This window comes from Sus scrofa, chromosome 5 (genome assembly GCF_054392235.1).
Source record: "Sus scrofa isolate SSC_HxYL_T2T_F1_AM1 chromosome 5, Sscrofa_HxYL_maternal_Yorkshire_Landrace_v2.0, whole genome shotgun sequence".
Classification (NCBI taxonomy): Eukaryota; Metazoa; Chordata; class Mammalia; order Artiodactyla; family Suidae; genus Sus; species Sus scrofa.
In genome coordinates, this window is record NC_139387.1 from 58,017,942 (window position 1) to 58,306,299 (window position 288,358).

A 288,358-nucleotide genomic window follows, 5' to 3' on the forward strand; every position below is an offset into this window, starting at 1 on the left:
TCGTGCCTCACTGCGGGGTTAATAACCAACCAGTTAGAGAGAGCGAAGGGTGACGGCGGCAGGGTGACAGCCCTGGCACGCCGGCCGGCTGCGTGTCGGAGGGTCAGGTTATCAGCCAGTCTCGGCTATACTCAAGAATTTGTGTATATGCATTTGGGCGGGGGAGGGAGGGGCTGTTATTTGTTTTATTGTTTGCCCCTATCTCCGGGAGACAAGGGCGGGAGAGAGGCGCGCGCGCCAGCCGAACGTCGCGGATCTGAACGGGTCGAAGGAGGCAATTTCGCGGGTGGGGGAGGGAGGGGAGACCTTGATTTCCACCAATCCCCGGGCGTTTGTCTGCGAAGTCCCGGGCGCAGCGGAAGGCTGCGGCGCGCCGCTGAATTAACTGATGAGAACGAGTTCTTTTCTTCTCTGGGAGGGGTGCGGAGTGGGGGTCCTGGCGGACAAGGCGGAGAAGCCCGGGGCGGGCTAGCGGTCCCGGACCGCCGTGGAAATTTCCAAGGACTTGGCGCGGCGCGGGGAGCGCGTCTTGGGGGGGTGGGGGGTGCCTGGCGGCGCAGCAGCGCGGAAGGCGGGGAGAGACGGCGAAGGGCGCAGGAGCATCGTTGAGGAAGGCACGCCGCGGGCCAAATGTCTGAGAGGGAGCCGAACCTTCTCCCGGACCCTTGCCGAGGGCGACGGTGATGCTGCAGAACCCGCGGGAGCGACTCAGCGCCGCTGCTCGCCGCGCTCTAGGAGACCTCGGCGCCCGCCTTCTGCAGGGGAAGCGACCGCGGCTGTAGCTCGTGACTTGCTCCCAGGTCACTTCCCCCAAGAAAGAAATCCTTGAAAAAGTTGCATTGGAAAAAAAATCTTTGCGCTGACCTTTGGGGCCGTGGGCGCCGAGGGAGCGTGCGTGCTAGTGCCAGCAAGAAAGCGAAAGGTGTGTGCATGGGGGGCCGGCGGTGGGGGGACCCTCCGCTGCCCCTGCGCCTAGCGTTGTGCTGAGGCTCCCCTTCTCGCCCGCCGGGACCCCGGGGCTGAGATGAGCCCCTGCGGGCGGGCCCGGCGACACACGTCCCGAGGGGCCATGGCCGTCCTGGCGTGGAAGTTCCCGCGGACCCGGCTGCCTGTGGGAGCCAGTGCCCTCTGCGTCGTGGTCCTCTGTTGGCTCTACATCTTTCCCGTCTACCGGCTGCCTAACGAGAAGGAGATCGTGCAGGGGGTGCTGCAACAGGGCACGGCGTGGAGGAGGAATGAGACGGCGGCCAGAGTCTTCAGGTACTCCTGCCCTCGCGGCTCCACCGCGCTCGTGTCCTTTCCTCCCGGGGCGCCGAGGCCAGGGTCACGGGCGAGGACCGTCTCGCAGAGGTCCTTTCATCCAGCCCTTCTTGTCCCACTCCCTTTCTTTGTCGTTCCCAGCCTGGAGACATTAGTCAAGGGCCCTTCCCCAGCCCTTACCCCAGGAGCTGGGCAGACACCTGCTTGGGCCACGTAAAGTCTGTACGCATTTCTTCCCAAGCCCGAGTTGTATTCAGCGATTTGCCAGTAACCCATGGGAAGAAGAATCCAGGCTAACTTTGTCCCTTGAACTTAATGAGAATGTATCTCTTGAGCTCTGCTGACGTCTGAAGCTATGGAGAACTAGGAGCAGGTGCCGGGCGTCTTCCTAGGGTTTGGTGAATGATTGGTAATATCAATCAGTAATGAGGGAGTCAATGGGCAAGTCTTGGGCAGGGAAAACATGGACACCCAGCCCGGCTCCCGCTGCTTTGTCCGTGCGCTCATAACAAACACAGGGCACTTACTGACTAAAAGCCAGGCACTGGGTGGTTTTTATTGGAGCCTCTGACAACTTTCTAAAAACAGATAGTATATCCCCCTCTCACCAGCCACAAACTGAGTCTTCACAAGGAGGAGTTACTTCTCCAAGGTCATGCACCTCTGAAGGATGGGATCTCGAATTTTTGTCACAGAAGGCTCTGAAACTCCCAGCTCTTTTTCTTGACTTAGACTGTGGATGCCTTCTGGAAGCTGGGAGATGTGGTTTAGGCCAGGACTTGAAATCAGAAAACAAACACAAAAACGAAAACCAGGGTGGAAATCAGAACTCTGGGGATCACTCAGATTCAGAAAGGAGTTTCCCTTCCCTTCTGGAATTTCAGCTGAAGTGTCTAAAAATAAGTTCTTGGCAGCAGGGGTCTGGCTGGTGAGATTGGAGGTGAGGCAGGGCTGCTTCCCCTTCCTCTTTGCCTTCCTGGTCACGTTGAGGGGACACCCTGGTGCTCCTCCCTCTGTCACGTGCCCCTTTCACCTTCAGTCCCTTCAGCTGAAGATGCTGCGGTTGGCTCTTCCTGTGATTGTCCATTGCCTGGGGTGGGGGTGGGGTATGGAGTGCTTTCCTTTGCTCTGCATAGGCTCTTTCCAAGTGGTCTATGGGCAGCTGAGAGCCAGCTTAAACATTTTCCCAACTGTTAGTTACCCATGTTCAGAACATCTATAAATTAAAAACACAAACTTTTCAAACATATGGTTTCCCTTTCTTTCTCAGGCCCGCTGCTGGAAAGAAGGGCGAAGAGATAATAGTCCATCCTTGCAGGCGGAAGGCAGCTGAATGCTCCTTTAAACTGGGAGGGGAGACTTTCCTTCTCTCTTTTTTTAGAATTCTGTTATCAAGTTTAAAAATAACCCCAACTCCCCTTAAAGGTACATAAGGGCTCATTTTCCCTCACCTTCATGGTATTGATGGTTGGACTCAAAAGCACCCATAAGGCAGAGTATCCAGCAATTCTAAAGACAGAGAGCACTTTCATTTCCAGTAATACAAGGAAATGAGTTAAGAACTTCCCATTGGTTTGCAATGGAAGAGCTCCCCACTTTTTTTTTTTTTTGTATAGAAGGAGGAATAATGAAGCTCTGTTAGAGAAGAGATTTCTTTTGGAGCACAGAATCAAGTGGAAAATGGTTCATATCTGAGAAACCCAGGCTGGTTGTTTCCGAGATACACTTGCCCCTTGCTATCTGTAGTCCGGGGTTAATTCTCAGTGTGCTTGGCTGGCATTTGGTCTCATCTCTGTGCAGAAAATTACTTATGAAAATCCATACACTAGAAAAACTGCCTAAACACATACCCCTCAAAGTGAGTGTGTGTAAGCCTGGGTAAGAGGCTCCCTTGGGCATGGAAAAGAGTTTGGGCTTCGGAGTAGAATCCTGACATTTCAGACTGACCGTGCCATGGCTAGGTAAACAGCAGAGTGTCTTTGGGATGTTACTCTGAGTTTTCATTTCCTTATGTACAGATGGAGATAATAACATCTATCTTGCAGGGTTAGTGTAAAGTTTAAATTAAAAAAACTGATGCCAAGTGTCTGGCGCTTATAACCAGTCAATGGTGTCCTTCTAATTGTTATAAATTGTAAGTTGTATATGTTAAGAATTTGGAATATTCACTTGCCAGATTCACAGAGAAGCATCATTGGCTTCCCCTTGTGCCTCCCCCCCCCCCACTTAAGCTAATGCACAAGGATGAGGAAATCAAAAGATAGTCAAAGCATCATGGTTTGTTAAGTCAAGTTTTTTTTTTTTTCACTCTGCACATTTAATTGTTTTTCACATCTAGATCGTTAATATATGGGGTAGTAGTGTACATTTGTTAAATATGAGATGGGTCAGCCAGAAGCCTTTATTGCGTTACGGAGACACAGCCTTGACAAACAGATACCTCTGTTTTCCAGCCCGGAATATCCTGTACACAACTTCAAACACATATACATAAATGTACAATATGCACTTATGTGTGGGGATATGGGCACATTTATTCATAAACCATGGAACGATGTATGTATATGTACAAATATATGTATATTCACATATATATGCACACCTACAAATAATTGCCATCAGTCAGTTGACTAATACTTAACGAGTGACTATAATGCACCAGAGATGAGTGAAGGCCTGGGGAATGGCAGTAAACAGGATGGACTGATTGCTTCCTCTGCGACAGCTTACCTCCTCCTAGGGAATGACTGACAAAAACAAATGAATAAGGAAATGTGATGGTTTAGTATTGTAAGATGCTATGAGGATTAAAAAAAAAAGTGTTTCAGTATGTTTATAAGCATCCACATTTCACATTCCATTTTGCCCTTGGTGCTTCCATTTCCTTTTGTAATTTTATTCTTCTCCAAGCTCAGAACTTAAGTGCTGACTTCTCAGGGGTGGACATTGACAATGGCTCAGTGGAGAATGGCAAGAAAGTAACAGCACTGCAAGAATTTTGCTAAATAGGAAGTTCTCCTATCATCCAGGTAGCGATAGAAAGATAAAGAAAACAATTTACCCTATCTTTGAGACACTTAAGAAAGTTTATAGGCAACTCTTGTTTGGGTAGTCAAATGGTATGATTAGGTAGTCAAATGGTATGAGGAAATGCCAAACCACAGTGGCATTTGTCTTTTCTTATCCATTTTGTTTGTTTCTCAAAAATGAACTTGAGCTCAGAATTTATGTGCAAGGCTTTATTCTTGACACCTGAGATGGTAATGACAACAAAACCAACAAATGATTAGGCTCCTGTCATGTGCATGGCACTAGGCTAAGTGTTTTAAATGCACTGTCTGATTTAATTCTCCTAACAACGTTGTGTAAATGGGCACATTATTATCTACTTTTACAAAGATGAACATGCCCTTGTCCCTGCCATCAAGTGACTTGATACCATTTCATGGGACAGGCGTATATGCATATAATTAACTAACCAACTGACAATAGGGCCATCAAAGAGAGGCGGCATAGCAGAATGAAAAGCTTAGGGACTGGGGGGTCTGTCAGCACATGGTTTCTAGTTGTATAACCATTGGCAAGTTCAACTCTCAGAGCTTCACTCTCTCCACTTATAAAATGGGGTCTGTCATCATTTCTCACAAGTTTATCGTGAAAATGACATGATAGCATAGGGAAAGCACCTAAAGTAATGCTTGCTTGGTACTTCTCTGTAATATGTGGTCCTTCACAGCAGTTGAAACACAAAGAGCTGAGGAAATTCACAGAACATGTCAGTTGATTCTGGGGAAGGAGGGAAATCAGAAAGGAGGTGATATTTGTACTTAGCCTTGAAGGATGGTAAGATGGAGTAGTGGTGGCGGGGAGGGGGGTGCAGCAGAGGTCTTCCAGGTAGAGAACACAGCAAAGGCCAAAGCAGGGCAGTGGGGAAGTGCCCGCTATTCTTCCCATATGGAAAGTTCTTGAGTGGCCCCAGAAAGCACAGTAGTAAGGCAGATTGGGAGGCAGGGGGGAACCAGGTCGCAAGCTCTGAATGGGCTTAAGGTGTGGCATATAAGAAAGGAACAAACCCCAAGTATCCAAGGGCACTGGCCGTGTGCCAGAATCAGCAGAGACAGCATATTCCTGTTCCTGGCAGACTGGAGGATCAGGGGTAACACCAACGGGCTGTGAAAATCCTGTCTGTTCCCTGGCTGGGGACCGTTAGTTTAAGCAGTCCTGTTCCTCTTTCCTTTCCTAAATTCTGAAAGAAACACTCCTCTAAGCAGTTTGAGCTGTATGTGGCTTCCTTTCCATCCCTGTTTTTAATCTGTGGTTACCAGAAGCTTTGAGTATTTCCACAGCTGCTTTAGTGGCTGAAGAAGGGCCCTGGGGGTGAGGGGATAGGGGGTAGGTGCAGCCATCTGTATAAATGACATGGAAGTTTTATATTTGTTAAAGGGGGAGTGGAATTTGTGGAATTCCCTTTAAAAGTAGTTTAAGAAAAAGAGGGCTTAATAAATCTGGTGCTGATGAAAATAAGCTGCCCTTATGTTTCAGATATACACATGTGAAAAAACCTCATCAGCAATAACCGCAAGAGCAAAAATAAATCATTAACATTGATTGAACACATGTGATGTACCAGGCCAAAGCGCGGTTCTTAGTGCTTGTATTAGATAGCTCTTGTTCCCATAGCTATTTTATAAAGTAGATATTTGTATGTTCTTTGTTTTAGATGAGGAAATGGAGGGTCAGAGAGAATCATTAACAAAATGATGGGGTTGGGACATCCACCCAGAGCCATTAGACTCTGAGCCTTATGCTCATTCCTGACAATCTTGGGTAAATGAGGCATTGCTGATCTCTTAATGATCTGGCCATGATTACTTTTCTACCATCATCTTTCATCAGTGTCCCCTCTTTACATACAGTCATATTGGTAAGGGTTATGGCTCCTGGAATAAGCCAGGCTTATTGGCTTTGTCTGTGCCATCCCCTCTGCCCGGAATGCCTTTCCTTCAAGGCCACAACGCCTACCCTTCACGGGCCAAATTCTTACTCTTTTCTCCATGTTGCATGATAGTGGTTAAGAGCAAAGGTTCTGAAATTAGTTGTCAAATCAAATCGTGCTTCCACCATTTGTTGTGTTCCGGAGCAAGTCAGCCTTCATTGTCCATTTCCTCATCCGTAAGATGTGGCTTCTTGCAGGGTTGTTGTATTAGAGTAGACAATGCATTGCAAATGCTGAGAACTGTTTCTGGCACATGCTGTCAGCCCTCCATATCCATGGGTTCCGCATCCTCGGATCCGACTATGCGCAGATGGAAAGTCGAGATCTGCAGTGGTTTGAATCCTTAGGTGCAGAACCCTTGGATATGGAGGGAAGACTGGAGGTATTGTATATATGGGATTTAAGCATCTGGAGATTTTGGTGCAGGATGGGAAGGTGAGGAAGTGGGATGGGGTCTTGGAACTGTCCCCTACCCTCTCTGTGGATGCAGAAAGATGAGTATAATTAGTGCTTAATCCGTGTTAGCTCTCCTCAAGACAGCCCCCCTTCCTCCTTCCCTCCTCTCCAGGCTGTGTTAGACTCTCCTTTTAAAAAAAATACCTTGTGGGCGTTCCCATTGTGGCTCAGCGGTTAACAATCTGATTAGCATCCATGAGGATGCAGGTTCACTCCCTGGCCTCGCTCAGTGGGTTAAGGATCTGGCATTGCTCTGAGCTATGGTGTAGGTTGCAGATGCAGCTGGGATCCTGCATTGCTGGGGCTGTGGTGTAGGCCAGCAGCTACAGCTCTGATTCGACCCCCTACCCTGGGAAACCCCATGTGCTGTGGGTGCGGCCCTGAAAAGCAAAAATAAATAAATAAATAAATAAATAAAATAAAATAAATAAAAAAATATCTTGTGCAGATTATTGCATTTCTTCCCATTTATCCATTTATCTACTACTGTGTCTACCACTATCACCACAGAAGATGCTAGAACTATAACAATGAATACAGTCCTATCTAGAAATTTATAGGCTAATGAGGGGGGAATTGATAAACAGATAAAAATACAAATATCTGGTGATGACAGGTGCATTTCTCAAGCTGTATGAAAAGTACCAGTTTACTTGTCTACCTTTTCTGCCGACTCATTCATATTGGCATCCCCAGAGCTGAATGTGGTTCCTGGCAGAGTCATTTTTGTTGCATTACTATGTGAATGAACATTTTGGAAAGGTGAGGGACCAGAGAGTCAGTCAGCTAACAAATATTTATTGAGGTCCAACACTCTGCTGAGCTGCGTGGGGATCAAAGGAGTAAATGGCAGCCTGTCTAATCTCAAAGAGTTCTTACTCTCAAGCAAGAGTTTCCTGGTCTCAGCACTACTGACTGACATTCCAGGCTGGATAATTCTTTGCTGTGGAGGGTTGTCCTGTACATTGTAGAATGTTCAGCAACATCCATGGCCTCTGTCCATTAAATGAAACAGTCAGCTCTGTCTCCAGACTTCGTAACTGTCTCCTGGAGGGGTTGAGAATCACTGCTTTAGAGAAACAGAACCAATCCAGTTGACAGGATTTTTTAATTTAACCCCCCCCCCCGAAAACATCATTCAATTAAGAGCTAAATTTGGAAACTACATACTGTAAGTGCTTTGCCTACTGGAAGAGGAGCGAATGAGCCGTGCTTGGATAAATGGCCTGGTCTCAGTTAGGGAGGGGTAGGGAGAGGGGATGCATTGGGGGAAATTTATGAGAAGCAGCCGTTTCTGTTGAAAGCTTGTGTGAGAGCTGGAGAGGGTTCTCATTGGTGTCCCTATTAGACCCTGGCAAGAGGAGCCCATGTTTTGTGTCCCGTGTTTGTTTTTTGGCTGGGAGGGGCTCATTCTGCTTCTCCTCTGGTCTTACTGCTTCTCAACTGGGCAAGGCTCAATGTGACCTTTGTAGAGCCTGGGATTCCCGGCCCCAATGACTCAAGCTCACTCCATAGCCCACTCGTCCTCACAGAGGGTTTCTCCACTGCTCTGTGCACTCCTGAGTCCAAGGGTTGGCCAAGGAACAGCTCTTTGCAGGAATGAGAGGCTGTGAAAGGAACTTGTATATGGAACTGGGGGTTTCATGTGTATACCCGAGGAGGGGCTCTCCTTGGGTTGCCACATTCCAGTACCAAATTTCCTGGAGTTTTCGTAGCCTAAATTTGAATCTGTCACTCTAGGTTATTATGCAGGTATATTTGTCCAAGAAAAAGGATAGGAGGAGAGAACATATTTTTTATCTGTTTGTTAATTTGATTATAACTTTTTTGGGGGCAGTGCCCACAGTATTTGGAAGTTCCTGGGCAGATAATTGAACTCCAACCACCACAGTAACCAGAGCCACAGCAGTAGCAATGCTGGATCCTTAACCCACTGAGCCACAGGGGAACTCCTGATTATAACTTTAAAATATTTGTACTTTTGCTCTCTGCCTTGCAAATGGGGGTGTTTTTTTATTTGTTTGTTTTTGTTTTTCATTCTGGGAGCCTATCCCTCTTCATTTTGCAGAGGAGTGTTTCAGAAGCAAGTTGGATCAATTGAATAATTACATATGTTAATATAGAGTATGGCCAGTTTGTCTTTTTAACAAAGTTCTATTAAGAAGCCAGAGCTGTCGCATCGAATTAAGAACATGCAGATTGTAACCTGCTGAATCAGGAGACGCAAGCTCCTCCCTTGGGGGTGGCAGGTAGCCCCCTAGCATCCAGCCCTCACTGTGCCGGAGGTGAAACCTACTACTTTGATTGAGAACACAGTTTCAATCCACCCACGCAAAGGAAGTAGAGTCACAAAATTTATTACTTACAGTTCCCAGAAGCGTGGGGGCCCATTGAGCTAGGAGAGGGGCAAACCTCCTTTCCAGGCCAGAAGCTGGGGCAGGAGACAGCAGAGAGCAGGGGGGGCAAGCACCTATCACTTACAAGGTGGTGCAGGCTGAGGTCCCAAACTCGGTAACTTTTTAACTCTTAAATGGTTATTTAAAAAGGTGCCCTGGGGGGAAAAGCGAAGAGGGAGCTTATGGCGGGGCTCCTAAACTCAAGTCCTTGACAAAGTGTGCAGACTCTGAGCAAGACCGTACTGTACTCAGTGAAACATACTGTTTTTCTCTCAAAGGTTGTTTTTCTCATCACCGTTGTGAATCATCTTGGAAGTGATGCTGACTGCATCATTAGCACAGCCCCTTAGGATGAAGTTGATAGATTTCTCTTTTGTCTAGGTTTTTATTTTTTCTATTATATTTGATTTGCATTGTTCTGTCAGTTTCTGCTGTACAGCAAAGTGACCCAGTCATATATATACACGTATACATACACATTCTTTTTCACACATTATCCTCCATCATGGTCCATCACCAATGGTTAGATACAGTTCCTTGTGCTATTCAGCAGGATCTCACTGATTATCCACTCCAAACGCAATCGTTTACATCTAAAACCCCAAACTCCCAGTCCATCCCATTCCCTCCCTCTCCCCTTTGGCAACCACAAGTCTGTTCTCCAAGTCCATGAGTTTCTTTCTTTTCTGTAGATAGGTTAATTTGTGCCATATATGAGATTCCAGATATGTGGTATCCTATGATATTTATCTATCACGTTCTGACTTACTTCACTTAGTGTAAGAGTCTCTAGTTCCATCCTTGTTGCCTCAAATGGCATTATGTTGGATTTTTTATGGCTGAGTAGTATTCCATTGTGTATATATACCATATCTTCTTAATCCATTCATCTGTTGATGGACATTTAGGTTGTTTCCATGTCTTGGGTATTGTGAATAGTGCACTGAACATAGGGGTGCATATATCTTTTTCAATGGAAGTTTTGTCCAGATATATGCCCCAGAGTGGGATGGCTGGGTCATATGGTAGTTCTATATTTAGTATTCTGAGATACCTCCATACTGTTTTCCATAGTGGTTGTGATAGATTTCTGGTAAAATACTTGTTAGTGTTTCTTTCCATTTTGGCTCTATTGGGATCTGTGTGACCTTGGGCAAGCTGCATCACCTCTCTTTTCCTTTGTTTTGTCATCTGAAAAATGGTGTAATATGCTAACCCACTTCCTAGGTGTATGAAGGTAATGGAGGGAGATAATTAGCGTACAGTCCTTAGCCATCCTCACCCAGCTCTGTGAGGTGACAGGATGCTTGCTCCTACCTAAGAAGAGTCTGGACTTCAGGGCCCCAGTGAATCAGGTTGTGATCCTGGTTCTGTCATTTATTAACTTTGTGACCTTGAAAATTTTACCTGGCTTTTCTGAGCCTTAGCTGTGGGTGGCAGTTCTTACTTTGAGAGGATTAGGTGCCAAATGATTGCTAATTATTAAGCCATAATGATGAGGCTGTTTCCTGGGACACATCCTTTGCCCGCTACTTGCACTTTTAGTAATGGAATGTATGACAGTGAAATATGACCTTATGACACAACTTCTTCTTCCATTGTGTTCTACACAGGCTGCTATGAAATGGCCAGCAGAATTTTAAGGCAGAAGGCAGACCCCAGCCATAAATCACCCTTTCATTCATTGATTCATTCATTCTTTCATTCACATTTAATCAATGCCTATTGTGTGCCAGTTAGGTGCTGGGATACAGTGATGAAAGTTAGACATGGTTCATGATTTTATAGAATTTACAGTCTAATCTAGCATCCTGAGTTAAGTCAGTAAGAAATCAAGTAGTGTGTTCCAAGGGTGAGAGTTTGTCTGTTTTAGGTAATTATGTTGAATTTGGAGCAATTGATTTCCCCCCTTTCTGCTGGACTATCTTCTAGCTATGGCATTGCACAGGAGGGAGGCAGCCAAGACTGTAAGAGCTGTGTCACTCCTTTAATTAGGTGCCAGGAGGAAGCTGAAATGAATTCAGAGCTGCGGTTCTCCATTATTCAGGGCTTAAGTAACAGAGTAGTATACCACCAGAGATTTATTTCCAAGGGAGTGTAATGAGGAAGGGCTTTTTTTTTTTGAACAAAGTGCTTGTTTCAATTATTGATAAAACAAATACATACATGATTTTTTGTCTCATGCTTATTTAAAAATTTTATAGTGTTTTTTATTTGTCTGATTGGAAGTAATAGATTCCAGCTATAGGGACATTTAAAATGTAGGAAAAAAGAGAAAAAAAATCACTCCTAATTCTGTGCCTCAGAAGTACTCCTTGTTAACACTGTTTCTTTTGTGGATATTTGTTTGCATATATATGTATTACTAAATTGTGTGTATTTTTGTGTATTTAGTTTTATGTCCTCTTTTAATCATTCAGTGTTATATCTTTAACAGTTTCTTACGTAGTTAATTTTTAACTTGCAAGCTTGGGATAAACTAGCTTTATGATTTTCATTTTAGAAAAACAGTTTTTTACCATGGGTTTTTTTTAAAAAAATGTTACCACGTGGAACAAATTACTTTCTTCTAAAGGATGGTTAGAAAGGATATTAAAATTTGCATGTTAGATTTGTGTCTTTAAAATTTTTTTCATATGTATGTGGGAAGTACTGAACAGAGGGAATCAAAAAGTCTCTTTAAAGAGTTCTTCTTTCCCAAAGTAGGCATTTAATGGTAAGAGCAGTACTGCTTTCATTTGTAAAAGTGACTGACATCTGTTCACCCAAAGAGAAACATTGCTAATATTTTGGTATATATTCTTCCAGATCATTCAGTGCCTCTGTGTGTACCTATATAATGAATTTGATAGTACGTTGTGAATGTTTTTGTGGTAATAATATATGTAGATCTACATCCTCCCTTTTAAATGGCTGTGAGATTTTCCTTTGTTATAGTAGTTAATAATTTATTTAAATAATCCACTGTTACTGGATATTCATGTTTCAATGTCTCACCTTTATAAATAGTGCTTTTATTAACATCCTTGTGTATACATGGATGTATATTTACATCTGTTTGTTTTTCTTAGAATACATTTTCTAAAAGTAGTTTCTTTTTTATATATAAACTCGTTCAATTTTGATGACAATTCTTAAAGAGACTATTATTGGCCCTATTACATTTATTTATTTATTTATTTTTATTTGTAAGATTTTTATTTTTTCTATTATAGCTGATTCACAATGTTCTATCAATTTATGCTGTACAGAAATACATATTCTGTACAGTCGTACATATGTATATTTTTTTCTCACATTATTCTACATCATAGTTCCCTGTGCTATAGAGCAGGATCTCATTGCTTATCCACTCCAAATGCAATAGTTTGTATCTACTAACCCCAAACACCCAGTCCATCCCTTTCCCTCCCCTTCCCCCTTGGCAAACACAAATCTGTTCTCCAAGTCCATGAGTTTTGTTTCTTTTCTGTAGATAGGTTAATTTGTGCCATATATGAGATTTCAGATATAAGTGATATCATATGATGTTTGTCTATCACTTTCTGATTCACTTCACTTAGTGTGAGAGTCTCTCTAGTTCCATCCATTTGGCTGCAAATGGCATTATTTTGTTCTTTTTTATGGTTGAGTAGTATTCCATTGTGTATATATACCACATCTTCTTAATCCATTCATCTGTTGATGGACATTTAGGTTGTTTTCATGTCTTGGGTATTGTGAATAGTGCTGCAATGAACATAAAGGCGTACGTATCTTTTTCAGTGAAAGTTTTGTCCACAGATACATGCCTAGGAGTGGGATTGCTGGGTCCTATGTAGTTCTATATGTAGTTTTCTGAGTGAATAGACATTTCTCCAAAGAAGATATACAGATGTCCAACAGGCACATGAAACAATAGTCAACGTCACTAATTATTAGAGAAAAATGAAAATCAAAACTACGAGGTACTACCTCACACTGGTCAGAATGGCCATCATTAACAAGTCAACAAATGCCAAATGCTGGAGAGGGTGTGGACAAAAGGGTTACCCTCCCTCACTGTTGTTGAAAATATGAATTTATAAAGTAGTTTCTTGACAGTTTTTTTTTCCCCTACCATCAGTTCTTATAACTTTTTTTGGGGGGGGGGTTGTTCATAGAAAAGTCTTGATTTTTGACTAAGGGTAGATTTGAGGTTTCCTCCTTTCCAGCGTGGATAGCGATTGCATAAATAGCCAGACATACAATGGTTATTAGCATCAAATGATGAAATTACCATTATGAAATTTTCAGGAAGTCAAAGCAACTATGTAAGATTCCCATAAAACTGGATATAAACAGTGGCAGTCGGCTGTTCACTGAGCATTGTGGAGACCTAGATATGAGGAATTTATTTAGTGCCGTGGAACTTTCCTGTCACTGTTATCCTTCTCATTACTATGGTCTTTCACCTACATTTAAAAAGCAGAGCCTTATTTTGTAAATAGTTTCATTTGTACTATTTTTTGATTATCCATATAAGTGATGTCATATGATAGTTGTCTTTCTCTGACTGACTGGCTTCACTTAGTGTGATAATCTCTGGGCCCATCCGTGTTGCTGCAGATGGCATTATTTCATTCATTTTTGTGGATGAGAAATATTCTATTGTGTGTATGTATCACATCTTCTTTATCCATTCCTTTGTTAATGGGTATTTTGGTTGCTTCAGTGTCCTGGCTATTGTGAATAGCACTGCAGTGAACATTAGGGGGCATGTATCTTTTTGAATTAGAGTTTTTACTTTTTCCAGCAAACAGACTCACAGACATAGAAAACAAACTTATGGTTACCAAAGGGAAAAGGGGGAAGAGAGGTAAATTAGGAGTTTGGGATTAACACACACACTAATATAGAAGTATATATCATAATGATTATTATTTATATATATATATTAAACAACAAAGACTTACTGTATAGCATGTGAAACCATATTCAGTATCTTGTAATAGCCTGTAATGGAAAAGAATCTGAAAAAGTATGTATATAAAAACTTTGTTGAACACCTGAAACTAACACAGTATTATAAATCAGCTATACTTCAATTTTTTGAAAAAGGCAGTACCTTTATGGGACTATTTGCCAGGACTTGAGAAATTAAATAAAAATGTAATTTAAAAGGGAAAATAAGGAGTTTCCGTTGTGGCTCAGTGGATAACGAATCTGACTAGGAACCATGAGGTTGCGGGTTCGATTCCTGGCCTTGTTCAGTGGGTTAAGGATACAGTGTTGCTGTGAGCTATGGTGTAGGTCACAGACGTGGCTCGGATCCCACATTGCTGTGGCTGTGGTGTAGGCCGGCAGCTACAGCTCTGATTAGACCCCTAGCCTGGGAACCTCCATATACCGCGGGAACAGCCCAAAAAATGGCAAAAAGAAAAAAAAAAAAAAAAAAAAAAGGAAAATGAGATTTTTGCTTCACTATAAGGTAGAGATTTCAAGGAAAAATACAACTGTGTTAAATAAACCAACTGTATTTTCTGACTGTTAAGAGTTTTTTCCCGGTTTACTGAAATTAAAACTCGAACTTGAATCTGGAGCAAATCATAACCACCTGAGTGGAGGGTGAAAGTGCAGTAAAAAGGCACAAACATCTCATGATGATATTTTGTTGGGTCAGGTTTTTGGAGGTTGATTGTGTTATTGGCCTATGTCACCTCTATCCGTGTCCTTGTCGCCTTGCACCTGTTTGAAGCAGCTTATACACACTGTTGCTTTGGTGCTTTAGGGTCAAAGATTGAGTCTGTTTTAGATCCCTCAACACGGTCTTATTAGTAAGTGTCTAATAGGTGTTAGTTGTCTGAACAAAGACATTAGACTGTCTGAAAGTCCTGTCCGCAGCTGTCTGAATGCCTTTTAGGGATAGTTTCTTTTGTTGCCTAATATTAAGACTGTGCCATAAATACTCACTCCCAACTCATTCATTTCCACCTACATTCCTTTGTTCAGCAAATATCTCTTTGGTGCCTTCTATGTGCCAGGCAGTGTGGCTAGGCTCTGAGAATAAAGCAGGCAGCCAGGAGAATATGGGCTTTCCAGCAGAGAACATAGAAGCACACAAGACATAGTATTTATAGGAGCAGCCTCTCAACTCCTTTTTATGGAGGAAAACCAAGCACAAGTTGACCTTCACTCTCAGAACTGAGCTGTGTATGTCTGGATTTGGCAGAGTCCAGAGAGGGCCCATGTCCCTCCTCCAGTCCATGTTAGTTTTGGCCTGCATAGGGAGCTCAGAGGCCTCCACGCAGTTCAGTGGTATCTTATGCAGCACATATGATGGCAGAAAGGTAAAACCCTTTAAAGCATTGCTAAAAGGTACACGAGTCCATGGGGGAAACCACAAACTCACTTACTAATGGAATAGAAGAGATAGAGAGGCCAGCCGGCTTGGACAGGCATCACTCTGTGAGTGGCTGATCTGCACCCCACCAGCCCTGCACCATTGCAAGAGGAAGCTCAATAGGAAGGGGAGAGGAGGGTCCGGAAATAGTACGCTCCACCAGCGGTGGGGAGTTGAAACGTGAGGTTAAAACGTTTTCTTTTTTCCTGGAACCTGCTGCCACTTTGCCTTGTTAAATCTATTTCCTGACCTCCCCCCACTTCCCTGACTGCAGTGCCTCTCTGACCCTCTTGGGCCGATTCCATCAATTTGCCTCTACCTTGATTATTGGGATAGTTTTATTTTGGTATTTAGCTCAGTTTTGTTGATTTTAAAGCACAGCAAAAGCTCTTGTGTCTACCTCCTCGGCTGCCTTTGACGAGCCCCCGCCCCCGTGAACCTCCAGCCCCTGGGGTAGACCTCCGAAGGGCGCCCTCTGATGCACAGCCCTGATCCATCCTGTCCTGGGGGCTGCTCCTTCCCCGCTGGTCAGGGAGGACTCTCCACGGCTTTATCTGGGTGACCCCTGCTCCTCAGGTGAACCCTGATAGGCTGCCCACGTCTTTTCCCGCGATTTGTCTTGATTCCTCCGCCTGCTGGGCATCCTTGCCACACTAAAGGGATTTTCACCACCCATCAGCCTCAGCCTCAGCATCTCTTGCCATGTCTGTTTTCTCCTTTTCAGACAGCACAGAACAGGGCACAGCAAAGCATGGGAGAGTGAAATGACGGTTTCTCTTTAAGGCAGATTCTCAGGGTCTTTATAAGGGGGTTCTTTGGGCACTTTCTCCACCCCCTCTTCTCCCCTAGTTGGCAGAGAAGGAGGACATAGTCTCTCCTCTCCCCAGAGCAGAGGGGCAATAGCATAACATCAAATACAGGGCACCCCGAGGCTGCTCATTCCTCCCAGGCCTTCCCAGCTTAGATCAACTGCGTGGTAGCAGGACTGCACCTCTGATGGGGAACCACTGCATACAAGACTTGTAGGGAGGTGGCCAGCTCCACATTTCAGCAGCTTTCTGAACTTAAAATGTGGGGTACTGAGCACATGTTGGTCTAAGTTCAGGGCTATGACCATAACTCCCAGATAGATGAAAACCCCTCATATTTTGTTATACTTACTCCCTGGATACGTTTGTCCATCCTTCTAAAACTCAGGCAGTGTGCACCGTTTCTTAAAGGATCCCCATGGGCCCCAGGAAGAGTGACGTATCCAACTGAATCAGCTCACTTTCATCTTAAGCGGGTGATCAAGGCTGCTCATTCCAAAAAGGCGTCTGTGCCCCCCCCCACCCCATTTTGGGGGTTTACCATGATCGTCTTCAACTGTTGCCTCATCATTTAGGGTCACTTTCTACTACCAGTTCGTCCTCATTTCCTTTTCTTCCCATTTAGGAAGCTTGGGAGGCAGAATAACAAGCATGCTGCCTTAAGCCGACCCTAGGGAAGTCTGTCCCCATGGCCAGGTCCCTCCAGTGTTTTTCTTTTTTTTCTTTTCACAACCTCACCTATGGCAAATGGAAGTTCCCAGGCTAGGGTTTGAATCTGAGCTGCAGCTGCAGGCCAATGCCGCAGCCATGGCAATGCCAGATAACAGCAGCATCTGTGACTTACACCGCAACCCACTGAGCGAGGCCAGAAATTGAACCCCCATCCTCTCTGAGCTCAGTTGGGTTCTTAGCTCGCTGAGCCACAGTGGGGACTCCCAAGTGCCTTGGATCTTGATTCTCCTGTGTGCCCCCTCTTCTTCAGGGAATGGAAGAATTCCCCTTTCTCAGCAGCTTTCACTGGTTCCCCGTTTTTCTTTTTTTGGACCATGGTTGGGGGATGGTAGTGGTGGAGGGGACTTAATTGTTAATGAGTTCCCTCAAGCCCTCCTGAGGGACCGACCACATATCCACTGTCGCTGTCAACTGAGAATGTGGAGGTACTTATTAGCAGCTGTGTCTCCAGTTTTGAACTTCACCCATAATTCCAGCATAAAATGCCACTGAAAATCCTGTTACAAAAGGAAAGAACTTGTAGAAAAGCCAGAAGATTGGTCCTGATGTATCAGATGTCAAGATTTTTAACTTCGAAGCCGTCCAAAAGATTCTCTTTGGACTTTCAAAACAGAGATATAACATAGAAAATCAGATTTATATTTAACTAGCATTTATCGAGCACCAGCTCCGTGCAAGCCCTGTGCTAGATGGTCTCATGCACAATATATCCATCTAACCCTAGATTTTAAAATCAGCTCCATTTTCAAGCACTAATGATGATATTTTTAGTAGCATGGTTGTTATTTATTTTGTGTCTGCCATATGCCAGGCCCCGTTTTAAGTACTTTACGCAGTGTTATCATTTAACATTCACAACTGCTCCATGAGGGAGATATTATTATCCTTATTTTACAAAGAAACAGGCTGTGAGTAATTATTTGCCTAAGGCCGTTTAGCTTGTAGGTGGTGCCGAGAGCTAGCATTTAATGAACGCTTACTATGTATCAGAACCTCTTGGAATTACTTTATGTATGTTGCCATCATCATAGGAGCTTTGGAAGATAGTTCTTCCCTCTCCCCACTCCAAAGGACACAAATTAATTATTTCATAGTTCGGTGGACTAGAAGTCTAACGTGGGCCTCATCTCAGTGGGCTGAAATCAGTGTCAGCGGACTGCCTTCCTTTCTGGAGGCTGTGGAGAAGGATCCATTTCTTTCCTCATCCGGGTACTGGCAGCATCTGCTCTCTTATGGTTGAAGCATGGAGGTCGCCATGTCTTTGCTGGCTGCCAACTGAAGGCCGCCTCTGTTTCTAGAGTCCTCCCCTCCCACTTTCCTTGGCTCGTGTTTCCCTTCTTCCTCCTTCCCAAGGGCAGGCACCTCTTGCACCTTTTTAAAGCCTTTTAAACATTTTTAGAGCAGTTTTAGGTTCGCAGCAAAGATGAGAGGAAGTTAGAGATTTCCTATATGACCTCCGCCCCCACTTATGAATAGTCACCCTCATCATCAGCATCCCCCACTAGAGGGGTCCACTTGTTGCAACTGATAAACCTACATTGACATAATCACCCAAAGTCCACAGTTTTCCGTAGGGTTCACTCTTGGTGTTGTACATGCTGTGGGTTTGAATACATGTGTAATGACGTGTATCCACCATTATAGTATCAGACAATGTATTTTCACTGCTCTAAAATTCCTCTACCTGTTCATCTCTGCTTCCCCCCACCCCAACCCTTGACAACCACTGATCGTTCATTGAGTCCATAGTTTTGCCTTTTCCAGAATGTCATGTTGTTGGAATCATACAGTGTATAGCCTTTGCAGATTGGTTTCCCTTAGTAATAGGCATTTCAGGTTCTTCCAAATCTTTTCACAGCTTGAGAGCTCATTTCTTTTTAGTGCTGAGTAATATTCCATTGTATGGATCTGCAGCATTTCCTATATCCATTCACCTCCTCAAGAACATTATGATTGCTTCCAAGTTTTGGCAGTTGTGAGTAGAGCTGCTGTGAACATGTGTGCAGGTTTTTATGTGGACATAAGCTTTTAAACTTTTAGGGGGAACTACCAAGGAGTGTAATGGCTGGATTGTATGATAAGAGTGTGTTTAGTTTTGTAAGAAACTGCACATATCTTCCAAAGTGGCAGTACTGTTTTGTCTGCCCGCCAACAATGAATGAGAGTTCCTGTTGTTTCATGGTCTCACCAGCAATTGGTGTTGTCAGTGTTCCAGTCTTTGGCCATTCTAATAGGTGTGTAATGATATCTCACTGTTTTAATTTGCATATCCCCTCTGACGTAGAATGTGGAGCATCTTTTCATATGTTTTACTGCCATTTGGTGAGGTGTCTGTTAAGGTCTTTGGCCCATTTTTTAACATGAGATTTAATCGACTTATAACAACAACATATTACTTTCCAGTGTATAAAATAATGACTCAGTATTGGTGTATGTTGTGAAATGATCATCAAAGTAAGTCTAGTTAACACCCACCACCATACATAGTTACAAAGTTTTTGTCCTTGTGATGAGAACTTAAACTCTACTCTCTTAGCAACTTTCGGATACACAATTACCAAATGTATAACACTGCTAACTATAGTCACCATGCTGTATATTACATCCCCAGGACTTAACTTATTTTAAAACTGGAAGTTTGTACCTTTTGACTGTCTTCACTCATGTATCTCCACCCCCCTGCCTTTGGCAAACACCAGTCTGTTCTCTGTATCTGTGAATTGGTTTTTGGTTTTGTTTTCTTTTAAAAATTGGATTGATGGAGTTCCCGTCATGGCACAGTGGAAACGAATCCGACTAGGAACCATGAGATTGCAGGTTCAATCCCTGGCCTTGCTCAGTGGGTTAAGAATCCGGCATTGCCGTGAGCTGTGGTGTAGGTTGCAGATGCAGCTCAGATCTGGCGTTGCTGTGGCTCTGGTGTAGGCCGGTGGCTACAGCTCTGATTAGATCCCCAGCCTGGGAACCTCCATATGGTGTGGATGAGGCCCTAAAAAGACAAAAAGACCAAAAAAAAAAAAAAAAAAAATTGGATTGTTTTCTTACTGTTTTTGTTTTAAATTTTTAAATTTTTTTCTTTTTGTTTTTTGGGCCATACCCTCGGCATATGGAAGCCAGATCCGAGCCGCCTCTGTGACCTACACCACAGCTCATGGCAAAGCTGGATCCCTAACCCACTGAGCTAGGCCAGGGATCCAACCGACATCTTCATGGTTCCTAGTCGGATTTGTTTCTGCTGTGTCATGACAGGAACTCCTGTCTTCTTCTTCTTCTTCTTCTTCTTTTTTTTTTTTTTTTTTTTGTCTTTTTGCCATTTCTTGGGCCGCTCCTGCGGCATATGGAGGTTCCCAGGCTAGGGGTCCAATCGGAGCTGTAGCCGCCAGCCTACACCAGAGCCATAGCAACTCGGGATCCGAGCTGCATCTGCGACCTACACCACAGCTCACGGCAACGCCACATCCTCAACCCACTGAGCAAGGGCAGGGATCGAACCCGCAACCTCAGGGTTCCTAGTCGGATTTGTTAACCACTGCGCCACGACGGGAACTCCCTCCTGTCTTCTTATTGTTGAGTTTTATGAGTTCTTTGTATATTTGGAATAACAGTCCTTTATCAGCTGTCTTTTTGCAAATATTTTCTCCCAGTCTGTAATTTACCTTTCCATTCTCTTGACATTGTCTTTAATAGAGCAGAAGTAATTTTAATGAATTCCAGTCAATTAGTTGAAAATAATGACCAATTATTTCTTTCATGGACTGTGCCTTTGGTGTTAAGTGGCAAACATCATTGCTGTATCCAGGGTCATCTAGGTTTTCTCTTGTGTTATCTTCCAAGAGTTTTATAGTTGTGCATTTTATACTCAGGTCTTTGATCTATTTTGAGTTATTTTTTGTGAGGAGTGTAAGGTTTGTATCTAGATTATTATTATTTTTTTGCATATGGATGTCCACTTGTTTCAGCACCGTTTTTTGAAAAGTCTAAGATAGTCCTATTCTATTGATGGAGAAACTGAAACAAAGAGAGCTCAAGGACCTCGCTAGGGCAGTTAGGAAAAAGTTTGTCTGGCTCTAGGGTTCATGGGATCTTGGGCTTTAGGGCTCCTTCCTAGGTTGGACTGCCTCCTTTGCTGTAGGACCAGCACTGACATTCAGGGCTTCGAGTTAAAGCCTGCCACCTCCTTATATTGCAGTGTTTTGACACAAAGGGAAGAATCTGAAATGATAAAATTTCAGTCTTATGAAGGCAAATTAACATTTGCTGTATTTTACTATTATTTGTATCCAAGGCTATTTTTACCACCCACTCCTCAAGGATCCTGCAAATCAAGCAAAGATCTTAAGGTTCAAGTCAATGGGAAGATATCACCTTCCTTTCTCTCTCTCTGCCTAACATCTCTTATTCATCCCAGTGGCTTAGTTTTAGGGTTGGTGTTTTTCTCTATCTAGCTTTCATAGCCCACTTTCTTAATTCTCATTTATATCTGTGAGATGGATGCCAAGAAATGCCACCCCCACTGTGCCATGGTCAGTGGGGATCTTTTCTGTAATACCTCGAAAAAAGAAAGTTATTCTCTTTCTTCTCTTCATTGCTGAAATCCTCAGGGGCTTTTCTTTCCGTATCAGTCTCTGTGTCTGAAATGGAAGTCATGTAATAGTTTGAGTTATTCCAAAAGATAACAGATAATTTCCATTTTTTGAAAATTACTTTATTAAGGTAATGCCTTTTTATCGTAAAAGCTAAAATTTACAACTGTGTATGAAGCAAACATAAAAGTCTTCTCAGTATTGTTCCCTTGAGGTTGACAGTGTGAATGTTTTGAAGGGTATCCTTTCAGATGTTTTTCTACTCAGCGTATAATTTAGCATCCAAATTGGGATGCATGAGGTAAAATACTGTCATTATTCCAGGACAACAGCAATAAAGTAGGACTATTTCAAATAAAATTGAATGTATAATCCCCCTACTTTATATAAATGTTAATATCTATATCCATATAAACATCTAGATATACTCCATATGTATAGATATACATACAGGTATAGGTATGGGTATAGATATAGATATATCTAAACATCTAGATATAATCCATAGGTATAGATATAGATATAGATATAGATATAAATATAGATATAGGGATGGCTTCTAAGATGGCTCCCAGGAAGCCCCACCTCCTTGTATTTATGTATCATCCTTCCCTCTGAGTGTAGGCTGAGTTTAGTGACTCATTTCTAGAATAGAATAGATTACTGCAGAAGTGATGGTATGTCACTTCAGAGATTAAGTTATAAAGACCACTCTGGGCTTCTCTCTCTCTCTCTCTCTCCATTGGGTCAGTGGCTTCTAGGAGAAGCCAGCTGCTCTGTTGTGAGGACACTCAGGCAGTTTATGGAGCTGAGGTAAGAAACTGAGGTTTCTGGGCAATAGCCAGTGAGGAACCAAGGCTCCCAACAACCACAGAAGTGCTTCCTCCAGGTTTAGGTGACTGCAGCCTGCAGCTGACTGCTTGACTACAAGTTAGTTCATGAGTGACACTGAGCCAGACCTATTCAGCCCAGATGCTCCTGACCCTCAGAAACCATAAGAGAATATACACCTTTGTTTCTGAATCTGCTGCGTTTGGGGGTAATTTGTTTTGTAGTAGTAAATAACTAACATACTTATTAAGTAATAATAATCAAATCTCATAAAAATATTTTTAACAATAGCCATGTTTTCTCACCCACAACATTTCTGTCACTATATACCTCATTTAGCATGTAGAGACCCCAGCGGTGCTATCTCATTAAACAAAAAAGATGGAGAGAGAAAATTGCATTTTAGAATTGATCATGCTGGGTATCCCCCCCCCCTTTTTTTTAAAAAACCAAAAATGGCTTAATGAGCATCCTAGAAATAGGTGTTTCTGCTTCTGCAATTATCTCCACAGGATAGCTTCTTTAACGGAAAATTCAGGGTCATGAAGCAACACATTTAATTTTAGATAGATTGATATATTTACAAATTATCTTCCAAGTAAAGTCATCTGTTTTGTGATTAAGAGAAGTCTGTTGGTTTTATTCATTTTAAAAAGTTTTGCAAATATACAGGTGAAAAATTATGATTTTAATGACTAGTGAGATTGTGCTTCATTTTACTTTTTTTTATTATTATTCCTGAGGATTTCTTCTCCTGTGAAAGTTACTTCATGTGTTTTGCCTGTTTTCTTCTTGAGGGGTCACTTTGTCTTTTTTGATGCCTAGTGTCCTTTATTAAGGGACATATCTTGTGGCAAATATTGTCATATGTGTGGCAAATATTTTTCCCAATATGACTTTGCTTAATGTTTAAAATTTTTTTTTTCTCTAAAGTCTTAAAGATCAGGCAATCAGCTTTGTCAGTTTTTTCTTTTGTGGTTTTTGAACCTTTGTGTCATGATTCCTGTAGCCCAAGGTATTTTCATTGTTTTTGTTCTGTTTTTTCCTTTCTTTCTTTCTTTTTTTTTGGGGGGGGGCACCCTGCGGCATGTGGCGTTCCCAGGCTAGGGATCAGATTCAAGCTGCAGTTGCGACCTAAGCTATAGCTGTGGCAATGCTGGATCCTTAACACACTATGCTGGACCAGGGATTGAATCTGTGTCCCAGCACTCCCACGATGCCACCAATCTGTTGCACCACAACGGACACTCCTTCATTGGGTATTTTACAATTAACTTCTTTTCTTTAAATTTTAGATCTGTGATTTATTTTAGTATAAAGAGGTAAAGATTCAGTATTTTCCCCATATGTTCTAGCATCATTACTTAAAAACAGAACAAAAAACTTGCCTCCCTGCACTGATTTGAAATGTGACGTTTATCCATGCTAGATAATCCTGTATGTATGAGTCTGTTTTGAAAGTCCCACTCTCCTTGCATAACTTTGTCTCATTAGTTTTGTTCTGCAATCATCCTGTCTCAATTACAGTAGCTTTATAGTAAATTTTAATATCTCAAAAGGGTAGATAGTTCTAAATTCTCACTGTTTGTCAGAATTTTGTGGTTCTTTCATATTTTTCTTTGAGGTACAATTGAGGTTGCTTCTCAAGTTTAAGTGATTCCTGTTGATATTTTCATTTGAATTTCAGTAACTGGTATTTTGTAACAAAACTGAAACTTTCTATCCAAGAATAAGATATATTTACTTACATATTCAATCCTTATTTCCAAACCAGAGATACTAGTTTTTTTCTCTTAGATTGTATACATTTCTTATTGCGATTACTCCTAGTTCTTCAGTTTTTGATGCTTTTTAAATACCCAGTAGTCTCTTGTTTTCATAATTATTTAGGTGGTTATTATTTATATATAGGAAAGTTATTAATTTTTATTTATAATAATCCACCTTATTTAACTTTCTTAGTGTGTTTTTTCTCCAGTTTATCCTCTTGGGGTTCCATATATGAACTTGTATATTCATATATTTTATAAATAATGATACTTTGTTCTCTTTTATAGTCTCTACTTCTTGTGATTGGTATTCTTCAATGGGCCTGTTTTTAGTGTCCCTTCAATGAGTTCAATGATGGATTTATTTCCCCTTCCCCTCGTCTCTCTTCAGTTGAGTCTTACCCCTCATCAGTTTTGAACTCTGTGGCCTTGGGCAAGTTACAGAGCTGTGAAGAAAGTAGGATTCAGAGAGGTAGTGAATGGCTGAGCCAGGATGCGAACTCAGGAAACGCTGACGCTAGGTCTTTCTCTCACTAAGCATCAGCTCCATATTTGGCTTCAAAAATTATTTTGGAAGCTTGCTTTCTTCCAGATTCTTTCTTTTCCTCCCTTCATTCCTTTTTTCCTTCTTTCCTTCTTCCCCCCTCACTTCCTTCCTTCCTTCTTTCCTTCCTCCCTCCCTCCCCAGTCTCTCCCTTCTCCTCCTCTCCCCTCCCCTCCCCTCCATCGCCCTCCTTCTTCCTTCTTTTTTCTTCTCTTTCTTCTTCTCCTTCCCTCCCCCTCTTCTTCTCCTTCTCCTTTTCCTCTCCTCCCCCTCCTCCTCCTTTTTCTCTTTCTCCTTCTTCTTCCTCTTCTCCTCCTCCTCCCTCCTCCTCTCATTCTCTCTCCCTCCCTCCATCCCTCTCCCACTCACTCCCTTCCATTCTCCTTCCCTACACCCTACTTACTGCTCATAGATCCTTTAAACGTACTCACCAGACCCCATCCCAGACTGTATCCTGTTTGAATACTTGTGGTGGAGATCTGCAGTCGATATAATAAACATCCAGATAAACCATTATGCTGACTGGAAGCAAGCTAAAGTGGACCTCCCACTTGAACAAGCAACTCATTTCATCCTAGAGCATTGCTTCCCTGTGAAGGTCGATTTTGGGGGGTTGGGGGTTTCCTGAGTTGGTTCGTTTGCCCTAACCACTTTCATCTCTTCCAGATTATTCAAAGTATCTATTTTTCCACTCCTTCATGGCTTCTTGCTGCATATCCTCCTCTTAGCCTTTTCTGTCATAAAGCCCTCAGTTTGAGAGGGAAACACAGCTCACTATGAGAAGCTTAAATAAATCTGGTTTCTGGAAATGTCATTATTTTAAGGAGGGAATGCAGGAGGGAGGGCAGGAAAATAGTTGAGATTTTTTAAGGGAAATGGAAAGCAAGAGGCAAAATAGAAGCTCTGTTCACAAGAGAGCAGATTGGTGATTGGTTTTAAAAGTTGGTGTGTGTTAATTTTGCTCCATTTTCTCTGCATGTATCAGACTTCAGAGAAAGACTGGGTGTTCTAAACTAAGTTTCTTGTTAATGAAGCACAGATCTGTCATGGGTGGTTGGGATGGGAATGGAATGAGGAGTAGGAAAAATGAGAAAAAGAGAAATGTCTTGCTTGCAAGCAATTGAATTTCAACTCTGGTTGGTACATCTTCTTTTATTCAACAAATCATTGTTGAGCTCTCACTATGATAATAGCTTTGAGGGAGGATACAGGGAAAGGATAAAACAAAGCCCCAGACATCCAGGTGCTGGTTGGCAGTGGATCAGTCACCTAAGTAATGGTACTTGGGGTAGAGAAGAGTCTTGGATGTACTCCTGAAGGATGGGTGGGATTTGAATTGACAGAGAAATGGTAATGGCACATTCTGAAGCTGAGAAGGGGTTTTTGGTTGTGAGCTAGTGCTGAATGGTTGGTTTCAGCAGGATTATATGAGTGTAAGATGGAAAAAATTTCTTGAGCAGTTAGGATGAGGTTCAACTGGAGTTCGAGGGCTTCTGTAACTTGGTAACTGTGATTAGAAGCACACATGTTAGTGGCATGGGGCAGATTGTCAGAGGTGGGTATATGAGTTAATGTCATGCCAAAAGCCTGATGTTGAGTGTGGACAATGGGACTGGTACAGAATGGGCAGATTTAAGAGACTCAGCAGAAAACCCTCCAGATTAAAAAATGATTTAGTAGAGTTAATAGAAGAGAAGGGAGAAACAATAAATCAGGTTTGAGCCTCAAGTGCTCCTGTTTATGAAGATTTAACATGCTCTACCTATTCTTGTCCTGAGTCAGGGGGTCTCTGCAGGAATCGAGTTTTCTTCTGCCAGTTGAGCCAGTTTTCATTTCATTTTTCTTCCTTCTTTCTTCCTCCATCCCTCCCTTCCTTCTTCCTCTCTTTCTTTCTTGCTTGCTTTTTATGGCCACACCTGTGGCATATAGAAGTTCCCAGGCTAGGAGTCAAATTGGAGCGCCTGCTGTCAGCCTTCACCACAGCCACAGCAACGCCAGATCCAAGCCACATCTGAGACCTACACCACAGCTCATGGCAACACTGGATCCTTTAACCCACTGAGTGAGGCCAAGGATCGAACCTGCATCCTCATGGAGACTAGTTGGATTCTTAACTCACTGAACCACAACGGAAACTACCTTCTTTTCTTTAAAAAAAAAATTCTTTTTTAGGCCACGGTATGTGGTGGCTTGATGTGGGATCTCAGTTCCCAGACCAGGAATTGAACCTGGGCTACAGTGGTGAAAGAGCTGAGTCCTAACACCTAGACCACCAGGTAACTCTCTTATTTTTCTCCTTTAAGTCTTTGCCCTATTGTTGAATGGGATTCTTGATGCCTTCCCATAGCTCTTTCATCAGTTACGTGTTGATTTATCTTCAAGGGCTGTTCTAGCAGATGTTGCAAGGAGTGAACAGTCAAAGCCCTCACCATGATGACATAAATAGAGGGGGAGTTAGAAACCTCTGTGGAGGGGCACACTGGCTGTGGGGAGATAACTGTGTTTGAGAGCTCTCTGATGACTAAGGGTCTACAAGGAATACTGGTGCTGGTGAGCATGGAGTCGGGGAGGGGAGAGTGTGAGGCTGGACCAGTTCCACCTTGGTCACTTTGTCAGTTCCTCTGTCCTGGCCTATGTGCAGTGGATGTTTGGGCCGCAGGTGGGATTGAGCTAGTAAGGGTATGGATGGATGGCAGAGGCAGACTCCCTGACATACTTATTCCCTTGCTTTATCCCTCCTCAGGTAAACCAACTCCATGCTTTAAGGATTGCAAAGCGCTTATTTCATGGACCCCTTACCTTGAAATACCCAGACATAGGCATGCACGTGTGTGCGCACACACACACACACACACACACTCACAGAGCAAATACGAGTAAAATATTTTTTTCACTAGACAAACATTGAAAACAATGACAGTATCTAAACTGCACATGAGCAAATACCAAAGGCATAAATAGAGCATGTCTGCTGGTGCCATATGGCCTAGGACCTTCCTGCTGGCAACACACGTCCTTCACTCATGGACATTCTTAGCATATTTCAGATATAAAAGCACCTGTGTAAGAAGTTTAAAGTACTTACCACAAAATTTGGGAAATTAAGCTTATGCATATATTCATCAATTTGGGTACAGTTAAGTGTACATTCCAATGATTCTATTTTGTTGTTGATCATCACTGGGGATCTGGCTTTGTTGTCCAGATTCACTGAAATAGGATGACATTTGTGGACAAGTGGTCACCCAAGCCCTTTGGCACAGGCTGGAATTCTCTTGCTTCTCATTTTCTGCTTCTTTGGATATTATCCCATTTTCTGTTTCTGGTGGTTTCTGTGTGGGAATAACTCCTCCATCATTTGTTCCGTGTTTTTCCTATTTGTTGGCAAAACACAAGTGTGTTTATTTGGTGGCTTTAATTAAAGCATGGAGTCTTCTTGTCCTTCTATATAACCTCGTTTTACTTTATGTAGAAAAATGAGTTAAAATAGAAGTACTAATAATGGCTAACTTTGAGCAGTGTGACAAGTTCTATGTAAAATAATTTCTATGCTTGGTCTTGTTTTCTCTACTGACCTAAGAGATGGATACTGTTTTACTTCTATTTCTGGTTGAGAAAAACTGAGGCTTAAGGAGTTTATAGAACATATTCAAGTTCTCACAGGTATTAAGAGATAGGACCAGAATTCAAATTCAGGTTACCTTGTGTCCAAAAGCTCACTAAGCATGAGTTATGACTAAATCAGCACATGTATGGATGGTTCATATCTGAACTGTAAACAACACAGATATTTGAGACAGATATGTCTCAAAGTTATTAAAAATTATAGTATAAATTACTGTTATTCTAAAGACTCATCCCTACTTGCCCAAGAGTTAGTCTCAGGATGCACAAAAACCTAAAGTTGTTTGCTAAATTAACCAAAAGTTCTGCTTAAAATTTTAGAGGCCCCACCCATTGAAAACAATATGGGATGCTTGGTTTAGCCAAGTTTTTTGAATTGGCCCATGATGATTCCTTCAGCACTTTTTAGGAATTCAAGCATTAAGTTATTTAAACAATTTTATTTTTTTCCCATTTCTGTGATGCCCTTACTTGGTTGGCACACCCTATACAAACTTAGTCTGCCTTTAGGTTAATCCAGCAGTGAGGGAAGTAATTTGTATTTACAAACAAGAGCCCTGGCAGTTGAAAATCACCGCCACTTCCCCATAACGCTGATAATGCACTGATACAACATGTCTTTTCTAATATTTGTGGAAATTTCAAAACCATGCATCAGGCACAAAGGAAGCATTGTTACATGGCCAAGTGTGGCACAGCAGCCAGGCTTCTTTGTAGACTGTTGAAGGAAAAGTCTTGGTAGAGTCTACAAATCTAGCATTCTAACATGAATACTAAATTTTTAGTAACTCTTAAAAATTCACGTGGTAGATTGTTAGGAGGGGATCCTTTGTCACACATATAAATCAGAGTCTGTGCAGAGATGTGTCATTCATTGAGCAGAACTCAAGAAGTGTCGTCCTGTTTTTGTCACTTAATGTTCTATCAGTAGGACCTGTTGGTCCAGTATCTTGGCCAAAAGTGATGGGAAGGATTTTAAAGCTGGCTAGTGCAAATATTTATTTAAAGAAGGAGGCTCTTATTAATAGTAACCCTGTACATTGAAGTGTACACTAGAATTTGTGGAGTATTTCATCAACTTGTCTTGCTTTTGTTTTAAGCACCCCTATGTGTGGTAGTTGTGGTATGGTTACCAGCATCAGAATTTTCCAAATAAGTAACAGAAAAAGAGTAAGTGACTTGTCCAGCATCACATTTGCTAATTCCTCTCTGTTTTGAATATCCTTCCCATCCTTTTTGCCTATGGGATAAAGTCTAAACTTATTAACCAGCCGTATAAAGCCCCTCATGATCTGATCCTTGCCTACTTTTTGAATTCAGTCTCCTGTGTAAACTAATGCATGCTTATCCGCCACGTGCATTTTGCCTTCTCATCATGCCAAGTGCTTGTAGCTCTGTTCATTGTGTTCAAAGTTTCCTAAATTTAGGATTTAATGGGCTAGAAAATTAGCAAATAAATTAATAAATGGACATTAATAAATGGGTAATTTTGTATTGTGGCAAATAAGGAAATAATAAAATACCACCATTTCATTAAAGACTTTACATGTTAACATCAACATCTAGAAAGGACATAATCTCAGGGAAAAAGAAGGGTTGCTAATTAAAATAAAATATGAAAGCCTTACTCATTGCGTGCATTTTCCTCATTTTGTCAGAGATGGTTGAAAAAATTGTTCTGGACTGGCCCTGGCCTGTGGGATTGGGAACTGGGTACTTTTGTACATGCTGTTTTCTTGGTCAGGAATTCTCTATTTTTCTCATGCTTCTAGCCTTTGGCCTGTCTGACTAAATCCTCTTAGTCTTTCAATTCTCAGTTTACATGTTGATCTTAGAAAATCTTTTCCCATCTCACTCCACCTGTTCCCTTCCATGCTATCCAGCCCTCCAGTTATCTCCCCTTGGTGGGGTTCTATGCATTCACCCCCATGCACTGATCAACTGTGCCCACGTGGTTTATTTGTTGCTCCCTCTTGCCAGAAGACCATGAGATTTTAGAAGAGAGAGACCCATCTTGTTCACCCTCATTCCTAAGGTTTAGCAGATAGTCTTTTGCATCCATTCGGTGCATAACAAGCATTCAATAGATGAATGAATGAATGGATGAGTGAATAAATATCTGGGCACCCTTCACTCCCTTGGCTTGTGGCTTGTACATCTTCTGTGACCTGCTATTTCAAGCACAGAGGATTTATTCAAACAAACACAGCACTCATTGAATTGAATTAATTTATGGATTTTGACCTCATTGGTTCTTCTATTTTTCTTTGTCAAGGAAAACTAATTATGTTCTCCATTATCAGAGTGTCTGTGAACAGTCTGCAGCTGCTGTCTGAAATACTTCCATGGGCCATAAGACTTCTCTCAGCTTTTCTGGTCAGTTTGTCTTTTATTTATTTTTTTTTGGGGGGGGGGGAGTCTGTTCACTTTTGGTTTACCATATTGATGATCATACTTTATTTTTATGGCAAAAGGAATGTTAATAGATCTACAGAGAATATTCAGCATATTTTGTAGTCCGATCTTTCTAAATCCACAGGGGCTTATGACACTTTTCCATTTTGTCATTGTTCCTTTAAAAATATATACTTTTTTGGCCTTTAAAATATTTTGTCAAAACAATATATCCAGAAAATATAGACACAACTTGTTGTAGGATTCAGTTGTGATGTGCGCCCTCTTATTTGGGGACATGTGGTCTCTAGGCAGTAGGAGGTCCTGGGTCAATGACTGTGACTTTCCCTGACTCTTGCTCAGTCACAGGGGGACCAGATTCTTGGCCCTTCTCACAGAGATGCTTTCTATAGATAGTGAATTGCTGCTGAGAGTCCTTCTCTAAAGTTGTGCAGAGAAGCGCAGGTTTCAGTCCAGGCTTATGTCTATGCTTTGGAAGAAACATAAGCCCCTTTTCTTGAAACTCTCTTCCTTGGCTTCCCATCACCTTCTCTTTCGTTATGAAAGTATCCCGTCTTTCTTTATAAAGTTAGAATAATAATAACCACCACTATTTATGAGCACTTCCTGCATACTAAGTACTTTATTTACAGTCCTTTCATTTGTTTTCAAATAAGTTTGTCTCCATTTTATCAATAGGGAAGCTGAAAATCAGAGTGTTAAGTGGTTTGGCCAAAGCCACATAGCAGTAAGTGGTAGAAAGCTATGTGACTCTAGAGCCTCTGCTCTTTCCATTACACTGTGCTGTCTTCTTCATCAGGTGACCTGGATCATAGCTATGTGGTTTTTGTGCAGGGGTCACCAAGAGAGACAGTGGAGGGTCCTTCCTGCTCAGTTGGGAAGGTGTAGCCTCCAAGATGGGATGGATCAGGGCTCTGCATCAGAGGGCACCCTTCACACTTCCATCCCAGGGGCTAAAGTTAGCAGAGGTGGCAGACACAAGAGTTTTCACTGTGCTTAGCTCTTGCAAAGAGAAATAAAGTACCTGAGCCATGGGATTGTGTCAAGAACTAAATAGGGTAGTATATAAATGAAAGGACCTTCAAGTAGTGTCTTATGCATAGTATGAACTGAATGGTTTTCCTAACTCCTTTTTTTCTCTTTGTGTCTTCCTTTCTCTGTTAACCCAACCCTGCCCCTCAATTTTAGACATCTCCTAATGGTGCATTCTAGGTCTCTTCTTTTTTGTATCTCTCTATAAGATAATATTAGTTTTCTTAAATTGAATATATGGAATGTGGCTGTGACTCAATCTTTCATTATTATTAGAATAAAAAGTACAGGGGGCGAAAGTTTGAGCTTTGGGACAGAACCACATTTAGGTGATGGAAGGAAGAAGAGAGAAAAAGCAAATAGAGAGGAGGTGGTTAGGTGGGTTGATACACTGCTATGGATATCCAGGGCAAAGAAGATTGTAAGAAGGAAGGAGTTGGTCAACAGTGCCAAATGCCAGACTGGACAGGATGACTAAGAAGTGAGGCAAGGCCATTTAATTCGATTTGGTCATCTGGATGTATTTGAAGACCTTGGAGACTGAGTGTATTTTCAGTAAAGGTGATAGACTGGAGGCAAGTGAAAAGGTGAATGAAAAAATAGAAGCAGTAAGTGCCTTGAGACGTTTGTTTTGAAAAAGTTCTCAGAGAGAATTTAGCATATCTTAAAGAGGTGGCATTTTTTGAGGGAATTTTTCTTTAGCTTAGGACAAATGTATGTATTTTTATGAGCAAAAGTTAAGGCTTTAGGTAAGAAGGAGACTCTCAGGATGCTGGAGAAAAAGGGATAATTGATTAGTAAATTTAAGTCAGGTTTAAAGCCTGAGAATATGGGATCAGGATCACAGGGAGAAAAAATATTAATCATTTGTATTGGTTGTATTTTTTTAACTTTTAATTTCTTACTTGTACTTTTAAATATTTTCCAGGTTTTCTGTAACAAGCATCTTTACTTTAAATTTTTAATGGCTTTAAAAATTAAACAAATTTAAAATGAGAAAGTAACAAATTAACAAATAGAAATACATAATATGAATGAATGAATAAAAAATAAATATGACAAATGAATGACAAATTGATAAAATAATAAAAATGATAATGTTCACAGCACCAAAAAGGTGTAGAAATATATAAGATGAATATTAAAATTCCCTACATATGCCATTTTCATTTCTTTAAAGCAACCATCATCAAAATGGTTTTTCCTGGTAGCCTTTTAGTTTTACACATCTATGTTTTCAAATCAGAAAACATTATCAAAAATCACCAGTAAAGAATTTAAACTGAAGACTTATAATACCACCGGGGTTCTGGTTTCCTGGCCCATTTTGAAAGACTAATACATGATAGGAGAAGTATATAAATAGGAATAAATTTATAAGAATGAAGAAAATGGAAGAGGAGACAACAGCAGACAAAAGACATCAACAAAATTTTAGGAGATGAAAAGCAGATGGCCCTGTTATGTCTGACAACATGTAAAGTATAGAAATTGAAAACTTGTGTTTGCAACAGGGTAAGCCAGCAAGAAGGAAGCCAGTTTATGTTTCAGAATTCCCAAAAGACTCAGCAATTAGAAGTGAGTGCGGATGACACTAAAAACAGGAAGACTGATTGGACGTGTTCCAGATCTCCCCTTACCCATAGACAGAGAGTTGTCCTTGTCCATCTGTTAGAAGACTAGAGATACTATGGACTTGGGACATCAGCTGAAAACAGGGGAATTAGAGAGGTTGTGTTCTGAAAGGTGAGACCTCAGCCCCCTCTTTTCATTTAGCTCCAGAATGTTATCAACTGGGCTTATACCTTATCAAGAACTTGGATGTTTCTTCAATGGGAAAACTGGCTAGTTCAAAAGAAGAGGATGTGGATACTGACATTTGGGCATCCTCCCATGAAATGGCTGGGTCCCTATTGGATTACACTCTGATGAGACCCAACAGTTGGTAATCACTACCTAAGCATAGAGCTGTCATTCATCTATTTAGTACCTCATTCTTAAATATAAACAGACAACCATAGATTTGTAAATATTTTTAGAAAGCCTCTAACATGAAAGACAGACCAAACTAAACCAATAGGAAAAACACACATGAAACAGATGATAAGGAAGCAGAAGAATTTATAGTAAATGATATAGCTATGATTCTCACAAAGAAAATATATTGTATTCACAAAGATTAGGAAGCTATGAACATAAAACTTTTTGAAGATAAGACAGAACTTTTAATATTAAAAATGTAGTAGTGGAAATTAAAAATTCAACAGGAGAATATGTAAAGTAATGTTTAAGGAATCATTTCCCCCAAAATAGAAAAGAAAAATAAAACAGTGAAAAAAATGGATCAAAAGGTAAGACGTTTGGATAATAGGAACTTAGGGAAGAAAAATACATAAGAAAAGGAGGATAAAAGTTATTAAAGGAATAACAGAAGGTTGTTTCCTGAACTGAAGAACCTGTTTCCTGGTTGCAAGGGACCACCAAGTGTCCAACACAATGAATGCAAGAGACCTGTTCAAGCCATATCAGTGTGAAATTTCAGAACCCCTAATTTAAGATCTTAAAAATCTTTAAAGATGAAAAGTGACTAAAATAAAAGGAATAGAAATAGAATGATGCTAGACTTTTCAACAAAGTGCTGGAAGCTGGAAAACAATGTATACTTTCAAACTTCTTTCTTTCTTCTTCTTTTTTTTTTTTTTTTTTTTTTTTTTTTTTTTTTTGCTTTTCAGGGCCACACACCTGTGGTATATGGAGGTTCCCAGCTAGGGGTTAAATTGGAGCTGTAGCTGCCAGCCTAAGCCACAGCCATTGCAATGTGGAATCTGAGCTGTGTCTTTGACCTACATCACAGCCATGGTAATGACGGATCCCTGACACACTGATTGAGGCCAGGGATTGAACCTGCATCCTCATGGATACTAGTCAGATTGATTTCCCCTGAGCCATGACAGGGACTCCTGCAACTTATTTCTAAATTAGAATTTTATACCCAACCAAACAAGTAAGAAGTGTTTTCAACATTCAAAGACTCAAATAAATGTACCTTTTTTGCACTCTTTCTTAGAAAGAGTATATGAGACACCCAAATGAGAAAGTACTAAGCCAGAGAAAATATGGATAAAGGAAACTTGAGTAACACAGTACAGAAAAGAGGTGAAAGCAGTTCACAGAATGACAGGTGTTTCTGAAGGCTAGAGAGAAAGTAGTCCAGATTAAAGCCAGAGGACAAAAGGTTCCAGAAGAGATGTTTCCAGGAAAAAAATCAAACTGATTGATTTTTTTTTTTTTTTTGTCTTTTCTAGGGCTGAACCTGCGGCATATGGAGTTTCCCAAGCTAGGGGTCCAGTCGGAGCTGTAGCTTCCAGCCCATGCCAAAGCCACAGCAATGCAGGACCCAAGCAGTGTTTGCCACCTACACCACAGCTCAGGGCAACACCAGATCCTTAACTGACTGAGCAAGGCCAGGGATCGAACCTGCAACCTCATGGTTTCTAGTCGGATTCGTTAACCACTGAACCACAACAGGAACTCCCAAACTGATTGATTTCTTGATGTGTTTGACCATACTGAGAAAAATTTACATTTCTTTGAAAAATTAAAAGGGGAACTATTGAAAGTTACATGATAAGTGAAGCAAATGAAAAAAGTTTGGCAATAATTAACTCTAGGAAGAGCAAATTTTAGAAAGCTTACAAGAAAGGAAATACAGTGATAGTACTGTAGTACTTATAAAATCATAATATAATAATAATATTGGTTTAACTAAAAACTTTTCTGTAATTCTCTAGGGAATGTGGAATGAAGAAAAAAAGTCCGTGAATGTCTGTTTAGGGTATGATTGGAGAATGATGTCTTCAGCCTCCATAGTAGCAAGTCAATTGATAGTACAAATTGGAAAATAAAAATAACACTATTTGGGTGATAATTAGAAATTGGAAAACGACTGCCTTTTGGTCAAGATATGGGTGTGGGGAATATGAAACCTGCCTTATAATATTTTAAACCTCTGTATGTGTTTTGTTTTGCTAAAAATTAAAATAAAAAAAACAAAGATGGTAAAACATTTTGAAGCCAGGGGAACCTCATTAGCATATACACTTTAATTTAGCAAATACTTCTAAAAATTTATTCCAGGAAAACAATTATGGATAAGTTCACAAATCTAAGCATAAGAATGTTTACCACAGTGTTTTTTGTGGTATCCATAAACTGTAAACAGACTAAATTTTCATTTCAAGGGAGATCAAGTACTGAGTCCATTTTATTTACTGCTGTGTCTTCAATCTCTGACACATATTTGGTACTCAATAAAAATTTGTTGAATATTTTCTAAGGGAATCATTGAATTCATGCATAGGAAAAATGTGCACAGAAAAATCTATTAATAGTGGTTATCTCAGTGTGTAGAGATTGTCTGTGATATTTATTTTTACCTATTTTTCTAGTTTGTATTTTTGAAAGTTTCTGAAGTTAACATTTTAAAATTATAAATTTCTATAATTTTTTTTTGGCTGTGCCCAAGGCATGCAGAAGTTCCCCAGGACAGGACTCGAATGTGTGACAGCAGCAACCCAAGCCACCGCAGTGACTGCACCAGAACCTTAACCTGCTGAGCCACCAGGAAACTCCTAAATTTCTATAATTTAAAAACATAACACATTAATTTAAAAAAAAAATCAATGAAGAGAGCAGTCCATAGGATTGAGGCCGAAATAGTTTTTTTTTTTTTAATAACCACACTATATTTACTTCTGAACTTCCTGATAACTCAGACCATGGAACTATTTAATGGGTCAAAATAATTCTTATTGTTTGGTAAGTAGAAACATACATTTTATGTAATTAGAAAAAAATTTTCCTGACACTTTTTCAAGGAGGGAGTTATAATATAGATAAAAAAGACCATGGATATATAATGGGCATTGTTAACTACAATTTTATAGAAAATTGAGTGCTGTTCTTGGTGTAGCTATTTCTTATACTGACCCTCAATAAAAGTGTGGCTTTGTAATAGAACTTGGTGAAGGCCCTTCTACCGGATGGTTAGTTTATTTAGAGACGTCTCTACTTTTACCAGGTTACTGTTCCAAAAGTTGTTTTTAAGTCCAAAAGAACTAGAACAATTTTTGCTCGTGCATTCCCCAATACAAGTGGAGAGTGAGTCTGTCCTTTTGAAAGCACGTTATTGTGCCTTTTAAGCACAGTTAAGCACAATTTCCCCAAATGGTTAGGTTTTAACTGCATTGAAGGATTTTGAGCTAACTAAGCCTTTTCTTTGATTTCTTCAGATATTGTGAGGGATTCCTTAGCAGGTAACCCATAAACACAACTCTGTCCCCTTTAACAGGCAAATTCAGAGTGGCCTTGAACATAAGGAAGTATCCATCAGTAATACTTGCACCATCTCCCTTAATACTTAATAATTAATACTTAATACTTGTACCATCTCCCTTAAATTTTTTCGTAATGTCCTACCATTACCCTGAATCATCATCAAATTGATAGGCATTTGACATCTATGCTTTTTCATTAACAGTAAACTCAAACATTTTTGTGCTTCCCCCAGTTGAATGCAGTCTTGTTAATCTCTAAGCACTGAAAAACATCATAGTAGGCTTATCTGGTCTCTAGGTTTCAGCTTTTGTTTATTCTGTATTGACAAACTTAAAAAAAAAATCCTTCTCTTTTGAAAATTATTTCTTTATTCACTCCTTCTCTTTTGAAAATTATTTTCCTTCTCTTTTGAAAATTATTTCTTTATTCACTCCTTGTCAAATGACTCATTCCATCTGTACTTGTAATGTCCTTTATTTTCTTAATGCTTTCAGTTTTAAAAAAAATCATCTCTACTTTTGTTTCCATTTTTAAGCCTACGCTTTTACTTAACTGTTGCTGTCAACTCTCTTAATACCTCTGTACTTTTCTCTTTCGATGGGGGTCAATGATATTCACAAAACAATTCAAAATTAAGTGCAAACATAGAGACCATAGCAACAAGGTGAGGGATGATGGGTGGATGAGATGAAAATGCCTGCTTGATTGTTTTCACAATATGTTGGTGGTAAGATGAATTGACACATTTGACCTGGAGAAAAATGCTCATAGGGTGGGCATTTAAAAATAACTACTTTATGTAATGCAAATAGCTGACTTGCTCCTAATTTGACTTGATATAGAAAAAGACTATAAAGGCTCTAGCTCCTAGGAGAAAATCAGCTAATATATCCTTTTGTTTCACTCACTCATTCCTTTCACCACACATTTAATGAGAACTAGATGACAGTCAATTAGTTGTTGACAACCTGAAGCACTGATATTCTGTGTGAGTAGAGAGACCCATATGTTTAAGACAAACAGGTGGTACAGTTTATATACTGGTTAGAAAACTGAGAATCCCTAGTTTGTCTTGTTGCACAAAATTCCATCCTGTGGAAATGGGTCATAACACAAAGCCAAAATTTTGCTCAGAAAATAGTTTTGAAAATGTCCTAATACTGGAATGATTACTCCCAGAAATATTAGAAGTGTGTGCCATAAATCGTGAAAGACAATTATGGTCTGAAAAAAATTTCAGGACAAATACTTCCGTCCTGTATCTAGTACGTAATAAAGCTGAGGTGAATCCAACAAACTTGACTCCTGGGCTCCAGCCTCTAAAATTTACCACTCCCCAGGTCATCTTGTGTTTGTTGACTGAAACATCTGTATAATTTGGAAAACCTATAATGTGGTTTCTACCACACTTGTCTCCTTCTTTTTGTTTGTTTTGCCTTCCACTAACTTCTGCTCATCCTTCACAAAGATAATCTCAGAATGAAGTGTCATTAGAACAAGAAAAGAAAAAATGTTTTGGAAGAGAGATCTTTTTATTTTTTTCAGCATAATGATAATGTATACGTCATGGAATGCTTACTTCAGTAAGTTTAGAGAGCATCCACCACCTTATATAGCTACATCATTAAAGAAATAGAAAAAAATTTTTCCTTGTGATGAGAACCCTTAGAATTTTCTCTCTTCACAACTTTCGTATGTAATGTATACCAGTGTTGATTATATTCATCTTGTTGTACATTACATTCCTAGTATTTATCTTATAACTAGAATTTTGTACATTTTTTCAACTTTCATCCAATTCTTCCTTGCCTCTGGCAACTATAAATCTGATTTTATTCTATGAGTTTGTCTGTTTGTTTGTTTTTGAGGTATAATTGAACTACAACACTATGTTAGTTCCTGTTACATAACATAGTGATATGATATTTCTGTACATTTCAAAATGATCACCATGGTAAGTCTAGTTACCATCTGTTACTATACAAAGATATTACATAATTATTGGCTATATTCCCCACAGTGTGCATTTCATACCTGTGACTTACTTATTTTATAACTGAAAGTTTGTACCTCTTAATTTTCCTCACATATTTCTCTCTTCCCTAGATCTCCTTTCTTCCCTGGCAACTACTTATTTGTTCTCTGTAACTCTATTTCTTCTTAGTTGTATTTGCTCATTTGTTTTATTTTTTATATTGCACGTATAATTGAAATAATACAATATTTGTCTTTGTCCCTTAAGGTCCATCCATATTGTTGCAAAAGGCAATGTTTCATTCTTTTTTATGGCTGAGTAATATTCTATTATATATTACACACACCCCCCACATCTTCATCCACTTATCCATCAATGGGCATTGAGGTTGCTTCCATATTTTGGCTGTTGTAAATAATGTGAACAACAGGGGTGTATATAACTTTGCAATTTAGTTTTTATGTTTTCTTCAGATAAATGCCCAGGAATGGAATTGCTGAGTCATATGGCAGTTCAATTTTTAATTTTAGGGAATCTCCATGTGGTTTTCCATAGTGGCTGCACCAGTTTACATTCCTACCAGCAATGTTCCATTTTCTCCACATCCTCACCAACACTTTTGTTATTTGTTGATTTTTTGATTGTGGCCATTCTGACAGGTGCGAGGTGATATTTCATTGTGGTTTTTATTTGCATTTCATTGATGATTAGTGATGTTCAGCATCTTTTCATGTGCCTGTTGGCCATCTGTCTTTTCTGGGAAAATGTCGGTTTAGGTCCTCTGCCTAGTTTTGAATAGTTTTTTTTTTTTTTTTTTTTTTTATGTTGAGTTGTATGTGTTCTTTGTGTATTCTGGCTATAACCCCTTCTTAGTTATATTTTTGCAAATATCCTCTCCCATTAAGTTGGCTGCCTTTTTGTTTCATTGATAGTTTCCTTTGCTGTGCAAAGCTTTTTGTGTGTGTGATATAGTCCTGTTTGCTTATTTTTGCTTTCGTTTCCCTTTCCTGAGGAAACATATCCAAAAATATATTGCTTAAGACTGATGTCAAATAATTTACTACATATATTTTCTTCTAGTCTTTTTTTTTTTTTGGTTTGTTTGTTTTAGGTCTTACATTTAGGCCTTTAGTCCATTTTGAGTTTATTTTTGTATATGGGGTGAGGAAGTAGTCCAGTTTGATTCTTTTTTGTGCAGCTGTCCAGTTTCCCCAACACCATTTATTAAAGTGGCTGTCTTTCCCCCATTATATATTCTTTTTTGTTTTGGCTGTGCCTGTGGCATGTGTAAGTTCCCAGGCCAGGAATAAAACCCACGCCACAGTGGCGACCCAGGCCGCTGTAGTGACAATGCTTGATCCTTAATCTGCTGCACCACAGGGAACTCCTCTATTGTGTATTTCTGCCTCCTTTGTCATAGATTGATTGACCATAAAAGTGTGAGTTTATTTCTGGGCTCTCTAGTCTGTTCCATAGATCTGTGTCTGTTTTTGTACCATACAACTTTGATTACTATAACTTCGTAGTATGGTTTGAAACCAGGGAGCATAATACCTCCAGTTTCATTCTTTTCTCAGGATGGCTTTGGCTATTCAGTCTTTTTTACTTCCGTACAAATTTTAGAACTACCTGTTCTAGTTCTGTCAGAAACACCATTGGTATTTTGATATGGATTACATCAAGTCTGTAAATTGTCTTGGGGTGTATGGTCATTTTAACAATATTAATTTTTCCAATCCACGAATTTGGTATATCTTTTCATTTTTTGGTGCTATCTTCAACTTCTTTCATCAGTGTATTATAGTTTTCTGAGTATAGGTCTTTTATCTCCTTAGTTTGATTTATTCCCAGGTATTTTTTTCTTTTGCATGTGATTGTAAATGGAATATTTTTCTTAATTTCTCCGATAATTCATTCTTAGTATATACAAACATAACATTTCTGCGTATTAATTTTGAATCTTGCAACTTTGCCAAATTCATTGTTGAATTCTATTAGATTTTTGATAATGTCTTTAGGATTTTCTATGTATGGTATCTTGTCATCTACAAATGGTGGCAGTTTTACTTCTTTTTCAATTTGGGTTCCTTTTATTTTTATTTCTTTTCTTTTCTGTGGCTAATATTTCCAATACTATGTTGAATAAAGATGGAAATGGAAAGAAAGGGCATCCTTGTCTTGTTTGTTCCTGATCTTAGAGGAAATGATTTCAGCTTTTCACCATTGAGTATGATGTTACCTATGGGTTTGTCTCATACGGCCTTTGTCACACTGAGATTTTTTTTTCTTCATAACCACTTTGTGGAGAGGTTTTTTTTTTTTTTTTTTTTTTTTAATCATTAATGGATATTGAATTTTGTCAAAAGCTTTTTCTGTATTTATTGAGATAATCATCTGATTTTTATTCTTCAATTTATTAATGTGGTTTTCACATTGATTGACTTGTAGATATTGAACATCCTTGCATCCCTGGGATAAACCCCACCTGATCATGGTGTATGAGCCTTTTAATGTATTGCTGGATTTGGCTTATTAATATTTCATTGAGAATTTTTGCATCTATATTCATCAGTGATATTGGTCTGTAATTTCTTTTTTGTGTGTGTGATATCTTTGTTTGCTTTTGGTATTGAGGTGATACTGGCCTCATAGAATGAGTTCAAATGTGTTCCTTCTTCTATAATTTTTTGCGATAATTTGAGAAGAATAGATGTTAATAGGTATTCTTCTCTAAATGTGGGTAGAATTCACCCATTAAGTCATCTGGCCCTAGACTTTTGTTTGTTGGGTATTTTTAAATTACTGATTCATTTTCATATTGGTAATTGGTCTGTTCATATTTTCTATTTCTCGCAGATTTAGTCTTGGGAGATTATACTAACTTTGGGTTTTGTTTGTTCTTCTTTGTCTACTTCTCTTACATGTAAGATTAGGTTGTTTAAAAGCCACATGTACACAATCCTACATGATTTTCTCCCCCAAGGCCCCCATCCCATGCTCTCTTTACTCAGTTTCACTGGTTTCCTTCATGTTTTTTTAACATACCAGCGATGTTTCTGCCTTAGGGCTTTTGCACTTGTTTGTTCTACCTGAATGCTCTTCTCCTAGTATCCTAGATATTTATATACTTCATCACATCCTTCTCAGTAAACTCAAATGTCACCTAATCACTGAGAACTTACTTAGCCACCTGTTGGAAATTCACCCCCAACCCTTACTCACATACTTTATCTTGTTTGCTTAGTATCTCCAGTAGAATTTGAGGGCAAGATATTCCCTGCTCTCCTCCTCCCTGGCCCCCACCCCATTTTATCCCTGGTGCCTGGAACAGCACTGGGCACAGAGAAAATTTTCAATAAATATTTGTCAAATGAATTGAATAATGAGTGCTGTTCAAAGGAGGCTAGTCAGTTTCAGTTACAAAAAAACAAAACAAAACAAAACAAAACGGCAATTCTCAAAGGATAACATTAGAGTCTTTCTAGCTATATAGACAAGCAAGCATAAGTAGGAAGATTGCAGGTAAGCACTCGTTGAAATTCTTCCTGGAAAAATTTATGTTCTTTCAATTAAATAATCATGTGTACTTGTTAAGTACATTATAAAGTAAATATGTGTTAGGGAAATAACAGATCATCTTTGAAATATCTGTTTTTCAAAATTTCTCCTTTAAGTCTGCTCTGTCTGTTGTAGAGAAATGCAAATTACGCATGGCACAAATCGACCTTTCTTTGGAATACTTTTTCCTTATTATGCCATCATTCCAAATGTGAAGAATAAAATGCTGCTAAATAAAAGATTACTTGCTGTCTTAAGTAGTACACAAGGGTTGTTTTTTCTGTTTTTGTAGTCCTGGCAAATTATCCAGAAGATTAATCTTTGAGAAGCCTTTTGTTATATCTGTAGAAAACATTATTTTAAGCAATACTCTCATGAAAGTAATTCTCCATGCATCATTCAAGAGAATCTTATAGAAAAATAAGATAAATATGAATCTCTACCCTACATTGAGTGTGAATTTTGGATCTCTTAGGTCAGTGATGTACACCTTCGAGGGGTCCATGTTATAGACAGAAGGTATGGCCTTTACCACAGAGATGGTATTGTCACCACTTGCTCCTCCCTCTGCTATGGGCAGGGCACCTCCTCACTTCAGAGCAACTTCTGCCAGTCCTTTTTCCAGATCCTGGGCACTAAGTCCACAGTGACTTCTGACTTCTACACTTGCTTCAAAATGGGGCAATTTAAGACAAAGATTTCTTTCATTAGGGGAAAAACAACTTCGTCCTGGTCCAAATCTCTGTGAAATCTGACATTTATTTATTAAGAATAAGAAATTTATCTGTAGGCCACTAGATTCTTCACTGAAAGAATAATCATCTTTTACTGGATGCCGCTGTTTCTCTTCTATTCTTAATGGAGTGAATATATAATTTTTCGTCCAAATAGGGACATGTTTGGGATTGCAAAGGAGGTAACTATTAATAATTATACGTGGAAAACAATCGTAACCTAGGATTATGTGAGGCAAGTAAGATCATATAGTCCCTGATTATTAAGGAAAATGAAATGATAACTTAATTGAAACCATGTAATGTGCTAAGTGCTTTATTTATATTATCCCACTTTCAAAGCCATCGCTGATGTGGAATGTGGGCACATTTTTAGCAATGAATTTGCTCTGTGACATTAACCCAAGGAGTTAACTTAGGATTAGAATTTTAGGAACTCGATTCAGGACAGTTTACAATAAGAACTATTGATTGAACTGTCTGGAGGAAATGCAGTAGATACAGGTTTTGGCCAAAAGCCAAATGTTAAAATCAATACTTGACTGAAGTCCGATATCACAAGAATAGAAAGAACTTTTTAAGGCAAGATTAAATCTTAAAACTTATCAAATATTTTAGAAGTCAAGTTTTCAAAGTTTGACACTCTGGCGAAGGAGACAGAATTTATTAGCACCGTCAGCTGATGGACAGTTTCTGTGGTCCCTGTGTGGCAGACCTGCAATCCGAAAGAGATGCTCACTTTATTCAGAATAATGTTCAGTGCACAGTATGAGAAACATGCAATTCATCACTCAGTGAATCTCAGAAATCCTGGATCTGCAGCTATTTAAAATATTTCCCAGTCTATAGCAATTATTTTGACAAGGTTTTGTTTTGTTTTTTTTTTTTTTGGTCTCCATAGACTAAAACTATAAGGAATTGACTTCAATTTGAATTTTGATTAGCGAGAATGAAGTGTGCACTGAGGTTATCTTGTTTCTCTAACATTTTCTTCTTTTCCCACTTGTAATTTATTCATTCAGTCGATCAACATTTGTCAAGCACCTGTTCAATGTATCAGCCATAGTTTCAGGAGACGGGGATACAGCATGAACAGAGGACAAAAATCTCTCTCCTTGTGGAGTTTATATCTGGGGCTTGGGGAGACAGACGATAAGCAAAACTATAAATAAAACATATAGCATACAAATAGTCTTAAGTACTATAGAGAAGAATAGAGCAGTTAAGAAGGATGCAAGGAATTCTTTGTTATGACATGGTCATGATGATTTCTTATGATGTTGATGATGTTGTTTATAGAGTTTTTCTTTCTCATGGAATTAAAAATTTTTATTTTATTTAAAAATTTTTTCAGCTGCAGCTGTGGCATGTGGAAATTCTTGGGCCAGGGATCGAACCCATGCCACAGCAGCAACCAGAGCTACAACAGTGACAATGCTGGATCCTTATCCCACTGAGCCACCGGGGAACTCCTCTCACGGAATTTGTTAAGATATGAACAGTTCCTAGCTATAATTTTTTCCTATGAACGACTCATCTATATGGAATTAAATAACTAAAAATTAAATGTAGTTCTTAAAGGTTATTTTGTTTAATATTTTGATTGCTAACACATCAAACAGTTCTACAAAGATTTAAGTTTTCATGTAATCTCAACTCTTATTTTGCCTTATATTATTATTTAAAATTTTATAAGTATTTATTGGCAGAAATGATTTTTTCTAAGGTTATCTCTCAAGCACACTCTTAATATTTCCTTTAGCCAACAATTTATTCTCCTCTGTCGTCAATAATTCTTTATAATTGTGTGCATAAAGTTAACAGCTTTCACAATAAATTTATTATTGCAGCATTTTCCTTTTGCAGTATTAATGATACATGTATACTTCAACTGACAAAATTTCGACATGAAAAGCACATAAAGAGATTTGTACTCCGTTTACTTCTAGGTTGCTTGTCAGAATTTTAAACTGCATATTCAGTTATAAACAGCAAACATTAATGACATTTCCTGTTTGAGTTGCTTCCATCAACACCCTGTTTACACATGATGGTGATGAGCGTGTTCACACAAGCATATGTCATATGCCCATTCGGGGAGGCTGGAAATGGCTTTGAATTGGATGTTTAGCTGAGTCTAAAGCTGAAGTGTAATGATAGAATTTGGCCAAATACTGAGACCGAAGTAGAATTCTCCTTCACCTCTACTTTCCCAAATTCAGTCATTCCTCAGAAGGGGCACAGTCGTGTCAGGCATTGGGGTGGTAGCCTCCCAACCTCGCTCCTGTCTGATGGCCAAAGGGATGAACATGGCATCCGCGAGAGTCTCAGCAACGGTCACACTGATACTGGCCACTATCAATTGAGTGGTTGGGTTTTCACCCTTATTTGTCTATTTAGTTCCCCCCAGAACCTCAGTCTTGCTGGCATAATAAGCCAGTGGGGTCTTCTTGGCTTGGCTGTTATATGCATGGCTTTCACTGTGGGGTGAGAGGGAGGGAGGTGAGAACCTGAGCGTGTTTTTAGCAAGTGGCTCCCAGGCTTCCTAAGTACTTAAGTTCATGATGCAACTGCAGTATCACTTGATATGAATTCGAATCATAAAAAGCATCTACATTTTAACTCCAATACTCAACTCACACTCAACTGAAACTTAATCATCTGCAGATTTAAACTAGAATTTTAAAATGGATTTACTTTTGCTTTTTTACCCCCCTGATTTTATTGTCTTGCCGCAAAGGAGAAGCAAATAATCAGCAACATCAGAGTGAAGCACAAGAAAGGGGGTGGGAACCAAATTTGTTAAAATTCTAAAAGCTGATGTATACCTTCTCAGTAGGACCAACTGCAGGTTGGGTGGAGGTGAAATTTGATTTTATATCCCCAAACTCTAGCAAAGAGACAGGGAAGAACTCAGTAAAAATCATGACTACTCTTTCTAGCGTGACCACTGCTCTTACTGCTGGGAGTGCTATTTTCAGTAGTGCTTTTTGTTGCTGCTGCTACAGCTGTACAGCTGAGGAGTGAGTGGCGGTCCTTCTCAGGCGTGGGGAGTGAACATACTTCTGTATTGTGGTCCCTCTTTGGCCACCCTCCAGACATGGATGTGGCAGAAGGAAGATGGGAAGGCCCTTTGGTTGGAGAGAAGCATTCAAAAGTTTATGATAAGAAAAGCACTCCCATATTGCAAATGGAACTATGAGTATTATGAATTTGCTGTTAACTCTTGGATTTTTAAAAGGATTGGTACACATTAGACACTTTCTGCTTCTGTCAAGTATTTAGTTTTTCTTGCTAAAGGTATGACTGCTTCTGAGCATGATGGTGCTGTAGGAAAAGATGTGAATTTGAGTCCATCTAACACACATTTAGTTAATAATTAAGCAATTTATAAACCTCTTGAACTTGAGCGTCTCTTGGCCTGAGTTTGATTTTCATTGTAAGTTTAGGATAGTATAATCAGTCTAGCTTCTTGTTTTTTTTTAGAATTAAAAGAGGAAGCCAGTGTAAAGGTGATATGTAAGCTGCTAGGTATTATATTATTATATGACTATTATAAATTTTTCTTCTGAATTTCCCGTAGCACTTTGTGCTGGATGGAAAGTTTAGCTTGGTTCAGAGCTGAGAGCTATGGTCTGGCTGGAAGTAAAAATATCTGGGAGCAAAATCATGCCCCCATCACTTTGCTAATTATGTGATCCAAGTTAAATTACTGAAATAGTGATATACGGATTGGTTGGCCAATGGGGCCTTGCTGGATAACACAGAGATCTCTACCTGATATTCTGTGATGGTCTATATGGGAAAGAATCTGAAAAAGAATGAGTGTGTGTACATGAATAACCGAATCACTTTGTTGTACAGCAGAAATTATCACAATATTGCAAGTCAACTAGACTTCAATAAAACTTTAAAAAATGAAAAAAAAATTACTTAAAAAGAATCCTAATGCTCTCTAGCTCCAAGGTTACTTACTCGCTGTGAGAATTAAGTGGGAAAAGATCTAGGAAGACACCTGGTGTGTTGCAGGTGCTTGGCAGGTGTTTAGAAAGCCTTTCTTCAGAGAAGAGAAAGGTGGGGGTGAATCAAAATAGTCCTAAGCAGGCAGCATGCAGAGAGGAAAAAGCAGGTCCTGTCACAGCCCCAGGGCCGTTTCCTCAGAGGTGAATTGCGAGAAATAATGATTATTCCCTTGACTATCTCTTAGGGTTACTGTAAGGACTAAAGTGGTCAGATAGCACCAGAAAAGGAATTGGGGCTCAAATATGTATTCACCCCACAAAATTTAGAGTCATGTTTAGGATAATTCTCCTCATTCATGAGGGTCTGAAGCCACATCTAGTTCTGTTTGATGCTGACTGACTCTTTCTAGTGCTTAGGATGGTGTTTTCACAAAAGTGTAGGTAATTCACAATGAAACTTTCCTGCCTCAGTTTAGGCTGCCTTTGGGGTAATGAAACAGAATTACAGAAAATGGAGGAGGTAAGGAAAGAAGTACAGCTGGGGAGGAGGGGAGCAATGGCGTAGAAGCAGAAGTGACCCATACCCTAGAAACCTGGGAAGAGAAAGATCTTTATCCCAAGCCCCTCCCCCGCTTCTCCATTGAAACCTTTGTAAAGCGGAAGCCAACCTAAAAACTCCAGAGAAAGTGCCAAGTATTGGGAAGAGCCCCAGACGCTGACTCACTTTATTCATCTCTGTGTTGAGGTTGAACTTGTACTATATGCTCCTTCTGCATGTTCCCCGTGAACTCTCAAGAATGCTCTCTGAGGTTCTTCCTGAAGCCCAGTAGCGTTCCCAGATTATGGAGTCAGTAAGTGGCAGAGCCAGGATTTGAACCCAAGTATGGTTGCCCCCAAATCCTCACCCTCAGGTTCTACATCCAAGAATTCAACCAATGGTAGATGGAAAGTGTTTAGAAAAGTTAAAAATTCTAGAAAGTTCCAAGAAGCAAACCTTGAACTCGCAGCACACTGGTGACTATTTACATGGCATTTGCATTGTATTTATAAAATTTACATTATACTTATATTGCATTAGATATGTTAGTATCTAGAGATGATTTAAGGAACGTGGGAGGAAGTGTGTAGGTTATTTGCAAACACTGTGTCATTTTATACAAGGGACTTGAGCATCCCTGGGGTTTGGTATCTGGGGAGGGGGCCCCAGAGACTGAGGATTGACTGGTTTCCAGTATCCCTTCCCCTTTCAACTCTAAGCTTGGGTACCACTGATAGCTAAAGATGTCAGAGCAAGCAGGTCTGTTTGGGGGCACCATTCAGAAGTGGTTTTTGTCACTGGGATGTGTTTTATTGGTCCTTCTAGAAGTGGGACTGCGGAATAAGCTCTTCTATTCCTGAAAGCTCAGGGAAAAAATGGAGTTGGTTTCTAACGGGCTCTGAATCCAAGGAGAAAGTTATGATTCGCCTATAGAATAGTAACAGGGCCTTCATGTAAAAGGCAAGCAGAGGAGCAGCTGCTAGCCAGCTCAGGATGGGAAGGAGACCACAGAGATGCTGCTGTTTCAGACACTAAGGGAGTAAGGACCTTCACCACGCCATGGTGCGCAGCTGTGTCCCACAGTACTGAGAGGTAGACAAACTGGGAACTGAAAAGGTCTCAAGATTTACCAGTTGGAAGGCAGGTTGCTTCACCAGTGCCTGAAATCACATCTCTTATCTCATTCCATTTCTGTCAAAAAGGATTTTGCCAGGGTGGTTCTTTGATCATGTCCTTAGTTTTGGGGAAGGACCCTATTTTTCGCTGCTCTGTGTATTCTAAACTCCATACTGGTCATGTAAATTCCCTGGTCCCTGAGCTCAACCACCTGATTGTCAGATCACCATGAAGATGCAGTTCTGCTGCAGCCTAAGAGTTCAACTGTCTCCAGAGTTAGGTGTCCAAGACTTTTCTGTAGCTGGATGTTTAAATCAATCAGTCTGCAAGTACAATGAGTTATTTTCAGACATATTTCAGCTGCGTGTGAGAGCTGATGTTTTTCCTTCTTTTAAAAAATAAGTTACAGGTGTACAGCATTATCTGTGTACACTACAAATTGGCCAGCACCACAAGTCTTATTACTCTCTATTACCATACAGTTGAGCCCCTGCACCCATTTCACCCACCCCCCCTCACCTCCTTCCCTTCTGGTAACCTCTAATCTGATCTCTGAACCTATGAGTTTGTTTTGGTTTTTTGTTGTTTTGTTTTGTTTTATATTCTCCATATAAGTGAAACCAGACAGTCTCTCACTATCTGATTTATTTCACTTAGCAAAATACCTTCAAGGTTCATCCAGGTTGTCGTAAATGGCAGGATTTCATTCTTTTTGATGGTGGAGTAAAATATCATTGTGTATACGTACCGTATCTTCTTTATCATTCATCCATTGATGGACACAGGTTAATTTTATATCTTGGGAGGTCCTGTCGTGGCGCAGTGGTTAACGAATCCGACTAGGAACCATGAGGTTGCGGGTTTGGTCCCTGCCCTTGCTCAGTGGGTTGACGATCCAGCGTTGCCGTGAGCTGTGGTGTAGGTTGCAGACACGGCTCGGATCGCGCGTTGCTGTGGCTCTGGCATAGACCAGTGGCTACAGCTCCGATTTGACCCCTAGCCTGGGAACCTCCATATGCCGCGGGAGCGGCCCAAAGAAATAGCAAAAAAAAAAAAGACAAAAAAATAAAATAAATAAATTTTTATATCTTGGCTGTTGTACATATAGTTGACCTTTGAACAAAATGGGTTTGTACTGCACAGGTTCAATTATACATGGATTTTTTCAATAAATACATGTAGGACCACACAAACTGAGGTGATTGAATCCATTGATGCAGAACCACAGATATAGAAGGTTGACTATGGGACTTGAGCATCCGTGGATTTTGGTCCCCAGGCAGGTGCTGGAACCAATTCCCTGCAGACATCAAGGGACAACTGTAATGCTGCAGTAAACACAGGGATGCATATATCTTTTGAAATTAGAGTTTTTGTGTTCTTCTGATAAATACCCAGAAGTGGAATAGTTGGGTCACATGATAGCTATATTCTTAATTTTTTTGAGGACTCTCCATACAGTTTTCCCTAGTGGCTGCAGCAATGGGATGCTACCAGCTGCAGCTACCAGCTGATGTATTTTTTCTTAAAATTTAAAAAAATTATGGAATATTCCAATCATGCCTTCCGATGACTGGGAGAGTAAATTAACAGTAGTCTAATCACTGTGGATTAGTAAATTAACAGTAGTCTAATCACTCAGATGCTTTTGTGAGCTGGTGCTGAGGCACAGCTGCACATCACTGTGGGCAGGACAAGTGAATGAGTCTGTTGCTCACTTAACCTGCTGTTCTTCTCTCTATTTTCTCTCCTAGGAAACAGATGGAAGACTGCTGCGACCCCGCCCATCTCTTTGCTATGACTAAAATGAATTCCCCCATGGGGAAGAGCATGTGGTACGATGGGGAGTTTTTATACTCATTCACCATTGACAATTCAACTTATTCCCTCTTTCCCCAGGTTAGTATAGAGTTTGCTGCCTTTCAATACAATTTTGTATATGTCTTGATATCATCGGAAAAGGATAATTGAGTCTGCCTAACTAATCAGATCTACTTTTTATCTTCTTTCTTCTCTTCTTAATTATCAATGTCTTCCCTTTTTAGCTGTCATTTGTCTATGTGTGTGTGTGGAGAAATCACATAATGTTTTGATACAGGGGCAAAAGTGGGACATTATAGAGTAAGAGCAGCCTTCTTAGCCCTTCTGCTTTGAGTCATATGAGACTGAAAGAAGCAAGCAGAGAGAAGGAAGCAAGGACAGGGAATTGTGGAATTCTGATGTTTTGAAGTTGGCAGTGGAATGACCTTGAAGATTTGCAATACTGGAATGTTTTCTTAAGGCTGATGTTGCTCTTAGGGAGTGGGGACCATATGGTCAGAAGTCATTTCATAGAGCTCATGAATCTTAACCCTGTTGTTAAACCACTGCTATGAAGTACAAGAGTGGCGGATATGGAGAGAAAGTATTGGACCACTTTTAAAGTGGTCTAAATCAAGCTTTGCTTCCTTACTGTTTTTCTTTGTGGTTTCCTGAGCATTGGAATCAAATGTTTTTACTAAAATATATCTATGTAGCAAGCGGGGGTGGAGAATCTTTATTTCTAGGGAGCCCCAGTTGGGGAGGAGGGTGGATTTTAGGTGAAATTGCCACTAGGGAGAAAAAGAAAAATGAATCTTGGCCTCCTCGTCTTCAAGCCACTCTTGGTTGGGTCAGATGATTGTGCAAAAAGAGAATTCCCAGTCAGAGCTGGCAAACAGGACAGGACCTTTCATATCTCTATATTAATAGCAAAGATACCTCGGAGAAGGGATCCTATAAGTATGAGGCACAGGTACTACCAGATCCAAAGTCACACCCTCTAGGACATAGCCCCTATTTTCTAGTTCATTCTTTGGTGTTTTAATCAAATTTCATGGTTTTAGTGTATAACAATAAGGTTGAACATTTTTATTTTAAAATGGGAAATAGAAGGTTTAATTTCTGGCCAGCATCCTTTTTCTCTCTCCTTCATTTGCCCTTGGGAGGCTTCCTTGTGTTGAAGGGAATGACTAAGAGTCAGAAAATGTAGGAGTGAAATTTCGTCTCCATCTCTTACTACCTCAGTGCCTTGCTAAGTCACCCAGCTCTTCTGAGACTCAGCTTTCTCATCCATACCCTGGAGAGAGCAGTACATGTGCAACCACCTCACAGAGCTGGGGATCGCTTTATATAATAAAAGTCCAGGTACTATGTAAACTACAAAAAATTTTGTAAGTGTTAGGTATTAATGTTGTCTCGGTTCATATATTACGTCTTCAGGCTGAGGAGTGAAGCATATAATTGGATGTTTCATATTGGGCATTAGGCACTTAAGAAATCTTTAGGAAAATGAAGAAATGGGAATCAAGAGATGGCTCCTGAAATTACTAACTCTGAGACCCCACTACCCGAACTGTGGTTCAGGAATTGGCAGGCCCAGCTGCCACTGCCATTAGCGTGACCACAACTGCCTCCAACAGAAAAAGAAACAGGGCCAGCAGGATTGGTTTCAACTCAGGTCCTCTTCCCAAATCTCCCTCAAGAGCCTCTAATGAGTAAGATGAATTTGCATCCAGAACACTAGTTGCAAAGAAGTCCAGGAGGGGCAGCATTTAAAAGCAATCAAGCTTTAGCAGGAAGCTCCAAACAGGGTGGAATTAAGGTTGAGTAAGCCAATTCACAGTGCCTTCTCTATACAAAAACTGTATCAACTCGCTATGAAATGAAGAAGAGATAAGGAAGCAATCTCCTTGAACAGCTCATCAAAAAGAAAAATTTTTAAAGAAATCCAAAATAGGATTTTTATAGATGAGGGCTCTTAGTCATACTAACTGACTTTTAACTTTGTGCTAGAAAATAGATTTGAAGAAGAGAGATCATGAAAGAAATACAAACTAACCTCCCATCTTATCTGTAAGTTGCAGCAGTAAGATAGCAGGAAACAGTTTCTTTTTAAAGTGTATGTGCATGAACCCTGGTTCTTTGTGCCAGCTGCAAGACCAAGGAACCAGCCCTAAATAATAACGGACAAATGCTTTTTTTCTTAGAAAGCAAAAGTGACTGCATCATTGTGTGTGTGCATAGTATTACAAAAGCCTGAACCAGTTTGATGAGTAGACTTAAAAAAACTGCATGTGGCAGTTCCTGGTGGTTTAGCAGGGTAAGGATACAGCCTTGGCACTGCTGTGGCTGAGGTCACTGCTGTGGCATGGGTCTGATCCCTGACGTGGAAACTTCCACATGCCACAGGCACAGCCAAAAAAAAAAAGTTATGTGTGTATTTTTCTGCTGAGATTCTGAAATGATTAATTTCTAGAAACCCTGGAAAATCATTTTGCATCAACACAAACGTGTATATCCCAGTGCCCCTCTCATTTATTTGTGAAATAGTTCTGGTTTGGTATCAGGAAGTGAAATTGTTGGTTAATTGTTATGCTTCATTCACGTTCCCCTTGTGAAGAAAGTTCTGTGTGCTGATTAGGCAGAAATGCAGGTGGGTGTGTTGGGCTCCATGTTGTCAGTTGAGCAAAGCATCCTTCCCTTCCCTGCATTCAGCAAAATCATGCCAGATCACTCCTCCTCTAACTCAGGTGTATAATTTTATATTACACCTTTAATTATGGATTTTAATATATTTAATTACATATCACACTTCTCCCCTAAATGCTTGGTATTTGTCAGCTGCCATTACTGTGATGACTTCTTTGCCTATTTTTAGCCACTGCTTTTGTTGTTATTGTTGCCAAGATACAATCCAAGATTTTCTCTGTCATGTAGAAAGTTACCAGGTCTTGAATCAGGGCTGGAGGGTCCAGGAAGGGCACTACTGAGAGGCTGTGTACTTTGAGATGCCACAAGGAATCTCTGTAGTATTTGGACCTCTTATGACTTCCTGTAGCTCAATTGACAGATTAGTTCACTTCTGCCTTACATGTGGTTATTTGCATAACCCATAACAACATAACACAGCTTTCTACAAGTCTTTATCCACTGATCTCAATGCCATCTTGTGAGCTTTTGAGGAACTCATTTCTGTGCTTTGTGCGGTGCTTCCCACTTAATAGAGAAGTTCATCTCCAGATGCTCATGTTTGCCGAGGCCTCACTGTTCTGTGTCCGACCTGGGCTGGACCACTGCCATGCCCTGGCTTGAACTATAGGAAACCAAGTAGGACAGTTTGATGCAGCTGTTTCCAACTGGCTCAATAATGTATTTTGGTGAAATATTTGTTGACTATTATTAGGCATGAAAGACTGAATTTTAATCCTTATGTAGGTTTTTTGGACTATGAAGTGTGTGTGTGTGTGTGTGTGTGTGTGTGTGTGTTCAGAAGGGACAGTGTGATGGTAGATGTTCCCACTTTAGAATACTTGAGAATGTCTCCATGCCCTGTGGTGGGATCAGCTCCTTCCTGCTCTGCCTTCCTTTTTAAGCCTGTATGGTCCCACATTTGAAGATAATACCAAATAAATCCTATTTGGCCTAAGACATATTTTTGCCCAGAAAGAGTGTAAATTTCTCTTGAATGAGTGAGGGAGTAGCAGGAATGTTAGAAACCACAACTGTGCTGATATAATCTGGGAAATATTTCCTTTGGTGTAATAAAAAACATGGTTGGCCCACCATTCTCTTACATGGTGCTGGATAGTCACATGATATACAACACAAACCAGACAAGTTCTTTTTCCTCAAAATAGCCACCCAAGGCCATATGTAAAGAATCACAAAACATCGTTAATACACCTCAGACACTCATTTCCAGCTCCTCTGGTTGCCATAAGCTCCCTGACATGTTCATGGATCTCAGAGAAGTCATGTAATTGTTTTCAGCCTGAGTTTTATAATTTTTAGTTCAGGACTAGTAATGCCTGGTGTTCATATTTCAGTGTCATTATAAGAAACAAAGTTAAAATGAGATGATGGATGTAAAAGAGCTTTGTAACGAATTCACTATGCAAGCATATAATAAAGTTGTTTTTTTAATTTGCCTAAGCATTAATGCATTTAAGCATTTCTTAGGCATCCTGGTAATACAAGGAACCAGTGTGTGAGGAGAAACACTAGAAAAGGGATCAAATCAATTTTTTAGACTGGGGAGTGGTGAGAAGAGAGAAATCCATTGAGTCTGGGACTTAGGGAAATATAAAGTAGTAATGGAGAATGCCTCCAACTGTGCCAGCTGTACATTTGTGTCGTTAAAGTTGGATAATAATTATGATCAGCTTCAAGTGCAATGTGAGGTAATTTTTTTTTCTTTTTTTATGGCCACACCTGCGGCATATGGAAGTTCCCAGGCTAGGGGTCAAATCAGAGCTGCAGCTGTTGGCCTACACCACAGCCACAGCAACATGGGATCCGAGCCACTTCTGTGACCTACACCAAAGTTCATGGCAATGCAGGGTCCTTAACCCACTGATTGGAGCCAGGGGTCGAAACTGCATCCTCATGGACACTAGTTGGGTTCGTTACTGCCGAGCCACAACAGGAACTCCATAAATTCTTAATTTCTAGTGAACTAGGTTTGTGTATCTGAACAATGGATTGACAGCCACTCTTCCTCACCTTGTCCTGTAACCAAGAGAATGAGAAGCGTGGGTCATCACAGGGCTTCCAAATATGTTTCCAAAGGAAAGCATGTGATTAGAAGTGAGTGGCCTCACAGAGTAGTTGAAGGTAAACTGGAAGACGCGTTTGTCATTTAAACTTAGAGGTAATTACAAATCAAGTCCTTTCTCTAATGAAGATTCACAGGTTGTCTGTAGCCGAGAACAAAATGAGAATGAGATATAAGGACTGATTTATTTCACCACGGTGTGCACCTTTCTAAAATGTTTGACAGTGTGTAAAATTTAGGACAAAGATTATGGTCCAGACTTGTAGTTTTCCTGGAAACAATTGAAAAGGATGCATGACACCAATTACAGCTGAGTCACATCTCATCCCACAGGTCTGATAGGAGGGATAACTTTTTTCAGGAGGTGTTAACATTAATGTTGATTGACGTGACCGGGGGTTTTCCTACACAAAAAGCTGGTATGTCTTTCTTTTTCTTCAGTTGGATTCCTCATTTTGGTCCTTCTTTCTTTCTGGCAAATGTCTATCCTATTTTGATTTACCTCTGAATGTTTGTTTTCATACTAGGAGGTCTCTGTTTCTGCTCTTGATAGATATGTTCATTTTCACTTCTTAATTCTTTTAGAGATCTCTTAACTTCATAAAGATACATTTAACTTAGAGAGAGAGATCTTATCAACACTAAATTTTCTTGGCTTAATTAATTTGGTCAGAGCATACAAAGATACAAATGAGTACAGAGAACGTTTTCTTAATGTTTGTATCTGTTCAAATCAACTTACCTCTCTTTCTTTTGTGAACTGGCCTGTAATCGTTATTATTATTATTATTATTATTATTATTATTATTATTGTCTTTTTGTCTTTTTCTAGGCCCGCACCTGCAGCATACGGAGGTTCCCAGGCTAGGCGTTGAATCGGAGCTAAGCTACCAGCCTATACCAGAGCCACAGCAACGCCAGATCCAAGCCTTGTCTGCAGCCTACACCACAGCTCATGGCAACACAGGATCCTTAACCCAATGAGCGAGGCCAGGGGTGGAACCTGCAACCTCATGTTTCTAGTCGGGTTCATTAACCGCTGAGCCTCGACAGGAACTCCAAGGCCTGTAATCTTTAGATCCAAGGGCGATGGTGCAATATTCTTGGCACATTATTGTTATCCCTCATGGCCTGACATACCCTCTTATCAGTAGAGTCAGAAATTCTGGGTAGACTTGCCCAGCAGAATGGAGAAGGGGTGGGTTTGGGATGGGATAGAGAAGTGAATTTAGCTGTGGGGACCACAAAAGAAGTCCAGACAGTAGCCAGAAAGGGTTACTAAGAGTCTCACCCTAGGTAACTGTTGGCAGTAACCAGGAGATCATAAGGAGTAAAATGATGGTGCCAACGGTGTGCAGAACTCAGAGATGAAAAATAGGGGAGGGTGGTGCTCTACCCAGAAAGCCAGATTAAACCATCACTGTCAAGTTCCAAGCCACTGGCTTGGAGGTTTTGGCAACTGGTAGCTCAGAGAAGTACCAGCCAGAGGAAAGCAGGGTCCCATCCTTCTAAAGGCTGGGGAGCTGATCATTTAATCCAGGCTGGGACTCAAGGGAACAAGGCGGGGTTTCCAGCATGGGGTTCAAAATTAGGGACTGTTTTTGAGAATGAGGCAGAAGTACATTTCTGGAATCACATAAGTGGGCAATCAGGAATTAGGAGGAGCAACCTGGGGCTGTGCTTCGAAAATAAGACAGAAGCCAAATTACCGGAGCCACACCAGGTATAACTTGATAGTAGTTCCCACAGCCTTGGGTGGCCACTCCCTAGATCATTCCCCTGAAGCCAGGACTGACCCACCTCTCCCAGGGCTCAGGCTGAATCTGCAGTGGCCCCAGTGTGGGTTCAGGTTGTAGAGAGAGGCTGAATTGGGTCTGAATAAACCAGAATTGTTTTAGGCAAAAACATTAGAATCTTACCCTCTCCTGTGTCTGCTTCTGTAGAGGCTGACAGTACAGAGGGAGCTGGAGCCTAGTGATGGAGAGAATCTGGGTAAATTGTTAATTAAGGCCATGTATCAGCAGCTTGTCAGAAAAATAGGTGAGGGGATAAGTGTAGTGGAGAAATTTAGGAGAGATAAGGTGTGGGTCACTATCCGTTGCCTGCAGTGGAAACGGAAGTGCTTTTTGAAAATGATTTATACTCTGAAAATGATCATGCATAAAATTTTTCATGCTAAGTTTATTTTTCTTGTCTAACCCAGACTCAGAGTTTTTAGTGTTTGCTAAGAAAAAAAAAAGTTGCTGAGAAAAAGGCAATAGCAAATTAAATGCATTCAATAATCTCTTTACCTGAGATGGTCTGCTGTTAATAAAGCATTGGCTAACAGCTCCTTGGTAAATTTATAGTTATTTTGCATAAAAATTTCTCTTCCTTGGAGTTTTCTTGTGGTTCGGCAGGTTGAGCATCTGGTGTTGTCATCGCTGTGGCTTGGGTCACTACTGTGGTGTGGGTTTAATCCCTGGCCTGGGAACTTCTGCATACTGCAGGCATGGCCAAAATAAATGAAATAAAATAACGCACATTTATTAAATTTCTTTCCTCTTCATAGGATTAGGTCTACTCTGCTTTTATATACATTTTGAGTCTTATCTCCTATTCAGACGATAGCACATTCACAAAGTAATTTGAATTCTGGAGCCATAAAATGTATACATTTCTTAATTTTTGTTTGTTAAAGTCTAGCATAGACTTTGACAGTAACACACAGGGTCATTAAGAACTGAAGTAACTACAGTTTGCAGGTTCTTCCAGATGAGATGGGGATTTGGGGAGGACTTTTTCAAACCTGAAGGCCAGTGATATGGATGGACTCAGGAAAAAAATACAGTATTTCTATATGATCCATATGGTTTAGAACAAATCAAGAATCAACAAAATATAATCAGAGTTAAGATAAAATTTAAAATAAGGCTTTGGAGTTTGTGCTGTGGCTCAGCAGCAACGAATCTGACTGGTATCCATGAAGACGCAGGTTTGATCCCTGGCCTCACTCAGTGGGTTAAGGATCTGGGGTTGCTGTGAGCTGTGGTATAGGTCGCAGACTCGGCTCAGATCCCATGTTGCTGTGTCTGTGGCTTAGGCCAGCAGCTACAGCTCCGATTCAACCTCTAGTCTGGGAACCTCCGTATGCCACAGGTATGGTCCTAAAAAAAAAATAATAATAATAAAATAAAATGAGGCTTTGATGCACCAGAAATTCCCTTTCAGATTTGTTGGACTTGCCATCAAAATGAATATACCCTACAGCCAGCAAAACTATGCTTTCCTAAAGTTTTGGTGATTCTCTATCACCAAGAGTTCAATTATTCATTCATCTAGCATTTATTGAGCAACTACTGCTGCGTGCTAGGGAGTGTGCTAGGTCTTGGAGAAGTAGTGATGAGTGAAAAGAAACTGAGTCCCTTCCCTCACTGGGTACTGTCTTCAGTGTTACATAGGTTCCTTACTGTCCACGTGTTCAAAATTAAACTTCCTCCCTCCTCATCTGGCTTCTCTTCTCTATTCCCTGCTTCAGATAATGATAACTATCACCCATTCAATAACTGGCACTGTGGTCCTATGTTTGAATCCATACTCTGTATGAACCACTTTCCCAGTTCAATTTTACTTTGTAATTATCTCTTGAATCTATTCCCCTCTTTTCTGACCTCGCTGCCACTGTGGTCATTCAGGATTTAATCATCCATAAGATAGACTCATTCAAAAGTTTTCTGACATGTTTCACTCTTATGAACACGCCTCCCTGCAGTGTCCTCCACTCTGCTGCCAACGATATCGTCTTAAAGTGTAAATCTGTTTGTGGAACTTCTCTTAAGCCACTCTTTGATGCCTGCCATGCAAACAAGAGCAAGTGGCCGAATGGCCCACTCACCAAGCTTGCTGGAGCAGCGTCACTGGAGGAAACTCACAGAGAAGGACAAGTAGTAGCGGGCAGGTACTCTGCTGCCTTTTTGATTAGAAATCATGCAATTCTATATTTTCTAGACTCCAGAAGAGGGACTCTGAAACTGGGCTGGCATTTTAGTCATCTAATTAGGGGTGCACTAACCCCTCCCCTGGTGTGATTCAAAATTGTGATATTATGGAGTTCCTGTTCTGATGCAGCGGAAACGAATCCGACTAGGAACCATGAGGTTTTGGGTTCAATCCTTAGCCTTGCTCAGGGAGTTGAGGATCTGGCGTTGCCGTGAGCTGTGCTGTAGGTCGCAGACATGGCTCAGATCTGGCGTTGGTGTGGCTCTCGTGTAGGCCGGTAGCAAAAGCTCTGATTAGACCCCTAGCCTGGGAACCTCCATATTCTGTGGGTGTGGCCCTAAAACAAAAGGTCAAAAGACAAAAAAAAAAAAAAAAATTGTGATATTATAGTGCTAAGATACAGCAGAGCCTGGCTTATCAGCTCAGTGTTAGTGCGTGATAAAAAGCCCTGTAGTCATGATTGGCAGATAGAGGACCACCCCTGCAGATGCAGGTGAGTGACAATAGCTTGCTAGGCAAGGACTTATCAATCAGCTCATGATCAAGCTAGAGCTAGCCACTTCCAAGAACTTTACCAGAGGCCACGTCTTCTTCTGGACTGCAGAGCATCAGTCTTAGATGAGTTAATACTGCCTGATTACACCTATAGGATAAAGTTCAAACTTCATAGGGTGGTACACAGGTCTTCAAGGTCTGCACTCTCAGAAAATATAACTTAAGAAAAGCTTAGGAATAGCTGTCCACCTTCTTTTCCCTGCTCTCATTACTTTGTGCAGTTGATCCTTAAACAACATGGTTTGAACTGCATGGGTCCACTTATATGCAGATTTTTTTACAATAGTAAATACTAAAGTATGACGCTATCTGCCTTTGGTTGACTTGTGGGTGTAGAACTGTGAATATAGTGGAATTGTGTATAAGAAGGGCTGATTTAAGTAATGTGAGAGTTTTTGACAGCTCAGAGGGGTAGGGCTCCTAATTGCCCCTACCAGTGTTCAAGGGTCATCTGCACTCTAACTAATATAGGACTTGCATTTCCCCCCAAAAGTTGTACTTTTCCACCCATTTCTGCTTCACGTTTTCACATGCTATTCCCTCTGCTCAGAACATTCTTCCTTTCCGTATCTGATGTGTTCTTGTTTATCTTTCAAGATCCAGCTAAAGCATCCTCGTGTCTGTGTAAACTTCCCAGTTCTCTCTCCCAGATCTCCGTTGCCTTCCATGTCAATTAAAAATCTGTTCTCTTGGAGTTCCCGTTGTGGCTCAGAGGTAACAAACCTGACTAGTATCCATGAAGATGTGGGTTCGATCCCTGGCCTCACTTGGTGGGTCAAAGGATCTGGCATTGCCATGAGCTGTGGTGTAAGCCACAGACGTGGCTCGGATCCTGCATTGCTGCGGCTGTGGTGTAGGCTGGTGGCTATAGCTCTGTTTCCACCCCTAGCCTGGGAACTTCCATATGCTATGGGTCTGGACCTAAAAAGACAAATAAAGAAAGAAAGAAAAAAATCTGTTCTCTTATCCTCCTACACTGTTGGTGGCACTGTAAGTTGGTGGAGCCATTATGGGAGACAGTATGGAGATTCCTCAAAAAAATCTAGAAAGAGAGTTATCACGTTGTCTACAGTCCCATTCCTGGGCATATGTCTGGAAAAATTGAATTCAAAAAGATATATGCACCCCTATGTTTATAGCAGCACTATTCGCAATAACCAAGACATGGAAACAACCTAAATGCACATGAACAGAGGAATAAAGAAGATGTGGTACATATATGCAATGAAATATTACTCAGCAATAAAAAAGAACGGAATAATACCATTTGCAGCAACATGGATGGAAACAGAGATTCTTTTACTAAGTGAAGTAAGTCAGAGAGAGAAAGACAAATATTATATCACTTATATGGAGAATCTAAAAAAAAAACAAATGAACTTATTTACAAAGTAAGACTCTATTTTTCATCTCAAGACTAGGATGAAGTGCTGAGCACTAAGAGGGTGATCTTGTCCCTCTTGTCCCTAAGAGGGACATGCCAAGGGGGTGGGAGAGGGATGGAGTGGGAGTTTGGAGTTAGCAGATACATACCATTATTGTATAGAATGGATACATAAGGTTCTACTGTATAGCACAGGGAACTATATTCAATATCCTCTGATGAACCATAATGGACAATAATATGAAAAAAGAATGTATATATATGTAGAACTGAATCACTTTGCCATATATCAGAAATTAATACAACATTGTAAATCAATGCTATTTCAAAAAAAAAACAAACTTTTTTCTTCGCCACCCCAGTTTGTACAGATCTCTGTTACTATTCTCTTGAATAGCAGTGATTAGTTCACATGCTTTCTGCTCACCAGACTGTGATCTCCTTGAGGACAGCATCTAGATAGGCCCTGGCACATAGCATAGCAGGTGGTACATGAAAACAAGATGAATGAATGATAGAATGGATAACTATTCTTCCAAAGCCTTTGAAACTGCATGGCAGCAGCCACATTCTTTTGGAAGGAGGTGCTGCCTGGGCTGGAAGGACCCAGGATCAGTCCCATGCAGTCAACAGCCCTGGGAGAAGGAAAGGGTATGTGTGTCAGTGATGACTCACCAAGTGGGGGATGGTATGTCCATGATTACCCTCTGTGCTCAGAATTTCATCCTAGTCTTGAGATGAACTCAATCATACAGGTTTAAAGTTGAGCCACAGTATTGGTGCTGGACCTGTAATTGTTATTTTGTTTTTGTTTGTTTTGCTGTAATTAATCACTTTTAAAACACATTACTCTCGGAATTTGCTCTTGGATAAAGCTGAAGGACGTTGTGATGTTCATGAATATCCTTCTTCTTTCTCATTTCTATTCCTTATTTTCCACCATTGCCTCTGCCATCCTATTCCAGATGCAGTGACCCCTTGCCTAGGTTTCTACAATAGCCTCTTATAGGCCTTCTTGTATTTAATTTGGCCTCCTCTCCAGTCCATTTTCACATTGCAGCCTGAGTTATTGTTTTAAAATAGATATTGGATGTGTCATCACATTGCTTAAAATCCTTGATTAGCTTCCCATTGATTTCAGGATAAGACAGACTTTTTAGAGCCCACAAGGCTCTACTTGGTCTGGTCTCTGCGTGAGGCTCCAGCACAAGTTTCGACAGCCTTACCTCTCACCTTTTACACTTCACCTTCCTAGCCTTTCAGCTCCTCATAAACATTATATTTTCTCTTTCTATAGAGTTTTCTGACACTGTCCCTTTTCCTGGAAGACTCTTATCCAGTTCACTTGTGATAATGCCTTGGATCCTGTTTGAGTATGATTTTCCAGAGGGCCTTCTTCCAGGTACCTCTCGTTTGTCACTTAAGATTCAACTGTTAAAGTATTTGATTCAAGGTTCTCTCTCGAGCCAGAAGCTCCCAACGGGAGTGTTAATTTGGGAGCATAGGGAGCTGTAGGATTGTTGTTGAGTCCAAGCTCATACTGCACGCCACACGACAGGCCAATCAATCAAGAGACGAGATGGTGGGGCAAGGAAGAGTGACTTTATTTGGAAAGCCAGCAGACCCATAAGATGGCCAACTAGTCTCCCAAAGAACCACTTTACCCAAAGTAGCATCCAGGCTTCTTTTATACTAAAAGGGGGAGGAGTGTGAGTTGTTGTTGTTGCAAACTTCTTGGTGCTGGAATCCCCTATTCTTGCAGCTGTCCCCATGGGTTTATGATGTGCCTATAAACCTCCAAGACAATTGTTATTCTCCATTCTGCAACTTTTTATCTTTGTAGGGATGAAAAGTGTTTCACTTTCAGAAGTCAAACCAGGGGAACAGAGCCTTGAGAAAAGGCTATCATGTATGTTTCAGGTTGTTCTTCTCACTTACAGTTACCTCAGTTAGTTATAGCCTAATGATGGGACATGATAGAGGTTCAGTAAATTTTGGTGGAATGAATGAATGAATGAAGCCACTTGGTTTTGCTGTATCAAATCAACTGTAATCCTGGTAGACCACTACCACCTCGGTTTGGTTTATACATGAAGAAACGTGGAGCTCATTATCAGAGAGTAGAGGGGAAAAGTCCCACCTTGGAAGCAGTGGTTGGGGAAACCCCAGAATGACCATCTCAGATTGAAGGCTGAAAAGGAAGCCTATGGTGACAGTCAAACAGGGTGACAGTGAACCCCTTGTGTTATTGCAGCTATTTTTCCCCTAATGTGGTTTTTTATCAATACAGGGTCTCAGGTATTACAGTGAAATCAATCTTTTGAGACACCACAGTGGAGAAATTGCTGCTCTTTCTGAAGATTTAAAATCACCGTCAGAGATGCCAGCTCAGCCAGTCTCTGCCTCTTGCCCATGTAGAACTAAGTGGCAGAAGAGTGATGGAGCTAGAAGAGGGCTGACTCCTGGGTCCCCTTCCTGCCCTGAGCTGCCACCCCCAAGCTCTCGGCTCCGTGGGGAGGCCATCATACTCTCTTTTCTTCAATCCTCTAGCCATCCGATGCTCCCGCTTCAATTTTCCTACAAAATGAATGTGTGGGATTTGTATTTTGAAATGATGGCTATTCTAATACCACTCTCTTAAATTAACATACTGCTTCTCTGCTTGTTTTCAAGTTATCTTGGCTCAGCTGCTAGAGGGAAACATTTTTTAGTCTTTGTAGCACTGCGGAACCAATATATTTAAGAAACAAACCAATCAATATAGCTCCTGAACAACCTCTTGCCAGAGACAGCAATAATTTTTTAACCCTTTGGAACTCTAACAAGGAAAAAGATTTCAGCCAGATTATAGACACTGGTCTAGTGTGTAGGGTGAGCATTTAGGACAATCATCCTTCCACTTGAAAATTTTGTGACTTTTCTGGAAATTAGTAAAGGCCATAAATTAAATAATCCTCCAAGATTTATTTTTCAGATTGTAATCACATTTCATGGAATAGGCTTTGTAACACATAGCATAATGCTCTGTAATATTCAGAGGGAAGAACGTGGAACAGGTCAAAAATTAAAAGTGAATGACAGACACTGAGTTCTTAAGGCATTTTATCATTTCATTACTAACTTTTTCCATAAGGAACAAACAGGCAAGGAAGGATTTAGAACATGAACACTTAAGTTTAGGGAAATAAATGGTGGTACGGATTTCTAAGGTGTGAGGTGGGTGAAGTGAGGGCTGGGAAACCTTGGGGAGGACAGGCAGACTGTTATCATGTTAATAAAAATAGTGGCAATAAAATGTTATAATGTCATGTCTTTAAAAAGAGAATGGCTGAAGGAAACATGAATTTTATGTTTTAGTTTGTGAAAGCCATAGGAATTTTGATAAATCACATTACCAGATGGTTGAGGGAAGTTGTAAGCTCAATAGTGGAGGGATGCCTAGCATTTGGAAACAGGAGGGCAGGTGTGGGGAAGTGAGTATGGGAAAATGATAGAAAACAGGGCAGAGCTCAAACCAATAACTAAGTTGTTGGTTATTTAACTTAGTGGTTCATTAAGGTTAGTAATTACTGATATTTATTGAGGGATTTCTAAGTGGCACTTCTTATAATTACCTCATTAAATAAGGCGAAATAAGCAGGGGTAGGGGTGTGAGTGGGGAATTTAATGGCTATAAATTTCAGCAGGTTAGAGGTTTATACCTCTGGGAAGGTGGTTTCTTTTATAACCCCCCCATTTTATAGAAGAGAAAACTGAGGTTTAGACAGGTTCAGTAACCATCTGCAAGGTCACACAGTTAGTAAATGACAGAATGTCTAACTCTGCCATTTGTGTGCTTAGCTATTATATCCTCCATGACTTTTGAGTCATTTCCATGACCTTGACACTTAAAAGATGACTGATAAGTAATTTAGATATATCATGTCACGTGTATAAATGTGAAGCCTGTGTATGTTATTGTTCTCTCTGTCCGAAAAATTTACTTGAGACATGCTGAGAGTTAAATTGGCCAATGCTCTGTTGCCAGTGCTGCTTTGGGGTTGGCATTATGTTTAGTACACTTGAAATCATCCTAGCCTTGAAAATCACCCTGTCAATGCACATTTTTTTTTTCTCACTGAGTAAATTAAGGGTTATGTGAGCCAAATTATCCATCAGAGCCTCTGATGACAAAACAACAAAACTTCATTTACTTGAGAATCTTATTGGTAAGCGCAAACAAGAAAACGGAAACCTATGTATCTATGGGAAATGAAGGCATCGTGGAACTACTATACAGCACATGAAAGGCTGCTGTAATTGCAAGAGAGACAAGGTAGCAGTGAAGGGTAGATGCAAGTGAAGATGGCTGAATACAAAGGAAAAAGACATACTTTGATGGCATTCCAAGTATGTTTCAATTTACTAATTATGACTCTCCAATGAGCTCATATACAAATAAAGCAAAGAGTATGAACTGCTTACAACTCCTGCAGGTTTCTTTTCTTTTTTGTCTTTTGCCTTTTTAGGGCTGCACTCTCAGCGCATGGAGGTTCCCAGGCTAGGGGTCTAATTGGAGCCACAACTGCCGGCCTACGCCAGAGCCACAGCAACGCAGGATCCGAGCCGCGTCTGCGACCTACACCATAGCTCATGGCAATGCCAGATCCTTAATCCTCTGAGCAAGGCTAGGGATCGAACCCACAACCTCATGGTTCCTAGTCAGATTTATTTCTGCTGCACCATGACAGGAACTCCCCTGCAGTTTCTTTAATTGAAATACTTCTATTTAGAAAAAAAAATATATTGAACACATAACATTTTTGTTTAAATTCTGTGTTCCAATTTTAAATTGGAAATAATAGATACATTTATTTAAATAAGTTCAATTTCTAAAACTTACATTTTAAGTAAAATGTCTAAAATATTCATGAAAATCAAATACATTAAATAAAATCTACTAAAGAGTGGATTAAGTATATTGGCTAAAATTTCCTCAAGACATGCATTTTCCTATATTCTGAATAACTGAAGATTTATACTCATCTCTAACCTCCTATTCTTTTAATAACTATAAGTCTGCTAGGCTCCTGTCTCAGTTCTAGAGGAGAAGACCTAGATATATTTGAGGATATTTTGTTTGGCTTTTACTAGGCATTTGAGCATTTTTTAAAAAGTCCTTTGAACTCTATTGCTAACATTAAAAACTAGACTTCATATAAAAATCTGGATTTTTAGCATCACTTAGAAAAAAATCAATACATCTTGCGGCATTGGGTCTCAATGCCCAACCACAGGGTGTGGAGTCGTTGCTGATCTTTTATGGTTTGGTCAAGTGTCTTCCATTCACCACAGTCCTTCGTGCTCTCCATTGTCTCCCTTCCACTCTGCTTGGGTTCCCAGCCTGGATTCTGTAGCATTTGATTTTACATCTCCTGTGTGCTGGACCTTTCTTTAGCTCACGTCTGTATCCTTAACTTTATACCAGTGGTCTGAAAAAGTTAGCAGATGTATTTGCTTATATTCCTGGGTAAATCAATCAATCAGTGAAGACATTTACATACTTATCGTGGTCACTATATAATGTCTGAGGACACGAAGAGTTATATAAGACAGGCTTTATACTTTTGGGGGGCTTATTCTCCTTTTGTGGAGGGTGGGTGTCCAGACAAAATGGAGGCTACCAGTCGGTACCAGATGCTAAGTGTCTAGAGTGTCTGGTTGGAGGGAATGACAGTCAGTTTTGGAAGGTTTTTTGGTGGTAGTGGGCAGGATTGTGGATGACGACCCCAGAAGATGTGATTGGCTTCTGGGGAAAGTATTAAGGAAGGAAGATCTTAGGTTGTATTTGAGAGTTGGTAGGCTCTGCTGAGTCACAAACTTTATTATGCACATGAATTGTGTAGGATAACTTCGGCTTTTCATGTTCTACTCAGAGACTGTGATTCAAGAGGGCTGAAGTGGGACCAAGAATATGCATCTTTAATAGGCATGTCAGGGTGATTTTGATAAATGTGGGTCACACTAAGCAAAAAGGGGAAAAGATGGTCCTAGCAGGTAGGGCGAAATAAGCAGAGGTAGGGGTGTGAGTGGGGAATTTAATGGCTATAAGTTTCAGCAGGTTAGAGGTTTACATGAGGGTATCCTGGGAAATGATCAAAGGAGCAATGCTGGGAAGAAAAGGATGTTCTGGAAACAACTTCTTTTACTTTTTATCACAAGAAAGGAAGACAGGTACTTGTTAATAAAGTTGTGGGGGTGGGAAGGAGCAGGAGCCAGTTATTCTCAAAGAGAATATTCTCTGCCTAATTTCTTTATATTTTAATGGAATCATTATATATGGGACAATACTGGGTTTGCTTTTTTAAAAACTTAATTATTAGGTTAATAGTTAATTAGCAGGCAATTGATCTAGTCCTGCTAGTTCAGGTGTTTAACCAGTTAAATTGGATTAACAGTTTAACAGTCTGCTGCATTACTGAGTAATTGCACACTATTATGGTTGAAAACAAAAGAGATTTCTTAATTCCTAGTCCATTTTAGTGGAATAAGCATTGAGCTGGAGTTCAGGGTATTTGCTCCAGCACACTGTGTAGCGACTGGTATATGGTTGTTCGGCACTCAGTAAACACTTGCCAGGTGTCCTTAAGTGAAATGTGTTTGATATTTATTGTTATTCATTTCTGGGGGAAAAAAAAAGTATGATTAGATTAGTCATTTAGTGTACCATGGAATTCCTTCGGCTGTCTTAGTGTCACTTTTCAGAAATAATAGCGACCAAGAGGTTGGGTGGGGAGGGCACTCACCTTGGCCTCAAACAGCCTCTTTTGCTTTTCTGTTTTTGTTTTTTGGGTTTTTTTTTGGTCTTTTTGCCTTTTTTTTTTTTTTTTTTTTTTTTTCTTTTCTAGAGCCGCACCTGTGGCACATAGAGGTTTCCAGGCTAGGGGTCTAATCGGAACTGTAGCTGCTGGCCTACGGCAGAGCCACAGCAATGCCAGATCCGAGCCGCATCTGCAACCTACACCACAGCTCACGGCAATGCCGGGTCTCTAACCCACTGAGCAAGGGCAGGGATCGAACCCACAACCTCATGGTTCCTAGTCGGATTCGCTAACCACTGCGCCACAACAGGAACTCCTGTTTTTGTTTCTTTTTATGGGGTTTTTCTGTATACAATCCTGTTTGAAAAACAAGAGACTTGCATTTCTAAACAAGCAAAATAATGACATCAACAGTAATAAGTTTAAAAGTCTCTGAAGTGTTGAAGAAATGATTTGATTCAATTCCACATATATTTACAAGCCACCGTGCACAGCTTTAATAGCTAATTCTCATGACTCATTGAACATAAATGAATTCTAATGTTACTCTGATCTGCTTCAATTTTTGAGCGTTGCCTTGAACTTGTAGGGGATCTTATGGGACACAATACCTGCAGGCACTTTATAAATCTTAAGGGTGAAAAATAATTTGTTTTGTGGATAATAGAGTAGGGGAGTGGTGGAGGAAGGAAAGGGACACTGTAGCAACTCGACAACAGTGCAGGGAGACAAGAAATTTGGGCTGTTTCGGAAGAGACAGTGGTAAATAAAATGGTGTGGAGAGAATACTGGGTGTGTGCATACAGAGGATGTGGTTTGAGAAAAGGATGTGCAGGGAGTTTGGGTTGTTGATGGGTCCTGAGTGTCTCAATGAAGATCTCAATTTTTTGTAGACAAGGAGCAAAGAGGGGTTCATTTTGTACTCTTTTTTTGTAGGGGAGTGATAGGCACTAGCCTTTGTTTGTTTAAAGGTTTATTGAAGGATAGTTGATATTTATTGATAATTGATCTTTCAAATGGTAACATCAATTGATAATTGATAGTTAATGAGCATTATTTTATGTGCTTGAACATACTGCAAATAGCTGTGATGCCATCACCATTGTCTTAGAGGAGTACCTAGTATATGAGCATGAAGGCTGGATGATGGACAGGAACTAGAAGCTGATGAGAAGTAATCAGCCATTGTAAAAATATTTACAGTGAGGATGGAAAGAGAAAAAGCATAGATGAGTCTCTGAAAAGGTAGATGTTAAGGTGATATTGTAAGGTGAGTAAACATGACTCCAAGATTTCTAGGCTGAGTTGCTGAGAAAATCTGGGTCCATCAAAAATAAAAGTAACAGTTATTGATCACTTACCTTGGGCCAGACAGAACTCACTGAACTCACTGAATCCTCAAAACAACTGTACAAGATGGGTACCAGTATTACCTATGAGGCAGTAAGGTTAAATAACTTGCCAGTGATCAGCAAAAAAACTTAAGCCAGGACTGGGATGCAGGCAGGCTCTGGGGCAGTGCGCATCAACAGGAAGAGGCACTTCCTGTTTTTGCAGAAAAAAAAAAAAAGAAAGAAAAGAAAAAAGGCTTTCAGTGGTATTTCCACCTTGGAACTGGAGAAGACAAAGTCTTGCCAGGGCATGAGGCCTCATTCCTGCTATCATGTACATTCCCTTCATATTTCCTTTCCATTCCACTGTGAAAAAATCCCCCCAGTTTTTGAGAACTTCGGAAATATGGCCAACCTCTGACCTAAAGTACACGCAATAGCCTTCCTTACAGCTTTAGCATCCATGGGTCAGAGAACATCAGTAACGGACTTCAGTTAACCAGGTATTGAGTATGAAATGTCCAGTAAATCTACCGAATGGTCATCTGATCTGATGTTTTATAGCTGGCTTCCAGAAGTTATATCCAGAATAGCAGATTTGTGAAAAATACATTCTAGTCCTTGGAAGGCTTAAGTATTCCTTTTTTTTTTTTTTTTTTTTTGATAATGGATTGAGTCAAAAAGTTGGATAGGGAAACAATATATAAGTAATCATATCTTTCATTTTCCAGAGATGCATCCTGTGTAAAAAGACTATTAATATTGAACTTATCTTTTTGAAATGACAATTTTATTAGTGGAAAGGGGAATACAAATCTTAGTAACAGCTTTCTGGCAATTTTTTTTTTTTGTATAATTGAAGAACAGTTAACCTTCTTTGAATGGTAGGGATGTGCAAATATTATATAATTAGTATTTATAAATATATATCCCCAGGCAAAATTTTGGGTAATGATTTTTAAAGCGTTCAATAATTAAATATCTGTAATGAGAAGCACTTGTCTCTGAAATAAATTAACTAATTACTAGATCTTTTCATCATAAAAATGCTTACACATGCAAAGTAAGAAAACAGCTGAAATTTTCATTTGGACTTCCAAGGGGCTAGTTAAATAACTGCAAAAGCAAATGCTGGAAAAGGCTCATTTACTGGAAGAGCAACGCTGTTTTTGACTCAGCTGCATTTTGTCATTATTTTGCCTGTTTAGCTGGGTGCCATGCTTACTAGGAATTTGCTTGTGGGAAGATGCCAATCCCTAGTTGAAGTGATAAAGTAGGGTGCAGAGATAAAGAGATGTGCCTCTGAAGAATATGGTTGGAGGGTTGGGGGCTTAATTGATGCATTGGTTAGAATGTAATTAGGTCCTTGAGCAGGGCAGAGCAATTAAGTACGTCAAGGAGGGCATAATTAGATGGGTAGCTGAGTGGTATAATTACATTCATAAGAGGGGGGTTGTAATTAGATGTGAGGCAGGGGGTGTATTTAGGTGCCTAGGTTGAGGATATAATTAACATATGGGTGAGAAATTAAATTATCTGTGTGGGTGAAGCATAATTATGTGTGGGAGTCCATGTGAATACGTGGGTAAGGGTACACAGACATGAAGGGTTGGACTGCAATTAGATGTATGAGTTCATGTTCTTATGGACAAAAACTTGATATTTTCCTCAATAAGGGCAAGCATATGTTTTGACATGGTGACTAATAGCAGCGGCAGTGACAGCCTTTCAGGCCTCTCTGAAGGGCTGCAGATCAAAGTCCCTGCTTTTCTATTAGGACTTGAGACCCACATCTAACACCAACATTGATTCCTCTTCTTAATCATGGCACTTGACAGTGTTCGAAATACTGAAGGGCTTGGACGTTATTCTAGCTTGAAAACACAACTGCATGAGAAGGAAGACTTACTCCTCCTTCTTATCAAAGAGGAATTGGGAGGGAGTAACAGAGCAAAACAAAGAGTTTTCCTTTGAATTGTGAAGGGTGAAAATAGAAGTGCCAACTCTTCTAGCTAAAAGTATTAACATAAAAGTGTCAGCGTAAACTTACATGTGTAACAAAATCAGCAAAGCTTAGCTTGACGACCTCATTTTTTTTTTTTTAGTTTAGGAAACAATTGTTTATTCAAAAATATTTATGGCATTTTCCCCCTGCCCCTCAAGTATAAAAGCAATAAAAGCAATGAGGCAAGGAAAGTAGGTTACAGTTAGAGGAAGATCAGAGTGGTAGAAAAAGCTAGAGGAAGGAGAATATAGAGCAAGGTAGGTGCAAAAATCATGCTATGTTTCTGAGAAGCTTATATTGAATCAGTGAAGTATACTGAGTGTTATAATAATCTGATATACCCTGTGTTAAACTTAAAACAGTGGAGTCTTTTGTTGCCATCTGCAAAAAAAAAAAAAAAAAAACAAAAAAAAACAAAAGAGCTTTTAAAAATATGAGTTTGTTGCTTAAATTCTTGATATTAAAGTTGTTTAATTGGCCACTAGTCTGCTTAATCCGATTCCCTCTGGTACTCAGTTCTCCTAATTCTGGACACTTCAGAGCATCCTCTCATATAGTTTAGTTGTTTCTAGTAGAGCTCCACTGTGGATAGAATCCAAGGAGTCACTTCCGGGATTTCAAACTTTTTGGCTTCCTGGTGCTCCCATGAAGCCTAGATGTAAGGTTAGATTGCTTTTTTGTTTTGTTTTGTTTTGTTTTGTTTTTTGTTTTACTTTTTTAAAAAAAATTATTGTTGATTTACAGTGTTGTGCCAATTTCTACTATACAACAAAGTGACCCAGTCATACATATATAGAACTACAGGGAACTATTTGTGGAACATTTTTATTCTTTGCTTCTTATTTTATGTCAAGGCATGATGCTAAGTTTTACTTTGTAGACGTGTGTGAGTATTTTTTTTTCTCATATTATCTTTCATCATGTTCTACCCCAAGAGATTGGATATAGTTCCCTGTGCTCTACAGTAAGACCTCATTGCTTATCCATTCTAAATGTAATAGTTTGCAGTTACTAATAAGTTTAGTTATTTTTATAACTTGGATGTAGGGACATTACAGCCTAATCTCTAGTAGTAGTAGTAGACTTTTTTTTTTCTTTTTCTTTTTATGGCTGCACCTGCAGTGTACTGAAGTTCCTGGTCTAGGGGTCGAATCGGAACTGCAGCTTCCAGCCAATGCCACAGCCACTGCAACACCGGAATCATGCCACAGCTTGCAGCAATGCTGGCTCCTTAACCCACTGAGCAAGGCCAGGGGTGGAACCCACATCCTCACAGACGCTATGTTGGGTTCTTAACCTGCTGAGCCACAAGGGGAATTTCCTGTAGAGCATTTTTATTCTTTGATTCTGATTTTATGTCAATGCATGATGCTAAATTTTTACTTTGTATCCATGCCTAAACAATACTCTTGGGCGTTCCCGTCGTGGCTCAGTGGTTAACGAATCCGACTAGGAACCATGAGGTTGTGGGTTTGATCCCTGGCCTCACTCAGTGGGTTGGGGATCCAGCATTGCCATGAGCTGTGGTGTAGGTTGCAGACGCAGCTCAGATCCTGTGTTGCTGTGGCTCTAGCGTAGGCCAGCAGCTACAGCTCCAATTAGACCCCTAGCCTGGGAAACTCCATATGCCTTGGGAGCGGTCCTAAAAAAGGCAAAAAGACAAAAAACAAAAAAAACCAACAACCCAAAAAAACAATAAATACTCTTTTTCTCCAAGATTGTTGTAACTTAATTTGCAATCAAAAGTGCTCTTACTAAAATGTTGTATATTCCTGAGGAAATAGTTATAACAGCATTATGCAATCCAGTTCTTTTTCTACTAAATCATTTACATGTTTCTTTTCCCCCATGCACTTCCTACTTCTTCCCCTCCCTTCAAGGCTAGCTCAAACTCTAAGAGTTGGAGATTGATGGCGGTTAATTCAGTTGCTTCTACAAGTTGTGTAATTATCATTCAAGACATTCAGTCATGTCTGTGAGATGGAAGATGAGTAGGTGACTGAGGTCACGGGCTCTTCTACTTTGCTGACTTGGTTGGATTTTCAATGAAGAGCAGGAAGAAATGAGGCATCTGGCTTTGGAAGTGACTTAGTAAATAAAGCTTCATTCACTGAATTATAAAATCCATTCTGGGATGCTCTGGAACTATTGACACAAGGCACAAAAAACAGGGTTTAAGCTCTTTGGTTTTGAAAAGCCTTCTTCAAAAGTCATACTTAGCCAGGAATATTTTATTTTCACAGTTGGCATTTATAGTTTTTTTGTTGTTGTTGTTTTTTTTTGTTTTGTTTTGTTTTACTTTTTGCTTTTTAGGGCTGTACCTATGGCATTTGGAAGTTGCCAGGCTAGGAGCTGAATCAGAGTTGCAGCTGCCGGCCTATGCCACAGCCACAGCAATGCAGGATTTGAGCTTCATCTGCAGCCTACACCACAGCTCACAGCAATGTCTGGATCCTTAACCCACTGAGCCAGGCCAGGGATCAAACCCCCATCCTCATGGATACTAGTGGGGTTTGTAACCTGCTAGGCCACAATGGGAACTCCTGGCATTTGTTAATTAGTTTCTGAAAACATCTTCTAGCCTGTAACAACTATTTTCATTCATGCCATGAGACAATCAAAGACTCTAATTTTTGTTTTTTATCTTTTTCAACCTTAAGATTATCTAGTACACCAGAATCTCAACTACTTTTCTTTTTTCTTTTCCTTTTTTGGTCATACTCACAGCTTATGGAAGAGATCAAATCCACACCACAGCTGTGGTGGCAGTGCCAGATCCTTAACCCACTGGGCCACAAGGGAACTTCCGCAACAACTTTTCTTATGCCTAAAAACTTGAGATCTCAGGTCTCATTGTCAGTTGCTCAGAGAGATTCTTCCTAATCTTGTAGCACTCTGTGCTTTCCTATCATATTTGTTAAACAGTTTTTCCCATTAGAATAAGCTTCCTGAGCAGGGTGTGTGTCTATTTTGTTCACCAGTACATGTCCAGCACCCCTCACAGCTCCTGGTCCCTAACAGGGCTCAACAAACAGCTGTTGAATGAAAAGGGACATCAGGCGTCAGGGCCATTTAAGAAAAGGCACAAGCAGTGTAGGCTGTGGACTATGAAAAGGATAAGTGTGTCTCAGAAGAAAGATTCTGAATGGCTTCATTAATTGCTCATATTTTGAGAGTGGTGAGGGTTGTGTTTATTCTTGAAGTTTGGAGCTTAAACTATATATCCATTATGGCAAAAGACCTAAATAGACATTTCTCCAAGGAAGACATACAGATGGCCAGCAGGCACATGAAAAGATCCTCAACATGCCAATTACTAGAGAAATGGAAGTTAAAACTACAATGAGTGATCACCTCAAACTGGTTAGAATGGCCATCATTAAATTCTACAAATGACAAATCCTGGAGAGGGTATGGAGAAAAGGGAACCCTCCTACACTATTGTGGGCATGTAAATTGGTGCAGCCACTATGGAAAACAGTATGGAGGTCCCTCAAAAAACTAAAAAATAGAACTATGATGTGCTTGAACAGTCCCACTCCTGGGCATAAATCTGCACAAAACTATAATTCAAAGAGATACATGTACCCTATATTCATAGCAGCACTATTCACAGTAGCCAAGCCATGAAAACAACCTAAATATCCATCAGTTGATGAATAGATAGAGAAGATGTGGTACATGTATAAAGTGGAATACTACCCAGTCTTAAAGAAGAATGAAATAATGCCATTGGCAGCAACATAGATGGACATAGAGATTATCATACTAAGTGAAGTAAGTTAGAGAAAGACAAGTATCGTATGATATCATTTATATGCGAAATCTAAAATATGACACAAATGAACTTATCTATGAAACAGAAATAGACTCACAGACATAGAGAACAGACTTGTTTCCAAAGGAGGGGTGTGGAGGAGGGATGGAGTTTGGGATTAGCAGATACAAGCTGTTATAGATAGACTGAATAAGCCACAAGGTCCTACTGTATGGCACAGGTATCCGGTGATAAACCATAATGGAAAAGAACATGAATCACTTTGCTATATAGCAATAATTAAGACAACATGGTAAACCAACTAAACATCAATAAAATAAATTTAAAAAATAAATTATGTATTTATTATGACATTAAGAAAATGCCACTTTAGGTCAGACACTGCTTAAAACACATTGGATGCTCAGCAGAAATCTGCCAATCAAATAATTAATTTATTGAACAAACTGTTGATCATCTGACTTGTGCTTAGTTTGCCTGTAGAGTGCCATGCAAAAAAGATAGGATATTTGTAATGATGCATATGTAAACATGCTCTTAAAAACTCATTGATTGATAGAAGTAGTAGATATATCCTCAGAGGTCCAATGACTAAAATATTTTGTTCAAAATCTATATATAAGCCGTTGAAATGAAAAGAATCTCACAAAAAGATAAACTACATATAACAGTGGTCTAGCAATATAATGATCATTTTTCCACAGAGAATTTAGGTTTTTTTTTAACTGTTGAATAATGTGCTAATATATTTATATGAGACTTTAGAGTTTCCTGATGATGTTCAACATCTCAGTTCATCTGAATTCTCTAAACATACTGGGAGGCCAACGGGATGGTTATTATCCTGCCTGATGTCCAGTGAGACCCTGAACATTTGAGGGACCTAGCAAACCAGAATCTGAATCCAGATGGTTGATACATCATAGTCATTAAGATGATGGCCATTATCAGATGGAACAGGGATAGGTGGAAAAGCATTTGGACAAAAATTTGTAAGGTGAATTGGTGGTCAAGCAATACTTTGAGCTCATCACTATAGCCTAATCTGCTTAATCCATCCTTTCATTGAGTGTTGTATTTTTAGGCAGGAGGATTGTTTTCATATATTACTATGTAGTCTCAGACTCAGTAGATATTTTCTTACATGGATGCAAGGAAATACATTTGAAAAGAAGGGATGCAGGTAGTGCCTTCATGAAAATACTCCTTGACATCATTCTGGTAAGCATCAACTATCGCCAAGTTGAGATATTCTGTGTCCAAACTAAAGTAATAAGGCGTTTCCTCTGTGGCACAGCGGGTTAAGAATTTGACTGGAGTTGCTTGGGTCTCTGTGGAGGTTCGGGTTCAATCCCTGGCCTAACACAGTGGGTTAAAGAATTGGGCATTGTCACAGCTGTGGTGTAGGTTGCAGCTGCAGCTTGGATTTAACCCCATGGAACTCCATAAGCCATGCATGTGGCCATTAAAAAAAATAAATAAAAAAGAACAATGATAGTATTATCTTAATTAGTTAAAAAATCCACAGTATTTGCTCAAGTTTTTCCTCTGTAAAACTTTGATGAGTTCTTTAGCTCACTGACATTTTACCAATGCCCGGAAGAGTGTACTCAGGCACTGGAGAAATAGTTATTAAGATGAAATTGCATGTTTGAGAGCCAGCCATTGACCAGATGAAGACAAAGCAAGCCAGCATGAGCAGCAAAAACTCATAAATGGCTTTCCCTCAAATGAGCTTTTGTTTGCGGGCTTAAACACTTTAATAAGTGTATTGATACACGGATATAGTAGATAAATGTCTTGCTAATACAATTATTCCAATTATGATGGAGTTTGATAAATTCCTATTTTACCGTTTCCCCCCATACTCAAGGAATCTGAGTATTGTGTGACTTGAGCAAGTCAGTGGACTCTGGTAGAAGGAGGAGAGAGATGAAAGAAGGGAAGGAAGGCAGGTGGACCAACCTGCTAGTGTCTTGGTGAGATGTTTTACATACATCATCTCATGTAATCTCATATAATCCTGCACAGCATGGTCCCTCTTTAGAGACCAGAAGTGGATGCCGAGGAGTCTCACATCTGAAAGTTAGGAGGTAGTACTTGGTCTGTGAGTACATGCTGCTGTCCCTGCTGCCACTCCCCGGCTCTGCTTGTTCCATGCCCAGATTCTTGCTTAGAAAAGTGGGATCACCCATTGATCTGGCCCAGGAACTTTTCTTTAACAACAAGGGAGAGGTTATGTTGGCTTTTACAAAGCAAACAAAATATTAGTTGAGCATGAGTGAGCCCACAATTTTAACATGAGTGTTTACAAATAGATATGCAGATATCCATGTATAGCTCCCTGAACTCAGATCCAGCTTCCACCCTCACTCCTGAATCAGATTTCCATGTTGCAAAATCAGTGGCAGTTTTCAGCTGTTATCATACCAAATCTATCAATAGCATTTGCTGCATTTTTCCCACCTTCCTTCTTGAGTATCTTGAGTTTTTTTTTTTTTTTTTTTTTTTTTTTTTAATCCTTGGCTTCCAGGACACCTTACTTTCCCATTTTGTTTCCTATGCCATTGGCCACTCCTTCTTAGTCTCCTTTATGGATTTCTCCTCAGTGTCCTGACTTCTTGTTGGAGTGTCCCAGGATTTAGGTCTTAGACCTCTTCTCTTTCCTGTCTGCACTCACCAGCCAGTCCCCTAACTTTAAGTGCCTGCTGTATGCCGATCAGCCTCACCTTTCTATCTCCATGAAAAATCAGTTCCCTGACTGTATTCTCATATATTTCATATATTCAGTTGCCTACTTGGCATCACCACTTAAATGTCAAATGGGGCTCTCACACCTGACATATTTAAAACTGAACTCCAGGAGTTCCCTAGTGGCCTAGCAGTTAAGGACCCAGCATTGTCACTGCTGTGGCTCATGGTCACTGCTGTAGTTTGGGTTTGATCCCAAAGCCTAGGACTTCTGCATGCCGTGGGCATGGCCAAAAAAAAAAAAAAAAAAAAAAAAAAAAAAAGAACTCCAAATCATCCCCCTAAAACCTGCTTCTTTATCATCTTCCATGTCTCAGTAAATGGCAAGTCTTATCTTTACAGTTGTTCAAGCCCTGAACCTTGGCATTGTTCTGGATTTCTCTCATCCTATTTCCATTGCATCAGCAAATCCGGTCAGCTCTTCCCCCAAAACATCTCTAGAATCTGCTTACTTCTCACCCCCCCCCCCTCCCCACCGCCCACCCTGCTATCACTCTGATAGGGATGGCGTAGGCGCAGGTAGCTGTAGAAGTCCCAATAAAGGATCATAGATAGGGAAACCTAAGGGACATTGGGTGATCACCGTAAGTTAATAATTGCTCAAGAAAGCCTTCCGAACAAGGCAGGCTTGCTTGACTGGTAGAGGTGGGAGCTGTTGGGTGGGAGATGGGATGAAGCCTGCATTCAGATTCAGATCAAGAGCAGGAGTTTGAGGACCTGCTCTTCTGCTGATTTGAATACACACCTTACGGAATACTAAGGAGGTGCTGCTACTCAAACAGAGGAGGAGGTGGTCTTTGTTGACCTCCATTCCCCTTGGATGATAAAACTGTAGCCCACTGGATCCTGGCGGCAGAGCCTTCTTGCCTGCCTGCTCGCATCTCTCACAAATGTCCTATCTTCATAAATCTAGTTCTTGTCCATCGCTTTGCCTCTCGCTAAATTCCTTCTGCGCGGAGGCATAAAGAAGCTGGACCTCAGCAAGTCCAGACACCGGGTGAGGGATTCTAATTTAAAACTGTGGGTTCAAGTTCCAATCTGGGTTGAGACTGGGTTCGAGTCCCTGCATGGGGGTTCAAGTCCCGGTCTGGGCTTTGGTTGGATTCAAGTCTTGGCAGGTGGGTTCAAGTTCCAATCTGTGTGCTGGCTGGGTTCAGGCCATTAGTGCTGTCAGTTTCAACTCCAGCCCAGGCCACTGAAAGCTCTAGGTAGTCTGTTATTACAGGAGACTCATAACTGAGCTCTTTCTGCACATAACATCTTACAACCTGTTCACACAGCAGCAGAATGTTGGTTCCAGGATATGGCACAATGTCACTCATTTGCTTACCCTACCTTCACTTGATTCTCATCTCAGAATAAAACCCAGTCTTTCCAATCCCTCCAAGACCCTACAGAATCTGTTCCCCAGCTTCCCCGCCAGATAACTCTCTAATTTCCTCTTTTCCTTCTCTGTCCTTTGCTGACTGTGTCTCCAGACACAGTGGGCTCCTTCCTCTTCCCTTCATACCCCAGGAGTGTTTCCCCCGCCAGGTCTTCCCTGGCAGGTCCCACAGAGATCTGTAAGGCTCACTACCCGCTTTTCTTCAGGAATTGGCTTACATGTCTCATCTCCACCCAGTTTAAATGGCAAGTCCTCTTCAAAAGTATTTCCTGATCCTCTCATGCCATTGATTTGTTTCTCTCTGGCATCCATGTCACTGTGTGATATTTTATTTTACTCATTTGTCTTTATTTAGCATACATTTCCCTGCTAGAATGTAAGCTCCTTGGGGAGAGGGATTATTGTTTATGCCCGTGTCACCCAGGACAGTGCCTGGAATATCAAAGGCACTTGATAAATCTTTGTGGAATGAAGGAATAGCTAATTTGAGCATACGTACTTACATCTGCATTAACAAATTACAGATCTGTCCTGCGCATTTCTTGCATTGATTTCAAATCCTCCTCTCAGAGTGGCCGAAAAAAATGCCATGCATCATCTGGGAGCACACTGGGCATGTTGGAGGGCTGGCCTTTGCCTGACCCTCCTCTCTGTATCCTGCCCTAGAATTTGCTGGACGGTCTCCGTCTTAGTTATGTAGGGACGTCTTTCCCATCTGCTGGCAAATGCTTAGACTCACGATTTCAGTACTGTAAATGTATCTTCATCAACTGTATTGTCACAGCTCTGGCTGTTCCTTTTACAAACTAGAAATCAGGGAAGTGAAATTCTTTTCTTGTGCTATAGTCAGTGCATCTCAGCTACCAGCGATCACACACACCCCTGAAATTTCTTTTTTTTTTCTGGTTTAATTACTTTATGCCTATGCATATATATATTCATGCAGCCATTCTTTCTTTTGGGATTATCCACTGTGTGCTTCAGATTCATGCAGATGGGTGACTCAATATCAGTTATGTCATGTCCCAGGCATGTAGTTGCAAGGTCTTCCCCCAGAGAACACCAAACCTCTGTGCCTGGCTTCAGCAGACAGGAAATGCTGTGCCTGGTGGTTCTTGCTGACCCAGCTGGAAGAAACCAAATGTCACATTTCACTTCCAGGGGCTATAGCTGGGTTTTGATATTCCTGGGTACTATAAATAGCACTTCAGGGAACATTCAGGTACATGGAACATTTTCTTTGCAGTCCAGTTCAGTGTCTGCAGAAAGAAAGTCACATGCTGTCTGGTTGGGCATGAGCCACTAGTCCCTTTAGTGCCTCCTAAGTTCTAGGCAGACTCACCCGGAGCATTCGTTTGATTGTAAAGACCGCACGGACTCTCAGCATCCTTCTGTGCCTCTGTTTATGCTGCTTTCTCTGCCTGGCAAAATCCTGTTCATCCTTAAAGATTCATCTCGAGTGAGCAATCTTCCCCTGAGTCAACTTGGCAGACAGGCCTTCCTGCCCCCCTCTGAATTCTCCACAGCATGTTCAGCGTTACAGTAGGGTCTGTTGCAGAGGTTCCTGTACTCACACTCTCCTTGTAGCCCAAACTGTGAAGCCTTTGACTTCCGGATCTCTCTATTTATCCCCAACGGTTAGCATAGGAAACGCTCAGCAGTGTTTGTTGAATGAATGACTGATTGTTTGAATGAATGAAATCCGCATCCATATAGAGCAGTAGAATTTATTTCAGTTTGTTCCCAGCTTAATGCCTTTACAAATAATCATATGTTTAGTGAGGACTTTCCTGTTTTCTTTAGCAGACACTCCTTACTAGATACACGACCAGTTGGATACCAAAAATATGTTGTTGTGTGAAATACGCTTTAGGGAATTAAATTTTTTTCTTCTTCTTTTATTTCAAAGGAACAGACTAGTTTGTCCCTTACAAACTTCCTGGCATCTTTCCTTCTACATGCTCTTTTCACTCTGCCCAGTCTTCAATCAAATTCTCCGGCTGGGTCTGCTGTAAACAATGATTTTGTGAGCGCTTGTGTGTTCTCTGCAGTGAAAACCCGCCTTGTTTTCTGTTGCTAGGCAACCCCATTCCAGCTGCCCTTGAAGAAATGCGCGGTGGTGGGAAATGGTGGGATTCTGAAGAAGAGTGGCTGTGGCCGTCAAATAGATGAAGCAAATTTTGTCATGCGGTAAGAGAGAGCTCCCACAGCGCGGCCTCTGCCTTCTCTCCTCTCCCCCACCCCTCCCACCAGCCCCGGGGCCTTTGGAAACCAGTCACTTGTGATTAATCAGCTGGAGCTACTCTTCAGCGGTCCCTTCAAGTTCATGGACAAGGGAGCTGAGGAGAGGGCCAGGGGAGCCAGGGAACAGGTCCCCAGAAAGTCGAAAACCAAGAACGGCTCCGAGGTCGTGGAGAGACCCCCCCCCCCAAAATGGAAACACTCAGATTTTATTTTAGATGCTACAGTCAGGTGATTCCAACTTTAACAACTTGATCCTAAGACAGACTCCATGAATAAATGTTTTCATTAATTCAGTTCACTCTCCACATGCTGCTGCTTTGCTTTTCACAAAAGCATGAGTAAGTAGGGAGGGAGATTTGAAGAGGGAGTGGATCTGTGTAGGGCTAGAAAAACTGAAAGAAGGAGGGGGAATACATTTCAAGCAAGAAGGAAGCTTGGCAAAGGGACTGAGCAGAGTAGTGATGTGAGCTCCCTTTTACTGGAAAACAGGAGGTTTCTGCAGGGCTGTGTAAAGGAATTGCTAGAATGCATCTAGCCAAGGGTAGAGACTGTGAAGCTGAAAGGCACCAGCCTACACCGTTGGGTCATTTTGACTAAAGGGGAAGACAGCAAGTGGTTGGATTGACACAAGCTTGGGGTTGTCTGGTGGTGGGGGGGAGAGGAGGAGAGGGAAGAGGGGTGGGAAGCAACAACATGGAAGATCCTGGCTGGAGAGAGCATGAAGTGACACCTTTGAAGTCTGGGCTGGCTGGAGAGGCGTGAAGAAGAAAGGAAGGGGGGTGATAGGGCCAAATGATAGGGCCATTCAGAGATGGCAAGGGCATGAGAAAGATGAGAGAAGGTGGGGAAAATGAGAGCTAGTGTAAAAGAATGACTCAGTGAAGTATGTGACTTTAGAACTCAGCTTCTTAGGAGTTCCCATTGGGACTCAGTGGAAGCAAACCCGACAAGTATCCGTGAGGATGCCGGTTCGATCCCTGGCCTTGCTCCTTGGGTTAAGGATCCGGCATTGCTGTGAGCTGTGGTGTAGGTCGCAGATGTAGCTCAGATCCCACATTTCTCTGACTGTGGTGCAGGCCAGCAGCTGCAGCTCCCATTCGACTCCTAGTCTGGGAACTTCCATACGCTGTGGGTGCAGTCCTACGTAAACAAATACATAAATACATAAATAAAGAAAGAACTCAGCTTCTCTCAGGGATGAGCAGATGTGTTACAGAAAAAGAAGACGTTTGTTACTGAAAAAGTGTCAGAACGTGCAGGCTGTGCTGTGGAGGGTCTTTTAGGTGGGCCTCAAAGTCTCACTGAAGTAGGAATGACTATGAACCAGGACCCAAAGGCTCAGGGGTCAGGATGGCTGAGGCCTCCAGCAACGCAGAGACTGGAAAGCTGAGGGGGAAGCAGATGGGGTTGGGTTTTGTGTTTAGTCTTCAGGCTAAATAGATAATGGTCTAAAAGTGGCAAAAGGTAGCTGAGAGAGCACGGAAGCACCTCTGGCCTCTGAGCTGCAGAGGAATAGGGGAGAGGAAAGCCTGTCTAAGAGTGTTTCAGGGAGCCGTGTATTCAGGAAAGGGCCAAGTTTCCTCTCAGAGAACAAGGCTCCTCCAAAGGCTTTATCTCACCAGTGAAGCCTTCGGCGGAATGGGGAGACCCTTGTCTATCTTTCCTTTATGGAGGTGTCCTGCCCTGGTTTTTCCAGTGTAAGACTGTGTTCCGAACCTCTCCATTGCAATTACTATTTTTTTGCAATACATGCACAATAGGAAAAGGGAGACAATAAAAACATCATTCTCTTAAGTCAAGTCAATATCTGTTTAGCGAGCATCTATCATGCGTTAGGTCTTAGCTGGGGCTGGAAAAGATATGTTGGACAGTTTCATCATAGTCTTAGAACCTGGAGATGTGCCAGTGCTGTGATAGGGGTGATTGAGAGGCAGATGGTGGCCCTCCCGGGCCTTCTGAAGGGACGTGGTGTATGGACGGAGCCCTCTCTCCATTCCACTCCGGGCACAGGCCAGCTTTTCCAAACTCTGATGTGGGGAGGTCACCAGGTGCTGTCACAGGGCTGTGAACCATGGGGAGAGTGTGCTGAGATGGCATTTCAGCTGTAGAAGTGGAGACAATCACCGAGAGAGCAGAGATGGGCGAGAAGGGCATAGGCATTAGGTAGAGACTGAAGAGCCAGCACAGAAAAGAGAGGGGTAGTAGGACAAGCCCTCGCCACAAACTCATTCTGTGACCCACAGAGCGCCATGTACCTTTGCTGCAGCTCTGTATGAGGATATGGCAGCAGACAACTCCCCAAGCCTTTCCATTGTAGAGATTCGGATCCTATCTGGTATTACAGGCCTATCTCCCAAACTGTGACACATTCTCATGGTCTAGTTTAAATTTTCATATTGCTCTCGAGTGTAAGTTGATTTGCTCTTTCCAAAAACCGTATCAGGAAGAAAGAATAGAAATATGATATTCACAGATTTAGGAAAGTTAAGTGATTTCAAGAGGTCTGAGTACAATGTGGAAGAAAGCAGTACCATAAATGTATTTTTATATTATCCTTGAGTGTGCTTGTGTGTGTCACTACATCAAGGAAGACGGCTATTTTAAACTTAACATGCAGAAGACCAGGCCTAAGCATCTTAGAGGGTTGTCTATATTTATTTATAACAAATAAACAAGACAAAGTTTGCATTGTATACAATCAGTATGGATGCATTTAAGTTCAGAATTAATGAGTACCTGTGATTAGGGCGCACAGCCCAGTATTAAACAACTGTTCAAGGCATAGTGAGGGAGGTGAGAATTGAAAAGATTCAGAGAAGGTAGCAGCAAAACTAGAGCTCTGTATACATGTGCCTTTGATTCAATTTCAAGAATGGTGCCATTGTCATAACACATTTGAATTTTTCAAAAGCCTCATTTATGGTTTATGATATGAGAGTAATTAAATGTTGATAATTGTCTATAAATTATTATTTTTTGACCCTTTATGGGCCTATTTATACATGGTTGCTTAATATACATTTTTGAAGCACCCTGAGAAAATTGAGGTAATATCATGTGTTCACAATCAAACGTTTAGTAAGTAAATATTAGAAATACACAACGTGTCTGGTCTTAGACTATGGGGTGCATGGACAGGTACAGTAAAAGATGAGGTACAAAAATAGCTTTCCCTGCACGCAGTGGTATACCCAATTACAGTTTGAGATGTTTTCCAGGATTAGAATGTAAAAATATCATCATTTTCATTGTGTGGACCTTTTCAAATATGTCTTCTAGTGTCAAAAATCAGTGTCCCATTTGCAAAGTAAACATTTGCTTTGTAAGCAAAAGGCATCCTTTAAAAATTAGAATTGTTGAATAAAATTTACCTTAGAGTTCTGCAAGACAGAGGTAGCCATGGTTGTGTCTTGGAGAGGAATCGAGTGGCTCAGGAATATGAGTGAGGACAACATAATTTTGGTGCCTGTGAATTATGCTCAGTTATGTGTGTTTTATCTGTTTAAGTGTATGTACAGTTTACAAAGGAATTTTATACTTTATGCTGTTTTTAAGATTCCTCTTCACTGGGCCCATTCCCCACCCACCTTTACTTCCCACTTCAAAGTATATTCGTTTCTCATCAGTTCTGTGACCACATCTTCCAGGATCATGGGGCACAGTTACTAAGACACTGCAGCCATTAATATCTGTTAATTGTGCCAACAAAAGATAATGCAAAGTTTGAAACATTTTTACACAATTATGCCTTATTAGAAACAATTTGACTGTCTTAAATGCGCCTTTTATGTAAATCTTTGTAATTATCAATTTAGGAGTTGAGGAGCTAAAATTATAGTTTTTTTGTTTTTTTTTTCCTAAGAAAAGTGCTACAGGGAAGTATCACAGATGTTTGTACTTGAAGAGAAAGTTTACCTGGAAGAACAGATATTTATGCCAGAATTCAATGTCATTTTTTTCAGAAATGAATTGATAGTATATTGCCTTTATTGTTATAAACATTTCCCTCTGCTGTAGGATTTGGCACTTAGTGTCTGGAAATGTTTTTTTGAGCTTTGCTTTGTGATAGGAGATGTGAGGGGACCAGACAGCTGAACCTTAGATCAACTGACAAGGAGTGCCTGGAAAAGGAAACTGTTTATTCATGAAAACCAGCTTGTCTCATTTAATAATACCAGAACAGCTTGACCACACTTTTTAGCAATATATTCAGAGTCTACAGGTTTAATATAATGTGGTTGATTCTCAAATGTTATGAAGGGCCATCAAGATCAAAGCTTCTTTAAGGGACAGATGTCCAAACTCCAGCCTGTGTTTTATCCTGGAAGTCCTCATCATCCGTGCAAAGATCAGTTAAGACCACAGTCTGCACCATTGCTGGATGAGCCTGGTGGTTAAATCATAAGCTCCCTCCCCTGCAAGGGTCCTCAGCAACCGCATGGGATGTGGTGCCACCACTAGACTGCAGATGCCTCAAGTGGGCTCTATGGCTTGGCTTCCCCTAGGCTCCCTGCAATGCCTGTTGTGTCTGTTCTCGGTGGGCACTCAGCGAAAGTCACCAACTGGCTGACTAATTAATCTGTGGGGAGCTGCCAGAAGAACCAGGATCTTGTTACCAAAGAGCAGATGAAAGGAAGACTCCACATCGACTGCGACAAGTTTCCACCTAGGATGCCCCGATGTGGTGGAAGTCACAGGGTAAACACAAGACAACATCAAAGAACCTGTGATGATCAGCTGAGTCAATGCTCAGACAATTTCATGTCCTGGGGGAAATTCGTAAGGAAATGTTAATAGTTGGGGGATGGCAAAGACTTTAATGTTTGTAAGATCTCTGCTGACGAATAAATGAAGCTTTAGTTTGCTCAAGTAATAAAAAGTCAGAGAAGCTCTGATGTCGTTGGAGTTAACTTAAAGATATGGGTGGAGAGGAGAAATTAGGACCCAGTAATAAAAGAAAATCTAGTGGAAGCTATAGACTCCTTTGGGGTTGTCCTGAAGTAATATATATTTAATTATACTTATGCAATATTTCTGATACATGATATTTTGGAGATTTTACATTTCTTCATTAAATCCTTACAACAGCCTTACTAGAGAGGAAAAGTCCTTATCCTCATTTTTTATAATGAAGGAAACTGAGGCAGAGGACTTAACTTCATTGATGTCCCACTGGCAAAAAGCCATGGGATTTGGCTTTGAAGCTGCAATATTTTCCATTATAAACAGTCATAGGACACTGTGGTCAAGGACGTCACCCAGGCTGGCTGGTGTGGGTGTAAGGAAAACGGGAGCTGTTTCTGTCCCCTGCACTCTTTTCCTTGCCTAGACTGGGATGGTGGAAAATCACTGCATTTCTTTAGATGGCAAATCATTTTGTCTTCACCCATAGTTAACCATACACGTTGGTCACAACACAGAAGTTGCCCATGCATTGATTTAGGTGGCAGAGTTTGCCCTGAATGTACTATTATTATTATTATTATTATTATTATTATTATTATTATTATTATTATTGCTTTTTGGTGCCTCACCTGTGGCACATGGAAGTTCCCAGGCTAGGGATCAAATCGGAGCTACAGCTGCCAGCCTACACCATGGCCACAGCAACTCAGGATCTGAGCTGCATCTGCAACCACACCACAGCTCATGGCAAAGCCAGATTCTTAACCCACTGAGCAAGGCCAGGGATCAAACCCACATCCTCATGGATACTAGTTGGGTTTGTAACCCACCAAGCCACAATGGGAACTCCTGAATGTATTATTATAATTTAGAATTTGGGAAAAGAAAGAAAAACACAAGCAAAGACAATTCTTCCTTTTCTCTTGAGGTTTGTGGGCACCCACAGAGAGCACTGTAGATCCTGTGTCCTCTAGTGGACCACACCCTCCTGAGTGCTAATTTCAAGTCTAATACACTCTGTCCTATCACCTCAAAAATATTTTGAGTGGGAGGAGTTCCCATTGTGGCTCAGAGTGTTAAGGACCTGACATAGTCTCTGTGAGGATGCAAGTTCTATCCCTGGACTCACCCACCGGGTTAAGGATCCAGTGTTGCTGCAAGCTGCAGCATAAGTCACAGATGCGGCTTGGATTCATTGTTGCCCTGGCTGTGGCTAGGCCTCAGCTGCAGCTCTGATTTGACCCCTAACCCAGAAACTTTCATATGCCACAGGTACGGCTGTAAAAAGGAATTTTTTTTCTTTTTCCTTTTTTTCTTTTTTCTTTTTAGTAAGGAACACACCTGCAGCATGTGGAAATTCCCAGGCTAGGAGTCAAATTGGAGCTGCAGTGCCAGCCTACACCACAGCTCACAGCAATGCTGGATCCTTAAGCCACTGAGTGAAGCCAAGGATCAAACCCACATCCTCATGGATACTAGTTGGGTTCATAACCCGCTGAGCCACAAGGGGAACTTCTTGTAAAAATAAAAAATAAAGAAAATATATTTTGAGTGAGATAAATTCATTCCAGTTGCATTTCTTTCCTTTCATAAATCCCTTACTTCTCCAGCTGACATTTTCTTTCTTCTAAAACAGAAATAGTTTTTATGGCAGCATTTGAAAGATGCTAATAGTTAGCCATAGTATGCCCATTAAAAGGGATAGGTGATAACTGTAATTTGTGAATTGAGCTAGACTTAGTAAAATTCCTATTTGCCATGATAATTGACTTGATTTAAAAGTATGTAAATCTTTCTGAAGTGCTTGTTCTTGTTTCTCTAGATGCAATCTGCCTCCTTTGTCAAGTGAATATACTAAGGATGTTGGATCCAAAAGTCATTTGGTGACGGCTAACCCCAGCATAATTCGGCAAAGGTAAGAGTTTATGATTTCTGTTTGTGAGGAACTAAAAAGGAAGGCTTTAGAAGTATTTAAAATCTTAAAGGCAGTGAGCACTAATTCAGTTTGGGAAACAAAGAAGAAAACCATCTGGACAGGCAGGAAGGACGAAGGGGGGAATTGTAAATAAACTAGGCAGGATTATGGGAATCCAAACACTATTTTGTGCTTCCCCTGGGATTCTGTTTCTTGCCTTTAGAGATGGCAAAAATAACATGTGAATCCAGTGTTTTGCTCAAAGTAGCAACGTAATATCCTGCTTACTCATTACTGCTACTTTCCAATTTGTTGGCTTCAGTTCCAATTCTTTGACTGGCATTGATTGGTGAACTGAAGTCATATCAGTTTAACTACAAAATAAAAACAAAGAAATGACCACTTTGCTGCATGTGCATGCATGAAAATAGCAATATTGTGGGAATGTACAAGAATGCATGATTATATGATATTATAATTACATGATACTCAGTCGGATTTGGGAAAGTGCGTTGAAAATTCTTGCTCTAGTATCGGTTCCAGAAATCTTGGCAGCTGTTGCAGGAGCGTCTGGGGGTCAGTCTCTAGGTGATGAAGCCCATCAGTAAGCTGTGAGCTGTTTCTCCAAGGACTGTTCATTGTAGAGAATGACTCTGCAGTTTCTGTGAAAAGAGTTAAATATTGCCTTTATGCTCTCCTGTGTACACTAGCGTTTAGGAGTGAAAAATAGACACTCTGGGATCAAGCATTTGTCACCTAAGGAAGTTCTATCCAAGTGAATAGCACTGGTATGTCACTTTATGAACAATGCTGCTTTGTTTTGATTCATAAGTATTCCCATAAAATAGATGTCCAGACACACCACCAGACACCTTTTAATTTGACAGATACTGTGAAATTACACTTCCAAAATGTACCATTTACTTCCTCTGTGGTAATGGATAAGACCGCCTGTTTCCCAATACTGAAAACATTATGTGTTATTCATCTTTTACATTTTTGTCAGTTTGTTGAAAAATGATCCATTATTTTTTTACCTAATATGAGTTTTTGTTTTTTTTCCTGAATACAAGAAGGACTGAATAGGTCTTGACTATTAGTATTTTTCTTCTGTGAATTGCCTGTTTGTATTTTTTGCTCACTTTGTGCTTTTTTTCTTTTTAAAAACTATTTTCCTGTTGATTTATCAGAACTGTTTCTACTATAGATATTAATTCTTTGCTGTATATATGGCAAATATTTTCTTCTAGTCTGTCATATATTGTTTAAGTCCTTTTAGAATGCAACATTTTTTGTACAATGAAATTTGTTAGTTTTTTCCTTTATGACTTCTTCTTCTTGAGTTCTTGAGTGACAAAGAACAGAAAGAAAGAGAGAGGTAAGGAAGACCCAGGGACCCCATCCCAGCCACTCCCGGGCCTCGAGGCCAAGGGTAGTCTGGGGAGGGGCCCAGCTGGTGGGGGAGGGAAGAAAGACCTCCTACCTATGACTTCTTCCTCTTTTTTTTTTTTTTTTTTTTTTTTCTTTTTTAAGGCCACACCAGAGACACATGGAATTTCTCAGTCTAGGAGCTGAGTCAGAGCTGCTGGAGCTGAGTCAGAGCTGCTGCAGCTGCCAGCCTACACCCCAGCCACAGCAACTCAGGATCTGAGCCATGTCTGCAACATACACCACAGCTCACAGCAAGCTGGATCCTTAACCCACTGAGCAAGGCCAGGGATTGAATCCATGTCCTCATGGATTCTAGTTGGGTTTGTTACCACTGAGCCACCGTGGGAACTCCCTTTTTTTTTTTTTTTAATCTTTCTTTGGACAGTCTTCCTCACCCATATCCCCTCCAATGAGAAAATAATATCCTGTATTTTTCCAGTACATTTATAGTTTCATCATATTTAAGAAATTTAACCCATTGTGAATGTCTTTATTTTTATAACAACGATCCTAATGTTTTTCCATGAACAACTGTGTTCATTATAAGAAATTAAATCAAAAGAGGTGTTCCCATTGTGGCTCAGCAGGTTGAGGACCTGGCATAGTGTCCTTGAGGATGCAGGTCCAATCCCTGGCCTCACCCAGTGGGTTAAGGATCCAGCATTGTCACAAGCTGCAATGCAGGATGCAGATGCATCTCGGACCCGGTGTTGCTATGGCTGTGGCATAGGCCTCAGCTGCAGCTCTGATTCGACCCTTAGCCTGGGAACTTACATGTCACAAGTATGGCCATAAAAAGAAAAAGATTAAAAAAAAAAGTGCAAAAAAGAAGGTAACAACAACAACAGAATCAGCCCAAACCTCACTCTTTGTAAATAACTATAATTAGTGAGATAAACTTTTTTTTCAGATATTTCATATATTCATCAGAACTTTAAAAATACTGTTTCATTATCTTCTGTCACCTAGAGTTTCTAACCAGAAATGTAATGGAAATTTATTCATTTTTTTGGTTTGAAGGAAATCTTTCTTTCCTCTGCTAAAGCTTCATAAAAGCTTCACTTCCTCTACTAAAACTTTATAGAAAAATTTCTTTTTTATCATTTAAATCCAGAAAGTTTACTGAGGTATATATTGCAGTGGGTCTGTTTTCTCTAATGTTGTTTGGCACCTTAATGAGAGGTCCTTGTAATCTTCCACTTAGGGGTGTAGTGGTTATGAGTCTGTGCTTTAAAGTAAGATGATTGGGTTTTTACTCTCAGCTCACCCACTCACAGCTGTGTGAGCTTGACTAAGTTACTTAACACTTCCTCCTTCAGTTTCCTCATCTGTAAAGCAGGGGTAATAATGCTTATGCAATGGATATATTGTAATGAATAAAGTGACATACATATGTATATATGTGTGGAATATGTGTGTATATACATCTATGTATGTTTTAATTATATGTAATGTTTGAAATATTATATATAATGTATATATAAATGTTAGCTACCCTTCGAATTATTTTTTCAATGTTTTGAATCCTCTTTTATATGCCTGATTATTTCCTCTTTCCATTGTATTTGCTCACTCTTTCTAGTTTTTCTATTATATAGACATTGGAACTTACAAATCTATTACCTAAATACTTTTAACTCTTTCTTTGTACTATGTAGCCTTGTGCGTGTGTTATATTCCAAGAATAACCTCTTTCAGTTCAGTAAATTACATTTTAGTTGTGTTCATTCTGCCATGTAATCTGCCATTTCCATTTTTTAAATCGTATTTTTATTTTTTGTCAGCCAGATTATTTTTTCATAGTACCACATTCTTTTTTTTAATGGCTATAATGTCCTCTTAGGTTTCATGAAGACTATAAATGGACTTACAAGTTTTGTGTTTTTGTTATTTCTATATTCCAGACTATTCCTTATTTTTTGGATTTGATGCTTACCCATATGATTTGACTTTTTCTAAAATTTGTATTTTAGTTTTTATTCATTCTTGTATGATAAGCCTTTTTGCTATCAGTGAATATAGGTATGTTACTTTCATAATAAATAACTGGTTTTAGAAATGTCACTGAAAATTAAAAATGCCAGGCAAATTTGTGAGTTAGTAACTTAAATGAATGACCCCAAATTAGTGCTCTATATTTCATTTTCATTGTGATTTGTTTATTGATATAATTAATGTAGCATAGCAAGGAGTTCGGAAGAATGAGAAAAGAAAACATTGGTCTTTTCTATTTTAGTTATTGACTTTTACTCAATCCTGTTTTTTTGTCTGTTTGTTTCTTTGTTTGTTTGTTTTGACCAGTTTGGGGGTGGGAGCCTATCAGGAAGATGTCAGAAAATCACCAATGATGATGCTGTCTCTTTAATTCAATTAAATGGGTTGGGGTTCTGAGAATCCTGCACATTTAAAAAAGAATATGCAATTTTTAAAATGGGTAAGGCGTAGCTCAGATTGACGAGAATGAGCCAAAGGTCAAAAGAATACTTACAGAAACAGTTTTCTTTGATTATTTAAAATTTTAAATTTTTAGATAATTTCAGATTCACAAAGAATTCTCAAAAAAAGAAAAAAAGCACAGGAAGGTCCTTTCTGCTCTTCATCCAGTTTCATCCAGTTAACCCAATGATAACACCTTGGATAACCATAGTATAATACTTCAACTGTTGTCTTGAGTTGGGAATAAAATAAGTTTTAAAAAGGAACACTTTTAAAAAGTGTTCTTGTGGAGGAGAATGAAACATTCAGTATGTTACATTGAAGGGCAAAGCAATCTATTTTTCTAAATATGTGGAGTTGGTGGTAAGATTTTTAAAGGCACATGAAAAATAGTATTTAATTAGAACAAAAGTTAAAGTGAGAGATTAAAGATACAGAGACAATGATTTTGAGAAAAATTATAACTACAGAAAGAGAAAGCAAAAGGTCAAATATTAAATGTTCAAGAGGAAAAATAAACCTGTTGATGAAGACTTAAGTTCAATGTAAGGAATTAATGTAAGGCAAGCAAGAATCCTTATGATATAATTCTGGGTCAACCCATTTAGTCAGAGATTCTGTGCTCTTTATATGCATTGCCTCATTTAATCCTCAGAATAATCCTAATAGGAAATATTTTAATGTGTGTTTTTACAGAGAAAGAAGCATGATGTTAAGTTTAGTCATCTGCTTATATTCACAGCTGCTAGTATTTAGTCTGGGACTTCACCCAGGCATGTCTCAACCCAACTCCCATGCTCTTAATCAGTGACCAGCACACATGTCATTTTTCCAGATGATCCATGTGTTGTACGAGACAATTGTGTTTTTCACAAGTCATAAGCCATTTTGGAAAAGGGAATGAAAGTTTTTTCACTTAACAAGTGTATGCGGTATTGTAAGGTTTTTGAATACAAAAGCAAAAGGCATACAGCAATTCTATTTTGTGAAATAGGGAAAAATATACCACTTACAATAGCATCAAATAATATGATATTCTTAAGAATTAGACAAAAAAGCAAACACTCTACAGAAAATTTGTGGAATTTTACCGAGGGACATCTTGGACAACTTGACTAAAAGTTGACTAATATTAATCATGATGATTCTTGCTTACTTTGCATTTATTCTTTATGTTGAACTTGTCTTAGCAGGTTTACTTTTTCTCTTTCACATTTAATTTTTGGCACTTTCCTTTCTCCTCCTGTAGTTACACGGTTCACATATATAAAGACCCATAATACAAAACAGAGGTAATATTGGAGATCAGTGAGAAAAGGACAAATTTTTCAAAATGATGTTGAGACAGGTGTCTACGAAATTGTACCTCTACCTCATACCAGATATCGTTTCCAAAAGGTTAAGGCCTAAATTTGAAAAGCAAAACAAGAAAGTTTGCAGAAAATAACACAGGTTTTGTGATTTATCATGTAAGAAGAGTCAAGTAGCATTAAATGGAAGGGAAAAAACAGAAAAGTTTGACCTATGAAAATTAAGAACTTTGATTCATAAAAAACCCTGGTAAAAGTAAGGCAAATACAACCACACTGCAGAGGAGGACAACTAGCAAAAGACTTGAACTCAGAATATATGAATAACTCTTTTATATTTAATTTAGAAAGAAATTTATTTTATGTGAAAAGCAGAAAACCCAATAGGAAAATAAGTCAAAGAGTTGAACCAGACTTCATAGACCTAAATAGCCAATAAGTGAATATATGCTCTACCTCTTTAGTAATCAGAAAAATTATGAATAAAAAATTCCCAGGAGATGTCATTACATATCCATCAGGTTGGCAAACGTTATTCCAACTGTTAGTGAGGATGTGGAGCAACTGAAAGTATCATCTGTGCTTGTTCAATATAAGAAATTGGGAATATGGGAGGGAGTATAGTTATAGCCTCTCTGGAATGTGTTTTGACATTATGTGGTAACACTGAAGGCGTACATGGTCCATGCCTTAGCAGTCCCACTCCTAGAGAAAACAATATTCATAAGAAAGAAATGTATAATAATTTTTTAAATTTTAATTTAATTTTTATTTCTTTACTTTTATATAATGATTTTTATTTTTTTCCATTATAGCTGGTTTACAGTGTTCTGTCAATTCTCCACTACATAGCATGGTGACCCAGTTACACATACATGTATACACTCTGTTTTCTCACATTATCATGCTCCATCACAAGTGACTAGACATGGTTCCCAGTGCTACACAGCAGGATCTCATTGCTTATTCATTCCAAAGGCAGTAGTCTGCATTTATTAATCCCAAGCTCCCACTCCATCCCACTCCCTCCCCCTCCCCCTTGGCAACCACAAGTCTGTTCTCCAGGTCCATGATTTTCTTTTCTGTGGCAAAATTCATTTGGGTCGTATATTAGGTTCCAGACCCTAACACTGGCCATATATTAGATTCCAGTGATAATCATATGATATAATAATTTTATAATAAAGAAAAATAGTATTTATAAAAAAGGAATGTGTAATAATTTTTATAGCAGTATTTATAAAGAGAAAGATATAAAATTTGTATAGTAAAAATAACTAAAAATTAAAATAGTTGATTTTGGGAGTTCATGTCATGGCACGGTGGTGACAGATCTGACTAGTATCCATGAGGACATGGGCTTGATCCCTGGCCTCGTTCAGTGGGTTAAGAATCCTGTGTTGCTGTGACTGTGGCTTAGGCCAGCAACTGCACCTCCAATTCAACTCCTAGCCTAGGAACTTCCATATGCTGCAGGTGTGGTCCTAAAAAGACAAAATAAAATAAACTAGTTGATTGTGCATCCACAGTGGGATGAATAAATGAATGGGGACATGGAATGCTTTGCCGCCCTATGATGACCCACGATAAAGTGAGTGAACGCCACAAACCTGATATTGAGAAAAAGTGAGTCATAAAAAATACAGTAGGATTTCCATATAAAGTTAAAAATAAAACTAATAGTATGGTTTAGGGACACATATGTAGAAAGTCTGAGGAACAGGAAGTGGTTCCTCCTCAGGAGAAGAGAGTGTTGGATTCAGGAAGTTTTTATTTCGATCTTGTAGTCTTCTCTCAAGGCTGTACAAACCCAAGATGTTGGCAGTGTCTTGGACTTTCATGTGACTGTAAATTAAGTTCACCAGGCAAAGATGTGCAGTGGAAATGCTTAAGTACCACTAATTTTCATAGCTGTCTTCCAGAGTCTCGATTCTTTTCAAAATCTTCCACAAGAGTTACAAGCACTATGAGTGTTCACTACAAAATTCTCTTTAAAAAGATCAGTATCAAGATAAAACAGGTTTGAGAAAATCCAATATCTATGAGAGGCACACATGATGATGATTCATACATTATAGAGGATCATTCTGCTTTGTAGCGAAAATAAGGTTAACAGAAATTCTCAGTAAGCAGGAGCTCTGCTGTAGCCTTTGTTAGGAGTACATTCTCATTTTTTCACAAACAGCTTTATTGTGGTTTAATTGATATGCCAGAAAACTGCACATTTAGTGTACACAATTTATTTTTTATTTATTTTTTCTCTTTTCAGGGCTGTAACCACAGCATATGGAAGTTCCTACACTAGGGGCTGAATCAGAGATACAGCTGCTGGCCTACACCACAGCCACAGCAATGTAAGATCTGAGCTGTGTCTGTGACCTACACCATAGCTCACAGCTCTGCCGGATCCTTTAACCCACTGAGTGAGGTCAGAGATCAAATCCACATCCTCATGGATACTAGTTGGATTCTTAACCCACTGGGCTACAATGGGAATTCCTAATGTATACAACTTGATGAAGTTGGGCATATGCATACACCTATAATACTGTCATGATCATCAAGGTAATAAACATATCATCACCTCCAAAAATTTCCTCGTGTGCCTGTTACACATGATATCGACTCTCTTAACAAATTGTTGTTGAGTGGGTGTAAAGTGAACTCTTTCTGATGGTGCCTAGAACCAAAAGATACTAATCTTTTTGGGGTGCCTGGGACACAGATTAGAAAGGGCTTTGCTGTCTCATTCACCCTCTGATTGCATGTTTTATGGGCTAGGAGAAGAGAAGTTGTTCTAATGTGGCAGCAGAGTCTGTTGGATCTTCAAACCCATTGCTTTTGTCGCTCCTTTTCCTTTGCTGGGTTTTGCAGGTAGAGGCAGCAAGTACCTGTTCACAAGGTTGCCCTTCATTATCATACCAGCTCTGACCCCATTGGTCTGCAGATATTTTTGTTCAAATACCCTTTAAAGGAATTTTTTAAATCCATTATTATTTCCTTGATCTTTTTTAAGTTACTTAATATTTTTGGCATAAAGTTAAATTGTTGCCAAGTATGTGCTTTTAGTGTGTTCCACATTGTGCATGTACTTTCTTTTTTTTTGGCTGCCCCACAGTATATGGAGTTCTGGGCCAGGGATCAGATTCAAGATGTAGTCATGACCCAAGCCACAGCCCTAGCAACATGGTATCCCCAACCCACTGAGCTGGGCTGATGATCGAACCTGCAACCCAACACTCCCAAGATGCTGCCCATCCCATTGCACCAGCGGGAACCCCCACATTGTGCAGATACTTTAGGTAAATATTATCCAAATCTCTGAAGTGCAGGTTTAGCTTCGGGGATGTTCCATGTCCTCAGAGCAAGCCAGTGCTCTTTGTCAAATTAATTGAGTTGACATTCTGTCAGAAAAAAAGCTGTATTTTATTCAAGTAAATGTTAAAATGCAACCTCATTTAATAACTTCTGAGTTCTAATTATTCAACCTATAAATAAGGTATAGGAGTTGCTAAGAGCTTGTCCCTCAGATAGAATAAGGCAAAGCCTCTTTCTATTTCTTATAAAGATCTTTTTTGCTTTTTCTCAGGGGGGACACTCCTTCAGAAGCTACCTGCCATCAAATGTTTCATTGGTGGTCCTGGTGGTTTTTACACTCTGGGGCAATGCATCGTTGCAATATTTGGGGTAATAGGAGGTATGCTTTTCTTTTGTGAAGTGAGAAAGGGAAAATTATGAAAGTAGAGTTTGGAAAATATTTGGAATATAGTTTGGGTTGTCTGGAGTGTATGTTTTAGGAAAGTGCATATGTGGAGGTTAAAGCTATGGAAGTCCATGGGGGGAAGAGGCAGATTAAAATGGGAGCTTCACAAGAATAAGTTGCAAGAATTCCCAGGTGGCTTAGCAGGTTAAGGATTGGATGTTGTCACTGGTATGGCTCTGGTTACTGCTGTGGCGGGGGTTCAATCCCTGGCCCTGGAGCTTCTGCATGCTTCGGAACACAGTTGCAGAGGTGCTCATTCAGCAGATATCTTTTTGAAATCTTCTTTGGGCCAGGGAATACAAACTTGAAGGAGACATGACTCACACTCTAAAATGGCCCCAAGTCAGCAGACAGTCTTTGGTCTTGGGGTCTGTGGAGGAGCTAAACCTCCCTGCACCCCTTCTGAAGCTTATGAAATCTTTTTATGTATGTGCATTAGGTATTTGTATCAGATTTCTGAAGGCTTCCATTACTCACAATAGATTTGAGTCACTGGCCTTGGCTGAGTCATTCTACCGTAACATGACATAAAAGTAGAGATGAGATATTCTCAAAACTTGTTTCTCAGTTTTTCAAAAGAACTGAACACTCAGTCATTTGGCCCATAACAGGAGTTCAGTACATATTTGGGCAAATCATGGTTAAAAAATAAAAACTGTAACCTAGTAGATTGTCCTATTATGAAATTAAGGATTCATTTTTGATTTTCAAGGCTCTGGCCTGGGAAATAATTATTATTTGCAACCACTCGAAAAGAGCAGCAGTGTGCCGAGTGTGTGTTTCCATGTAGGCATATTAGAGGCCCTGGTATTGCTGTGAGCAGCTTGGGGTCAAGAACCTTTTATCTGTGCCCTTAAGATCTCAGCATGTAGGGCATGCCCAATAAATGTTTAGGGAATGAATGAATAAGTGAATAAATATATTTTAAAATCTCTTTCAAAGTGAATTTCTGGTTTAATTGTCTCATAAAAGGAAATTTAATGAATTTTTGGTATCAGTTAAAATGTTTTTATGCTCTTAAATTAAGGAGATGAATTTTTTTAGTAACAGATATTTCGAAACACTATTAATGGAAGGCGTAGCTAGGAGAACTTGGTCCCTCTTTTTTTAAAAAGTTGACATGAATTAAGGAACCAAAAAGCTTTGAGAACAAACAGAGAATAAATCATGGTGGAGTTAAGCTTTTAAAATTTGTAATGGAATAGCTTTTAATTCACTGGGAAGACTCAATATGAGACTTTAAGACTTACTTTGAGGTTTCTAGCATCAAGTAGAACTTGGGTAATCTCTTTTCATACAAGTGGAAGAGACTATCCAATGGTTATCACCTCTAATTTTACTAAAGGCCATTGAGGAATGTGGAGATATTGTCTGAGAGAACAATTGTTTATTTTATGGATTTATTTTTTAAAAAAGAATTTGAGCTATGGGGAAAATTACTTGGGTCCAAAGAAGATGATAGCAACTTCTCTTTAAAATGTTATGATTCATATCTCAGATGGTGTTCCTAAAACTTTCCCATCTCTTCTGCTGGCTGACTTCTTCTTCTTCTTTTTTTTTTTTCTCTCCAAACTTAGAGTAGCTTATCAGTGTTTGCATCAAGGGCTGGCAGTTATTGATAGCCATCCTCTCTAACATCTGTCATGATATAGGGGAATTAAAAGGCAGATGCTAAAACTGGAACTAGAAAGAGCAAAGAGAAGATAGAGAAGAGATGCCTCTAAAGGGTTACCTGTCTATATGGGGTTTGTGTCTGGATGCAGTAGTTATAGTGGTGAAGATCACAAGTTTTGGCTTCAAATAGATTTGTGTTCAAATTCTAGTACCACTGCCAGTAAATGCTTCGTACTTACTAGCTATGCAAAGTTAGTTACTTAACCTCGCATCTGTCAATTAAGGATAAAATTATTTACCTTGAGGACTGTGGAGAGATGTAAATGAAATAATGTTGCTGTGGCTGGCAGAAGCTATTCTGACTAATATCCAGAATAGGTACTCAGGAGGACTCTTGTTGTAACACACTTTAGTCTTGGCTAAAACATATTTTTAAATGTACTATTGGGCATCAAATTGAGAGACTCTCCAAGAATATCTGCATACTTTTCCCCCAAACAAACAAAAAGAGAAAACAGAAAATCGTGGACCCAAAACTAGACCAAGCATTGTGAACTATAAAATTCTGATCTCAAAACTAACAGGAGACTAAGCCCTGGATTGACCATGTTAATGTATGACCCATATTAAATCTTTATAAAGGAGTTAATGTGGTCCCAGGTCAAATTAGCAGTGCCTGGCTTCCAACAGAAGCAAACACAAATTTCTTCCAGAGGAAAGCTCTCAGAATACCCCATTATCACTTTCAAACAGATATAAGCTCACAAGAAAACAGTGAAATTCATATTGAGAGTCCTCAGAGATAAAAAGTAAACAAAAAATTGTGGACAGATATGCCTGAAAGCTTATTGGATTGTCAGATGCAATATATAAGTATGAGGAGTTCCCTGGTGGCTCAGTGGGTTAAGGATCTGGCACTGTCAATGTTGTGACTTGGGTTGCTGCTATGGCAGGAGTTCAATCCCTGGCCTGGGAAATTCTGCATGCAGCAGGCCTGGCCAAAAAAATTAAAAAATAAAAATGTATAACTAAGTATAAAGTCCTTTTAGAAAAAATATGAACAAACATCAGTATGAAAATATCAAAATTACCTAGATAGCTTTGAAAAAGAACCAAACTGGAATTCTAGGACTGAAAATATAACTGTTGAAATGGACAGACATCAGATTAGACATAACTGAAGAGAGAATCAGTGAACTGGAAGGTCAAGCAAATGCTTTTCTAGATACTAGGATATAGAAAATATAAAGACAAGACAAAGAACATAGAGGATGGAATGAGAAGGACTACCTTCCATTCTTTCTTTAAATGGAATTGTAGAATTATAAAATAGAGGTATAGGTTGAAACTTCTTCAGAATTAAAGAATAATGTAATCCATAAATACAGAAAATAAAATATCAAACATCAATTAAATTTAAAAAATGCAAACCTAGACCATTTTAGTAAAACTGAACTAATGATTATAAGAAACTTTTAAAAGTGACCAGAGGAAGAAAAAAGATGTTACTGGCAAAAGAATGATCATTAGACTAAAAGCAGACTTCCTCCAACAGTAAAAATTGAAATCAGAAATTAGAGGGAAAAATATCTTGAAAGTGCTGAAAGGAGAACCTATCATCATAGGAGTGTGTGCAAATTATTTTCCGAATAATAAAAACCATTTTCTGAAGAACACATTATTCACCACCAGCAGACCTTCACAGAAAGAAATTCTAAAGAATATAACTTAGGGAAAAAAGAATGTTACTTCAGAAGGAAAATCTGAGATGCAAGAAATTGGTAAATCTATAAATAAATCTAAACAAACCTCACCAGTATGAAATAACACTTATACATTATCTTTACATGTGATTTGTAGTGTACTGCTGCCTTCTGTGGGATCCTCAGATACAGAGGGCCTACTGTAGGGAACCAGGAGCATCCGTAAACTGGGTCCTGGAACCAGTCCCTGCAGATACCAAGGGTTGACTGTACTGGGAAATAACATTACATTAATTTGGAGGGAGAGACTGGAGTTGTGTTTTAAAGCTCTTATTTCAGCTATGTATTGCTCAATAGAAAATTACTCTCTGTAGCTTAAATATCATCCCTTTAATGTCTTTGAGTGTTCCTGTGGGTTAGGAATTCAGGAAGGACCAGGCTGAGGAGATCTGGCTCCTGATCCCTTCATCCTGTGGCTGGAGTTGAAATGGTGAAGGGTGGGAGCTCTTGTTTGTGCTGCAGCAGAAATGAATCCAGCTAGTAACCATGAGGTTGCAGGTCTGATCCCTGGCCTCACTCGGTGGGTTAAGGATCTGGCATTGCTGTGAGCTGTGGAGTAGGTTGCAGATGGAGCTTGGATCCTGCATCGCTGTGGCTGTGGTGTAGGCCAGCAACTGTAGCTCTGAATCAGCTAGCCTGGGAACCTCCATATGCTGCAGGTGTGGCCCTAAAAAGAAAAAAAAAAAAAAAGAAAGAAATAAAAGAAAAGGGATGAAGGGTTGCTCTTTCTACCTACAACCTCAGGGATCGCCATGTGGTCTCTCCCTGTGGGCTCCTCTGGGGTCCCTCACAGCCTGCCAGTGTCCAGAGAGAACAAAGCAGAATTCATAGCATTTAGGACCTCCCATGGGAAGTGAGATAGAAGTCAGTTCCATCACACTCTATAATTGGAGGCAATCATAGAGGCCTGCGTTTGAGGCAGAAGAGTCCTGACACAGATCCTTATTAGGAGAAGAGTCAGAGTCACATTGTTAAAAGAATATGTATGAGAGGAGATGTTATTGTGGTCATCTTTGAAAAATATAATAAACCACTGTCTGCCATGGGTTGCAATAATTCATGTCCCTCGGCCATTTAAAATAAACTTAGCCCCTCCCTGAAGACCCCCAAGACATTATTCCCTCACAGCATCAACTTAAAATTCCAAGCTCTTCAGAGTTGAAAGTAAGAACAGCAACGACAACAGAAACCTGGAAAAGAATAACCTGAAAACAAAAGTACAACAGAAGGGATCCATAAAGTTGAAGCTGATTCTTTGAAAAGTTGATAAATAAAAATTACTTAAACTAGACCTTTTATAGTTTTTCTACAAACCTATTCTAAAAACAAAGGAAAAACCCCATAGTGTACAAATACACTTATCATGTGAATAATTTGAAAACACTTGCACTTTTTTTTTGACATAAAATACATCAATGGTTTTGTAACTTATTTCCATATTGATAGAATATTATGCAGTGATATTATGGAGTAATGTTCATGAGTAATTTTAATAAATAGTAAAATGCTCACATATTAAATGAAAAAAGAAGTCTATAAATGTGTATACTTCAACTATAGAAAATTGTATGCATAGAAAAATCTCTAAGGAAATAAAGCAACATTTTCCAAATTTGCTGTAGAGTTTTATACTAGGAAAAATCACTAAAAGGCAAACTTTGTTATTTTATATTTTCTCCTGATATGAGCTAATTTTGACAATACAAAATTATTGTATTGTATTATTGTATTAATTTTTAGCTCTGCAAGTTAGGATAGCAGACACTAGAATGAAGCCTTAATTTGTGTGTGTGTGTGTGTGTGTGTGTGTGTGTGTGTGTGTTCCTGCCTTTGCAGATCTAAGTGAGATTGGCTTGGGCCCCATATTTTAGGTAATGAATTCAGAAAGTCAGAACATTATGCACATCTTTTCAGAAACATTGTCCTGGGAGCAGTGGAGGTGAGCCTGGCAATAAGAACCCAACTCCTAATGTAAGTAAAACTCCTAAATATGAATAAAAGCAAAAATAAACCAATGGGACCTAATCAAATTGACAAGCTTTTGCACAGCAAAAGAAACTAAAAAGAAAACAAAAAGACAACTTACAAAATGGGAGAAAATAATTTCAAATGAAGCAACTGACATGGGCTTAATCTCTAAAATATGCAAACAACTTACACAACTCAACAGCAAAAAAGCTGACAACCCAATTGAAAAATGGGCAAAATACCTGAATAGACATTTCTCCAAGGAAGATATATAGATGGCCAACAAGCACATGAAACAATGCTCAACATCACTGATTATTAGAGAAATGCAAATCAAAACTACCAGGAGATGCCACCTCACACCAGCCAGAATGGCCATTATTAGTAAGTCCACAAATAAAATACTGGAGGGGGTGTGGAGAAAAGGGAACCCTCCTGCACTGTCAGTGGAAATGTAAGCTGGTACAACCATTATGGAGAACAGTATGGCAGTACCTTAGAAAACTATACATAGAACTACAATATGACCCAGCAGTCCCACTCTTGGACATATATCTGGATAAACTTTCCTTGAAAAAGACACATGCACCCACATGTTCATTGCAGCACTATTCACAATAGCCAAGGCATGGAAACAACCCAAATGTCCATGGACAGATGAATGGATTAGGAAGATGTATATATACACAATGGAATACTACTCAGCCATAAAAAAGAACAAAATAATACCATTTGCAGCAACATGGATGGAACTAGAGACTCTCATCCTGGGTGAAGTAAGTCAAAAAGAGAAAGACATATACCATATGATGTCAGTTATATCGGAATCTAATATATGGCACAAATGAACATTTCCACAGAAAAGAAAATTGTGGACCTGGAGAATAGACTTGTGCTTGCCAAGGGGGAGGGGGAGGGAGTGGGGTGTATTGGGAACTTGGGGTTAATAGATTCAGATTATTGCCTTTGGAATTAATTAGCAGTAAGATCCTACTGTGTAGCACTGGGAACTATGTCTACTCACTTATGATGGAGCATGATCATGGGAAAAAACAGAATGTATACATGTATGTGTAACTGGGTCACCATACTGTACAGTAGAAAAGAAAAATAATGTATTGGGGAAATTAAAAAAAAAAACCCAACTCCTGACATGAAGCCATTATCACATCAGCGTCTTCCCTTTCCTTTCATGACGTTCTAATCCTCAGCATTAAGTAGCAGGTCAAATCAAATCTTACTCTCCCCCGCCCCTGCTTTTTTTAGGGCAATGAATTGGGCATATGGAAGTTCACAGGCCAGGGGTCAAATCAGAGCTTCAGCTGCCAGCCTATACCACAGCCACAGCAACAGATCTGAGCTGCATGTGCGACCTATGCTGCAGTTTGCAGCAATGCCAGATCCTTAACCCACTGAGTGAGGCCGGGGATCTACCTTATATCCTTATAGATTCTAGTTAGGTTCATTTCTGCTGAGCCACAACAGGAACTCCAGATCAAATCTTACTTTAAAAGAATAATTAGTACGTAATTGGTAAATAAATATTGGAATATGCAAACTATTGCGTTTGGAATGGATAAGCAATGAGAGCCTGCTGTATAGTACAGGGAACTATATCTAGTCACTTATGATGGAACATGATGGAGGATAATGTGAGAAAAAGAATGTATATATATGTGTGTGACTGGGTCACTTTGCTATACAGTGGAAATTGACAGAACACTGTAAACCAACTATAATGGAAAAAATAAAAATCATTCTAAAAATAAATAAATAAATTTCACAAACTCTGTCTCTTTAAAAAAATGTATTGGAATAGCTTAAATTCTCATGATACTTTCATGCAGTTCCACTGAGAATATGCACCCCAGGGCATAAAACATTAAGGGGTTGACCCAGAAAGGGTATGAGGTTAAGAATTTTTACATAGGATTTATATTGACTTGCAACATGGTGAAATATGAGACTATGTCTCTTTAGTTTCTATTATTACATTCCTTTAATTTGTTTACTGGAACATTTTTTTTTTCTTAAATAAGAGCTTTACTGTTTGATTGGATCTACAAATCATGATATGCATTTTAACTTGAGTTTCCACTGTTAGTTCTCATATTTGGATCTCTATATGACACACACCTCCATATAAAACAACGACAACCCAAGAGGAGAGGCATCTTAAAGATTAGAGTCATGATATAAGTTATTGACATGGGCCGAATATAAAGTGGTGGGACAGATAACATATTGATAAATACCATTGTAAGTACTAAGGAAGGGAAAGGCAGAAGAAAGAGATACCCATCAGATAAAATAACATAGTCTATTGATCAGGGGAGTGCAGTTTCATATTACAGCATTTATGAGACTGAGCTGCCTTTTATAGCCTCTGGTGACTTAGAAGCTGAGTTGTAGTTGCCACTGCCTGAGCAGGGTTTGTGCATTGTGGGTACTGCATGTTAAGTTTGCCTGACATTCAAAATATGACCAAAATGATGGAATGTCTATTGCGTGTAAAGAAAGACATGGGAACAGCGATGGGTGCCAATTTGATTTATACGCAAACCATTATTTCAGAGAAATGATGGAAGCAATTCTATATTTTATTGTAAGACAGCAAAATAAAAAAGAAAGAAAGTGCCCACGTGTATATGAAGCTGTGTTATAAATAGTTACTCAAATAAGTGCAAAATGATTGTCTCTATATCTAATGTCAAACAATGCAAGTGAAAGTAAGAAAAAATTGCTCAGTTCCTTAGAATGGATGAGAGAAATGTCAAAGCAAGAAGAGGCTAGTGCAGGACTATCCATAGCACTATTGTAAAAACACTGAGTCATTGTGTCATTGGCAGTATTCTTTTTTTTTTCGGTATTACTGATAAATAATAGGATAACAGATTTGATGAAATGTAATTTCCTTTAACTAAACAATACCTGCCAACTATTTGGAAATAAAAATGATGAGATAGAAGAAAAGAATAAATGTTTGGAAAGAAGAGTGACCATGAAGGAAAGAAAACAGTAAACACTGCGTAACACAGGACTGACACACAGAGAGGCTAGTAACACAGATGGGAGTATTATCCCGATTTCTCAGTAAAGCCTTTGTGACACACAAGTCAAGTGATTTGCTTCAATCAGCTATTAAATGTCACAACTGGCTTGAAACCTAGGACTCTGGACTCTCTTTTCTTTTCCTGGGAAGTAGTTAGAGAAATACCCCCCGGGGGCTTAGAGTTGCTGTCACAGCTTATATTTAGTTGGTATTACTGAGAGAGGAGAGAATACTCCCAGAGTTCAAATAAGGAGTCCTGTTGTGATTCAGCAGGTTAAGGAGTTGATATTGGCTCTGTGAGGATGTGGGTGCAATCCTGGCCTCACTCGGTAGGTTAAGGATCCAGCTGTGGCGTGGCTGGGACATAGGTTGCAGCTGCAACTCCACTTATACCCGTAGCCTGAGAACTTCCATATGCCACAAGTGCGGCCCTAATAAATAAATAAAAGGGAAAGGGAGAATTTTTTTATTAAGAGACAATGGGGTGAAACTCCCGAGGAGACAAAAAATTGACTTATGACTTTGTAGTACTATACTCGAAAGATTCTGACAGCAACAGGAGATGAGGAGAGAAAGAGCACAAGTTCGATAAATGTTTTTTAAAAAAGAAACAAACAGAAAACCCACCAAAAAAAGCCCCAGGAGTTCCTATCATGGCTCAGCAGGTTAAGAGCCTGAAATAGTGTCTTTGAGGCTGCAGGTTTGATCCCTGGCCTGGCTCATTGGGTTAAGGATCCAGTGTTGCCACAAGCTGCGGTGTAGGTTCCAAATAGGCATCAGATCTGGAGTTTCTGTGGTTGTGGTGTAGGGCAGCATCTGCAGCTGTTTCAGTCCCTAGCCTGGGATGCAGCCTTAAAGAAAACAAAACAAAACAAAACAACACTGGAAGCCACAGGATTACTACTCAAACATGAAGAGTCAGCAGGAAAAAGACCCAAGCCACTGCAAGTGAATATAGGAAAACTTTCATTAAATTTAATTCACAACACCTCCTATTTCCACGTATTTTTGGAGCTGCTTAAAACGGGAGTATCATATCCCAAAATAATTTCTGTGGTAGCTTTAAACTAATGCCTAAATATTTCCCATCTGGATAAAAGGTAATTGATTACTATTTTCAGGATAAATTGTAATTACTCCTTACTCTGCTTCTGTTACCGTCCACCTTTTTTACAATCAGTTCTCACAGCCAGGTTATCTTGTGATATTTTAACTGTGAGACTTCTTTAAATTACTTTAAATTGCTTTCCTTCAAACTGCATCATCAATCTTCCATTTCATGCCGTGTATCCAATGTAAGTTTTTTTTCTCATTTTAAAAGTTTTATTGAAGGAGTTCCTGTCGTGGCTCAGTGGTTAATGAACCCGACTAGTAACCATGAGGTTGTAGGTTCAATCCCTGGCCTTGCTCAGTGGGTTAAGGAGCTGGCGTTGCCATGGGCTGTGGTATAGGTCACAGACATGGCTTTGGTCCCTCGTTGCTGTGGCTGTGGTATAGGGTGTAGATGTGGATTGGATCCTGGGTTGCTCTGGCTATGGTGTAGGCCGGCAGCTGTAGCTCCGATTCGATCCCTAACCTGGGAACCTCCATATGCTGTGGGTGTGGCCCTAAAGAGAAAAAAAAAGTTTTATGGAAGTATAGTTGATTTACAAGGTTGTGATAAGTTCTGCTGTACCACAAAGTGATTTAGTCATACATGTGCTCACATCATTCTCTTTCAGATTCTTTTCCCATATAGATTATCACAGAATATTGGGTAGAGTTCCCTGTGCTATACAGCAGGTCCCTCTTGGCCAATCATTCCATATACCTCAGTGTTCATATGCCAATCCCAAACCCCAAACCCCCAATCCTTCCATCCTCCCTGCCACCTGTACCCTTTGGTAACCATAAGTTTGTTTTCAAACTCTATGACTCTGTTTCTGTTCTGCAAATAAGTTCATTTGCATCCTTTTTTAGATTCTACATATAAGTGATATCATATGATGGTTGCTTTCACTGTTTGACTAACTTGACTTAGTATAAGAATTTCTAAGTCCATCCATGTTGTTGTAAATGGCACTTTTCATTCTTTTTTGTGGCTGAGTAATATTCCCATTATATGTACCACTATTCAATGTAAGTTTTAAAGGAGCCTTGGAATCTTCCCTCACCATCATCCTAGGGATTCCCTTCACATTTTACGTGTATTGATCTCTGAAATCACATAACCTCTATCATCTTCTTTCTTGGATTATTTTTTCATTTTAATGGTGCATATTCTCGACCAACTTCTTGAGAAAAGGTACAAAGGAATTAAAGGTTTTGAGACCTCTTTATTCTACTCTCATACTTGACTGATGCTTTTGTTAGGATTTGTCTTCTTGTTTGAAAATACTTTTCTTATGGCATTTTCAACACATTCCTCCACTGTTTATTAGATTCCAGGGTTGCTTTTAAGAAAGCTGATGTCATTCTCATTCCTGATCTTTTTCATATGGCATGAGCTTCTGCCTCCCTCTGCATTCCAAACTGGTCTTATTCTTTACCTCCTCTTTTTCCTGCACCCCCAGTATTTTGAAATTTCACAATGATATATCTTATTATCAGCCTACTTTCATTTATTGTGTTAGAATTCAGTGGACCTTTTTCATCTGCAAGCTCATGTCCTCCCACTTTGGGAATTTTGAGTTATTTTTTAACTCCATGTTGTTAATTGTCAGTTCTTATCTTACTTGACATATTAATACTGTGTGACACATTTAATGCTTCTCCCTCTTAATGCACTTTTTTCACTTAGCTTCCAAGTTCACACTTTTTTGGTTCTCCTGCTCTTTCAAAAGTCATTTCTTTTTCTTTTGTTTTCTGTCTTTTTAGGGCCGCACCTGCATCATTTGGAGGTTACCAGGCTAGGGGGCAAATCGAGCTACAGCTGCCGGTCTACATCACAGCCACAGCAGCACCAGATCCTAGCCACGTCTGCAACCTACACCACAGCTCACAGCAACACGGATCCTTAACCCACTGAGCGAGGCCAGGGATCGAACCCGCAACCTCATGGTTCCTAGTTGGATTTGTTTCTGCTGCGCCACGACGGAAACTCCAAAAGTCACTGCTTCTTAGTAGCTTTTACTGGTTTCTCTTCTCCTAAATCTATACATATTGGAATGGTTCAGGGATTTATCCTCTAACTTTTCTTTTTCTCTGTTTATTAATTCTCCTACAGAATTTATTCTGGTCTCATGGCTTTAAATACTATGTATACTCCTAAATCTGGACTATATCTAGGACCTAATTCTTTATTTCCAAAACCATATACCCAACTCCTAGCTTGGCTAAAATCCATTTGAATTTCTTTTTTTTTTTTTTTGTCTTTTTGCCATTACTTGGGCCGCTCCCGCGGCATATGAAGGTTCCCAGGCTAGGGGTCTAATCGGAGCTGTAGCCGCTGGCCTACACCAGAGCCACAGCAATGTGGAATCCAAGCCACATCTGCAACCTACACCACAGCTCATGGCAACGCCGGATCCTTAACTCACTGAGCAAGGGCAGGGATCGAACCCGCAACCTCGTGGTTCCTAGTCAGATTCGTTAACCACTGTGCCACGACGGGAACTCCAGCGCCACGATGGGAACTCCTCTATTTGAATTTCTAATATGAATATCAAATTTAAAATAATCTGTAAAGAACCTCTATTTTCCCCCTTTAAGCCCATGGTTTCTGCCATCTTCCCCATCTCAAAAAATGGAAACTCAATTTTTTTCAGCTGTTTATTTCAAAGATCTTGGAGTCTTTCTTGGCTTATCCCCTTCTTTCATATCTCACCTATGATTAAAATTACTGACAATTATGATGAACCTACTCTCAAACATTATAACTATTTCTCATCTTCTCCATGGCTACTCCCTGGGCCAAGCCATAATCCATCTCTTTGCTGAATTATTGCAGTAGTCTCCCAACACGTGTTTTTTTGGTTTTTTTGTTTTTTGTTTTTTGCTTTCACTCTTACCACTTGTGCCTTAGGTTATTGTCTCTCAGCTACAAACACACTTTCCTATACAGGGTTTTGTGATGTTGGAACGAGGACTCTACAGATAACATTTTTCCTTTGCCAGCTGGCTCCCTGTGAGGCTTTCCAATAGGAGGCACTAGACAAAGACTAGAGGAAGAGGGAGAGGGATGTTCTCCTTCCTACTGGCATCATGTGGGTCTCCCTTCTGCATCCTTGGATTTCCTGTTTCCTTATGGTTCTCACAGCCTCACTCTAGCAAGAGTTCCTTTCCAGAGCAGTAGCTGAATCCAATTGGCAGTTTTTCCCAACACTTTTAAACCAGTCAGCACACAGATAAGCAACTCTTATTCTTGTCCCATAGTAATTTGGCATTTTAAAGCCACATCAACCTAATTTATGCAATAAAGCCTATTGCATTAGCACCACGTAGAAGAATTAGTCTATATTTGGCCATCCCAAATTCTTATGTTTCCTTATTCTCTTTTAAGTTATTTTCTTCCCACATGGGCTGGTTCTTCTGCTTTAAATTTTTGCTATAGCCTATAACAGTTATTTTCTATGATGCTTTTCAGCTCAGAGGAAAAATGGGTAATATTAGTTAATTTGATCAGTTGCTTGTCTCTTACCTCTTTTGGAGTGAAGGGGTTTGAAAGGGGGTGGTGATGGTAGAGAGATGGTTTGTCAAGACTGGATCTCTGGCAGGGCCTGGGCCTTTGGAAAAACATAGTAGACTCACAGATATAGAGAACAAATAGCGATTACCCGTGGGGGGAGAGGGAAGGGGGAGGGGCAAGATACAGGTAGGAGAAAAAACAGTTGCTGTGGGGTTATATGAAATCATGTGTGTGAACCTTTTGAAACTTGTAAAGTATTATAGAATTTAAAGAATCTTTCAATAAAAAGTTTAAAAATGCGTATGTTATAAATATATATATGTTTGCAGTATAAACATAGTATTTAAATACTTATATTTGGAAAGTATATATATATATATATATATATACTATATATATATAAGATATATGTATATAAGTTTGCAGTATAAACATAGTATTTAACGACTTATATTTGGGAAATGTAAGAAATTTCATTATTTTCCCAATTCAAATGACAGGAAATCAAGTTCAGCTACATTTTTTTTTTCAGTTGTTTGGGATTTGTGATTCTTAGGAGAGGTCATGGCTATCTTGAGAAGAACATCAGAATCTGAAGGGACAAAGACACAAGAGATCTTAATGTTTATTAAAGAAAAAAATGCGGTTAAAAGATGTCTGAGAAATTCTCCTTTCCATTGTCCCTTTCCCTTATTTTGGCATCCTGCCTCCTATTCCTAGTGACTTGATGCTTCTTCTTTACAAGAATCCTGTCCCAGAGACAATGCCTTATGATTCAGATCTTCTTAACACCCAGTCCCTATTCTTTCATTCCTAAAATGATGACATCATTTGATGAACACACTTGCAGACGTATTAATGTCCAATGATGTGTTAATGTTGTACTATCAGTTTTTTGGTTTGTTTTTTTGCTTTTTAGGGCCACACTCATGGCATGTGGAAGTTCCCAGGCTAGGGGTCGAATTGGAGCTACAGCTGCTGACCTAGGCCACAGGCACAGCAACACCAAATCCCTGACCCACTGAGTGAGGCCAGGGATTGAACCTGCATCCTCATGGATACTAGTCGGATTCATTTCTGCTGAGCCACAACAGGAACTTCCTCCTCTCAGTGGAACCACCTGGAGGTATCTCAGTGCTTTAGCAAATTAGACTAGTTCTCTAACTAGAGGAATTGCAGCCACAATGGCTATCTTGGGCTTGGGAGCTGGGGAAGTGTTTTAGAAGAATTGGAAAGGAATCTTTAGTGTTGTTTATGTCATGCCGTTTATATGGCTGGTCATTCCTAGAGCTGACCCTGCTGCCGCAAGATTAATGATGGCATTTGGAGAACTAATGGGAAACAGACTCTACTTTTCTGTAGCACAGGAAGGGCAGGGTTCAAAATCTACTGCTGTCTCCTAAGACCAGAGGCTCTTGGAAGGCTCTCTCCTTCTCGGGTTACATCTCAGCTCATCCCTGCAATAAATTTGGTGAAAGAGAAAGGCTGCATTTTTCAAATATTTGCTCCATAATAACCTGTGCCCAATATCGCTAAAAACATAGAAGGCAGAGGCTTCCTAACACAAATTCTCATTAGATGGAAAAATTTTCTGATTAGAAGTATTTGTGTTACTGTGCAAGAGCTTTCAGTTATTATCTGTTTGGACATTTGTTTTTCTCCTTCCTCGAAATTCTTTTTTTTAATTGAAGTATAATTGATTTACAATATTGCGTTAGTTTCAGGTACACAGCACAGTGATTCAGTTATACATATATATGAATATATATAATAATATATATTCAGTTACATATATTCTTTTTCAGATTCTTTTCCCTTATGGGTTATTCCAAAATACTGGGTATAGTTCCCTGTGCTAGACAGTAGGTCTTTGTTGGTTATTTATTTTATATATACTAGTGTGTGTATGTTAATCCCGAGTTCCTAATTTATCCCTCCCCCCCTTAAAATTCTTTTGTCCCTTGAGTCCCAACACATCTCTTTCTCCTGTTTTTTTTGTGAGCTTCCTTTCCTGTTTTTTCTTTCATTTATCTCCCTCCCCACCTTAATGCTGGTGCTCCCCACTATTGCTTCTCAGCTCTTTTTTTTTTTTCTCACTGGACTTGCCTTCTCTTGGGAAAAATATCCATGGCCATCCCCCTCGGCCGTAACCAGTGCTAGTGTAGACCTTGATTCTCTTCTGTGCTTTAGACAGCTGTGTGTCTACTGGCTGCCTTTGTTTAGAAGTCTGCAGGCATCTCACTTCAGTATGTCACCAAAGTGAATTAATTATCTTTCCCATCACATCTTCCTTGTCCCTGTATCCCTATCACAATTATTAGCCCCATCCCAGCCAGGTGACTAACCTTTAAGTCACTCTTACACCTCCTGGCTTCATCATCTAGCTGCAAAGCTCTGCCAAATATTACTTTCACAGTATTCATTAACTTTGTACTGTCTCATTATTTCCACTGCCATCGCCCTTATCCAAATGATAACATCCCCCTTCAGAATTCAAATAATGTCCTAAGATCTCCCTTCAATCCATTTTCCCCTACAGTATAGATATGTCTTCTGAAATCCAAAATAAAACATCTTGACTGGCTCCCTATCACCTTCTAAAGGAAGCTTCAGCTCATCATCCCTCACCAGATCTTTCATTTGCCTCCGACTCTGACATCACCTGTCACTCTCCAAAAACTATGCTCACCAGTATGTACACATATGCACTGCCCTCTGCCTAGATTGTCCTCCTCCTCGTCCCTTACAAGGCTTAGCTCTTGAAAGGCAGGACTCTGTCTCTTTCCTCTTTCCAGTGTATTTGATACACATAGAGTGAATCTCCAGCAAGTAAATGGGGTCATTTGTGTCATTTTGGTGAAATACTTTATTCTAATTTTTAAATCAAATCACCATTAATAAATAAATGGACTAAAAAGTCTACAAGAGGAGTTCCCATCGTGGCTCAGTGGTAACGAACCTGACTAGTATCCATGAGGACGTTGGTTTGATCCCTGGCCTTGCTCAGTGGGTTAAGGATCCAGCACTGCTGTGAGCTGTGGTGTAGGTCACAGATGCGGCTTGCATCCCATGTGCTGTTGCTGTGGCTGTGGTGTAGGCAGCATCTGCAGCTTTTCAACCCCTGGGCTGGGAACTCCCATACGCCACAGGTGTGACCCTAAAAAAAAAAAAAAAAAAAAAAAATCTATAAGATAACAGAAAAATCAACGGAAGAAACCAAATACTAGATTCTTCAGGAAATTTCCACCAACTGTAGCAAAGAGAAAGTTGAGTTAAGACTCACAATCCTAAACTAGGCCTGCTGAACCAGAATAGCACAGATATTGGGATGAAGAGGGGGAAGATTGTGACTCAATCCCTGCTCTATCCACTGGCCAAGAAACAGAAAAATTCCAAACCCGTGTGAACTCTTTTTAGCCTGATAGTGTCAAGCTCTTCCTTTTCCCCATCAGTTTTCTTTTTCATCCACTTGGAAACCATACTTAGCAATACTTTTGCTGCCCCATGGGTAGAAAGTGACCGGTAGAGGCAGTAGCATTTTGCAGGCTGAGATGTGTAAAAGCTTTAGGAAAATATTTAAGCAGAGAGATGAAGATGAGAGGAGGAGCCCTAAGAATAGGGCAGCTCAAAGTACAACTTTTACTTCTATCACCAACTGAAGAAGAACTGAAGCCTGCACATGACTCCTTAGCAGTCAGACACCTGGCCAGTTGGAGTAGAACATCCTCCCTCAGTTCAGCAAAAACAGGAGATGAATGCTTTTAAGACAGTGGAAACCAGGCTAAGGGCTCAGCACTCAGCATTCTTTCTAGGTCTAGATCCAAAAAAAGACAACATACAAACACCAAAGTGATGTGTGGAAAAGAGGACATCACACACCCATTCTGTAGCCAAATATTGTTCTGGATCGGGCTAGTGGTTGTGAGAGGGTGTGCATGCATGTGTGTGTGTTTACTATTTATGGAAAATAATTTTAAAATATTTGGTGTAGAGCCCCCCAAACATTCTGCAATGCATGGGAAAGCAACTTAAAGGCTCAGAAGAAAAACACAAAAATTTTTTTCCAGGGGAGATAGGAAAAAAAAAAAAAAAAAAAACTCTCAAAGCCTTAGCTCTATGTACTTAATAGGAATTGGCCCACTGGGTATAAGGAATATTTAGGAGATCAGGGAATTGGCTGAAAGTGGAGATGAAAATGGAGATAGCTCAGAATTGCAAAGAAAGCAACACATTTCACATTGAATGCAGCACAAAGCAGAGTTCGAGTGCAGAAAGTATAGTGTACAATATTTAAATGTAAAGAATATAGAGGGGAAAAAACCCAGAGATGGAGTTCCCATTGTGGCTCAGTGGTAATGAACCTGACTAGCATCCATGAAGATGCGGGTTTGATCCCTGACCTTGCTCAGTGGGTTAAGGACCTGGCGTTGCTGTGGTGTAGGTCACAGAAAAGGCTCAGATTTGGTATTTCTGTGGCTGTGGCTGTGGTGTAGGCTAGCAGCTGCAGCTCCAATTTGACTGTTAGCCTGGGAACTTTCATATGCTGCAGGTATGGCCGTAAAAACAAACAAACAAAAAAACCCAATCCAAATATACATGACAAGATATAAAATTGAGGACACCCCAGCATTCGCTGCAGCACATTTTACAATAACCAAGACATGGGAGCAATCTAAATTTCCATTGACAGATGAATAGATAAAGATGTGGTGTATATATATTACTCAGCCATATAAAAGAACAAAATAATGCCATTTGCAGCAACATGAATGGACCTTAAGGTTATCATACTAAGTGAAGTAAGTCAAACAGAGAAAGACAAATATCATATGTGGAATCTAAAAAATGATACAAATGAACTTATTTACAAAAAAGAAACAGACTTAAAAACAGAGAAGACAAACTTATGATTACCTAAAGGGATATGGGTTGGAGGGATAAATTAGGAGTTTGGGATTAGCATATACAAACTATTATATATAAAATAAACATCAAGGTCCTACTGTATAGCCCAGGAAATATATTCAGTATCTTATGATAAACTATAATAGAAAAGAATCCGTAAAAGAATATATATGTGTGTGTGTGCATACATAGATCTGAATCAATTTACTGTATGCCAGAAACTAACACAACATTGTAAATCAACTATATGTCAAAAAAATATAAAATTTTAAAAATGAGATTAAAAAATAGAGTAAAAAGAAAGGAGATCCATGTGGGTTACAGGTTTTCTGAAGAAGACTCAAGAAATAATTTTTAAAAAGCAATCATCATACCCAATCGGAAAATGCTAAGAAAAACTTTTCCAAAACAGGACCTTGTACACAGATTAAAGGCATTTATCACATTCCCAGGTCAAATTAATAGGAAAAGACCCACATTTGATAAATAGTGACAACATTTTTTGTATTTCAAGGATAAAGAGAAAAATTCTACAAGCATCAAGTCAAAAAAACGTGGCTTACTTAATAAAGGAGTAAGAATCAACTTGGCTTTAGACTTCTCCGAATTATTGAATTTCAGGAGAAATGTCACAACATATACAGCAATTTAAAGAGCAGAATTCTTCCTTCAACCAAGTTATCTATTCATATGTAATACATGGGCTCAAATTCTCAAAACCCTTCTTGAATTGCTTGAATTTGTAATATGTTCTGCATATATATGTACTACAGTTAAAAGCCAAATACTTAAGAATGTGAAATTTGCAGTATAAGATACTATTAGGAAAATTCAAACACTATTAAGCATGCAGGGACTCAACAGGGGTGTACTGGTCACTGTTTTAAAACCAGCACTGGGAATGAAGGGGAACAACCAGACTGGTAGAATTTGCTGACTTTCACGGTGTAAGAATAGCGCCTGTGGCTGATTTCAAGCTACCAGTGTGACTATCAGTGTGGAGTTGAGAAGAAATGAGTCCACTTGACTCTCACATGCCGCCTTTAGGAGCTGGCTTCAGCTTGGACCAGTTAGTTCAGAATTTGAGAAAAAATTTTTAAATATTTTATTTCATACCACATCCCCAAATCAATTGTATACTCCTTGTATTAGTTTGGGTGACTTACTTCAACGTAAATTGACCCTTTCACAGCTCTAGAGGCTGGCAGTCTGAAGTCTAGGTCTTGGCGAGGGCACTCGCTCTTTCTGTCTCTAGGGGAGTGTCCTTCCTTGCCTCATCCCAGCTTCCAGTGCTGGCAGCAACCTTTGGTGTTCCTTGGCTTGTAGACTCACCAACCTCATCTCTGCCTTCATCATCGCTCACCATTCTCCCAGTATGTTTCTTTGTGGCTGTGTCTCTGTTTTCTCTTCTTATGAGGATATTAGTCACAGATTAGGGCCCATTTTAATCTTCTGTGACCTAATTTCAAGATAACTGATGACTTCTCCAAATTATTGAATTTCAGGAGAAATTCAACCCTATTTCCAAATAAGGTTGGATTCAGAGTTTCTGGGTGGATATGGAAGGGACATGAGTCAACTCAGTAAGGATGAACACATAAAATGTAAGAAACCAACCACACATGCAAAAAAAAAAAAAAAAGCATCAATTCAAATATTTATTTGTTCTGAGGATGGAATACTTTCTGCCGGGAGAAATCACAGGAGGATAATTATTTGACTCCTATAATTTTTTATTTCTTCTTGCCAAAAACATGAATAAAATTGAAAATCCAGCAATAATATGGAGGAAATTGCATCATGTGTGAGAAGAAAAAGGGTAAATTTCTTTCATAGACAAAGATAGCATGGAAATAGATATGAAAAATATTACAGCCCTGGAGATAATTGGATATAGAAGTGGAAAAGTCCCAAACGGGTAAATACAGATGGCTCATGAAATGAGTAAGTATTCAACAATATTAATAAGTACAATTACATTAAAATAGCAGCAAGTGCTCTATTTTTAAACATTGAAGTAGCAAAAATAAAAAGATAACGATGATGATGTACCTTCTCATGGGCGAATAATGGGGTATAAATTAGTGCAATCTTTTCCTGTAGAAAAACCAAAGAATTGACATGGATCAAGAACCTTAAAAATGTTCCTACCTTTTGAATTAGTAATAACACTTCTGAAAGTCAATCGTACGGTGGTAATCTTGAAATCTGTAAAGCATAAAGTAGAAAGCAAAAAAATAAAAATAAAAACAAAAAGATCAGAGAGTTAAGTATTATCTTAAACAATTAGAAACTCTATTGTTGAAGATTTATTGTAGAATGTAATCTGTTCTAGCTGGTTTAAACATAAAAGGATTTAGTTAAATGGATTTTAACATTGTTAGAAGGCTGATGAAACATTGAGGAAACAGAAAATTCCAAAACCACACTCCACACACCACAATCCTGCTGTTCTAGGACTTAAAGAAATAGCTTGCTGTAATCAGTAGGCTGCAGAGGCAGAAGCCACCTGCCGTAACGAGAAGCCACCATGTGAGCTGCTAGCTCCAAAGGCATGCTTCTTTAGTTAGAATCTGTCTTTAAAACAAAAGCATTTGTTTCTGGTTTTGTTCTGCATTCTCAAGGCCGAAGTTGTAGATTCGGCTTAATTCCCACAGGAAATGACCGAGCAAAGACACCCACTTGGAGTCAGTTGAGTTTCTGCAGCCTCCATGCAGTCCTTCTGGTCTCTTCTTCCACTTTAGCAGAATTGCCTGCAGCAAATTCTTCTTTCTCCTTGCTTGCCTCCACTATGGTATTTGCGTAAAAGATGGCCAGTAGAGAATACTTATCTCTTAAAAAACAAAAACAAAAACAAAACTTAACAGGCTTTAAAAAAAAACCCGAATGTTCAACTGAGCAGTCATTATGGAAATTGCTAATGGTGCCACGTCCAAGGAAAAGGTTACAGAAAATGACTGTGAGAAGGAGTGATAACCTCCAGAATGCAAAATCAGGGGAGCATTATCTGGTGCATGAGCAAGGAACTCCACTTTACAAGTGGGATTTTTTTTTTAGGACTTGTGAGGGACACAGCAGCAGGAAGTCCAGCCACAAAGGATGCAGTACCATGACTTGCCCTGCACCTGAATAGTTATGTGATAATTTACTGAAGAAATCTAGTCTGCTTAATTTTTTTTTTTTTTTTTTTGGTAAAAGTACATTGCATTGTAGGTTAACATTAAATGTTTTGTAACAAAAATTTCAAAAAAAATTTCCTTTAACTCAGTTCAGAATTCAGGACACATAGGTGCATCTCATTGGCTGACTGTACAGCACAGCTAGAAACTGAGCTCTAAAGAAGTCTGAGAAATTGCAGTTTTTAAGTGTTTTGGCTTCTGAGCAGAAGGCACAGAAGGAGGTTGGAGTGGATACCATGTAAATCTGTCTAGGTATTTGCCGTAAACATCCAATACATCCAAAATGTAAGAAATGCCTATAGTAGCTTTAAATGATTTTGGAAATACCTTTTTTTTTTTTTTTTTTTTTTTGTCTTTTTGCCTTTTTCTAGGGCCGCTCCCACGGCATATGGAGATTCCCAGGCCAGAGGTCGAATTGGAGCTGTAGCCACTGGCCTACACTAGAGCCACAGCAACACGGGATCCGAGCCGTGTCTGCAACCTACACCACAGCTCACGGCAACGCCAGATCCTTAACCCACTGAGTAAGGTCAGGGACCGAACCTACAACCTATGGTTCCTAGTCGGATTTGTTAACCACTGCGCCACGACGGAAACTCCATTTTGGAAGTACTTTTGATTTAACATATTTTAAAAGCATGGAATAGAAGATATATGTAATATCTCAACTCTATGAATAATATATAGGGGACAAAACACTCTGCAGAAATACGCTAATGCATTCAACACTTGTACGAGACTTTGAGGATTTCTTTTTCTTAAGTAGATCTTTTACTTTTTCTACCATGACTATAAATTAATCTTATAATCCTCGTTCCTGATCAAAACAAGCAAACAAACATTTGTTCAATAAATGCTGGCATGGATTACATGAATGAACAGAACATAAATATCTATTTCTTTTTGTTTTGCCTGTTCTAGGATTTAAAGAAATAAGACAGAGCTTTTTAATTTCCCTCTAAACTTAACTTTTTCAGAACAGCCAAGAGTTGTGTCTGTTGATATAAGAGTATGGGTGGCACAGTTTAGCCATTTAGATATAAACTTAGGTGTGTGTGGGGCTTGGGTAAAACATAAAAATATATATGGTATTCGTGTTAAAGTATATGTCTATTAGGATTCTCCAAAGAAACAGAACCAATAGGATAGATAGATAGATAGATAGATAGATAGATAGATAGATAGATAGATACTCGTTATACAGAAATGATTCATACAACTGTAGAGGCTAGGAAGTCACCTGCTCTCTTCCAAATTTGGCGACTAGAAAGCTGGTGATTTAGTTCCAATTCAAGTCTGAAGGATTGAGAACCAGGGGTACATGGTGTAAGTTCTAGTTCACGTCTAAAGGCCTGAAAATCAATGGTGTGAGTCTAAAAGCAGAAGGCCAGGCTCCAGCTTAGGGAGTCAAAACAGAGGATGAATTCTCCTGTCCTCAGACTTTTTGTCTGATTTAGGCCCTCAGTGCATCAGATGGTGGGGAGAGCTATCTGTTTTACCCAGTCTAGGATTCAAATGGTAATCTCCTCTGGACACACCAGAGGAGACACCTAGAAAGAATATTTCTATTATTAGAAATAGACAGACACACCTAGAAACACCTAGAAATAATATTTAATCAGATATCTGGGCACTCCATGACCCAGTCATGTTGACACACAAAATTAACCATTAATTTTGGTTAATAAGAGTCACAACTATGCAGACTCTTATTTACCATTAATATATAAAGAAGCTAATTTTATTTATCAGTAATAAATAAATCAAAGAGCTGCAATAATTGTTAATGAAGAAAAATAAAACCTAGAAATACAGTATGTATATGGACTTTTCATACTTAATTGAGAAGAATATTACTTGCTTTGCTTTCATCTGTGAAAGCACTCTCTAGAGGGCTACTTTTAACTAAAATTCCTTTGGTATTTTGAATGAATAATTTTTAATAACTGTGACAAAAACAAATTCTTCAGTATCTTCATTAGGTATTAGAGGTTTTCTTTAGGGAAAATTAGGGGTTTTCTCATGTAAATCAAATCAGTTCCTGAAATAAAATTTCTCAAGTAGAGTAAAACAGAGGTTTTGGTTTTTTTTTTTTTTTTTCCTATGACTTCTTCCTGTTCTCTTCTCTTGCTGAACATCTGTCTGGACCATGCTTCTCCAACTTAACATATGACCTAGCATATGACTTAGAGATTCTGAAGAGCAACTTAACCACCCTACCTCATTACACGAAATCCTTACAGGATGATGCTAAAAGATCTAGATTAACATGTTAAAAATAAAATGAACCCAATAACAGATATAATAAATTAACCTTTCCCAAATTCAACCTTAATATAAATATATTTGGTCTGTTATCCTAACACACTGTGATTATAGGACACAGCATTAAGAAGATTCCAGTATACATGTTGTTCTGTTGGTTGCTGAGTACTTTTTAGGTTGTTGTTATTTATTTTCTTTTCCATTTTTGAACAGTAAGGGAAGAATGTTGGTATTAACCATACATATTTTAGAGAGCTAGGAAAATGACCCTTATGCCTGTATAACATAAAATTTTTTATCAAAATACTTTCTCACATAGGCAGGCAGTGACTGAGGACAGGTAGACATGGAATAAATTGCTGTTTGTTCCGCATCTGATGTAGGTGTAAGTGGGGAAGACAATTTACTTTAAAAGCTGATGTAATCCACCAACACTCGAATCACAATATGAAATGAAAATAGATGTTCAGTTTTCAACAACTGTAATATAATTAACTCTTAGTCTCTGTTTTTACCTAGCTACAGAATCAACTGTTTCACAGTCCTGAGGTTTGTTTGGGGCTATTTGCAGTTCATGATTTGAGAGAATTGGAGGTGAGATGAATTGAGTGTATAATTAGTCCTTGAAGTTGAAGAGAGCAAGTGAGACACACCTTCTCACCTCCTCTTCTTTGTTATTTTCTTCCTTTTGCTGTTTCCTGCTCCATCTTTGTTCAATGTGCCAGATAAAAAATAGGGTCAGTGATAGGGCAGGAAGTGATTTTTGTTCCTTTTGTTTCTTTGTTTCTCAAACTCAAGCTTTTGATTGCAGGATTTTATCTTGCCATTTGTTTTCGGCAGTATTTTTTTATTCCCCTTCTTTTCCTCTTGGTTTCCTATTCTTTTGTTCTCTGTCTCTCTTATCTTTCTTCCCCATCAGTCCTCACGCCTTCTCTTCTTTTTTCCAGGTTATGGTATAAATTGGAGAGTTAGAGTATTAATAGCATGGGGATGAGTAAAGTGTGTGTCTGAAAGAACTGTGTGCCTGTCCAAAAGTCTGGCATCCAAGTAGAGTCACTGTGGTGCTGGGAGGTAAATTAGAACTGGCTGAAGAGAGTGTCCAGGGGTGGGCTTGAGCTATCTCCAGGTCTTTAGAGCCTGCATGTAATATGTAGGGACTCATGACATCTCTGTATCTCCAATAGGAAGATACAAAGATGTTAGAAGTGCTGATGGAGAAGGAGAGGTCCAAGGTTGGGTAAAGGCAGCCATGAATTACTGGGACAGTAGAGAGGACCACAGACTCTAGTATTGCTAGCCAGCTCAGTGTCCAAAAAAATCCAGAGGTACTAGCCACAACCCAGAGACACCAGAGGTGAACTCCATGGACCAGACAACATCAACCACACCACATTAGGGATAGCCAAAGGATCCACCATTCCTAGAAGAATCCAGGAGGGAGAGGAGGGGGAGAGACCTCCCAAAAGAGGAAAAATAGCTCTGAAGGAATTTTGCATTTAAAATTCATGAAACATTTGCCCCAAAGACTGTTTTTGTTTTGCTTTTTTTTAAATAATGATTTTTATTTTTTTTCCATTATAGCTGGTTTACAGTGTTCTGCAAATTTTCTACTGTACAGCAAGGTGACCCAGTCGCACATGCATGTATACATTCTTTTTTCTCACATTATCATGTTCCCAAAGACTGTTTTTATTTCAAAAAACACTGAATTACTTTTAAGTGACAAATTTAAGATTTTCTCCTGCCAGTGGATAAGCAGTAAGGTCCTGCTGTATAGCACCGGGAACTATATCCAATCCCTTTGATATAACATGATGAAAGATAATATGAGAAAAAGAGTGTATATACATGTGTCTGGGTCACTTTGCTGTACAGCAGAAATTGACAGAACAATATAAATCAACTATAATAAAAAATTGTTAAAAGGAAAAAAAATTTTCTCCTGCCATTAGCAAGAATGGGACAACAGAACAAGATGAAGGCAACTATAGGAAAAGGACCTAGGCATCTCTGAGTTGTGTGCAAATTTCAATCCTTCTTTTAGGGGTGTGTGTTTTGAAAGGTGGAAATCAGTATGTTAATAGAGGTCAACTCTGAATGGTGGAATAATTGTTTTATTTTTCTTTTTATCATCCAACATATATTTACTGAATATTTACTTTATGCCGAACATGATTCTTTGCACTTATCGTTCTTAATTTCTTCACAATCATACAATTTCTATGTTTTGCTCTTGTAAGGAGGAAAGCATAGTTCAATGCTATTTTAAAAAAAATCTCTTCAATCCACGCATTGTGTGTTTTTTTGTTTTTTGTTTTTTGTTTTTTGTCTTTTTAGGGCTACTCCTATGGCATATGGAAGTTCCCAGGCTAGGGATCAAATCAGAGCTGCAGCTGCCAGCCTACCCCACAGCCAAAGCAACACTGGATCCTTAACTCACTGAGCGAGGTCAGGTGCTTTTTTAATCTCCATTTTTTTTTCAGAAGAGAAAAAAAAAATGAGGCTCAAAGAGAGGAAATAGGAGTTCCTGTTGCGGCTCAGCAGGTTAAGTACCTGGCATTGTCTCTGTGAGGATGTGGGTTCAATCCCTGGTCTCACTCACTGGTTTAAGGATCTGGTGTTGCCACAAGCTGTGGTATAGGTTGCAGATGTGGCTCCTCACAGATCTGATGTTGCTGTGGCTATGGTGTAAGCCTCAGCTGCAGCTCTGATCCAACCTCTAGCCAGGGAACTTACATATGCTGGAGGTATGGCAGTAGAAAAAGAGAGCAAGAGAGAGAAATGAAGTAACTTGCTTAACATTGCAGTTTGCCCGTGGAAGAGGCTGAATGTGCAGTCTTCTCAAAGTACACTCTCTATAATTAGAAACCACATTGAGATTATCATATATATACTAAAAATCTTTGTAATATATAAATATGGCAAAATTAGTTGCCTTCTAAGATGGAATCTATTTTTTTAAATGCAAGATTATTGCTTCAGGCCAACATAGCCATATTTTTTTACTTAAATGGTGACATCCCACAGATTAAACTATTCCTCATTTAATTTTATATGTCTTAAAATGAATCAATATCTGTTTTCAGAGTTTAATGTGGCTTTAAATTCACATGGAAATTTAGAGAAACAAATATAATTGCTATTCTGAGAACTACAAAAGGGAGAAACCACAAAAGAACACCTTTGCTCAAAAAAACAAGCACAGTTTCATCTATCCTGGAAAATAATGAAATTTTTGTAAGAGGTTCCTGAGATTGAAAAATGGTCTTATGATTCTTTGAGAGTTTGTTTGTCAAAATTACCATATTCTGTTTACAAGAAAATGAACTAACTTCTAATGAAAGAGTTGTATTTAAGAGTGCTATTTGGTTTCTAATTACCTATTTTCTGGTATAAGGCAAAGGAATAGTTTGCATAAAAACCAATGAAAGAAACTGTTGCTTAACAAATGTGAAGGCAATCCAAAGTATCTCATATTTTCTTCGTATTCCTGAACCCCCCCCAAAAAAGGGCACTTACATTTTTTTCCTGTAGCATATTTTGGAATGAATTAAATGCATTCTGTGAAAAGATGCAACAATGCTTAGAAATTCCCTCATTCTCTATTACTTGCAGGTTGAGCCACATGAAAGGGACATTCTACAGGTCCTGTATGCATTTATTCACAGTGAATGCCTGCACTGTGTCAAGCACTGTTCTTGACCTAGGGAACACAAAGATAAAGAACATTAGTCTTTTCTGAAGGAATTCAGTAAAGGAGCCATAAAAATTAAAAAGAGAATTACATGACAAGGTGATAAGTATCTTGATAATAAAGCTAAAGTGCTCAAAAAGGACAGTTAGCTCTCTAATCCAGGCTTAGGGTCATAGGAAACTTCTATAGCAGATGCCCTAAGTTGAGTCCTAAAAGACTAATAGACATTAATAGGGCAATGGGTGTGTTCAGTTCAGATGGAAGGAGTAGCATGTGCAATGGCTTGGAGGCACAAATGGGCATGGCTCATTTAAGGAATATAAGGAAATTGGGCTGAGCAAGGACAGAGGGTACTGATGAGTAATAGCAAAAAGAGAGGCTAGAGAGTTAGGTAGGGATTACATCATGGAAGGTTTTGAATAGCCAGATCACTTGGTCAAGTTGAGGACAAGCCATTGAGGACAAGCCCTTAAAGGAGAGTGACGTGGCCAAATCGGGGCTTGATACAATGACTTGGGTTGCCTTGAAAAGTATGTATTAGAGACTGGATGATCAACTTGGATGTAATTGCTATGATATAGAGGAGGCTTGATGATGATCTGAAATAAAATTGCTTTAGTTAGGGTGGGCTTATTGCTGTAACAAAAAGCTCCATACCATCCCAGCTTAATACAATAAAATAACCTTTCTTAGTCACATATAATTTGAGAGCACGTGAGGAGAGGAAAGTGTTCTACTCTATGTTGTCATTTATGAACCTAAACTTCTATCCAGTGCTTCTGCCATTCCCCTAGGGCCATAGGATCCTTGACTATGTCTGCTTTATTCTGTGTTACTGACAGAGGAAGGACTAGAGCAGATATTGAATGTTGGGGAGAGATTTTAGGATCCAGGCTAAAGTGTCACACAGCATTTCTGTCCAGAATACATTACATGGCTCTACCTAGGCACAAGGAATTCTGAGAAGTAGCCTCTATTGCTTTGGAGGAAAACAAAATGGGTTTAGTGAACACAGGCTGCTACCCAACTGTCTTCGACCTGTGGAATGTCCATTTCATGTGGCTCAACCTGAAAGTAATAGAAGAGACAAGGAAGTAATTTCAAGAGTTGTTAAAAAAAGGGGGGGGGATTTAGTGACCAGTTGGGTAGAGGCTATGAAAGGAGGAAGAATGTATGTATTTTATGGCTGGGTTGAGTCATTGGTGGATGGTTCTACCATTTGTTCAGATAAGGAATATGGTTGTTTCAAAAGATAACAGAGGGAAGAGGCAGGGTTTGAGATGTTTCCCCCAGATCTCCACAGGGCTTTCTGCCTCCTTTTCTTTAGACATCTGCTAAAATGTCACTCTAAATAAAATAGCAACATCCTCACTCTCTCTTTTCCTATTATCCTACTTGATTTTCTTTGTGCCCTGCCCACATAGAGTTCATTTTTTGTTTATTGGTTGTCTTTTCTAGGGGGAAGAGACTTTGTTTATATTGTTCACTGCTCTATCCAGTAATGCATAGAAAAATGCCTGGTACATAACAGATACCCAATAATTGTTGAGTGCCTAAATGAATCAAAATGGAAATGGCCAGCAGTCTGTTGGTTATAATAACAAATAATAATAGTTGTGGAGTGTGACAATGGGATAGATACTATTCTAAATACTTTGCAAATATTAATTCATGTAATAAAGCATTCCTATAAGCTAGATACAACCAATATCTCTACTTTACAGATGAAGAAACTGAAGTACATACAGCTTAAGATATGTAGAAAAGTGACCAAGCCCACAATGTTAGTTAAAGATGAGATTTAAATGTATGTTTACATTTGTTATAATTATGCATTTATGCCCTGTAATTCCTGGAGCCAGAAATTATGAAGTCATCAGTAAGAATTTAAATGTGAGTAGAGGTCAACCTATCCCTTGAAAATTTTTCACATTGCTTTGGAACTTCATCCTGTATCTGCCAGAGAGTTCAATGCTCTCTCCAATATTTTCAGAATTTCCATAAGCTTGAATTTGCATGATCATTATTGATTCCAATTACCCATTACTTTTAATTACCTTCAGGTTATTTGTCTCCTCATCTCACCTCCTGTGTCTTTTCCTTCCTTCCTATTTTACATCAGGGCAGACATATATTAAAGCTTTCTTAAATATTCCAGAAAACTATTCCCTAATGCCTTATGTATATGTAATAAAATTTTTAGAAAGTTTAAGTTAGGAGAGTGGAAACACTGAAAAACTATCAAGCAAAGAATATCAAAATAGAACACCTGAGATTTCTATTCTTAAAATGATTTAACTGAGAGGATTAGGGATAAGATGGTGGAGTAGAAGGACTTGGGCTCACCTTCTCCCTCAAAAACACCAGAATCACAACTAACTGCTGAACAACCATCAACAAAAAAGATTGGAAACTACCAAAAAAAAAAAAAAAAAAAGATATTCTATACCCAAATACAAAGAAGAAGCCACATCAAGATGGAAGGAGAGGTGCTTTCACAATGTAAGCAATCCCATACTGGCTGAGTGGGTGATCCACAAATGGAAAATAACTATATCACAGAGTATCTCCCATAGGAGTAAGAGTTCTGAACCCCACATCAGGTTCCCCAGCCTGGCGATCTGGCATTGGGAAGAGGAGCCCCCAGAGCACTTGGCATTGAAAGCTATCAGGGCTTGAGAGCAGGAGCACCACAGGAATGGAGGAAACAGAGACTCCACTATTGAAGGGTGTACACAGGGTTTCACATTCACTGGTTCCCAGGGCAAAGCAAGGACTCCATAAGAATCCGGGCCAGATCTACTGTGGTTCTTGGAGTGACTCCTGGTAAAGCAGGAATAAGCTATAGCTCACTTTGGGGACAGGACACTGGAGGCAGAGGCCCCAGGGAATAATCATGGGCATGCCTTTTTGGAATGATCTCACCTCACCCAGTAGCCTACAGGCACCAGTGCTGAGAAGCACCAGGCTAAACAATGAACAAGGTGGGAACACAGCCCCAAGCACTGGCAGACAGGCTGCCTAAAATTGTCCTAGGCACACAGCTTCTTCTAATCACACCTCTTGATACAGTCCTGCCCACCAGAAGGAAAAGACCTAGCTCCACCCATCAGTGGGCAGACCCCAGTCCCTCCCAGCAGGAAGCCTGTGCAAGCCCCTGGATCAACTTCTTCTACCAAGGTACAGACACCAGAAGCAAGAGGTGCTACAACCCTTCAGACTACAGGAAGGAGACCACAAACACAGGAAGCCAAACAAAATGAAGCAGCAGATAAAAACATTCCAGACAAAGGAACAAGACAAAACCCCAGAAGAATAACTAAAGTGAAGTGGAGATAGACTACATTAAAAAAAAAAAAAAAGAAAAAAATCAGTGTAATGATAATAAGAATGATCCAAGATCTTGGGAAAAACATGGAGGCAGAGATCAAGAAATTACAAGAAATTCTTAACCAAAAAATAGAAGATTGAAAGAACAGAGATGAACAATACGATAACAGTAATGAAAAATACACTAAAAGGAATTAATGAGATAGCAGAAGAACAAATAAGAAGATGGAAGACAGATTGGTGGGAATCACTGATGTAGAACAGAATAAAGAAAAGAGAATGAAAGGAAATGAGAAAAATCTAAGGGACTTCTGGGACTACATTAAATGCACCAACATTTGCATTATGGGGGGGTGCAGAAGGAGAGAAGGGGCCAGATAAAATATTTGAGGATGGAAGAAGATATTCCATGCAAACAGAAATCAAAAGAAATCTGGAGTAGCAATACTCATATTAGACAAAACAGACTTTAAAATAAAGAATGTTAGAAGGGAAAAAGAAGGACACTATATAATGATCAAAGGATTAATCCAAAAAGAAAATATAATAGTTGTAAATATATATGCATCAAGAACACCTCAGTATACAAGGCAACTGCTAACAGCCATATAAATGAAAAATAGACAATAACACAGTAATGGTGGGAGACTTGAACACCCCACTTTCAGCAATAGACAGATTGTCCAGGCAGAAAATCATTAAGGAAACACAGACCGTAAGGATTAGATGGACTCTACTGATGTCTATAGAACATTCCATCTGAAAGCAGAAGAATCCATATTCTTTTCAGGCCCCCATGGAAGATTCTCCAGGATAGGTCACATTCTGGGCCACAAATCAAGCCTCAATAAATTTAAGAAAATTGAAATCATCTTTTCAGACCACAGTCTCTAAGAGTAGAAATCAGCTACAAGGAAAAGGCTGAAAAAACACAAACATGTGGAGGCTAAACAATATGGTAGTAAACAGCCAATGGGTCACTGAAGAAATCAAAGAGGAAATCAAAAAATACCTATAGACAAATGAAAATGAAAACATTATGATCCAAAACCTATGGGATGCAGCAAAAGCAGTTCTAAGAGGGAAGTTTATAGTAATACAAGCTTACCTCAAGAAACAAGAAAAATATCAAACAACTTAATCTTATACCTAAAACAACTAGAGAAAGAACAAATAAACCCCAAAGTGAGCAGAAGGAAAGAAATCATAATGATCAGAGCAGAAATAAATGAAATAGAGTTGAAGAAAACGATTGAAAAGATCAATGAAACTAAAAGCTGGTTCTTTGAAAAGATCAACAAAATTGATAAACCCTTAGCCAGACTCATTAAGAAAAAAAAATATGAGGACTCAAATTAAGAAAATTAGAAACAGAAAAGGAGAAGTTACAGCTGACACCATGGAAATACAAAGGATCATAGGAGACTGCTACAAGCAACAATATGCCAATAAAATGAAGAACTTAGAAGAAATGAACAAATTCATAGAAAGGTGCAATCTTCCAAAACTGCCCAAGGAAGAAATAGAAAATATGAACAGACCACTCCCAAGTACTAAAATTGAAGCTGTGATTTAAAAACTTACAAAAAAAAATTACAACAAACAAAAGTCCAGGGCAGATGACTTCACAGTTGAACTATATGAAACATTTAGAGAAGAGCTAACACATATCCTTCTGAAACTATTCCAAAATATTGCAGGGGAAGGAATACTCCCAATCTCATTCTATGAGGCCACCATGGCCCTGATACCAAAACCAAAGATACCACAAAAAAACAAAATTAGGGAGTTCCCATTGTGGCTCAGAAGTAATAAACCTAACTAGTATTCAAGAAGATGTGGGTTTGATCTCTGGCCTCATGCAATGGGTAAAGAGGTTAAGGATCCTGCATTGCCATGAGCTGTGATGTGGGTCACCAGAGTGGTTCAGATCTTGCATTGTAGTGGCTGTAGCATAGGCTGGCAGCTGAAGCTCTGATTCAACCCCTAGTCTGGGAACTTCCATGTGCCCCAGGTAGAGCCCTTAAAAAAAAAGTGAAAAAGAAAATTATAGGCCAGTGAACATAGAAGCAAAAACCTCAACAAAATACTAGCAAACCAAATAGAACAATACATAAAACATTAAAAGGATCATATTCCATGATCAAGTGGGATTTATCCCAGGGATGCCAGTGTTCTTCAATATCCAAAAATTGATCAGTGTAATATATCACATTAACAAATCAAAGAAAAAAACCATATGGGAGTTCCCATTGTGGTGCAGTGGAAATGAATCCAACTAGGAACCATGAGGTTGTGGGTTTGATCCCTGGCCTCGCTCAGTGGGTTAAGGATCTGGTGGTGTCATCAGCTGTGGTGTAGGTGGCATATGTGGCTCACATCTGGCATTGTTGTGGCTGTGGCATAGGCCGGCAATAACAGCTCCGATTCGACCCCTAGCCTGGGAACCTCCATATGCTGCAGGTGCAGCCCTAAAAAGACAAAAGACAAAAAACAAACAAACAACAACAACAACAACAACAAATGTGATCACTTCAATGATTGTGAAAAAAAGCTTTTGACAAGATCCAACACCCATTTATGCTCACCTACAGAAAGAGAACTTAGAGGAAACCTACCTCAACATAGTAAAGGCCGTATATGACAGGCACACAGCTAACATCATTCTCAATGGTGAGAAACAAAGAATTTCCACTAAGATTAGGAAAAAGAAAAGGATGTCTGCTCTCACCACTTTTATTCAACATAGTTTTGGAATTTCTAGCCACTGCAATCAGAGAAGAAAAAGAAATAAATGTAATCCGAATTGGAAAAGAAGTAGTAAAATCATTGCTATTTACAGATGACTTGATACTATACATAGAAAATCCTAAAGAGCCTATCAAAATGTAAATCGATGAAACTGGAACACACCCTCACACTATGCACAAAAATAAACTCAAAATGGCTTAAAGACTTAAAAGACAGGACACCATCAAACTCCTAGAAGAGAACATAGGCAAAACATTCTCTGACATCATCCTTATGAATATTTTCTCAGGACAGTCTCCCAAGGCAACAGAAATAAAAGCAAAAATAAACCAATGGGACCTAATCAAATTGACAAGCTTTTGCACAGCAAAGGAAACCATAAAAACAAAAAACAAGAACAAGAAGACAGCTTACAGAATGGGAGTAAATAGTTTCAAACGAAGCAACTGACAAGGGCTTAATCTCTAAAATATGCAAACAACTTATACAACTCAACAGCAGAAAAGCCAACAACCCAATGGACAAATGGGCAAAAGACCTGAATATACATTTCTCCAAAAAAGATGTACAGATGGCCAACAGGCACATGAAAAAATTCTCATAGTCACCGATTACTAGAGAAATGTAAATCAAAACTGCCATGACATACCACCTCACACCAGTCAGAATGGCCATCATTAATGAGTCCACAAATAATAAATACTGGAGGAGCTGTGGAGAAAAGGGAAACCTCCTTCACTGTTGGTGGGAATGTAATTTGGTACAACCACTATAGAAAACAGTATGGAGGTATGTCAGAAAACTAAATACAGAACTACCATATGACCCAGCAATCCCACTCTTGGGCATATATCTGGACAAAACTTTCCTTGAAAAAGACACATGCACCCAAATGTTCATTGCAGCACTATTCACAATAGCCAAAACATGGAAAAAACCTAAATGTCCATTGACAGATGAGTGGATTAAGAATATCTGGTATATACACAATGGAATACTACTCAGCCATAAAGAAGAATGAAATAATGCCATTTGCACCAACATAGTATGTAACTAGAGACTCATACTTAGTGAAGTAAGTCAGAAAGAGAAAGATAAATACCATATGATATCACTTATATCTGGAATCTAATATATGGCACAAATGAACCTTTCCATAGAAAAGAAACTCATGGACTTGGAGAATAGACTTGTGGTTGCCAAGGGGGAGGGGAGGGAGTGATATGGATTGGGAGCTTGGGGTTAATTGATGCAAACTATTGTCTTTGGAATGGATAATCAGTGAGATCTTGCTGTATAGCACTGGGAACTATATCTAGTCACTTATGATGGAGCATGATAATGTGAGAAAACAGAGTGTATACATGTCTGTGTGACTGGGTCACCTTGCTGTACAGTAGAAAATTGACAGAACACTGTAAACCAGCTATAATGGAAAAAATAAAAATCATTATAAAACAAAAAAGAGATGCTATCAGAAAACTACTAAAGCTCAACGGTGAATTCAGTAAAGTCACAGGATACAAAATTAATACACAGAAATCTCTTGCATTTCTATACACTAGCAACAAAAGATCAGAAAGAGAAATTAGGAAACAATCCATATACCATAACTACAAAAAGAATAAAATATATGGGAATAAACCTACCTAAGGAGGCAGAAGACCTGTACTCTGAAAACTATAAGATGCTGATGAAAGAAATTGAAGATGGCACAAATAGATGGAAAGATATACCATGTTCCTGAAATGGACGAATCAGTGTTCTCAAAATGACCATACTTCCCAAGGCAGTCTACAGATTCAGTCCAATCCCTATCAAATTACCAATGGCATTTTTCACAGAACTAGAGCAAAAGATTTATACGGAAACACTAAAGACTCCATATAACCAAAGCAATCCCGAGAAAGAAAAAAATGGAGCTGGGGAATCAGGCTCACTAACTTCTGTCTATTCTACAAAGCTAGAATCATTAAAATAGGATGGTGCTCGCACAAAAATAAAAATATAGATGAGTAGAACAGGATAGAAAGCCCAAGAATAAACCCATGCACCTATGGGCAACTAATCTGACAAAGGAGGCAAGAAGATGCAACAGAGATGAAATTACCACTTCAATAAGTGGTGCCAGGAAAACTGGACAGTTGCATATAAAATAACAAAATTAGCGCACTGTCTAATGCTATACACAAAATAAATTCAAAATGGATTAAAGACCTAAATCTAAGATGGGATATTATAAAACTCTTACAGGAAAACATAGGCAGAACACTCTTTGGCATAAATCGCAGCAATATCTTTTTGGATCCACTTCCTAGAGTAATGAAAATAAAAACAAAAATAAACCAGTGGGTTTATAAATAAATAAACTTAAGGGCTTTTGCACAACAAAGGAAACCATAAAACAAAAATACAACCCCCAGAATGGGAGAAAATATTTGCAAATGAACTGACTGACAAGGGAGTAATCTGCAAAATATACAAACTCATGCAGCTCAGATCAATAAAACAAACAACCCAATCAAAAAATGGGCAGAAGAGCTAATAGACATTTCCCCAAAGACATACAGATGGCCAAAAAATACATGAAGAAATGCTCAGCATTGCTAATTATTAGAAAAATGCAAATCAAAACTACAACGAGGTGTCACCTCACACATATCAGTGTAGCCATCATCAAAAAGTCTACAAGTAATAAATGCTGGAAAGGATATGGAGAAAAGGGAACCCTCCTACATTGTTAGTGGGAATGCAGATTGGCACAACCACTATGGAAAATACTATGAAGGTTTCTCAAAAAAATAAAAATAAAAATAGAACTACCATATGATCCAGCAATCCCACTCCTGGGCATCTATCCCAACAAAACTATAATTTGAAAAGATATAGGCACTCTAATGTTCATTGGGGAGGTAGTTGTCTCTAGCCAGTTATCTTGTTTGTTCCCACATTTTGTCTGAGTCAGGGTCCTTCCTGGTAGGCATGTGCATCTTTTAGCCAAGTGGAGTCCAGTGTAAAGATTTCTGGGGGGTTGGCGGCACATATCATGGGTTGGCAACCCCTGTTTCCTTAGGCTACCTTCCTTGACTTGAGGACCTTCTCTGCATGTGTGTCAGGCTGGAAAATCCCTCTCAACTAAAGCAGGGTGAGAGGAAATTGTGGTTACTTTGTCTTTTCCTAACCAGGGCCTGATGCTCCTGCATGTGGTCTTAAGATGTCATCAGGAGACTGACCACAGCTGCTCAACCTGGGGCCCAGCTCTCTGCTACCTCGGTTTGTTTTCAGCTAGGGGTGTTGGACAAGAAGAGCTCATGTGGAGAAAATGGACCAGTGAAAGGGAATAGATGAAAATGAAGGCGATAAAGAGGATAACAGGGACCATATCCTTGAGAAGGACAGAAGGACTATATCTCAGGTAGTACGTGAACGAATTCACACAGGGCAGGAGGAATGTATCTTCCCTCTGGGGAAAAGCACCACGGTCTAATTGAAAGAGCATTGAATCAAGAGTCAGATTAAGCTGGAGTTGCAATCTGAAATCTACTGCATACATTCTAGCCATGAAACTTTGCTAAAATTTTTAACTGCTCTGATCCTCAATTTCTTCCACAGCAGAAAAGGGATGATGCCCTCTCCAGTTACAACAGGGCTTAAATAAGATAACAGGTGTTAAGCAGGATCTTATAAAATAATTTGTGGTTTATTTCTGTAATTTTATTATAGTTCTTCCGGTTCTTATCTCGTACTATCAGTAATGTCATAAACAGATCATATCATTTGGAGTGATTAAGCAATGATATCCTGCTGTATGGCACAAGGAACTATATCTAATCACTTGTGACGGAACATGATGGAGGATAATGTGAGAAAAAGAATGTGTGTGTGTGTGTGTGTGTGTGTGTGTGTGTGTGTGTGTGTGTGTGTGTATATATATATATATAAATAACTGGGTCATTTTGCTGTAAAGCAGAAATTGATAGAACATTGTAAATCAACCATAATAAAAAAGAAAAAAAAAAGAAGAAAATGCTCCAGATCCTTCCCCCCAAAAAAGAGATCATATATACTACACTAGTTTTTTCATCTGCTTCAAAGAGATTTTGTGGTTATGTAGTCTCATTAGCATTTGGAATTTTGAATAAATTTTGAGGGTTGACCTTAGGCTTGTTGCCAATGGGCCAGACCTGGTCTGCGTGACTGTTTCGCTTAACTATTACTTGTTTTTTTTATTTGAAATCCTTTAGCTGGGACATGTGCATTCCATTTTCAGATCTACTCCCTCTAGTCCTATCCTTGGCCCCTTCACATATTTTCCCATTCAGCTTGGCTCCTGGATACACTTGAGTTTTCAACCTCTGATCTAGATTGATTTTTACTGAAACAGCTGATGCCACTGAAAATGGGCATGTTGCTGAATCTTCAGGTGGCATTTTCTGTCTGCATTTTACTTGCTCTCTCCCTGGCATCAACCACTGTTGACAAACTTCTGAAACTCTTTCCTCTTCTGTTATGGAACCCTTTCCTCCTTTCCACTCACCTCACTGCCCACCTACCTTTTGTGTGGCTCGACCACCTTTGCCCACCATTTCGATGCGGTAATTTGTCAGTGTTTTGTATGTTGGTCCATTGCTTTTCTGGGCCATCTTATGTCCCTAACTCAACATGTCCATAACGAGGTAATGATCTTTCTCCTCAAGCCACCCTCTCCTATTGTGTTACATGTCATACGGAGAGGAGCCTCCAGAACTTTACTCACCCTCACGCTTAGGAGAGACACAGCTCTATCAACTGGAGCAGAACTCACACTAAGTCAGCATGGACGCTGCCCCATAGACCTCACTGCTGCTTTCCAGTGAAGATGAGCCCAGTTTTTCCCAGTCACCCAAGTCAGCTTCTCCTTCCTCCCCTACAGGTCCTGTGGTAACATCCTCATCATCTCCCTCACAGGCTGACACATGCTAATTAGTTCCCACTTCTCCTTGTGGGTAAAATCTCCACCTTGATGGGCTGTAGGTCAATGTTTTATGGTACCCTGTGCACCAGGCTAGCCTCATACCTAGCTACTCCCAAGGCACTAAAGTTTTACCCTATTAAATTCTTTGCATTTTTCAGAACCCCCTTCTCTCCTCTTTGTGCCTTTGCCCTCCTTTCTGTCTTAGCCAAACATGCTCTTTCTCTTCAACTCTGTTTACAAAGCTAACTTCTGCCCAGTCTTCAAAATTCAGTTCAGATATATCTATCTCTGAAAGGCCTGTCCTAAATTTCTCTCCTCTTAGCAATATTCCCAGTTTAGGTTTGGACCTTTCACTCTGCAAATATTTTAAAACTTTGCATTCTTAGGGCATATTTTAATAGGTACTATATATGAATGGAAGAGCTTGGTATGTGCTGTATGCAATTTGGTAAAACATTTTCTTGTGGAAGAGATGCCCCCAAATGATAAGAAGGTGCAGAGGAGAGAAGTATTATAAATCAACACAAAAATCAGTGTTCATTGAAAGAGGAAAAGGAAGCAACAGCTGGGTAAGCAAACAGCTGCACAAAAAGAAAAATGACAGCAACCGTGAACATGGCAAATGGTCCAAAATATTAAGAAAGCAAGTAAATATGAGGAAATGAGTTAACCTACTGGAAAACTGCTGAAATATTTGTGCAGGAAGTAAATAATAAGGCAAGACTTCAAATAAAAGTTATAGAGAGAGTTCCTGTTGTGGCTCAGAGGAAATGAACCCAACTAGTATCCATGAGGATGCGAGTTCGATTTCTGACCCAGCTCAGTGGGCTAAGGATCCGGTGTTGCCATGAGCTGCGGTGTAGGCCATAGACGTGGTTCAGATCCGGTGTTGTCATGGCTGTGGTGTAGGCCAGCAGCTGCAGCTCTGATTGGAGCCCTAGCCTAGGAACTTCCACAGGCTGCAGGTGCGGCCCTAAAAAAAGAAAAAAGGAAAAAATTATAGAGAAGAAAATTAGAACAAAGTTTCAGTATAAAAGAAGTGAACTTTTAAAACTGAAATATGCTTAGATAAATTAACCTGAACATTTGTGACTTTTTTCGGTAAATGTGCTTTGTATGGTATGTACAACATTATAATGATATTAAAAAAAACTTAAAAAGAATGAAATTATAGCCATAGTCCTAATTTATTTATGTGTTGAAAAGAGTAAACTAAAAACTCAACAATTGTTTTATTTTGCATTTATATGATTGCTAAGGTGTCTAACTTTTCAAAAGGAAATAGTTAATAACACAAATAACACATAAATATATTCACTGTCTGAAGAATAGAATCATTCCAAATAAGGCTAAGGTTTCACTTGACCCTCCACCTGCATCTCCATGCCCACTGTTCTCCCCAGTGTTAATCATTGTTTCCAGTTTAGTGTGTATTCTTCCAATATTTCCCCATGCATTTACATACATATGTGTAACTATAGAAAATATATATCTGCATCCTGTATGATAACCCACTATACAAATTGCTCTAGTAATTCTGCATCTTCTCTGTTTTTCATGTAACATTTTGTCTTGGATGTATTTCATTTCTATACAAATAGAGATGTTTATTAAAGATGTGCCTTGGATTTAAAGAATGGACACAACACTACTTGTTTTGCCATCCTCTTTGTGAAGGACACTTAGTTGTCTCTGATTTTCCACATACATTAGCAAACATTCATGAATATTAGTGCCATGTGCCAAGCACCCTTCTTAGTGCTGTGGATTTAGTGGTAAACAAAATGAAGTCCCCTCTGTAGTATACTTCAAAGGGACACAAACAATAAATAAAGACATACATATATAGTAAAATGCCATGTAGTGGTAGGTATAATGAAGAAATGCAACAAATGTGACAGATGAGGGTGGTCAGGAAAGGCTTTGAGGTGCTTTCAATTGAGCCAAGATTTAAGAGAAGTAAAAGGAGTTGCTCTATAAATATGAGAGGCAGCTCCTGAGACATGGAAGTGCTGGGTCAGTAGGTGAGCATGCTGAAAATGCCGAATCGCCTTCTAAACTCTAACAATTCATACTTCCATTTAAAGCATAAAGTACCCATTGTACACTCTCTTTTCTTTTGACACACCCGTGGCATGTGGAAATTCATGGGCCAGGAATCCAACCCGAGCCACAGCAACGACCCGATCCACTGCAGTGACAGCCCCGGATCCTCTACCCACTGCACCACAAGGGAGCTCCCTCACACTCTTTTTAATACTCATTGTTATCATGTTCCTTAACTTTTAACAATTGAATATGTAGAAAACTGTTATTTTTCTATAGTTTTTAAATTGTTATAAGTTTTAAAAATTGGTATAAACATATAATTTGAATGCTAGTGAGGTTATGTTCATGTGTGTGTTGGCCCTTTGAATTTCCTCATCTCAGACTTGATGGTTTATTGTCCATTTGTCTCTTTTATTATTTGTATGTTATTCATTGTTATTGTTTGTTCCGTCTACTAATTGTTGGTTTCACATTTTGTAAATGTTTTCTCCTCAATCTGTTGCTTGTCTCTTTAATTACATAACCTTTGTCTGGTAGAAGTCTTTAGTTTTGAAGCAGTCATGTTTATCAATCTTTTTCTTTATGGATATTGCTTTTAGTGCCATATTTAACAAGGCCCTGTGTATCCCAAGGTCTTAAAAATATTTTCTTATATTTTCTTCTAATGTTGGAATGTATCTTTTTCCATCTGGAACTTAATTTTCTGAACACTGTGAGGGAGGAATTCATCTTAGTTTCTATTATTTGGGTTGCCAGTGGTCCCAGTACAATTTAGGGAATAGTCAATTTTTTATGAATTGGTTTGAATGTCACTTTTATCATACAGGAAATCCTAAGTAGGCCTGGTTCTATATTGTCTGTTCTTTCATAGGTTCTGTTGTATTTTTATTACTGTAGTTTTATAATCAGTTTTGATATTTGGTAAGTTAAATCCTCTCTGTTATTCTTTTATTTAAAATTGCCTTAAGTGTGTATACTTGATCTGTCTTTCATATGAATTTTATATTCATTGTATAGAATTTTGTTTTTAAATCATATTGGAATTTTGGTTAAGATTGCATTGAACCTACACATTTATTTGAGGAGACATCTTTCAATATTCATTATTGTTTCCATAAAACTGTTGTATATTTATTTTTAGGCTTATTTCAAGGTTTTGGGGGCCATTGTTGCTATTACAAATAAAATCTTTAATATTATATATTTTTAATATGTGCTTGCTCTATTATAGGAAAGCTATGGTTATTTTAAAGATGCTATTTTTTTTTCAGAGCAGTTTTAGGTTTGCAGCAAGATTGAGAGGAAAATAAAATATTTCCCATATACCCCCAATCCTCACACATGCCTAGCCTCCTCCATTATCGATATCTCCCACTAGAGTTGTACGTTTATTAAAACTGATGAACCTAAAGCAATATGTTGTAATTATCCGCAGTCTGTAGTTCACTATACAGTTCACTCTTCGTGTTGTACATTCTATAGATTTGGACAAATGTATGATGACATGTATCCATCATTATAGTATCATACAGAGTATTTTCACTACCCTAAAAATCCTCTATGCTTCAGTTGTTCATCCCTCTTTCCATTCAACACCTGACAACCACTGATCTTTTTCTTTTTTCTTTTTTTTTTTCTTTTTAGGGCTGAACCTGCAGCATATGGAGCATATGGAGGTTCCTAGGCTAGGGGTCCAATCAGAGCTACACGTGCCAGCCTATGCCACAGCCACAGCAATGCAGGATCCGAACCGTATCTGCAACCTACACCACAGCTCATGGCAACACCAGATCCTTAACCCACTGAGCAAGGCCAGGGATCGAACCCGCAAACTCGTGGTTCCTAGTTGGATTCGTTTCTGCTGCATCATGAACTCTAACCAGTGATTCTTATAGTGTATTTTTGCCTTTTCCAGGATGTCATGTAGTTGAAATCATACAGTATGTAGCTTTGCAGATTTCTCTTTGCGAAATAGATTTGTCTTTCTCTTTATGATTTACTTCACTTAGTATGAGAGTCTCTAGTTCCATCCATGTTGCTGCAAATGGCATTATTTTGTTCTTTTTTATGGCTGAGCAGTATACCACATCTTCCTAATCCAATCATCTGTCCATGAACATTTGGGTTGTTTCCGTGTCTTGGCTATTGTGAATAGTGCTGCAATGAACATATTGGTGCATGTATCTTTTTCAAGGAAAGTCTCCTCTGGATATATGCCCAAGAGTGGGATTGCTGGGTCATATGGTACTTCTATGTTTAGTTTCCTAACGTACCTCCATACTGTTTTCCATAGTGGTTGTACCAATTTATATTCCCAACAGTGTAGGAGGGTTCCCTTTTCTCTATACCCTCGCCAGCATTTATCTGTAAACTTACTAATGATGGCCATTCTGACTGGTGTGAGGTGATACCTCATGGTAGATTTGATTTGCATTTCTCTGATAATCAGGGATGTTGAGCATTTTTTCATGTGCCTGTTGGTCATCTGTGTTATCTTCTTTGGGAAAATGTCTATTGAGGTCTTTTGCCATTTTTCAATGGAGTTGTTGGCTTTTTTGCTGTTGAGTTGTATAAGTTGTTTGTTTATTTTAGATATTAAGCCCTTGTCAGTTACATCATTTGAAACTATTTTCTCCCATTCTGTAAGCTGTCTTTTTGTTTTCTTTTTGGTTTCCTTTGCTGTGCAAAAGCTTGTCACTGTGATTAGGTCCCATTGGTTTATTTTTGCTTTAATTTCTGTTGCCTTGGGAGTCTGTCCTGAGTAAACATTTGTAAGGTTGATGTCAGAGAATGTTTTGCCTATGTTCTCTTCTAGGAGTTTGATGGTGTCCTGTCTAGCATTTAAGTCTTTAAGCCATTTTGAGTTTATTTTCATGCATGGTGTGAGGATGTGTTCCGGTTTCATTGATTTGCATGCGACTGTCCAGTTTTCCCAGCACCACTTCCAGAAAAGACTGTCTTTTGCCCGTTTTGTGTTCTTGCCTCCTTTGTCAAAGATTAAGTGACCATAGGTGTCAGGGTTTATTTCTGGGTTTTCTATTTTGTTCCATTGGTCTGTCTGTCTGTGTTGGTACCAGTACCACACTGTCTTGATGACTGTGGCTTTGTAATATTGCTTGAAGTCTGGGAGAGCTATGCCTCCTGCTTGGTTTTTGTTCCTCAGAATTGCTTTTGCATCCTGAGTCTTTTGTGGTTCCATATAAATTTTTGTGTTCTAGTTCTGTGAAAAATGTCATGGGTAATTTGATAGGGATTGCATTGAAACTGTAGATTGCTTTGGGTAGTATGGCCATTTTTACAATATTAATTTTTCCAACCCAGGAGCATGGAAGCATCTTTCCACTTCTTTTCATCCTCTTTAATTCCCTTGATTAATATTTTATAGTTCTCAGTATATAAGTCTTTCACTTCCTTGGTCAGGTTTATTCCTAGGTATTTAATATTTGGGGGTGTGATTTTAAAAGGTGTTGTATTTTTATATTCCTTTTCCAATATTTCATTGTTAGTATACAGGAATGCAACTGATATCTGAATGTTAATCTTATATCCTGCTACTTTGCTGAAGTTGCTGATCAGTTCAAGTAGTTTTTGTCTCCATTTATTTATTAGAGTATTTAGTCCCTTGATTTTCATTTCATTCATTAGAGTTTTGTAGTTTCCTCACATAGATCTTGTACATATTTTGCTAGATTTATGCCTAAGTATTTCATTTTTGGAGTTGCTGGTGTAAATTGTATTGTGTTTTTCAATTCAAATTCCACTTGTTATTGCTGGTGTATGGGAAAGCAATCGATTTTTGTATATTAACCTTGTATCCTGCAACCTTGTTATAATCGCTTATTAGTTCCAGGAGTATTTTCAATTCTTTCATTAGTAATGGCTTCCAGTTGTTGAGATCCCTGACTTGGGAATATCCTCAGCTTGTTTCTGATCCTGAGCTTCAAATTTCTCATCACAAATTATGATGTTAGGTGTAGGTTTTTTGTAGATATTCTTTTTCAAGCTGAGGAAATTCTCCTCTATCCTAGTTTAACTATGGTTTTTTAAAAGTTGATCTTGTCTCAGCCCTTACTGAGTTCAGTAAATAATTTTTCACTTGGTTCTCATATATTTTAGATAGGTGCTTATATCATCTATAAATATTGACAGACTTCCCCTTTAGAATGTTTTTGTAAAGTTTTCCAGTGAAATATGTGTATTTTTATGTTGTTGACTTTTCATTTTATTACATTTTTTATCAGATATGGACTTTATGATGATTATTGTTTTAATATATTTATGTAGGTATATGTCATACTATGCATTCTTTTGTGAGATAATATGTGGTCATTAAAAATAACAGCCCTTTTAAAACTGAAAACTTAATTATGATTGTGGACTTGTGAATATATGTCTATCTGAATTATAATCAGTTTTGCTATATATGCTTTGAAACTATTCCTTTGGGTACACGAAGTTTCTTTTTTAAATTTATTTTTATTATTGGAGTTCCCGTCGTGGCTCAGTGGTTAATGAATCCGACTAGGAACCATGAGGTTGCGAGTTTGATCTCTGGCCTTGATCAGTGAGTTAAGGATCCGGCATTGCTGTGAGCTGTGGTGTAGGTTGCAGACATGGCTCCGAATCCCATGTTGCTGTGGCTCTGGCATGGGCTGGCAGCTATAGCTCCGATTCGACCCCTAGCCTGGGAACTTCCATATGCCATGGGAGTAGCCCAAGAAATGGCAAAAAGACAAAAAAAAATTATTTTTATTATAGTTGATTTACAATGTTCTGTCAATTTTTGCTGTACAGCAAAGTGACTCAATGATAACATACATATATATATATATTCTTTTTCTCACATTATCCTCCATCATGTTCCATCACAAGTGACTAGATATAGTTCCCTCTGTTATACAGCAGGACCTCATTGCTTATCCACTCGAAATGCAATAGTTTGCATCTACTAACCCCAAACTCCCAGTCCATCCCACTCCCTCCCTCCTCCCCCTTGGCAACCACAAGTCTGTTCTCCGTGTCCATGAGTTTGTTTCTTTTCTGTAGATAGGTTCATTTGTGCCATATATTAAAAAGTTTCTTGACAGTTATTTTTTGGGTGGTGGAGTTTATTGGATCAATATACATTGCTGTACATTTTTATAGTTTAAAATTTTTTTTACTTTCTATTTTTACCAAAATAATATATATGTACATAGATCTAAAATTTATGATAGATCTTAAAATGGACAGCAACAATCTCCTGTCTTACACTCCCAGAAGAATTTTTCCATGACCTTCAACTTCTCTAGTTGATTTTTCTCTTGTTACATTTTAAAGCAGCATGCTTAATTGCAATTAAAATGTTTTCCATTTATCTATTGATTTTTTATGGAAAAAATAAGATTTTTCTTTTTTAAAGTGCTCTTCATGGCATCACTCCCCCATATACACATTTTCCTGACCTCTCAAACCAGATGGATCATAGTCAGATCGATAGTCAATGCTTATCTCAGTGTCTACCTAAGTACTGTTCACATCTGAGACAAAAAGTCTATTACAAGTATTTAATATCCAGTTCAACTTTTAATTTTTCCCCAGAGTAAATAAAGGCTTTCTATGCAACAGTCTCTAATTCATCTCCAGGCTCCCATTAGAGCTACAAATCTTCTTTCATTATTGCCAACAGCTAGTCTATTAGAGCGCTTTTTTGTTGTTGTTGAGACATCCTTTTAGAAACTGTCTTTTTCTCTCACTAGAATCTAATAGATGATTTTCTCGACCTACTGCGTAGCTGTCTTCCTGGAGCTTTCCTTTACCAGAGTTATATGTTGTTATATGTTTTAATTACCAATAATTCTTTCTTATTGGTTCATTTTCTTTTTATCATCCTAGTCTTAGTTCATGGATGCAATAACAGTTAATATTTCTGAGCAAACTAATTATAGACATTTAAAAGTTTCCTATGCCTCTTTTAATGAGTCTGGTTTTTTCTAAGTTCTTCTTGTTCTTCCACTTTATTCTCTGACCCTCGTGTTGGAGGCTTCCCTTCAATGTCTTCTGTCCTGACTGTTCTTGTTTGATGACTGGAAGCTCTGTGCAGAGACCGGATTTGTCACTCTCAATTAAGAGAAGGTAGCAAGGTGGCTTTTTCTTGGGTGACTCCCACGTGTCATTATCCATAGGACTCTCCTGGCCCATCAGTGTCAAGCCTGGTATAAGCCTGGCTGCCAGCACTGAGTGAGTTAAAAAGAATCTCCAGTTTGCTGTGGACTGGGACAGCCATCTGGGCACACAGCCACTGTTCCTCCATAGAGCCCGACACTCTCCTCCCTGCACACAGTGATAATTGGCCTGTGCAGGATTTTAGGGTTCAACCTACCTGGATGTCCTTGCTGCCCCATAATCTCAACAATTACCTTATTGATTGTTCTAAGACACCCACCTTTTCCAGTATTACCTACCTAAGGCAAAAAGCACAGCTACCTTTTAGAGCAATGCTTGGCAACTTAGTTTATGTTCTGCTTTCCTTCTGTAAACTTTTTTCAGAGGTATTCCAGATTTGGGGATTCACTGAAGATTTTCCTTCTTTTCTTTTTTCAGGATAAATATATATATTTTTAAAACACATCTTTTCTTTCATTTATAGAAATATTTTGTAGGAGGGGAAAGCCGAACCCTTACTTTTCCTGAGTCTATTTAGTTTGCGACTTGAATGGCAACCTGAAACTAAACATTTTAACTTTTGTATTTACTGTAGTTCCTTTTCATTGTCTATACTTTTGTCCATTTTCATTTCAATATACCAATATATTTAGACTATAATGTTATCAGTATTAACATTTTTGTCATGTTGACTGAAAATATTTTTTAGAGCAGTTATCTTACTTTTCATGGTAATGGAATTTTACATCTTAATCAATTTTGTGAATATTTTCCTTCATTGAATATATTTTGTAGATGTCTGGTAAGTTCACAATTGTTTCCTTTAGTTTTTCTTATTTTTCTTAAAGTAGACTTTAAATATTTATTTTATCTATCTTGAAATTTTTAAATAATTTTCTTTTCAAGTATGAATCTATTCCCTCTCAATTTTCCAAATTGTTAACTAGTTAGCTTAACAATGTAAACTAATTTTTAAAAATTGTATCAGTTTTCTATTATCACATATTAAATTCATTTGTCAAATTTACCATATTTCTGTGCCTTGTGTTATACTTTTCTATTGCATACCCATATGCATTATATGTTACTCATTTCTATTTTGATAATTTATTGTCTGATTAGTTTGTTTTTTTCTTTTTCAGTTATTATTTAATAGTTTTCCATTCATATAGTACACAACTGTTATGAGCTATTCTGAAGAATGAAGTAGATACAAAGTAATAAAATATAATATATAGGCTGGGTTTTAAACCATGTTGAATAAAATTAGGAGAACTGTAAATCCAAGATGTGTGTTCCTTTTCAAAGTTAAAGCTCAAGGAAGGAAGACTCCCTTATTCAAGAATAATCAGTCAGCTTTAAGACAGGGAACACAAAATCAATTGCCCTGATTTTATTGGAGCTGTCTGTAATTCTCATTTTTATGTAGTCCACTACAAAACAGGGATAAGTTTCATTAGTCAGCAGGGCCCAGTGGAATAGGAACCCTTCTGCACAGCAATACGGAGGGAATTTCAGAAGCAAGAAAGAGAACAAATAGAAGTCTATTAACTGCTTTGTAATGCTGATGGTGAATGGGAGAACCAGAGGATAGCTCTGGGAACAGTGAATTTCCCCGTATTAATTTATAATCATTTATTTATTTATTTATTTTTCTATTTTTTTATTTTCGAAAAAATTTTAATAGTTATTTCCCAATACAGTTTTTTACTACCGTACAGCATGGTGACACAGTTACATATACATGTATGCATTCATTTTTTTCCCATGATCATGCTCCATCATAAGTGACTAGACATGGTGCTCAGTGCTACACAGCAGGATCTCATTGCTAATCCATTCCAAAAGCAGTAGTTTGTATCTATTAACCCCAAGCTCCCAGTCCATATCACTCCCTCCCCTCCCCCTTGGCAACCACAAGTCTATTCTGCAACTCCATGATTTTTTCTCTATGGAAAGGTTCATTTGTGCCATATATTAGATTCTAGATATAAGTGATATCATATGGTGTTTGTCTTTCTCTTTCTGACTTACTTCACTCAGTATGAGAGTCTCTAGTTCCATCCATGTTGCTGCAAATGGTATTATTTTGTTCTTTTTTATGGCTGAGTAGTATTCCATTGTGTGCATATACCACATCTTCCTAATCCAATCATCTGTCCATGGACATTTGGGTTGTTTCCGTGTCTTGGCTATTGTGAATAGTGCTGCAATGAACATATTGGTGCATGTATCTTTTTCAAGGAAAGTCTCCTCTGGATATATGCCCAAGAGTGGGGTTGCTGGGTCACATAGTAGTTCTATGTATAGTTTTCTAGGGTACCTCCATACTGTTCTCCATAGTGGTTGTACCAGCTTACATTCCCACCAACAGTTCAGGAAGGTTCCCTTTTCTCTATACCCTCGCCAGCATTTATCTGTAAACTTACTAATGATGGCCATTCTGACTGGTGTGAGGTGGTATCTCATGGTAGTTTTGATTTTCATTTCTCTAATAATCAGGGATGTTGAACATTTTTTCATATGCCTGTTGGCCATCTATATATATATATCTTCCTTGGAGAAATGTCCATTCAGGTCTTTTGCCATTTTTCAATGGAGTTGTTGGCTTTTTTGCTGTTGAGTTGTATAAGTTGTTTGTTTATTTTAGATATTAAGCCCTTGTCAGTTACATCATTTGAAACTATTTTCTCCCATTCTGTAAGCTGTCTTTTTGTTTTCTTTTTGGTTTCCTTTGCTGTGCAAAAGCTTGTCACTGTGATTAGGTCCCATTGGTTTATTTTTGCTTTAATTTCTGTTGCCTTGGGAGTCTGTCCTGAGTAAACATTTGTAAGGTTGATGTCAGAGAATGTTTTGCCTATGTTCTCTTCTAGGAGTTTGATGGTGTCCTGTCTAGCATTTAAGTCTTTAAGCCATTTTGAGTTTATTTTCATGCATGGTGTGAGGATGTGTTCCGGTTTCATTGATTTGCATGCGACTGTCCAGTTTTCCCAGCACCACTTCCAGAAAAGACTGTCTTTTGCCCGTTTTGTGTTCTTGCCTCCTTTGTCAAAGATTAAGTGACCATAGGTGTCAGGGTTTATTTCTGGGTTTTCTATTTTGTTCCATTGGTCTGTCTGTCTGTGTTGGTACCAGTACCACACTGTCTTGATGACTGTGGCTTTGTAATATTGCTTGAAGTCTGGGAGAGCTATGCCTCCTGCTTGGTTTTTGTTCCTCAGAATTGCTTTTGCATCCTGAGTCTTTTGTGGTTCCATATAAATTTTTGTGTTCTAGTTCTGTGAAAAATGTCATGGGTAATTTGATAGGGATTGCATTGAAACTGTAGATTGCTTTGGGTAGTATGGCCATTTTTACAATATTAATTTTTCCAACCCAGGAGCATGGAAGCATCTTTCCACTTCTTTTCATCCTCTTTAATTCCCTTGATTAATATTTTATAGTTCTCAGTATATAAGTCTTTCACTTCCTTGGTCAGGTTTATTCCTAGGTATTTAATATTTGGGGGTGTGATTTTAAAAGGTGTTGTATTTTTATATTCCTTTTCCAATATTTCATTGTTAGTATACAGGAATGCAACTGATATCTGAATGTTAATCTTATATCCTGCTACTTTGCTGAATTTGTTGATCAGTTCAAGTAGTTTTTGGGTTGAGTCCTTAGGGTTTTCTATATATAGTATCACGTCATCTGCACATAGTGACAATTTTACCTCTTCTCTTCCTATTTGGTTGTCTTTTATTTCTTTTGTTTGTCTGATTGCTGTGGCTAGGACTTCCAGTATTATGTTGAATAACAGTGGTGAGAGTGGGCATCCTTGTCTTGTTGCAGATTTTCGTGGAAAGGCTTTCAGCTTTTCTCCATTGAGTATTATATTGGCTGTGGGTTTGTCATAAATGTTTTATTTTGTTAAGGTATGTTCCCTCTATATACACTTTGGTAAGAGTTTTGATCATGAATGGATATTGGACTTTGTCAAATGCTTTCTCTGCATCTATTTGAGATGATCATGTGGTTTTTGACTTTTCTTTTGTGAATGTGGTGTATGGCATTGATTGATTTGCATATGTCGAACCATCCTTTTGTACGTGGGATGAATCCCACCTGATCATGGTGTATGATCATTTTATATGTTGGATTTGGTTGGCTAAAATTTTGTTGAGAATTTTTGCATCTATATTCATCAAAGATATTGGCCTATAGTTTTCTTTTTTGGTGGTATCTTTGTCTGGTTTTGGAATTATGGTGATGGTGGCATCACAGAATGTCTTTGGGAGTGTTTCTTCTTCTTCAACCTTTTGAAAAAGTTTAAGGAGGATTGGTATAAGTTCCTCTTTGTATGTTTGATAGAATTCACCTGTGAAGCCATCTTGTCCTGGACTTTTATTTGTAGGGAGTGTTTTTAATGACATATTCAATTTCATTTCTAGTGATTGTTGTATTCAGTTGATCTATTTCTTCTTGATTCAGTTTTGGCAGGCCATAAATCATATTTAAAAGAAGGGAATAATTCAGTAGAGATTGGAGAAGTTGAATGTCTTTAAAAGGAAGGACCCAATTTACAGCATGAGTTCTTTGGAAATTGTGAAATAGCATGTCCTAAGACACAGAGGGGAAGAGGGGGCACTTCTTCCTCTTAGAAATGTAGCAAGGATAAAATTAAAAGATATAAAGGAAGAAATGTTGAGGGATAGATGCAGAAAGCTAGACAGCTTACATTGATGACATTGATCCTAAGAATAGCCCAACTGCGTCAGAATCAGCAAGGAGTGTGGAATAAAAATTCAACCCACATATCACTCTTATCAGAATCCTGGAATCTCCAATACAGGTTATTCTAACTAAAGTTGGAGAACCATAGCTTAAACAAAAAGGTAGGTTATCTTCAGGGTGTATCTACATGGTCAGGAAGAGCATTAGTGAGCAGAAAGGAAGAGAGCAACAGGTATGGGTGGGCAATGAAAGAATTGGATGAGAGAATGAAAGAATTCCTAGGCAGAGCCTGTTGAAGTTGGGGAGAGCAGTTTGTGTTGGAGAGGCTGGCCCAGCTCCAGAATACAGATCAATGTGCTTTCCATGGCTTCTTATATAGGATAGATTCCACCTAAAAACCCTGTTATCACATCTCTATTTGTCAAGTCCTGGGAAAAATTGCTAAGGCAGACTGCTAAATCAAGTACATGAAGAAAACTTGAGCAATTTCCCTTTCTTTGGGCTTGAGAAATACCCATTTCTTGGCAGGCAGAGTTAATAACACTGATTGCGACATAAAATCCTGTGGATGTGTGTATTTCAGTTTCGCATATTTAGGATGAGCCCTGCCAACATGTCAGGCCAGAATTCCCTCTGCTGGTTGTGGCTCAACTCCATTCTTAGATGCTGTTTCTTCACCTGCATTATCCGAGAAGGTAAATCTCTTGTGTGACAGAAAAAGAAGTTGCAAGGCCCTCTTCTTGCTCATGTCTTTCTGTCTTTTTTTACTTGAACTACATTAGCAACCTCTTAATTGATCTCCAGACCACCAGCCTCTTCCTTCCCCTGATCACTAGAATTACTTTTTTAATATATATATATAGACTGAAACTAAACAAATAATGAAGCATTAGTAATCCAGATAGTAAGTGCTACTCACTTCTTTTTTATGATGTGTCATTTTATTTTTATTTTTTCATTTTCTAAAGTTTTGCTGAAGTGTAGTTGATGTACCATGTTGTGGTCATTTCTGCTGTACAACAGAGTGATTCAATTTTACATATATACACATCCATTCTTTTTCAGATTCTTTTCACTTCTGTGAAGGCTTCCCATTACCACGTAGTGAAGTCCAAACAAATTAGAGATACACGTGGGTAGAGATACACAAGATGAACATGCCTCGTCTTCAACCACTGCCTCCACCACCCCTGCCTTATTCATTCTGGGGACACTGAATCCTTTGTACCCTTGCCTATGACCAAAGTGTCCTGTATAGTTTAGTGGTTGTTCTTGTTGTTCCCTTAAGAAGAGGTATTTAAATGTCATCCCCTCTCTGCAGCTTTCTTGGACCCTACTTCCTCTCTCAATGCAGAATTCTTTTTTTTCATTTGTATTCCATAGTAATTTATTCAGATATAAAACAGTTGCACTTAGAACCTTATATTGTACTCACTTACATTTTTGTTTCCACAACTGGAACTGAATTTCTTGAGATCAAAAATTGGGTCATTAAAATTTTAAATCCTCCATGGCTGACACATAGGATGTGTACCATCAATTTTAGTTGAATACATTTGAATCAGGGACACTCTCTTTAAGTAATCTAAACTGAAAGAATATAAGAAAGTAGAGTTCTTTGAAGCAGGCAATATGGTCAACAGCATTATTTTATAATAGTAACAAGTCTTTCTTTTTCTATGGACTATTATAGCTCTAATAGAGCATTCATTGATTAATCTGCATTACTTTTACAGTCATAGAATTTCAGTGGAAGAAGTATCTTAAAAGTTGTTCTTTTGATTCGTAGATAAGGAAACTAATCCTGTGCTTATGTCTACCACACAGGGAGCTTTTTTAAAAAGCCTATCCAACAGCCAACAACTTTTGTGAATTCATGAGTATTAAATTATTTTTACATTCCAGGCAAGTAAATTCTGGAAGGGAACAAAATATACAATGCGTTTTAGTTCAGAAGGAATCTCATTAAGAAATCTTAACCTGAACTTAAAGTTTGGGATGGGAAAAAGCTAGGCTGCTTGATGAGTGATAATTGGTAAGTTCAAAGTGGATTTTAAATACAAAAGAAGTGTTTTTCATGTTTTTTCCTGAGATGATGTTAGCTCTTAGGGCCATCAGAAGACTGGTAAAGTGGGTTTTGATGAGTTTCTTTTCTTCCGGTTTAATGGAGCCTCTTCTCTTTAATAGGTTTCAGAACCTGCTGTGGTCCAGAAAGACGTTTGTGGACAACATGAAAATCTATAACCACAGTTACATCTACATGCCTGCCTTTTCTATGAAGACGGGGACAGAGCCATCCCTCCGAGTTTATTATACACTGTCAGATGTTGGTGCCAATCAAACAGTGCTCTTTGCCAACCCCAACTTTCTGCGTAGCATTGGGAAGTTCTGGAAGAGTAGGGGAATTCATGCCAAGCGCCTGTCCACAGGACTCTTTCTGGTGAGCGCAGCCCTGGGCCTCTGTGAAGAGGTGGCCATCTATGGCTTCTGGCCTTTCTCTGTGAATATGCATGAACAGCCTATAAGCCACCACTACTATGATAATGTCTTGCCCTTTTCTGGCTTCCATGCTATGCCGGAGGAATTTCTCCAACTCTGGTATCTTCATAAAATTGGTGCACTGAGAATGCAGTTAGACCCGTGCAAGGACAGCTCACTCTAGTCCACTTCCTAGAGACCATGGAAAAAGAAAGGACTGAGCCAGGGTATTTTTGTTAGGTTTTCTACATGACTCCAAAAGGAAATGGCCAGGTCGTTTCATGGATTTGCATGGGCCCCTTGGAAAAAAAACAACTACAACAACCCAAGGGAAACTCTACTTTTACTATTGGCTTGGAGGACAAAAACCAAAGTGAAACGTCCTAGGAAGTATCTTACAGCACATGGTGGATTTGCAACTAGTAACATGCCGATGAAATGATGTTGGTAAAGCACATTTATATGGTTCGAATCAAGAAGGTGCCGTTCACAAACAAGACAAAACTTTACTTGTTGAAGGAATTAATCAAGGTAGCATAAATGAAATGCCAGGGTGAAAGTGTTAGTGATTATCAACACAGACTGACTTAATAATAATAATAAAAAAAAACTATCTTATTAAGACTAACATTAGAACTATAGGTTTTTAAAAAAATTATTATTTATTTTTGCCCTATTTAAGGGCAGTGAGTAGGTAATGGGGTAGATTTTAAAAATCCCTTACTGAGTAATATGGATACAAACCACTATGGCCAATTATTGTGATTTGTTGAACCAAGTCTCTGTTAACTATAGTTCCTTTCCCTTCCGTTTAAAAAATGTTAAATAAAAATTACTTCGTCTCCTTTTGTCAAGTCTACTTAGACAATGTGAAGCATTGTTGAATTCAGCCTCTATTGATTCATAATCAGGATGATCCACTTTCCGTCCTCAGAATTTAGGGCATAAACTCCATTTTAGGTCGACATATGTAACCCTGTTTGCATTATTAATATTATTTTAGTGCAAAACAAAGCAAAACAAAACAAATCCTACAAATGTCAGTGTGTTATTTATTCCTAAATTTGCATAATTGTCTTCATAAACTAATGTTGGGAGATGAAGTAAAGCACAATGGGATAAAGCTTAGTCTCTGGAAGACAGATTGGAAGGCATATCCTTTTTCTATCTACCAGGGTAGGTTCCCTCCAATATAGAGCATATGCTGGCACACACAAAAGGAGGCATATATTCACGTACACTCACATATACTTGCACACATGCACAACAAAGCTCAACAAAGCTCATTCCCATGCAACTATGAAAGCTGAACTCACATCACCTGGAGTGGCAAAAATCTGTAAGCAGTGTTGGAGAGCTCTAAATTCATTATGTACTACTACTATACCTTGATGTGAGACAAGCCAGCTTACTGGTTGCTGCTCATAAGGCTCAAAATAGCATGAGATGCAAGCCTGGCCCCCAGATCACCCTGAATGAGCAGAATTGTTTTACTCCTTCTGACTCTCTCCAACATCTCATGAGTGGATCCTGTGTTGAGTATGGTTGTGGTTGAGTAGGGTTTGGCAAGGCATGGTTCACATCCATGAAGGGATGTGAATTAGTAGCTGTTTATTCCCTTAGTAGCAAGTAGTACTGCTCAGAAAGCTTGTTACCAAAGCTCTGATACCTGCAAACAAACTCAACTGGATTACAAGCAGCCATATGGGTTTAAATGTAAGAGGAAGGTAAAGGAAACCTCACGTGCTTTTTGGGCTTTGTGATGCCTTAATCCAAAAGGAGACAGTAGAAATCACTAACTTTACTCTTTTAAGTGTCACAAAATATAGGTAAACTGTACCCAAAAGTTCTGCTCCATTTTTAATGGTAGAGATTCAGTATACATTATAGACTAAAACAGGTGGCAGTTTTGAGTGGGTTAATTTAAAAGATATCAAGATAACAATGCCCTTGGAAAAATTCTACACCACTGGAAGTTCCCAAGCCAGGGGTCAAGCCACAGCCCCTGTAGTAGCAACACTGAGTAGTTATGTTGTGAGCCACATGGGAAGTCCAACTGATGCTACATTGTTGGAATGAGTAATTTCTAAATAAGATCGAATATTGAGGTTATTATAGAGATCAACAGTTAAAATATGACTGGTTGACGTAACACAGATTATATTGATACCTAGAAAGTTGAGTTCTCCTGTGGCACAGGGGGTTAAGGATCCAGCATTATCACTGCAGTGGTTTGGGTCACTGCTCTGGTATGGGTTTGATCCCTGGCCCAGGAATTTCCACATGCCATTGTTGTGGCAAAAAAAAAAGTTAAGAATGTAAGAGTTTTGATTATATTGCTCTTTTGATCCTATTTGGCAGAAAAAAAAAATATGAGAACGTATTATGAGTGAGTTGCATTAAATATTCACTACATGTGCAACCCTGAATATATTTTCTCCTTTGAGCTATTATTATTTAGTAATTACCTTAAAAAAGAATTTATTTTTACCTCTACGTTTCATCAAAATGTAAAAGGGCTAATGAAAAACACATAAAAGTTCATAAAATACATATCGAATTAGCCCTTTGATAAAATGTAATTAACAAGCTCCATAAAGCCCAAGCATCCCAGTGTCATTGAAGATCCCTTCTGGAATTTTGGTATCTTGTGATTCCTGAGATAGATTCATGCACTAGATTTGTACAATGGTTGGTCTATAAATTTGGAGCTTCTGAAAGGCAAAAACAGAAATGGCCCAAACTGATAATGTGTAATTAGATCAGGGCTTCTTAACTGAGGTGATTTCCATCCCCCCACCCCCACTCCTGACAATCCGGTGACACTTGGCAATGTCTGGAGACATTTTTAACTGTCTGGTTTGGAGGGTGCTACCACACATCTAGTGGCCAGAACCCAGGGATCCTGCTAAACACCCCACAAAGCACAGGTCAGCCCCTCACTACAAAGAATTACCCACTCAAAAATGCCAATAGGGCCCAGGCTGAGAAATTCTGGATTAGACCAAAAGGACATTTTGATTGTTCCATATTGTCTTCATTTAAGGGTACATGTACATGCTCAAGTCATTTAAAGGAGGACTACAAGTTAATGAGAGTGTTTTCTTGAAGTAGATTCTAGTTTGGCATTATTTTAAAGTGACAATTCATAGGTATGCCATACGTCTTCCCTTTTCTGTGGTTAGATAGATGTACCTAAACCCACGAGTGTGAGTGTCTGTGCTTGTGTGTGTACATGCGTGAGTGTAGCATAAAGTTATTTGTATCCATCCTTATTGAAATATCTGTATTTCTAAGTGAAGACCTTCCTAGATTTATCTTGCAGAGTACCCTGGCATACTCTATTACTAGTAAGAAGTTGAGTTCTAAACTCCATTATTTTATTTTGCTTATTTGAAAGTGAGACTGTCAGAATTGAGCCTCATTCTTTGCCATATTTGGTTGATGACATTTTATTATTTCTGACCTTAAGATTCAGCTCAGAAAAGATGCAGGTTATGGTAGACACATTCAATAAGGAAATATTTCATCATTTTTGAGGCATCTGCCAAGAGAAGTTGTCACCCTCTAAATAAAATCAGTCTAATTTTTAAATTTCTTTTTAGTGGCAAAAAATAGGTTGCTTCAGGGGAATCAAAGAGGAGGCGAAGAGACTGAAAATGAATGCTCAATGTGAATTTTAATTGTTAGTAACTTCAATTAAGAATTGCATGGATGCCAAGGATCATGAGTAAGGATGACTTCTGTTTGATTTTAATTAGACTTCAGTAAAATTAAGATAATTGAAGGATTAAGTTATTCCATAAGAAAGAAAAGTAATTTTTTACATGAAAGATTTTAATATGAAGGAAGACACTGGACATACATGCTTTATATAGAATATTTGACAAAAGGTTTATACAACATTGCACATCTCAACTGCAAGTAACATAAGAAGTTAAGGAGAGCTTCCTGGGTTTTGTTTCCACAAAGTTCACTTTTAGTTGTTTTAACAAGGGCAAATGATCCAAAATGATCCAAATGATCCAAAGTGACAGATGTTCAAATAGGACTCCGTTTGGCTTTGTGATATCTTATGCCCTTTACTTGGCTAAAAATCTTTGCTGAGGTTAAACATGATTTGTACCTGAAACAATGGGCAACGTGGCTTAAAAATCTACATGGAAAATAACTGGGAAAATCCTAGGATTCTGAATTTGGAAAAACATTCTGACATTAGTCAAAAGCTTTACAGGGGTATTCTAGATGATTTCAAATAGAAACTAACTATCAATATTTCTTCTGGGTAGCAATATGGTGAGGTTGTGATTTTATTACATACTACCTCTAATTTGTTTGGAAAATTAGCCATCCATAGTTTTAATTTTTATGTTTAAAAGTACTGCCTTGGAGGAATTCTCTTGTGACTCAGCAGGTTAAGGATCTGGCATTGTCACTGCTGTGGCTCCGTTTCGATCCCTAGCCCTGGAACTTCCACATTCCTTGGGTGTGGCCAAAAAGGAAAAAAATTATATTCTTTCCATTTATTTAAAAAAAATTTTTAAATGAAAGTACTGACTCAAAATTTTTAAAGGAGAAATCCTTGTTAGGAGGGACCAAAGAGCAAAAGATGTCATAGTCCACTGAAAACTTGAGAGAGTGCTTATTGTGTTTATAAAAACATTCCCACCAAAACCAGGCAATAGCTGCTCTCTGGAGAGTTCCAAAGATCAACAGCTGTAAGGACTTTGGTGGGAAACTGAGGACAAGCATGTGGAAGAAGGCTTGAAAACAACACTATGCTTTTTTATTTCTGCATTGTCCCAGTATACAGGTTGATTCTGAGGTGATCTGCTTTTAGTGGGCACACATCAAGAAGGAGAAGTGAGCAGACAGTTGCAGGGCACCTACACCTTAAGTCAAGCCTCTTACAAAGTAAGCTGTAACTGCACGTAAACATGAGTCGCAGTTTTGGCAACTTCAGTGAACTGTGTGCTGGGGCGGAAGAGGCAAGTGGAAGGGGAAAAAACCCAGGCCCCAAGCTTTCAGCATACAAAGGGTCAGAGAAGTCTCTGCTCTTGGCCTTGGCTTTCCAGCACAAGCTCTGTCCACTACCAGGGAAGCTGGCCTAGCTCTGCAGTCGAGCTAGTAGCCTTGTGTTTAGAGAGTTGATATGGAAATTCACTGAGAAGCTTAAAATTTTACATTGCCTTAAACATTTGGGGGGGTAGGATGGTGGGGAGCTTAAACTTGTACTTTCTAAATTGGTATCTTGTGACAGAATTCTGGTCATCCTGACCTAATTAAGGCCCTGCCAGTGTTTATTAAAAATAGAGGAGTTCCCGTTGTGGCTCAGTGGTTAATGAACCTGACTAGGAACCATGAGGTTGTGGGTTCGACTCCTGCCCTTGCTCAGTGGGTTGAGGATCCGGCGTTGCTGTGAGCTGTGGTGTAGATCGCAGATGCAGCTTGGATCTGGTGTTGCTGTGGCTCTGGGGTCGGCCTGTGGCTGCAGCTCTGATTCAACCCCTAGCCTGGGAACCTCCATATGCCTCGGGTTCGGCCCTAGAAAAGGCAAAAAGGCAAAAAGACAGAAAAAAAAGAAAAGAAAAGAAAAAAAAATGGAGCTTTTTTTCTCACTCAGATGCATCTTCTAAGTTCTTAAAACTGGGAAGATAGCAAATATTCTACCAGTTCACATATAGCCTCTTTGAAAGCCCTGAGATCAACCTAAAGGCAAGCTGAAGCCTAGACTGTCTGTTTATAAACTCCTGAATAGAAAGCCCCAGTATTTAGATTGAGCACTCTAAAATTCCTATTTTGTAAATGAAAGGAGATTGATGAGAATCTGCAATTGCTATAGCCATTTTTCTTCCCATCACAAGAAAATGGGCACTACTGGCTTTACCCCCAGCTTTGGCTCCTCTTTGAATTTTTTAACTGCATCCTAGAGGTGAGAGATTGGAATAAATACATGAATGGAAGACTCATTTAAACATGACACAAAACCTATTCTTGTCATTGCAATAAGGAAAAATATATGTTTCTGTTTCCTTCTTCTGATTTTCTGTTGCCAGCATTTCTGATTTCTTGCATTGCTAACCAATAAGGAGTAAATAACTTATTATAAATTGACTTACAATACTTGTGAGCAATTGTATGGGCCATAGCCCATAACTGTAATTTTTTTAAAGCACAAAAATGGAATTATATTTTGGTCATGGTCACTCATTTACCTACCTCCTGTGTTGGTACTGATCTCTATGTTGTGCTAAAATCCTTTCTGATTTGCTTTCCTATTGAGGCTGTGGGATATAATCAATGATGCGAAGCTATCTGGGAGTTTTATAAAATAATATCTAAATGTATTGATCCAGTCGCTTTCTGTTTCTATATAATTCAATTTTCTCCAGGTATTTGTCATTTTAAAAGCTTTTCTTTTCCATGATACCATTAAATATCTAAGACGTGTGCTTTTTAATCCCAACAAAGAAAAATCAGGAGATAGATATGTTTGCTTTTCTCTACACAGTAAGAGAAATGGAGAGTTGTTTTTTTTAAAAAAAAGTTTAACAAAAAAGATAAAGATAAAAATCAGGGAGGGATCTTAGCGTGCAGTGAAGCAGACACCACAGAGGTTTGCTGTCCTTGCATAAGTCCCAAGAATAGAACCTTTGCAAAACGTGTTAAAGGAAATATATTGTTGTGCAGTCATTGTGGCTAATGATGGAAAGACACTAGAGGAAGCAGCCTGTGAGCCAGAGTTTGAGATCCTAGGGGAAGAAAGCAGAAGTGGTACCTATTTACCTACTTGGAACCTCACTGTCTAAAAGCTTCCCCACTTCCTGCTCTCTCCAAGTTGGGCTGGTCTGGATATGCAAACACTGTCATTCTCATACCCTTCTTCCATCCCACTTGGACACATACTCCCACATGAAGATTATTAGTTAGATCCCCTGCCATGATGAGGCAGCGATAGTAGGAAGTATCACCTTGAACTTGACCCTTCGAAACTTGGTATCGTGTTGGCTTTAGTCCTCCGTTCCTGCCACTACCTCAATAAAAGGCTTCTGTATTTGTTATTAATTAGGCAGACACAGATGTCTTCTCCCCTACTTTCTAGTGTAAATGAGCCTGTGCGGGCACACACACACACACACACACACACACACCTTTTGCATTATTTATGCTCATCGAAAAGAGAAAGATGGCTGACCTGGTGGGGGTGGCAGAGGGTGCCTTAACTTTTTCTGGCTTCACTCCCACTTCCTTATGTATTTCCTTTATGTTCCCTTGTCACTTTAGAGGTGTAACCATGTTTGTTCCAAGTTGTATCTTGATCATCAGCAAGAACTCTTATAAGTGTAGTGAATGTGACTATTTTATATAAATGCACAATAGTATATAGGCCTTGGAGATGTCTGATAATAGTATGTAAATATTCTTTGTTGATGTAATAGAACCTTCTCGTAGGGAACGCCTTAGGTGACAGCCACAGGAGAACACATAGACTAAAAATATTTGTCTTTCCTATAAACATTTGAATTGTTTGTCTTTCCAACAAATGCTTGAATTATATAGGAGGCATGCAATTTTTTTTGTTTGTTTGTTTCTCATTCTTCTTAAGCACCAATAAATACTTTGGGCTTTCTAGTGGTAGGTGAGTAGAGACTTCTTTTTCATAACACATAGGATTCACAATTTGTGATGATGGATGGCCATTGGGGACATCACAGTCAGAGACGCAAAAGGAAGGGGCAAGAACAGACAGGGAGATCACCATGGACAAGTTTGTCTAATTTTTTAAAAGTTTGGAGCCTTACTAGAACTCTAGGTACCATACAACATATTTAGTCTGAAAAGCTTTAAAAAAGAAAATTTCTCTTTAACTTGATTATTGCACCTTTTGCATGTAAGCTGTTTTTCAAAAGCAAATTTGCAGAGACTGGAGCTAAGAAGTATGTAGAGAAATTCACTTTTTTTTTTTTCTCACACAGTATTTACTGTCTGACTAAGAGTCTGTGGATGCAATAATTCTGGAAAAGATTTTAGATTAGACTATAAAATCGAAATCATTTTGAAAGTGTACCTGGAATTATTTCTTCCTAATGAAGCCAAATTCCACTGGTAATAGGTAAGGGGAAATATCAGTGTTCTTCATTTCTTCTTTTTTTCAGTTCTGTATGAAACATAGCAGGTAAGAAAAAACTTTAAGTGGTACTTTTTATAGTGACTTGAGAAAACAGTATCTCTGCTGGTTCTGCTGAGCTGTTCTTTCCACAGAGTCTAAACGCAATGTCATAAGAAGAGGTTTGCTGTAAAAACATGTCTTTTTCTTTTCTGTGTTCATTGTAATTATGGCTGGTACTGAGAAGGTTCAATAAGTCTCAATTTCTCTACCTCCCTTACTTGGAGAAATTTTGGAAATACACCCTGTGAATAAAATGATTTTTTTAAATAGCTTGTGAAGTCTTTTTTATTTCCCTGAAGCATATGGGGTAATTCTATTTCCTTGTCTAGTCTTCATTTATTTTGTAATCATATCAGCTATACTGATTTTTTTTCATGCTATTTAGTGAGAAAATTATTTTAGAAACATAAAATTATAAGTGATATTAATAGAATATAATGACACTATTTGAACCTATTAGGCAGGTGAAAGTCACTATCTATTAGGCAAAATAAAGTAGAAAGAAAATTGAACGATTTATTTACTGTGGTATACTTGGAGGAGACTATTTTTTCCAGTGACAAAATTTTTCTTCATGTCCTGAGTCTGTTGGGAGACATGTTTCTACAATCTTTTCTTAGCCTCTCTGCTTCTATTTTCTATGCTGAAAACTCCATCTTGTCCTGCTTTACTCTATATTCCTGTTTGAAAAACAGTCGCAGTGCTGGTAAATAACTTAAGAACAAAGACCCAAAGGCATAAGTTATTCATGTGGTCAGCTGAATGAGGACATAATGTGTTGGTCTAGGCATGCTGGACCTGTGCAGATAGGCATGCCATTTGTACAGCATGATATGCCCTGTTAAAATAAGAGGAAGAGGAGCCTCAAGGCTGCAGGGGGTTTATGAGGGGCCGTTAGCAGGATATGCATCAGCAAGGAGAATGAGGTACAAACCTAGGCTCACTGGGTTGCCACAGATGGGCACACAATGATGATTGTCTAGATACTATGCATGGACAGCTGACACCAGGCGTCCTCAATGCTAATGACTGTTTCATGCCTAAAAGGTCAGAGTAAAAGCTTAAGTAGCTACCAGCTATGTGATTTTTGAAATAATAAAAAAACTATATCCTGCACCTACAGCCCCCTCCTCATTTGACATAATCCTAAAGAGCACAATAAAAGCAGTGTGGTTTTGAGGCGGCGCTCTTGGTTCCTGAGACCTTGAGTCTCCCGATTCTCACCTTTGATTAAAATAAATATCTCTGTATTTTGTTTTACGTTAATCTTAAGTTTCACAGCACCTATTTTTCAGCCCTCACCTGCTGAGCTGGTCTCGGCACCAGTCAATACTGATATGCATGTACTAGAGATACTTTACTAAATTTCTAACAAGATTCAAAATATTTAGATTCCCCTGTGCTCTTATGAATGACTTTGACAAGCCTGAGTGTGCCTTCTTGTTTGAATTACTTAGATAATTGCTTCAGAGTGCCGTTTCCCTTGAGTTCTGGTGGCCTCGTTCTGCCACTTCCTCAGTGGGAGACATGTCAGGAAGAGTGACCTTGGTCCATCCTTTACCCTGCATTTCTCCTTAGAAATTGATCAAGGTGCTTTGTCTAGATCTCCTTATTAATTCTCTGACTTGGCTCTCACATAACCACTTTTGGGACTACAGCTATTTTTGGAAAGGACATTCTATTACCTAATGCTAAATCTTCATGGTGTTTAGCTGAATCATTGTGGGGAAAAGGGCAGAACTCCAGCATAAATGTGAGTTGCTCTAACCTAGTCTCAGATCACACGAGGAAAATAGATTTCACTTGTTTTCACCAACTATCATTAAGTAAAATAATCTAGATATTACCAAGGTCTGCTGTTCCACTTTGTTTTGATTTAAGTATTCAAAAACAGATATTAAAAATCCAAAGGCATTAATTACTCGAGAGTTCCTAAACTAAAAGGAGGGTAATTACAAGTCCCAGACTATAGTTTTACTTGAAAACTTATTATTTGGATATACAGTTAGATCCTTGATGACATGAAGGACTAAAGATGTAGGATGATTGAATTGAATCTTGTGAGGTTCATTGTGAGGGGTCAGGAAACCATGGGATTAAATTGAGACCACATCTTATTATTCTTAACATTTGTAATTCTGTGACATATCATCTAGTTTCTGAAAATGTGGGGAAAACAAGCCCTTTGTTACTTGTTTTACATAGATAAAATGAGACATTTCTTTCCTCCGCAAGAGTCATGATTTCCAGGCATGAATTTTAAAAAAATCAGCCTCAAAGTTTGGGAACTTTTTCATTATAAACAATGTGATCAAAGTTACATTACAAGGCAATCAGTGGTTTATTGGTTTCAAGACAGACTTCAATCAAGAAGATTCCTTTGTGTGTGGAGAAAGAGGGGACATTTAGAATGGAGTATGGCTCAGTGGAAATGAATCTGACTAGCATTCATGAGGGTGAAGTTTCCATCCCTGGCCTAAGTGGTTAAGCATCCACCATTGCCATAAGCTGTGGTGTAGGTGGCAGACTCAGCTCAGATTTGGCGTTGCTGTGGCTATGGTGTAGGCCAGGAGCCCCAGCTCCAATTCTCCCCCTAGCCTGGGAACCTCCATATACCTCAGATGCAGCCCTAAAAAGACCAAAAAAAAAAAAAAAAAAAGAATGGAATATGAGTATTCATTTGGTGGTGGGTCCACTGTAATCAACAGCCCACCAAGTGGATTGCTCATCTCTTGGGAAATGTCAGGTTCAGCCTTACTCTGTGCTATTAATGGTTGGGCACTCAGCAGTGATGGAAGCCAGATTATTGATTCCATGCTTAGTCTCCATACTTGCTACAAAAACAACTCTGGATAAAGCCACCAAGAAAGTAGTGGTAATTGAGAAAAGAGATGAACCGCTATCTATTCAAAACACGGTTTTGTCTTATAAAGTTAAGACTAAGACACAGCAGTTAATGCCTTGAGAGGTCAAATGTGGTTGTCAGTGCTTTCCGTCATGGAGATGCAGCCATTTGTTCTCACTGAAATAGACATTTATTCTAGATTTGTCTTTCCTATCCTCAATGCTTCTGCCATCACCACCACCTGTGATCTTACAGAATGACTTACATACCATATTGGTATATACAACACACGATATTCTTTTGACAAAGGACGTACTTAAAAGCAAAAGAAGTGTAGGAAGGAGTTTATGCCTATGGAATTAGCGAGTATTCCTTTTTACTGTATTATGGAGAATATTCATTCTTAGTGGGAGTGATATTGCCTCCACAAAAGGCACAAGACTATTCTAATGTGCAAAAAATCTTAGATATTACAATGATCAAGGGGGAAAAAATCTTTAAAATTTCATTGGAATGAGGGTGGGGGGATAATGAAAAAAACAAAAAAAACAAAAAACGGAAACGCTGACCAAAAAGCAATTGCCTTAAGAAAAGTTGGCAGCACCCAATAGAGATTCATTTGAAGGATCATTTGAGAGACAATGTCTTAGGAAGTTGTGGCATGATCTTACACAATGTGGTGTGTGTTTTGGACAGTGACCAATTTCTCCCATATTTAGACATTTGCATCATATTTAGAATATTTGGATCTGGGGACCAAAGAATGGAACTAGGAGAGACCCCCACAAATTGCGATATGTTGTGTTTTTATTACTACTTAATTCAAAATGCTTTCTAATTATCTTGTGATTCTTCTTTAATCCATGCAGTTTTAAAAATATGTATTTTAATTTCCAAATCTGTGAAGAGTTTACTAGTATGTTTTCGTTATCTCAGAAAATATGCTAGGTATGATTTAAGTTTTTTGAAATTTATTGAGTCTTGCTTTATGACCAAGCATCTATGAGCACAGTTGTTAGCAAAAGTATACTAAAAATATTTATTAGGCCAAGTTTATCCTTACTGGCATTTTATCTATTTGCTCCATCAATTGCAGAAAAGGAAGTGTTCAAGTCTCCAAGTAGATGCCCATTTCTTTTTTAGTTCTATAAATTTTAGCTTTATGTATTTTGCAATTCTGTTGTAAACCACATACTGTGAGGAGTCTGACTCTGGGCCAAACAACTGTCTGATCCTTTATGCCTGACCATAGGTAATTATAAGGCTTTGGCAGTCCCTCTAGGGAGAAACTATTCTGTCCACATCAGATTTGTACAGATCCAATGCGTTAGTTTTCTGGAGTGAATTGCAGTCAAGGGCTTAGGACCTCCTAAGACAGCCATTCTCAGAGGCCTGTCGGCCTTCCTAGCCCAGTGTATACTCTCCTCATCAGGAGATTAGGCTGAGGCACTTTTCTCCACTTTAACTCAGTACCTTTCCACTGCTGGCCCTTCTCTCTCTCCTTCCTCCTGGACCACAGGTAAAGAGGCAGAACTCTTTTGTTTAGGGCAGGAAGAGGAGTTCCCCACCTGCACTGCATCCATCTGACTCCCGTTCAGTGCCAATTCCATGAGGAAAAATGAAACCCTTAGGAACTGGTTTTTGGTTTTGCCTCTTGTTTGCAGTATCACAGTGAGTAGAGACTTGCTTGTTACTTTCAAACTGGCTCATTGTCCTAACTGAAAACCTCGACAGCTGATCTTGAAAAACTTTTTAAAACTGTTATAGTTTCTTCATGAATTGACCATTTTTCACAGCTTTCCCCTGTTATACAAAAGTAGAGCATTCCTACGAAAGCTTCTATAATCAGAAATGGCATAAAGTGAAGAAGCAATTACCTTAGGAGATATCTTGAAAACAGATGCAAAAAATAAATCAAGAGAAATCTCAGATGCTCACAGACACTATTCAAAGCTATGGAGCTTAATGCTGAGATGCTGAGAGTAGTTTCTGGGGAAGGAACTTGGTGGTGCCACTCTCACTGTCTAGGATGTATGCAGACTCTATAACAGCTCACTGCAAAACAAAAGCTGAATGCTACTTTTGCTTTTTGCCTTTTTTGGTAAAAGCTAAAATCTTCTTCAGAATTCTTTCCACTAGCAAAAACAAATACTAACCAGGTCTTTTGTAGAAGTAAGGTGATGTAAAACAAACTTTTGAAAAGTGGGAGACACCTATATTAATATTTATAACTATGTAAATATTATACTATAAATAAATATCAAGATAAATATATTAATTTTTTCTTTACATCTGGTAATGAACCTTGTTTTGAAATCTACTTTGACATTACTAAAGACAAGGTTTCTTATGATTAATATTTTCATGGTATATATTTTTCCATCTTTTTACTTTAGCCTATTGTATTTATTTTTAAAATGCATCTTTTGTATAGGTGGGTCTTGTTTAGCTTTGTATCTATTTTGACAATCTCTATGCTTTAATTGGAATGTTTAACCCCTTTATACTCAAAACAGTTGTTGATATGGCTGGGTTTAAGCCTGCCATCTTGCTATTTGTTTTCTATTGGTTTGCTCTGTTCCTTTTTTCCTTCCATGCTGCTTTCTTGCTTTCTTTTAGATTAATAATGTATTTTCTTAGTGTCTTATTTGTCTCCCCTATTGGCTTTTAATCTGTGCTTTTATTTTAGTTGTTGCTCCAGAAATTATAAAATGTACCTTTAGTCACAGTGTAACTTGAATTATTATTATACCACCTCATATATAAAAAGTTTGTCACTTTACTCTCTCCCTTCTGTCCTTTTTTTACCTATTATCATGTGTTATGAACTAAATGTTTACATCCTCCTAAAATTCATTCATTGAAACTACCCCAAAATGTGATGGTATTAGGAGGTAGGGCTTTTGAGAGTAATTAGGATTGGATGAAGTCATGAGGGTGGAGCCCTCATGAATGGGATTAGTACACTTATAAGAGCCACCAGAGAGCTTGTTTCCTCTTCTTGCTCTCTACCATGTGAAGACACAACAAGAAATCAGAATCAGATATTTGAAACTGGCAAGAGAGGCCTCTCTAGAACTTGACCAGCCTGGCACTCTGATCTCAGACTTCTAGCCTAACAGAAATGTGAAAAATAATTTTTTCTTTTTTTCTTTCTTTCTTTCTTTTTTTTTTTTTTTTTTTTTTTTTTGCTTTTTAGTGCCACACCTGCAGCATATGGAGTTTCCCAGGCTAGGGGTCGAATCAGAGCTACAGCTGCGAGCCTACACCACAGCTTCAGCTACAGCAGGATCCGAGCCACGTGTGACCTACACCACAGCTTATGGCAACACCAGATCCCTGACACACTGAGCAAGGCCAGGGATCAAACTTGCATCCTCACGGATACTAGTCGGATTCGTTTCTGTTGTGCCATGATGGGAACTCCAAAAAATAAATTTTTATAAGCCCCTCAGTCTATGGTACTTTGTTATAGCTGCTCAAAATGACATGAAGACAAAATGTATATTACTACCATGTATTTTCTAAACTCCACAATATAATGTTGTTGTTTTTGCTTTGAATACTTGAGAGTCTTTCAAAGAAATTGAGATATTAAAATATACTTTGCATATTTACCCCCATGTACTAATTTCATGCTTTATAATACTTCCTATAGAACTGATATCATTTCTCAACAGCCTGAAATCCCTTTAGCCTTTAAAGTAGGGCTGGCAGTAAAATTCTTTCAGCTTTTGTTTCTCTGAAAATGTCTATAGTTCATCTTCATTTTTGAAACATGTTTTACTGGGTATAGAATAGAGCTTGACAGCTTTTATTTTAACATTTTAAATATGTCATTCCATTGTCTTCTGGCTTGCCCTGTGATGGATGAAGATTTTGCTAAAATTATTGTCATAGTGTATGTGATGTTAGCTTCTTTTTCACTAACTTCTTTTAGAATTTGTTTTATCTTTGGGTTTCAGCATTTTGACAGAGGTTGTTACCTTTGGATTTAGTAGCAGCAGAATCCTCGGTTCTAGGTATCACCAGAATGTGCAAAACTATGTGAGTTCTTGTGTTTTCTTCAGGCCCAGCTTAACTAAACTTTTCGCATTAAAATCGTTGTTGGTTTAGTAGGGAGGAGGATGTCCAGCTAAGTAAATTGTTGTTACTCCTGAGGATTTCTCCAGTCCCATCTGCTCCAATGGCCAGCACCTTATTGGTAATTATCATTGCCAATAATATTGGCTTGCTATTATTATCATTATTATTATTATTATTATTTAACCGACAAGCTACATTTTAGTTAAAAAAGAATTGGGTTGCTTCAACTAGAAATTCTCATCCTAAGAGAAGTAAGTCAGAAAGAGAAGGACAAATACATATGATATCATTTATATATGGAATCTAAAATGTGGCACAAACTCATCTACAAAACAGGAACAGAGTCTCAGACCTTGAAAACAGACTCGTGGTTGTCAAGAAGGATGGGAGAGAGAGTGGGCTGTGAACTGGGAATTTGCGATTAATAGATGCAAAATATTAAATTTACAATGGATAGACAATAAGGTCCTACTGTGTAAACAGGGAAATATATCCAATCTCCTGGAATAGACCAGGATGGAAAATAATATTTAAAAAAGGAAAAAATACGTATATTAGTCATTTTGCTGTACAGCAGAAATTGGCACAACATTGTAAATCAACTATATTGAAAAAAAGAATTAGGTTGAGTTGCTAATATATTTTAACAACTTTATTTAGGGGTACTTTTTGTACCATAGAGTTTATCCATTGTAAATGTACAGTTTGATGATTTTTTTTTTTTGGTAAAATGTATAGTTGTGAAACCATTACCACAGTCTAGCATTGTAATATTTCTATCATCCCCCAAATTTTCCTAGTTTCAGTAGTCAACTCTCAGCCCTAACCCCAGACAACATGGATCTCCTTTTAGTCTATATAGTTTTAGTTTTGCCTTTTCTGGAAACTTTATATAAATGGAATAATAAAATCTGCCGTCATTTGTGTCTGTCTTCATTTAGTAAAATGTTTTTGAGATACATCATTGTCATTGCCTGTATCAGTAGTTTGCTCCTTTTTATTGCTAAATAGCATTCCACTGCATGCATTTAACACATTTAGCTTATTAATTTAACAGTGGATGTACATATGAATTGGTTTAAGCCTTTGGCTATTTTGAATAACGCTGCTATAAATGTTTGTGTTCAGGTTGCTAGCTCACATGGTAAGATTTTCGCTTTAAGAAACTAATAAAACTGTTTTGAAAAGTAGCTATGCCACTTTACACACTCATCAATCATAAATGTATGATTATTTCTTCACATCCTCAAAAACAATTGGCTTGTTGGTCTTTTAAAAACATCCATCTTGGGAGTTCCCGAGGTGGCTCAGTGGTTAACGAATCCAACTAGGAACCATGAGGTTGCAGGTTTGATCTCTGGCCTTGCTCAGTGGGTTAAGGATCTGGCATTGCCGTGAGCTGTGGTGTAGGTTGCAGATGTGGCTCGGATCTGGCATTGCTGTGGTTCTGGCGTAGGCCGGCGGCTACAGCTCCGATTCAACCCCTAGGCTGGGAACTTCCATATGCCACGGGAGCGGCCCAAGAAATGGCAAAAAGACAAAATATATATATATATATATATATATATATATATATATATATATATATATATATATATATCTTGGAGAGTGTGTAATGACATCTCTTTGGAGTTTTAATTTTAATTTTCTTAATGACTAGCTGAGTATTTTTTTGGTTCTTATTAGCCATTTATGTATCTACTTTGGCAAAATGTCTATTAAAATATTTTGCATTGCATATTTTGAGGGGGGTGTGTTTCCTCTTATTAGTTCTTAGATTTAAAAAATATATATGTTGCATGCACATCTTTTCTTCAGATATAATATTTACAAGTATTTCCCTATGAGATGTTTCATTTTCTTAATTGTGTCTTGAAATGGTCTCTTAAAAATCGGAACATTTTCATTTTAATGAAGTTCAGCTTATGTTTTTCCGTAAAGATAGTGCTTTTGATGTCATCTGCAAATAAAGACACGTGTTTCTTTTTTTTCAATAAATAGGCCTTTAATTTTTTTCTGTCTTTTTTTTTTTCTTAGGGCCACACCCAAGGCACATGGAAGTTCCCAGGCTGGGGAGTCCAATCAGAGCTGTAGCTGCCAGCCTACACCACAGCTCACGGCAACGCCTTATCCCCAGACCACTGAGCCAGGCCAGGGGTTGAACCCATGTCCTCATAGATATTAGTCAGGTTCATTACCACTGAGTCATGAAGGGTACTCCCAGTATGGCTTTAATTTTATTCTTACCTTATTGAACTGGCTAGAACCACAAGCACAACATTGAATAGGAATGCTGAGAATGGACATCTTTGCCTTACTTCGGATCTTTTTTTCTTTCCTTTCTAGAGCTGCACCTGTGGCATATGGAAATTCCTAGGCTAGGGGCCGAGTCAGAGTTGCGGCTGCTGGTCTACACCACAGCCACAGCCAGAGCCACATGGGATCTGAGCCACATTTGCAATCTACACCGCAGCTTGGAGCAATGCCTGATCCTTAACCCACCTTGTGAGGCCAGGGATCAAACCACCTTCCTCAGAGAGAAATCGTGTTCTTAACCCACTGAGCCACAATAGTCACTCCCTCCCTCCTCCTTTGCTTTCTGAAAGAGACTATCTAGTGTTTATATTATTTATTCACTAAATTGTTTATGGAATCCATTAGAAAACCATTTAGGCCTTTATGGGAAGGATTTTGACTACTCATTCAAATTTCTTTCCTTAATAGAGATTTATTCAGAATTTTCATATCTATTTTGTCAACTTGTATAATTTGTCTAATTCTTGGCATAAAACTATTAAAGATATTCTGTTATTATCTTTTTAATTTCTCTAAGGTCTGCAGTGTTATCTTCATTTTTATTTATGAATGTATAGTTTATGTCTGTTTTTCTTCATGGTCGGCCTAGCTAAAACTTGGCAATTGTTTTTCTCTTTGCAAAAAAGCAACTTTTGACTTTATAAATTCCTTTTTAAAAAATGTCATTTCATTTATCTCTGCTCTGACTCTTCTTTCTTTCCCTCTGCTTTCTTTCAATGTGTTTTGCTCCTGGAGAGATAAAGTGCTGTAGACATTTAAATAATGATTACTTCTCATTTGTGCATCAGGGAGTTCTTTGAGGAAAAGGTAGAACTCAAAGCTGGATCTTAAAAGGAATAAATTGTGATTGTGTGGAGATGTAAGAGGGAAAAGGGATGATAAGGAAAGACATTCCATGAAGAGGGAATAACACAAAGAAAGGCAGACAAGTGCAGAATACATAGGAAATAATGGGTAGCCCATATTGTAGAATAGAGAGAGACCAAATACATCAGCAATAACAGTTAATTTAAATGTAATAAAGTCTGCAGTTGGAAGACAATGTCTCATATTTGTGATGTGTTTGTCAGATTGGAGTTTGTGTACGTTTAACATATGTTGAAGTTATGCTATTAAGTCCAGTTTTAGAATTTTATATCTTCCTGCTGATTGGAATAGGTTGAGTTTACTTTAGATTACAAGGAAGCTTCAAAATAAAAGAATAAATTAATATAATTAATCAAATTAACCAAATCAAAAAAAAGAAATGTCATTATTCTACCAAAAGTTTAAGAAAATCATGAGAAAAAAATGAACAATTATTCCTGATTTTTAAAAAACAACCTTGTCATTAAGAATAGAAGATAATATGGAGTTCCCGTCATGGCTCAGTGGTTAACGAATCTGACTAGGAACCATGGGGTTGAGGGTTTGATCCCTGGCCTCACTCAGTGGGTTAAGGATCTGGCGTTGCCATGAGCTGTGGTGTAGTTTGCAGATGCGGCTCAGATCCCTCGTTGCTGTGGCTCTGGTGTAGGCTGGTGACTACAGCTCTGATTCAGCCCCTAGCCTGGGAACCTCCATGTGCCTCAGGAGCAGCCCAAGAAATGGCAAAAAGACCAAAAAAAAAAAAAAAAAAAAAAAAAGAATAGAAGATAATTTTAACTTTATAATGGTGGCTCCTTAAAAAACCTGTATCAGGTGTTCCTGCTGTGGCACTGCAGAAAAGAATCCGATTAGTATCCATGAGGATGCAGGTTTGATCCCTGGCCTCGCTCAGTGGGTTGGGAATATGGCATTGCCGTGGGCTGTAGTGTAGATTATAGACATGGCTCAGATCCTGCGTTGCTGTGGCTGTGGCATGGGCCAGCAGCTGCAGCTCCTATTAGACCCCTGGCCTGGGAATTTCCATATTCTGTGGGTGCAGCCCTAAAAATCACACACACACACAAAGATACAGCAGAAATAATTGTTAGTAGTGAAACACCACAAGTGTGCATTTAAAAATAAAGTGCAACTATAGGAGTTCATATTATTCAACACTGTCCTTGGGAATCTAGACGGTAAAATAAAAAATAAATAAAAATAAAATAGTTTGAAGGGGAAAAAAACTCTTGAGAAAATAGTAGGAAATCACCCCCCATCACCAATCACTTACAATATTTGACAAATATTGTAAAATTAATACACAAATTTAGCAAGGTTACTAGATGTAAGATCAACACATGGAAGTCGGTCAGTGATATTTGTATCACTTACAATATTTGAAAAATTTGTAAAATTAATACACAAATTTAGCAAGGTTACTAGATGTAAGATCAGCACATGGAAGTCGGTCAGTTTTATTTTATATCACTAGTATTTGTAATAACTAGAAAGTACAATTTGAAAAATAAAATTATTTTATTTCATAGCAACAAAAATAACGAAATGTCAGTACACAATAAGCACAACAAAATAGTCATAGTACTTTTACAGAGTAATTATATAAAATTTATCAAAAGCCAGTAAGGAAGATCTACATTAATTGAGAGATGCACTGTTTTAGGAACAGAGGAGTCAATATCTTAAATATACCGTTGCTCTAAAATTGATCTAGACCCAGAGAGTTTCTTGTTTAACTTTTAATTTATATGTAAAAGGAAAGAATGAAGAATAGCTAAGATGCCCCAAGTCACTATAGTTTTCAATGAGCTTCTCCTTCAACCATTAAGATACATGAGCACGAAATGCATCAAAAATCAAACCATTGTGTGAGTTATTTGAAGCTGTTTAACACCAACTCTTAGTGACTCTCAGCCAGTCCCAGTCCACCATTAAGTCATCCATTACACTTCCAATAATTTTGCCATTTGTACATAATGCATGGCTTAAAATTAAATATATGGAGATAATTGTCCAGTCATCAGTAATTAAGCATATTATCATAGGGATATGCTGATTTTTTTCCAGTTATTATTGAGAAATAATTTGTGTAAGTGTATGGCATACAGTATGATGGTTTGATTTACATACCTTGTGAAATAATAAATTACCACAGTAGGTTCAGCTAACATCCATCTTCTCATACAGATACAATTAAAAGAAAGAAGAAAAGAAAAAAGGAAAAAAAAATTTTCTCCTTGTGATGAGAACACTTAGGATTTACTCTCTTAATCATTTTCCTATCTAGCATACTGTGGTGTTAGCTATAGCCATCATGTTGTAAGTTACATCCCTAGTACATATTTCTCTTACAATGGGATGTTTTTACCTTTTGATCACCTCCCTTCAATTCCCCTTCCACCTCTGGTAACCATAAATCTGATCTCTTTTGCCATGAGTTTAGGTCTTTTTTTTTTTAAGACTCCACGTACGAGTGAGATCATATAGTATTTTTTTTTTTTTCTCTGTCTGACGCATTTCACTTAGCGTAAGGCCTTCAAGGTCCATCCATGCTGTTGCAAATGGTAGGATTTTTCTTTCTTTTTTTAAAAATGTCTGAATAGGAGTTCCCGTCTTGGCGCAGTGGTTAACGAATCCGACTAGGAACCATGAGGTTGCGGGTTCGGTCCCTGCCCTTGCTCAGTGGGTTAATGATCTGGCGTTGCCGTGAGCTGTGGTGTAGGTTGCAGACGCGGCTCGGATCCCGCATTGCTGTGGCTCTGGCGTAGGCCGGTGGCTACAGCTCCGATTGGACCCCTAGCCTGGGAACCTCCATATGCCACGGGAGTGGCCCAAGAAATAGCAAAAAGACAAAAAAAAAAAAAAAAAAAGTCTGAATAGCATTCCATTATATACATATACCACAACTTTCTTTATCCATTTATGCATTGATGTACTTTTAGATTGTTTCCATGTCTTGGCTATTGTAAATAATACTGTTATGAACACAGGGGTGCAGATATCTTTTCACGTTAGTGCTTTTGTTACCTTTTGATTTATGTCCAGAAGTGGAATTGCTGGATCATATGGTAGTTCTATTTTTAATTTTTTGAGAATCCTCCATACTATTTTCCATAGTGGCTGTAGATATGCTGATTTTTATTTCTTGTGCCCACTATCTTGATCTCTTTAACATTTTTTAACATTGTCAGTATATATTGAGAAATGTTTCTACCTTAGAGATTCACTAGGATTTTCAATTTGCCGTTATCATTTCCATTCTAAGCTCCAATGAATCATGTGTCATTACAAGTGAACAGCTTCTATTCCATAAAGTCAGGAAGGTGCAGACAAATTAACACCTTATTGATAGTCTTGCACAATGCACAAATAGATCACACCAGTCACTCATTACTTTGAAGTTTCTTTTACCTATTCAGAGGGAGAGTTGCAAATTTTCCTGCCTCTGGTTGTACTACTTGGCACAAGCCATCTTTCTGCATGCAGCTCAATAATAGTACATGGCTCTATTGATTTCTTGGTACCTTCCCTTCCTAGGCCTTATAGAAAGCTTCATTGTTGTTTTGCAGCACAATGTGAAACTCTTCCAGAAATATAATCCATTTTAACATCAATTTATATCCCACTATACAATTTCCCTGCCTTTTTTGCACACACAATAGCTTCGTGTTTTAATCCCAAATATGGCTGTAGCCCTCTCTATGTATATACAGATAGATGTAGCTATGCAATTTTAACTGTATCTTCACATGGATCTTTTTAAGAGTATTCAAATAACAGTTAAATTTAACAAGCATGGTACAAACAATGCTCATCCCCAATGTGAAGTTGTGAGAATGTGAGATGTGCCCTAACCTAGTGTGCACCCGTATAGGCAATGACAACTACGTCACGATAACTCCTTCACTGAAAGCAGTCATGAGAGGCACCAGTTATAACATGTTATTTGACTTCAGAAAAGTCCAAGTGTGAAAAAGTGTTTCTGATCATCAATGACACGCTTCTTCTTCCTTCATTGGGTGAATGGAAAGGCATTTTGGAAGGAGGCTGAAGCAGGTTCAGTGCTGCCATTGTGGAGAATTAATGACTTCTAACATCCTAAAACTGGTCTTGTCCCTTGAACAATATATCAGAGAGACAGGAAAAGAAAAGGACCTTGAATTAAAGGAGATGGGGCCCTTGAAAAATTCCTGTTAATCTGGGTTCCTCACACAGCTCTTTTTGCACACTAGGGGGCTCTAGCACACAACAACACATCAAGAAAATAGATTTTCTTTAAAAATGTCATTCTCTCAATAAATATTTATAGAGTATGAGTTGTTAGGCATTATACCGAACTTTTTGAGGAATGTATAGATTTCTATGTTCTATCCTCAGCTTGCAGGAGATTTACAATTTGGCAAGGGATATAAAACATGTATAAATATTAAAATGTCCTGCTGTATATATAGCACAGGGAACTATATCCAATCACTTGTGATGGAACATGGTAGAAGATAATATTAGAAAATGAATATATCTCACTGGGTCAGTTTGCTGTATGGCAGAAATTGATAGACCATTGTAAATCAGCTATAATAAAAATTTTTTTAAAAATTAAAATGAAGGGAGGCATGAGACAAGTGTTGGAACACTAGAACAAAGATTTATTAAAAAGTCACAGGAGTAGTAAACCCTGGCCCAATTTAAGTTACTTTGACTTGGAAAAAAGGTGTAAACTGGGGATTCTTGTTGTAGCTCAGGGGTAACAAACTTGACTGGTATCCATGAGGATGAGGGTTTGATCCCTGGCCTCACTCAGTGGGTTAAGGATCTGGTGTTGCTGTGGCTGTGACCCAAACCAGCAGCTGCAGCTCCAGTTTGACCCCTAGCCTGGGAACTTCCATTTGCCACAGGTGTAGCCCCAAAAAGACCAAAACAAAAACAAAAACAAAAACCAGAGTATAAACCCCCCAGTGCAGTGGCCAGGCCCTGTATATAAAGGGTTTCTCCTCACTGGGGTTTGTGTGAGGGCTAAGAGCAGACCCAGCCACCTCTTGCTAGAGCTTTCAAGGGGCAGCTGAGGTAGTGTTGGCAGCACATGCTTATTCTTGTCTTTTCCTTCTTCCCATTTCTTCACAGACATCCCTTCTTTCTTTGCCTTTTTTCTTGGGGTATTCCAAACTGTAGACCTGGAAATGTATAGTCTTAATCTTGAGGGCCCCCTTGTGGACTAAAGAAGTTGCCCACCCTAGTTCCAAGGTAAATTCTGGAATGTGTTTTTCTCCCCAGGAAATTCCTGTGGCCATAAACACTTCTTATTTATATCATCGTGTGTGCATTTTCCAATGTTGCCAACATTGCCATGAAATGTTTATAGCCCTCTGAATTAGAGAAACAAATTGGCAAAGCAAGAGCAGAAATAGGGCTACAGAAATACTGACCTTCCTCGACCATCATGCAAATACATTTTTGCCCACTTCCTACCCAGGCTATATTCTGACCTTACATTCTGAGTGCCTAGATCACCCAAAGGTACAGACTTTGGGACATTTTGAAGTATTTCTCAGGAATCTAAGAGGTCTACTTAATTTTAGGATCCCAAGGCAAAAAAAAAAAAAAAAAAATTCTCTGCTTTCTCATTTTGGCTTTCCTTCCTAATGGTGAAACAGATATTTGCAGATTCATTTTAGTTATTTATTTTAAAATCCTAATTTCAAAGAACCATCAAACCTAAAGTTATAAAAGTCATATTCCCATATAACCTTTACTCAGAGGAAACAGTCATCAAGATTTTGCTCATATTTGCTTTATTTATCTCTCTAGTCATTGTTACTATTATTATTGATGAAACACTTGAGAGTAAATTGCAGACACCGTAACCTTTGAATCCCAAACCCTTCAGTGTATGTCTTCTAATGAGGACATTTTCCTACATAACCATAGTATAGAAATAATTTCAGAAACTTAATATCGATATAATAGTATTATCTAACGTAAGTTTCTATCCATATTTTATCAACTGTCCCATTAGCGATCTTTATAATTTTTGTTTTTCCCTGTTCCAAGATCCAATCTAGGATCACATACTGCATTAAGTGGTCACATCTCTTTAGCCTCTTTCAATCTGGAACTATTCCTTGGTCTTTAACATTGAAAATTTTTAAGGATTTAGATCAATTAAATGTCTCTGAACTAGGGCATGTCTGATGTCGCCACATGATTAGATTCTTTGGCAGGAATGCTACGTATTCTGAGACTATTATGTCAAGAGGCATATGATTCCCCTCCTTATGGCTTGAAACACTTTTTCTTCCCCAAGCTGTATAATGATGTTCATTACCCCAAAGCTCACCAACAAAGCGTGTTGTCAAGATTGTGTATTTATTGCCAATGTGATAGGCGAAAAATGGTATCTTAATGTATTTTATAAAAACTTTATAGAAGTAGATGAAATCTAGCATTTTTAATTGTTTAAATAAAAAAAATGTTTATTGTTCGGAGTTCCCGTCGTGGCTTGGTGGTTAACGAATCCGACTAGGAACCAGGAGGTTGCGGGTTCGATCCCTGGCCTTGCTCAGTGGGTTAAGAATCCGGCGTTGCCGTGAGCCATGGTGTAGGTTGCAGATGCGGCTCAGATCCCGCGTTGCTGTGGCTCTGGTGTAGGGTGGTGGCTGCAGCTCCGATCTGACTCCTAGCCTGGGAACCTCCATATGCTGCGGGAGCGGCCCCAGAAATGGCAAAAAGACAAAAAATATATATATTGTTTTAAAAACAATAACATAAATATAAATTTATTGTTTTTAAAAATAACATAAATATAAATATAAATTTATTGTTTTAAAAACAATAACATAAATATATTTTAAGTTCATTGGGTAATGAACTTTGACCAAGGATGTAAAGTAGAGAGTATATCCATTATCCAAGTTTCTCATTCTCCTTTTCAGTAAATCTGGGCTCCAGAAAACCACTATTTACTTTCTGACATTATACTTAGGTTTTGTACTCTAGAATTTCACACAAATGGAATTGCACAGCATGTATACATTTGCGTCTGGAAGGAGGAAAATACTGGTGATATACCTATGGTAGATTAGACAAAGAAAGTGAGATTTTTACATTTTTAATATGATCCAATTCAAACTGGGTAAACTGAATATGGGTAGATTATAAATAGAACTGAATTCCTCTAATTTTAAATAGAATACACTCTCTATTCTGAATTTTTAACTCTTTTTTTTTTTTTTTTTTACTATGCCAGTGTACTAAGTCCCAAAGAGTGGCAGAATTATAGCATCGGTAGGAATCTCATTAGACATTATTTGATAGACATCATTTTTATGAGTTCTATCCTTACTGCCAAATAACTTTTTGTAAACCTTCCATGACAAGGATTCTGTATCTTCCAAAGAAACTACTCATCATTTCTGAGAAAACTTCTTTCTCCTTTGGGAAGGTATATGGGGATCAAAGTTTAGTTTTTAAGAAGAAAAGGACTCTGAGTAGAAGGTTTAATTCTACCTTTCCAAATAAATGCATTCTGAACAGTTGTTGTAAAGGTTATATGGAAGGGGGGTGATAAATGCTCTCATTTATTAAATTGTCTTTTCTTTCTGGGTTCTTGATTTGTCAGGGGGTACACTGAACCCATGATTTTATTAAAGAGCTGATCCCATAACATCTTAGCTTTTCACTGTGTCAAAGGTGTCTCCTCCAAGGTTTAGGAGAAAAAAAAGAAACTTTGCATCTTTGATACTTTGTTTAGCACTAATTTCACTAGGTACTAGGGCTGCTTTTAGCAACCTTTGAGAGTCTGTATGTGATCATGGTGTACAAACAGAACTGATGCTGTAAAGGAAGATCCATTTGGTTGAAACACCTAATAACCCCCTCACAAATCAATGCCTGCAATGCTTGTACTCATAGCTAAGCTTCTTGGTAGTGATGAATCAATACATGTGAGAGATTCAAAAGAAGAAAAGCAATTAATCTGTGCTAGAGAGAAATATGCACTGTTCTCATATAAAACACTTTCCAAAACTGAATTTAATCTGCATAAAGAATATCTCTGATTCAACAGTTAAATGAGGAGGTAAAGCCCTGATATTTAAAGTCAGTGATGCTATGGTTCATTTGCCTTTTGATACGGTACATTTTCTTTTTGGTTGATAGGAAATGACATATTGAAAGGACATGAAGAGGAGGGGAGAGTGACAGACCAAGAGGTTGGAGAAAATAAGGGCATATTTAGCCACTGAAAAGGCAAACGTAAAAAATAAATAACTTTAGCAAGAAAGACACCAGTGTAATTACATAGTATTTCCAATAGTTTGACATTATTAATTTTGAAACTGCTCATCAAATTGCTAAACAACAAAGTCTTCTAACCAATTTATAAAGAAAAGCGATTTTTTTTTTTCAGATAATTTCAGTGGCATTGATCAAGACCCACCACAGGAGTTCCCGTCGTGGCTCAGTGGTTAACGAATCTGACTAGGAACCATGAGGTTGCGGGTTCAATCCCTGGCCCTGCTCAGTGGGTTAAGGATCCAGTGTTGCTGTGAGCTGTGGTGTAGGTCACAGATGTGGCTCGGACCCCGAGTTGCTGTGGCTCTGGCATAGGCCGGCGGCTACAGCTCCGATTAGACCTCTAGCCTGGGAACCTCCATATGCTGAGGCAGTGGCCCAAGAAATGGCCAAAAAAAAAAAAAAAAAAAAAAAGACCCACCTCATATTGAACAAACACCCACACATTAAACAGCAAAAATTTGCAGCAATTTTTATAGGTTTTTGTTTTTCTCACTCACTTTAAAAAAAAATTATAGTTGATTTAACAATGTTTTTGTAGTGTTTCAGGTGTACAGCACCATGATTCAGTTACACACAAACACACTTTTTCCAATTCTTTTCCCTTAGCAGTTATTGCAAAATATTGAGTGTATTTCCCTGTGCTATACAGTAAGTCCTTTGATGGTTATCTATTTTATATATAGTAGTCTGTATGTCTTAATCCCAAACTCTTAATTTATCCCTTCTCCCCTTCCCATTTGGTAACTGTAAGTTTTTCTTTGTTTATGGGTCTATTCTGTTTTGTAAGTAAGTTCATTCATATCATTTTTCTAGATTCCACATATAAGCTATATCATGTGATATTTGTTTTTGTCTGGCTTACCTTGCTCAGTATGATAAGCTGTATGCCATCCATTGCTGCAAATGGCTTTATTTCATCCTTTTTTATGACTGAATAGTACTCCATTTATTTATTATATATAATATATATATAATAAATACATTATATTTCCACTATATATATTTATATGTCATTATGTATTATATAATTATATATTATATATATTCCACATATCCATATATTATCTACATTATATATATTATATATAATAGGTATATACATAAAAAAATCTTTATCCATCCATCTATTGATGGACATTGCAGTAATCTTTGACTGTCAGGTTCTGGATATTGAAATATTTTCCTCAATAATTTTAACAGCTTCATTGAGGTACAATTGGCATACAATAAATTGCATGTGGTAGTAAGCATTTTACATTCCCACTAAAGTTTATAAGAGTTCTAGTTCTTTGACATTCTCACCAAAACTTGGTATAGGTAATCCTTTTAATTTCAGTCAATTAAATCTAGTCATTTAATTTTAGCCATTTAATAAGAAGGTTATGGCACAATGGGCAGGATAAACCATTGCTGTCCAATGTCTTGAAAACCGTCACATAAATCTTCTTACATTTTGTTCTTTTGGTTTTTGGTGTTTTTCAGTTGTTTCAAGATGGAAAGTAAGCCAGATCCTGGTTACTCCCTGTTTGCCAGAAGTCCCCTCAATTTATATTAAAGGCAAGAAAACGCTCCATGAGAAGAACAAAACAGTGAAGTAGACAAATAAATTAAAAATAAATTTTTATGTGCCAATACAGCAGTTTAATAATGGCTGTGTCAGTGATCAGCTGAGAACTTGCCCTCCTAGTGAGGACAATTTAACAGGGTCAGGGCTCTCTCAGCAAATTCCTCAGCATCTGTATTCCTCAGCCCAAGGTGACTTTCTTTTCACTTATTCATACAGGAGAACATGTTTAGACTCTAGATGAGGACCCCAACTTCTCGTAAAGAAACCTTTACTGACCGTCTAAATTAGCCTCTAGTTATTCTACATTGCATCATAGTGGTTTTGTGACTTGCACTTTACTTATCATAACTTGGTATTTTCTCATTGTCTGTTTTTAAAGGAATTATCTGTCTCCTGAATTAGAATTCTCTCTAGGGAAGCATATACTATACAATCATATTCAGAGTCTGTTTCCTGGAGCCAGACTCATGTCCGGTGCATTAGAAGTACTTGCTAAAATATGTCAGAAGAGTATTTTCTGACGCTGGCCTTGGAGCAATTGTTGCTTTCAAGCAAAGTGTTCTAAAGTAAAAGGAAACATAAAAATAATTAGTATCACAAGGTTGGTCCACGGTCACTGCCGTCCACACTCCTTGTGACTTTGTTACTTGTACTACCTGTGACCATTTCCTGAAATCCCTTTCTTATTTGATTTCTTACTGCCAGTCACTCTTCCTCTTCCCTTGCAGTTCCTGATCTGGGGTCTTTTATCCTGACACTTAAGGTCACTGTCATACCTTCCCCTGGTCATACCTTCTTTCTCCTTTTCATGGGAGAAAGAAAACAAAAACAAAAACAAAAACTTTTTTTGCTTGAGTTTATTGTTATTGAAAACAACCTCTGCACTTCATGTTGTGTTTTGGTTTTGGGGTTTTAGTTTTGGGATTTTTTTTTTTTTTTCTCCTCACATCCTGCTAGCAAATCCCAGACCTATTCTCTTCACACTCCTCTATTTAAAAACATTTTTCCTTTTCCTCAGCTTCCTGCTTAGTTCAAGCCAAGCTTTTTGAAAGATGCCTTAAGTGACCTATCTGCTTCTGAGCTCCCCCTTTGCTTCATTAAGTTCATTTCATATATGGCCTCCACATTATATCCCTAAAGTAAATTCTAAATGTGTTATTCTTCTACTCAAAAAATATTAATGACTTCCTACGCAAGGGTGCAACTGAAGAGCCCATGGTTCTAATTAAATGGAATATATGTTTTGTTTGTTTGACTTAGTTTTTAAAAACAAATTTTTTAGCCATTGTTAAGTAACCAAAGGATTTTTTTATCAAAATCAGAATTTTTGATTTTTCATGCAAATTTATTTTTTTATTTTTTTTTTCATGCAAATTTAAAAGATCTGCAACTACTGAGCGCAGGCTCTCATGAGGCAGTAAAAAGCTGAGTATTAAATATTTCCTGAAGACAAAATACATACTCTCCATTTTGCCAGAGATCCTGACTCTCCCTATTATATTCCCGATGCTGAGACCAAGTTTAATTTTCATGGTTATCCTTGTGCTATCGCTTTTCTTAACGTGGATAAACATTTATCTATCCTCATCTCTCTTTCAAATATAAGAAAATGAAAGCTAGCCTGGGAAGCTATAAATTTAACTTACGATTGAATGCCAACCTATTTTGCTTAGGGAAGTGATGATAATTTCTAAGTGTTCAATATAAATTAATATAAATATGTATTATCTCGGTCCTCTCACCCACTTATGTTACCTACCTGGCCTCTGCAGGCTTGAGAATTTGTGAGCCTATTCTGTTATATCCCAGACTGAGAATAGACTCCTCACTGGAGCATCCAGGGCTGACCAGGGAGACACCCAGTCTGACGTTTAACCTCATCTTCTGCTGCTCCTATTCCATCTCCAACCCAAGTTGTTGCAGCTGAACTTCTCACCACGATCTCTCTCCTACAGAGAGATTTCTCTGTGTCCCCATCCTACCCCCCAAATCCCACCTCCTTTCCGAAATCCCAGCCCACCTACACTTTGTCTGTGAAAATCTTCCCATCTTTGAGTCCCTGGTCAAAGGCCTCCCTCTCTAAGAGTGACTGTCCATCAGCTGCACTTTCCCTCCACTCGGGTGCCAAAGCACCGTGTTTCTCTCTCACTTATGGAGCCTGGATCTGCTCTAGGTTTTAGTTCCCCAGTGGGGAGTATGTCTAGGCTTCTGGAAGGCCCCAAAAATGCAAGTCTTGTTTTTTAGAAATGGAGAGAATGAAGAGAATTTATTTAGGAAAGTAATAGCAGATAAAAATTTCAGATATCTAAAGATTACTCAGGACATTTCTCTCATCCATGAGTACACACACACACACACACACACACACACACACACACACACTCTTGCATGAATAAGTCTAGTAGGACTATCACACAGTGATTAGGAGTGTGTTCTTTCAAGTTAATCATATTTACTACTGTGCTATTCTAAGCATATTCTTAAGTAAGTTACTTAATCCCATTGAGTCTTTTTTTTCATTAAAATAAAAGAATCTAATAATATTTCTTTTAGAATGTTGGTGTAAGGATATGCAACTGGAGCACAGCACGATGCCTGGTGTATAATAAGTACACCGTAAATGGTACTCGTTGTGACAGGGGTCATACGTTTTAAGCAATTGCTATACTTTCCTCTTTTGACTTTCCAAGCACACAAACTTGACCTCAGTGCCCTTAGAGGTAGGAAAGGTGAATTAGCAACCTTGCAAAAGAGAGCAAATGAAAGATCATGTTCCACATTCTTCACGGAAAACAGAATTATGCAGTAAGACATATCCTAGTGAACTAGATTATCACTGCAAAAGAAGACAAACTTTTCCTTAATATTTTCTCCTCCATCAGCAGCCTCCGTCCCCCCACCCCGCCCCTTTTTTAGCCTAGTGTCCTTACCTTCCTAACGAGGCCCTCCAGGTTAGGGTCTTCTTTAAGGGTCTCCTTACAAAGAGTCTGCTCCTTCCTGGCTCAAAGAATCATGGGGAAGAGGAGAGGGAGTGTGGGAACCGTTGAGGGTTTGCACGTGTGTTGCTGTTGGCAGTTGTCACTTCTCGATCCCCACTGTCACTCGCACTGATGCCCTTCCCTCCCTCTGCCTTTCGAACACTGCTGTTGGCTCAGTCATCACACCCACAAGGGTCACCAGCCCTCTCTCAGGTAAGAGGAAAGCATTCCTCTGAGAACGATGCTGGAAGGGGTTCTCCCTTCCATACAATTAGAGCTATTTTCGCCAACTTTCAGTTCTTGACATTCAAGGCTCTCTTGCAGGACCACCCAGTGCTGCTCCAAACACATTTCTTGCTGATGGTCAACCAGGCATCCTTTCAACCCTTTTCTGTCTCAAGATGAGTTCATTCAAAATTTATCTATCATTCACCTACTCATTTTTGAGGAGGTGAGGATGTTGTCTCTAAAAAAAATTTCAAGCAATGGTTAATATATATATGAGAAACTCATACTTGAAATTCCTCCAGTCTGAGATAACTACCATTAAAATTTAATGCCTTTCTTTCATATACCTGTTTAGGCATATAGCACACATATATCATATGCATATATAATTTATCATAATTTATATCTTATCATGTTTGCTATTTTTCTCAGAAGCAATCTTCTTGTTCTTTTCTAAAAAATTACTCCTCCTTCTTTCTTTCTTCTTACATAGTCATAAATTTTTGTATCTTTCTCTGGGTCATATTATCATACAGACAAATACACAGGTGTATAGAAATACATACATACATGTATAGAAGTGTGAGGTTTTGAGGAGACTGCTTGATTTATAAAAATGAGATCATGTTCTGTAAATTTTATGCTGCCTATATCTGTAATGTACCTTTAATGGTAACATAATATTTCACAGTATGACTGTGTCCAAATTTATACAACCATTACTTTATTGATGGAAGTAAGGCTTCTATTATATATTTACTTTGATTCGAATCTGCAGTTTGTCTCTCTCTTTTTTCTTTCTTCCTTCCTTCCTTCCTTCTTCTTTTTCTTTCTTTCTTTCTTTCTTGCTTGCTTGCTTGCTTTTTGCTTTTGACGGCTGCACCTGTGGCATATAGAGGTTCCCAGGCTAGGGGTCCATTTGGAGCTGTAGCTGCTGGTCTACACCACAGCCACAGCAAGGTGGGATCTGAGCCATGTCTGTGACCTACACCACAGCTCACAGCAACACCAGATCCTTAACCCACTGAGCGAGGCCAGGGATCAAACCCACATCTTCATGAATACTAGTCTTGTTCGTTACTGCTGAGCCACAGTGGGAACTCCTGTCCCATATTTTTAATCATTTTTCTTTATTTAATTTTAAATCTTTTTCATTGTAGATAAAAACACTATCTGCCATAGTGTTTGGACATATTTTTCACAACCTTAATTTATCTTTTAATCTATGATCTCTTTTCCCATTAAATATTTATTTTCCATCTAAACATATATGTCTATTTTCTCTTTTTTGTTTTGCAGTAAACTGTTAAGCCTCCTGGATCTGTCCTCCATTTATATTATTTTTACTTTCTTTTAATGTTTGCTCTGTGTTTTATGATTTTTTTTTTTTTTTTTGGTGTTTTTGCCTTTTCTAGGGCTGCTCCCGCGGCATATGGAGGTTCCCAGGCTAGGGGTCAAGTCGGAGCTGTAGCCACCGGCCTACACCAGAGCCACAGCAACACGGGATCCGAGCTGCGTCTGCGACCTACACCACAGCTCACAGCAACGCACTGAGCAAGGTCAGGGATCGATCTTGCAACCTCATGGTTCCTAGTCAGATTTGTTAACCACTGCACCACAATGGGAACTCCAGCTCTGTGTTTTATGATTTTTCTTTGAGTGGTTCATAAAGGCTACATATTGGGTATTTATCAAGAACCAATCTCTACTTTGATTCACTGTTGACTTTTGCAATTCTAAATCATTTTTAAAGTCTTTTAAAAAGGTTTTGATAGAATCTTCCTAAATGTTCTTATTATGCATTTTTCTAAATTTAAGTTGTCATTTATCTTTTTCAGCAATTCTAATTCATGAACTTCTTCCAGGTTTGGGAGTTCTGTTATTATTCTTCTTTCTGGCTGCTGGCTGATGGATTGTAATTATCAGTCACTTATTCATGGTTTTACACTTTTGGGGCTCAAACCAAGCTGTTGGGGACCCCATGTGGTACAAACCCAGCAGTGCTGGGAGGTGCAGCAGCTCTGTTCCTGTGGACCAGAAACACACCTCTGACAATTTGCTGACCCTGGTCAAGACACTGGAATGAGGCCTCCTGTGTTTCCTCACTGCAAAGACTAAAGTCTTAAAGTGACAAAGGGAAAGAAAGGAGGAGGAAAGAGGAAGGGGGAAAAAGGAAAGAAGGAAGGAAGGAAAGAAAGAAAGAAGGGATGGAGAGAGGAAAGGAAGGAAGGAGCAAGCAAGAAAGAAGGGAGGATGAAAGAAAGAAAAGAGAGGCAGGAGAAAGAAGAGAAAAAGAGAGAGTGAGAAAAAAGAGAGAGAGAGGCAAGAGTAGGAAGGCAAGAGGAAAAAGGAAGGCTGCTTATCTGATCAACAGCCTCAGGTGAGCCAATAGCATCAGTTCTAATCCATGTAAGGGAGGCATTTTGCATGACCAGCTCAGACTCTAGTTCCAGCTGCCATGAAATACTCCAAATGAGAACTGTCCAGCTAGGCCCAGAAAAATCATGAAACCATGAGAGATAATACACTGTGGCTTTAGAATGCTACATCTTGGGAGGTGTTTGTTATTCAGCAAATATATAATGAAACAGAAATTTATACCTGTATGTGTTTTGCCATGAAAGCCTAAATTGATTTTGGGACTGGGCAGTGAAAAGAAACTTGACAGCACATGAGAAAACTGTTATCAAACTTTTGAAGGATGATGGGGAAGTTATCACTGGAGTCAGGATGAGAGAGGGTGTGAGTTATGTATGGCAGAAAAATTAGCAACACTACCCCTTGAGTCAGTATGGAAAATAGGAGTTCTTAGCAACCATGCGGCTTTGCTAAAGGAAACTTCCAGGCAGAATGTTGAAAGTGATAACTGGCTTCTTCTACTGACTGTAATAAAAACTGACGAGAGAGTTGGATTAAAGAAGGAACTGTTCTTTTTTTCTCTCTCTTTTTTTTTTTAACTAGAATTTATGAAGTAAATCCATGACAGTGTTTCTAGCTAGCAAATCGTTCTCAACATGAGAAATGACTTCAGAAAAAAAGATCCCATCCTGAGAACTATCAACAAAGCATGGTCTTGGGGTAAAGATTAAGTCAAGGATGTGGCTGTAAGATCTGTTGTTGATACCTCAGAAGGATAAAATACGTGTGTGCCCCATGTACCTCGTAGGTAGACAGCAGACTTTTAAGAATCTTAAGGACATGACTTCAGAGTATCTGCTACACAAAAAGGCTTCTAAGAATCTCAAAGATGTCATCTTAAAGTGCCCTGTTCCTCTTTCCAAAGAAAAATGTGGTCTATCCTGGAGATATTTACGGGTGTGGCTTTTTGTCTCACAGAAACAATAATAATCACAGAAAGATTAGGGCCTTTTTTTTAAGAGCATTGTGTTGCCCCAAAATTAAAACCAAACCAAAATTTGGAGTTTCCTGATGACCTAGCAGTTAAGGACCCAGCCATTGTCTCTGCTGTGGCTCAGGTTGGTGCTGTGGCATGGATCCAGTCCCTGCCTGGGTTCTTCCACGTGCCATGGGCATGACCAATAACTAAACAAAAGAACCCCAAACAACCATTTACTAGGACTTAAGGGACAGAGACAATTCAAAAGAAAAAGACCCCTTGCAGCCTCGACCTTTTACAGGTGTGAGTCAGTCTGAGAAATCTGCTCAGCTAGTTCTTGTAAAGGAAAGATGGTTCAGAGTGCAGAGCCTAGAGCCCAGAAGGCAGAGCCTAGAGCCACCGGCAATCACTTGTAGGGATGATGACTGGAACGCAACAAAATTTCTCTAGCTCATGAAATTATGTGCTTTTTATTCCTCCTTTTTAAAACAAAAATGTCTCGGCGTTCCCGTCGTGGCTCAGTGGTTCATGAATCTGACTAGGAACCATGAGGTTGCGGGTTTGATCCCTGGCCTTGCTCAGTGGGTTAAGGATCCGGCATTACCGTAAGCTGTGGTGTATGTTGCAGACGCGGCTCGGATCCTGAGTTGCTGTGGCTCTGGCGTAGGCCGGTTGCTACAGCTCCGATTAGACCCCTAGCCTGGGAACCTCCTTATGCTGCGGGAGCAGGCCAAGAAATGGCAAAAAGACAAAACTAACTAACTAAAAATAAATAAATAAATATGTCTCTACAGTTATTTTCTGTCTTACCATTAAACATTGGGTATGTTTGAAAAGATAACCTGTCTCTTTAATTCACAAGTCTTCAGACTGAGAGAATCATGCTCTACTTATACAAAAGAACACCAAGCCTCCACTAAAGACTGTACTTTCCATATTTATAGTGTGTTATCTGTATTGTATTCCCATATTTATAGTGATATATTTATAGTTTTGTCAAACAGTTTGCAAAAAAGAACGATAACCAGTTTTTGTAAACACAAATATATTACAAATATCTATAGGAAAAAAAGTCTTAAAGTATATTTATCAACTTCTAGCTTTGGGTGATACATTTATGAGATAACTTTCTAATTTTTTTCAGCATTTTGTAATTTTTCTGATAAACACATATTACTTATATTTAGACAAGAAAAGAGTTGTTTTTTCCTTTTACGCCTATTCTGCACTTTTAAACATGTAAGATGCATTATAAAATTAAAAAATAGATCCTTCCTATATTGGCTTTCTTTAAAAATATGAAATGGACTTGCAGATTTCTCTAAGTAAATAAAAAAGTGCCCTATGTGTATAATTAAGTTCCCAAATTCTTCATATTTTCAAAATATAATTATCCCAACAAATATAAAACTGAAATCTGAACTCAAGTGCATAAAGAAATTCTGGTACGACATGATCAATATTTTCAAATTCCATGGATTTTCTACATATATGAGCATGCCCTCTCTAAATAGAGATAATTTTATTTCATTACTTCTGGAAAGTTGTCGTTTTTGTTTCCGTTTTTTGTCTTTTTAGGGCCACACTGGCAGCATATGGAAGTTCCCAGGCTAAAGGTTTAATCAGAGCTATAGCTGCTGGCCAACATCACAGCCACAGTAACGCGGGATCCTTAACCCACTGAGCATGGCCAGGTATCAAACCCAAATCCTAATAGATACTAGTCGAGTTTGTTACCACTGAGCCAAGATGGGAACTCCTGTTTTGTTTTTGTTTGTTTTTTTTTTCCAATTTTCTTGCCTAATTGCCCTGGCAAAAACCTCAGTACAATATTGAATAGAAGTGATGAGAGTAAATATCCTTTTCTTGTTTCTGTGGCGAAGCATTAAGTCTTTCTTTCACTATTATTCATGATGTTAGCTGCTCATTTTTTTTGGTAGATGACCTTTATCAGATTGAGAAAGTTCTCCTTCTATACCTAGTTCAGTTGAGTGCTTTTTTTTTTTTTTAAATCATGAAGGGATGTTGGTTATTGTCAAATTGTTTTCTGCATCTATTGAGATGACCCTGTGTTTTTTGTTTTTATATTATTTAAATAGCTTAATAGACTAATCAGTTTTCAGTTGTTAATTCTGTTTTGCATTCTTTGGATAAGGGCAAAGAGTTTTGTCATGGTATAAATTCTTATGCTGGATTTGATTTAATAGTATTCCATTGAGAACTTTTACTAAGGAACATTGGAATGTAGTTTTCTTGTGATCTTTGTATGGTTTTGGTTTCAGGGTGTTACCTGGTCTCATAGAATTAGTTGGGAAGTATTCCTTCCTCTTCAATTCTTTGGAAAAATTTGTGAAGAACTTGTGCTAATTCTTCTTTAAATGTTTGGTGCAGTTTATTACTGCAGCTGTCTGGGCTTTTTTTGATATAAAATTTTTGATTACAAACTAAATCTATTAAGTTGTTATAGTCCACTCAGATTTTCCATTTCTTCTTGTGTCAGTTTTGGTAGTTTTTAATCTTTCTAGGAATAAGTTTATTTTGTCTATATTGAATATTGTCTGTATTGAATACAATCATTCATAGTATTTCCCTAGAATCTTTTTTATTTCTTTAATGTCATATTAATCTTCCTTTCCTGTCACTGCCTCCCCTTACCTCCCCCCCAATCAGTTCAACTAAAAGTAAAGATCCAAGTTTTGTTTTTATTGATTTTCTGCATTGTTTGTTATTCTCTACATCATTAATTTTCACTGTAAGCTTTATAATTTTTTCTTCTTCTATTAGTTTGACTTCTTTTACTAGCACCTTAAAGTAGAAGTTTAGACTACTGATTTGAGATCTTTATTCTTCTATCAATGTGTGTCTATAGCAATAAGTTTTCCTATAGAAACTGCTTTAACTGAGTTCCACACATTTGGTATTTAAAAAATTACTTTCTAATGTTCTTTTAACTTTTTAGTAACCCAAATTTCTTTGCCCCATTGCTTATTTAGAAGAGTGCTCTTTAATTTCCATTATGTGTTAATTTCCAACTTTCCTGCTCATACATTGATTTCTAATTTAATAACATTGTGGTCGAAGAACATAATTTGTGTGATTTTGATACTTGAAATTTTATTGAGGCATGTTGTATAGCATAGCATATACCTAAAAGTGTTCCAGGTGTACTTGAAAAGAATATGCATTCTGCTCTTATTGGGTAAAGTGCTATATAGATATGCATTAAGTCAAGTTAGTTTATAGTGTTGTTGAAACCTTCTATGATGTCACTCCTCAGAGGTGCATCCTTGGGCATGTACACAGTCAGTCTGGGATGACAATGGTTTTAGCAGAGATCTTTTGATTAGCCTCCTTTTAATTGCTTACCACAAAAATAAATCTCTGTTGTTTTCTAGAGTAACTTTATCCTTGAACTCCTCCTCATTCTTTTCTAAATAAAGTCCGTTTCTTTAGGGAGAGCTTCAGACCTCTTTGCTATGCCTAGCTTCATGCTCTAGGTAAAAATCTCTGAACACTTTATTCTGAAGTTCAGTGTGAGGATATTGGCCCATTTCTCTTGGAGTGATACATGTGTTTTTTTGTACAAGGCTTTGGTAAGTGAAGAAAGTCTTTAGTCTTCTTGGCTTGCTTCTCCTGATATGGAACCTCTGGCCTATGAACAAATTGGGCCAAAGGCAATCAGGGCCCCAATGATTGTATCCTGACACACCAGGAATTGTATCTCCACCCTGTGAGTGGGAACTGGATGAAGAAAGGATGCTCTAAACCTCTTGGCTACAGTTACCTGGAAGTTAGCCCCTTCAAAACAGAGTTGAAGGGAATGAGAAAGGTTGGTGGCTTGCTCCTCCCAGGGAAGTATTGAGGAGGTATTTCTGGGGATTTGATTTTTTTCATAGTATTGCCTGGAAGCCAGAGGGAGGGGAAGCCCCATCTTCTTGGCCACACCTTCTTGGAATGGAACTTGGATGCTTAGTTGGCAGGGGGAGAGGGGGTGAGTCTCAAGTGTAATGGAATTCTTGCCATTCTTATGAAGAGTCAGTGCATTTCCTTGAATAACTGTTTCTTCACTTGCTGTCTGCTTTTAGGCATATTTCTAGAGATTTTTAAATGTTTGTTTATTTATTTTATTTAAAAAAAAATTGTTGCTATACATTGTTATCAGGAAGTGGATTCACAGAGCTCCTCATGCCAACATTCCGGAAGTGGATCTCTCCTACAATGTTCATTTTAATTTACATTTCCTCAACAACTAATTATGTTGAACACTTTTTCAAAGGATTATTAAGGTCTTCTGCTCTTTTTTGTTGTTGTTTGTTATTTTTGTTGTTGAGTTGTTTTGATCAAACTGAGTTGACTATATAGACCAATAAAGAGAATTTTGACATTTTAATAATATTGAGTCATCCAGTCCATGGACATGGTATACTTCTTTATTTACTTAGGACTGCTTTAACTAGTCATTAGTACTTTGTATACAATTTTTAGTGCCTTTCGCATCTTTTATTAGATTTATTTCTAGGGATTTAATTTTTTATATCATTATAAATAATACAGTTTTTCAAATTTTATTTCTCAATATATTATTGATACAATACATAAATACAATTTTCTCTCACATATTACCCTCTTAATCTAGCAACCATGCTCAATTTACATATTTGTTTTAATCATTTGTGGACTCTTTGGGTAGTTTTTTGTATATAATCAGTTAATTCTGCCACTGTCATTTATATCTTTCTCCTTCAATTAGTTTTTGTGCTCAACTAAAATGCTGATTATTCTACTTTTTTTGCTGAACTAAAAAGCTGATTATTTCTTTGTTGGTGTACATTTCTTTTTAATGTTTAGACAAGCAAACCAAAAAGATTCAACTGTGGTTCACTGAAGTAACTGGACACTTCATTGTCATATCTAATTGAATCCAGAATATAACAATATTGGTGGCAAAAACTAAGAATGACTCAGACAAGAGTTTATTTAGTTCAACCAAAAACTTCCTCTGTACATCAAAGCTCAAGATATTTGTTTTTCTGGCTTGGATTTCCTGATTCCCATGTTATCTTTAGTACTTTTTATTTAATGTGTTTCCTGTAAGGTTTATCTTTAGTTACAGATTTATTACCAATTCCTAGAAAAAATTATATTTTCTTACTCCATTCCTCTTTTTTTTCTTTTTTCTGAAATGCAATACTAGCTGCTTCCTCTACCATGTGTTAATATTAACTAGAAGACGTTCAAATTTTCCAGTCATTTCCAATGATATAATCCATTACAGCCACTAAAAGTCTCTCCTTATTTAGGCCAAAGGATTTGATGACCCTTAGTCCCTTAATATAATGATTACATTCTATAGCTTGATAGCTGTGTATGTAAACTATCTGAGTCAAGTTGGAGAGGATATTTTGTAACATATGTTATCAGCAAAATTCAGATAACATCATTTTCACAGTAGACTTTGGCTCGGTTATCATTTAAAAATTATTCTTGTGAAGAATTGCAAAAGGTATATATATTCCTCTAGTTGGAATGTTAGCTCAGTGAGCTGGGATTAAAATCAAGGACTACACTGGCTCTGTGCCTTGTGTAAAGATAGTGTTCAGTAAATACTTTTCAATTGATTTGATGAAGTATGTCATTCCAGAACCAATCAAGTGTTCTTCATAAATTCAAGGGAATCCTCTTTTCTACTATGTCTTCAGAAGAACTTCTAAATTCCCTGGATTCTTTTGATGCAAGAGAAGATGATGTGTTTCTGGTTTCCTATCCAAAATCTGGTAAAGCTTATTTTAATGTACTTTTTAAATGTAGAAGTACAATAATAACAATAATAATACATAAAATAGTAATTTTTATCAAACATTTATTTTGCAGTATTTTCCCACAGGAAACTAAAGTACCTTAAACGCTTATTTTAATGAAAAAGTTTGACATTAGAAAGCAAAAACATGGCTTTGAGAAAATTTGACTGGAGAAATTAGTTGCTATGCTCGTTTCTTTTTTATTCGTGAAGATATATAGATGTTGATGTATATAATAAGCATAATATCTATAACATTATAAAGTTCTCTTCATACTTTGAGCCAGGCATAGTGATAAATGGTTTTTGTTCAATTTACATGTAACGACTGAATTTATATAAATAGGTAAATGTTGGAGTTCCCGTCATGGCGCAGTGGTTAACCAATCCGACTAGGAACCATGAGGTTGCAGGTTCGATTCCTGCCCTTGCTCAGTGGGTTAATGATCCGGCGTTGCCGTGAGCTGTGGTGTAGGTCGCAGATGCGGCTCGGATCCCGCGTTGCTGTGGCTCTGGCTTAGGCTGGCAGCTACAGCTCCAATTAGACCCCTAGCCTTGGAACCTCCATATGCCGTGGGAGTGGCCCAACAAATGGAAAAAGACAAAAAAAAAAAAAAAAATAGGTAAATGTTTTCTTCTGGGCTAATAATAGGTGGCTAATTTATACCATATACAAACAACCATATGTAAGGCTTCCACTATACATATTAGCGACTGTAAATTGACACTTCCCACTAGCTGCCAGGAGGGTCCCTTTGGCATCACAAAATTATGTATTCTCTCTTCTTCATCAGAGTATATCAATATATTTAATTAAAATAATAGTTACCACTACCTCATGAGTCACTTTTACAGGATTATTATAATTATTAATATTTGACATTATAGTCTAAAATAGTCTTAAATTTAAAACATATAATGCAAAATAGAACACTAAATAACTCTAAATATTTATTCAACTGTAAATTTGTTAATATTGGGTCTAATTGGGATTACAATGAGATAAATGGAAACTAGGCCCAAATTAAACTCTTCAGGGACACAGCTTTCAAGTTAGCCAAACATCCTCCCCACCTAAACTTCCACTTCTCCACTCCAATTTACCACTGTCTACAACACTGGAGCACATCCTTATTTGTTTGGTGTAAACATAGAGTGGTGTTTCTTCCAGATATCGTGGTAGCAGGTTTGCATCTCCATGGTGTTTGCATATAGCATTCTTTCACTGTTTGAATGCTTTGGTTTGTACAACTACTAGGGGTTGGCATATAAACAAAAATGAAATTCAGTGCCTGTATTCAAGGAGGTAAATGGGGAGACAGCCATGAGTACAAGCAATGGCAACTCTGCTCTGGTGTGGGCTGCTTCCAAGGGATGGACAGGGTAAGCAGTTATGAGAAGCGAGTGAGGCCTCGGAAGACAATTTCTAAAAGAGCAAGATGCATAAGCTTGCAGGGCCAGTAGGAATCATGAATGGAAAGATCTGTGTGTTTGTGAATTGGAGAAGATACTACAAGTGAGTGGCAGCATAGAAGAGTATTTCAAGCTGAGAAAATGGCACACGTGGTTTTCGTAACTCTTCACCCTGTTTAAAATGTGACTCTTCCCGTAAAATGCATCAACATCTCAAATGTTTCAATGGGTGTCAAGAGAGAATAATAACTGTTTATACTAAAATTAAAGCATTCATTGCTTTTCTAACCTCATGCTAATTTTCTATACTCATTTCACTGAGTTCATTTAATTAAAAAAAGGCATTCCATTTTTATTTTCTTATGAAGGCACTCACTGGATTGCAGAAGTTATTGAGAACATTCCCAATGCTAGGATTACCCTAACACCTCCTATTGAACTGGGAGACATCTCCAAATTGGAAGAGCTAAAAACATACAGTGAGAGGAGAGTTATTCCAACACACTTGAGCTATGACATGCTACCGATGAATATCAAACAGAAACAGTGCAAGGTAAGTTCAGTGCTTAAGGGCAGAGGCATAAGAGTACACAAAACTGGACTTGGATTCTTGGTCTGTCACTTTCAAGCTGTGTGACCTTTGAAAATTGCTGATGGTGTCTGAGCTTTGGTTTGCTTAATTAATACAGAAATAATAGCACTCATCTTATACTATGTGACAAAGATTAAACAAGATAGTGCATGTATAGGTGTTACCACAGTATCTAGCTCATAAAATTTATTTTATTATCTTTCATTAATGAAAATCTGAATATTACATTGGCATATTAACCGTAATTACACTATGCGATGTCTCATTCTATTATAATCTGGTTCGAAGTTTTTTATTTTATTTATTTACTTATTTATCTTGCTTTTTAGAGCCAAACCCGTGGCATATGGAGGTTCCCAGGCTAGGGGTCTACAGCTGCTGGCCTACACCACAGCCACAGCAATGCCATATCTGAGCCGCTTCTGTGACCTACACCACAGCTCAAGGCAACGCAGGATCATTAACCCACTGAGCAAAGCCAGAGATCGAACCCACAACCTCGTGGTTCCTAGTCAGATTCATTTCCACTGCGCCACAATGAGAACTCCAAGTTTTTTTACTTTAAATATTGGTGTTTAGAGAAAGAAAAATTGCCTCAATAATATTATTAATTACTTATTTTTGCAAGAGACTATACAGGAAAAGAATAAAATATAAATTGTAATATAAAACATTAAAGAATAGGAGTTCCCATTGTGGCTTAGACAGTTAAGAACCTGACACAGTGACCCTAAGGATGCAGGTTCAATGCGGGTTAAGGATCTGGCGTTGCTGCAGGCTGCAGCATAGGTCACAGATGTAAGCTGAATCCTGCGTTGCTGTGGCTGTGGTGTAGGCCTGCAGTTGCAGCTCCGATTCGACCCCTAGTCTGGGAACTTCTGTATGCCACAGGAGTGGCAGTAAAAGGAAAAAAAAAGATTAAAAAAATAAAACACTAAAGAAGAGTTAGCTCGAGACATTTTTAAAGTTCTCACATTATTATTTTTAAAGTAACTTATAATTTAAAAGAATATTTTCTATGTTCACATATTTATTATTCAAATTTATGTTTCCATGGAGAAATGCATATGGAATAATGTTAAGTAGAAAGCGTATCTTAAATCCATATATACTGAATAATCTCAACTTAGTTAAAATATACATATACATGCATTTTAAAAGACTAGATGTAAATATATCAACATGCCAAGTGGTTTTCTGCAGTATGGCATTAGGGTTAAATTTTAACTTCTTTACAGATGTCTGTATTATGAAGAACTTTAAACTTCTGTTTTGATCAGAAAAAAAGAGGACCATAGCTGTAAAGCAAAGGCAAGATATATGTGTCCCCTGTAAATAATTTCCCAATCATGAAGCCTTTTTAAACAATGTCAGTCATATTCTAAAAAACAAAACAAATAAACAACAACAAAAAAACCCAAACAGGAGTTCCCACTGTGGTGCAAGGGGATTGGCAGAGTCTCTAAAGCACCAGGTCTCAGGTTTGACCCCAGGCTGAGCATAGTGGGTTAAAGGATCTAGCGTTGTCATATCTGCAGCATAGGCCACAACTGCGGCTGGGGTCTGATCCCTGGCCTAGGAACTCCATATGCCTTAGGGTGGCCAGAATATAAAAAAATTTAAAAATGCAAAACAACCCCCCCGCCAAACAACCCTAGCAAATGTGCATAAATCAAAGCAGATCATCCAGGGATTATAACTCTAGACTACAATGTCTCTACTGATATCATCTACTCTTCCAAAATAAACACAAGCAGGGGCAAATAGCATGGATTTTTACTTTTATTCCAAGTAAATCTATCAGAACTGGTGAACATGTACTAACCTGATTACACTTTCACCCAATCGAACATTTTCATTTCAAAGTGACTGTCTCTAAGACACAGAGAGGAGTCTAGGCAGCTCAGTAATCTTTACTCTGGGCAATGCAGTAAGACTGATAACAAGTATTACCAGAGATTAAGCTGGGTTTATAAACATTACAACCACGACAAGCGCGGATGTTTTTTCTTTCATGAGCAAAGAGACTGAAATGCAGAAAGTTTAGGGTGTTTCTCAAAATCACCACACTTAACAGTCCAGCCTTAAAGTACAGTCCTTTCAGTGTCACCCTTAATGGGAACTGAGACTGTCTAGCTGTCCCTGGTCTCCCAGGAGGATGACTTGTCCTCTGTTGCTGACGGCCAAGCCCTGAGAACTTGGTGTCTAGACAAGCCTTAACTGCACCAGCCATCAGATAGTGAGTTCCTCCTCCAATCTATCCCTATTGGCTTTTTTTTTTTTTTTTTTGGCTTTTTGGCTTTTTGGCTTTTTGCCATTTCTTGGGCCACCCCTGCAGCATATGGAAGTTCCCAGGCTGGGGGTCGAATTGGAGTTTTAGCCACCGGCCTACGCCAAAGCCACAACAATGCGGGATCCAAGCCACATCTGCAACCTGCACCACAGCTCATAGCAACGCCAGATCCTTAACCCACTGAGCAAGGACAGGGATCGAACACACAACCTCATGGTTCCTAGTCGGATTCATTAACCACTGAGCCATGATGGGAACTCCTCCCTATTGGCTTTTAACCCTATTTGGCCTCCTATATTTTCTTCCTAACTTTAGTCTTTTTTCAATGTTTCCAAACTTTCCTATCTGAAATTTATGTTTTAGCTCATTGGATGATATTTAGTTAATATTTAATTTTTCCCTAGAGTACTATTCTACTTCCCCTTCATATCCCTCGATCCCCCTTTCATATTTTTTTATGATTTCTCAGAACACATTCTTAAGAATGTATTAGAATACATCCTTGTATATGTGTGTTTGAGTGTAACAGACATATGACATTATATTAGTTTCAGATGTACAACACAGCAGTTCCACATTTGTGTACATTGCAAAACAACCACCACCATGATCATGTAAGGTCTATTTATCTTTCGTCAACCTACATAGTTACAGAATACAATCTTTTAACCCTTTTGGTAAAATATGTATTAATGGGTTCCATGGTCCTTCCCACCAGATCATACTGATATGTAAATCTGAGGATTCTCCAAAGGCCCTTAAAAAACTCTTCTCTGTACCCCCTCCCCCCAAAAAATCTCCAACTGGGTGACTAAAGCTTAATATTCTGCCATGTATTCTTTTTGGTTGAGACAGTAGCTTTTCAAACTGTTGTCTCTGAGCCTTGGGGTTCTGCAAACCTGCCCAGGAAGCCTCAGGCAGTGAGAGAAAGCCTGCGGTGCTGGGTTGCTCCATCATTATCTCTTGGGATGAAGAGAAGATAATGGTGGGGGTAAAGGTGGCTCTTCATCCCCATGTGTCATGGTCTTTCCGTATCTTTCCAGTTAAGAGGAGCAGGTGCTGTTCAGGAGGGTCACACATAATACCTGGACTATGAACACAGTAGGGAAAGATAATTACGTATTAAACATGACTCAGTAAATTCTTATCTAAGAAAATGTGTCCACCCTGATTTTCAATGAAAATGCGAGTAGAATATTTGATAGTCATGCCATGTTGACCATGACTGAGGGCAGTCCTCTTCCATCCAGCCTTCTCACACTGGTTTCCTGAAGTTTCTTATATGCACCTGCACTCTCTGTCCTTCCTCATAAAAACCCTTGTCACACTGCACTGTCAGGAGCGTGTTTAATTATCTGTTTCCCTCACCTGACTGCAAGGTTTTCAAAGGCTGGAATCACTTCTGTCTTGTTCATTATTATATTCCTTGCCTCTGGAACATTGCACACTACCTGGTATACAGTAGGTACTAAATAAATATTTATGGAATCAATTAAATTGCATTTGCAGTATTTGTGTAAATTGGGAGGGTATCTCAGAGTCCCTGCTCTTTGGGAGATTAACTTGTAGAAAAAGGAATTCTCAAACATTAATCTTTCTATAGATAAGAATAATTTGTAAGAAATCTTTATTGTATGTAAGTCATGTTTCATAATACATGGCTATTAAAAAATTATTGTCCTACAAATGAGTAGGGGCTTCTTATATCTGTCCCTAAAATGATAGAATCAAACTTAGCACATAAATTCAAAAAGTACAGTCAGTATTGCCTGGGAACTTGTTAGATATACAAGATGCCAGGACTCAACTTCTGAATCAGAATTTGCATTTTAACAAGATCCAAAGATAATTCTCATGCACCTTGAGTTTTCAGAAACACTGGTCTAAGTCTGTGTTTAACAATCAGCTGAAGCTGCCAAAAAATTTGTGACGTGCCTAAGTAAGTCTTTTAGGAAATGTTTGGTATTGGGGCTATTTCCATCCAAAAATAAATGGATATTTTTTTAACAGATTATCTACATCATTAGGAATCCAAAAGATACAGCTGTTTCACTCTTCCACTACTACAGAGATAACCCTAATCTCCCCAGCATTGAAACCTGGCATGAATTTCTTGAGCTGTTCCTCAGAGGAGACGGTAAATATAACAAAGTATTTTATTCATAAAAGACAGGGAATATTTCTGCTCAAAATGAAAGCATTTTCCAAAAGCTCAAATGGATCCTGACTACTTATAGAAATACATTTGACTAGATTATTCTTTTGCTTCTTCTAAGCAAATTCTTTCTCACTGATGGGTAGTACATATTAGTCATGGCTTATTAGCTGGTTTTAATGTCTTCAGAACAGAGATGAATTCTGATCAAGCATTTACTTTTTTTCATATACCATCAGTCTTAGTGAAATCCGTATTCACTGATTGGAGCACAGTGTGATACAGCTGAAATATGGACAGATAGCTTGAAACATGCCTTCTATATGCCTGCACCAAAAATAAAACAAGACAAACAGGACACCTAGACACACAAACCACCAATTCCCCAGCTATAACAGATGTGAAAGAATCCATCACCTTGACACTTGGCGGGAGGTGATTTATCCAAAAAACACCACAAATGATGCATCATTTGAAGGAGCTGCCCAGAAGCACCTCTGACCTTTGGGGTTAATTCTTCCCCCCTGACCTAGTGGTGTCTGAAGCATTTCAAAACAAAACAAAACAAACAAACAAAACTTCCCAAGGCTTTCATTAAACAAAAATAATACACCAAGATCAGAATCTGGAAGAGGCATGAATTAGAAATGGTGTATTCCCAGAGGATCCTCTCTCTTACTGGGCTTAATTGCCACTTTCACTATTTTACTTAAAAATTGTTAAAATTTTACTTGTTAATTTAAGAGAGGCCACAGCAAGAGTAAGCTTCACATGAGGACATTAGAAACTCACTTGCAACAGGATTTATTATTTCGTTTGGAGAATATGCTGTGCTCACACTGTGTCAACTCCTCTTTCTATTTTCTTCCCTGTCTAAAGGGGCATATTTGGTAGACTCATCAGGTTTCAGGAATGACAGGTATCTTAAAGGTCATCTGGTTAAAACATCCACCTGATGTTTGAATCACCTTTACAATATCCCCAAGAATTGTGGAGGCTAAGCTTGAACTTAACCTTGACCACAGGTACACACTCTGCACTCCTGCCCCAAAAGTAACCCATTCAACACTGGTACTATTAAGATGTTTTTAAAAATCTTACCATGTGATATAGATTGTGTGCATACCACATGATACGGACACTCAGCTAAGTGCTATGCAAACACGATCTCATTTTATCCTTACTAGAACACAAGAGGTAGATGTTATCATACTCATTTTACAGGTGAAGAAAAAGCAGACTTTGGGAGGCCAAATATCTTATCCACAGATGCATAACTAATGAGGAGGAGAGCCAAGATTTAATCCAGGTGTTAGCTCCAAAATTGTTGCTCGGACCACTGTGCCAATAACTCAACCAGAAAAAACAAACAAACAAACAAAAACTGTCCCCTCCCCACACCCCCAATCATTAATTCATCTTCCACCTGATAGCCTTCTAAATATTTGAAGATAGTTAGCATGCCTCACTCTGCCTCCATTCCATTTTTGGAATAAGCAGAGTTTAAATACATAAATTATTTTTTAAAAACAGATCTGCAGTCTGCTTTTCCTCAAGAAAAGAAAAGCTGCATTCATCTCCAGTTATTCCATCCAGACTGTGGTTCACCACCCCTCTCTCACCACGGCATGATATCCAACTTGGCGACATCACCATTGTTTTGCAGTGCCCAGAAGGCAAAGCATCATTTGGGTGTGGTCTGAGTAGGGCCTGATCCTGTCCTAGAGATTCTTTGTCTATGAGGGCAGCCACAACCCAGGCTACAGGCTGGGAAGCAACCGGCTGCCACAGACCTCTGTGACACTGTCAGGAGTCATGGCAGAATATCTGGGGAGGGCAGAGTATAGTTGGAAAAAAATATTCCAGGTGATTCTTTCACACCATCTTTGGTGAGTTAATGGCGATTCTACTTGTAAGTATCCTATAATCAGGTAATTCAGGGAGGGCAAACTCTGTCACAATTCAGTCACTGAATCACTAATGCTTTACTTAAATTTATTTGCGTGGGAATTTGCCTTGTTACGATTTATAAAATAGGATGATTTTCCTGTGTGTGTGTGTGTGTGTGTGGTTATATGTATGTGGCTGTGTTTCAGGGATGTTCTTCAGTGACTTTTTGAGGGGAGGGTTATTTCTCTTGCAAAAGACATGGTGCAGTAGAAGGAACAGGCTATGGAGAGAGTTCTCTTGTGGTGCAGGTGAAATGAATCTGACTAGGATCCATGAGGATGTGGGTTCAATCCCTGTCCTCGCTCAGTGGGTGGGATCTGGCATTGCCATGAGCTGTGGTGTAGGTCTCAGACATGGCTTGTATTCCACCTTGCTGTGGCTGTGGCATGGGTGGCAGCTATAGCTCCGATTCAACTCCTAGCCTGGGAACTTCCATATGCCTCAGGTGTGACCCTAAAAACCAGAAAAAAAAAAAAAAAAAAAAAACCAAAAACAGGCTATGGAGACAGAAGAACTGGGATCAAGTTCTGACAATATTTTATTGCGTTTATGACTTTGGACAAGTAGCTTAACTGTTCCGAGGTTCAGACTCCTAATGTAGAATAGGACTAATAAAATTATCTATTTTGTAGAATTATTTAGAGGTTATAATTAGTAATGACTAAAGTTTGCAGTAGAAATCTACTCATTCTATTAGACCTAGATGTTTAAAGACGCAGAAAGACTCAAATTGTTTCCCATTAGGATGGAAATATTAGGAGCAGATATTTATCTAGAAAGATTACATTATAGCTGAGACATCATCATACCCTGTACCCAGTTCCAAACCATAAACACAAATACACATGATATGACAAGACAGGACAATAAAGATATATATATATGGCTACACATTTATCTAATCATCTGCTTTTTCTCTTTCAGTTTACAAATATGTTTTACTTTTTCAAATTATGTAACAGCTATAAATTGTGTTCTGGCAATACCCTGACAGATTAATAACACAATGAAATATTAGCATTTTACTTTTTCCCCCTCTAGCCCCCTCTCCAGTTTTGTATTAGAACTCTATTTCCTAGACCACTTCATCCCAGCAAGTTTTATTTTCTGCGCAGTTATCTATCATCAGAGTGGTTCTAGAAACTAGAAGCCAAGATCCTCATTATAACTGGATATAAGAGTGGGACACAGGGTTTGCGGGAAGCGTGGGAGGTTTGAAATAGCTGATATGAAGAAAAGGAGAATGCGTTAATGTGGGACAAATAGGTTTGCCAGGCAGGCCCTTAAAGCTGGAAAAATGAATTTGCAGTGTATAAATACAGAGTTGTAGAAATTTCTTCCCCAGAACCCAGCTGCAAGGAGAAAGAGAAAAAGAAGATGAAGTGCTATGGTTTAACACTGGGTACTTTTCTGGTGATTGAAACAGACAATAAGGGGACAAAAAAAGTTGAAGATCTTGGCAAGAAACTTATTGAGGGGATGAATAAAAGGAAGACAGTGAAAAAAATGGTCAGAGTAGGAGACTGTAGAAGCTACCTATTAAGATTTTGATTGAAATGCAGAATCTTCACTGACTATAGGAAAGAGATGAGAAGGCTGATTCCTGACTGACACAAAGATGGGTATATTTAGAGTATTGTATGCAAAAACTTGAGTCCCAAAGGAGCCAGCATTCTGTAGGAAGGAGTTCTGGACGTTGATAGGAAACAGTGAGATTTCTCACTCACTCTCCAGGCCTTAAAACACAGGTGTATCAGAAAGAGCAACTTCTATTTGAGGGCATTTCAAAGGAGTAATTCTGGATAGAGGGGCCGTCCAGGCATATGTTAAGAAGGTGGGCCATCCAGGCATATGTTGAGGAGGCCATCCAGGAGGTGATGGACTAATTCTATAATTACATGAAGACTGTACAGAAAAGCATTTCCCATAAAAGGAAGATTTCAAATCTGTTTTGGAAGCTATACTTTCTTTAAAGCCATAGGTCTACTAATGACCTAGCCTATGAGGATTCTGATTAAAAAATGAACTAAAACTGTAATTTCCTATATTAGTAAGTAAGTGACATTCAGCCAATTTCTTTAGATTCTTTTGTCTGGCTTCAGTCCTTTTGGAACAAAGTAGAGAATGAATTAGTCAATAGTAGAATAGCTGGCTCTCAAATTATGATCAGGATATTATGCAAAGTTTACTCTTAAGTCTATTTAGGGTATTTTGGAATGTAATATCCTGCTGAAAAACTCTTAACGGCAAGGTCAGCTGTACCTAATCACTGGGTATGACACAGGCCGCTAAGCCTGCTCAGCCCCTGGCCATAGAAGCACGTGCTGCCCTAACAGTATTAAGAGCTTCCTTAGCATTAGCAACTCTAGGCAGTGACATTCATCATGAGGGCTGGGCTGTGGCTACTGAGGAGAGGTGGAAAGGTAGGTTGAGATTGTGCATGGTCTGGGGGTATAGAGACTTCTTAAAATTCATGAGAGAAAATCAGTCTTGCTCCAACCATGTGTTTTGTGCCTGGGAAAAAGTTGTTCATTCTTAGAAGATAAACTTCTTAACAGTGATATGGTAATTCTAAGATAAAGTATTATGTAAGTCACTAATATAGCAATGAGATTGCTAATAACTGAAGATTGTTTCAGGGCAGCTCTTTTAAGCACCAATTCTTATTATACAGCCCTCTGGGCCCATGGAGTAGAAAACTGAGCTGACTCTGTAATGAAACCACTTTAGTCCTGGAAATTCTTGTTTTAAAAATACATTGTGGTCTCCCCCTGTATCCACCTCCGCACCAGCCTCCTTTCCTTCCTCAAGAGCTGAAGTCATGAAAAATTGTGGTTAGTTTGGAGTTAATTAAACTTCAATTTATTCAAAGATTCAATGTCATAAATGTATAATACCATGTCCAGAAGATCCTAATGGGCTTAATAAATTTTTATTAAATGAATCAACAGTCATCAGATCATTAGAAAATTTCCAGAACAGTAGTTCCTTTATGATTGAGGCATTAGCTAGTATTAAATCTTCAGATGATAAGGAAATGTTAATGAAAAAATTAATCAATAGTTTAAGAAAAAAGTGAAAAATTTTATTTAAGCCAATCTGAAGATTAAAACCTGGGAAGCAGTCTTTCAGAAAGCTCCGAGAACTTTTCCACCCATTAGAGGTCAAAGTAGGGTTATATCAATTTTGAGACAAAGAGTTGTACGTCAAATGACATGTTATTGATAGTTTACAAAATCTAGATCTACATGTACAGAGTGAGTCCTAAGTCATTGTAACTTTTTCCAAGGTTAAGAGAGAATGTTATCTCCTAAGGAGGTCTGGTTAATGCAGATGCACAATGTACCCTATAGGTGAGGGAGGAGGCCCAGAGGGGCAGAGAAAACTTTTATGTTTAAATTTTTCTTGTCTTGCCATAAGATAACAAATTTTATTTTATCAATTTCTTGCTTTTGATCATTAATCTTTCATTAGAAAACATTAGGCTTCAAATATTTGGTCCCTTGATGCCAGGGTGGTTGCTTTCCTGGCCTGGGTCCACCATGTTCCTTGATGTCAAGTATTAATAGCCTGATTCTTTCCATTTTGGGGGGTGGGTGGGTATACTAGTAAGATGTCTGGCAAAGAGTAACAGTCAATTCCAAGTTGTCCAATAGGACTTATGCCAATTTGCCTTACAGGTGCATTGCTCATGTTCATTAATTTATAGGGCACTATAGATATGATAGTTTCAAGTTTTTTAGATATCATTATCTTAATAGGAGTTGGTGATACACAACTTTAGAGGCAAGAAACTATTACTTTATAAGTTACCAAACTGTAATTACAATTCCCAATAGGAATAACAATGTCATTAGTAAAGACTGAAGCCAAGATCCTCCTAAACCAAACCATTTTCCTAGTATTTCCTTTAGGAAACTGAGAAGAGGCTCTTTCACAGGGGAAATTTGATCCTTCATGTGTCATAAGACAAATTACATTAGAAGACTCATCATATATAAAAATCCAACTTTCAGTATGTATTATAGCACCAAAACATACTAGACTTTTTAGGAGGTCTGTATAATTCCTAGAATACTAATAATGTTTACTCATACAATATAACCCAAGAAGATTTATCACCACTCATCTGGTAATGCTTCCCATGTAATTTAACATACCGAATAAGGCTAATTAGTTTAATATCTTTCCTTGATAAGGAGAGAAAGCAATGCTCTTGAGGTGTTCCAGGGGCCCTTTGGAAAACCCCAAAGTTAGCTAGAGGTCAAACGAGCTTCAATTAGAATTTGATCTTTGGGAAATTTGTCAGAAATCTCAAGGAGCTTTTCAAAACATTTGGTCAAATAGGATCAGAGGTCACTGTGGAATAACATTCATTTAAGCAAAATGAGAATAGAAGATTTCAGAAGCAAATACATAACTTTATAACAGTTACTTAAAAGGTATCAAAATTTCACAAATCTGTTATCAAAAGCAGATTAATATCCTAATAAAACTTTGCCCTCTTAACAGAGAGGAAAGTAAATTCTGGTTTTGTACCATTTTACCTTTAGGATGCACTTACTCAGCTAAATGTATTTGAATGTCAGTCCTGAACACACACAGAAATCCTTTTTAAAGATTTTTTTTTCCACAAAACCTATAACTTTCTACATCCATATTAATCTGTGCCTTATTTTCTTTTCCATTTAGAAATAACCAGCTTCAGGAGAAAATTATCTTCTTTTCTCTTAACGAAATGCATTCCATTCTTTATACCTTCTTTTCCTTGCATATAAAGATGTTTTCCTTTTTAATTTTTAGTAGTTTTAATTAAACAAGTTACCAAAATTCTGGAGAAACTATTTGAGGTAGACAGTTCTAAAACATAATTATCCCTAAATAATTCACTTGAAAACTCTTATCTGATTTACACTTAATTTCCTTAAAAGTTTCATTATATCAAGTTATTTTCTAGCTAACATTTTGTGACAGGAATAATAAGATCTTATTTCACTTCTAGTAGTTCTAGGCACAATAAAAAGGATTAAGCTTAATGTTGATGACTCTAAAGACAGGTCTGTATTAGTTAAACAAACAAACTGTTTTCATTTATTAAAAATTAATCCCAGTTCATGTGGTCCTGAAATTCCTTTGTTTTGGTTTCTTTTATAGTTGTGAATATTTATAAGTGCTTAATTTCCTTTAATCCAAATTACAAATTAATTTTGGAAATATTACACATCTACAATACACATATATGGATGCCTACAAACACACAGACAGAGATCCTATTGTCCTCATTCCAAAATTTCAGCCATAAATCAGGTACGAAGCCCATCAGTTATAAAAGAGTTTGGAATCAAATTGGGTTTCGGGCAGATAGACAAATCAAGGTCACCTGTTTAGATGGCTAAACCCCTTTTACTAATATTTATAGATAAGACTGACTCTTAAGACAAGATCCAAATTACTTATCCCCCTTTCGTCGTTGTTGTTTTTTTCCCCAATGAATTATCTTCCTAAAATTTGCATTTTAAAAAGATTGCCTAAATAAGAGTTCCTAGAGAAGACCAGGTAGAACATTTACCTCTCAAAAGCATAAGAGGAGAAGTGCAAGTTCCTCCTAGGAGGCCTTTTTTTCCTTAAAGGCTAGAATTTTTTTTCTCAATACTTATAAGCCTCTAGAGATAAACAAGGGAGATTTGGGGAGTTGCGAAAGGATTGGTGGGCTTTGGATTGTTTCCTGAATCACACTTCTTGTCCTGTAAAGACTAGATTAATAAAACAAGGACAGTTGCTTGTAGTTCCTCACAGAATTGGGTGGCCACCTCAATGATATCGAAGGACTAACATACTCATTCATCTATGTCGGCATGTTTTACTTTTCCTCATTTAGCTTAGGGGAGAGGACCAAAAAAAAAATCCTATCAGGATCTGAACATTTGAATTGGAATATCAGGGTCAGTTTAGTCAGACCTGGTGGCCTCCCACCCTGGTAATTCATTTACAAAAACTCATGAGGAGCCTCTCTGAGTTTAAGAAATTCTTGGAGTTTCCATTGTGGCTCAGTAGGTATCTCCATGAGGATGCGGGTTCCATCCCTGGTCTCGCTCATTGTGTTAAGACTCTGGCATTGCTGAGTTGTGGTGTAGTTTGCAGATGTGGCTTGAATTCCACATTGCTGTGGCTGTGGTGTAGGGCTGCAGCTGCAGCTCCTATTTGACCCCTAGCCTGGGGACTTCCATATGCCATAAGTGCGGCCATAAAAAGAAAAAGAAGGAAAAAAATTCTTTAACTACAGCCCTCAGTTCAACCTTGACTCTTGACTTGAAGCTCACCTATTGCCTCAGGTGGTCACATTCCTGACAGTAACCATTTCCACTCTCTTCAGAGTAGAAAGATAATTCAGACAGAGGATTCCTAGAATGAGTACTCAAATAAAGGAGGGTAAATAGCACTTACTTCTATCTTAAAGGGTTTTTCATGTTTTTTGTCTTTCATTAGCCTTCTACAACACATCCTTCAATGAAGCTGTTTTGGAATTGTGAAGGCTTTGGGGGCATACCAATTAAAATAGGCACAACTCAAAAGATCCAAGGAACTAGCACTACAGATATTTCCCTCTGCTAATCTGATTTTAGAAAAGAACAAAACTCCTACCACTCTTGTTTCCACTAGACCCTGCAAGCAGGTTTCCTCAAGATTGTGAGATAGGGTAAGAACTGACCTTCTGCAGTTTTCTGTCTAACTGTACCCATGAAAATCAGTTTGGGAGTCCCCAAACAAGCCCCATCTGGGCCCTTTAAGGGCAGGCTTTCCTTTAATTCTCAGTTAAATAAATACTTGCAAACATACATATACCCAGCTGCTATCCCTGTAGGTGCCATGTGGGAGCAATTTGGCCTTTAAAGGGCAACTTGCCTGTATCAATTTGGTAGCCTAATTCAGGTATGAGATATGACCTGGACAGCTTTCTGAGGACAGGGTGGTAGATTGGATATGTGCTGCTTCTGAGTCTAGATCCCCAAGTGTTTATCTTTGGATCAGTTCAACTCTTTTATGTGTCTCAGTTTCTCCCGCCAACAGTCTAAAAGCACTATGAGTGCTCAGAGCATTAGATGATCAGTTTTTATGTCATGTGTCCCTGGACAAGCAGTATTTATTTAATGGTTGTTCAAGTTCCCTCATTCTTCAAGCTGAATAATTCAGTCTCTCATTTCACTAGTAAACGGTTTGTTTAGACTTTACACCACCTTGATTTTTTCTGTTTAAGTCAAATGTAACAAAACCCCAGCCACCTCTGTTTCCCTGGGCATCCTGACTAGCTCTCTCTAGGTCCTTGCCTAGGAGATGCACTGGTGTGTCTTCTGATTCCAAGTCTTGGAGTTCCTGCTATGGTGCAGTGGGTTAAGAATCTGACTGCAGCAGCTTGGGTTGCAGAAGAGGCACATGTTCAATCCCCTGCCCAGCGCAGTGGGTTAAGAGATCCAGCATTGCCACCGCTGTGGCATAGGTTGCAGCTATAGCTCGGATTCAGTCTCTGACCTGGGAACTTCCAAATGCCATGTGTGAGGCCATAATTTTTTTTAATTAAAAAAAATAAAGATTCCAAGTCTTAAGTAAAAGACAACTGGAATAAAATTTTTAGGATCATCACTTAAATGCAATAAGATCGGAATATCAGGAGAACTCACCAGAACATCTGAGGTGTACCAAGAAGCCATTGACCTATGGACCCATGTTGGTCCCAGGTGTCAGTTCCAGGTAGATTCCAGGTAGACTCCAGGTGTCCTCTGATATCCTGCCAGCCACACCATGCACATTGAGGAAAAACTGATCAATAGTCAATCTAAGAAAGAAGTGGAACATTTTTATTCAACCAACCTGAAGATTGTAACCCAAAACAGTCTTTCAGAAGGCTCTGATGATTCTTTCTGCCCCATAGAGGTCAAAGCACAGTTATATGAGTTTTTGAGACAAAGGGTTATATGTCAAATGAGGTATTGTTGACACTCTGCACAATCCAGATCTCCATGTACAAAGTGAGCCATGAGTCATCATGACCCCTTGTAAGATTAAGGAGGAAGTTATCTCCTAAGGAGTTACAATCTTTTATGACCTTCAGAAGGGATGTTATCTCCAAAGGAGTTCTTGTGAGTGCAGGTGAACAGTACACTCTAAAGGGGAAGAAGGAGGTCCGAACAGGCAGAGAAAACTTTTATGTTTAAATTTTTCTTATCTTGCCATAAAATGAATTTTATTTCATCAGAAGCATGGAAAGATGTATATGAGTATTTCAAATTACTATGTTTTATTCTTCAGATGGTCAAGCTAGTCAACTTTCTATGGGGACATGAAGTTTATGTTTTTAATCATCACTGCTTTAGAGGTTATTTTGCAAGATAATATTTTGCTTTTAAACCCTGGAGATGTATAAGGCTGTCAATTTAATGAAAGAATAAAGAGATAATATCAACTATAGATAAATCCCTAAGACTATTTTTCAGCCTTGAACTAAGATCAGTGATGAATTTTTTGAGGAAGTTTATAAATATTTTCTACTAAAAACTTATAATTATGAAAAGCATGTCACTTTATAGGATGAAAATAATAAAAATCTCTTTGTTTCTCTATTTCTCCCAAGATCCAAAGTAGTTACCAGAAAACAATTCCTGGGAAAATAGGAATCTTTGTAGTTCTGCTGTCACTTCTGATGATTAAGGAATATTTACTAGAAGTTAGAAAAAAACCCACTGCTTAATTCAAAGAGTTAGCCATCCAGCATCATTCCTCAATTTTGTATTTAGCTGAAATAGTGAAATTGAACTCTCCTAAGGAAAAGTCTTTCACTGTAGAGTCTAATATGTGTGTGTGCCTCACTTTGACTACTTCACTGAAGTGGGAAGAACCCTGGGTTGCAAAGTTGTAAGTTTTAATGAAAGCTATTTTTTTTTTGTACTTTAAAGTGGTTAATTTTATATTAATGTGGATTTTATCCAAATTAAAATAAAAGATACAACCTGAAAAATATGGATACACGGAAGTTCGTTGCTTTTGTGAAATCCTCTGTAAAATTCTTTGTCTCACAGCCTGACTCTCAGTAGAACTTTAGGTAGACTTCAGTAGAAAGTTAGGCATTTGAAGGATGTGGTCTTTGACAAGGATATAAGGTACAGGACCTCCATACTTTTTTTTCTTTAATGATTTGTTTTCTTTTTCATTATAGCTGGTTTACAGTGTTTTGTCAATTTTCTACTACATAGCGAGGTGACCCAGTCACACATACATATATACATTCTTTTTTCTCACATTATCATGCTCCATCATAAGTGACTAGACATAGTTCCCTGTGCTACAGCAGGATCTCATTACTTATCCATTCCAAATGGAATAGTTTGCATCTATTAACCCCAAATTCCCAGTTCAACCCACTCCCTTCCTCTCCTCTTTGGCAACCACAAGCCTATTCTTAAAGTCCATGATTTTTTTTTTCTGTGGAAAGGTTCATTTGTGCTGCATATTAGATTCCAGATGTAAGTGATATCATATGGTATTTGTCTTTCTCTTTCTGACTTACTTCACTCAATATGAGAGTCTCTAGTTCCATCCATGTTGCTGCAAATGGCATTATTTCATTCTTTTTTATGGCTGAGTAGTATTCCATTGTGTATATATACCAAATATTCTTAATCCATTCATCTGTCGATGAACATTTAGGTTATTTCCATGTCTTGGCTATTGTGAATAGTGCTGCAATGAACATACAGGTGCATGTATCTTTTTCAAGGAAAGTTTTGTCCAGATATATGCCCAAGAGTGGGATTGCCGGGTCGTATGGTAGTTCTACACATAGTTTCCTAACGTACCTCCATACTGTTTTCCATAGTGGTTGTACTACTTTGCATTCCCACCAACAGTGTAGGAGTGTTCCCTTTTCTCCACACCCCTTCCAGCATTTGTCATTTGTGGACTTACTAACGATGGCCATTCTGTCTGGTGTGAGGTGATATCTCACAGTAGTTTTGATTTGCATTTCTCTAATAATCAGTGATGTTGAACATTTTTCCATGTGCTTGCTGGCTATCTGTCTATTTTTGGAGAAAGGTCTATTCAGGTCTTTTGGCTATTTTTCCATTGGGTTGTTGGTTTTTTGCTGTTGAGTTGTCTAAGTTGTTTGTATATTTTAGAGATTAAGCTCTTGTCAGTTGCATCATTTGAAACTATTTTCTCCCATTCTGTAAGTTGTCTTTTTTTTTTTGTCTTTTTGTCTTTTTAGGGTGTACCCCCAGCATATGGAGTTTCCCAGGCTAGGAGTCTAATTGGAGCTATAACTGCCAGCCTGTGCCACAGTCACAGCAATGCCAGATCCGAGCCAAGTCTGTGACCTATACCACAGCTCATGGCAATGCTGTATCCTCAACCCACTGAGTGAGGTCAGGGATTGAACCCACAAACTCATGCTTCCTAGTTGGATTCATTTCAGCTGTGCCATGACAGGAACTCCCTTTCTTTCTTTCTTTCTTTCTTTTTTTTTTTAAGGTTTCCTTTGCTGTGCACAGCTTGTCAGTTCTATTAGGTACCATTCATTTATTTTTGCTTTTATTTCTGTTGCCTTGGGAGACCGACCTGAGTAAACGTTTGTAAGGTTGATGTCAAAGAATGTTTTGCCTATGTTCTCTTCCAGTTTGATGGTGTCTTATCTTTTTTTTAAGTCTTTAAGCCATTTTGAGTTTATTTTTGTGCATGGTATACGGGTGTATTCCAGTTTCATTGATATACATGCGGCTGTTTAGTTTTCCCAGCACCATTTGCCAAAGACTGTCTTTTTCCCATTTTATATTTTTGCCTCCTTTGTCAAAGATTAATTGACCATAGGTGTCTGGGTTTATTTCTGGGTTCTCTATTTTGTTCCATTGGTCTGTCTGTCTGTTTTGGTACCAGTACCACACTGTCTTGATGACTGTGGCTTTGTACTATTGCCTAAAGTCTGGGATTGTTATGCCTCAGGTTTGGTTTTTGTTCCTCAGGATTGCTTTGCATCTTTTATAGTCCCATACAAATTTTTGGATGGTTTGTTCTAGTTCTGTGAAAAATGTCATGGGTAATTTGATAGGGATTGCATTGAATCTGTAGATTGCTTTGGGTAGTATGGCCATTTTTACAATATTAATTTTTCCAACCCAGGAGCATGGAAGCATCTTTCCACTTCTTTTCATCCTCTTTAATTCCCTTGATTAATGTTTTATAGTTCTCAGTATATAAGTCTTTCACCTCCTTGGTCAGGTTTATTCCAAAGTATTTGATTTTGGGGGGTGCAATTTTAAAAGGTATTGTATTTTTGTATTCCTTTTCTAATATTTCATTGTTAGTATACAGGAATGCAACTGATATCTGAATGTTAATCTTGTATCCTGCTACTTTGCTGAATTCATGAATCAGTTCCAGTAGTTTTGGGGTTGAGCCCTTAAGATTTTCTATATATAGCATCATGTCATCTGCATACAGTGACAATTTTACCTCTTCTCTTCCAATTTGGATACCTTTTATTTCTTTTGTTTGTCTGATTGCTGTGGCTAGGACTTCCAGTACTATGTTGAATAACAGTGGTGAGAGTGAGCATCCTTGTCTTGTTCCAGATTTTAGTGGAAAGGCTTTCAGCTTTTCTCCATTGAGTATTATATTGGCTGTGGGTTTGTCATAAATGGCTTTTAATATAGTAAAGTGTGTTCCCTCTATACCCACTTTGGTAAGAGTTTTGATCATGAATGGATGTTGGACTTTGTCAAATGCTTTTTCTGCATCTATTGAGATGATCATGTGGTTTTTGACTTTTCTTTTGTTAATGTGGTGTATGACGTTGATTGATTTGCATATATTGCACCATCCTTGTGCACCTGGGATGAATCCCACTTGGTCATGGTGTATGATCTTTTTCATATGCTGTTGGATTCAGATGGCTAAAATTTTGTTGAGAATTTTTGCATCTATATTCATCAAAGATATTGGCCCATAGTTTTCTTTTTTGATAGTATCTTTATCTGGTTTTGGTTTTAGGGTGATGGTGGCATCATAGAATGTCTTTGGGAGTATTCCTTCTTCCACCTTCTGGAAAAGTTTAAGAAATTTGGGTATAAATTCCTCTTTGTATGTTTGGTGGAATTTGCCTATGAAGCCATCTTGTCCTGGACTTTTACTTGTAGGGAGTGTTTTTATGACATATTCAATTTCATTTCTAGTGATCATTCTGTTCAGTTGATCTATTTCTTCTTGATTCAGTTTTGGTAGGCTGTAAGTTTCTAGAAATTTGTCCATTTCTTTTAGGTTGACCCATTGGTTGTTTAGTAGCATGTTGTTTAGTCTCCATGTAGTAAGTTTTTTTCTCATTTCTTTTCCTGTAGTTGATTACTAGTTTCATGCCATTGTGGTCAGAGAAGATACTTGAAATAATTTCTATACTCTTAAATTTGTTGAGGTTAGTTTTGTGCCCCAATATGTGATTGATCTTTGAGAATGTTCCATGTGCACTTGAGAAGAATGTATATTCTGATTTTTTTTTTTTTTTGGATGTAATGTCCAGAAAATGACGATTAAGTCTAACTTTTCTATTGTGTCATTTAGGGTCTCTGTTGCCTTATTGAGAGGATCCATCCATTGATGTGAGTGGGGTCTTAAAGTCTCCTAATATTATTGTGTTCCCATCAATTTCTCCTTTTATGTCCATTAGTATTTGTCGTAGGTATCTGGGTGCTCCTATATTAGGGGCATATATATTGACTATTGTAATATCCTCTTCTTGAATGGATCCTTTTACCATTAAATAATATCCTTCTTTGTCTTTCTTTATTGCCTTCATTTTAAAGTCTATTTTGTCTGATATGAGTATTGCAACTCCTGCTTTCCTGTCTTGTCCATTGACATGAAATATCTTTTCCCATTCCCTCACCTTCAATCTATATTGTCCTTTGATCTGAGGTGAGTTTCTTATAGACAGCCAATTGTAAGTTTTTGCTCTTTTATCCAATCTGCCACTCTATGCCTTTTGATTGGAGCATTAAGTCCGTTGACATTATAGGTAATTATTGATAAATATGTATCTATTGCCATCTTAAACCTTGTTTTCCGGTTGATTTCATGTTTCTCCTTTCTTCCTTTCTTTTTTTTTTTTTTTTTTTTGGTTGGATGATTTCCATTTATTTTATGCATGTGTACTTTTCTCTTTAGTTTTTGTGAATGTAATGTTTGGTTTTGATTTGTGGTTGCCCTGTTTTTTAAGTATGTTAACCCTTTCTGGTATCTGCTTGCTTTAGCCTGATAGTCATATAGACCCAAAGACATTATTTTTTAAAAAGTCTCAATTTTCTTACTTTTTTCCCCACATTCTATGATTTTGAAGTCCTTTTTTAACATCTTCATGTTTGTCCTTTTGCTGTTTCTTGTGTATATTATAGCTTTTACAGTGATTTTTTTTCTTCCTCTTTTAGATCTGTATGCTGGCTTATTTAAGTGATTCCTTTCCAATTGTGGTTTCTTCCATCCTATTTATTCTTCTTTTTTTATTTAGAGAAGTCCTTTCAGTATTTCTTTAGAATGGGTTTAGTACTGCTGTACCCTTTTAGCTTTTGTTTGTTTGAGAAATTCTTTATTTTCCCTTCTATTTTAGATGATATTCTTGCTGGATAGAGTATTCTAGGCTGCAGATTTTTTCCTTTCAGAACTTTAAATATATCTTGCCACTTCCTTCTGGCCTGGAGTGTTTCTGTAGACAAATCAGCTGACAGCCTTAGGGGGGGTTCCCTTATAATTAATGCTTTGTTTTTCTCTTGCTGCCTTTAGAATCCTCTCTTTAACTTTTGCCATTTTTATTATAACATGTCTTGGTGTGGTCCTATTTGGGTTCAACTTGTTTGGGGCCCTCTGTGCTTCCTGTATCTTGATATCAGTTTCCTTTAGATTTGGAATGTTTTCAGACATAATTTCTTCAAATATATTTTCAGTCCCCTTTTCTTTTTCTTTTCCTTCTGGAATTCCTATTATGTGTAGATTGGCCCACTTTATATTATCCCATAGATCTCTTATATTGCTTTTGTGTTTTTTTCATTTGATTTTCTATCTGCTGTCCTAAGTGGGAGATTTCCATTATTCTATCTTCCAAGTCACTAATTCTTTCCTCTGCATTATTCATTCTGCTCTTTATTGCCTTTAGCTCAGTTTTTCTTTTGTTCTACCCACTTATGTCAAAAGTTTCTTGCCTCTTTTGGAGGTTTAAGTTCTTCTGCCAGTGTTCAGTAGATGTTTTGTGTGAATCATTTTACATGTAGATATGGTTTTTTTATGTATTTTTGGGAGAAGGTGAGTGCAACATCCTACTCCTCTGCCATCTTGATCCTTCCCCTGAAAGCTTGTTTTATAATGCTTAATATTTACACAACAATTCACTTTTTTTCTAGTTGTGTATGGATCCTGGTTTGATCACATTTTAAGTTGGGAGGAACACAAAAATGCGAAGAACATTCTAATTATATTCTATGAAGAAATGAAGAAAGTAAGTCCTCTGTAACATTTCAACAATGAAAATAAAATCCAGTTAAAATAGGAAATCAAACAGTGAATCCCATTTTCATGTCTCAGCAAGTGTTCTGGTGTTTCAATGAGTTACATTTTTACACGTATATTTATTTGCTTTTTGCTCAGGATCCTTCTAAAAACATCAAGAAAATTACTACTTTCCTAGGTTTAAATGTAAGCGACAGTGAAATTAATAAGATTGCTTGGAAAACATCATTCAGTGAAATGAAAAATAATACAGCTGAAGAAAACTGTGATCCAAATCATACCATCTGTGCCCTCACATCTAATAGGAAGCTGGTATTTAGGAAAGGTAAGTCAGAGATATGATGCTTTCCTGGGCTATTTGGGAAGTAGTTCCCTTTTGCCATTTTTAAATTTCTCATTTCACCTCCATACACCTCATACCTTGCACAGTGGGTTGCACATGGCCATCCTCAGTGAATATTTATTTATTAAGTGAAATTTGTGAATTGCATTCTCAGAATCGAGTTTCCCAGTCCCAGTTAGGAACCCATTGAGAGATAGACACAGGTGTCAAACAGTTGGATGTGATAAAGTTATTTGAAGAATATGCCTGAGGTCTGCAGCTTAGGGTGATTGCTAATAACTTGCCCTGAATTTTATAAACATACTCATTTAGTCACAACCAATCAAGTACAGTCCTGACCCCTGCTGGGGTAGGAAGCTTAGAGCCTGGTGCAGAGTGGGACAGAACACGTTTTCTCCAAGAGAGAGGAAAGAGCTGACAAGGGTGAATGGTGCATTTTCCCAATGCCACCAATCAAATAACTTGCCCTGCAGAAGTAAGGAAGGGGTGGAGAGAGAAGCTGAGATTGTTATCTGAGGCTGTTCCTATGGATGGAAACACACAGAGAATGAAATAAAATTTCTCCACTAATTCCTAACATTTTTCTTAGAAGAAGTTTGGGTACATCTGGATGTGGAAGCTTTGAAATCCACATGAATTTTTTTTTTTTTTTTGTCTTTTCTAAGGCCACACCTGTGGCATATGGAGGTTCCCAGGCTAAGTGTCTAATTGGAGCTATAGCCTCTGGCCTACACCAGAGCCACAGTGACACGGGATTCGAGCTGCGTCTGTGACCTACACCACAGCTCATGGCAACGCCGGATCCTTAACCCACTGAGCAAGGCCAGGGATTGAACCTGGAACCTCATGGTTCAATCCCATGGTCAGATTTGTTAATCACTGAGCCACGACAGGAACTCCTCCACATAAATTTTAATCCAGATCTGGGAAGAAAATATTTTAACATGTTTCAAATTTTTCAAAGATAAAATTCTTCACTTTAGGTACTCAGGTTTCTTATTTTAAAACACATATTTATTTCATATTATAAATATTAATAATTATATTAATAATAATTTTATTATTTCCATTCTTTGCCTCAACTGCATATCAGTCCTTCCAAAACAAATATTGGCCAACTCATAGAGAGCAGATGTTGTCTTAACTTTGTGAATTCCTTTTGTCCTTCTTGGTGGCACACTTTATTTCCTTAGCAAAACCAAGCCTAGGAGGGAGGAGAGAATTCAATTTCCCACATACTTATTAATAAATAATGTTCTAAAAACTGTTTCAAAAGTTAAATAAAATATAGACCTTTCATTCAGGAGATCATAATCTAGAAGAAATACAAAGTGTTAACTATACCAGTAATGTGAGCCAATGTGAATAGCAGTACAAATGAAGGAGAGTGACTGCCTAGCAAAGTGGGTAGAGGAGACCACATCAGGTCTGGAACTGGATGTGTGAGCAGGATTTTATCAGGAAGATGACAGGGAAGAAGTATGTTCCAGCAAGAGCTAACAGCAAGAAGGAAAGCTCAGAACCACCATGGAATTAGACGATATTTTATAGATAGAGCAAGTAGTCTCGTGTGCTGAAGTAGTATATGATTAGGTGAAGCAGAATGGGAGAGAAAAAGATTATAGCCAGAGAGCAAAAGCTTTGATGGACATCATGAGGTTTGTTTGCTGCTTTATGAAGGGACCTGACATGGTGATACCTGTGTGCTAGAAAACAATAAAGTCAGAGTGGAAAACTGATTAGAAGAGGGTGAGAGCAGAGGCAGAAAGTGCAGTTAAGAGGGTTTTAATAGTGCGGGTAAGAAATACCGAGGGTCATAATTTGGGCATTGGCATCGAGCTACTATTGGGTCCAGCTCAGGTGAGAAGTCAGCTTAAGGAGCCATCTGCAGATGGTAGAAGTAAGTAAAATTGTTCAGGGTGAATGGAAAGGGCTAGTGAAGAAAGAGATGGAAAAGGGAGCCCCAAGGACCTCAACATCAACATCCCAACACAAGGTGAGAAAAGAGATGAGGAAGAAAGTAGTGTCAAACATGGCCATCTGTATACCACTTGTGAATTCTGAAAATGCAGTTTCTCTAACAGTCCGGTGAAAGCCACATTGAGGAGGGGGTTAAAGATGTAAGAGGTAAAAAAGGGGCAGAAATGAAGACCCCTCTTTTAAGGAGCATGAAACGAGACTAGAGAGAGGCAGGGTGAAGTGAAAGGTTAGAAGGGGTGATGGAGAGACGATGAAGGGAAGACAGAAGGTAGAAAAGGATGAAGAACGGTGAAACGAGCAAAGAGGAAAGAAACAGAAAGAGGTTGGGAAGGACCATGGTGAAGAAAATGCTGAGAAATGAGGAAGTTCTGATCCTGAGCGGAGTCCAGTACTTCTGGCGTCTTTTATCACTGCCCTTTGAAGTCTGATTGGCAATACCAGTTTCACGCATCTTATCCTACAAGCTGAGAAATTTTACTCTAGTGAGAAGAGAGTTAACCTCTGGCCTGCCAACTAGAATGACCCTAGCAAATATCACCAGATGAAATGCCATCAACATAATTGTAGCTAGTAATATTAATTCTAATGCACTTACATTCTACCTAAAAGTGATTTTCTCATATTAGAGCCAATGAAGCACAGGTTAACAGTGACAATGCCCTCTTTGATACTAGTCCTCATGAGCGCCAGCTGGGAAATGAGAACTATGTGAGTAATTATATATAAGGATGGGGCAATAGAGACCACTCACTTCATTCCTTCCATTGGCTGGATGGAGTGGGAGTGGGGAATCCATCCTCCGAAAATAATTTTTTCAAATAAACTACCGAAGCTGTTGATTCAGGCTGCTTGGCACACGGAGCTATTCCTCACTTTTCAGAGGGGAATTTGTGCCTGCAGTGGTCTTTATTTTAAAATAAAAAAATGGAGCTGATATTCTAGAAAATGACTATGGTGGCCACAGAGATAAGGTGACAAGTGGGGATACAGGATAGTCCAGATAAGTGTCAGAAGTCCAAGAGCCTATTCAAACTAAAATTTAGGGGCTAATTATAGGCGTGTAGAAAAATGAATGGACAGGATGCATGCTGCAATATTTCTTGTAACAATGAAAACCTCGAATACACTTAAAAGGCTACTAACCAGAAACTTAAATATATTAAGCTACATCCATACAGGGGTTTCCTATGGAGTCATGAAAAACATACATGAAGAATATTTGGCATTTACTGAGTGCTTCCCATGGGCCAGGCATGTTACTGGATTTATGTTAAACTTGACAGCAGACTTTTGAGGATGCTATCCATGTGATCCAACTTTTACTGAGACACCAATAATGTCAATAACTTGTCCTATGTCACACAGCTAGTAGCTAGTCCAGTCAAGACTCGGATTCAAACAGACTCTACGTGGCATGACTTCATTGAGATGTATAAATAGTAATATGGGAAGATGATCAAAGTATAATAAGTTAAAAAAAGTAGGATATAATTGTGTGATTTTAAAATGTAGTTTATATGCTTATAGTTGTTTGCAAAGAAGAACAGCTAGGAGAATGCATGCCAGCCAATCTGTTAGTCATGTGAGCTGGATATAGTTCCTTGATTTTTATCTTCTTTTGCTTATATGTGTGCATTTTCTGTAACCTACATATATAGCTACTATATTTTTTAAGATTTTTTTTCTTTAAAAAAAGAAAAAAAAATTACAGTGTAAGAATTAATCAGAAACTAAGCAAACAAAAGTCAGGTCAGGGAGTTCCCGTCGTGGCGCAGTGGTTAACAAATCCGACTAGGACCATGAGTTTGCCGGTTCGGTCCCTGCCCTTGCTCGGTGGGTTAACGATCTGGTGTTGCCGTGAGCCATGGTGTAGGTTGCAGATGTGGCTCGGATCCCGTGTTGCTGTGGCTCTGGCGTAGGCCGATGGCTACAGCTCCAATTCGACCCCTAGCCTGGGAACCTCCACATGCCGTGGGAGCGGCCCAAGAAATAGCAAAAAGACTAAAAAAAAAAAAAAAAAAGTCAGGTCAGGGAGTTCCTGTCATGGCTCAGTGGTAACGAACCCAATTAGGATTCATGAGAATGAGGGTTCCATCCCTGGCCTTGCTCAGTGGGTTAAGGAACTGGTTTTGCTGTGAGCTGTGGTGTAGGTCACAGATGTGCTGTGGCTTCAGTGCAGGCTGGCAGCTGTAGCTATGATTCAACCCCTAGCCTGAGAACGTCCATATGCTGCAAGTGCAGCCCTAAAAAGCGGGGGAAAAAAAAAGAAAAGAAAAGGAAAGAAAAAAAGCCAGGTCAGACAAAAGAGGACAACAGTGGTTCAGGCAAATTGATCCAAAAAGCTGGAAGGGAGAACCAAAGAATGGAAGAATATTAAATAAATTAATAGCAATAATATTGCTCTTCTAAGGGCCAGACACTATGACCACACGAACTTGCCCTTGTGCCCCCCGTTAGAGTGTTTTAGAAGCAATGCCATTTCCGGACTCTGGGATCTTCTCTCTGATACTACTTTGCTTTTTTTTCTCCACCAAACAGAAGAGTTCCACTTTACTTCTTAATTGCAATCTTTTGGACCATGAATCCACAACACCCAAAATTTCTTAGGTCATAACATATTTCTTTGCTCTAGATGACATTGTCTGACATTCAATCAAGTCATAGGTTTTAAGCACCCACTATATATAAGGCCAGCACCTGATTCAGTACCTCAGGATGACACATGAACAATCCTTCACTGTCCTTTACTTGAAAGAGTTTATAAGCTAACTGGAAAGAAAAGATAACGGAGATGCAATATAAGACAGTTTGTAGTGGAAGGAGAAAATGATGTATTCTGGGCTCCAGTGCACCGAGACTAGACTCTGGGGATGGAGCTGAGGACAAGAAGTGACAATGGACCATGATGGTCAAGGTCAAGGATTTGACATAGTGTGAGTTATGGAGGTGAGAAGGGCAATCCTATGGGGTTGATGCAGTGGCCAAGGCTGAGACTCTAATGATCAGGAGGGCCGAGGGATCATGTGAAGTGTGTGTCTTATGTCAGCTTCAGAACAACTAATATTTAAGGTGAGGCTGTCACACAAGTAACTTGGTATTTATGTTTTCAACTCCCCATTATCTATTTTGTAAAAGAAATTCCCTTAAAATGAGACCAATGACCCACCTCTATGGCGTGTTATCAGCCAAACCACAGCTACAGAGATGCAGAGGCAGGGGAATAAACGAAGCATCATTATGCCCACTTTGTCTGCTTTATGTTGGTATTAAGTTTAGGTGAGATCCTTCTTAACCTGCTATAGTAAAATCTAGCATATTTATATATTTTCATCTTCCATTCTTTTTCAAAAATAATTTTTTAAACTGTTCAAATTAATATGCAAACATTACTGAAGAAATCAGAAACAACAGGCAAACAAATGAAGAAAAGAATAATTCCCCATCATTTTATCAACAAGAGATTAGAATTGCTCACCTTTTCCTATAAATCTGGCAGATTTCTTTTGTGAATACTATACACCTAAATTACTTCTTGTCTGATTTGTTTCCAATTTTTTTTTCAGGTGCAGTGGGTGATTGGATAAACTACTTTACTTCAAAGCAGAAGAGAGTATTTGATGAACTATTCACAGAGAAAATGAAACACAGTGAACTAGCAGGGCACTTCAGAGATTACTCTTAATATAAATGGGAAATGCAACCAATTTCCATTTTATGCAATGCAGTGCTTGGGGAATACATAAATATTTTTCACCAGTGTGGAAGGCAGATAGTTCTTTTGGTGAGAAAAAGACACCTTATGAAAAAGCATCATGTGTGAGAGACTATTATTAGCATATTTGGTGATAGATTATTATTCATAAAGGAAGTATACAATTTTTGAATGGCTGAATTATATATTTGTGTTCAGGATATTCATAAGGCACGGAGATTTCTTCTATTCAGAGAGAGCATATTACTGTGGGTGTTCTAGAAGTTGCATTAAGGTACAACAAAAGAGGTGACAGATTATCTAAAATAACAAATGTCTGAGAAGAAATTATTTTCTGCCTATTTGAACCATCAGGACCTCTAGACAAACATTTTTATTTCAACAGTGTCTGTGTAGAAATACCTCCAGTGTCATACAATGACTGATAATGTTACTCTGGTGGGAATACCTAATAGATAGACTATATTAAATGGTCACAGTCTGATGTATTGGTGAGAATGAACAATGAAAAAGTACTCTTTATCATTAACTTGACATTAGCTTGGCATTCCAGGATCTTCTTTATCTTTAATAAAGTCAGATTACAGAATTTCTTATTTTCAGTTTTGAAAAGTATGTTTCCTTGAATTATTTATGATTTTACAGTATTTTGAATATGTATGCTTTCTCCCAGAAGCACTTCTAGCATTAATCCAATCTCTATAATTCTCTCTCTCCTAAAATGAATACTATTCTGTGACTTTAGCCTAGAGGACACTGTAATGAAATTTCAGTAAACTTATTCTAGAATGATTACCTAAATGACAATACGCAAGTTGTGAATATCTATGCCATATTGTTTACATCTTGGCCATAATATCTAATTCAAGGCTAGATGAAAATCAAAACTATATATTGTATATGACTCTGAGCTACAAGCCCAAAGCAATGGGTTGAGTTAGTTAATTCAGCCAAACACTTTGATTCTGTGCCTCAGTATATTGTGAATCATTTTCAGCAACAAATCTGTTGGATTCTTTTGTTATCAACTTTATCACAATTTGGTATTAGATTTTGATAAATCTTCTATGTATACATATGTGTTATGAATAAAATGTATTTCTGTGCACTTCATGCAAGTCAGAGTCTTTTCTGGTTTCTTCAAAATTAACATGCATGGGAGTTCCCTCATGGCGCAGTGGATTAAGGATCTGCATTGTCATTGCCTCGGCTCAGAGCACTGCTGTGGCACAGGTTCAATCCCTGGCCCAGGAACTTTCAAATGCCTTGGATGTGGCCAAAAATAAATAAATAATAATAATAATAATAATAATAATAATAACATTCACAGAGATTTACTTAGACATCTCCCTTCCCCAAATGAATGAGGTTAATGAATGAGAAAGGCAATCAGGTGTGATATTGGTCAAGTCTTTATCTTCATGTTGGAGCTAAAATCACACTTAACTTTTCCCAATGCAGCTGTGCAGAGAATGACTAAGCCCTTGGAGAAAGGCAAAGGGAATCTGATGAGACCAGTAAGTGGAGAAGACACTGATGTTGGTGTCCAAGGCACCAAATCCCATGAGCCTATACCATCTTCTCATATGAAAATGATCATTAAGATGGAAAGAACTGAAATAGCACCTTGATGACATGATAGTATTTTAGATCTGTAAGGTTATATTTGGGATCACATGATCTAATTTTGATAGAAAATTGCTTAAGGACAATAATATAAAAGTATAACCAAGGGCCCTAATTCCTGCAACATTATCAGTCAGGCAAAAAAAAATTTTTTTTCAGCATCTTCTATGTGCCAAGACTTACTGTTGACTGCAGGGATACAGGATGAACTTGAAAAAGCTCTCAGGAGGCTCACATTCTAGTAGGGACATATATTGTGTTGGACTGAGGACTCTGAGAATGTGACATAAGAGACCCCATGCAAATGATGAATGGGGTCCTTGTGTTTGGAGCAATGACAAGGAGTTTGGATTTTGTGCTAGATGGGGTATTTTCCATGGGGGAATGAGACATTCTGATGGATGCTAGCACAAGAACATGCTGATGATCTAGAGTTAAGAGAGAAGGGCAGGGATAAACGGCTAGTACAGTGGTGTAGGTGCAGGAAGAGGGGCTAATGGAAAATGCAGCAGTGGGAATGGTGAGTTATGGCCAGTTTCCGGGTATCACATGGATATTGAGCTAGTTCACCTACTAATATAGAAATAAAAGGCAGAAAGGAACACAAGATGAAGCCTAGATTTTTGGCTAATCAGTTGAGTGTCTGAGGTGCCATTTATTTAGAGATGAAGGCTTGATAGCAGAATGATTTTGGTGGTAGTGATGGGGCTGAGGGTTAAGACCTCTGCTTTGGCCATGCTCTTCGAAGAGTCTACTGGACACCAGGTAATTGGTTGGATAGAAGAATCACTGTGATCACTGTGGCCTTGTTCCCCAGGGCCAAATGGGAGGTTCAAGAAAGTGGGGAGGTGAGAAGTTTGAGCCAGTTTAGAAGCTTTACAGAGTACTTTGGAAATAAGCATCTTCATGGTGATGGCAGCTGCTGGAAATGAACTGTCTCCTGGGGGTTTCACCTTCTCAAAGGTAAGTTCTAGAGTAAGAGTCCCCTTCCCTGAACTCTGACCCACCATGTTGCTTGTTCAATACCTTGGAACTGACAAAACAACTCTTATCCATTTCCTCATCCAAACTGCTTCCCACCACTTGCCTATGGATTCCCCTGTCTTTAAAAAAAATTTTTTTTTTTGCTCCTCTTCCTCCTACCTTTCTCTGCCCTACCTCCTCCTCTCTGTAGTTATACATCACATCACTGCTGGATCCTAATGATTCTTCTCAGGTTTCATCAGGCAGCCCTGTCTCAATTCCATGTATTCGTTCATGCCTTAAAAACATTTCACTCCAGAATTGGTTTTACACCATCTCTTAAGAAAACCTTCTCTGATACTTCCCTTTCCATGCCCTGTTTTTTTTCACTTTTCCCTCATTGGCTTTTCAGTGACCCTTCGCTTGTATTTTACTTCCCACACTTTCCCATTTGGGCTTTGTATTTTTAGGTGGATGTTGGCATCCTTTTCTACATTGTAAGGTTCTCACCAGTCAGAGTCCAGGACCCATTTCTACACTGTAAGGTTCTCACCAGTCAGAGTCCACCACACCCATCATGGCCACAGTGCTCATCATAGCTATAGAACAAGTATTGGTTGTGAATTGAGTTCGTGGACCAGATTAATTCTACATCTTCTAGGACACTCAGTTTCAAAACTGTCACCCACTTTGGTCCTATTTTTGTAGTTTTATATTACTTCATGCCTGCATTAGTCAATTATATTTTTTTAACTCAGCATATATTCTCTTTTATTACCTAACTAATTCATATTTCAAGTCTTTCCTTCCCAATTTTATTGTAGATTTACAAAGAGCTTGTAGGAAGCTTCTTCAGTGGCTGATGTAGTGTGTTGCCCTCGGAAATTATTCAATAAGTGTAGGTCGAGTGGAGGAATGAATTAGTGAATGAAAGATTTAAGGAAAGGAAACATTCCTTTTTATCTACCTGCTTAGCTTCCTGGTTCTGTAGGCATGAAAGTTCAGAGTCATATTTCATTCTTTGCTTTTCCTCCATTTTCCAAATCAAACAAGTCACAAAATACTATTAATTCTCACTTTTCAATCTCTCTTAATCCATTCTGTGTGCAATGAAAGACTTTGTCTATCTTGCTTCAAACAAGCAAGCAGAGATCAGTTATAAATGGCAAGAACAGCCTTAGCTACCATCTACAGGGTAACTAAATCTTGTGGAGAGGTTTGTGGGGATTCATACTGTGTGTGTGCTTTTAACCTTTTCTTTTTTTTCTTTTTTTTTTTTTTGTCTTTTTAGGGCTGCACCCACGGCACATGGAGGTTCCTAGGCTAGGGGTTGAATTGGAGCTACAGCTACAGCTGCCAGCCTACGCCAGAGCCTTAGCAATATGGGATCCAAGCTGTGTCTGGAGCCTACACCACAGCTCATGGCAATGCTGGATCCTTAACCCACTGAGTGAGGCCGGGGATCGAACTCACAACCTCATGGTTCCTAGACGAATTTGTTTCCACTGCACCACAATGGGAACTCCAACCTTTTCTTTTCTTTTTGGTAATTTTTCCTTGTCATGCGTAAGACTATAAAATAGAAATACTTTTTGTGTTTAAGCAGCTCCTTCATACATTAGTAAAATATCAGTTAAAGTCAGGTAATTGAAAATTTGTGTTATAGAGGAATCCTGTAGCCTTTAAATAACATTCACATTAATTTTATTAATTTTTATTTTAATAAAAGAATTCTTGATTCTTTTTTTACATGCACAGTTACAGATGTGGATGGAATTTTCTAAGGAGTTAGCAGAAGAGGAAGTAGAGAATAGACCCATGGTTACTTTGGATGAAAAGCTACACGAGGCATGAGTAACTAAGGAGTCACCAATCCACCTAGCCATTCCTCCCCCCACCTGCCAATCAGGAAACTAATTACAGGGAAACTAATTAGAGCATGCAGAGTTCATTGTGTCTGGTGGTGTCCCATTCAGATAAGGGTATTTTGGCTTTTTACTCTTCTGAAGTGTGAGGTAATCTCAAACTATAACAGATTTGCGTAATTATACTGGGGCATTTTTTTTCAGTTTATTTGCAGTATAATCATTTAGTTTAAAATCTTCACGACTCTTGGTATATGACTGTGAGGGTTTACTAATCCTTCCTTGTTGACTGGCTGTGTGATCATTATTTCTGGCTGAAAAGAAAAATCTCAAACTATAATTAATAATAGGAGTAAATTTTAAAAAATAATAATAGGAGTAGAAATCTGAAGCAGTCTATGTCTATTATATATACGTATATTTATGTATAGTTCTAAAATATGATTTTGTTCAATTCAAGCTGGCTATTTATTTCAATGACATTAATTTACATGGTCAGATTTGCTCTAATAGAGATGAGAAAATATAAGGTTTTAGATGTTCTCAATTATTTAGACTACACTTTCATTTTGTGAAGGTTTCGTAGTCTGCCAGGATCTGTGCAAATGACACCTGAAGGGAGATGCAGGCAGGGAGAGAGTGAGGGAGCATGCATCCTTGAGGTAACCAGTCAGGTTAGAGAGAGAGGTCATATTTCTAAGTAATTGGCCCAAGGGAATATTAATTAAAATAAATGAGTGTGACCAGCTAAATCCTGCCAAGTAGTAGAAGACAGCTGAGTTGGAAAATGATACAGAGTAGTTTATTCACTCCTGGCAAATATTTTCAGTCATCAGGTAAATATACAAACTAATATTAAATTTGTTATAAAGGTTAATATTAAATTTGCACCAAAAGGCAGTTCTAGCCTGTCCAGTAAGTATCTCCTTTCATTTTTCTTTTGCTTGCTTAGTGAAGGCCAGCTAGATCTTGTTTTGTAAGAATTCAGCTTCTTATATATAACTAAGGTTGTAAGGCTTCTGCAGCCATTGAGGTGAAGTAAAGTTTCCAACCTGAGGTTCATAAAACCTAAGTGGGAATACCTTGACCCCTCTAGAGAGTGCAAATAAAATTAGGGCCTGAGGGGATGAACTTGCTATGATAGGACTTGTCACAGTGTTCTTTCTTCTATGCCAGCCAAATGAAAGGGCCCGGGGTGGCAGGAAGGCCAGCTAACAAGTGCACTGGCTAAGCTGTTAAGTGGGGTCAAGTAAGCTCCAGTCTTCAATCAGAGGTCTTAAGTCTGAAAGTCTAGCCTAGGTCTGGGTATCTCCTATGAAATGAGAGATCTGAAATTCAAAGAAACACAACTTGGGAAATGATATTTTTTTTTTTTCTCTAAAATGAGGAGACAAAAAGACCCCTGCGGCCCCATCTAGCTCCGCACCTTTCCCATGCCTTGAGATGCCTCCTTCAGGATTCCTCCCCCAAGAAGTGGGAAGGATGAGGAAAGTGGGTACCAGGTGCGGGTAGAGGATGGAAGGAACAGGATAGAGACATGCTGTCATTTCCCCGGCCACATCTGGTCCTGTCTTCCTGCCACTTCTGTCTGTATTGCCTTCCTCCTGCTAGTCCTTCAGGCTTTCTGCTAAGCTGGCACAAAAGGGTTTCCACTGAGGAGAATTAGCCTACTATTTTCACAGGTGATGGAAGAAGGATCAGGAGTCCCTTAGAATGGACTCCAAGTGCTGTCCTAGACCCTGTAAATACAGGTGAATAAGCTAGAAGTTGCTTCTTCAGAGCTTTTTACGACCAGAAGTGGAGAGTGATGATTAAAAAGTACAGTGAGGATTTCCCATTGCAGCTTAGTGGGTTAAGGCCCCAGAGCTATCTGCGAGGGTCCTCTGTGAGGAGGTGGGTTTGATCCTTAGCCTTGCTCTGTGGGTTAAGTGACCTGGTGTTGCCACAAGCTGTGGTGCAGGTCACAGATGTGGCCTGGATCTACAGTTACTGTGCCTGTGGCCGTAGCCTCAGCTGCAGCTTCAACTCAGCCCTTGGTCCGGGGACCTCCATATGTTGCATGTGCAGCCAAAAAAATAAATAAATAAATGAAGCCCAAGAACAGAGCTATACAGGCCTGAATCTCTGTGTGCGGATTCATGAATAGGGACCATAACAGAGCCCCATGGACTGTTGCTGGCAGGCAGCGGTCCCTCACTCATGATGGACCCCTAATGTGCAGCTGTGCTGGTGGACATGTGCCCAGAGTTTCCACATGGCCAGCCAGGTCTCCCATTTTGCAAGAGGCACACTCCCCTGGCCAAGTGGGTCAGGCATGAGGAGAAAGAGACTCTGGCTCGACTTGCCCCTCTCCTCCTCTGACAGACTCTTCTCGCTCAGTCTCTGACATGGGCTTTAAGGTTGTCTGGTCTCCAGATTTGGAAAATCAGCCATATGTAACTTTAATATTACCTGGAAGAGTCTTAGTCTAACTTAAAAATTTTTTTTTCTTTTCACTTCCCTATCATTTTATTCTTGAAGACAATTTCTCAAAATGTATTTTGCAGCATTTGCATGAGAATCACTTCTAAGGTACTTGTTCAGGATTTCATTTGAGAACTGTTTCTCGAAAACATAAGTTGTCAACTGTGGCTGCACATGAGAATCACCTGGGAAAAAAAATCCTTTGTGAGATACCAACTCCTGGGGGTGGTGGTGAAAGGGATAAATTAAAAGTTTGGGATTAACATATACACATGACTATATATAAAATAGGTAGCCAACAAGCATTTACTGGAGAGCACAAGAACTACTCAATATTTTGTAATAACCTATCAGGGAAGAGAATCCAGAAAAGAATATATATATATACATATGTATAACTGAAACTATATATGAAACTGTACACATGAAACTAACATGACATTATAAATCAACTATATGTCAATAAAAATTAATTAATTAATTAATTTAAAAATACCAGTTTTCTGAACCCCATACCAAGAGCTTCTGATTTGACTGGCCTGGGTTAGTTCTAATTCAGTAGCTCTGGGATGCAAGTAAAATATATATGTTAGCAATTCTTATACTTACTGATAATTAAATACAATTTTGGTGACGATAGTTGAGGTATCACGACATTTTGAAAACACAGTCTAGGTCTTCACCAAGGGTATAATCTGCTACCATAGAAAGTGTTCTCTGTCTTGAATTCTGGTTCCACCACGTGGGGTCTGATCTTGGGTAGTTATTAACCTCTCTGTGCCTCAGTTCCTCCATCTTTAAAATGGAGGAAATAAAAGTACTTACTTTACAGAGGTTGTGAGAATTAAAAGAATTTAAAACAAGGTGAGGTCGTTTTCATTTTGGGAATCTCACTATTTAGTTGGCTCTTGTCCTCTAAAAAGGCAGTAATTCAATTGTTTCCACATCCTCTTTCAGCCTTAGCCTTCCTGCTCAATTTGCCCACTCAATCAAGACACCCCAGTCATGGTTAGAAGAAATTTTTATCTCCATGGGATTTGTTGGGAAGAGAGAATAAAAGTGCTAAAATTGTACTTTACAAAGTATTTCCTCTAGTGAATATTAATGTTCCAAGTATGATGGCTGAACAGTGATTTAATAAAATATTAATTTATTTTATAAGTAATAAAATAATGTATTTGTTACTTCTAATCAGTTGGTTAACTACATCTTTTTAAAAGCTAGAACTGTGATGACACCCAGTGGCCAAAATGTAAACCGCTGAGATTTGTAAAATATCTGCATTCTCCTTAACATTGGCCTATTTTATACTTTGAGAGCAATCCAATAATAAAGCATGAAATAGTCCTGCATTAGGAATCGCATAAATGCAATGCAGAGAAACAAACATTCTTTGGTACCATTTTGAGTAGACCTTTTCAACCTGTTCAGTCAGACAAGAACACCAGGACATCAAAGGTGGCATTCCTAACAAAAACTTTCCGACTTGGAGAAAAGTGATTCATACTAGCATCTATGTTCCAATTATAAGTAAACAGATGAAAGAGCAGACACTGAAGAGAGACTGTAAAACAGTAACCACACATAACCCTTTAAATAATTAGGAAATAATTAACAATTTAGGCAACAATAATTATTTTATCTAGTTCCCATTCCAAATTGGTATAGGATCTATTATGCATATTCATTCATCTACTCATTCAGGAAATATTTTCCTGGGTCCCAGGTTGAGAAGCAGACTCTGAGAGTGAAATTAGTGTCCGGGAGGTTTATGAGGGAGTGATGCTGGGTAGAGAAAGGAGGTGGGCTGCTGTGCAGTCTCAACAAAGGCTTCAACTGACCACACAGCTAACCCCACAGGAAGATTTGAAGCTAACATGTCCCCCTAGTGTTGTATCTTCTTGGGGTAAGTGGGGGAGACTTTTATCCTCTGCATTTTTCCTTCCAGTTTCTTTCTTTCTTTTTTTTTTTTTTTTTTTTTTTTTGCTTTTTAGGGCCACACCCAGAGCATATGGAAGTTCCTGGGCTAGGGGTCTAATCGGAGTTACAGCTGCCGGCCTACACCACAGCCACAGCAATGCCAGATCCAAGTCATGTCTTCGACCTACACCACAGCTCACTGCAACACCAGATCCTTAACCTACTGAGGCCAGGGATTGAACCCACAACCTCATGGTTCCTAGTCAGATTCCTTTCTGCTGCACCACAGCGGGAATTCCCAATTTCAATGTGGGTATTTTCTTATGTGCCTGACGTATGGGAGCCACTCAACTAGTTTCTGAATTTCTTTCAAAGGAAATTGCTCCAGGTATATCTGTACCTTTGTTGTGTCTGTTTCAGGAGTCTCCTGTATCACCATCTTGGTCGACCCCATATCTATGTGATCCACTTAATAAGTGTTAATTTGATCAGTTCATAACACATGGAAATGACCTAAGTGTATGTCAATGGCAAATGAAGAAAATGTGGTATAAAGACATACACAATGGAATATTATTCAGCCATAAAAAGGAGGGAATACTGCCATTTGCAACACCATGAATGAACCATAAGGGTATTATGCTAAGTGAAATAATACTGACAAAGAAAGATAAATACCATATGATTTCACTTATATGTGGAATCTAAAGAAATTTTTTTAAAAAAACTCTGAATATAGAGAGTGTATTGTGGTTGCCAGAGGCTGGGAAGTGAGGGAAATAGCTGATGTTGAATAAAAGGTCCAAAGTTCCAGTTATAAGATGCACAAGTTTTGGGGACCGAATGTACATCATGGTGTCTGTTAGTAGCAATACTGTATGGCATACTTGAAAGCTGCTAAGAATCTTAAATGTTCTCTACCCAATCCTCCTCCACACACACCTCTGTGAGATAATGGACGTGTTGACTAACATTATTGTGGTAATCATTTTGCAATGATTGTATATCTTTTTTTTTTTTTTGTCTTTTGTCTTTTTAGGGCACACCTGCGGCACATGGAGGTTCCCAGGCTAGGGGGTCTAATCAGAGCTATAGCTGCCGGCCTACGCCAGAGCCACAGCAATGCCAGATCTGAGCCACGTCTGCAACCTACACCACAGCTCACAGAAATGCTAGATCCTTAACCCACTGAGGGAGGCCAGTATCGAACCCAAAACCTCATGGTTCCTAGTCAGATTCGTTTCCGCTAAGCCATGATGGGAACTCCCTCACGTTGTATATCTTAAACTTGCACAATGTATGTCAAGAATAGTTCAAGAAAGCTGGAAAAAATAATAAAATATAACAATTCAAATGTATAGAGAAAAAAATATAATAAAATTGGCTAATATTTAAGTTCACCCATTCCTTCCTCAGCTGTTTCAAGTTTACTCACCCACTCTTAAAGGCATTCTTCATTTCCTTTTTTTTTTTTTTTCTTTTCAGGGCTGCATCTGCGGCATATGGAGTTTCCCAGGCTAACAGTCAAATCAGAGCTATAGCCACAAGCCTACACCACAGGTGCAGCAACACCAGATCTGAGCCACGTCTGTGACCCACACCACAGCTCATGGCAGCACCAGATCCTTAACCCACTGAGTGAGGTCAGGGATTGAACTCAAGTCCTCATGGATACTAGTCAGGTTTGTTAACCACTGAGCCACAATGGGAGCTCTGGCATTCTTCATTTCTGTTACATTATCTGATTTGTAGCTTTTCCTGCTGATTCTTTCTTACAGTTTCCATCTCTCTACTGACATTACCTATCTCGTCTTTCATGTGTACTTTCCCCATTACATCCTTTTAGATATTAATCTTAGCTATTTAAATTGCTTGTCTCTTAGTACTAACATCTGTGTCATATCTGGGTCTAGATCTAATGATTGCTTTGTCTCTTTAGAGTTTGCTTTTTCTCGTCTTTTGGTATGTCTTACACTTTTGTTGTTAAAAGCCTGATATGTTATTTGGTAACAGGTACGGAAAAATATGTCTTTAGCATGAAGATTTATGTTAATCTTGCTAGGAGATGAGCTGTATTTAATTTTTCTTGTAGTTATAGGTACCACAGACTTCAAATTCCTCCACTGTCCTTGTTTTTGGTTTGGGGACTTTCTTTTGTATTGCTTCTCAGAGAAAGTCTGTGTCTTATAGTTCTTTAAGTCGGAATCCACTGTTGTTATATTAGCAACATATTGGTGTGGTATACAGTGTGGAAGGGGGAGGTGCCTTCTAAAGCCTTCTGAGTCTTGGTCTTTTTGTGGGCCTGTCTTGGGAGTATGCCTTCCCAATCGTTCCTGTCCTTTTTCCAGGGTATAGCTTTCCTCCTTCTGCTCCTACTGCAGCCTTCACTGTTTCCTTGATGTCATCTCTCCTGTTGGCTAAAGGGAGTTCCCCCCCCTTAGGTTTGAGTGCAGTGGAGTTCTTTTCTCCCTGTTGAAAATTTTCAGTATTGCCCTCTGGGGAGATGTCCTTCCTACTGGAGTAGTCTTTTTTTAGGGAGAAGGGTTGCACAATGGCTGTTCTCCTACCAGAGCCATGAGGGGATTTTTTTTTTTTTTTTTTTTTTTGAATTCTCAGATCCATTCTGTGATAACCTGCTGGCATTTCTGGAGGGCAGGTGTGCCCCACCCCCACCCCATGAATGCAATCTCCAGGAGTTTCTCACTCTCACATTAGACCACACAACCTCCAGCGATTTTCACAATTACCAAGCGTTCCTGTTAGTTCATGGCAGCCTGAAGCTTTTGCTCCCAACAAACATCAGGTGCTGTATCTCTGGATGTGCCTGTCTCTTCAGATTTTGGAATCATTGTCCTTCCACCTCGGTACTCTGAGAAGTCCAAGAAAAGTCATTGATTTTGTTTGTCCAGTTTGTGTCGTAAGGAAGGGATTGGCAACTTCTGAGTTCTTTACAAGTCAGAGTTGAACATGTATTTTCTTGACGAAGATTCCCTACTACTGGGAACACAGGAAGCAGGAGTCCCAGAGAGGACTAAGTTGTCTCCCTGTATTTGGTTTTGGGTCACAGAAATGAAACAAGGACTCCAGTATAATCTGTAGTCATGCACAGTATTTACTTTGGAAGGTATTTTGGCAGGTTTTTTAGGAATGAGAGACTTGTGGAGGTTAAAGGTAGAACTTGAGAATAGCCTAATAGAGGCATTGTTGGAGAATTACACAGAATAACTTGATTAGGGTGGAAGGACCCACAAGAATCAGCAGAAGATGAAGCTGGAAATATTGCAGTGTCCAGAGTACATCTGGACTGGGAAATGTCTGATCATATTCTAGAGCCAGCATGGAGTCAGTAAAGGATAACAGCAAATATGTACTTAACCAATTTAGCAGTAGTATTGGATAAACTGAAAGGACACTGGGCTAATAGTATCAAGCTCAAGATTCAGTGTCAGAGTGGTATGAAAAGGAGAAAGAGGAAGGCTGTGATGTCCCAAGGACAAAATCCAACATTTGAGATGAGGGACAGGAGTCTGGCTTATAGCACGAAGAGTCTGAGATGCAGCCACAGAGGTTCGATTTTGGAGTCACTTGATTTTGGAGTCATCCACATGGAAGCCAATGCTGAAACTGAACAGAGATGTGGTCTCTGGGAAGAACAAGTACTAGGGTGGGAGCCTTTGGGAAAGTGTACATTTAAGGGAGTGAGAGAAAATAAAGTTAGCAGTGGAAAAGCAAGAAAGATTGGAGTAAAACTAAGACAAAAGGTAATGGAAATTCATGTAGATGATGGTCCTTTTTCCTTCCAGCTTATGCCTGGCCTACATAAGACTCTGTGGTGTACAGATCCACCCAGTCCTGACAGGAAAAAAGATTCCCACGTGTCATGGTGTGAATGGCTTGCTTCTTGCCAGAGTTTTACATGAACTCTTCTTATAGCAGAAATAGATGAAAAAGTTCCATAGGAAATGGTTTGTGTTTATTAGGTAAGCATCCACATTTATGAGATAATGCCCCATTCTTGGAAGCTAACCAGGTGGGAGAGCAATTTGTGGTGGCTGTAAAATTGTGATAATAGCCAAGTTCAATACACAAAATTACCATGACCTCAGAGGGAACTGAAAACAATTTACTGCAAATCAATATACAATCTTCGTAATCCATGAATTTCTTCAGGCAACTGTATTTGTATTTATGTGCTATATGTATCCATATACGAAGTACAATCAGATGTTCTACAATTGGTATTTAGTGACTTGTTTCTCACCTGACTGCACGTCCAGTATTTAAAGGAAATCAGGCAATGTTTGGTAAAATCTCTTCTAGAGCCAACAAGGCAGTTTTCATCAAGTTTGTGAAATGTAATTTTATTAATTAATAGAAGGGCATGTCTTACCAGACAAACTGTCCCCAAATAAATAAAGTTTCAGCATCATTAAAAGCACACAAACACACAATTTTACAGTGTACAATACAAAGTCAATTTTGATGAAGTTCTTGCTTGCATTTACTAAAAATTTGAGAAAGACTGCAATCAATCTCTCATTATCCTGCATAAAGAGAAAAGTAGAGCACGGTTATTTCATAGAAGGTTTTGGAGTGACAGTTTTGAGAAGACTTTGCTTTAAAAGATATTAAGATATATCACAAATCAAATCACACTGTCTGTGACATTACAGCATGGAGTTGGACTTGATCAAAAATAAAAGTGGCTGAAGAAGGCTGTATACTTTCATTTCCAACATTATTCTAATCTCTATTTTTGGCATGAATTAACGACCTTTTCCATTAGTAGGAAAATGTGCTCTGCAAACTCTCGGAGGGCACCACGGCCACCATTGCACTTGCAAATATATCCAACAGCCTTCTGGGCAGCGGCACAGGCATCAGCAGGAACACCACTAAGGCCCACTTTCTTCAGGCACTCCTCGTCAGACACTTCATTTCCTATCAAGTTAAAGAAACATGAGCTGAATGTTTAAAGAGAATATTCCTGCTAACTAATGCAGACAGCAACCAGTAAGTTATTCTGGTAACTGTAGGCACTGCATATAAGAATACTGAAGTTTAGGAGTTCCCGTTATGGCTCAGTGGTAACAAGACTGACTAGTATCCACGTGGATAAAGGTTCGATCCCTGGCCTCAATCAGTGGTTTGAGGATCCAGTGTAGCTGTCTTAGCTGCAGTGTAGGTTGTAGACCCAGCTCAGATCCTGCATTGCTGTGGCTATGGCACAGGCCGGCGGCTCCAGCTCCAATTTGATCCCTAGCTTGAGACCTTCCATATGCTGCAGGTGCAGCCCTAAAAAACAAACAAAAAGAAAACTATAGGTTAGATGGAACAACAGTAAGTAATTACAAGTATAATAAATTTTTGAGTTCTAGGGCTTTTCCTAAGCAATTCATAATAAACACTTCTTACTAGAGAATGGAGTACACCTTTCTACTTGCTATGCATATTAAAATTACTAGAAATTCTATATATGAATTATAATTATTTAAACTTTTAATTAAGGAAAATTTCAAACTTGGAAGAATCCTAAATTCATGTGGAATAATGATTAATGTTTTGCCTTAGTGAGTATTTTCTCCTTTCTCTGCCTGCAAGTATATTGAAGAAAAAGGGAGAAGGAATTCCCAGATATCATATTTTTCCCAAAAACTCTTCAGCATCTATAATACATATATTTTCAAGAATATGATACAGTATCATCAAACTAACAAATCGACAATTCCTTAATATCATCTAATAACCTCCTGCATGCTCAAATATCCTCAGCTGCTTCAAAACTGTCTTTATATAGTTGATTTATTTGAATCAGAAAGTGAACAAGGCCCAATACTGCATTTTGTTTATATATCTCTTGCTTCTTTTACTCTATAACTCTCTCTGATTTGTATGCTGCTTACTAGAAAAATTACCATCAGGAATTCCTGATGCGGCTCGGTGCGTTAAAAACCTGACTAGTATCCATGAAGATGTGGGTTCGATCCCTGGCCTCACTCGGTGGGTTAAAGGGTCTAGTGTTGCCATGAGCTGTGGTGTAGGTCACAGATGTGGCTTGGATCTGGTGTTGCTGTGGCGTAGGCTGGCAGCTGAAGCTCTGATTCGACCCGTAGCCTGAGAAGTTCCATATGCCGCAGGTATGGCCCTAAAAAGCCAAAAAAAAAAAAAAAAAAAAAAAGAGAGAGAGAGAGAGAGCGAGAGAGAGAGAGAAAGAAAAACTAAAAACTACCACCACATTGCCATAACTACATCTTTTCTCTCCCTGCCTGACTTATTCTCTCCACCTCCTCTTTTATTTTTTTTTGATAGGATGAATTTCAGAAGCTCCCAGGACCTAAGATTCACCATTCTGAGTAGAGTTATCAGTATACTATAGACCAACTACTACTAATAAAATGTTGGAGAAAAGTGATTGTTTTACATTTTTTTGCTGCACTCATGGCATGTAGAAGTTCCTGGACCAGGGATCAAACCCATAGAGCAGTGACCCAAGCCAAGTCAATGACAACACCAGATACTTAACCCACAGAACCACAAGAGAATTCTCTGATTGTTTTTAATTTGTTTTGCATTTTATCTACTGACATTTTTTTATTATTAAGTGTATTGAAATTTGAATTGTTTTCAATGAAAGATAAAAATTAAAGTATTTCTTTGCATAATCCACCCCTCAAACTAAGCTTTATTTATTAAATTTTATAGATAAAAGTAGTGATTCAAACTAATGAATGAATTAGATAAAGTTGCAGGATACAAAATTAATATATGGAAATCTACTGGATATCTGTACACAAATAATGAACTATTAGAAAGAGGAACTAAGAAAACAATCCTGTTTACAACTTCATCAAAAAGAATGATTCAAGAATATATCTAAGATATACATCTAAGAAGATAGAGGACCTGTACTTGGAAAACTCTTAAGACATTGATGGGAGAAACTGAAAATGACACAAACAGATGGAAAGATATGCTGTTCTCATGGATTAGAAAAATTCCTACTGTTAAAAATGACCATAACTACCAAAGCAGTACACAGATTCAATGTAATCCCTATCAAAATACCAAAAACATTTTTCACAGAGCTAGAACAAATACAACTAAAATTTGAATGGCAACAAAAGCTCCCAAATAACCAAAATACTCCTGAGAAAGAAGACCTGAGCCAGAGTTATCATGTTCCTTGTTTTCAAAAGAAAGCTATACTCATCAAAACAGTATGGTAAGACATAAGATAAACTCAAAATGGATTAAAGATTTAAGTGTAAGACCAGACACTATAGGGGAGTTCCCATTGTGGCGCAGTGGTTAACGAATCTGACTAGGAACCATGAGGTTGTGGGTTTGGTCCCTGCCCTTGCTCAGTGGGTTAACGATCTGGCGTTGCCGTGAGCTGTGGTGAAGGTCGCAGACGCGGCTCGGATCCTGTTTTGCTGTGGCTCTGGCGTAGGCCGGTGGCTACAGCTCCGATTAGACCCCTAGCCTGGGAACCTCTGTATGCCGTGGGAGCGCCCCAAGAAATAGCAAAAAGACAAAAAAAAAAAAAAAAAAAAAAAAGACCAGACACTATAAAACTCTTAAAGGAAAACAGACCAAACACTCGCTGACATAAGCCACAGCAATATCTTCTCAGATCCACCTCCTAAGGTAATGACAACAACAACAAAAAAATTAAATGTGACCTAATTAAAAGTTTTTGCACAGCAAAGGAAACCATAACCAAAATGAAAAGACAACACACAGAATGGGAGAAAATCTTTGCAGATGAAGCAGCTGACAAGGGATTAATCTCCAAAATATACAAACACCTCTTGTAGCTCAAAAAACAAACAACCCAATCAAAAAATGGGCAGAAGATCTACACAGACATTTCTTCAAAGAATATATACAGATGGCCAAAAAACACATGAAAAGATGCTCAAAATCACTATTAAGAAAAATGCAAATCAAAACTACTATGAGCTACCACTTTACACCAGCCCAACTGGCCAACATCAAAAAGTCTGAAAACAATAAATGCTAGAGAGGGTGGAGAAAAGGCAGCTCTCTTACATTGCTGGTGAGAATGTGAACTGGTACAACCACTATGGAAAACAGTATGGAAGTTCCTCAAAAAACTAAAAATAGAACCACCATATGATCCACTCCTGGGTATCTATTCAGAGAAAAACCATAATTGCATCCCAGTATTCACTGCAACACTATCTACAATAGCCAAGTCATGGAAGCAACCTAAATGTCCATCCACAGAGGAATGAATAAAGAAGATGTGGTACATATATATAATGCAATACAACTCAGCCACGAAAAAGAATGAAATAATACCACTTGCAGCAATATGGATGGACCTAGAAACTATCATACTAAGTGAAGTTAGTCTGACAGTGAAAGACGAACATAATATGATATCACTTTTATGTGAAATCTGAAAAAGGATACAAATGAACCTATCTGCAGAATAGAAATGGACTCACAGACTTTGAAAAACTTATGGTTACTACCAGGGAAAGGTGGGGGGTTGGGAAGGATAGACTGGAGGTTTGGGATTGGCATATGCACACTGAAGTATATGGAATGACTGGCCAATGGGAACCTGCTATATAGCAGACAACTCTATCTATGTGGGAAAAGAATCTGAAAGAGAATGGATGTGTGTATGACTGAATCACTTTGCTGTACAACAGAAATTATCACCTTATAAATCAACTATATTTCAATAAAACTTTTTTTAAAACTTTTAAAAAACACTACGGTAGATTAGGAGTTATCATCATAGGGAAAACAGATTTTTTCTTTTTGTTTTGTATCTATGAGATAATGGATGTTCGCTAAATTTTCTGTGACAATTATTTCATGATGTAAGTTAAATCATTGTGTTGTATACCTTAAACTTACATAGTGCTGTACATCAATTATATCTCAATAAAATTAGAAGAAAAAAAAGGGTTGAAATTTTTTTTTTTTTTTTTGTCTTTTTGCCATTTCTTGGGCTGCTCCTGTGGCATATGGAGGTTCCCAGGCTAGGGGTCCAATCGGAGCTGTAGCCACTGGCCTAGGCCACAGCCACAGCAACACGGAATCCGAGCCACGTCTGCAACCTACACCACAGCTCACGGCAACGCCGGATCGTCAACCCACTGAGCAAGGGCAGGGACCGAACCCACAACCTTATGGTTCCTAGTCGGATTCGTTAACCACTGAGCCACGACGGGAACTCCAGGGGTTGAAATTTTTAAGGAATACACTTTTATACATTTATGTAGCTGATATAAAACATTGCTTCTGATTTTTAAAATAAAAATTTGGAGTTTATTCTCTATTTTCTTGATTTTCTAACCTCCACTTTCTATAGTTTTTACCACCTGTGATTTAAGTAATGCATATTCCTGGTGGAAACTTTTTTGAAGATAAACTAAGGCAAAAAAATCAAAATCAGCCTGACTATTACTATTTACGGATAATCACTACAGTTTGTCAGATATAATTTTACAGTTTTACTTATATAAATGATACACTTATTACTAAAATGTACACTCTGTGTTAAGGATTTTATATCATCTTTGGTTTCTTTTCCAATAGTCTTATGAAGTTTGCTTTGTGTTTATACTATAAATAGGAAAACTAAGGCTTAGAGAAGCTTGCTCAAGGTCACACAGATAATAACTATAAGCATATCTGGGATCTGTTACATGTTTCATTAAAATTCTCTTGTTACAAAAATTTGATAATTTTCCATCAAAGGTTCTACATTATTTTTCTCCACTGAATCTTCATTTGTGATTCAAAAGCTACTACTGAAGTCCCCAGATCAAATGCTCCCAAAGCATTTCTATGCATCTTCTCTTCCAATATTGTGCCTGTAAGTATTTGTTTCCTATACAGTTTATAGCTATTGTGTGTTTTAATAACTTTTCATTACTGATATTTAAAATGTTGACATCATTAAACCGTAACCTCTGTAGGCAGCAGGCCCCAGAAACCAGTTCCAGGCATGCACAGATTAGACACCTGAGAAATACACTTGCTTAATGTTAAAATGAAAAACTTGTGATATCTGACCATGTAATCCCTATCAAGGAATACATATCACAGCATTGTTTTTAATGGTTACATAGTATTTGATTTTTACGGATAATCTATTTTTGTACCATTTTTAAGTGGGTTCTTTTTTCCCTCCATTATTGGCACATTTGTCCAGTTTCTTTCCTGGAAATGGAATCTGGGGGTCAAATCTACGCACATTTTAATAATAGCAAAAAATATTCCGAATGTACTTCCTATATATCAGGAATCACTAATATATTATTATGGCTGAACAGAAAGATACCAACCAAGATATGCCACTTCTTTCCAGCACAGGCCCATTTCTTTTCTCCATTCATCTACAACTGCAAGCTTGTCTGGTACGTTGACTTCCATTTTGCAATCCAGTTTTAAGGAAGAAAGAGTCTGCTTTGAACAGGCCCTTTCTGAGATCAACCTCACCTTAAGAAAGGAGGGGAGGAGACACAATGAGAAAACAGAAATCTTTAATAATAACACCTTTTAAGTAATACAAATTACAAATAAGTAGTCCTTTGACCTTCTAAAGGATTAAGTAAAATCAACTAACTTATTTTAAAATGATGATTTATTATTTTTTATTTCTAGTAGTCCAATAAAGGTAGAAGATACTGTTTTCTACAGTGAAATGGATACTATCTATGGTAAAAAACATGCCACACATTGTCTGATAATAACCTACAATTCTCCTATGATTCAATATATCTAGAGGAAAGCCTATAACTTGTCTCTTGTGCTGCTTAGGAATACATATTTAAGATTTCTAGTGAATTATAAGAAATCACCTTAAACTTCAATTTTGAAAATTCACGTTTGTTATTCTGAATTAAAAATTTCAACATAAGGGGAGTTCCAGTTGTGGCTCAGTGGTAACAAACCCAACTAGGATTCATGAGGATGCAGGTTCAATCCCTGGCCTTGCTCAGTGGGTTAAGGATCTGGCACTGCCGTGAGCTGTGGCATAGGTTGCAGACACAGTTCAGATCTGGTGTTGCTGTGGCTGTGGCAGAGGCTGACAGTTGCAGCTCCGATTTGACCCCTAGCCTGGGAACTTCCATATGCTGCAGGTACGGCCCTAAGAAAAGACCAAAAAAAATTTTTTTCAACATATGAATGAATAAGCTACATTTTAAAAATCCACCTATTTGTTTTTTCCAAATGCAAACATCCAATTTTCTTTTTTTTTTTTCTTTTCTTTTCTTTTTTTTTTTTTTGTCTTTTGTCTTTTTAGGGCCGCACCCTCGGCATATGGAGGTTCCCAGGCTAGGGGTCTAATCGGAGCTGTTGCCACTGGCCTACTCCAGAGCCACAGCAACGCCAGATCCAAGCCGCATCTGCAGTCTACACCACACTTCACGGCAACACTGGATCCTTAACCCACTGAGCGAGGGCAGGGATAATCCACAACCTCATGGTTCCTAATTGGATTTGTTTCCGCTGTGCCACTACGGGAACTCCACGAACATCCATTTTCTATGAATTCTTTCTTGCTGCAAGATCTTATGAGAAATATTAGATAGTGTTTATTAAAAACAGTATGCTCATATTCATTAAATAAATAAGAAATATTATTTGTTGATAGACAAATTTTTACTAATTTTACTCATCTAAAAGTAAATGGCATAATTTTCTAGGCATGTGAAGCCTAAATTTCAGATATTTTAATAGATAATACTAAAAATATAAATCTACTTCCCTCACATGTTCCTTGACGCTGAATCACAATCTTAAAAAAAAAAAAAAACTGCTATGTATAGGAGGCACATACCTCAATACCACTTTTCTTTAATAAACTTATCCCAATAGCATCTTTTACATCATAAGATATTATTTCTTTTTGGTCTCCTGATACATAAATGTGGCCATTGGTGAAACATCCATCAATATTGCAAACAAAAAGTTTTATCTCCTTTAGCTTCTCTTTGCCAAAATAGCCAAATCTAAAAGAAACCAAAATAGACCTTTGAATACAAGTGCAATACTAATCTGGCTAACACCAATAAACTTGATAACCCAATCACATTCAATTACTCAAACATCACCTTTCAGAGTTATGGCACATATAAACTTCATCTTATAGTGTGGTCTAACCAGACTACATGCTTACTGAATAAGCCATCTATAGACATATTTTATGTATATGTTTTCCTCCTATGAGCAAACTAATTACAAAAGATCCTAAGAGGTTTGGAGGATCAGAAATCAGTGTCTATAAGTGACTTTAAATGTATCTACTAAAAATAATCTGTTATGGTCTAGTGCAAAGGCTACACACGTCTTATTTTTACCTTAATACTCTTTGTTCTGCAATAGGCCAGTCAATGTCCACATCTATGTCCACACTGTGCTCAGCTCGCATTTCATAGTAGGCCATTTTCCCACCCTAAAGACAGTGCAGATGCCATGAGGACTGTTTTCAACATGCATTCACACATATCAAAAAAATTATCATTATGCAGAGCAATGAATTCATTTCCACAGTATAAAGAAAAACGAATAACCCTGTAATACCAGGAATACAACAAAAAAAATTTTTTTGGAGGGGAAAGCTTTTTGTTTCCCATATATTTAAACCACACAAAACAAATCACATTAACATTTTTCAATTCTATCTACACAGTGCAAATTCCTATTTTTTTAAAATAGATTTCTATTAAAGAGCAGAAATAATGCACAACCTCCACTCTTCTAACCACAAGGAATTAAGGAATCTCTAATTGTAACCCCTTTGTTCTGGCAGTCTCTTCCATCATTATCCAAAAGCAGTAGTATAAATGTTTTTCGAAATTCTCTGTTTGCAATCGGGGGCAAGACTAGGGAGGAAAAGTCACTGTAATATCTATTGCACAAAACTGTTTTAGATCCCTGAGCTACAAATGGCAGTGGACAATAATTATCTGGGTCACACGTGGGCAAAGGTAGAAACAGTGTCATGATCCTGGAATATGGGGGCAAGAGGAGAGCTGCCTTTTCTAGTAATCATTTGAAGGTCAAGAATAAATTACTGGAAAATCATTTTTCAGAACTGTCAGTCTCTTTACTCACCTTGTTACAATGAGAAACTTCCATTTTTCTCCTAGGGTGAAATCACAGTCCACCTTAGCAAAAAGCTTGGGGGAGGGTGGTATCTACAGATGTCAAATCTATTTTTCATGAATACTCAAACTTAACTGAACAGCCAGCTTATAGTTTGTCTACTGAGTGGACAACTAGAAAAAAAATTTTCCCGTCAAGAGAATGAGTCACATTAGAATTTTTACTGTAAAGAATGGGGTTTGGGGGTTTTTAATGTTATTTTTTAATGTTATTTTAATGTTATTTTTTAGTAACATAAGGACCTGAATCCAAATTCTATTTACAACTTGTTTTCAGCCAATTACTTCATTTTTCAGAGCTGCTGTTTCCTCCTCCAAAACAGAACTAGGAATGTCTACTCTGCTGCTATGCAAATTACATGAGAGAATCTACGTAGAGTTTATTATAGTCCTGGATCCATAGTAGGTATCGAATAAATAATGGCTATAACTGAAATGAACAAATAGTATATGATGTAACCATATAGACTCTAACAATGAGAGCTATCCAACCCACTTATTGTAAAATGAGAGCATTAACACTCAGAACAGGTAAAAACCATATATTTAAGGTTACATAGTTATAGAGAGAGAGATTACTATAATCCGATTTTCCTGACACCCAGGTTGATGTTCTTTCACCTCTAATATACGGTTGTAATTTTTTTTGTCTCTCTTAAAAGAAATTGAGGTTATTTAACTGTATAACCACAACCTAACAGTAATACAAGCATGGATTAAAAACAGAGTCTTGAAAGGAGTAATATGAATGCTGGGACATATGCAGAACAGTCAATACTTGATTTATTTCTTACCTTAATGTTACAGTTGTAGAAAATCCCCTGCATATTCACTGACTAGATTCCAAAGTTTGGGGTAAAGGTGCAGGATAAATGCCTCAGGTGACAAATCTTGTCAGCTACTGTTTTTCTTTGAGGGACTGATACTTTCTTTTATGAACTGTACCAAACTTCTTTCATAGAACTCAAATATGCACATAAAAGGGTTTAAAAGGTTTTTATGAAACGAGGGCACAAACCTGTAAGTAACCCATCTCTATCAAATGTCTTTTAGCAAAATAAAATGAGCCATTTTCATACAATTCTCCATCCCAGTCTTGCCGACGAGGTCGTTTAGCTGGATTCAAATTCAGAGGCTCAGTCATTTCACGAACTAAAAGCAAAAAGCTATAGTAAGTTCCAGGTGCTTTCAAAACTGAAGTTCATTCACTAATTTTTTTAAAAAAGTAAATAAAATTGAACTCAGAACATAGAATATTTCTGTATCTAAATAAATAATTAAAAGGATTTTTAAAGGAACAAAACCCCTAATAATTCTGATGATTTATCTTTGCTTTTTAGTAGCAATAACAGAAAAAGAAAGTATTTTAGAGAAATTCTGAATAGTTAAGGTTTTAAATTATTTATACAAATACAATGCTTTGGGAGGACATAAAGGCAACCTTAAGGTAATTTTGAAAGAACTGAACTAGTCATAAAATACCCATAATTCAATATTTGAGCCCTTTAATCTACCTCTCACTATGTGCTTCTATAGAAATACAATGTATATGTTATTTATCTAATGTGGTTGAGAAATTACTTTCATGGAATTATTATAGAAAAATGAAGATTGGAGTTCCCGTCGTGGCGCAGTGGTTAACGAATCCGACTAGGAACCATGGGGTTGCGGGTTCGGTCCCTGCCCTTGCTCAGTGGGTTAACGATCCGGCATTGCCATGAGCTATGGTGTAGGTTGCAGACGTGGCTCGGATCCCGTGTTGCTGTGGCTCTGGTGTAGGCCGGCGGCTACAGCTCCGATTCGACCCCTAACCTGGGAACCTCCATATGCCGTGGGAGCGGCCCTAGAAATGGCAAAAAGACAAAAAAAAAAAAAAAAGAAAGAAAAATGAAGATTAACTCATTAAGTTACTGAAACTTGCACACTTGATATTTTTACATAATACACATTCTTACCAGAGCAGTAGTTTAAAATACACTAATATAAAATATACATGACAATTAGAACTGTTTATTTACATATAATGAAAGCTCAGCAGTACCAACATTAATGAGTATAACATGATATAATAAATGAAGACTTCAGTATTGGTCTATAGGGATTCCCTTGCCTTTTCACTAAATTTTTTGAAAATTTGTGTTTGTGGATGTGCACAGATATTTCTTGAACCTTTTAAACTTTAATCATATAGCATATAAAGCTCAATACCCAGTTTAACACTCGGCTTCCTTGATTCGCTTCAAAAATGTGTTTTTAAGCTTTAATCCTTCCTATACCCTAGTTCAGAGATTTAGTGAATAAGTTCAAAATACCACACATATAATTTAACACAGAATTTGCCACAGAGAAGACAATAAATGTTTATTGAATGAAATCAATAAATAAATACACTCACTGATCTATTTTATTGTTTTTGATAACATTCAGAGACTGAAAAATCATTTTCTATCTTTCTCTTATCTTAATAATACGCTCTTTTGTGTACCTTCTCCATTTTCACTGCATCTTCCCTACAATCTCTTTTAAAGACAACTGGGCCACTTTTCCTACATTCAACAAATGTCAGGGCACTTAACAGAAATCAACCCTGCCTTTTTTCACGTATGTTACACTTACCTTACCTGTTTGTTGGTGATTCTATTCTTTATTACATATTTTGCTAGTTTATCTGGCTAGAAATCAGGCTCCAGCTAAACACTATGGAACTCTCCTTGCACAAGGAGTTACAAAATTTGGAAAGTTCTCCAGAACTTTTTGGTGGAAAACGTATTCTCACAATTCCATATCATTTACAAGGAATGTATCAAACAAGTCTAGAACAAACATGAAAGTATTTGATCCAGAAAAATGACAGGTCTGCCTCAGAATACAAACAGATGGTTAAAATGTCCCTTTGTAAAAAGCAAAATAGAGAATTAATTTGGTCTCACTGCTTTGCTTAAATAATCATAAGATTTAGAATTGATTACAAATGTCATTACTTACTAAAGTTAAGAATCCTACGTTCTATTTTACTGCTCTCTTTTTACTCTCCCCACTCCTAAAGAATATTTACATATGAAAAAATTAATTCTTCATAAAATGAGCTAAAATAAAGGTTGATACAACAGATTACCTCCTTTCTGAATTTCACCCCACCGAAACTGATGGCGTCTCACAACAGAGAAAACAGAATCATATCCTTCTTCTCGAATCATTTCTGCAACTTTTTGAAGATCGGTAGGATGTAAACACGGGGAAGTGGCTTGAATATTTCCTATAATGTCAACCTCTTAAAGAGATAAAACAAATGAAAAGGTCATCAAAATAAAGTTCTTGGAAAGCAAGTAATACTAAGATCTAAATTCAAATGTAGAAACAAGTCTTGTGAAATGATAAGCAAGTTGAAAATTATGTAAAATTTTGAATAAACTATTAGTCAAACTCATACCATTGTGATAATTAAGAAATTCTATGATGGCATCTAGTGAGGTAGAACTGTCTTTTGAAGCTTCAGAACTTCTTCGATGAACTTGTGCACCAAATTGTTTGGCCACATTCTCAATTTCATCATGGTCTGTTGAAACCCACACACTGTACAGATATTAAAAAATAAAAAGCCAAATCACTAAAAAAAATCATTAACGATATAAAGGAGCTCTGCAACCCCAAAAATACAGCTAACATAGTGTTAGAATAGTTTCTGTATCATCAAAATAATGTTACAGATCCAAAGTAATATAAATTTTAAGAATTATAAAGTATTGTCTATATAAACCACATTTGAAAAGGTCTGAATCAGAGTTCCCTGGTGGCCTAGCAGTTAAGGATTCAGTGACTTGGGTCACTGTGACTCGGGTTTAGTTCCCAGCCTGGGAACTTTCACATACAGCAGGTGGAGCCAAAAAAAAAAGCCAAAATCAAAAATGTGGTCCTAGATATTTTATATTTACATATATAAAATTTATATTATTTATACACATATTATTTATATAACCCTTACATAGTTTTATAAAAATTGAAAAAATGATAATTGATATTTTTAAGGCTACTGGTGTTTTAAACAAAATAGTAACACTAGAAGTTCAAATCTAAAGGAAATGAAGATATTGCTTCTTATTCCCCATCTAAATCTAAAATTTTGTATGAAGTATTTAATATACTTGCTAAGAAAAAAAATGGACTGGGCTGGGCCAAACCACAAAGCTGAAAGAGTTTCAAGCTTAGTAGAGACTAAACGGCCAAGTCTGGGTTCAAAATAGACAAGCCAATTCATCTTTTTTTGTCAACTAACAATGGGTGTATGGGTACAAAAATATCTGAACACAGAATCACCTGGATAAAGCCACCAATAACAATTAGACACGTGGAGAACACGACTTGATTGGCTCAGGAGAGTTTAGTTTAACAACTCTATTAACCACAGCTTACAGAGTTGACCATGTGGACTTTATATGATAACAACTAAGAGTAAAATACAAAATAGTATTTTGGGAATGTGTCCTAGTCTCCTCTGAAGATAAGTTTCCTTAACCTTTACAAATTCCCATTGACAGACACAGAAGATTTATGGCTCTAGCCACAATGTTTCAATAGTGACATTCCACAAAGATATCTGAATGACTTCTTTGGTCTATGCAAATGTAGTTCACCCTTGAACAACATGGGTTTGAACTACATGACGTTTTTTCAATAAATGTTTTGGAGAAATTTTAGGAGATTTGCAACAATATAAAAAAAAAAAAAACTGCAAACCATGTAGCGTAGAAGTACCGAAAAAAATTTAAAAAGTTAGGCATGCCATCAATATGTAAAACATATGTAGATATGGATCTATCCTTACACTGGCATAAGATGACTGATATTTAATATAAAATTAATGTTTTTCTTTCCTTACTGTTTTATAACTCTCCTTTCAATGAAATATATTATCATATAGTAAATCTCCTGCACTCCCCTCCTCCTGTAACTCGAGAAACTGTATCAGCCCAACATCACAAGTGGAGGGTCCCAGGCTGGGGTCTAATCAGAGCTACAGCTGCTGGCCTATGCCAAAGCCACAGCAACACCAGATCCAAGCCACGTCTGTGACCTACACCACAGCTCATGGCAAAGCCAGATCTGTTTGTTTTAAGTGGAATAATATTTCTTTTCTTTTTCTTTCTTTCTTTCTTTTTTTTTTTTTGGTCTCTTTAGGGCTGCACTCGCAGCATATGGAAGTTCCCAGGCTGGGGGTGGAATCAGAGCTACCATCCTACACCACAGCCACAGCAATGAGGAATCCGAGCTGTGTCTTTGACCTACACCACAGCTCATGGCAATGCTGGATCCTTAATCCACTAAGCAAGGCCAGGGATCAAACCCACATCCTCATGGATACTAGTCAGATTCATTTCTGCTGTGCCACAATGGGAACTCATGGAACAATATTTCTGACACTGCACTATGAATACGACTGTAATACCACATGCCATAAAGATTTCATAATGAGATCCATTCATTAGTGTACAGGCTAGGCTACTGTGAAGCAATCATATTGATTATATTAGGCTATCCTAAAGCAATCATATTGCTGCTTCTTCCTTATCAACACAACTCATTATACCTGTAAATAAATATTAATTTTTCACAGTATCTTTTTATTTTTGTGGCCAGTGTTAGTAATGCGTATAATATCTACAGTACTTTGTATCATATAAGACAACACTGATGTAGGTACTGACAGATATGTGGTTCATCTTATAAACAAAGTAAACTCATGACATTGATATAGTAAATGTGTTTTCTCTTCCTTATGATTTTCTTGATAACATTTCTTCTCTAGCTTACATTATATTATTGTGATACTTCATACTATACAATGCATATATAAAGTGTGTTAATCGATAATAAAAATAAATGAAACATAAAACGTGAAACTAAATAAAACAAAATTTGTTTCCGATATAGAGAGGAAACTAGTAGTTACTAGTGGGGAGAAAAGAGAGGGGCAATATAGGGGAAGGGGTTATTACAGGATTATATGAAATCACGTATGTGAAACTTTAAAAAATTGTAAAACACTACCGAATTTAAAAATTAAATTTAAAAAATTTTAATTAAAAAAATGTGTTTATGTTATTGGTAAGGCTTTAGGGAACAGCAGGTTATCAGTAGTTAAATTCTGTGGGATTGAAAGCTGATCTGGAATTTTCAACTACCGGGAGGATGGATAGGGGAGTCATCTCCCAACCCCCACATTGTTCAAGGGTCAACTGTATTTCTTTTATGCCTTTCATTCAACATCTATTGAACAAAAGAGAAACTGCATATTTCAAATATCTATGCTCAACTGTCAAGAGTGAAAAGGAAGTGAGAAACTAAAGAAATTCTTCTAACATCTCTGGATTTCATTTATTAATTTAATATCACTATTCCCTTTAGTATTGGCAGAAGGAAGATTTAAACCTAGAGATAAAATCAATAACCCATCCAAACATTTTTTCCCCCCATAGGAAGCCTAGTAAACAAGATGAGCCACTGGCTAGGAGTTAAGCATGCCGTATCTACTCATGTCATTTGGTGAGAGGAAGAACAGAGGAGCCTTTATTTTCCTCTACCTCAAAATCTAAAATAATTTGGGGATACGTTTTATACTAGAGCAATGTCACAAAGGTATAGAACAAGGTATGAAAGGTATGCAACGAGGTACGAAAACCTAGGGAATTGTTTAAAAATAAGAGGGTAAAAGGAGGGAGGTAACGTGTAATACAGTAAAACAAACAAACAGTAAAAGAGAGGAGTCTTTTGATATCTAGTTTATATCAGCAATTGAAATAAATTACATAAGCCACTATTATCCTGATCTTTGCTGTAAGAAACATTCATCACCACAGGGTTCAGTGATCTTTTTGAAATGCTTAAAAGGTAAATAAAAACTAAGAGCAGTTTGGGAAGACATTTGCTTGTGTTTCTTCTCTCTTCCCTTTTATTATTCATTCAGTCCTTTATTCATGAAATTTTCCCTGAGTGTCTATTCTGTTTCGGACCCTGCTGTGGACAATGGGGATACAAACTATCTTCCTGAGAAACTCTCAGCCAACTAGTAGAGGCAGAGAGAGGTAAGGAAGCCATAACTGACCTTCCTGTAATGCTTTACTTTTTACAAAGTATTTTCCTATATTCAGATGCTCAATATAGATTTGCTGAATGAATGAAACAGTAAATGTTAAGAACATGGGCTCGGAAGGAAGGGGTTCAAATCCTGACACCCCAGGCCAAATCCATAATTTCCCTAAGCCTCAATTTTCAGGAAAACAGAGGTGATGATAGTAATTACCTAACATGGTCGTTATGGGAATTAAATAGAAACCACAATACGAAATGAACATTGAATAAATATTAGCTATTGAAAATAATAAAGTAGGAACGGTAATGAAGGACTATCTACAGTCTCATTTAATCCTCATACTGTTAGAAAGAAAAGTTAAAAGTTCTGCTTTCAGACCTTCAAAGGTCCAAACGTCTAATCTGTATGTATTATGTAACGCAATGGCACTATGACTATGAGAGCAGCACCCTATAGGTACACTTAAAATACAATGATCATCATTATTAAAGGGAGTAAGTAAGCCAATCACTTTCCTTTGGCTTTGGGACATCAGATGAGGGAGGGCAAAAGAAAAAGAATGAGCAAGTGAACAAACAGGTCTCATAAGAATTTACAATCAATATCAAGTAAATGTCAAAATCTAATGCCAATGGCATTAGCCTCAAGTGAATTCATACGACCTCTAACAGGATTAACAGGAGTATCAACCGTGATCTCTGTGACAGTTACTTCAAATCATAAACTGCCATTTCAAGGACAACACATGATAGGCCTTTCATTAATCATCGAGCCATGCCCTAGAAATAAAACTAAAACGTATTTACTTTTCACAAGGGTGTTAGGCAACACCTTAAAAAAATCAATTCAACCTGAGATTTACTTACACAACACTCACTGTTGAAAAAACTAAGCTCTTACAAACTCAGCTCTAACAATAACTTTTACAAAATGAAAATAATATTATTTCAGCACTTTTCTTGACTGGTTAATCCAAGGTGGTACGCAAAGTTAGCCACCTTCAAAGTATTGTTAGCTCTGATTCTCAGCAGGTCAGAAAACACAATTAAGTCAAATCATGATTTTGAACAAAATACTCTCCAAGGCCAAGGTATCTTCCAGCCTTGAAAAACACAAATCAGGCAGCTACAGTTTTCTCCAATTTCTTCATAGGGTAAATATTTGCTGAAGAAAGCTAAGTAGAGGGTGAGAAGCAGGAGGGCCGCTCCAAACTGTGGCTACAGCTGTAGAGTAAGTCAGTTAAGTTCAAACCTACCACATCTGGGTGGCAGATTACACCACAAAGGGCAGAGAAGGGATTTATAATGGCAAACTTTCTATTTATTTTTATTTTTTGTCTTTTCTAGGGCCACACCTGCACCCACACCATATGGAGGTTCCCAGGCTAGGGATCGAATTGGAGCTGAAGCTACTGGCTTACACCACAGCCACAGCAACAAGGAATCTCAGCCGCATCTTCGACCTGCACCACAGCTCATGGCAACACTGGATCTTTAAACCACTTATTGAGGCCAGGGATCGAACCTGTGTCCTCATGGATGCTAGCCAGTTTTGCTTCCGTTGAGCCAGGACAGGGAACTCCTGCAACTGCAGGCTTTCTAAAGTAACTGCTGCAAGAGGGTGTTCAGGGGCTATCTGTCAGAACAAAGTTAAATTCTCCTGGCAGCATTAAGCAGGCATTTTGTAGGGGGACGAGGATCATCCTTCAACTGCTGGAAATCATGCTAGAATTTGGCTGAACACAGGGGGGTTGAATGGAATTGTTATGTGTGGAAAGTTCTGCAGTTCTCAGCACAACCACCTTGATACCACACAGGGAGAGAGCCCATCTAGAAGAACCAAGATACAGCAGATTATGGTGACCAAGTGCACTACCCCCTTACTTTTTCTTAAAAATATGTATCACCATCTGATACAAAATATATTAACTTCTTTGCATAGTAACTGTCTCTCCCTATTACAGTGCAAGCTCCATGAACCTAGGGACTGCTATAACCCCTGGTTAGGGACACAAAATAGTGTCTGTTAAGTAGTAGGTAGCCAATAAATATTTGCTAAATAAATGAATCACTTTTGCCCTTGAATCTGACTGAATCTCAAACAAGCCTTACCCTTTTTTGGTTAAGCCAGTTTGAAAGGGGTTTCCTGACCTATGCAACCAAAGTCATAAATGAGTTCTGTTCTCAATCCATTATGAATGCGATTTTGATCTCTAGTTCACTTCACAAATACAGGATTTTACCACATTGCTGTTGCCTGGATGCACCTTCTCCAGGTCCATCCCCCACCCCCGTTTTTTTCCCTTCAGTGTGTATCCTCTGTAAAGAGGTAAAAAAGTCGGAGAACTTCACAAGAACCATGTCACATTCATCCTGGTATTCTCTTGGATGGACGGGGTTGTATGGCTGAAAACAGGGCTGTGTTTACTGAACTGAACCAAATCCCCAAGTATTTCCCTATCTCTCCTTTGCACATTTCCTGTTACATGAGGGTTATCTTCTGTGCTCTGGCTCCTGTTTACCTTGCACCACCCAGTACTATCTTTGGATTAAAACATTAAGAAAATTAGTAAACTTAAACTTTTTTGGTATCTCCTTTGGAAACAAAATCGGTTAAATGAAAACCATTTATCCATATGTTAATAAGGGTAATGAATATACTCCAAAACCAGCCATCTCTTTAAAAAAACCCAAGCCCAAATATCAAAAGGTGAAAATAATTTACTTTCCACTGTAACAAATTCAATCATAATTAGGCTGAAATTACCATGTGTAAATTCATTCTTGGCACAGAATTCTCTCTCTCTTCTTTTATGAATGACATCAGCTTGTAACTCCTGACCAATATGGCATATGGCCATTCCTCTAAATGATGCACAATTAAAACTGTCCTTAGGGCAAACGAGGCTCCAAAGGTATAATGAAACCATTTATAAGCATTTCATCCAACAGTCCAGGGGTGCGCTTTCCCACTGTCTCTCACATAGGTACAAATGTAGGGAGCGTTCTAGATAGTGCTGACTCACAGGCAGATAGCTTTTTCCCAAAGGTCAGGAAAGGATCGCCAAGCTAAGCTGGAAATTGGAAAAGCCTTAACACCCCACTCCATTCATGAACCTGATGCTTCCTCAATCGATCAGCACCAAGTGGGTATCAGGAGCTGAGCAACAGGGGAAAGCCAATGGCCTCTGTTTAAAGGAGTTCACAAATTATCGTAGACGTTTCAGAAGGGTGGCCTCCTTTCCTTTACCCAATGAGGTCAAATCGGGCGGCGCAAACGGTTGAGTAGGGGAAATCTCCTCATTTACGGATGTTATTCTCAAGGGCGGGGACAGGAACTGTCTCAAGTTCACGGCTATTAGCGGCCAAGGAACAAGGAAGAAGCTGGAGCCCTTCCTCCCTGGGCTGTCAGCCTGGGCCCGGACACCCCGAATCTTGCACAACCCTTCCATGGGCCACAGCCCCACGAGCCACTGCCCCGCCAGCGGCCCGGCTCCCCCTCGCGACCCCCTCCCAGGCCGCACCGCCCACTTTCGCACATGCGCACCTCTGGAAGACCCCCGAATCCAGGGCCGCACGCAGGACCCAGCCAATGAGTGGGACCCCCGCCAGGTGCTTAATGTTCTTCAGGGGGATGCCCTTGCTGCCGCCCCGGGCCAGGATCAGGGCCGCCAGGTGCGGGGGCTTCTCTACCCCTCGGCCCTGGCCGCCGCGGGAGTTGCGTTGCAGCTTCGGCGGCCGGCCCCGGGAGGGCCGCCCCCGTGGGTTGGAGACAGAGGTGGCGGCCCCCTTCTCCACTGAGTCCATCTTCCTCCCACGCCTTCTCCCCAGCTTCTCCACATCCGGGAGCTCGTCTCGCCGCCTCAGCTCGGCGCCGCCCGATCTCCCCGCCCGGCCACCCGCGGGGGTGGGGTGGGGTGGGAGTGGTTGTTCCCGGCCCCACCCACCGCCACGTCCTTCACCCTTGTGGGGCATGCTGGGGATTGTAGTCCGCGGGTAGTTCGTGGGGTCCTGGAGACACTTTAGGCTCTGCCTGGGGTCCACCAGGGCGACCGCAAACCCAAGTCAGGCAGTGACAGGCAGTCACAACCGGGAGGCACTGCATCTTCTGGGGGGCTTGATATTGTATGGAGATTTCTAAAATAGTGCATCTAGATGACCGATCTTTTGCTAAAGAGCGTCCCCATTTAGGAATTGTAGTAAGTTTCCCCCTGCAGGGCCTGATGAACCCTAACACAAATCAATTTATACTTTAAAATTTATATTTGAAGTGTACCTCTTTCTGCAGTGCCCCTGACTCGTTGTTTGCAAGAGATTACCTCATTGTCCTCCAGTCACCTTAAATTCAATATTTTAAAAACAACTCTCCATGTGTCCTCAAACTGCTTCTACCTCTGCATTTTCTGTCTTTTTTTTTAAATTGAGGCATAATTGGCATATAACATATTAGTTGCAGGTGTACAATGCAATGATTTGATATTTGTATGTATTGCAAAATGATCACTGCAATAGGTCTAGTTAACATTTCTGTGAACATTTCCATCGACATTTTCTATCAACAGTATCTCCCCATCTAAGTGGAAAAAACTAGGAAGCTGACCTTAACTATTCCCTTCTAATGTAGTAGACAACTATTGTTGTTTGTTTTTGTTTTTGGACTCCCAGAAATATTTTCCTTTCAGGAATTTTTACCTCTTTGACCTGGTGGGTGTTTCAAATCCTCAGCGTTGTAGTAGTGGGTGTGGGACCCAAGTTGGTCAGTCTCATCTTCCTGGACACAGTTGTGGTCGAGGGACAGGCCTATGACCAAGCAGAGCCCACTATCTGGGAAGGAAAGATTTTTTTTTCTTGCTGAATTTTTGGGTGCTCAGAACCCTGTAAACCTGAAAACTCAGGGCAGGATGAGGAAAGGCTGGTGGTGGGGGTTTTGTTCTGAAATTGGCTGGGAGACTGATGTTCACACAAAAGAAATTAGGGACAAGAGATGAAGGGAGAAGAGAGAAGGAGTCCTATGGCATCATTTCAAGCTCTTGATCCCGCTGAAAATTTCAAAGGTGTGCATGGGCGCGTGCGCACACGCACACACACACACACACACACACCTCTTTTGTAATAGTTCTTTTAGGAAGGCATCTCCTACTTAATATGCATTTTATCTTTCACTACTTTTGCAAGCCTGTTTTGGAAGCAGAGAGTCTCCTTGTCTGTCCTGGGTGGAAGCTAATACATCCAGAAGCAGGAAAGGTAGCCTATTGCCTTTCCTTCTTAAGGAATGGCAGAAGGCTTTTGTGCTTCACAGGTCTTGGCCCTTTATGAAGGAAATAAAATAAGCTTTTAGTGTTTTGGATCCTAGACAGACACTGGAAACTTTATATCTCATCTTCTTTCCTGCGAAGTAGTGATGGCCCAGCCCTTCCTGGAACCGGTTCTGGGAAAAGATGCTGAATATGGGGAAGGATGACTGTAAACAGGCATCAAGGCAGCACCTGAAGAAGGGGTCCAGGCCCCAAAAACCATCCCAGAACTAGAGGCCAAGGGGTCATTTTGCATTTTGCCTCCTTCCCCTGCCCCGACACTAGCTCTTTGAATAGGACCTTTTCAATCTGTAAGCTTGAAAAGCACCAACACTGATTATGTGATAACTGTGTGAGGAGGACATCCGCTGCTTCTTACACACCAAGACCTCTTTTCTCGGAGTTCCCATTGTGGCTCAGTGAGTTACGAACCCAACTAGTATCCATGAGGATGTGGGTTCGATCCCTGGCTTTGCTCAGTGGGTTAAGGATCTGGCATTGCCATGAGCTATGGTGTAGGTCACAGATGTGACTCAGATCCCACGTTGCTGTGGCTGTGGTGTTGGCTGACAGCTGCAGCCAAGGTTTGACCCCTAGCCTGGGAACTTCCATATGTTATGGGTGAGGCCCTAAAAAGCAAAAAACTGAAGCAAACACACAAAACAAAACAAAAAAACTCTTTTCTCCTCTCCATCTCAGTAACAATCCTAGTTCCCACTAATAATAATATCATTGCCATTCTCCACAGGGATTTCCCAGAGGCCCACAAACCCTAGTGGGCTAGTGATATCTGAGTAGTTTAATTCCTCTGGCATGTTGGTGTCCTTCGAGCTGTGGACAGAGCAAGTATCACCATTATTTCTTATCAAATGAGATTCTAGCAATTTGTATAAAAGCCGTGAGACTATGAATTCCTCCAGGAGAGGGACTGTTCCATCTTTGTAATCGAATCCGGAACAACAATTTATGGGTCACGGTATCTGCTTAGTAAATGGCAGTGAACTGTGCCTGATGTTACTTTTCCAGTCTCTGCTCACATGGATTTTTGTATATAGTTGCAGTCTTATGATAATAAAGCATTTTGTGTTATTTGTATTTTTACAGTGCAGATCCCAATCTTGAAAAAGAAAGAGAGGAAGTCTGGGAAGGGGTAGTGAAACTGAAAGGTGATTCCTCTAATTCAATGTATGGCACATGGAAGTTTGAATTTTTTTTTTCAATGAAATTAGAGTATATGTGTTGAATATATTTTTCTTCTGTGTGATCAACAGGCATAAGCTGTTTTTCAGATACACAAGGTGGATAAACTCTGGAGATCTGATATTCAACATTGTACTGATTGTCAGCAATAACGTATTGTACACTTAAAAATTTAAGAAGGCAGATCTCATGTAAAGTGTTCATATCACAATAAATAAAGAATTTTAAAGAAAGAGAGATAAATGTGCTAGGGAAAGGAAACATTAGCTTGTCTTTGGGTTACTCTCAAAGCAAATATTCAGACTCATCCTTCCTTTAAAGATGAATGTGAAGTATTGCTGCCAAATAATAATTCATTCATATTTATAATGAAAAGAATATATATCCTTGCATTACCTCTTTTTAAATTTTTTTTTTTTCGTTTTAGGCTGCACCTGCAGCATGTGGAAGTTCCCAGGCCAGGGATTAAATCTACAGCACAGCAGCAACCCAAGCTGCTGCAGTGAGAATGCCAGATACTTAACCTGCTGCCCCCAAAGGGAACTCCCGGTATTATTATGATTCCATAAGTGAACAAACTCAATACACAGAGGAGTCCTTTCATTCATTGATTTACTCACACTTATTGCCTTCCACAAACCAGGCCTTGTGCTACCCTTTGGAAATATCAAAGCGAGGCAATCAAGACCCAGAGTTTAGCATTCTGATGGAGAGACAGACACATCTCAGTTGAGTGTAGTTTGTGCTGCGATGGAAGTGCTTGTGCTGGGGTGGGCAAGAACAGGGAGATGTATCTAAGCTAGAGCGAGATTTTAGGTGGCTGAAATGATGCTTACATGACTGTAAGATGTTCTAGGCTGAGAGAACAGTGTTGGAAAAGGCGGAAAGGAATGAACATCATAAGAAACTGAGGAATTAGAAGTAGGTCACTCTAATTGGAGTGCATGATACTTGTTGGTTCGTGGCCCAGGGAGAGAAAAGGGGGGGACATGTGGGCCAGATTAAAGCACATAGAGGCATCATGGACCAAGCTTTGTCAAGGAAGCTTGGAAGAGCAGCGATATGATATCATTCACTTCATTCTTTCAGTGAGTCATTACTGCATGATGACTCTGTGTCTGGCACTTTTCTGGGCACTGGAAATACATTCAAGATGCTGGAAAGTGCTCGGTTTCTGGATGCCTCTTATCAGTGTAGCTGATAGGATTTGCTGTCACACCAGATGAGGGATGTGAGAGAAAGAGGAAGACAAGAGTGATGGCAGGATCTGTGGTCAGACCGTTATCATTTTTATTTAATGCTGGTGAATCATACTAGCAGGTGGGTAGGGATAAAACCACACCAACATCTGAATCTAGAGATCAGTCAGTCTCTGGTGAGGCAAGAATCCCATCTCTGGGTAAAATCCCCTTTCCTTTCATATTTCTGTGAGTCCTCAAGTGCCCATGAAAATGAGAGTCCTAGCTGCCTCCTCTAGTGGCTGTAGTTGCTAGAGAGCCACACATCTCACCTCTTTCTCTGGAGCTAAGTAACCCAAAGACAAGCTAGCATTTCATATATATATAATTGTGTATGTATATACACACACACACAAACACAATTTTTTATATATCTATACACTAAATTTTATATTCTTTTATTGTCATTTGTATCTTTAAACTTATTGCTAAAAGTTGTGTCAAATCACTTTCAATTGACAGACCTTACTTTACTTAGCAATTCCTTATGGCTGAAAGTTTTTCTGTAAGGTGATCATCCCAATAACTCTGTGTTTGAAGTGGTAATTATGTGGGGCATAGTTCCTGGAACAGAGTACTGTAAATGAAATCACCCAATGAAAATGTAGTGATTACCTTTCTTTGAGTCCAAATTAAGATTCGATGCTATCTGGGTATGTTGGCAATTGTTACTAGTCCTGTACACGTTATTCTGTTGCTTAAGACGCGACCCTAAACCCCTGCAGCTTAAAACATCAAACGTTTCTACCTCACAGTTTCCGAGGGTTAGAGATGGATTTAGATGGGTCGTTCTGGTTCAGGGTTTCTTACAAGGTTTCAGTAAAGCTGTTGATGGAGCCACAGTCATCCCAGGGCTCTACCGAAGAAGGCTTTTGCAGGATGACTCACCCACGTGGCTGTTTCCAGGCCTCTGTTTCCTGCTGGTTGTTTGCCAGAGACCACCTTCAGCTCCTGGCCACGCAGGCCTTCCCCAGGGAGCTGCTCCCAATCCAGCAGCTGTGTCCCCAGAGCAAGTGATTTAAGAGAGTAAAAAACAGAGCACCGAGGTGAAGCCACAGTGGCTTTTGAAGATCCAGTCTCCAAAGTCACACGCTGTCACTTTTGTTTCATTCTATTTGTTAGAAGTGAGTCACTTAAGTCCAGCCCACTCTCAAAGGAAAGGAAATTGGCTTTACTTTTGAGGTGGGGGGAGTGTCAAAGACTGGATGGACGTTTTTATTTCATTTATTTATTTATTTATTTTGTCTTTTTAGGGCCGTACCTGCCACATATGGAAGTTCCCTAGGGGTCGTTTGGAGCTGCAGCTGCTGGCCTACACCAGAGCTACAGCAACATGGGATCTGCCACCTGTGCCACAGCTCATGGCAACACTGGATCCTTAACCCACTGATCGAGGCCAGAGATCTAACCCACATCCTCATGGATACTATTTCGTGTTCATAATGCACCGAGACACAACAGAAACTCCCTGGACATATGTTTTAAATCATCATAATCTAAGAGTTGGGCCTCCCTCCTCGCCTTCCTCCCTTCCTTCTGTCTTCCCTCTGCCCCCCACTTTTTTTTTTTTATGAGTTGTAAAAGGAAGGAAGAAGTTCACCCTGGCCCCAGATTCCTGGGAAGAATCCTTAGGAGACAGGACTAATAATCCCAAATAGGCAACAGATTGCTAAAATTTTTTTTTCGTGACAGAGCCCGTGATAGAGCCAACGTGGTCACCAAATCATAGGTATTTCCAGAAGGTGTGTTGGCAGCACCTGTGGGGGAGGAATTTCAACTGTTGGCCAGACTCTATTGCTTGGGCATAAACTAAGATGCACATCCCTCAAGCAGAAGTCATAAACAGAGTAGAAATAATCCTGAATAAAAGGGCTTCCAGAGCCACAAAATTGCTAATGGTTTGGTGTTGTGAACTTTTATGTATTAAGATTTTAATTGGCATTTAATACCTGGGGTGAACAGATTAATGTATTTTTTTTCTTTTTTGGCCAACCTGTGGTATATGGAGTTCCCAGGCCAGGGATCAGAGCTGAGCTGCGGTTGGAACCTATGGCACAGCTTCAGCAACACTGGATCCTTTAACATGTTGTGCCAGGCCAGGGATCAAACTTGTGTCCTGGTGCTGTGAGACACCACAGATCCTGTTACGCCATGGGGGGAACTCCCAGATTAATTTTTCAGTTTACATCCAGATAAATGATTTAAAAAAAAAAACATTAATGCTAGGGAAACTATTCTAAAATGCAGTTTGGAAAGAAGCTATGAAAAATAAACTTGAAAACTTGCATGGAGCAATTCAAGGAAGGGTTTTTTTTTTTTTTTTTTTTTTTTTTTTTTTTGTCTTTTTGTCTTTCTGCCATTTCTTGGGCTGCTCCTGCAGCATATGGAGGTTTCCAGGCTAGGGGTCTAATCAGAGCTGTAGCCACTGGCCTATGCCACAGCCACAGCAACACAGAATCCGAGCTGCATCTGCAACTTTCACCAGAGCTCACGGCAATACCGGATCCTTAACCCACTGAGCAAGGCCAGGGATCGAACCCAAAACCTCACGGTTCCTAGTTGGATTCATTAACCACTGTGCCACGATGGGAACTCCAAGGAAGGGTTAATCTGCCAAGAAATGGCACTACTGTGGAAGCTCAGATTATTTACAAGACTTGACTCAGTGGACCCTTATCAGCCTCTTATCACATTTTTACTGATAAGGATTTTAGAAGGAGAAGGAAAGGGAGGTGCCTTAGAATGACTGAGCTCAGAACCAGTAGGGCCTCCAGCTGTTTCAGACTTTGACCTCCAGGGGAGGAGTTGATAAGAGTGAAGCCTAAAGGTAATGGAGCTGCTGTGCTCTTAAAAGCCTCAGATAAGAAGTGTCTGCAACTAGAGAACCCTTAGGCAAAATATCAGTTCTTTACAGGCACACACAATGGTTGTTCTGCGACTGGGTTTGGGAGACTAAAAGCTGGAGGGAAACAAGTAAATTGGAACTGCCAGGGGAGCCAACCTCTGTAACTGACAATGCCAGGGGAAGGGCAGGGGTGTCACCCCAAGACTTTGTGTTCCTTAAAGCTATGGAACCAACCCCTCAAAGACTAGACTGAAGGCCAACAAAACCAGAGAAGATTCTACCTAGCGCTGGAAGGAGGATATTTCTGAAACAGCAGTCCACAATGGGGTAAATGAAAAATGCCCACCGCTTTGTTGATGTTATGGAGAATGGCCACTTTCTAGAAGGATGGACCCATAATCATAGGTAACAGTTCCTGAGAACTTGGTGCTGTGCAAACTGCTGAGTCTTTACCTGCATAATTTCATTTCAGCCTCATGACAACCCCAACCCCTGAACATCGTCCCCAAGGGTAGATCAGAAAACTGAGCCCTACTTAGCTTTGTAAGGAACTTCAACTTTCCTATTCAAAGTCCCACAGCTGGCAAGTGGTCAAGGTGAAATTTGTTCTTTATTTTCAAAAAATTTGTTTACGTATATTGTTTCCTTTTTATGGTTGTACCAACATCATAAGGAAGTTCTCAGGCTAGGAGTCAAATTGGAGCTAGAGCTGCAGGTCTACACCACAGCCACAGCAACGCCAGATCTGAGCCACATCTGTAAACTGCACCACAGCTTGAAGTAAGGCCGGATCCCTAACCCACTGAGGGAGGCCAGAGATCAAACCCGCATCCTCACAGACACTATGTTAGGTTCTTAACCCACTGAGCCATGATGAGTACTCCCAAGGTGAGATTTGAATGCAGAGTCTCAAGCTCTAGAATCTGGGTTCTGAACGCTTATGATATGAGAAACTGTCTTGAATGATTTTGCAGTTAAAGTCTGGCTTGATGGGGAGAGAAAAGAAAGGAGAGAAACACCCAGATTCAGAACAGATAATATCTGGTAACAGATGTTCCTGTAGTTATCTTCACTTTTCTTGTTTAAAAGGAATGCTTGGCCGAGACGGTGGAAAAGTCATGGAAACCATAAGACCTTAAGAGTGAGCTAGTGCTGATAACATCAAGAGCCTTCATACTTCCTGAAAGGGGGCTGATAGAGAATTCCATTCTTCACTTGCTAAGAGGCCCAGAGGCTGATAAAAGGTGAAAGTGAGGTATCCTTAAAAAAGCCACCTGGCAATTTGAGACACAAGGGTGTCATCTTGATCAGAGGATAAAAAACGTAGATCACCTGATCAGATCTTGTTCCCAGATGTGATCTTGAGCAGAAGATGCCTCATAGACCCGGGTCACACAGGGCCACATAAACAGAGCCTGGCCTGAAGGTCCAGCCCCACTCCTGAAGGAGCCTTTGATAGGGAAAAGGAGGCTGTGGATAGAGGTGATTAATCTGCGGAGGATGTTACAAAGTTGCCCGGTGTCCTGATCACATGCACAGCTCCTGCCCATCATGGGGCGTGGTTCTGGCCAGCACTGCTTCTTTTGAGTGTGTGGAACTCTGTGACCCTAGGAGGAAGCCAGAAGTGCCAGCATGCCCCAGTTAACACACTACTCACTTCTCCAACTGCCACAACATGATGCCAAGAAGATCTTTGCATGGGGCTGAAAGAGGACAAAGTGCCTCCTCCGCCTGCCCTGTGCTCAGTAGTCTGTGTGTTCAGATTTTCTCCTTATCACTTTTTTAGTTGATGGACCTTCGGAAGTTACTTATGAGTCTAAATTTTCTCATCTGTCTCGTAATGACCACATCATCAGATCATTTTCAGGATTAAGTGGCGATGCATAAAGAGCATTTAGCAGAGTGAATAACATCTCATATAAGAGTCCAATAATTGGAGTTATTGAAATATTTATGTATTAGAGAAAAACTATTAGTTTATGAGCTGGCACAATGTTTCATATTTTATAAGAGGATAGCTGAGCTTTTTATTTTTTAATGTCTCGCGAGGCTTTTGGGTTAGAAAAGGTGAAGAGTTGGAGTTAGAGCATCCTGGATGTGGTGAGGTTAGAATATTTTTAAGATGTTTACTGTTCTACACTGTGCTGTACGTTTTGTGACTTCCTGTTGTCAGCTAGAGTCGGCTACCCACACAGCCTCTGTCAAGGCCCAGGGTGAGAGTCAGGGGCCTGCAGGCCTCATGGCTGTGTCTAGCATGTGGGACAAAGTGTTAAAGCAAAGAGAATGCCCAGGAGATATGATGTAGGATGGAACTGAGAATGCTGCAAAAGCAAGAAATCAGAAGTATGGATGAGCAGTTATGAATGAACTTATATACAAAATAGAAACAGATCCACAGACAAAGAAAACAAACCTATGGTCATCAGAGGGGAAAAGGGGGGAGGGATAAATGAGGAGTTTAGGATTCATATATACACATTACTATATATAAAATAGATAACCTGACTACTGTATAGCACAGGGAATCTACTCAATATTTTGTAATAACCTATTAGGGAAAAGAATCGGAAAAAGAATATATATGTATATATGTGTAACTGAATCACTTTGTTGTACACCTGAAACTCACACATTATAAGTCGACTATACTTCAAGTGAAAAAAAAAAGAACAGAGTTCCCATTGTGGCTCAGTGGATTAAGAACCTGACATCGTGTCCATGAGGATGCAGGTTCTATCTCTGGCCTCACTCAGGGGGTTGAGGATCTAGTGTGGCTGTGGCTTTGGCATAGGTTGACCACTGCAGCTCTGATTCAACCTTTAGCCTGGGAACTTCCATGTGCCACAGGTGAGGCCCTAAAAAGAAAAAAAAAAAAAAAAAAAGAAGAAGGAGAAGAGGAAGAAGATGAGCGTGAGAAATGAGCCGGAGAAATGGAAGCCTCCCACAAGTCTTTGGAGAAACAAGAAGAGATAAAAGGTATCCAGCTGTATGTAGTATGAGAGTGTGAGTAAATTTTATTGAAATCTTGAAGTACAAAGACTTTGAGGTCTTATAAACAAGTGATATTTACATTACAATCATTATTAGTTTGACTCCAAACTTAATTGTTTTGGCGAATGGTTGGCAAACATGATGATGGGTCTTGAAGTTCTCAATTATCTTGGTTCTCATGAAGGTGTTTGTGTTTTGTTGAAGGAGAGTAAATAAAGGCGGCTGAATAATGGTTCCCCAAGAGGTCCAAATCCTAATCCCCAGAACCTGTGAACACATTGCATGATAAAAGAGGACTTGCAGGTTCAATTAAATTAAGAATTTTCAGATGGGGAGATGATCCTGGATTATTCAGGTGGTACCAACGTAACCAGAAGAATCCTTACAAGAGGAAGGCAGGCAGGTTGGCAGAGTGAGAAGGCGTAAGATCGAAACAGAGGTCAGAGAGGAGAGATGCTGCATTACTGTCTTTGAAGACAGAGGAAAGGACCCTGAGCCAAGGAAAGCAGGCAGCCTCTCTTGAACCTGAAAAACCAAGACAAGGGCTGAAGGCCTGCACATGCCTTGATTTTAGCCCAGTGAAACTGATTTTGGACTTTTGCCCTCTAGAACTGTAGATAATACATTCAAATTGTTGTTGTTGTTTTTATTTGGCTGCCTGTGTTCCTGGGCCAGGAATCAGATCTGAGCTGCAGTTTTGCATAGCTGGATCCTTTAAGCCACTGTGCTGGGCCAGAGATCGAACCTGTGTCCTGCTGCTCCAGAGACACAACAGATCCTGTTATGCCATAGCAGGAATTCCCATTCAAGTTTTTTTGTTTTGTTTTGTTTTGTTTTGTTTTGCTTTTTAGGGAAGCACCTGTGGTATATGGAAGTTCCCAGGCTAGGGGTCAAATCGGAGCTGTACCTGCTGGCCTTACGCCACAGCCAGGGCAATGAGGGATCTGAACTGCATATGTGACTTATACCACAGCTCGTGGCAATGCCGGATCCTTAACCCACTGAACCAGGCCAGGGATTGAACCCTCAACCTCATGGATACTAGTCAGATTTGTTTCCACTGCATCACAACGAGAACTCCTCAAGTTGTTTTTAAGGCACTACATTTGAAATAATTTGTTATGGTAGCCATAGGAAATGAATACAGAGGGAGAGTTTTGAGTATTTGGGCACATTTGGAAAATATGTGGAGTCTGTCCTCTGTCAGGCCCTATGGGTTGGCATCTGGGTCCTATAAGACGAAGAATTGTAGATAGAAGACAAAGAACCTCATGGAAAGTTTGAGGGAAAGGGGTAGGAGCAGCAATGCTGAGGGCTCTGGGTGAGATGGTATAACACAGAGCAGGAAAAGTAGGAGTTAGCACAGCTCCTAGGCCAAGAGGTTTCTACAGGACTGGTTAAGGGCTGTTCTGGGCAGACAGAGAGAAGCTTCAGCATCCATGATGAGGGCCGGAGGAGGTGGACCCAGGAGGACCAGCAGTGTCATTGATGGGGTGAGACTGGTTGAGAGATATATTAGATATACCTGAAGACTCCTTGAAACATTGGGGGACACAGAAGGATGAGCTCTTACATGAGATGGGAAAGCCTGACCATTTGAACTACCTTCGTTTCTGTGCTTCATCTATATGCTTTGGAGAAACTTGGGCAACAGCAGTCCTAGGACGCCTGACACTTATCATCGAATTGCTTTCCAGGATTTTTCTATCCTGCTCCCAGGGAGGAGTGCAAGGCTCTTGCAGCAGGCCTTTCACAAGTGAAGTATATTCAGAGACCACACCATAAAGCGTCTGACCACTAGGTGGCGCCATCCCTATGGGTGCGGAATTTGTTTCGGGACCTCTGACTCCAAGCCTCCGAAAGACATCAGAATGATTGGCCTGGTAGAAACGCTAAATTTTTTCTTTTTTCTTTTTTTTCAGCTTACATAGTTATATTAATACAGGAGCTCCTTTTTTTTCACTTTCCTTTTTACCTATAAATGTTCGGTCACCTGTACTACAAATGTGGCCTTCTTGTCTATGAAGTCAAATAGTTCTGTCACCTACTAACCTCAAGATGTGGATGAGAAAAGTGGCGTGGCTTGAAATTCTTTTGGCGGGAAGATTTAATTTCTTTTTCCTTTGGATGAGAGGACGAAAAATACAAGGACTCAACTCAGTTTTTCACTTTATATGTTGTGGATGGCATCATATTCATGAGACACCCATCTCTGCACCCCACCCCCCGCAAAAAAGTTTGCCGAGAAACTATTCTGAGGAGAATCAATTTCCTAAGCCTTGCAGTGGGTTATGCAAATTTAAAAACCCACCCACAGAGCTCCAGTAGTAGAAAACTTTAACATTTTATGGAGGAGAACATAGAGGTGAATTATTAAGTATCACATATGGGGAATAAAATATACAATATAAAGTGTTCTCTCTTCATGCAGGCATCATCTTCTTTTTTTTTTTTTTCTTTTTTTTTTTTTTTTTTTATGACCATACTAGTGGCAGATGGAAGTTCCCAGCCTAGGGGTTGAATTGGAGGGAGCTGCAGCTGCTGGCCTAGGCACAGCCACAGCAAAACCAGATCCGAGCCACATCTACCACCTATGCCACAGCTTGCAGCAATGCCAGATTCTTAACCCACTCAGCAAGGGCAGGGATCAAACCTCCATCCTCATGGATACTAGTTGAGTTCTTAACCTGCTGGGCCACAAGGAAAACTCCATGCATGTATTTATTTTCACACATGCTACCTTGCCCCATCCTCTCACTAGCATTTATAATATTATTAGTCTAGGAAAATGGGCTTGCATTCTAACAACAGGAAAAAAATAATATCTTGAAACACAGCCACTTTAAACTTGGCATTCATATCTTCAAACATAAAGAGGAATGACACGTATCCATAAGATTGATCTGAAATACATTAGAAAGTCCAAGGAATGGGGGAAAGGAGAATTTTACAGTGTCTTTTTAAAGCCTAACAACAACAAAAAATAAGTGGAAATAAATAAATGAAAGTTTTTGCACTGGGACACTCCTTCGAATACTGAAAATATTTGAAAAATACTGACTTGTTCACCATATAACAGATTGTCCATACCATGTTTGGGCAGAAGATTTTGATTTATTTCCTCAATTCAACTGTTGGTATTTGAGATAACAGTCCTCTAGTCATCATTTTCTGTTACTGTTGGTCCATGAGAGGCCCTTCTCTTATTTTCTCCCCTTTTATTTCTAATCCCCATTCACTCCCTCCCTCTCTCACAGACACTTATTCTGATGTTTTTCATATATGTCCTTATATGTCATGTGTGCATGTGTGAATTATCTTCGCTTTGTATATGTATTTTAAACATGCTATGTAAAAGAGTTTCTTCTTTTTTCACCTACTCAATTTTGTCCAGAATGGCTCTACCCATACAGAGAGGGGAACAAAAACACAGGCTAAGCTTGAAGACTCTAAAAGCAGAGAAGATAGGGTGAGGGAGATGCTGTGGAAGGTACAAAACTTGCAACTAGAAAATGAATAAATTCTGAAGATCTAATCCCAGCATAGTGATTATAGTCAATAATACTACATTATATGCTCACATTGCTAAGGGACTAGATTTTAAATGTTTTCATCATAAAAAAGAAACAATAATCATGTGACATGATACAGGTACTGGCTAAACTATGGTGATATTATATTGCAATATATAAATGTTTATATTTAACATGTTGTACACCTGAAGGCTTATACAATGCTTTGTCCATTGTATCCCAATTAATAATAAATAAAATAAAACAGAAAGGACCAGTGCCCTCTTCCTAAGCAGAGACTGGGAAAAAGGTAAGCCCCACTTAGTTGGCCCCTGCCACTGCATGGTATAAGAAGGGCAGCACCTATAGAATATACATATGGGCAGACTAACATAGATGTCTTATTAGGTTAAGGAAGTCCCTTTCTTTTCTTTTTTTTTTTTTTTGGTCTTTTTGAGGGCTGTGCCCATGGCATATGGAGGTTCCCAGGGATCTAATCAGAACTACAGCTGCCGGCCTACACCAGAGCCACAGCAACTCAGGATCCGCGTCACATCTGTGACCTACACTGCATCTCATGGCAACACCAGATCCTTAACCCACTGAGCGAGGCCAGTGATTGAACCCGCAACTTCATGGTTCTTGGTCAGATTTGTTTCCACTGTGCCACGACGGGAACTCCAAGGAAGTCTCCTTCTATTCCTAGTTTGTTTTGTGTTTTTATTATGAAAGAATGCTAGACTTTTTGCAAATACCTTTTCTGCATCTGTTGATTGATTCTGGGGGTGGGGGAGGAATGTCAAACCAACCTTGCACTCCTGAAATAAATCCCACTAGGTCACAGTATAAATCCTTTTTATACGTTGTTAGATTTGTTGGCCTAGTTGTAGTAGGTTGAAAAATGGCTCCCCAAAAGGTATATAATTCCTGGCGGAAACTGTGATTGTTACCTTATATGGCTAGGACTTTGCAAATGTGATTGAGTTAAAGATGTTGAGATGGGGAGATTATCCCAGATTATCTGGGCAGATATCACAAATGTCCTTTAAGATAGTGGCAGGAGGATATTAAAGACAGAATAATAGAAGGTGAAGAAAGAGATAGGAGTGATAATGGCCATATTCTTTGGCCTTCAGAACTCAAAAAAGAATAAATTTCTGTTGTTTTAAAGCACCAAATTTGAGGGGATTTGTCACAGTAGCCATAGAAAACCTATATACCAGTATTTTGATGAGGACTGCTGTGTCTCTGTATTCATAATGTATACTGGTCTCTAGTTTTCTTTTCCTGTAATATCTCTGTCTGGCTTTGGTATCCGAGTAAAACTGGCTGCATAGAATGAGTTGGGAAGTGTTTCTTCTTTTTATGTTTTTGTTTTTTTGTTTAGAAACGTTTTTGCAGGACTGGTAAGAATTCTTTTATATAAATATGCATTCTTTTTTTTTTTTTTTTTTTTTTCCCCAGGGCCACACCGATGGCAAATGGAAGTTCCTGGGTCAGGAACTGAATCTGAGCCACAGCTGCCACCTATGCCATAGCTGAGGCAAAACTGGATCCTTTAACCAGCTTTTTAGATGGGCATTTCAATGATGTATATGTTGCCCATCTGACTCTTGCTCATTTCCATTATTTTTCTCTCATCATTTAAATTCTTCATTTTATTTCATTTTGTGTGTTCACCTTATTTTTTTTTCCTATGTTCCTTAGTGTATTTTCAGCAGAACCCACTTTCCCTTGTGCTTCTTCCAACTCACTTTTGTTCTATGAATGGTTTTATGTTTCCTTTCTGATTTCTACCTGCTTATATTTTCTTTCTATTTCCTGATAAAATCACTGTTGAGGTGCTAGATCTCTGCACTTTATTATTCTTTCATAGAAGCAATTGCTTCCTTAAGATTTTCTTCCTTATATCAAACAATTTTAATTTACTCCTTGGTAACATTATTCTCGTGAGTGTCTCTAACTTGTTAGTTGATTTTTTTCCTGCTTTTTCTTCTTCTAGCATCTTTATATGGGTTGTGAACAGAGTTATTCTATTTAAAATTTATCAGCAAAATAGGTCATTTCCTCTAGCTGTTAGCAGGAATTTTGGGAGTAAGGAAGGACTATGGCTTTGGGGCAGAAGAGTTGGATAAGCAATGGTAAAGTTTGTTTGTTTAACAAGGTAAAGTCTCCCTTTAACTGCTTCAGTAATAATGGCCCCTTTGTGTGATTCTTTATTTGGTTTGCCTGCACCAATATTTGGAACCAAACTGAATTTCTACAGTTAATACGTGTTCCTTCTTCCTACCGTTGTAGACCAGGGATATAAGATTTTGTACCTTGGGGTGTGCACCTCTGTTTCAGGAAATGTACTTTTATTATGGGTCTTTCAAGCTATGCAGCTGCAGCATTTTTTTTTTCTCTCTGCTTTTTTTTTTTTTTTTTTTTTTTTGATTGGCATTTGCCTGCTTGATCCTCATTGCTTTTGACTGCCCTTCCACCTATTTTCTGATTCAGAGTTTTGACTGTCTTCTACTTTTGCCAAAAACAACTTCAGTGTTTGTGTTCCTTTTTTCCTCATTTGCTTTTGGGTGATTTCCAGAAAGAAAAGGAAGAAATGCCAGCTTGAGGGAAACAAGATATTTCTCTCTTAAAATTGGACCCTTTTTTATCCTTGTCTTCCCCCACACCCTCTTCACTTTACATTCTTCTTTTTGGTAGTTTGTCTGTGCTCACAGTGTCATCTGAATGAATTACAATTAAGTATTCATCTTTATCCCTGGCTTTTCTCCTTTTAATTATTCTCTCTTTTGCCCATTGTTAATTTCACATATTCCTCAGAAACTTCCAATATTATTGTCCTTCTCCATACTTTGATTTCTTGATCTTGGTCAATGGCATCACAGATCTTCCAAAGAATTTAGCTGAAAATCCCAGTCACATTTTTGCTTCATTTTGTCCATCATATGTTCAAAGGACCTCCTTCCTTACCTTCTTTTTATTTTGGTATCACCCACATCTGGATCCCACCTCTGGATACTGCAGACTGTTATTCTTGATTTTCCTATCCAGTGTCAGCTTGGCTACTTAGTGCGCCTGAATTAACTTCTTTAAACACATCTGATTGTGTTATTCCTTGCCTCAAATACCTCCATGTTTCACTAATACAAACCTCTTTAACTTTCCATGCATTGACATACACACTCTCTCCCCATGTAAAATTATTTGCTGTTTCCTAAGAATACTCTTCATTATTACCACAACTTTTCAAAATCTTTTGTCCTTTACCTTGTAGGTTTAGTTTTGCATCCTCATTTGCTTATGCATTTGCTGGCTTCCAAGTTTATACTTAATAACGCCCTTTCAAAATATCCACTTGCAGTTAATTACTGCTTTCCCTACACTCATATTAATTTTTTAACCTATTTTGTGTTACGCATGTATTTGCCTTCCCCATTCCTCTGAGTTCCTGAAGCACAAGAGCTATGGCTTCTCAGTTTACATTATTCACATCACATACCATAAGTGATGTGTAAAGGACACTGTTCCTTGATTTGAATTTAAATGTTAACATATATTTGTAGTATATTCAAATGGATGGAAATATCTCTCCCCCTGAATCTCCCCCAACACAGCTTCCTTTGAGCGTGCGTGTGCATACACACACACACAAACACACACATGCACACATGCTTCCTTTGAGCCAAACAGCTGCAAAATCCCTCCCTGAAAGGAAAGCAACTGACAACATCAATCAAGGTTTGGTGGTCCAAGGTAATAGTTGAAATTATGCAAAAATGGTAAAAATCCAGGAAGAAAATATTTCACATTCAGCGCATTCCCAGGTCACCAGTGAACTGATTTTAGTTCTAAGAAATCCCCATTTCCACAGAGGTGAGCTGCGGCTTCTGGGGCAGCTGGCTTAAGGAAAGTTTCCCTTGGCTGAGAATACAATTGTAGCGGACGGGGTGCCCAGCAGAGAGGCAAAGCTTTTAGGGAGGGTTTGAGAAAGAGGATCCCAGTTCTTGGCTAATAATATATTGCACATTACATATTATATGACATGTAATATATTACACATGACTTTTATTTATATATATATAGTAATAATATATCATACATGATATATGTTTAAAGAGTTTTATAATTTCGATATACTGATGTATTTCTTCTAATTGCATTTTACAATAATTTTTTTAAGCTCCTAGATCTACCCTTCAAATTTCTTGAAAAATTGGCAGAGTTGGGTATATTTCAAGTGGTGACCAGATTATCAGCAGACTTTAAAATTCTTAGCTTGTTGTGGTGGTTCCTGCACTTTCTCCACGACATATTATTAATTGTTACTCTCTCCCTTTATTTCTTAAAGCAGCATAACACAAGCTTGTTGTAGATTTGCTGGGTTTTAGTGATTATCTGTGATTGTTAGAGTGGTCAGAATTTCCCAGCCACTCTTGCCATGTAGAAGTCATTGCTGGATGTCCTCCTCAGGGTCCTGCTTGCTGACTTTTTTGCCCATCTGTCTGTCTCCAGCCTCCAACTATTTCACCAGGTGAAATAACTCCACAATTCCATCACATAGGGGTTGTCTATTCCACTTGCTAGGAAAGATCCAAAAATCTTGTAGCCTTATGTATTAGGATGCTTTGGGTATGTATGGAAAATTCCACTCAAAGTGGCGTAAATCATAAGGACATTTATTATCTTATACAGGAAGTGTAAAAGTAAGGAGGCTCCAGACTTTGTTAAAGGTTCAACGATACCATCAATTACCCTGGTTCTTTCTGGATTGGTTTTCTTCTCTGCAATTTTTAGTGCGTTGCCTTCTTTCTCAGACTGTCTCTTTTCATCAAATATGTTCAGCAGTTATAGGCATCATAATTAAAATAAAACATCCTGAAGGAGAGAGAGATTGTCTCTTCCAGTTTCTTCTTTTTAAGAGAAAAGAAACTTCTCCCAGAAGGCTCCAAGCACAACTCCCTCACAGTCCATAAGCAGCCCCGTCCCCCAGCCATCACTGATTGTCTAGATTTACTCCTGAGTTAGGAATATTTCCACCACTGTGTGGAGGTAGACTTGAATGGTCAGGATTTCATTTGTATGAAAGAAGTAGGGAATGAATTTTATCTAGGCAACCAACAGTACTTGCATACTTTATTATGCATTATAATTAATTATAATTTATTTGTTCTTTAAATTTTTTTCTGCCTAGAAAGTTTGATGTGGGGGTAATTTACCTTTATAATCACGCAAACATTTTGAGATATTCTTCATTTTGGCAGCATTCAGCTGCTTGAAGTGGGGATCTTAGTGCCCCCAGCTGGATTGAACCCTGATGCCAGCAGTGAAAGCACCGGATCCTAATCATTAGCCCACCAAGGAACTCCCTGAGGTATCTTTTCTGAAAAGAAGTACAAGTATTTATTTCTTATTTTGTTTTGTGAGGAATTCTGTTTTCTTCCTAGACTCATCAGCTCAAATTGCAGTAATTAGCTATTAAGTGTCATATTTTTCTCCTATTATAATTTTTAGATTTTCTAAATTTATCTTGAATTTTCCAAGACAACAGTGAGAGACATAATGCCTAAGTCTTTTGGGCCTTATTTTTGGCCGCATAGCCTTACCATCAATTCAATACTTTGTTCTGGCTCTTAACTTACCCAGTGTTGATAACTGGGTCAAGTCTCTTAATCTATTTGAGTGAAAATGGCCTAATGTGTTTGGGTAGATATAAAATAACTGCTTGTTCCAAAGTTTAAGGTTCTCCAAAGCTGGCGGGAAGAGAAAGTTTATTTTTCCAGGTCTATTTAATCTTGACTTACTTAGATCCATGAGAATGAAATATCCTCTTTAATTAAATATGCAAATAAATAATTAATAATGCTTATAACAAATAATTACTCATCACTATACAAGGAAAATGCATCAAAACTAATCTTTGTTGTCTATTTTTTAATGTCAATATATTTTAGTATCACATTAGTGCTTTCAAAAGGTATTTTGTATAGTCTTTATAAAATGCTAGGATAAAGGTCAAAACTCCAAAGATTGGGGTATAATGCCCATGTATGTAAAAAAAAAAAAGAATTTTTTTTAAATGATACATAGTTTCAAGATCTTGGATATGGTAAAATTTTCATGTCATTGGCTGTAACAATTTTATGGGATACAAAATAAAAAGTAGAAGTTCCTTGGTGGCCTAGCAGTTAAGGATTTGGGATTGTCACTGTGGCTCAGGTTCAAATACTGGCCCAGGAACTTCTGTGTGCTGCCAGAATGGCCAAAAAAAAATAAATAAATAAATAAATAAATGAAAAGTAAATTGAGCAAAATTGATATTCATGGAATAATATAAACTTGAAGAAATATAGAATTTAATCCCATAGCCAGATCATACCTTTCATACAAAAGTGTGAGAAATATTTGTGAGTTATCTAATTATCAATAAGACAGGAGAACCAATTAGTAATCTTGTTTGCTTAAAATTTAAATAGAAACCAGTTTAACTCAATGTGTACTTACTGAGAATATATACAAGATATCTAAGCAGTATAAAGATGAGATGTACTTAGGGTTTGATTACAAGCTTATACGAAAAATTATTTTATTTCACATGTTACCTAAATCAAATTACAAGTTATTTAAATTTATAAATTATGTGTAAATATACCTATGTATAGAAGTTATATTTTATTATGTCATAGCCTACCACCATCATGGGAGTTTGTTCACTATCAGCTTATTTTTATTTGCTATTAGAGGGCTAGATTAATATAGAAGAAACTTAAGAGACAGAAAGATAATTAAGGATCCTACACATTAACACAGTTCAGTAGAATGCTTTCAATTTCTAAGAACTAATACCATGCATTCGTTTTCTTTTATTTATTTATTTATTTTGGCTGCACCCATAGCATGTGGAAGTTCCCCAGACCAGAGATCGAACCTGCACCACAGCAATGACCAGAGAGCCACCTCAGTACCAGTGCCAGATCTTTAACCCCTGAGCCACACGGAACTCTGAATAACATGCATTCTTGAATTCAGTCAGAACTGAGTAAAATGAGACAGAAAAGTCATTTAGTTTACTTACAAAACCCTGAAAGTCTTGACCCAGGATTTTCCCTCCCAGAGTGTTCAGAAAAGATTACAAATCTCATCTCAGACATTCTTGGAAGTCTTTATCTTTCCTTTGCTGTGAATGAAATAAACTCCTATTTTGCCTTAATTTGTTCCCTAAATCCTAAACTACTGATAGCAATTTCGTAATGAAAATTAAAAATCCTAACCAGGACTACTGCTTGTCTAAATGTTTACTGCCTCACTGCAGATGCCAATCAAGCGAGCACCTTAGGAAGAACTTTGGGGTCCTATTTTTCATGGTCAGGATCTGAGTCTCTGTGACTCCCATTCTAAATCCATTTTGAGCCCTTTGGGTTCTAGCACTGAACAGCTTTTTGGGAATTTTAATAGTCAGGACTGTTCCTCTAATTACCTACATCGCAACCTGCCTCTTCCCTTTGAGTTTTTGTTAACCCCAAATCACAGGCATTGTTGGCAGAAAATTTGCTAAGAAGCCTTTCCCAGAAAAAAGAAAAGAAAAAAAAAAAAAAAAAGAAGAAGAAGAGGAAGAACTAGGACTGAGGAAACCACAATCAGAGAGCAGTCACTCAAATAAGCCAGCATACAGATTTAATCATGAACATGCTTCAAACAAAATAAAATTAAAAAGAAAAAAATAAAAAAGAGTCATCAAAACCATAAAATGTGGGTAAGGGATGTTAGGAAATAAATAACCCTTTTTGTTTGTTTGTTTATATGTTTCTCTTCTTATTTTCAACATAGTAATGAAGTATTTGAACTTACAGGAACATCAGGCTAAAACACACAGTTATGGGAAGGGGTTAGCATACTTAAAAAACAGGGCAACCACAAGCCAAAAGCAAATATTGCATTTGCAAAAAATTAAAAAAAAATACACTCAAGCAGATAATAACAGGAGACCATCCAACCAAAAAAAAAAAAAAAAAAAGAAAGAAAGGAAGAATGGAGAATCATAGAATCAACTGGAACACGAGGTTCAAATGGCAATAAATAATCATCTATCAATCATCACCTTAAATGTCAATGGACTGAATGCCCCAATCAAAAGACACAGAGTGGCTGAGTGGATAAAAAGGCAAAAACCTTCAATATGCTGCCTACAAGAAACTCACCTTATGACAAAAGATACATATAGATTGAAAGTGAAAGGGTGGGGAAAAATATTTCACGCCAATAGACATGACAGAAAAGCAGGAGTCGCAACGCTCATATCAGACAAAATAGACTTTAAAACAAAAGACATAAAGAAAGACAAAGAAGGACACTACTTAATGATTAAGGGATCCATCCAAGGAGAGGATGTTACTATCGTCAACATATATGCCCCAAATATAGGAGCACCCAGATACATACAACAAATATTAACAGACATAAAGGGAGATATTGATGAGAATACAATCATAGTAGGAGACCTAAATACCCCCCTCACATCAATGGACAGATCCTCGAGACAGAAAACCAATAAAGCAACAGAGATCCTAAAGGAAACAATAGAAAATTTAGATTTAATTGATATCTTTAGGACACTACATCCAAAAAAAAGCAGAATACACATTCTTCTCAAATGCTCATGGAACATTCTCAAGAATCGACCACATATTGGGACATAAAGCGAATCTCAATAAATTTAGGAGCATAGAAATTATCTCAAGTATCTTCTCTGACCACAATGCCATGAAATTAGGAACCAACCATGGGAAAAGGAAAGAGAAAAAACCTACTCCATGGAGACTAAACAACATGCTACTAAAAAACCAATGGGTCAATGAGGAAATCAAGAAGGAAATTAAAAACTACCTTGAAACAAATGATAATGAAGACACAACCTCTCAAAATCTATGGGATGCTGCGAAAGCAGTGCTCAGAGGTAAATTTATAGCAATACAGGCCTTTCTCAAAAAAGAAGAAAGATCCCAAATGGAAAACTTAACCCTCCACCTAAACGAATTAGAAAAAGAAGAACAAAAAAGTCCTAAAGTCAGCAGAAGGAAGGAAATTATAAAGATCAAAGAAGAAATCAATAAAATAGAGACTCAAAAAACAATAGAGAAAATTAATAAAACCAAGAGCTGGTTCTTTGAAAAGGTGAACAAAATTGACAAACCCCTGGCCAGACTCACGAAAAAGAGGAGAGAAAGAACCCAAATAACCAAAATTATAAATGAAAAAGGAGAAATCACAACGGATACAGCAGAAATACAAAAAACCATAAGAGAATACTATGAACAACTGTATGGCAACAAGTTTGACAATCTGGAAGAAATGGACAATTTTCTAGAATCTTACAGCCTGCCAAAACTGAATCAAGTAGAAACAGACCAACTGAACAGACCGATCACTAGAAATGAAATTGAAGAGGTCATAAAATCACTCCCTACAAATAAAAGTCCAGGACCAGATGGCTTCACAGGTGAATTCTATCAAACATATAAAGAGGAATTGGTGCCCATCCTCCTTAAACTCTTTCAAAAGGTTGAAGAAGAAATAATACTCCCAAAGACATTCTATGATGCCACCATCAATCACCCTCATTCCAAAACCAGACAGAGATACCACCAAAAAAGAAAACTATCGCCCAATATCATTGATGAATATAGATGCAAAAATTCTCAACAAAATCTTAGCCAACCGAATCCAACAACATATCAAAAAAATTATACACCATGACCAGGTTGGGTTCATCCCAGGCTCACAAGGATGGTTCAACATACGCAAATCAATCAGCATCATACACCACATTAACAAAAAAAAAAAAGTCAAAAATCATATGATCATCTCAATAGATGCAGAAAAAGCATTTGACAAAGTCCAACATCCATTCATGATCAAGACCCTCGCCAAAGTGGGTATAGAGGGAACATTCCTGAATATCATCAAAGCCATAAACCCACAGCAAATATAATACTCAATGGGGAAAAACTGAAAGCCTTCTCACTCAAATCTGGAACAAGACAGGGATGCCCACTCTCACCACTGCTCTTCAACATCGTTTTGGAAGTCTTAGCCACAGCAATTAGACAAACAAAAGAAATAAAAGGCATCCATATAGGAAGAGAAGAGAGAAAACTGTCACTGTATGCAGATGACATGATACTATACATAGAAAACCCTAAGGACTCAACCCCAAAACTACTTGAACTGATTAATAAATTCAGCAAAGTAGCAGGCTATAAGATTAACATTCAGAAGTCAGTTGCATTTCTGTATACCAGCAATGAAATATTAGAAAAGGAATAAAAAAATACGATACCTTATAAAATTGCACCTCACAAAATCAAATACCTCGGAATACACCTGACCAAGGAGGTAAAGGACCTATATGCCGAGAACTATAAAACCTTAATCAAAGAAATCAAAGAAGATGTAAAGAAATGGAAAGATATTCCATGTTCCTGGATTGGGAAAATCAATATTGTAAAAATGGCCATACTACCCAAAGCAATCTACAGATTCAATGCAATCCCTATCAAATTACCCATGACATTTTTCACAGAACTAGAACAAACAATCCAAACATTTATATGGAACCACAAAAGACCCAGAATCGCCAAAGCAATCCTGAGAAACAAAAACCAAGCAGGAGGCATAACTCTCCCAGACTTCAAGAAATACTTCAAAGCCAGAGTCATCAAAACAGTGTGGTACTGGTATTAAAACAGACAGACAGACCAATGGAACAGAATAGAGAATCCGGAAATAAACCCTGACACCTATGGTCCATTAATCTTTGACAAGGGAGGCAAGAACATAAAATGGGAAAAAGAAAGTCTATTCAGCAAGCATTGCTGGGAAACCTGGACAGCTGCATGCAAAGCAATGAAACTAGAACACATCCTCACACCATGCACAAAAATAAACTGAAAGACTTAAATATACGACAGGACACCATCAAACTCCTAGAAGAAAACATAGGCAAAACACTCTCTGACATCAACATTATGAATATTTTCTCAGGTCAGTCTCCCAAAGCAATAGAAATTAGAGCAAAAATAAACCCATGGGACCTCATCAAACTGAAAAGCTTTTGCACAGCAAAGGAAACCCAAAAGAAAACAAAAAGACAACTTACAGAATGGGAGAAAACAGTTTCAAATGATGCTACTGACAAGGGCTTAATCTCTAGAATATATAAACAACTTATACAACCCAACAGCAAAAAAGCCAATCAATCAATGGAAAAATGGGCAAAAGACCTGAATAGACATTTCTCCAAAGAAGATATACAGATGGCCAACAAACACATGAAAAAATGCTCAACATCGCTGATTATAAGAGAAATGCAAATCAAAACTACCATGAGATACCACCTCACACCAGTCAGAATGGCCATCATTAATAAATCCACAAATAACAAGTGCTGGAGGGGCTGTGGAGAAAAGGGAACCCTCCTGCACTGCTGGTGGGAATGTAAACTGGTACAGCCACTATGGAGAACAGTTTGGAGATACCTTAGAAATCTATACATAGAACTTCCATATGACCCCGCAATCCCACTCTTGGGCATCTATCCGGACAAAACTCTACTTAAAAGAGACACGTGCACCTACATGTTCATTGCAGCACTATTCACAATAGCCAGGACATGGAAACAACCCAAATGTCCATCGACAGATGATTGGATTCGGAAGAGGTGGTATATATACACAATGGAATACTACTCAGCCATAAAAAGAATGACATAATGCCATTTGCAGCAACATGGATGGAACTAGAGACTCTCATACTGAGTGAAATGAGCCAGAAAGACAAAGACAAATACCATACAATATCACTTCTAACTGGAATCTAATATCCAGCACAAATGAACATCTCCTCAGAAAAGAAAATCATGGACTTGGAGAAGAGACTTGTGGCTGCCTGATGGGAGGGGGAGGGAGTGGGAGGGATCGGCAGCTTGGGCTTATCAGACACAACTTAGAATAGATTTACAAGGAGACCCTGCTGAATAGCATTGAGAACTTTGTCTAGATACTCATGTTGCAACAGAAGAAAGGGTGGGGGAAAAATGTAATTGTAATGTATACATGTAAGGATAACCTGACCCCCTTGCTGTACAGTGGGAAAATAAAAAAAATTATAAAAAAAAGAAGCCTTTCCCAGAGATGAATACAAAATGTGGTTATTGCATATGTTTAGCTTCTGGCTGGGATGGGATGACAGATTTTCTAATAGCATTCAGTTTGCTAAGGACACTGAATGGCTATTAGAAAATAGCATTTGCAAATCCTACATCTTTTGGTCTGCTTTTAACTGGATCTTTCAATCACAGGTATTCTTTTGTATGCCTGACACTATTTTAATGAGGGAGGAAGTTATCTCCTACCAGGACACAGATAGCTGAAGCATTTTTATCACAATTTTATTTTTCTTATAAAAGTTTATGAATTGAAGATGAAAGATGGCTCAGTAACCTGGAAAAGGATTTTATTTCCTTCAATGTGATCTGTCTGAGAGCACTTAAGAAATGAGTTGGGTACTTGATGAGTAGTTTATAGAATAGAACATTTAATCATATGATTTATAATATATATAGTTGGATAAAATATAAATGACTTGTGTGTATGTGCACACATGCACACAGAATTTTGAATTGAGAGCATTTTTTCCTTTTCCTTTCTTTTCCTTTCCTTTCCATTACCTTCCTTTCCTTCTTTTTCTTTTCTCTTTTCTTCTTACAGTGGCACCTGTGGCATACGGAAGTTCCCAGGCTAGGGGTCGAATCAGAAGTACAGCTATAGGCCTACACCACAGCCGCAACACCAGATCTAAGCCACATTTATGACCTATGCCACAGCTTGCAGCAATGTTGGATCCTTACCCATTGAACCACAATGGGAATTCCAAGGGCAATTTTTTTTATTTAAAAAATTTTTTATTATAATTGGTTTATAATGTTCTGTCAATTTCTGCTATACAGTAAAGTGATAATGTGAGAGAAAGCATGTATATATATATATATATATATATATATGCATAATAGTAAGCTATACATATATCTTACTGTTATACACATATATAAGTATATGTGTATAACTTACTATTATGATATATGTACAGATATATGTATAACTTACTATTATGCATATATATATACTTATATATGTGTATAACAGTAAGTTATACATATGTATACATTCTTTTTCTCACATTATCCTCAATTTGTTCCATCACAAGGGATTAGATATAGTTCCCTGTGCTACACAGCATTTTATTTTTGGCTGTGCCTGCAGTGTGCAGAAGTTCTGGGGCCTGGGATCGAACGCATGCCACAACATTGACCTGAGTCGCAGCAGTGACAATGCCAGATCTTTAACCCACTGAGCCACCAGGGAACTCCTGAGTGCATTTATATTCCAAGTTTTTAAAAGGCAATAGATGGTAAACAACTCAGTTAGATTTGTGTAACATTTGGTTGTAGGCAGATCAATTATGACTTTTAAAGTTTCAACCTGATCAACCTTTATTAAATTGTTATTATGTAGAAAATACTAGAACAAGTAAGAGATGGCTTTTGTCCTCAAGGAATTATTGAAGAGCATTGTACAAGTAGATGTAACAGAAGAGGAGTGGAGAGAAGTAACCAGCAAAGGATAAATACTAGAGTTTAGTATTTAAAAGGGAAATAAATTACTTCCAGCTCAGAGCATCAGGAAAGACTTCAGGGAGGACACAGCCTTTTGAAATGATGCCTACAGACAGGATGGGACATTCCAGCACTCAGATGCAACACGTGTTCTCATTTCACTGTCGTCATACCTTTCTCTTCCCCTAGTCCTCCTCCCAAGCCTCTTTCTCATTACCTACTGACGACATAGGTGAGTTTGAGAGTGCATGTTTCTTTAACACAACGGATATTAACGTGGCCTGAAGAAGAGCTGGTTGATATAAAAACAAAATGAGAATCACCAGGACCTCCACCATATACTTTTGTCTCTGTTTCCTCCTTGCTGTTCCTATTCCTTGATTCACTCTTAGCTTTGTGAGGCCACAGTTTGCCTGTGATTGTCTGCCCAGAGCCTGCCCAGAGCAGGGATTTGATCAATATCTGCTGAGTGATTGAACAAATGGAAGACCAGAGAGATGGAAGAGAGGAAGTACTATAATTTCTTCATTTTACTTTACTAACCTTATCTTTAAAGTTTACTATTTACCATTCTGTAAACGAATTATAGATTAAAGTGTTGACAGGTGAAGTTGACATCTTGAGTTCCTTATCCATGCAGAGCACTTCAAAAACAGAGACAAGAAAATAAAACAGTAAACAATGACCTTCCACTATCGGAAAAACACAAAGACTTCCATCCTAATAAGGTCTATAAGTTAATCTTATCAAATGATTAATATGATATTTTAAGATATTTTGGTGCTAATTCTAAAGGAAGTAAAAATAAGGAGAGAAGATATTGAATATAAAATTCCATTAGGGGGAGTTCCCACCATGGTGCAGCAGAAATGAATCTGACTAGGAACCATGAGGTTGAGGGTTCAATCCCTGGCCTCACTCAGTGGGTTAAGGATCTGGCGTTGCTATGGCTGTGGCATAGGCTGGCAGTTGTAGCTCCAGTTCAACGCCTAGCCTGGGAACCTCCATATGCCACAGGTGTGGCCCTAAAAAGCAAAAAAAAAAAAAAAAAAAAAAAAAAATTCTGTTAAGGCTCATGAATATTTGAAATTAAATGATAATACCTGAATCCAAGTCATTGTCTATTAAAAACGAGAAGAGTCTGTGTAACACATAGTAGCTACAGAAATGTGGTTCTGAGTTTCCTCAATATGCCAAAGTTTATAGGCAGACCACCCCCCCCAACCTGAATGCTCCCTATTTAACGTTTTCCTGTTAAAAATGACTTTTGGCTTTTTATAATTTGACTTCATAGGACAAATTTATCCTTCATTGGAATGTTTTTATAAGAATGCTTTTATTGGAGTTCCCATCGTGGTGCAGTGGTTAACGAATCCGACTAGGAACCATGAGGTTGCGGGTTCGGTCCCTGCCCTTGCTCAGTGGGTTAAGGATCCATTGTTGCCGTGAGCTGTGGTGTAGGTCGCAGACGCGGCTCGGATCCTGCGTTGCTGTGGCTCTGGCGTAGGCCGGTGGCTACAGCTCTGATTGGACCCCTAGCCTGGGAACCTCCATATGCCGAGGGAGCGGCCCAAGAAATGGCAAAAAGACAAAAAAAAAAAAAAAAGAAGAATGCTTTTATTCACACTATTAAAACTCAATATGACTCTTCATTCCCTTTGTCTTGTTTATTGGAATTCCTTTCCATATTTAGTTATGCTTTACAGTTATGTGGTTGAACCTATTAGGCAAAGTACATTTAAGGAAGCTTTACTTTTATTCTTGTTTCCTCTTCTCTGGTGTCTTCCTCCTATGGGATACTGCTTTTAATTTTTTAATAATTTATATGTCTGTTTTGAAAATAACACAAACGTGTTTATGCACACATTGTAAACATAATAATATGTAATATCTTTTCCCCTTTCTTAGATAAATGATAGATTATACACATTCTCTACTTTGCTTTTTCATTTAACAATATACTGTAGAGATAATTCTATAGCAAACATAACATGTTAAATTGTTAGAAAAAACTAAGTTACATTTCAAAGAAAACTGAAATTTCTTTTAGACTTTTGAAAAATATATCAATGGCCTTATGGGAGTTCCCTTATAATTAACACTTGGGGCTTTTCTCTTGCTGCCTTTAGAGTCCTCTCTTTTTTGTTGTTGTTGTTTTTTGGGATTTGTTTTTTTTTGTTTTTTCAGGGCTGCACCCACGGCACATGGAAGTTCCCAGGCTAGGGGTCTAATCTGAGCTACAGCTGCCAGCCTACACCACAGCCACAGCAATGCCAGATCCAAGCCACATCTGTGACCTATACCATAGCTCATGGCAACACCACAGCTCATGGCAACACCAGACCCTTAACCCACTGAGCAAGGCCAGGGATCGAACCCGCAACCTCAACCTCATTCTTTCTGGTTGGATTCGTTTCCACTGCGCCATAACAGCAACTTCTGGAATCCTTTCTTTAACTTTTGCCATTTTTATTATAATATGTCTTGGTGTGGGCCTGTCTCTTTGGGTTCAACTCGTTTGGGGCCCTCTGTGCTTCCTGTATCTTGACATCTGTATCCTTTAGATCTGGAAGGTTTTCGGCCATAATTTCTTCAAATATATTTTCAATCACCTTTTCTTTTTCTTTTCCTTCTGGAATTTCTATTAAGTGTAGATTGGCCCACTTTACATTATGGATTGGGAGCTTGGAGTTAATAGATGAAGACTATTGCCTTTGGAATGGATTAGCAATGAGATCCTGCTGTGTAGCACTGGGAACTATGTCTAGACACTTATGATGGAGCCTGATATTGTGAGAAAAAAGAATCTGTAGATGTATGTGTAACTGGGTCACCATGCTGTACAGTAGCAAATTGACAGAACACTTTAAACCAGCTATAACGGAAAAAAATAAAAATCATTATACTAAAAAAAAGAAAAATATATCAATGGTCAACAAATGTGATTGGATGCAAGATAGTTGTTTATTAAACAACTCTATCAATTGGTAATCAGAAAGTAACATCATTTCCATGTTAATATAGCTTATTACATTCATATGTATGCATTCATACACATATGTATGCTTTAGTGAGGATTTGTTACATTTTATAAGATTGGTAATAATTTTGGGTTGATTCCTAACATGTTAGCTATAATATTTCCTCATTGAAATGTGGGAATATATTATTCAGGTTAATGTTATCATACAAAATGTCTAGATTTCCAGAAAGGGCTTCCTGAAAATGAGAAGATGTCTGTATTTTATTTCTTTATCCCAATCCACTAGTATATTATGATTTCTTTATCCTAATCCGCTAGCATGTTAAACAGTAGATGGCACTATAAGTATGTACTCAGAGGCCAAATTAATTTCTACTAAACTGCAGCATGCAATTTATATTTTAATATTTGAAGCTGTTGTACCTACTGTTGTTCCAAGAGGAATGGACTATTGCCTGAAGTTTAGAAATACATCTCTGATATATTCAGAATTTTTATTAAAAACTTATTTGAAATTCTATTATTCATAACTGCTAAGGGTTTTTGTGTAGATAAAGAAGGATATAAAGTCTTATAGTTTGCGTTTTAATTCGGTATGATGAGTAATTTTGTTGGGTTAATAATTCTAATGCTAGATTATCTAAAAGAGACTGCATATAAATATATTCTTTAGCCACTAAAAAATGGACTACACATCGCCCATTTTTAAAAGCCTCTGATACTTTATAAAAAAGAAATCAGAGTAGTCTCAAGGTCAAAATCAGAATTGTGTTGGTCATCCTTAACTTACATTATGATTTTTTTTACTTTGAATTTTTTTATAGTGCTTGTGGAAAGTTACCAGTGGCCTCCATGTTGCTAAATCCATTTCTCATCATTCTTTTCTTCTGAAACTGTCTTTTGTGCTTGGCTGTCAGGACATTGAATCCTCTCAGTTTTCTTTCTTTCTCACTGGCAGTTTCTCTCTGTCTTAGCTTTTCCCACAGAGACTCTGCTGGTCTCGTGAGCAGCTGCCCACCCGACCCCACCCCCATACCACGGGCTCCTGAGTTGGCAGGTTAAACATTTTATAAATTGCATTTTTGGGAGTTCTTATTGTGGCTCAGCAGTAACGAACCTGACTAGTTTCCATGAGGATGTGGGTTTGATCCCTGGCCTCACTAAGTGAGTTAAGGATCTGGCATTGCCATGAGCTGTGGTGTAGGTTGCAGATATGGCTCGGATCCCACGTTGCTGTGGCTGTGGTGTAGGCCTGTGGCTGCAGCTCTGATTCGACCCATAACCTGGGAACTTCCATATGTCCGGGGTGTAGCCCTTAAAAAAAAAAAAAGACAAAAACATTGCATTTTAAATACGTGTTTCAGACTAATCTCTAATCTTTTAATGTTGGAGTGCCCCAGCATTGGTCAACCCTTTATCTACCCTCACTTCTTTACTGATATCATCTAGGTTTACAGTTTTAAATACAAGGGAAATGTCCACATTTTAAGTGGAGTCTATGAGATTCAATTATGTAAAATGAATCGCTGTATCATTTCAAGACTAACCTGATGCAGCAGAGTAGTGATTGCTAATCAAATAATATTTATTTTTTTAAGTTGTATTGAAGTGTAGTTGATTTACAAGGTTGTGATAATTTCTGCCATATAACAAAGTGACTCAGTTCAAATTATATTTAAATTTCACAAAATCTTGTGTAACATCTGAGTTCAGTGACTATCTCTTTGGTGACATTCCTAAAATCTGTATCTCTAGCCTGGACCTCCTCTCTGAAATCTAGACTGATTTTTAACTGTTTTCCTGGCAGTTCTACTTGTACATTTAGTAAAAATCTCAAATGTTGCCCCATTTTTTCCCAGCCTCTGCCATAGTCTTATTTTCTGTTAATTGCAGCTCCATACCCTTTCAGTTGATAAGCCAAAAACACTGAAAGCATCCTTGACTTCTTGTTTCCAACCTGTTACCAAGTCCTGTTGTCTCCTCTCACTTCAGCTTATGCCCAGAATCTAAACTTCTCTCACCACTTCCACTGTTACCTGCTTGGTTCAATCCATTATCACCTCTCACTTGAATTGCTGCAATAGCCTTCCAAACCATCTCTCAGCCTCCACTCCGACTTGCCTTAAAACCTATTTTCAACACAGCAGCCAGTGGGCCTGTGTTACTCTTCTGCTCAAAACTGAAATGGCTTGACCTTTCACTCACAGTAAAATCCAAATCCTTACAATGAACTTCAAGGTCAGATAAGATCCAGCCCCCACTACATCTTTGAGTTCATCTTTTACTACTATTCCTCTTTTTTACTCCACTCCAGCCACACTGACTTCCTTTACTCCCCCCAACACAGCAGGTCCATCCCTACCTCAAGGCCTTGACGTGGGCCATTCCTTTTGCCTGAAAGGCTCTCTCCTCATTGTTTACACGGCTCACTCTCTCACCTCCTTGCTTTCTTCGCCTCTCACATTGGCAAGTATATGGGGTGGTCCTATTTACAATTTTGAACTTTATCCCTTGCCCCAGCACCCCACCTCTCTTACTCTACTCTATATTTTTCTCCAAAGCACATATCCCCTTTGATATATTATTTATTATACTATTTCCTGAACTAAAGTAATAAACTTGATATGAGCAGAGGTTATCGTCTTTTGGGATCACTTTCCTATCAGTGCCTAGAACAGCGCCCAACATATTGTAGGAATTAATAAGTATTTGTTAAATAACAAATGACAAATTGAATGAATGATAGGAGGATAGGGCATCATAATATTTACAGTATTTAGAGTCTTTAAATATCACTTAGTTTTCACTTAGAAAGTACCCACTCGGAGTTATAGTGTTCCTGCTGTGGTGCAGTGGGTTAATGATCCTGCTTGTCTCTGTGGAGGCACTGGCTTGATCCCTGGCCTGGCACAGAGGGGTAAGGATCTGGTATTGCCTCTGCTGTGGCAAAGTTCGCAGATGTGGCTCAGATTCTATTCCCTGCCCAGGAACTTCCATAGGCTGCAAGGGTGGCCCAAAAAAAAAAAAAAAAAAAAAAGGTACCACTCATTAGAAGGATAAATTCCTGTTATAAAAGATTTTTTTCTTTTAAATATGAGTGAACTGATGTTGGACTTACTGGAATGAAATTCCAAAATATTAGACAGTTGACCGAGTGAAAAATATAACTCACACAATTTAAGGTATAGTAAGTAGGTGCTAATATTTGAGCCATGTTTAATATGTCCTAGAAAGGAAGGAAATTGACATTAATATGACATATATATGACAAAAAAGACCTTTTGACCTAATATGTAACATAATGTATGAGGTATATAAGACATATATATATATATATATATATATATATATCAAAAATGACTTTCACATATATACTCTTTACAACTCAGCAAGGAAGGTATTGCCTTGATTTTGCTGAATTGGAGGTTTGGGCTCAGGGAAAATAAAATTACTTGACCAGCATCACATATTGTAGCTGGTAGAGCAGCTGAAATTCAAACCCAGTTTTTTGTTTGTTGGTTCACTTTTTGGCTATGCCTGCAGCATGCAGAAGTTCCAGGGCCAGGGACCGAACCCTCGCCACAGCTGTGACCCAAGCCACAGTAGTGATAACACTGGATCCTTAACTTGTTGCACCACCAGGGAACTACCAAACTCAGTTTTTTTTTGTTTGTTTGTTTTTTGTTTTTTTTTTGTCTTTTTGCTATTTCTTGGGCCGCTCCCACGGCATATGGAAGTTCCCAGGCTAGGTCTAATCAGAGCTGTAGCCACAGGCCTACGCCAGAGCCACAGCAACGCCGGATCCGAGCCGCGTCTGCAACCTACACCACAGCTCACGGCCGCAACGCCGGATCGTTAACCCACTGAGCAAGGGCAGGGACCGAACCCTCAACCTCATGGTTCCTAGTCAGATTCGTTAACCACTGTGCTACAACGGGAACTCCCCAAACTCAGTTTTGATTCCTAAGCGCATGATCTTTTCATGACACTCACTACCCTGCCTCCCGTAATTTTTTTAAGAGAGTATATACTTACATATTGTATCAAGACCAGGCTTGTTACAAGTCAAATAGTCTGGTGATTTTTGGAAATTTGTATCTCAGAGATGCCTCAGCTTCTGAACTCACCTCTAATTCCTACCAGGTCCAGAATGAACTTGAATTTATTTGATTTTAATTTAGATATGAATAGATTAATATATATACCTGGTGTTAGGGGTATATATATCTCCTAAATTTGAACAAATGGAGCTAGAATATTTCAAGTAATGTTACACATTGAATGCTCTAGTATTTTCCTAAATAATAAAGCCGTTTAATCTACCCAATAAAATTATCCTGACAAGGATGCAGTTCATCTGGTTACTCTGACCACTCTAACCACCAATCTAGGTTTGTTTTGATTCCCATAAAACATTAAGCTATCTCTTGACCTAAATCTGGATGGGAAAATAATAATAGAAGAAAATACTTTTGTCTGAAGTAGCTTCTCCTTCCGGTCCCAGACTCTGGCTGATAATGAGTCAAAGGGCAAAGCCCAGACAAAGTGCAGGCAGAGAGCTCATGCTATTCAGAAGTGAGATGAAGAGTTCCATAGTGGTGGAGTAGGCTAAGGATCCAGTGTTGTTACTGCAGCAGCTCGGGTTGCTGCTATGGCATGGGTTTGATTCCTGGCCTGGGAACTTCTGCATGCCATGGGTGGGGACTAAATAAATTAATAAATAAAACTAATACAGAAAATAAAGAGAAGGAAGGAAGAAATACAATAGTTAAAAAAAAAAAAAAAGAAGAAGAAGTGAAATGAAGTCACCCAGCTTTCCCCTCTGCTCCCAGGATCAGAGCCCATATTCTCCCACACCCATTTTGTTGGGATACCACCGGGAAAAGTGTTCTTCCTTTGGCACGGGAGCTGTAGTTTGGAGTCAGAGAGTTATTTCCTCTCTCATGCCCTGATGTTAGTAGAGTGACTTTCAGGCCTGGGGATGTTTCACGTCACTTTTATTTTGGGATCCCATGTCTTGAGACAGCTGGTGAGTGTGAAAGACAGGCCACAGTGC

At 38.6% G+C, this 288,358-nt stretch overlaps 3 protein-coding genes across 10 annotated transcripts; 2 read left to right on the forward strand and 1 right to left on the reverse strand.

Annotated features, from left to right (window-relative positions):
- The first annotated feature begins 390 nt into the window (after positions 1 to 390).
- On the forward strand, positions 391 to 151,896 carry ST8SIA1 (ST8 alpha-N-acetyl-neuraminide alpha-2,8-sialyltransferase 1). Of its 5 annotated transcripts, XM_084956593.1 has the most exons (6): positions 391 to 1,260; positions 30,665 to 30,737; positions 50,783 to 50,927; positions 81,649 to 81,758; positions 88,540 to 88,632; positions 150,747 to 151,896. In XM_084956593.1, the coding sequence occupies exons 3-6, from the start codon at positions 50,790 to 50,792 to the stop codon at positions 151,219 to 151,221; spliced, it is 816 nt and encodes a 271-aa protein (XP_084812719.1). In that variant the 5' UTR covers positions 391 to 1,260; positions 30,665 to 30,737; positions 50,783 to 50,789; the 3' UTR covers positions 151,222 to 151,896. The 5 variants fall into 5 exon arrangements, with proteins under 5 accessions (XP_084812719.1, XP_020947893.1, XP_084812720.1 ...); XM_021092234.2 differs by lacking the exon at positions 30,665 to 30,737; XM_084956595.1 differs by lacking the exon at positions 81,649 to 81,758 and having other exon boundaries at positions 1,131 to 1,260.
- A 27,196-nt stretch (positions 151,897 to 179,092) lies between these two features.
- LOC100621352 (sulfotransferase 1B1) lies at positions 179,093 to 221,603 on the forward strand. 2 transcript variants are annotated; one of them, XM_084956597.1, is made up of 7 exons: positions 179,093 to 179,167; positions 191,362 to 191,494; positions 193,299 to 193,483; positions 197,826 to 197,952; positions 214,350 to 214,444; positions 214,594 to 214,780; positions 220,342 to 221,603. In XM_084956597.1, the coding sequence occupies exons 2-7, from the start codon at positions 191,410 to 191,412 to the stop codon at positions 220,458 to 220,460; spliced, it is 798 nt and encodes a 265-aa protein (XP_084812723.1). In that variant the 5' UTR covers positions 179,093 to 179,167; positions 191,362 to 191,409; the 3' UTR covers positions 220,461 to 221,603. The 2 variants fall into 2 exon arrangements, with proteins under 2 accessions (XP_084812723.1, XP_005655719.1); XM_005655662.4 differs by lacking the exon at positions 179,093 to 179,167 and having other exon boundaries at positions 191,350 to 191,494.
- Positions 221,604 to 233,672: 12,069 nt separating this feature from the next.
- CMAS (cytidine monophosphate N-acetylneuraminic acid synthetase) lies at positions 233,673 to 253,408 on the reverse strand. Of its 3 annotated transcripts, none has more exons than XR_014803756.1 (8): positions 253,118 to 253,408; positions 245,915 to 246,057; positions 245,600 to 245,755; positions 243,503 to 243,636; positions 241,678 to 241,772; positions 241,158 to 241,329; positions 238,765 to 239,812; positions 233,673 to 236,644 (listed from the first exon to the last, which is right to left on the reverse strand). XR_014803756.1 is itself a non-coding variant. In XM_003126433.6 (8 exons), the coding sequence occupies exons 1-8, from the start codon at positions 253,375 to 253,377 to the stop codon at positions 234,078 to 234,080; spliced, it is 1,305 nt and encodes a 434-aa protein (XP_003126481.1). In that variant the 5' UTR covers positions 253,378 to 253,408; the 3' UTR covers positions 233,673 to 234,077. The 3 variants fall into 3 exon arrangements, 2 of the variants coding, with proteins under 2 accessions (XP_003126481.1, XP_084812724.1); XM_003126433.6 differs by having other exon boundaries at positions 233,673 to 234,268; positions 239,659 to 239,812; XM_084956598.1 differs by lacking the exon at positions 245,915 to 246,057 and having other exon boundaries at positions 233,673 to 234,268; positions 239,659 to 239,812.
- Positions 253,409 to 288,358: the final 34,950 nt, after the last annotated feature.

Bases quoted from the DNA above. Each gene is read 5' to 3' on its own strand.
- ST8SIA1 (XM_021092234.2), top strand. From the start codon at position 1,025: ATGAGCCCCTGCGGGCGGGCCCGGCGACACACGTCCCGAGGGGCCATG. The intron at 81,759-88,539 runs GTAAGAGAGAGC...TTGTTTCTCTAG, and splicing joins GAAGCAAATTTTGTCATGCG to ATGCAATCTGCCTCCTTTGT. The intron at 88,633-150,746 runs GTAAGAGTTTAT...TCTCTTTAATAG, and splicing joins CCCAGCATAATTCGGCAAAG to GTTTCAGAACCTGCTGTGGT.
- LOC100621352 (XM_005655662.4), top strand. From the start codon at position 191,350: ATGTCATTCCAGAACCAATCAAGTGTTCTTCATAAATTCAAGGGAATC. The intron at 214,445-214,593 runs GTAAGTCCTCTG...CTTTTTGCTCAG, and splicing joins TCTATGAAGAAATGAAGAAA to GATCCTTCTAAAAACATCAA. The intron at 214,781-220,341 runs GTAAGTCAGAGA...TTTTTTTTTCAG, and splicing joins GAAGCTGGTATTTAGGAAAG to GTGCAGTGGGTGATTGGATA.
- CMAS (XM_003126433.6), bottom strand. From the start codon at position 253,377: ATGGACTCAGTGGAGAAGGGGGCCGCCACCTCTGTCTCCAACCCACGG. The intron at 239,813-241,157 runs GTATGTGCCTCC...TCCTTTCTTAAG, and splicing joins TAAAGAAAAGTGGTATTGAG to GTGAGGTTGATCTCAGAAAG. The intron at 234,269-239,658 runs GTTGGTATCTTT...TTAACTTGATAG, and splicing joins GAAAGAAGTGGCATATCTTG to GAAATGAAGTGTCTGACGAG.